Genomic DNA, 206341 nt, shown 5'->3' on the forward strand with positions numbered 1-206341 from the left:
ACAGATTCTTTCCCACTGAACCACCAGGGAATTATGAAATTACCTAGTCGGTATGAAATTACCCAGTTGGTAAAAACTAACCATCCCATGTTTCAGGGCCTCTTGCCTCTTGAGATGGCTCACACTCTGTGGAGTGTGCTTCTTCTACGACAGCGCTCACATTCTGAGATGACCTCATGCCCTCCAGCTGCTCTTGCCTTTTAAACTGTCCAGATACTGTCTGTGGAATGTGTATTTCTCCAAATAAATCCATATATTACCTATTGCTTTGTCTCTCACTGAATTCTTTCTATGCTGAGCTGTAAAACCTGATCTTCAGTAATTCTTGAGACCAGGTGTGTGATTTTAATTAAAAGACAGTGGGTTCAAAGACAGTGGGTTCAAGTCTCATCTGAGTTGTGTGGTTTCAGCTTCTGCTACCATCTCTTACCCCAAAGCCTCAGAGGTACCCCAGCTCTCCCATTTCCTCGGCTATCCCAGACGTTGGCTCACCCCTGCCTCCCTGATTAGAATGATCCTGCTACCATATACACACACTAGCCTGAGATTCTCCGCTACACATTCAATACAGTCACATGTGATTATTTATTACCCTGTGTTTCAAGTTACAGAAATCTTGCTGTTCAGTCACTCAGTCATCTCCGCCTGTTTGCAACCCCATGGACTGCAGCATGCCAAGCCTCCCTGTCCATCACCAACTCCCAGAGCTTGTTCAAATTCATATCCATCAAGTCCGTGATGCCATCCAACCAGCTCATCCTCTGTTGTCCCCTTCTCCTCCTGCCTTCAATCTTTCCCAGCATCAGGGTCTTTTCTAATAAGTCAGCTCTTCACATCAGGTGGCCAAAGTATTGGAGCTTCATCTCCAGCATCAGTCCATCCAAAGAATATTCAGGGTTGATTTCCTTTAGGATTGCCTGGTTTGATCTCCTTGCGGTCCAAGGGACTCTCAAGAGTCTTCTCCAAAACCATGGAAATCTAGTAATTTGTTCAAGCAATGACAGTTTTAAGAATATGAAATAAGAATAAGAATATGTGGTCTCTCTAGAAACCTATCGGAGATGGCACTGGCAACCCACTCCAGTATTCTTGCCTGGAAAATCCCATGGGTGGAGGAGCCTGGTAGGCTGCAGTCCATGGGGTCGCGAAGGGTCAGAAATGACTGAGCAACTTCACTTTCACTTTTCACTTTCATGCATTGGAGAAGGAAATGGCAATCCACTCCAGTGTTCTTGCCTGGAGAATCCCAGGGATGGCAGAGCCTGGCTGTCGTCTATGGGGTCACACAGAGTCGGACACGACTGAAGTGACTTAGCAGCAGCAGCAGCTAGGAACCTATGAAGGTTCCTCAAACACATGAAGGAGTTAAAAACTCTTCCATTACATTTTCACACATAAACTTCTAATCCAAGATCTGAGACAGTTCCTCAGGCCCCAGGCACTTTGGGAGGAGAAAGGCACTGAGTCTCTCCATCTATAATGCACAATAGTCCCACTGAATGCACCATCTTTGCATGTGGAATAGGCTACACAAGGAGGCTTGATCTGGACTGATTGAGGTCAGATAGATTGGTAGTTGGTGGTCGTAGGAGGGAATCTGCCGGGAGACAGCCATGGGGCAAGGCATACCTGATGGCAAGAGTGAAAGAGGCCGACAGAGTTTCTCAGAAGGTCAAGCTAAACTAAGGGTTTTACCACTGAGAATCTGCTTAGTCTTCCCCGATTTTCCGAGCTGGAACCATCCTGACCCCGCAGCAGCCAGTCCATGGACTTCAGGGTTTACTCTGCCCCTGGCTGCCCGGCTTGAGGGTGAGAGGCCAGTTGTATACTCAGTTGCTCAGTTGGGTCTGAAACTTTGTGGCCCCATGGACTGTAACCTGCCAAGCTCTCTGTCCATAGAATTTTCCAGGCAAGGATACTGGAGTGGGTTGCCATTTCCTACTCCAGGGGATCTTCCGGACCCAAGGATCGAACCTGTGTCTCTTGCATCTCTGGCATGAGGGTGAGAGGCCAGTTGGAGCACTGCAAGCTCCTGGCCACTGCCTTGGATGCGTGATGGAATTTTGCTGGGATTGGGGGAAGGGAGGGATTCTCTCTTCGTCACTAAACCTGAACCTACAGATGTCGCTGCCAACAGCCACCTCATGACACAGAGTCTGTGAAGTAAGCCAACATGAAGAAGAGAGACCAGGCCCTAGTGATATTTGAATCCATACATCAAGCCATATACCTCAGGTAATAAGTTCTCCTTTTGGCTTAAATCAATCTGATTTTTGTTTTCTGTCATTTGAAGCCAAAAAAAGAAAAAAAAATTCCCATATTTACACTTTTCTCTCTAGTCCTAGACTGATTCTTTTTCTGGAATAACTTACACAACATTTACCAAGGTCTTACCCTTCAGGAACAATGATTATTAAATTTCAAAAGCAATAAAAATAACTTAAAATTGACTCCAATGCAGACAACCTCAACATGCTTCTACACAATAGAATCCATTGTTTAAAATGTGACACAAACAACCCAACAGAGTAACGAGGAAGCAGGGTAAAGGCTACTTGTCTCTGAGATGCTTCACTCAAATGAAAACTTGATTTGTTCATCTTTTTTTAAATTTTAATTGAGGGATGATTGCTTTACAGAACTGTGTTGGTTTCTGCCAAACATCAACATGCTGATTCGTTAATCTTATACTCTTGATGTGAAAGGCCAAGAAACCAACATTAGTCATGGAGGCTGGCATTTTCTAAATGTTCATCAAGTCCTGACTTGTTTTAACAGAAGCTGAATTCTGTTTAGACTTTTAGGTTTGATTTTCCCAAGTTATTTACTTCAAATTTTGATACATGGAGCTTGGGAAAATGCTTCAAGTGGATTGTGGCTTTTAATGTATGACCTCCTGGTCTAAATATTAATAATTCCCATACTCAGTTAAACCTCTGTTATAATGCAGAGATTGGTAAACTGACTCACAGACTAAACCTGGACCATGGCCCATTTTTGTAAACAGAGTTTTCTTGGAACACATCCATGCCCATTCATTTATATATTCTCTATTGCAACTTTGGTATTACAAGGGCAGAGTTGAATAGTTGTGACAAGATAGAAAGCCTAAACTAATTTACAACCTGACCCTTTATAAGGGAAAAAAAAAGCTTGCTGATTCCTGGTAGAGAATATCAGTTTGAAAATTAAGTCTTCAGCATGTAATTTTTCCATCTATAATGATACAACAGAGGTACAATTTAAATAAATGAAGTATAGCTAAGAACTCGTTAAAAATTCTGTTTTTCTCCTCTTTTTTATATATTCTTTTCAGATTCTTTTCCATTGTAGATTATTACAAAATATTGAACACAGTTCCCTTGCTCTACAGTAGGTCCTTGCTGTTTTTCTATTTTATATACAGTAATGTGCATCAGTCTTATTTTCTCTTTTTCAGTTGCTATCCCTTTGTTTTTCTTTTCCAAAGCTGCTTGACAGGAGCAGTCACCTGTTGTGGCTTAATAGGAACATACCAGGCAATTTGCCAGTTACACTATTTTCTCTTTCTCTTCTTGTGCAGACTAAATGCTTCTGCGAATCCTTTAGCTCATGTCTGTCTCTGTGTGTCCACTTCCTTCTGTTGGGCAAGCGGGGCCCTGGGAAGAAAACCCAAGTCGTGTCAGGGGAGACAGGGCTGGACGCCTGGATGAGATGGTACTGACCAGGGGACTGCTGTCTGTCAAACCAAAATCCAAAACCAGCTTTTGGAAAGGGGGGTTGAAAACTATTACTCTGATACAGGGCTTCCCTGGTGGCTCAGAAGATGAAGTATCCGCCTGCAGTGCGGGAGACCTGGGTTTGATCCCTGAGTTGGGAAGATCCCCTGGAGGAGGAGTATTATAGAGTATTACTCTGTCCAGTCGGAGAAGGCAATGGCACCCCACTCCAGTACTCTTGCCTGGAGAATCCCATGAACGGAGGAGCCTGGCAGGCTGCAGTCCACGGGGTCGCTAAAAGTCAGACACGACTGAGCGGCTTCACTTTCACTTTTCACTTTTCACTTTCATGCATTGGAGAAGGAAATGGCAACCCACTCCAGTGTTCTTGCCTGGAAAATCCCAGGGACGGGGGAGCCTGGTGGGCTGCCGTCTATGGGGTCGCACAGAGTCGGACATGACTGAAGTGACTTAGCCACAGCAGTAGCAACTCTGTCCAGTACTTGCCTGGAAAAGAATCCCCATGTACAGAGGAGCCTGGTGGGCTACAGACCACGGGGTCACAAAGAGCTGGACACAACTGAGCGACTAAGCATACTCCAATACAACCAGGCATATTCCAAAGTTGGAAAACAGGCTGCCAAAATTTAATGGCTGTTACAAGCTGCCCATTGCCCTGCAGTCAGCTCTGGTGCCTTCACAATTCTAGCTCTTCCTGTGGCGTGCTCTGCTAAACCCCCCACCTCCATCAGGTCAATAGGCTGGGAGAGGAACATGGGGCTGGCTGGAGGAGACCACTGAAAATCAGGTGGGCTCTCATGCAGAGACCCTTCTGGCATGAGTGATCCTGGGATTACAGACTCCACCAGCTTGAAGTGCCCCATCTGATCTTTTTCCCTGCCTGAGCACCATTCAGCAGCCTTGGGTGGGTCACCTCGTGGTCCACATAGCCAGAGGGCTATCTTCCAGAGCATTTGTTGGCAACTCATGATGCACCGGCTACCGCCTGGCCATTGGAGGAGCTGGGAAGTCAGAGGATGCCTAGTAGTGGTAAATCAAACGCTATGACTTAGCATTCTTAGTTGCAAGCAACAGAAACAGACTGTGACCAACTTTAGCAAGAAATGGGCATTTACTTGAAGAACTCTGGTAGCTCAGAGAATGAAGAATTGACCAACCAGGAGCTGGGAAGGATGGCAGCTGTGGATCTAGAATCACAGCAGCAGGAACACGGACTTTGTCTTTCCGGGTGTTACCTCCCTCACCCACTGTCTCTGCCTTGCGCCATCACTCAGAAGTCAGACTCTAGGAGACGGGATCTGATTGGTCCCGCCTGGGTTATGTGCCCGCCCCTGCAGGCAGCCCATGGCACTGGCGAGGTGGTGGGGTCCTACAGCGGGCAGCTGTCTGTGGACACATGGAATGGGGAAGGGGCAGTTTTTCCAAATGAAAGGGAAGAAAAGCAGAAGGAAGGTGTAGAAAGGAGATGATCACTTGGCACCCTAATAGAGAGCATCCAGGTGGAGGAGCCCAACAAGTTTTCCCAGCAAGTTCTGTGCTATTGCAGGCAAGTGAACTGGCCACGTGATCAATAAGAAGTACCAGTTCAGTTCAGTTCAGTCACTCAGTCGTGTCTGACTCTTTGTGACCCCATGGACTGCAGGACGCCAGGCTTCCCTGTCCATCACCAACTCCCGGAGCTTGCTCAAACTCATGTCCATCAAGTCAGTGATGCCATCCAACATCTCAGCCTCTGTTGTCCCCTTATCCTGCCTACAATCTTTCCCAGCACTAGGGTCTTTTCTAATGGGTCATTTCTTTGCATCAGGTGGCCAAAGTATTGGAGTTTCAGGTTGAGTATCAGTACTTCCAATGAATATTCAGGACTGATTTCCTTTAGGATGGACTGATTGGATCTCCATGCAGTCCAGGGGTCTCTCAAGAGTCTTCTCCAACACCACAGTTCAAAAGCATCAATTCTTCGGTGCTCAGCTTTCTTTATAATCCAACTCTCACATCCATACATGACTACTGGAAAAACCATAGCTTTGACTAGATAGACCTTTGTTGGCAAAGTAAGATCTCTGCTTTTTAACATGCTGTCTAGTTTGGTCATAGCTTCTCTTTCAAGGAGCAAGCGTCTTTTAATTTCATGGTTGCAGTCACCATCTGCAGTGATTTTGGAGCCCCCCAAAATAAAGTCTCTCATTGTTTCCACTGTTTCCCCATCTATTTGCCATGAAGTGATGGGACTGGAAACTATGATCTTAGTTTTCTGAATGTTGAGTCTTAAGTCAACTTTTTCACTCTCCTCTTTCACTTTCATCAAGAGGTTCTTTTGTTCTTCTTCGCCTTCTGACATAAGGGTGGTGTCATCTGCATATCTGAGACTATTGATATTTCCCCCGGCAATCTTGATTCCAGCTTGTGCTTCAACTAGCCTAGCATTTTGCATGATGTACTGTACATATAAATTAAATAAGCAGGGTGACAATATGCAGCCTTGGCATACTTCTTTCTCAATTTGGAGACAGTCTCTTGTTCCATGTCCAGTTCTAACTGTTGCTTCTTGACCAACATACAGATTTCTCCGGAGGCAGCTCAGGTGGTCAGGTATTTCCATCTCTTGAAGAATTTTCCACAGTTTGTTGTGATCCACACAGTCAAAGACTTTGGTGTAGTCGATAAAGCAGAAGTAGATATTTTTCTGAAATTCTCTTGCTTTTTCAATGATCAAGTGGATGTTGGCAATTTGATCTCTGGTTCCTCTGCCTTTTCTAAATCCAGCTTGAACATCTGGAAGTTCATGGTTCATGTACTGTTGAAGTCTGGTTTGGAGAATTTTGAGCACTACTTTGCTTGTGTGTGAGATGAGTGTAATTGTGTGGTAGTTTGAACATTCTTTGGCATTACCTTTCTTTGGGATTGGAATGAAAATTGACCTTTTCCAGTCCTGTGGCCATTCTGAGTTTTCCAAATTTGCTGGCATATTTAGTGCAGCACTTTCACAGCATGATCTTTTAGGATTGGCAATAGCTCAACTGGAATTCTATCACCTCCACTAGCTTTGTTCATAGTGATGCTTCCTAAGGCCCATTTTACTTCATATTCCAGGTGTTTGGCTCTAGGTGAGTGATCACTAGGTGAAGTACCAGATGAAAAGTGAAGTTGCTAAGTCGTGTCTGAGTCTTTGTGACCCCATGGACTGTAGCCTACCAGGCTCCTCCATTCATGGGATTTTCCAGGCAAGGGTACTGGAGTGGGTTGCCATTTCCTTCTCCAGGGGGTCTTCCCAACCCCGGGATTGAACCCAGGTCTCCCACATTGCAGGCTTTATCATCTTATAATCTTAGCCAATTTATCGTCTTAGCCACTAGGGAAGCCTCCACCAGATTGCTCAGTGGTAAAGAATCCACCTGCAGTGCAGAAGATGCAGGTTTGATCTCCGGGTTAGGAAGATCCCCTGGAGGAGGAAATGGCAATTCACTCCAGGATTCTTTCCTGGAGAATCCCATGGATAGAAGAGTCTGGTAGGCTTTAGTCCATAGGGTCTCAAAGAGATGGACATGACTGAAAGCCCAACAACAGAGTGGGCCTGCCCTCTAGGCCCCCGCTGAAGCACTTTCCACCTCTACGCCCTATCAAGCACACACCTGGAAGGTGATTACCTGCTGCCCTCCCCACTTCACCAAGAAATAAACATTCACTCTAGTGAGAAGATCCCATTTTTGCACTGTTAATGCGTGTTTTTTGTGCCCATATTCTCTGCTCCCCATGCTCTGCCTGTTCTGTAAGACACAGCTCTAAGGCAAGCAGGCAGGAGCCCTGAACTGATCAAGTTTTAGAACAACGTGGTCAATTTCCAGACTTGATTTTCCAGACCGAGAATCCTACCCTCCAGTGTGGGAACTCACCCAGTTGGCTAGACTCCTCAGGCAGAGGCGACTGATCACAGACCAGAAGGAGCACCACTCGCAGCCATGGGAAGTGGGGTAGAGTCACAGTGGAGCTGCTCAAGGCCGGAGTTCAGGGTGACCCTCCAGGCTGCATGGGGGAGGGTCCCACGGAATGCTGAATGCTTTGAGCAGATCCAGGGCCAATGGAAGGACAGAGATGGGAGTTACGCAGGCTGTTAAGAGTCTGTGGGCCAGATTCACTCTTGATTCAGAAGAAAATATTAGAAAAGGAGAGGCATGGAGAATGAATTTTTAAACTTCCCAATGCCAGGCTTGGGGCTTCCCAAGTGGCACAGTAGTAAAGAATCCACCTGCCAATGGAGACGCAAAAGATGTGGGTTCGATCCCTGGGTCAGGAAGATCCCCTGGAGAAGGAAATGGCAACTCACTCCAGTGTTCTTACCTGGGAAATCCCCTGGATGGAGGAATCAGACAGGCCACAGTCAATGGCGTCACAAAGAGTCAAATATGACAACATGCCAGTCTTGGAATTTCTAGAACAGACACTCTTCCTGGAGAGAGAGGGGGCCATTCCAGGAGCCCTCCTTCCCTGCCTGAGGGTTGAGGGTATTTATCAGACCTGGTATCATGGCTGGGACCAGGCAGGGGTCACGGCCCATCTGGTAGGAAAAGGGGGGCACTTTACCGGAGAGGCCCCGGGTGCCCACCCAATGAAGGGTGCCAGGCTCAATGCAGCAACTGAGTTAGGGGAGGATTCTGAACTCCTAGGAAAGCCAGAGCAAATGAGGCATCGTTTCAAGAGATCTTTTCAGGATTTGGGGCCTATGGGTGTCCTTTTTGCTGTATTTCTAGGACTTTCTGCCCTTTCAAGGGTGGTTTGACCCACAGGCTTGTGAACTCTCATTTGAAAGTGTGAAAGTGAGGTGTGGTTGGGAAGGTCTCAGGAGACCAGGGGCACAGAGGCAGGAGCGCTGAGGGCCCCACACAATCCTACCCCGTATGATGGCAGAGGGCTGAGACCCAGGGACTAGGACTGGAAGAAGCAGATATAGCTGGAGACTGGGGGCAGGTGGCCACCCACATTCACTGCTTACCTTTAAAGTTGAGATCCCAGGGAATAAAGTCCCACCCTCCACCCCCTGCTTTCAGGGAAGATACTCAGAGACTTATCCAGATTCAAGGTAAGTTATGCTGGGCCCTTGTATGGGAAGGAGAGAGGGAGGGGCAGGCATGGTGCCAGGAAGGGAGAAGAGATCTTTGCCCGGTATCCAGTCTCAGCTAGCTGTCCCCAAGAGACCCTAGGAGTGGCTGACCCACACAGCCAGGCACTCATTGTGCAGGGCAGAGCCAAAGTCCCCATCTTTGTGAGGACATCAAACTTATTAGGAAGGCACTGTGGAAGAATAATGTTTTGGAAATAATGATAATACTGGGTTCCTCAGAGTAAAAAAAAATGTTCACCATTTATAAAGGGAAGGATTTCACACTGCAGGTAGTTGAGGGGGTCAATGATGAGCAGAAATGGAAAATGTCAGAGCCTTGTGGATCTCCAAGAGGTGGCTGAACCCCACTTCCTGGGGAAAGAGACCCTCAAGAGGACAGCAAGACCCTGAAGGGACCATCTGCACAATGGGTCCAAGTGGCAGGGACCCAGCGGCACCCTCCCAGGAGACTGAGGCAACTGAATAATTCCTGGGTCCTCAAGCCAAAGAATCAGAGAATCAGAGGTGGTCATGATGGCTGATGGTCTGTAATGATGAGGGCCTTCTCATGGGGACATATGTGAACTAAAGAACATGGAAAAGCCAGAAAACAGACAACTCCGGGGACATCTTTGAGCACAGCTGTTAGTCACTCAGTCATGTCCGACACTTTGCAACCTCATGGACTGCAGCCCGCCAGGCTCCTCTGTCCTTGGAATTCTCCAGGCAAGAATACTGGAGTGGGTTGCCATTCCCTTGTCCAGGGTATCTTCCTGACCCAGGGATTGAACCCGGGTCTCCTGCATTGCAGGCAGATTCTTTACCATCTCAGCCACCAGGGAAGCCCTGAGCACAAGTGACTCAAGGCCAAATGGGACCTTTCCTAAAGCCCTGACATGACCCATGTGCTCCCAAACTTAACCACAAACTCCAGGAAAGGGGGAAACCCCAGCTGGAAAGGTTGAACATCTACCATCCAAGTAGGGTGGAGGGTCACAATAAAAAATGAATGTTTTTTCCTCTTTGCCCACCTACATTTTTTTTAATAGGAATTCAGTCTTGTTATGGAAACCTTAAGGAGGAGGGCTGATGCTTTATACAAGTAGAAAATTGCTCCAGGAGTAGCAACTGTGGTTGTGTGAGCCACGGACAAAGCAGAGTGAGTGTTTGTCTTCCCCACAATCCACCTTCGAGCTCAAATCAGGGATTAGATATCATGGAGGTGCCCATGGTTGGCCATTCTTCACACCATCGCCAGTGTTATACTGGAGACAGTGGTGTCTTGGCCCTGCACTCCATTGCAGCTCTTCGGCCATCCAGGGGTTGATGGCAGTGAGGGGTGGGCGGTGGGAGCCCAGAGTCAGAAGCCTTCTAAGATCTGTGCTTTTGTGCTCCCCCCAAATTCATATGTTGAATCCTGATGCCCAACATGATGGTCTTTGGAAGTGGGGCCATTGAGGGAGTGATTAGAATGTAATGGTGGAGCCCTCATAAATGGAATTAATGCCCTTATTAAAGAGACACCAGAGAGTTCCTTCACCCCTTCTGCCCTGTGAGGACACAGCAGGAAGATGACCGTCTGTGAACCAGGAAGCAGGTCCTCAGCAGACACTGAGCCCGCCAACACCTTGATCTTGGACTTTCAGCCTCCAGAACAGTTGTTAAAGCCACTCAGTCTATAGTATTTCTGTTATCACAGCCCAGACAGACTAAGGCCATCTGGCATGTGTGGAATTCCCTTGTGATTTGCTTTACAAGAAGAGTGGCTTTAGCCTCTGGCCTTTTCTTCGCTCAATTTCTCTCGATAGGAGTTTGACCTAAATACTTTTTGCACGTGGCATCCATCTTCTCGTTGAACATTTCTAAGGAGACTGGGAAGCAGCAGAGCTTGGGCTACATGTTGAAATGCTTCTCCTGAGAGGCACACCGGGTGGGCATCATGGGTGGTTTCTGCCCAGCTCTGACCAAGATCCTCGTGAACTCAGTCCTCTGAATGCTGGTCTGGCAAAATATCAGCAGCTGACTTCAGAGCCCACCAGGGTAAACATTGCTTCTCCCTTTTTCCCCTTCATCTTCTTGCAGAGACGTTTCTGGAAAGTAGGATTCTAGATGATGAAATCTGGAAAGAACTATAGAAGAAACTACGGTCCTGAGAAGGACAGAACCTGCTCCGCCCGCACATCTCATCTCAGTGAAGGACACTAATGTCCTCCAACACCCAAGCCAGAGCGCAGTCCACCATTTGCAGTTCTTCCCAAGTCCTGTCCACTTCACCTCCTAAATGCATCTCATGTGTGTCCAGTTGTCCAGGGGTGGCAAATGTATAATATTAATTTCATCTAAGCTAACTTCATTGAGTCAACTCTTAAAACATAAATCTAGTCTTGCCATTCTCCTTTTTGAAACTCTTCCTGACTCACCTGTGCCCCAAGGTTACAGTAAAATGAATCCTTGGCATGGCCTGTGATGGCTTTCACAATTGGCCTTCTCAGAGCCCCATGGCTCGCCACTCCCCATCACTCTGAGTGGCACACAACGGTAGGTCCTCCATGAAGGACAGTTGGATTGAATCACACTATCCACACGTATTCAGTACGTCTCAGTCATTAAGTTGTGACTTTGAACTCTTGGGCCAGGTCTTTGTCCACAAAGAGGTGGAGACTCCAATACCCCCTCTTCCACCGGGCAGTCTTTCTGTGAGCCCCAGATGCCAGAAAATAAGAAAACGCAGTTGATACAATCCTGGATGGAGAGGTTTGGAGTTTCTCACGTGCCCACTGCTCAGCAGAGCAGCTCCTCGGGGATATTGCATTGGCCACCTTCCCCTTCGTAATGAGGACTTCCCAGGTGGCACAGTGATAAGGAATCTCCCTGCCAACGCAGGAGATGCAGGAGACTTGGGCTCAATCCCTAGGTTGGGAAGATCCCCTAGAGTGGGAGATGGCAACCCACCCTAGTATTCTTGACTGGAGAATCCCACGGACAGAGAAGCCTGGTGAGCAACAGCCCACGGGGAAGCAAATAGTTGGACACAACCGAGCAACTGAGCACACACACATACACCTTTGTAATGACGTTTCTTCCATGAAAAGGGCCCATGGAGAAGGACCATAGGAGGCTTTTGGGAGAGAGAAGTGAGAGTCTGAAATAGAACTTGTCTTTGCCATCCTTTCTAAACAAGCTCTGCACTTTGGTGGACAAAATAGACTGATGTTGGAGCTGAGATAGGAGGGAGAAAAGGCAGCAGAGATCTCAGGGGAGAGGGGCTGCTCGGAGGCTCAGGACGGCCCTGGGGCTCGAGTCACCTACTTCTTACTCACTTGGCTTTTGGCCTGGGATCCAGCTGGACAGTCACAAAGGCCAGTCCTTACTGATGTTTCCTCCCTTCCCTCAGATCTGCTCTGGGTCGGAGCAAGGTGTGTAGAGGGCTGGGAAGCGGGGGGTGGGACACTGCTGCTGATACCAAAGCAACAGCACAGGGAACCTCCTGGTGGCCCGGAGGTTATGACTGCGCTCTCACTGCCAAGGGCGTGGGTCCAAACCCTGGATGGGGAACTAAGATCCCTGCCCCTCACCCCGACTCCCACCCCCAACATAGCAGCAGCACAATGAGGCTTAGCGAGGCGGCTTTGTGGAGGAGGAGGAGAAGGAAGCTATTAAAGGATTGTGTCAACAGCTCTGAAAACGATAAACAGAAGCGGGGTGTGGGAGGGGGCCGTTCTGTTGAGGGTGACTGAAGAGTGAGCCACCCAGGCTGAACTCGGAGGTGTAGTCAGGTCCGTGTCTCATGGAAGTTTCTTTTCAGGAAACTTGCACACACCTGCATAAGTCTACACACCCTCCTTCTGATACTGTCTGGTTTCAGCTTTGACTTTTTTTTCTTTCCCAGGATCAGGAAAGTGCAAAGGGCTAGACCCTCATCCACCCTGTGTCTGGTGTCCTGGAAAAATCTCAAAGCCACTTTGATTGCTGCTAGAGATGTAAACAAGTTTCCTGAGCAATGCCACTCCCTGGACTCCCACTCAGAAGAATTTAAGGGGTAGGTTCAGAAGTTCCCAGAGGGGGTCTAAGAGGCCCAGAGTCATCAAGTCAAGCACACTTCTCCTAAGACAGTCTGGGAGAAATGACTTCAGTGGCCAAGATACCCTCATTGACCAGAGGGTCTCTGGTGGATGCTGTGAGTGTGTGTTTGGAGGATGGGGGCAGGGGAAGGATGATAAACTCGAAATGATGGAGCAGGGCAGGTAGAAATCAAAAGGCATTGTAATAGTAGCTGCAGTGGCAGTGAAACAGAGCGGGATCCGATGGTCCTTGCCACTCCCCCCACCATGTCCTCTGCCTGCCTTTTGTCAATGGAAAAACGTTAGTCAAAGAATAATTTAATCAGAGGAATGAGAACATATAAAAACAAAGGAGAACAGTCAAAGGAGACTAAATAATAAAAATGTAGTCATTAAGCATAGTCAAGGACTTTGAGTTATTTCTCAAGGGCTATAGATAATATTCTGAGCCATATCCTGGGAGCTGTCTTATAGGTACTAGAACACGAGGTGCAGAAGTTAACCACACGGTGACCAGACTGTACCCAGGACATGAGCTGCCACAATTCTGAGAACTGGCCACAAAGAAATGGGAACAAACGGACCCTGAAACTGAAGGTTAATTGTACCTAAAACAACCAAGATGATGCTGGTCAGACCACTGATGACCGATTTGAAGATGACTGTTAGAGATGATGGTGCTGTTTCTGCATGAAACACTCTGTCTCCTAAAGCTTTCGCCCCTGCTTTTTAGGGGGTAAGGGTGGAGCTGGCTTTTGCACAGATATCCACCCCCCCCCCCGGCCCCCCACCAGTTGCTGGCATCTGAAATAATGCAAACTCTCCTCTCCACTAACCTGGCCTGTTTATTTGTTTTTGAGAGGCAAGCAGCCAGACCCACCACACCTCTTTCATTAAAAGTAGGTGTCTGGGGCAGGCATGTTAAACTTTAGGCTGAAGGACTTCCCTGAGGGTCCAGTAGTTAGGACTCCATGCTTCCACTGAGGGGACACGGGTTCAATCACTGGTCAAGGAACTAAGATCCCACATACCACAAGCCCCCCCGCCACCAAATTTTTTTAGGCTTAAACCAGACACTCTAAAAATGTACGTGGAGGCTCAGAAGCCTTGTAAATCAGAAGTAGAGTGGCATAAAATGACCAAGTCATGGCAGGAGCATTTGAATAAACTAGGACCCAGGCCAGGAGAACCCTTGTGTAAGAGCCTCTTGAGGGACCTGTCACTCAGGCCTGACCTTCCCTCCTGCCTCAGACATGGCGACCAGCAGCCTCACCAGGCACCCTTCTGGCAGTGAAGCCCTGATCCCCATTGTCTCCTGAACCCAAGAGGAGTTGGTTTTCATGCAACAGCAACACAGTATCCTGCTCCCCAACACAGAAACAGTCTGGCACTCTGGATCGTCATCACACCTCCAGTAATTAGCTTAGAAAAGTGTTCTCAGGCCAGTGACCACACTGGGAACCCAATTTGTGCCCTTAGCCCTTTAGATGACTTGAATGAAAAAAAATCCAACAAAATGGATTTTGGAGGAACAAAGAAAGATTTCCTGCCGGATCTTGTCGGTTCAGGGAGGGATGGGGGAGGATGTGCAGTGAGGACTGGAGGGGGTGGGGCTGAAGGCGCAGAGGTTACACGCCTGCCTGCTCTCTCTTCCATTGTCCTGTGTGTCCCCATTGAAGCGGCTCCCATAGCCATTCAAAGGATGGCTCTGCTGGGGGTGAAACCAGGTCACAGTCCCAGCAGACGGCACTTTGGCTGATTTTACATTTAATGACACACTTTCTTCCATAATTGTTTCCTGGCATAGAGTTACAGAAATTGCTTCACTCAGCTCTGCATCCATGCAAAGCCCCTTCAGTCATGTCTGACTCTTTGTGACCCTGTGGACTGTAGCCCACCAGGCTTCTCTGTCCATGGGATTCTCCAGGCAAGAATACTGGAGTGGGCGGCCATGCCCTCCTCCAGGGGATCTTCCCCATCCAGGGATCAAACCCTTGTCTCTTATGTCTCCTACTTTGGTAGGTGGGTTCTTTACCTCTAGTGCCACCTGGGAAGCCCCTCACTCAGCTCTAGGCCTGGCCAATGAAGATGAAACAGACACACATCCCGACTTGGGGACAGTGGGAACTGCCAACTGACTTCAGAGATCATTTGGGATGCTCTGTGATAGAAATGCCTGTGGGTTTTTCTGCTCAGACATATGACTTCTGCAGGATTGGAGGGCTGTTCTCTTGGACTTGAGTTCTCTTAGTTCTGGCATTTCCTCTGAGTCCTTCTAACAGGCCCCAGGGCCCAGGCCACTGCCTTTCTCCTTTCAGCTCTGACATCTTCCAGGCAGGCTCAGGCCACTCTCTGGGCCCCAGTGCTGAGTGGGGTGTCAGCTAACAGGCTGCACTGTGCTGTTCTGTCCCTGGGGAGGCAGTGCTGCAATCTGGAGTCCCTGAGGGTGGGCCAGCACACTTTCAACGCCAGTGGGACTGGCCAGGGCCTCACGGAACCCTTGAGCCCTCCGAGAATGTTTTCCGCAGGGCAGTGAGTGCAGCCAACCCTAATCTTACCGCTGAGGTCAAGTGGGGTCCTGCCTGCTAAGTAGCATCAAAGCCTAAAAGCCATCGCAGGGCTCCCAGCCAGCCTTCTCCGGACTGACCCAGTTTCCTTCCCTGTTCCCTACTTGGCGGAGAGGGAGGGGCCTCCTTCGCGTCCTGACCTTGCAGTCCGGCGGAGCCTGTGTGATGGAGAGCAAGGGGAAGCAGTGACACCCAGTGGAGAAATCATCACCATCTCGCTCCAACTGGCCTGAACCCTGAACAGATCTCATCTCCCCAGTTCTGGGCTTGAGTCCTGTCCATGGTGCTGACGTCCTGGAGTGGGGAGGAAAAGCAAGCTGACTGGAAGGTGCCAGAAGGGCCTGACATGTGACACCTGCAGCCCCAAGGGAAGCCCACGAAGCCACTCCTGGCTCCCAAGTGCCTCTCCCAGGACCAGCCCGCTTCTCTCCACTCTCCCCAGGTATTACCCAGGGAGGTGGCCCTACACAGGAAGAGGTGTGTGGGGCTGATGGACAGGGCCGGGCTGGGGACGCAGAGCTACCGTCCTGCCCTTTACTCTGTCAACTCACCACCCCTATAGCTGGGACTTTCAGAGGGAATGTCTCAAGCTGGACCACGCCCTGATCTGTGTGCCTGAAGGCCCAGGCAGTCCACCAAGGGGGTGGTCCTGGTCACTGTGAGGTCAATCTACCATACTGGAATTTTTCCTTCAGCCCAGGGAGTGGTGGGCTTCCCTCTAGCTCAGTTGGTAAAGAATCTGCCTGCAATACAGGAGACTCAGGTTCGGTCCTGGGGTCGGGAAGATTTCCCTGGAGAAGGAAATGGCAACCCACTCCAGTTCTCTTGCCTGGAGAATCCCATGGACAGAGGAGCCTGGTGGGCTACAATCTGTGGGGTCACAAAGAGTCAGACATGACTTGGCGACCAAACGACCACCACTACCCGGGAGTGATGGGCTGAGGGTGCTGCCTGTGGCCCAGAGTCTGGATCCGGTGACTGGTTTCTTGCCCCCATATTTATTACCGGTGACTTAGAGTCCTCTGGCTTGGTTTTCGCTAGTCAGCGGCCGACATCACTCAGCTCCTGCAGAGGTGGGCTTCGTCCCCTGGAGCGGCCTCCTGCTGGCCACCCTCCCGCCCTGCCCAGGGTGCTGGCTGGTTCCTCCTATGCAGCCAGGCTCTCAGCCGTGCCTGGGCCTTGAGCGGGCTCCCTCAAGCCCCACGTCCCGGCCTTCTGCCCACTCGATGCCCAGTGACTGGATGGCTACCTGGACTCCACTTGCTGATGACAGGGGGACGGTGAGAACAGACCTGACTCCCATAGCCCATCAGTGCCTCTCGTTAGACGGTAAACGGGTTCCTAGTGATACAGGAGTGGGGAGCACCCTGTGTGACTGGAAATTAGCTACAACAGGCAGCAGACTGCCCTCGCTGGCTTTTATCCTCAAAGGCAGGGGAAAGCAGTGGAGGGACATGCCATTGGAGAAAGTGCCCATCCCCGAGTCCGGTGAAGACGGGGGAGGAGGCTAACCCCCCAGAAGCAGAGAAAACATTCAAGTCTGGAGAGCAAGACAGCACTGAGCGCCAAGACACAACCCTATGGCAGGCCCCCACAGGTGGCATCTTGGGTCTGTCTTGTCTCCCTCCCTCCCTTTTCTCCCACTTCATCCTTCATCTCAGGGACGGCTCCTCAGGCCAATCGGCAGGCCAGAGTTCCCCTCTGGAGTCTTCACCAGGGGCCCTGCCAGCAGCTCCAGGGGGCAAGGGGCCTGCGCTCTGCTCAGGCCTCACAAGACATGCCTCCCCGAGGCGGGGACCCAGGAGAGCCAGGATCCCCGGAGAGCTGGGAGGAGCAGCAGCATGATCCCTGCTGCCCTGGGCTCCCGCTCTGCCGAGCCAGCAGGGAGGTGTCCTGGGCAGGCTGCCTTGTGGAGACTTCTCCCCGCTCCCCCAACCCCATCCCCACCCCGGCTTCTTCAGTGAGCGAGGTGGGAGACGGAGCTGTCACTCACTCAGCCATCCGTCCTGTCTTCTCCATCTCATCGTCTTTGGGGCCCAATCCAGACCTCTCCTAGGATGGGCTGGAGAGTACAAGCCCCTGGCCAAGATCCGACTTCAGGCTCTGTCCCCGTCAGCAGCAGTCCCCATGTCAACAGAAAGATCTTTCTAACTTGCCGCATCCTGTGCCTTAAGGGAACTGAACTTAAGGAAGAAGATGTCCTAAGAAGGGTATGAGGATGAATGAGGAACAGGATACTCTGTGTACCTATAAACCTCTAGAGAGAAGACAGGCTGCCTGCCCATGTCAGGAGCATGGTTGAGGGACCCTGCACCCTTGACATGGGCAGGCCCCGGGCACACACACAAAACGAGGCCTATGGACCCCATGCCCACTGATGGGTTACACATCCCACTGACGCGCTGTGACTAAGTCCGTCCAGTCATTCCACCCTGACACTCGCACCTTTATAACAGCCTGGGAGCCGGCTTGCATTAGGGATTCTCTGCCTCCTGGGATTTTGTGCTCAAATGCACAGGCAGAGCAGAGCGGGCCTCAACTCAACTCACAGCTCCACCCTGCTGAGTGGGCTTCTCATTGAAATCAGAAGTGTGAACCTATTTACAATTAAGAGTGAGGGTTAATGATAAAACTTCTAGTGTTATTTGCAAAGGAGATGAAGAATCTCACACGTGTTTCAGAAAAATTACTCTCTGCTGACCACGTCCATGTCCTCACACTCCAGGCACTTCTTACCCCCCTGTGATTGCTCGGCTAACTTCCCTCCAAAAAGGTCATCAGTGACCCCAAACGTCTAATCTGCCAACTGTGTTGTCATCATCCTAACTAACCTCCGTAGCGTTTGACCTAATTGACCATGATACTCTTTCCTCTCTTTGCTTCCATAAAGCCATTTCCCCACCCTTGTTCTTCTTTCCTCTCTGTCTCCTCCAGTCTCACAAAACTGATGTTCTCCAAGAGCCTGCTTAGGGTTCTTTTTTTGTTTTCTCTTTCCTCACTCTTCCTGAATGATTTCAATTCCATACTACCCACCCCTGAAGTGTCATCTCTAACTCTATGCTCTTCCCTGATATCCAGCGTGTGTCTGTGCACGTGCACGTGTGTGCATGAACACATGTATTTTGTCCACTGTAGATTATACCACCCAGCATCAAACTCCTCCTTCCCTTCCTCTTCAGTCAACACACACACAGCTGTGTGTAAACCAAAGACCTCTGTCATCTCTGCTTCCTTCTTCCTTGATTTTTTCACCTAGACACAAGTCCTGGCAACCACCTCTCAGGAATGTCTTTTCAACTTAAATCACTCTTATTGGGGGAAAATTTAATTATTCTTTTCTTCTTTAAACTCATTATCTCAATTCAGATTCATGTGCACTTTCTTACCAGGACAAATGCTTTGTTTTTCTTTCTTCCTTTTTTTAAAAAAGTCAAATATGCATAACATGAAATTTACCATTTGAATCCTTTCTGAGTGTATGGTTCAGTGGCATGAAATACGTTCATACTGCTGTGCTATCCATCTCTGAACTTTCTCATTATCCCAAACTGAAATGGTACCCATTCAACAGGAACTCCTCACCCCCTTCCCCCAGGCCCTAGTAATCAGTATTCTGCTTTCTCTACGGTTCTGACTATGTTAGGCCTCTCATGTAAGTGGAATCATATGATATTTGTCCTTTTGTGTCTGGCTTATTCTCAGTAGTTTTTACAATTTTTCATTATTTATTTTTAAATTTTTATTGGAGTATAGTTGCTTTATAATGTTGTGCTACTTTCTGCTGTATGGTAAAAGTGAATCAGCTATACAGATACATATATCTGCTCTTTTTCACTTCCTTCCCCTTTTACTCACCACAGAGCATTGAGTAGAGTTCTCTGTGCTATATATTAGGCTCTCAGTAGTTATCTATTTTATACACAGTATCAACAGTGTATATATGTCAACCCGAATCTTGCAATCCATCAGTAGTTTTTAACTGGTTTCATTATGTACAGGGCTTCCCAGGTGGTACAGTGATAAAATACCCCACTGCCAATGCAGGAGATGCAGGTTCAATCCCTGGGTCTGGAAGATTCCCTGGAGAAGGAAACGGCAATCCACTCTGCTATTCTTGCCTGGAGAATTCTGTGGACAGAGGAGCCTGGTGGGCTACAGTCCATGGGGACACGACTGAGCAATTAACACACACACACATTACATCTTGTTTTTCTTCTGCAACACTTTTGGTACAGCACAATCCAAATTACCTTTCTAAGACATAAAAAGACTCTTTCACACTGACTACAAAAGAAAATCCACAGTCTTTGGGATGGTGGTCAAGGCCTTTCAAAACTTGGCCACCACCTACTTTTCCAGCGTCACTTCTTGCTACTCCCACACCACCAGGTAAGTCCTATGCCTTTCTCAAGTGTCCTGCACCTGCCACCTCCTCTGCTTGGAATATCACATCCTCTCTGTCCTTTCTGCCCTCCTTCAAATCTTTGGTCTTCACTTAGCAAGCTCTACTCATCCTCTGAAGCCCAGCTTCTGTGTTTCTTCCCCGGGGAAGTTGGCCTTGACCTTCCAATACTGATCCGATTCCTCCCTCCACCATGTTACTAGATCACTGCACACATCTAGGTTTTATGTACTTTCTATTATGTCTTATATTTCTCATTCAAAACACTTTAAGAAATATTAATGTCAGTCTCCTCTTTCAGTCTGTGACTTCTTTGGTTGAGAACATATCCTTTCCTTTCCTTTAGGGCACTCTAGCTGCTGGGTACTAAGTAAAATGTAAGTTCAAGGAATAAACAAACAAAATATTCATCTGTCTATGTGGGGTTACAATTCAACCTTCTTTTTTTTTTTTTCTTTTTTTGGCTGCATGTGGGATCTTAGTCCTCTGACCAGGGATTGGACCCATACCCTCTGCACTGGAAGCACAGAGTCTTAATCACTGTGCTTAATCACTGGACTTAATCACCAGGGATGTCCCAGCCTTCTTTGATATATAAGGACAAATTTGGTGGTCCCTAAAAGTCTTCTTAGATACAGGATTCTGAAACACACTTTAGATACCCTGCCATATACAGTGAAGGAGCATCTGCTCCCAACATGAAAACCTGGAATAACAGTGGTTATCACAACAGCTGCTTATGACTAAAAGCTCTTTAAGTGTCAAATATAATAAGGGTAATTACTCAAAGCTGTCATCTTGATCGTCTGAGGCAATCAAACCCAAAGCAGTGGCTTTTCCCCAGGAGGGTTGGTAGCAGAATTCAAACCTAGAAGTCACTTGAACTGAAGGTCTTCTTGAAAGGAAACTGTGGGTGCTATTCCCAGGGGGAGTGACAGTCACAATGCAGCGTGGCCTGTGGAGGGCTGTCTAGGAGGCTCCTTGACCGACACTGACAAAATCCACATGACGATAGTGTATGCCCATGTTCCCAGCCATCAGCCTGCCACTTGACAGCGGTGTTTCAGGAGAAGAAAGCACGTTAGCAGTAAATCATTACACACTCTTTCTTGGCATTTGCATTGTACTTCCTTAAAGCATGCTCATTTACAATATTTCATTCAAGCCTCACGGCCACATGAGTATAAAGATCTTGATGTGTAGATGAAGAGGCCAGCACTGGTACAGTGGTCTTCCCAAGGCCATGGAGTCAGCAGTAGCACTTTTTGCTGTTTCATATCAGGGGTTTCTCAACTAGATTATGGTTATTAATACATATGTGGCAATGATTCTCCCCTAGTCTATTGTTGATCTAATTTTGTTTATAGTGTTTGTTTTATAAGTCTTAAATTTAGGTTTAGTAAATGAATCAATATTTTTTCTTTTGGGTCTTACATTTTGCTTATAAATGCTTTCCTTACCATAGGGTGATAAACATATTCTTCTGCACTTTTTTTCTTCGCCAAGCCACAAAGCTTGTGGGATCTTAATTCCCTGACGTGCATGCATGCTCAGTCATGTTCAGCTCTTTGTGACCCCATGGACTGAAGCCTGCCAGGCTCCTCTGCCCCTGGAATTTTCCAGGCAAGACTATTGGAGTGGATTGCCATTTCCTTCTCCAGGGCTTAATTCCCTGACAAGGGATCAAACCCCAGACCCCATGAGTGGAAGCCTGGAGTCCTAACCACTGAAGCACTAGAGAATTCCTTCCTCTGCATTTTTGATATGGGTGCATAGTCTCTACTGAACTGTTTGTTTAATGGTCAGCACTATCACTCAAGTATGAATTCTAAGAAAGAAGGAGTTATGTCTGTTTTATTACCAACTGTATCTCTAGAGCATATCACAGCCTAGTACCTCTGGCTCAAGAAATATTTTGAGTGGGAAAAAAAAAAGAATTAAGGGGATACTATTAACAAGAGAACACAGATACCTCTGGAAGAAAATCAATATATGAAATTTGATTATTGTGAATTTTATTTTAATAATTCTGCATATAGTCTATTACATTTTACACTCAATTTTGAATTCTGGAGATTGCCAACTTCTACAGCAATCCTAAAATAATCATAAAATCTTAAATGTTGGAAGCAGCTTTCGGGATCAGGGAGAGGTCCAGCTTCTTGGTTGGACCCCCACCCCCCGCATTCAGCTCTGCCCTGAGAAGAAACTGTTTAGTGCGTGTGCACAACCTCATTGGGAGCAAGCCCTGCCCCAGGAGACCGGCGCATGGCTTAAGAACATCCCCTGCTGCTGGCCTTCTCTGGGACCGAACCTGGTGGTAAGAGCACCACTCTCCCAAAGCACCAACCCCAGGGTTTCTGCCATGTCTACTTCCTAAAAATCCAGGTACTCTCTACTGCCTGTTTGCCTTTCTTTGCTGTAAGACTCTTAAGTGTTTGGGAACAACATCAAATTATTCTCATTGGGTCCATTTCAGATATATGCTAACCTCAACTAGGCCCTTGCTACTTGTTTACCACTCTTTTTATCCATTTTTTTTTAAACCTTCCTGCTACATTTTCCTAAGTGCTAATTAAACATTTTGTCGGTTAAGCTCCAAACCCTGAGTCTACCCCTGGCCTCCTCATTATACTGAGCTTATGGGTTCTCTTAAAATTTCTTGTCTTGTGTATAACTGAAATATTGCCGTGCACTTGAAATATTTTAAGTCAACTATGCTTAAATAAATGGAGAAGGAAATGGCAACCCACTCCAGTGATCTTGCTTGGAGAATCCCATGGACAGAGGAGCCTGGTGGGCTATAGTCCACAGGGTTGCAAGAGTCAGACATGACTTAGTGACTAAACCACCACCATACTTAAATAAAATATAGATGTTAAAAAAAGAAAAGATTTCTTGTTTTTAACCTCGAAACCCTCTCTCGTATTTGCTACTACTAATATCTTGGAGGAAAAAATATCCCTCTTTCTATGAGTAAACCTCCACATGTGCTCTTGATTGAATTCGGCTTTCTTGTTCAAATTTCCTTTTCCAGGTAGTTTTGTCTTCTCTGACTTCTAAAAGGCTTATGGCTTCCTCGGGGACAGGCCGGGGGGGGGGGGGGGGGTGGGGGGTGGCGGCAGGCAGGAAGCTGCTTGTACTCTAATTTGGCCTCTGAAATTGTGTTGTCATCATCTCTTCATCAAACGTCTTGGCCATTCATGTCTCTTAATTCTTTAATTCCTACTCATTCTTCAACCTACTGCAACTGACTTTCAGTACCTCCTCTGAATTAAAACCAGTCCCTTGAAGATCATTACTGATCACCTACCAATAAAATTTAATAGCAGCCCACCACCCAAAGTTTCTTTCCTTCTCTCATTTATGCCAATAAAATGGCAGTCAGTATGCTAAGCCCTGGCAACATGTGGACAAAAAGAAAGAAAACATTACTCAGGGTAAGAAAGGTACCAAGGACTACCAAAACTTGGGAGCAAGCCTCACGGAGCAGATCACCAGGGTGAAGATGAGATTGGTGTGGATATTCCAAGTTGAGAAAACAGAAAGGCATGAAACAGACAGACTTGTGAAATACAGAATATCACTGTGCGTTGGGAAGGCACTGGCTACCACCCTAGAGAAACTTAAAACTTCACTATGAACGTGTTGGGAGTGGGGGTTTTGGAGAGTTTTGAAGGGAAGTGACATGACCCATTTTAGCTGCTCTAAACCACAGGTGCCAGCTTTGTTGACAATTAATCATCAGCCCCACATCCTGCTACCCTTTTCTCTGCATCACAGTTCTCAGAGTGCCTCCAACAGGATCCCAGGCTAGGCCCTGCTGGTAAGAGGCCCAAAAGTAAAATCTGAAAGGTGAGAAAGAAAAAGTCTTACTCCTAGAATCAGCAGCTATGGGCAGGTCGCTGGCCACTGGCAAACACAGGGTTTTGGTGGCCACTTTCTGCAGCCTCCTGAGAATCACCAACTTAGCGCTGCAGGCAGTTGAGAGGGAGCACTTGGGTGAAGGCTTTCCTAGGACCCCAGCACTTCCAGATCTGCAAGCCAGAGAGGTCCTCCTAGCCTTTCCTCTCCCAGCCTTCCTGGGGGTTGTGAAACCCCTGGTTTCCTGGTGAAAGCCTCATACAGCATGCCATTTTGAGTAAGTCTTGCCTAGAAACAGTCCTACATTGACACCATATACTCAGTTCTTTGTCAGACCACTCACCTCTATTTCCCCCCAGATTTCTATCTCACTTCTCTCCACTATAAAGATGATTCCAAAACTAAACTTTCTACCTCTGGCTTTTCCTCTTAAGTTCCACATCCAAATTTCCAACTATTTCCTAGACACTTCCATCTTGATGACCTGCGGAAACCTCGAACTCGACACATTCAATAAAAATCACCTTCTTTTCAAACTAGTTACTTTTCATGAGTCCACAGTTCTTTTAAGCACAATGCAGTTATTTATTTATTTATTATTTATTCCAGTTATCTGGCTGCAAACCACAGCCATACTAAATTTTACTCTCATTCAGGTAAACATTTATTGAGAGGTTACTATGTGCCAGGCCCTTTGCTAAGCGCTGGGACTAGCATGGCTAACAGGTAGCTATGGGGTCCATGGTTAAGACTATGTGCTTCCATTGAAGGGGTGGCAGGTTCAATCCCTGGTCAGGGAGCTATGATCCCACATGCCACTTGGTACGGCCTAAACAAACAAACAGGTAGGTGTTTTCCTTGCTCTCAGAACTTACAGTCTAGTGGAACTTCTAGAAACTTCAACATGCTCCCCAATTTTTTTTTTAATCCTTAATCTGTCACTTGGAAAAATTCAAGATTCTGAAATATCTTTTGAATTATTTCCCCTTCTCATCCTCTCACCCCTTATTAATCAGTAACCTTCACCTAGACTATTTCTCTTGTTTCCTAGCTAGACCTTTTATTGTATTATGGACTTTCCTATGTTTTGATGGAACACACATGCATACACCTTATTCCATAAAAAATTTCAGGCGGTCATCAACAGTCCCTTTGAGGCAAAACCCCAAACTCTTGGGGTTTTTCATTAATCTAAAGAATCTCACTTCAGTGTCTCTCCCATCTTCATCATTCCTGCCTAGGGCTGTGTATTTACAAAGTGCAATCTTGTAATGTCTCTCTCCTAAAACAGAAACTGGAAACAGGCTCATTTCCAACAAAATCAGAGTCCAGGACTCTTGCAGGCCTTCTTTCTCACAAGTCCCCTGCACAATCCCAGGTTCCTTCCAAACTGAGATCAGTCCCTAAACATGGCCTATGCAACCTCATCACAAGGCCTTTCTTTATTCAGGCTGTGTCCCCACCCAAGTCTTAGTTTATCCAAAGCTTGCATTTCTTTGAGCTGGTTTGACATTTCATACATTAGACATTCACATCCAGTCTTAGTTTTTAACTTTTATTTATTTATTTGGAGGGTGGCATATTAGATCTCATTTCCCTGACTGGAGATCGAACCTGTGCCCCCAGCAGTGGAAGCACGAAGTCTTAATCACTAGACCACTGGAGAAGTCCACAGTCTTAGAGTTGACTATCCAGACTTTTTCAGAGGAAGAGAATAGGAATCACCTTATCTTTGTGCCTCCTGAAGCACCTGGCATAATGCCCAGCCCAAAGTAGATGTTTGGAAACAAACGTTAGACTTTATTAAACTCAAATTTCTCCTTTACATCCCAGACTCAGTTGTGTCCTTCATCCTTTTTCCTCTCCTACATAACTGTCCTTCAAATATTTGAAAACAATTACCTTGTTCCTTTTTCTTATCTGCCCCAAATCCAGAAGACCCTGGCTAACTTGGTAGTCTATGTAAACAAAACTCAACATAAGCATAGCATAGTCAAGAAGTCCCTCAGAGTTCTACTTCCCAGCCAACCTTTGACTCACACTCTATGATTTGGGACAAGCAGTATCTCTTCACACCCTTCATTTCACTACCACTTTGCTAAAATAAGGAAGAAAGAAAAATAAAACAAGGGGGAAGCAGGCAATTCCATCCTTATCTCAGTCATTTTACAAATATAAACAAGAAAGGCGGCAAACACTTGGAGCTTCAGAACAGAAAGGGAGGATGAGCAAACTAATGGATAAATGCAGCTGAGAATGGGTGACAGCAAGCTTTAGCTCTGCTATTAAATCTGTGACCCAGGACAAGACTCAACTTCTCTGGCTCTGTTTACATAGTTTTTGCATATTAAGGAGACTGATACAAAGCAAGGAATTCACATCTGAACTGTATGCAATCTTTTGGACTTTAGGTATTTTATTAATAGTTATCTTTTTTGCAAATACTAAAGCTGAAAACAAAAATATCCCACAGATCATTGTTTCTCTTTGTTGTTGCTTTTCAGTGATTCAGTCGTGTCCATCTCTGCAACCCCGTGGACTGCAGCATGCCAGGCCTTCCTGTCCTTTACCATCTCCCAGGACTTGATCAAACTCATGTCCATTGAGTCAGTGATGCCATCCAACCATCTTATCCTCTGTCATCCCCTTCTGCTTTCAATCTTTCCCAGCATCAGGGTCTTTTCTAGAGTTGGCTCTTTCTCTTTAAATTCTCTTAATTATTTATGAGCCTTAGTTTTAAAATTACCCAGCCTACACAAAAATATTCTATTTGAACTATCAACCTCTATTGGTCATATATACCTACTCCCATCAACTCAGGAGGGAAGCTGTAGAAGGAAGTGCAAGGACTCCATTTACAAACACCTGCATAACACACTCAGTTTCCTTCAGAGACGGAGCAAGTGCCGAATACTTTAGAATGGCCAATTCTTATAATATGTGCCTTGAACATTTGGGCCAATGTTTATGTTCTTTCTCAAATTATTTGGGTTACCACCAATGGAACCTGTTATCTTACCCTTTAAAGGCATTTCCCCCCATAATCATGTACTCTCTTTAAATCAATTTGTTCAGTGGCAATTTTAGAAATGAATTTTCAAAGGCAGTTCTTTCCAGTAGGAAATTGCCCGCATGTCTAAAAGCTATGTCTAGACTAAGTTAATAATGTGTTAAGCACAAAGAATTGAGTACTGATTTTTGTGACAAAATAAGTATTTGGTTTTTAAAGAATTCATGCTAACGTCCTCAGTCATCTTTCACTTGGATAGATCTCTTGAGTGGAAATAGCCATATCTGACTAAGGATATGTTTCATGATTATGTTTAAAGTATATAAGCTGTCAACTCTTTAAAGTTTACATACCCTAAATATAATAAGGACCTTAAATCAAATGATGATGGTAAAAACTTGATAGAAAACTTGAATAACATGTGCAGTGGATGCCACGTCTTTAAATTCAGGCAGGTGGTGGAGAGTGCTAACTGTATTCAGCTCTGTTATGGGTTGTCACGGCATAATCCTTGTGCATACACACTGTTGACACTTATTACCTGCTCACAAAATAGAATCCATACAGCGCCAAGGGGAGGCTATTTCCTCCTCTGCAATTTCCAGAATTGTTCTAACTCAGGGTAGCCTAGAAAATGACCCACATCCATCTGACTTGCTATGTCCCCTAAAACTGCAGTAAATGTGGACATCTAGATCAAAATTTTAATCATTAAAATAATCCCCTGTATGATAAGCTTTGGGAAAACAAACTAATGATTGTAAATCAAAAGAGCTTCATTGGAAAAGAGGATATTAAAAAGAGAGAAACCACTTCAAGGTTAACAGAACAAACATGTGGGCAGGTGCCATTCAAACCATACATATACATATATATATACACACACAACTTGGTGGCTAGCGCTTGTTCCTCTACTGCCTAAAAATCTATGCCGATTAGCTTATAAAATCAGAGCACAAAACTGGACTAAGATGGTAGATTAAACCTACACACTTAACTTAAAATTAGAATAAAGAAAAAAGCAGGGAGACGCTGAGAGGAGATGACAGAGCAGAATGCGGTGACCAAGAAAGCAGCAGTTTGAGTCACCTGGCTGATGAGAAACTTCACGCTGGCAGCAGAGAATGCTGAGACCCAACACCATTCCCACCACAGCACCCTCAAGGGCACACACTGCCGGGTGCCCTGAGAAGCACGGATAAAATGTGTGGGGCGGGGCTGAAGGAAAGCTTACTGAGAAAGCTGTTTGAAGAAGTTAGTTCCCTAGATTCAATCCCCCAGTCCACACCATAGTGCAACCACACGTTTCTTAAATGGACAGGTCTTTATTTGGAGACAATCTCTGGAGAGAAAAGGACTGAAAACAAGGATGAAGTAAACATTCTCATAATGAAGACAGAGACTACCATAGCAGCTCTGGCCTCAGACCCTCACCAGCCACCATGAGACTCTTCTCTAGACAATCTGACCAGCCCAGGAGAAAAAGCCCAAAGGCATTGACAATAGGTCTTCCCCAACAGAGCCCATCCAGACTTCCCCAAAGTGACGTTCAAAGTTGGCATGCCTTCCTGTTTACAAAACTTCCTGTCAGCTTTTTAGTCTTATTCATGAGCGGATAAGAGTTACCAGGGATCTGCAAAGTCTGTAATGTGAAAGACAGAGATCAGAGCAAAGAGGTAAAACCAACCGGGAGAAACAGACACAAGGCAAGGAGAAGACAGCTACCCGTATAAACAAACTCGAGATAAAACTTCCTAGAGAGAGCAAGAGACCGAGCTGGCAAATTGGAAAAAAAGGCGAAAGTCCAGAGTAAGGACATTTTTAGAAAGGGAGAACAGTGTAACTGCAAGAAGTTCACTCGTGAGATAAGTCCAGAAAACTTCCTAGAACCGAAGGACGTGAGTCACCGGGTTTTAAAAACCTAGTGTGTATCCACTGTGTTTAGCATAGACCCATACCAAGGAACACAGAAGACAATTTCTACAAGCTTCCTGAGAGAGACAAAAGGACTACATATGAGTGGCTTTGAATTTTTTTTAACAGTAATACTGGAAGCAAGAAGACAAGAGAGTAAGGCCTTCAAAGTTCTAAAGGGAAAAATATCTACAATTTTCTATCCACCAAACTATCAATTGAAACAGTATTTTCAGGTATGCAAAATACTAAAATATTTATTTCCCATGTGCATTTCTCAAGGCGTTTCTGGAAGATGTCATTCCAACAAAATTAGAGGAAAAAAAGACCAAGATATGACATACAGGAGTACAGGGGGGAAAAGACCCAAGAAAGGAGACAGGTAAAGGGAACACGAGGAATGTCAGCAGTGCACCAGATCTAAGAATTGTGAGCCCGGAGACAGACATTGAGGGCTGTAAGTACCAAGATTCCTACTGCTGTTATGCCAGCAGACCGCCTAAATTGGTTTGGTCCAGATTCTCTTTTGCACTTATCTGATTTTGATCAAATCTAATGAAATTTCTGTTCTCCCCTCCATGCCCTGGTAAATTGATCAGCTGACGCTTCTTTTAAACCATCCCATTCCCATAGGTTGGGCTTTGATCAACTCCAGAGGACTGGAGGGAAACCAGAGAGCTCACACACAGGAAACAGAGCAGACTACTTGCATCAGTGTCTCTGCCAGACGCCCAGGGTCAGACTGACGGCAGCCCTGTCAGATGCCCCGCTGGCATCCTTCTCCAGGATTCACTCATGGCCATGCATCGTCTTCCCCAGAACTGGCTTTTATAAATTATCAGTGAAACTAAAGCCAAACTATGACCTAGAGAATCTGTTCAATTTATCTTCTAAAAGCCTGGATCTGATGGTGATAATACTGCTCTTCCTTACACATTTAGGTTTTGCTTTGCAACTTAGCTTTTTAAAAAAATGAAACAATGCATTATTCAGGGATATTTATGTCATGGCAAGATTTTAAAAAGAAAGATTAGCACAGATATCAAGATTATGGTTGTCTGTTGTTGGGAAGAAAGAAAACTGGAAAGGGAGAGATAGGAGGTCTTTCACGATATTATAGATTCTAACTTAGGTAGTAGGCATAGAGGGTTTTATTATTTTTTAAATGGTATTTATATATTTTATAAGGTCTTCTGTATGTATGATTCATTAAGCATATACACAATCATAGCACAGCCATGCAAGATAGAATTGCCCTCCTTTTACATTTTTATTGATATACCAACTCCCCTGGCCTGAATGCCCCAAAGCCTTGATTGTAATTCACCTGATATTACTTGTATGTTGGGCCACGACTTTGCAGCACAAAGTGAAGATTTAGGCAACTGAAAGATGTAGGCAACTGAAGCAAAGCTTACAGACCAAAGAAAGCCTACAGCCTATAGTCTTCTCCTATCACAGGTTACATTGTGGTTAATTTTTTAAAACACAATTTGCTGTTCACCCAGTCATATCTACTTGTGGTGACATGTATTTGAGACAATCTGCTTCATATTCTTCAAAGACTGTTAAAAAAATTTTTGGTATCAAATTGAAGTACATATTAAAGGTAAGAAGAAGGGCAATCAACCCGAAAAAAACCAGAACGTAAAATCTCAAAAGATTTACTTAATTCATCCCACAAAGATCTGCTTAATGGAGGTAGCTGGAAATATACCAACTCCAGCTTTGAACTATCACGCAGATTTCTAGCAAGCTCATCCTCTCCGATGGTTAGTGGTGTGACTCTCTCGCGCTCGTAGGTCCTCCCTAGAACAGTGGGTCACGAAAGACTTCTCTGTGGGTTTCCTGCATCAGCGTTCCCGATCTCTTTCCCGTCGTAGCACGCACACGTGCTGCTGCTTGGATGGCACCCTGCCTGCTGGGCCTGCCAGTCTCCCCAAGACTGCCAGCGTCTCAGCACGACACAGCCTATGTGCTCCTCTGTGGCCCCCACAATGCAACAGCACAAAGAAGCATCTTCTACTGAAAGCCCCCGGGAGAGGAGCTCTTGAAGACAAGATGGGCTGATCATCACACATGGCAACGCCTGACAGTAAGATTCCTTTTTTTTCCTAGTTTCTTCTTCTAACCCATCTTCCCTATTGCTGAAGATGTAAAATCCACGGAAACACCCCATGACTGTTACCACAAAATGTTTCAAATTCACATGCAACAAACTGGAAAAACAAAAACAAGAACAACCCAATGGTCATCATCAAGTTTTCTGTTTTATTTAAGATTTTAGTTTTAATTCTGAAGAAAGAGGTACATTTCCTTTTGTTTTTTTAGTTTTAGCATCAGGTTATAACCAGGTTTCTGTTTTCTTTTCTCCTGTCTTTTCAATACTGCACAAATGTCCAGAAACTACAGGGTTAAGTAAAAGCTGCAGGCAAGGAGGTCAGAGATTTGCTCCTGATGGTGATCAGATGGCCCCAGAGCAGTGCTATCTCAGAGTGCCCTTAGTCAGGTGAATTTACGGTAAAAAGAAAAAAAGATTCTGACAGAGGAGAAAGATTGACAAAATCACTTATATTTCAGCTCTTATATATTATGCATAGGTATTAAATCTGTGAATACTTTTTTTCTTTAAAACATCTGAATTTATTTTAAATCTAAAGTCAAAATTTTTTCTCCTTTAAAAAAAATCACTTCTCCCCTCCTTATAAACTCTTTAGCAACAGGCCAGTTACTACTACAGATCAATTTATCTTTCCATCAACTTCCAATAAATTCTTAAGCTTAACAACACAATCAAGTCCTCTCCATCAACTTGCCAAAAGAATTAAAAATTAAATTAAAAGCATTTTCCCTGCAATAGTGATAAGCTGAATACAAGATGGATGCCAGGACCACTGCTTTCCCCCATGCATTTAGCAATCTCATTTCAACCTGGTTTTCAAACTTCTGCAGTTGATAATGCATTTACTTCACCTTTCCTAGAGATTAATCGTCATTTTCTGCTAAGCAGATTATATCATTATTATGCGCAACAGACAAACAGTAATTTTCTAAGTTTCGAGACTGCCCTTTGATTTCTTTTTTTTTCTCCTTAAAAAGGCATTTTTAGAAAACATTCAACAGTGTCACTTGAATGCTGGATCAACAGAAACTTTTACATTAAAAAAAAGGATGGTAATGACCCTGTGATCGCATTGCATCTGGGGGTAGGGAGAAAAAAAATTGATCAGGAACTGGATTCTTCAGAACGTAAGAGATGAGAAGGGAGCTGTGGGTGGGCTGAGAGGGAGAAAACAGGGTGGGACAAATCCTGCATTTTCTAATGAATTCTCCTCTTTCCCTAGTGGCGGTCCAGTGTTGAACTCTGTAATAAATCTGTGGGGGTTTTGCTGGGGGGTCTGAAGGCTGTCTGAAAGCCTGGAGGTGGGGAGTGAAAGCTGGAAGGGTTTGAAGGAGGAGGGTAGGGGTTCCAGCTGGCTCTGTGCAGAGGGATCTGTGTGCTGAAGGGGGCGCTGTGGTGGGTTTGTGACGGAGCGGCAGTGGGGCCGTCCATCTCTGTGAGGGCCTGAAGGGATTTTAGCCAGTGTGGAGGATTGTCATCTTGAAGAGAGTCTAAACTGTTTCCTGAAGATGCTGGAATACCTAAGGAGAGAAAACAAAACAAGAAGGAAGATGGTGAGTCTGTGCAGAGAGAATAAGAAATTCATCAAACAAAAAATTTTAAGGAGCTTAGTTTATCCAAAAAGAAATGCAATTTTCAACTCCGTCCAAATAAGACGTTCTCAGGCTTACGTTGCTTTTATCCTCCACCCACAACGACCAGGATTTATTGTCACACAAACCCATGCCTCCTCTTCAACTATACAGACATTATCCCCCCGTGTCACAGAGGCGAAGTTGCAAAAACCAGTCCCCAAGATTGTATTTCCCAATTGTGCTTCTCCTTCTCTAGTAGGGATACACGGACCAGATAGCCTTATAATAGAGAGCTTTATGTTTTAAAGTGGAGTATGTTCCTTTAAGAGGATAAGTCGGATCCTTTTGTACTTTGAGACCTACAAAATACACGCATGCTGTCAGACGTGAGCACCTACTGACATCAAAGGAAGCAACCTAGGTACCAAACCAAACGCCTTATTACACAACTAGGCCAACAGAGTTAACAACTGAGGCTACATGACCCCAGAGGATCAAAGAAGCTGCCACACACTTGTGACTTTGGGGGAAGATAATGTTGACGAGACCTCTGCTTTTAGAACAACTGTGCTAAAAAACCAAACCAGTGGCAGTCAGTGGAGCTGAAGGAGCGAGAAAGTTACCTGTGATGATGGCTGGGTCTGTCCAGCTGCCAGGGCGGTCCCAACTCGGGCTGTCGGTGGTGGCAGTGTTGGACGCTGGTGCACTGTGGTTGGCGTTGGAGGGGGAGGAAGAATTGGGCAGTCCACCAAAGTTGATGTTAATGTTGGGTAGAAGTGCCCTTAGCCCGTCCTGCCATTCCTTCATATTTAAACTCTCTACAGAACTGCTGTTGTCTGGGAGATTTACCAACAAAAAAATGAAAGATAAAAAAAAAATAAAAAGCTGACGTTAGAAACATATGTTGTTCTTTCGTGGTTAAGCGGGAGAAGAATTATTCTTTCTTTATTGAGCATCTAGAAAAGGTCGTCCTAGCAAGATAAACTTGGTTAGGATTTTGCTCGTGAGCTCGGAGCCCCTGAAATCAGTGAGGAAAAACTTGCTCAAGGATCAGGAGAGGGAGCTTCTTGTCCTGAAAGACGCTTCACCATTTCCTTTTGTAAGCCAACAGTCCAGTTTAAAGACTCAGTGCTCCAGAGCATAATTTGGTTCCAGCTACATTATGAAGTTTCAGTTAGTGGGGCATGTAGCCAGCTGAGCTGATTTATGCTATACATAAAAAAAGCAAGCCTGTGAAGTTCAGTATAGGATTGTATTCTGAGCCCATTAAATGAAAAAAAAAAAAAAAAAAAAAAAGCCATTTTATGAAAAACAAACATAAGCCAATAGAAAAAAAATAATTAAGTTCTTCCTGATTGTAAAACTGATCATGTATTTTGGAGGAGAAAGGCGTAATGAATAGACTTTTGAATCTGAAAAGAGTATTTTTCCATTAGTCACAAAGGCCAAGGAGGCAGGGGCGAAGCTACCCTTTAAACGGAATCATTTCCAGTGGCCTGCCCACTCTGTCCTTAACGGTTCTACCAATCATTCACAACACAAGACCTGGAGTCCTATGGTTGGTTCCCTGGTTCTATTTATAAATAGCATCAAATATGATATGATGCTATCAAGATAAAAAGGCTTTCATAAATTGTGACTAAACTCACTTGATCTGTTACCATCCAGAATCCACACGGCATATAAGTAATTGCTTGGGGGAGGGGAAGGGTGAAGTGTAATTACTACTTAGAATAACTGTCTTATTGAGACTAGGACGGCAGGTCAAACTACGAACTGCAGTTCTTAAGAAGAGCACAGAAAACTGAGTTCTACAGAATTGATGAGAAATCACCACTAATGATGATGATGACGACGACAATGACACTTTATCAGGTACAGTCTAGGCTATTTGGTGAATTTAGTTTTCTTTTTATAATTTTTCCCTTGCCCCAATCATTGACCTATGCTAAATTAAAACGTTTCAGTCAGTGATGCTTTTAACCCTAATGACGTTATTTATAAGAAGATAGAAACTACAACTAAATGCAGTAAGTCATCTCTGAATTTACTAAAATGAAGAAAAAGCAATCAACACCATACGAGTCAGTAGAAAGGAAAATAAATTCTTCAAACAAAATTCCAATTCGCCATCAGTGTAATTTCCTAAGGCTCACCCTTCTCTTTGCATCCTGCCTCACACTTACACTATGCTGAACAATTCACAAAGCACTCTCAGTCATTATTTCATTTGCTGCTCATGTTCTGAGGTATGCAGAGCAGGAGGAATAGTGTGCATTTAACAGATAAAGGAACAGACTAGAATAATGTATCCAAGTCACATAACTTATATAGTCAACACTTGAAAGCCAGACCTTATCTGAGATTTTTTTTTTTAAGTAACACCAAGCTCTAGATTTTGTATAGACTATTTGCCTTGTATTTGTATAGACTATTATTTAGCTTTCTTAACAAGTTAAATGTTTAAGGCAAATCCCAGGGGCCTGTGAGACCCATGATGAAAAGGAAGCAAAAAATTACAGAAACATTATATAGAATGTCCATCAGTCATGACTTGGAGAAGAAATATTTCACTAAAGGAACAAATGAGACTTGGCAGCCAGGATGAAAAAATTCTAATCGACAACACAACCATCAGTCTCCTCTTGGCTCCAACTGCATAAGGCATTAACAAAATCACACTAATAAAGTCCTAGAACACTCTCAATTACAAGGTTTAGTGGCTAAGGCACATTCTAACCTTTAAAGTAGTCACACTGTCAGACTGAATAACTTAACTTGGTTTCAGTTCAGTTCAGTCACTCAGTCGTGTCCGACTCTTTGCAACCCCATGAACCGCAGCACGCCAGGCCTCCCTGTCCATCACCAACTCCCAGAGTCCACCCAAACCCATGTCCATTGAGTCAGTGATGCCATCCAACCATCTCATCCTCTGTCGTCCCCTTCTCTTCCCGCCCTCAATCTTTCCCAGCATCAGGGTCTTTTCCAATGAGTCAGCTCTTCATATCAGGTGACCAAAGTATTGTAGTCTCAGCTTCAACATCAATCCTTCCAATGAACACCCAGGACTGATCTCCTTTAGGATGGACTGGTTAGATCTCCTTGTAGTCCAAGGGACTCTCAAGATTTCAGTTAACCAAAAATTGAATTCTAAATAAGGAAAACTTCACAGGAGGGGAAAAAAATCTCCCCAATATAAAAAGGTGATGTACAACTACATGGGAAAACTTTAACGAAGATTAATGCCCTAGAACGTTAGGTAGCCAAACTCAACAAGAAGCCTATTAAGATAAACTGAGGTTCCCTCTTCTACTTCACAGGGAAAAAGCAAAAACAAAAAACAAACAAAAAAAAACCCTCGTAACTTAGTAAAAACCCATCTTCTCCTTACTTTTGCTTTACATTTAGTGAAGGCTGGAACTAAGGAACTCTGCATTAACAGAATAACATTTGCATCTATATAAAGTTTATCTGAAAATTAGTATTGATCTGAAAACTAGTATTACAATAAAATCAAAGATAACTGCTCACAGGCAGGAGGTATATGGGAACTTTTTGTACTCCACTCAATTTTGCTGTGAACTTAAAAAGTCCTCTAAAAAATAACACCTATTTTCTCTGATTTTAGGCTAATGAAATCAAACAAGAGTATGTTAGCCAAAGACACTCACAGACAGCACATGATATAGAAACTACGAGGAACATGGATCCTCCCAAGGCGAACTATGATTACAAAATACCTTGGGAAATAAACTGGCTAATTTATAATTCTTACAATCTTGCCAAAAAACAAAATCATGTATGTGCCTAGACATCATGGGAGCCCAATAGCATGGCTGGCTGGCTTGCAGTGAAGTTGCAAGCGTCACAGGAAGTGGACTGACATCATTAGCTCAGGGTATGGGACCACTCTTCTCAGTTGCTTGCAAAAAGAAGTTTTCTTCACTGTTTTCTCTACTATTGCTATGCCAAGTGTTGGCACAAAGAAAGGCCAAGAAAAAGAAAATCAGATAAATCCATCAAAACTTCAACAGCCACATCTGTAATCACCTACTCTACCTCCCTGCCCACATTCCCACCCCACCTCTGGCCCAAATCTGTTCTGGCTGAGAAGGCTTCTGGTAATTCCATTCCTTGCAATACATAGAGCAGGGCAGATGAACCTCGGCACAACTGACATTCCAGAGAAATGACAGCTCGCTTCTCACCGCGCGGGGGCTGTCCTCTGCCCTGGAGGCGTTGAGCAGCACTGCCGGATGCTAGTGGCTCCTGTGCACAGGCCCCGCCCCCCCAATTCGGACAGTGAGAAATGTCTCCAGACACTGCCAAATAGCTACTGGGGTGTGGAGAGGCAAAATTACCCCTTGTTGACAAAAACTGACACAAAGGAAGTTGATTCCTTTGTTTCTAAGATGCTAAATAATTCCATTCGAATACACAATTCCTTTTAAATCGCAACCTGGATGCAGCCTGATGCGACTTCATTTCCCTTTGCTTATACAGGACCTCACACTGGCATATAAATTCACTATGTCAATAGCTGTAACGGAGAAAACACTGGGCTGAAAATTGCAGATGGACTCTATACGGCAACCGTAATTAACATAACCTTGAACATATAAGTGCATGCAAGTCTCTTAATATGCCAGGACCCTACTTTATAACATCTGCTTTTTTCGCTTATAAGGATCAAATAAGAGAAGGAAGGGCTTCCCTGGTGACTCAGAGGTTAAAGTGTCTGCCTCCAATGTGGGAGACCTGGGTTAGATCCCTGGGTCGGGAAGAACTCCTGGAGAAGGAAATGGTAACCCACTCCAGTATTCTTGCCTGGAGAATCCCATGGATGGAGAAGCCAGGCAGGCTACAGTCCACGGGGTTGCAAAGAGTCTGACACGACTGAGCCACTTTACTTCAAGAGAAGGAAAAGCAATTTGAAGCCCATTTACTACTTGATAAATGTCTAACAACAATTTTTTTTTTAATACTCAATACTGAATAGATTAGTAGTTTCCAAAAAGCCAATGTAAGAACATTTCCCAGTTGCCAGAAAGTGGCTCTGTGCACAATAGTCTCCTCCCAGGAATGTAGAGCTAACATCCAGCATTCTCCCAGAGGTGCTATGCAGTCAACCTAACTAATAAGCCTTCTTACCACCAACACAGTACAAAGACAACCAAGACATGAGAATAACCTTTAAGTTTATTCTGTAAGCAGGGGACTTCCCTGGTGGTCCAGTGCCTAAGACCCTGTGCTCCCAATGCAGGAGGCCCAGGTTTGATCCCTGGTCAGGGAACTAGATCTCACACGCCACAACTAAGTCCTGGAGCAGCCAAATAAATAAACAACAATAAACTTACCATAAGCAAACTACAATGAAAATCATGTCACTGAACACACTTTATACTAAACAAAACTAGTTTTAGTGTTAACGTATTTAAGTAGAAGTAGCATAATACATTTGGAGAAGGAAATGGCAACAACCCACTGCAGTATTCTTGCCTGGAGAATCCCAGGGACAGGGGAGCCTGGTGGGCAGCCGTCTATGCGGTCGCACAGAGTCGGACATGACTGAAGCGACTTAGCAGCAGCAGCATAATACACTGGGCTTCCCTGATGGCTCAAATGGTCAAGTATCTGCCTGCACTATGGGAGACCTGGGTTTGATCCCTGGGTTGGAGAGATCCCCTGGAGGAGGACATGGCAGCGCACTCCAGTATTCTTGCCTGGAGAATTCCATGGACAAAGGAGCCTGGAAGGCTACAGTCCATGGGGCTGCAGAGTCAGACACGACTGACTGACTAAACACAGCACAGCATAATACACTAGGGAAGGACTTTGTATTTTTAACGGATTGCTGATATGTTTAAATATTTTATGATGTTAAAATTTTAGTTTCAATTTACAATTTTCAAATATGTACAAAATCACTATTTTTGGTTCTAAATAATTCGAGGGCAGGAGAGCAGGTGAAGTTGTTTATAGTAGTTTTATTTTTTAGAACAGAACTCAAAGACAGAATTTAAAGTACTTTCAAGATGCCTTCTCACATTCTCAGACTTCACTGTGTAAGAAACATCAGTATACTTTGATTTACCTAGCTCAGAACACATTTTATTAAGGAAGAAATTATAGTTAAAATTCTGCCAGTTTGCTGATAGCCTAAGACTCGGTCCATAACAAGCCGGTCATCACGCGTTAAAGCAAGATGACAAGTCTAGTTTTTAGCAACAACAGAAAATGTATGTGTTAAGGCTGCCAAAATAAAAATCAAAGCAACTATTTAGTGAATGCCTACAGTACGCAGGGAGGACAAAGTCCTTATGTCTTAACTCCTGTTCTTAAGTAGCTTAACGTCTAGATGGTGAGATAACGCAAACATGGGAAAAAGTTCAATAACCACAGCCTGAAAAACCAACAAAAGAAATGTCATGGGGTTGTACATGATTAACAAATGCCATAAAAGTTTAGTAAAAAGAGAGGCTAGGTAGGCACACGTGTAGAAACATGGGTGAAAAAGAGTTGCAGTCTCTCATTCATGGAGTTTAAAGTTCACAGATGCCCTGAGCCTGAAAAATCCATGACAGGTTAAAACTATCTTTGGTGTTTTTATATACCTAGCCCAACTATTTGCTAGAAAATACACACAAAGACACATTTTATAAGCAATGATTATAACATATTACAAAATCAAATTAAGCTGTGTTCTGATATCAGGCCTTTCACAGAAAATCAAGAGCAGGAAAAGATGAATGACTTTAGGTAAGAGCACACGTTACAGCAGTCAAGGGGATTTCTCTCCTTCCTGTTCCTCAGATTAACAGCCATATGCTATTACAAAATGCAAAACTTTGCTACAGAGAACAAGACTGTGGGGAAATCTGCTCCTTATGATAAATCATCACTGGTGATAAGCCAATGATTTCTTCTGGCTTGCATGAAATCTTTATCTAAGAGAGAAATTTTCAAATTGGTTATACAGACTGCAAAACCACCTTAGGAGCCACTGAGGAAGAAGTTAAGGGGATAAGGGTAGAAAGACAACACATCTGCTCCCGCCTCTTGATTTCATCTATTTCAGGGTAGCAGGTAAGACTGCATTTGAAAAACAAGGCCTGCTAAGATAGAAGACAGAGGATCTGTGTATATAACATGGTGAAATAAAACACACTTAAGGGGAATCCTAAAATAAAAGGTTATTCCAAGTCTTTGTTTCCTCTAATACAATAATATACCACCAGGTCACAATTTTATCTCCACCTGGCATTCTTGACTCTACCTTCTCTTTGGTTCCCCTCCACAAGGTCTTTTTATTATAAACACATAGGTCTTATTAATTAAACTAGCTAGATGCAACTTCAGTCACAAATCTACCAATTTCTCCACTTTCCTGTTTGGGCAGGGACAACTGGTACACGTATTCAGCCCTGATCCTTTCGTTATTCTGTTCCCGACTACAGTCGCTAGGACCAGAGACCTCTTATTTCAAGTTAGCAGTCTAACTCAACTGGGAAGTAGTCATTCAGAGTTCCAGTCCCAAAACATTCCTAAAAGAGTTTATTCTGCTCTTCAGTTTTTAATCCTCATCTCACCGCTACTCCCCAAAGTCTCCTCAATCTGATCTTGTTTTATAAAAAGCTTTAATCTTCCTTTTCTTCACTGCTGTCCTTCATAGTTCAAAGCCAGAGGCTACTTCTAAAGGTAAGTTACTTAGTGAAACAAATCTTTCTTGGTACAAGGGGCTGTCCATTAGAAATTTAGTTCCCATTATGATTAATTCTTGCCACTTAAGACTCTCAAATATTCATTTTTAGGACAACCAAGTACAGCCTGTCTTAGTCACTCTACCCCTTGCTAAACTCCCCGCCTCCTCCAGCCCTGTTAGATATTAATTCCTATGAGTTTGGGGATGGAGTCTATTTCTATCAGTATATGATTTCAAGAAAGCCTAAACTTTCTCAAACTTCAACATATCTCTAAGCAACTGAAACAGAAATGAATTATGCTTGTCCTATATACAAAACCAAACTTGAAAGAGCACACAAAATTTCTCTTATCAGAACTTAAAAGAAAGCCTTTAAGTTTAGAGAAAAGGTATGCTTTTCTCTAAAAGTCACAACAATCATTTCAATTTATTAACTAAAATGTGAATGAATTCTTTCCAACAGATATATAAAATCAGCTGTTTATTTAAAAAAAGCTATTCCATCTGAACAAAAAGAACTGATCCTCAGATTTTCTAGAATTATGCTTGTTATAAAAAGCAAAATAGACCATTACTGCACAGCACATTTGCTAGGGCACAGAATCTTAAGGGTTTAATAGATCTGAAAGTAGAGATTAAATGAAGCCAAACATTCTAAGAACTCAGAGCAGAAATGACACAAACAGGAAAAGAGAGGCCCTGAGGATCAGCTAAATACGATTTAGGCTTTCTGGACTGTCTTACTTCCTTCCTTTCTCCTTGTCTAGAATGCTTTCCTGTTCTCTTCAATTAATTTTTACTCTTTCAAAAGTCCAAGTCTTCCCCACAGACAACCCTGGACGAGACTACCGTGGTCTGAACCGCACTCCGGCAGCCGCACGCTGCGCTCTGACACCCAGTACAGCCTGACGTGTACACCCATCTTCTCGCACAACTCTACTGACAGGCCTGAAGGAGGCTGTCTCATTCATACCTTCTTGCGCATACAGCTCAGCATCTTAGAAACGTGATCTGCTTCAAGATACCTGCTGAGTCAAAGACCCAACTTGACTGGAGCTGAAAAACCCCTTTCCCCGAAAAGGCCTATTTACATAATATCTGTATAATGCAGTGATTCAACCTGTTCTACCAAAAGGGATGCAAATCCTTCTGAAAGGAGGAATCAGCTAAGTCTGGGGGCCCAGAAGGCCTCTCTGAAGAAAAGAGGCCACTAAAATATGCTTTCAACAGTGCTTGAGATGTTAAGGCACAAATAAATATAACTTTTAAAATCCACTTTACCAAAATAAATAAGGAATACTTTTAAAAAAGAGATATTCTAACATTATGTGCATGAGACAGTAAACAGGCCTATTCAGTTCAGTTCAGTCGCTCAGTCGTGTCTGACTCTTTGCGACCCCATGAATCGCAGCACGCCAGGCCTCCCTGTCTATCACCAACTCCCAGAGTTTACTCAAACTCATGTCCATCGAGTCGGTGATGCCATCCAGCCATCTCATCCTCTGTCGTCCCCTTCTCCTCCTGCCCCCAATCCCTCCCAGCATCAGGGTCTTTTCCAATGAGTCCGCTCTTCCCATCAGGTGGCCAAAGTACTGGAGTTTCAGCTTCAGCATCAGTCCTTCCAATGAACATCCAGGACTGATCTCCTTCAGGATGGACTGGTTGGATCTCCTTGCAGTCCAAGGGACTCTCAAGAGTCTTCTCCGACAGGCCTATTAGCTATATTCTATCTATTTTTCTACTCAAGACACTATTCACTCACTATGCACTTTATGTACTTGATATCCTAGTACCAACAATCCAATGAGTTAAGTAGTAGTTTCATTTTATAAATGAGACTAATTTGACTCTGGAAAATGAAACTGCTATCTGGCCCAGTGGATTGTTGGTACTAGAATATCAAGTACATAAAGTGCATGGTGAGTGAACAGTTCAAAAGTGCTGAAGTCAGCAATCATTTCCATCTGATTTCAGAGTGTGTGTTCTCACCACCAGGCACACTACCCAGTCCGTGTCTGGGCAGGACTCACAGGCCAAGAGGAGCGGAGGGCAGACATGCTTAAAAACCGACATGGCATGTGATAGTAAGTCCTGTGATATGAACAAAGTCCTGTGGGGCACCAGGAAGAGAATGAACGACTGTGCCTTTCTGCATGCAGGATGAATGGTGGCTGGAGAAGCTCAGGGGAAGAGAAACTGGTATGGAAAAGGGAAGGCATTCCATACTGAACAGAGAGCAGCAGAAGCAGCTGATCACAAAACACAGTACATGGCACAATATACATAGATGTGTTTTGCACAACGTGTACTTCTCTCTTCTAGAATGTTCCTTACAAGGATCTGTAAGTTTTGTTTTGGGGGAAGAATCAGATCTTTTAACAAGAGCTGGGAAAACATTTAGATGTTTGCTTTACTAAGGATCTGAAGAAGCAATATCTATTTAAGGAAAAACAAACAAACAAACACAACGGGAAAAAGTACCTATAGAAAGAAGTCTATACATAAAGCCTCATTTAGAATGAAGAAAAAGGTAACTGAGAAGTCAATGGAGGAGAAGACAATACATTCTTAGAAGCATTATTAGGTGGAACCTGAACCAGAATACACAAAACTAAACAACGGGGAGGGACAAAAATCCAATGTAAGAAATTGACAAAATCTGAAGTTGGAAGCTTGAAAGCAAGCTTTTAAGTGAGCATGAAACTAAGAACCATGAACAAAAGCCCTATGCAGACATCCAAGGATGACTGAGGGAGCTTACCACCCAGGAGAAGATACGTGGATCCATCAGGATATGATTTCACCCAATTATAAAACTGTGGGGACAAGGAGAATGTCAACCACCCTGACATCTCTGAGATCTGAATCTGCCAGGAGAAAATAAACCTGATAAAATTTATCTCCTGACCCCCGCCCCCTCCTTTCCCAATGTAGAAACAGAGGGAAAATTTTCTTCTGGACCTCTGACCAACAAAGCACAGGTTGGCTATTGTGAATATAATAGAAACCCTAAAAGCATGTGACATAACTTTAGGACTTTAAGAAGCAAGGCATGAGACTAACTGATGGAGTGCTTGGATGGCTGGCATCCTGGCTACTTTTGCAACCACCACCGTGAATTGCATTCACTTGTCAGTTTTTTCCTACTACACTGTGAGTTCCTTCAGAAAGGGCCTTGATTTGATCCTCTTGGTGTACAGTGAATAGTTTCTGAACCTCAAGAGGTATTTAATGTTTCCTAAATGAGGAGCCCTGAACATTTGCTTCCAGTTTTTTTTTTCTTTTTGAGAAAACATCTTTCTAAAGGTTTTCTTTTTTTTAAAAAAAGGAAAGGTGGGTCAGCATGGTCCCATGGTTATAGGAGGCAGTGATTTATAGACCATAGAAGATGCTAAAATATGAACATTCTGACTATGCAATAAATAATCTAATAAGGAAAATAAATTGGGGCAAAAACTAAAGAAACTAGTTCTTGTGCAGGGAGAGTTTCATGGGATAAGATGTGAAAAGCTGGATAGAGTTATGTAACCTACCTGTGGATAACAGTATCATAATCCTTGAGGATTAAAATCAGAATCCATAATGATCTGAAGCTTGTGAAAAATGCTAAAGGCAAAAACAACAACAACAACAACAACTAAGTTTGGAACAGAAGAAAATTAGGAAAAGGCCACGGTTCAGCCTGTCATAATGTTAAGTCCTGAGGAAAGTCAGAGCTATGCAGTTCCATCTTCATTCTGCCTCCTTCCATCTTCTTGATAAAAGAGCATGATCCTCAAACCAGAAAGGACAGAGTAAGCAACGTGGAGAGAGAACTGTAAGTCACAAGAGATACAAAGACAGTGAAAGAATATCTACTCAGTTTCAGTAAGCTTAAAGTTTCTAGGTGCAACATGGATTCTACTCTAGGGTATTCATCCTCAGAGACGTCATCACAAAACCATTGCTAAAAGAATTACGGGGAAAGAAAGAAAAGGCGGCTCTGTAAGTTAAGTGCTTACCAAAAGGGTTCTGGGGAAAATTTTGAAACAGACTGGGAGATACCTGATTTCTTTAGAAGTGAACATGAGAGGTTTTGCAAGCACTGCTCTATTGTTTGCATTTGGGGTCATTTTTCATGAGAAATAATACGCAACATTTTGGACTAAAACCTCAGCTCCTTTCCTAATGAAATATACAGGAAGTTTAACTTTGAGGTGAACAGCAGTCGTGAAGGCAGCTTCCACTGACAATTGTTTCCCACTGGAAATGTCCTGCTTCTAAATTCTGGGATCCATTTCCTTTCTTCTTCTGTTGCCTGCCCAAACTCAAAGACTTCACAGCTAAGACTTCACAACTCCATCTCTATCCCACCAAAACATCAATCCCATAAAACAAATGGAATAGAGTTGTCAATGAAAGCCAAAATGCATTTCCATAAAGAACCAACCATATCAAAGTAATTTATTCTTTGGACAGACTTTCTAGGATATAACTATGATATATCTTGAATTCAGCAGTTTCTGGAAGTTTTCTAATGGTAATCTTTTGGTATAAGATTCTAAAGTACAGTATGGATGACGGTAGTGTTTAGATGAACTGTCACAGAGCTTAAGACACTGTGTGTTAGTCTGAAAGTTCCTGAGATAGTGCTTGGCTTATCTTTGACTCCATGCTTCTTACTATACTTAGCAAAACCCACACAGTTTATTTAAACATACAAACAAAAAGCCAATTCTAGAGATGACAGAATCAATTATTAAAACTACAACTATTCTTAAATCAAAATCCTTAAAGTCTTCACTATCAATGTTACTAATAACATTTATCTCTCACTTTATAATCACATAGTCTCATATGATAAACTTGTTAAGATTGGAATATATAAACAAGGGTACACTCTAACTACACCAAATCCAAACACACAATTTAACATGGTTACATTCAGATTTTTAAAAATACATTTGGGAAGTACAGGATGGAAGAGATCTAACTAACCAGTCACATGTATGAAAAAAGGTTTAGTAGTTTTACTTACACCATTTCATAACAATTGGGTTAATAGAATTTTTAAAAAATAACATTAAGCCCACATAAATAGATGCGAAATGTCCAAATTAGCAACTGTAAGACACTGAGCCAATCATAAATGATAACCACTCTGAGCCTCAGTTTCCTCATTCACAAAATAGGGATAATATCTACTCCACAGGATATTTTTATAAAGAGACTGTGTAAACTATAAAGGAATATACAAATATTAGTAATAAGAAATGTGTTAATGAAAAAGTAGATTCTCTAATCACATCTGGATTATTAAAGTATAACCTCCATATTTCAAGCAAGCCATTCAGTGCCATGTCAAAATATGTGGAGGAGAAATGGACTAAAGAGAACTAGAAACCATGTTAAATATGAAAAGGTTAAAAGGACTAAGGATGTTTCATCCTTAGTCGAGAAGTTATTAGACAAGTGGATACCTCCTTCACATATTTGACAAGAAGCATAAATGGGAAAAAGATTTTGGTTTAGCCAAGAAAAAACATTCTTTAACAATCATAAGTTCCCTAAAGAGAGCACCCTGCTTATGAAAGTACTAAGTTCCCCAAGTAGCTCTTCAGTACTTACGTTAAGTAGAGTTCTAGAAAATAAGCTATTTATAAAGGTTTTCTGAATTGTGTGTATATGTTTGTGAGTATTACAAATGAGACACTGGAGGTAAGAAGAGTTATTGGTTAGGTGAAATTTTTTAAAGCTTGTGTGTATGGAGGAGGGAGCACGGTGGTCTTGGGAAAATAAGGAATAGTCACAAGCTGAATTTCCAGAATTCAGAAGTAGAGAAGGACTGATTATGGAGTGATGAGGCGAATCCTAACACTGAACTGAGGATCACAGTTCAACCAAGAGATAAGATAACTTATTTGTAAACGAATCTGATTAATGTCTCCACAAGTCCAGATTTAACACAAAGCATATCCAGATCCAGGCTTTGCATACCTCCAGAAATAATCAGATACAAACATCACCCTCTCAACCACAAGTTTTCATTCAGCAAACGTTTACTGGCTATGTCTGGGGCTTGATGCTATAACATTCTGCAGCAGCATCCTACATTTCACGCTGTTCTGCTTATTTTCTGTTTCTTGAGCAGATCACTGGAGTTTGGTTATTCTGAAGAAAGCAGTGATAGCTTTCGATTGTTTAGTACCAATAAAATATTTTTTAAGGGAGTATAAGTTCCCTTCAGGCTTGCATTCAGACCAAAGTATCTTGCCACACATGCAGCAAATCCTCATAGGGTTGTATGTCCATTGAAATTTCTAAGACTTTTTATGTTCATAATCTTCCAAATTTAAAGATTTCTAAATTTTCTAAAAGTTATTAAAAACACTAAAGTCAGTTTTTACTTCATTTGATTATTACACAGTTCACTTTTGTTTTGACACTGAAGATCAGTCAGTCTCATCTTTTTCTGAAGGATGGCTCCTATCTTAAGGGTTTATATCAAAGACACAAAAATACCCTCAAAGGACGACTAAAAATTATCCATGCTCTGAAATGTGATTTTCCATGCTCTGAAATATAACCTAACTATGAGCTTTATTTTTAGAAAGTTATCTTTTTAGGCATTAAAATAAGAAACTGTTTTTAATTTTAGAAAAATGATTATTTTAGGAAATGAAGTAAAGTCCTCATTATTATACTAAAACTAAATGAAATAGATAATGGATATGGTCATAGTAATAAACACTTCCAACCAAACAGATCAAGCATACATCTTTCTTCTTCACTGTACTATTTTCACAAACCAGAGGTATTTGTTAAAATTTGCTTTGAGGTTGTTTTATAAATAACCATTTGATTTTTCAAAACAAGAATATAAATTGAAATTTACTTATTTTTTTATTTTCACATATATATGTGAAATTTATGATCTTAAAAAAAAAGACTAGTCTGTTTTTTCTTCCTTACTATTTATACTGTTGAAAATAGAGACATTTTCTTGCTTTCAATTGTTCAAATAATGCCTCAATTTAAAGAGATTTAATCCTAATAAGACTGTATTCTTTTCATGTATTCTTTTCAGACCTATAAAAGATAATACTCCTTTGGAGGATAGCATTTCAAAAGGCCTACCTGCTGATGAATTTAAACAGCTATATGCCTACCATCAGGTTCACTAAGTGGCCTTAGTTTAAAAATTATTTTAAAAATATACTTAAGTGTTCATCCTTGGCTATGATTTATTGTAGTTCAACTGGCAAAGAATGCCAGAGATAGTCTTGACAGACCAATTCTCAATCAGCGTTGAAGAAAGGAAAGCAGGAAGGAAAGAAAGATCAGATGAAAACAGCCTTAAAATATAATATAAATTATATATTTAGTCTTAAATATAAATTAGAAACAACAATTCTTATTTTTCCATCTCCTGGAGTTGTATACGGAACTAGAATTTTTAGTGGAAAAAAATTAGTTTTATTAAAAATCACATATGATTTGTGAAACATTGAATTTCAGTAGTATTGTCCAGAAAGTATTTTTAAAGGGCTAGAATTACTTAGAAGTAAAAGCAAGTGAATAACGGCAATCTAGCACAGTCAAAAGTCTACCAATCAGACATTTGTCACTCAATCTACTCCCAACCCAGACTGTACTTTCGGCTTAAATGTGCTGTTTTGATTTTTAAGAGAGAACAAAAAGACTGACTGAGAAGGAAATTGGGAGGTAAATGACCACAGAGGCACTGAGCGAACACTCAGGAAGCTGACAGAGCCTGTTCCTCTCCTCTGAAGAGGGAAAACTCGGGCCTGTCAAGGGTCCTGCAGGGGTACCGCACAGGAAGTGCACCTTGAGATCTAGTCAAGACCTCCCCCTCTAACTGTGGTCAGTTACATGGAGAAAGAAAGAAGCAACTTCTTCTTTGCCCAAAGGAAGAAAAAAACTGGACAGAGAGGTGAGCACAAGCTACCAGAGTAAGACTCACAGCGGGCAAAACTAAAACCAGAAAGCATGTTATAAAACAAAAGTTGCAGGGGTGTGTGTATTTATTTGGAAATTATGAAAGATCTCTGCTTAGTTCAATAACAGGCTTCATTGCAATCACCTGCCATTTAAAATAAACGTGAGGTTTTGCAGCACTGACTCAAGAAATGTCATTCCTACCTGGGACTAGGGCTGGGGAAGACTATGGTTAGATTAATTAGTGACTAATGGTTTAGATGTAAGAACAAAAAACCCAGACCTGGTAGCAAATCACATCCTAAGTAACAGATGAGGGAATAGGGCTATCAGTAATTCATAATCACAAATTTTAATAAAAACTCATATTTTAATAGAGACAACGTAAGTGAAATAACACTCAGCTTAAGGTCAGTAAGAAATCTTCCTACTTTGTTGATGAAGTCATAACCCAGGGCCTCCTTTTCCTTTAGCTGAATACTCAATTTATAGACATAATAAAGAAAGAAAAGAATGGCTTCAGTGTCAGTTTTCTGGCCAATGCCAACACATAAAATGACAATGTTTAAAAACATCCCAGCAATATTCCAGATCACTATGTTCTGCTCCATAGACACATTATTTCCATACACAAGACTGATGACAACAGAGTAGAAATGCTAGCACAGTCTTTGGGAGGAGATCTCACCATATTAGGAAACAGCGCTAGGCTATAAAAGTTGATTGCAGTCAGCATCCCTGCATTTCTTCTTGGAGACGATGATGGTATTATCAACTTTAAATCCTTGTGGAGCTTCCCCTCTTTTTCATTATGCTGAAAACAACCACCTCCTTGATTGGAAAAAAATCAGCAGATGTGCTATCATTTTACATGGTGTAGCATACAGTAGTTCTTCAGAGATGAATCTGAGATCACCCCTTTGGTGCGGGTGCAGTACATCTTGGTGCCATTACTGTAAGAATTTTTTTCATTCTGTAGTATTAGAAATATCAGCAGTCTAGTAGTCATGCAGGTCGATGCTTAAATGTTCTTTGGCACTGCAGAAAAATCCTGGGTAAAATCAACTCCACCTCTGTTTTACTCTTTATTTTGGTTCTGACATCTGTATTTAAGTCACATTAAGAGTACCTGTGAAGTTTCAATCTCCCCACACTAAAGTTACTTCAAGGTCACTAGGCGACATTTAACACAAAGCTGTTTTAACAATTTACAGGGTCTGTAATAACAGTTGCCAACAGATGGACAGTCTGAATGCTTTAAATTCATTATTTGCACTGATATTCACAGTTGAAAGCCCTTGACTTGTGAGAACTACTATAATAAACTGTAAGACACAATGAAGTTTAGAGAAGAGATATGCTCTGAATCTTGAGGTTTTCTTCCTGAGTTACATATACTCACATTAAGACTACCTGTGAAGTTTCAATCTCCCCGCACTTAAGTTACTCCGAGATCACTAGGACACATTTAACAAAGCTGTTTTAGCAACTTACAGGATCTGTAATTACAATTGCCAACAGATGTACAATCTGAACATCTTAAATTAATTATTTGCATTGATATTCACAGTTGAAAGCCCTTGACTTCCGAGAACTACTATAGTAAACTACAGGACACAGTGAAGTTTAAAGAAGAGATATGTTCTGAATCTTGATGTTTTCTTCTCCTTGAATTACATATACGAAAGCATATTTATTGGTGAAGGCTAACAAAACTTCAAACTGTTGTTAGAATGTGATTGTGGGCAAACCACAATCCTTCTGAGCCTTGTTTAATATCGTTATTATTATTTGGTCTTCAAAAGAAGGATCATTAAAGGCTATGCTATATGTTTCATAGCTCTGAAGTTTTAGGACTATATAATAAAACTTCTTCTCTTTATCCTTTCCTTAGGTTTTCCTAAAGAGTATGATATGGGACGGATATGTTTAGTAGTGCAAGTGAAAACTGATGAGAAAAAGCTATGAAAATATTTGTTCAGATAAAGCATAACCAGGGGTGAAGTGGGCACCTATACTATAACCTTGCTGCATATGAACAGGACTTTAATTCCCATTAAGAAAAAAAAAACTTTAGAGAAGGACAAAACATGAATACAGCTCTTATCCTAAACACAAGAATTAATGAGAACACAGCAGGAATAAATACATGAAAAGTCACAGGGAGATGGCCTGAGGCTTTTTCCTCTGCCATATTCACCAAGTAGAGGATTTAAATGAAAATTAATATATATAAATCAATGTACATGCACACATACCCACTCAATCTCACCCTCAGACACAGAGCGAGGCTTTCATAAAGCGAGGCTTCCTTGCTAAGGAAGCCGTTTTTTCTGTAATGTACTAGTCAAATGTCAAGAAGACAGAAAAGACTATTATTACCGCTTAAGAACTACTCAGACAGTTACTTTAAACATTTTTACCTGAGTCTAGATGCAGCTATTACCACACAGCCCCACCAAGGACGGGCCAAATTTCTCACAGCCAGAGTGGGTTATTTATTCAACTTTAAGATAATTAAAGAACAGTCCTACTAGGCCATCAAATTGTACACTTTAAAGTAGTTAAATGTATGTTATGTGAATTTCAACTTAAAAAAAAAAGGTACTGAGTTCTTTAAAGGCTTTATAAATTATATGGAAGGGAAAAAAAGCTTTGAGGCTGTTGCTTATAACACAGCACCATAGTGGGTCTTAGGACCAAGCAGGAGCTGCAACAACAAACTGTTCAAAGCACAGTATGTTCTTAGGGGTTGGGTTGGAGCTTCCAGGAACCTTGAAAATAATCATAAAATGTGAAGCTGGCTAAGAACAAAGTGAAGGCAACAGCTGCTTTATGAAGTCTGGTGTGAAGGAACCTGAAGAAAATGGATTGGTTCTCGAGTACAATAATTTCCATCTGGTTCATGGAATTTCTAAGTACTTCAGTCTAATTCTCAAGCAGCTTATAACTGCATAGGCCTGCCTTCAATTCTAGGTATCAACAGGTGTAAACCATATTTTTATCTAACTGAAACTTAGGGTAGACTCCCCAAAGCTCCAAGCTACCAGACTCGTCACATGCACCTACTTCCTCTGTCTAAACCTTTCACATCATAAGTGACACACTCACCGGGGTTACCTACGCTGTCCAATCTCATCTCTGGCTTTCCCCAGGCCTTCCCTTGAACTATGTGTTCACATCCTCCTCCTGTGCTTTGAGGAAGCAATGTTCACTCCACTGTGGGATGTTGTCCTCTGGATCACCTTCAACTTACAGGAAACATGCTTCAGGATTCCCCAGGTAATACCATGCTTTCTACAACTCTCTCACACAGTCTGACTTCTGACTCTTGACAAAAGAACTAGAGGGGAAAGCTGGGTGAGTAAAGACCACAGGGGTAATGAAAGCTTGCCTTCTTTCCAACCTCCAGTCCTAATGTAAGACGTCTATCTACAATCCTTTTTCTGGTTCTCACTTGTCATGTAGTGCTGAGTGGTTATCATGCTGACTAGTCTCCTAATCTGTCCTTCTCTTAACAATACTATACTGGTTCTTTGTCCTCATCAACATATAAAATCAATGAACTCTGGATCACAAGATTATATCATTAGTTTTGCCTTCTTAAACATCGTTGTCTTTTTTCTTTACCCTCTAACCAAAATCTCATACATGCTTTGTCCACTCCTGTTGAATCATCACAACATACAAAACTATACATATCTGACTCTTTTAAATTTGATCCTTATCTTGACTCAACAATTCTTAAATTTCTTTCTGATGAACTTCTAGGCTTATTCTCACAGACTTATTTCTTTCTCTCCCGCTTTTTTTTTTTTAAAAACAGGTTCCCAACTCCAGTCTTTCATCCCCATTTTCTCACATGATATGCATCCAAGAATTACTCATATGAGCACCTTCATCTAATCTCATTTTCTCTAATCTCACCTTCTTTTGCCTAGATTTTCAGATTGTTTTTTACAAACAACAAAGGAAGATATAGCCCATCTCAATTAAGTTAAGCCCATAACCTAACCTCATCTTGGGTGTATCTCTTCCTAACACCTACAGAAATCTTTTACCCCACTGGTTAGCCTATTTTCTCTTCCATACTATCTATGCTATTCTCTCACTTAACTCTGTAAATTCTGCATTAAATATTCAGCTCCCTTATCTTAAAGCAGGGCTTCCCTTATAGGTCAGTTGGTAAAGAATCTGCCTGCAATGAGGGAGACCAGGGTTCGATTCCTGGGTCGGGAAGATCCCCTGGAGAAGGAAATGGCAACCCACTCCAGTATTCTTGCCTGGAGAATCCCATGGACAGAGGAGCCTGGCAGGCTACAGTCCATGGGGTCGCAAGAGTCAGACATGACTTAGCAACTAAAGAGAGAGAGAGAAAGATCTTAAAGCAATGCCTTCTAAGATATACACCCTGTCTAGTCAGCATCTTGCTTTTCTCTTCCCCTTTGTTGCCAATGTCTTTAGTCAATGACTGCTGCATCTACATTCTTGACATTTCCTCATGAATCCTAGAAATCTGCCCTTCCATCTGTATCTTTTTATGAAAGAAGCATTTTTAAAGGTCACTAGAGACATGGCCAAAACCAAAGGCCTTTCCCTGAATCTCATTCTGACTTGTAATTCATAATTTCTTCTGCAATCCTACTAGTATTACTATTCGTGTCCAGGCCATCTTGTTTTCACTGGTCAGCAATGATATCTAGGAACTACTTTCTAACTAGTACTAACTTCCAGCAAATGTATTAATCTTAAAATGCTGCAATCAAGTTACATCTTTGCCAAAGAACATGTACTTCTCTACCACTGACCACATCTACATCAAGACTAAATTCTTCTTCCTAGTTATCAAGGCTTTTGCACACTTACCTCACCTTCCTACATGACCTGTAATACCTCAGACAAGTCCATCTCCTTACCATCTTCTCCTGACCCTTCAAAGACCATGCTAATCTCCATCCCTAATTCTTCAATCTGTTCCCTTTACTATATTTTCCAATTCCATCATTTAATTTCAAGCCATCCTTCAAAAGCAAAAAGTAAGACATTTCCTATGAAGCTTTTTCCCAAATCTGCCCTGAATAACTTCTTTCTCTAAATCCTATTTTTACTTCTGCATCAGCAAAGTGTCTAACTGGCTCACTCAGCATTTCATGTGTGACTATTCAGCACAAGGAGACAACACAGTATATATTCAGATAAAAAGACTGAGAGGAGAAAGATGCAGCACTAACGGCAGAAGAACTAGCTTGAAACCAGATAAATAACTTAGTTATATTTTATAGAAAAAGACATATATATTGTTATTTTCCAGTGTCACCTCTTTCAAAGAAAAAAATTTTTTTAAAGTTATTGTGCTCTCAACTGTATGATATGCATCTCTTAAGCAGATATGGGAAAGCTTCATCATCAAATAAACAAAAGAATCCAAAACCTTACAACTCAATATAGGATAAAATGTCCTCTCATTTTTATATAGGCACATGTAACTTGGTGGTCTTCATTTTGTGAGTTTCAATAAACCCGCAATTCGTTCCTTGCTCTTGACTCTCTGATGTAATGCCTCTGTATGAGGAGCTCCCTATGTACCTGGATCACAGCAGAAGAGAGCTCTGTCAGTCTTGCAGGTGGTTGGAATACTGTACAGATAGGAGCCATGTCAGTAAAACGTGCACACAATGCAATGAAGCTTTCTTTAAAAGAATATATATATATGAATCTATACTCAACTACCACAACACTAAAGAATAAGACATGAGTATATGCCCACGACTGAGCAATACTTTAATCAGAATAATGAATGTATGTCTCCCCTGTTAAAATTTTTTTCACTCTCTCTAAATTATCACATATTTCAAAATTTCAAGTATCAGTATTCAATATCCTTCATTGCCCTGTCAAAGCAATTAATAATGAAATGAGTGGACTAGTATGGTTGTTCTTGTAATTAAAATATATCAAGAGGTGACCCTATAGAAATAACTGAAATAAAATTGTCACAAGACTGTTATCCTTGATAATATATAATAGGATCTATATTTAACTGGTATCCCTCAAGATCTAGCTCGAGTCACTACACAGAATAGGCACTCAAATATTTAATTAATGCTCTGTTGAAGTAAGAGAAGAGTATACAGAAGTGCCACCTTTAAAAACAAATGCAACAGCAGAATGAAAAGGAAAGGATTATTAATCAGAAAATATTTCCTAATGGAATCTTTAAGAAAATAAAAAGAGGCACTTGACATTCATCATATGATCAAAATTATTCAGTCAAGGTCTATATTCTATTGTGGCACTAAGAAGTGATGCTCTAAATGTCTTTTTAACATTTTCCCCCACTTAGGCTGGGGGAAGAGGTCGGCCACCAAATGCTTTGACAAGTCTAGTAAATACGAATATTCTCCCCAGAAAAAAAAAATGAACATCTATACACACATACAACTCATAAGCACGTCCAAGGAGTTTTGTATTCCAGGTTAAACATTTCTGATTTAAGGAAAAGACTAGTCACTTTTGAAAAGTTAAGGATAGAAAAGCATATAAAGTTCCCCTTGTGCATGACATAACAGTCATGCAAGGAATTTATCAAAAACTAATCTGAAGTTTTTAGAACTTCTCATTCTTTACCATCGCTTGGCTTCATCAATTTACTTCCTGTGTGAAGCAGTACTTTCTTGTACATGTTGTATAATTTCTTCTGAGTTTTAGTAAATTAATTTTGACTGATTTTAGGACTTCACTTAAAAAAACCGTAACATACATAAAAGTAAGCAAAATAGTGAAGCTTAATTTTTTAGGCTTACAAAGTCTCAGATTTACAAAGTTACTTAAATGATCATCTTTCATCCACATGAAAATATCTAAGTTGAAGCCTAATTACCCAAGAAAGCATTTTTCTGTTTACAGTGTGTATGTATAAGGTGGCATAGGAGGGGAAGCAGGCAGGAAGACAGTTCTGGGCTCTAGCAAATCAGATAAATTCTGACAGTTTTGTGGCAACGGCCAGGAATGAGAAAGGAGAGAAAGCTCCCACAGGAGAGAAGCCGTGTTTAACAGGTGTATTTCTCAACACAGAGAAGAACGTAAATGAGAGCTAACCACCTCTTTATGTTTTCATAACAAGAGTCAAGCAATGAAAGGCTTGCTCTGAAGGCTGGAGAAAACTATGCACTAAGTAAGCCCTAGCAGGGAACCCAAGTTTGTCCACAAGGCCAAGGAGCCTCAGCACCACAGGAGGCATTAAGTGGACGTCTTGGCCTCTTATAGCGAAAGTGAAACCACAGTCAACACATACTAAAAGGCTCCTAACAAATTTATAGTATTTGTATTTGCTAAGTTTCTTATAATGCTGTCCTAAAGTCATTCCTAAATCAAAAGCTGAGATTGTCATTTATGCAGAAATTTTACAAGAATAATTTAAATGGCTAGAGAGTTGTTTCTATACTCTCAGCTAACCAAATTGAAGAATACCTAAGAATGGATTTTAGTTTACCTCCTATACTTAAGGACAAAGCCATTTAATTTGTGTATTTTATTTAATGGAAAGTTATTAGACTTTACATAGAGAGGTAACCCTGAAAACTCCAACTCCAACATGATATTATCAGTTCCCAGTAAGGTGTTTCATTATTATTATCATCACCATCATCATTATTATTTTAAATCTTTAGGCTTCCTTTTTTGGTATTCATGCTACTCTTTTAATATTTTTTTAAACTAAGGCATATCTTTTATATCACAATTGTCCTTTTCCCAGATGCTTAATTTAGGCAGAAACAGTCATGTTTTCTGAACCAGCTCTGTCTAATGCTGAGTACTGAACTCAGCTTATTTTCTTTCATTATCAGCTTTAAAACTATTTCAAGAAATTGTTTATTATCCAAAAAATCACTTCACATTATATCCTAATAAAGTACACCACTATTCTCGGTGATTAAAATTACCTATGACAACTTACGTGACCTAATTTTAGAGGATCCCCAATCTCTTCTCTTCCACCTTAGTCTCATTCTGGTCAGGAACTTGTAATATAGTTTTATTATCACATTTCAATTGTGAAACAATGAAATTTCCAAACAAATATCTCACAGAACTACCATTTTTTCAATAAAAGTTTTACACTACTATGGTTGCTTCTCACATACAATATTTACCCCATATTCAAGTTTCTGATAAATCAATTGTAAGTTGAAATTCTGTTTCTGAGGCATTTCCTGGTATACTAGGCAGTGCATTAGGAAAGAGATTATATTGCATTTAGTCTATAATAATTATCTTTTAAGCGTCTCTATATAATTAACAACCATTCAAAAAGAAAGTGCAAATGTGCAAATGAGAAAGAACAAAAACAGTTTCTAAACAGGTAATTCATAATATAGGACATAAATCCATACAACTACAAACAATTACTGATAACATCCTCTGGGCATTAAATGACACCACCAATTTTGTTTTATATGTATTCTTTCTTCTCAAGTATTCAAAGAATGCAATAGACATTATCTTCTTAATTTCCAAATTTCTCATGAATATATTAGGATATTACCATTTTTTCACAAGCCAGAAAACAAGGAACTGCCATTATCTTTGAATATTTTCAATAACAGAGCCAAAGTAACAATTCTAGCTAATCTCATCTGGGATCTTAATTAGTACTACAAGTTTATTTGTGTGAGTTAAAAAATAGTATCACTCATGAGAAACAATGCCAAAATTATTATGCTAATAAATTGTGTTAAAGGCCTAATGAAGAAATACTTTAGCAGCTCTATGAGGTAACACACTAGTTGTAGGCATGAGGAACGTTTATGTTGGCTCTTTTGGGTGTATACATTAAATGCAAAATCAGAAAGGAATCATGCAAAAATCCGGTTGCCCATGCAAGCACCCCAGAGTCTAATCCTCTCCTCTCAGTTCTGTTGTCAGGCCACAGTAGTGTGGAGACTTGTAGGCCGCTGTCCTTGTTGTAATGAATGGGAAGAGGCTGACAGTGGCATGGTCGAAACCTTCACCTCTTCTTCCCCTGTGGAAAAGTCAGTCATGGTCTAGTTATGGGTGACTAGATTTGTTAACAGTCCCTTTAAAAATGATTTCAATATTTGGAATACTGATACATATATAAAATACATGCTTAATGGCTGGAATGCGAGTGTGAAACAAGACATGAATTTTAAAATATAAACTTATCAAGTACCTAGAAAGCAGTTACACTCTAATCACACCCTTAAATTTAATACTATGTCAGGTTTAAGAACAAATAGATTCAGAATTATAAATATACAAAAAGGAAAAAAAGAGACCAGGAAAGCCATTCTTTTCCAAGCCAATTGGACCTTTTATATAGACACTCCTAATAGTAAGTAGTATTTTGTGGGGGGAAAAAAAAGTTAAAACTAAATTCACCGAAGTGAAAATGTGAGTTTTGTAAAGGGCAAAATGACAAATCCATGTTTTAAAACCAGTTATTAAGTTTAGAAAAAAGAAATTAAAAGATATAAATATTAGCTTAGCAAATTACCATACAGCATCTGAAAATTCAATGTGCACTTTTGAAATAATGAGAAAATAGTAAAATACTAGCAATACAATGATCCAATTGACTGAAAGTAAGATGACTACTTCTAGGTCAGAGAACTATACATGAAATGAGATCAGTTCTCCCAACTATAATTGATAATGACTACAAGTGACTTGCTTCACAAATGACTCAAAATTCAATCAAGTCACTGTTAAAACAGTGAATTCAGACACAAAGAATTTTCTTTAAATGCCCTCTCTTAAGTAAATCTGAATAAACAAAAACATGAACAAAAATCTAATCTTGAACAGTTTTAAATATTTTTCTAGGTATATTTTGAAACAACAATGTTCACAGACTTAGATTATTATTTGTTTCCCAAATAATTTTTAGCTCTATAGAATAAAAACATCCTGGCAGAAAGTTCTTTGAAAAACAAATCTGCGAAGTTACACTTGGAAAGATAGTTTAAGTGATACCATGAAGAAAAAAACTAAGTCTTTAGAACTGGTTATTTCATAGTTTTTCAGTAAATTGGCACATATTCTATAAATCCCAAATATATAGCAAGAAAGCTGTGTAAAAGAAATTTTAGAGTTCTTGGTGAGGACATGGTACTCATAAGAACTAAGCAAGAGATTGATTTTCATCAAGTCAATGAAATGCATTCTATTTTGTAACTGCAAGTTATATTCCTGAGCTGGGCCAACTGTCTCATGAATAGATAAAAAAGGTACCTCCCAAGAGTGTGAGAGCAAAAATCAATTACTATGGGAAGAAAGCCAAGTTAAAGTAAATGCCAGTAATCTTCATTTATGATGGAGAACATCAATACTGTAGTGAAAAACATTTCACTTACTGAATCTGAGCCCTGGGTTCCTATCTTAAATCTACTACTAACTGAATGTGTGACTTCTAACAAATTATTTAACGTTTTCAGGACACAGCTTTGCCATTCCTAAAATGAAGGAGTTGAACAGGCACATCATTTTTTGGAACAGGAAAAGTTACTTTTTAAAACAAAAGCACACAGTTCCAATAACAAGGAAGATCTGAATGGACTTCCCTATTACTGGTTACTAATCCAAGTTTTCCCTCAAGAATATTTATTCCAAAAACCCTTCTCAATTTAGAAAACTGGATATGCAGCCAAGAAAATGCTGCTAAAAAGATTTCACTTAAGGAAATAACTAATTTTCAACATTTAAAAAATGTTTTCAATTAGGCAGAGGAAACGGAAACCACGTTTATGTCAAACCTAGGGCAACTGTCCTTCCCATGATAGATTTCAGATATATCAATTTTTAATAATTAACTGAAACAAACCAAAACTTAAAATTTAAATACAAATGTATAATAAATACAGACATTTGTAAGATACAAAGGTGACTACTTACTCCTAACTAAAAGTCAGGAACCCCATCTTGCTCTACATATCTACAGAACAAATACATATATGATTTTTCCAGTACTGAATACTGTCTAAGCATATCTTAAGACCTCGCTGAAACCTATGTACTCTCCTTTATGAAGCTCTTAACAGTTACCCTGTGTAAGAAACCATGATATTCACTGCAGAAAATAGAGTTAAACCTTTTTCAACAGTTCAACTCAAGTACAGCTGAGTTATAACTAGGGGTGGGAGGCAGATATTGCCTACATATTAAATTGCTTCAAATAATGCACAGTTAAGATGTACACAGTTTTCCAGAATTTCAGGTTGTCACTTCTAATTGTTACGGCAAAACCTCAATCATTTGGCTACAATTATAAAACTATTCTGTTTTGAGGCTTCAAACATTCAGCATCCTGAGGTATTTGCCAAATATATATAGGCCATGGAAGGGTTCTGTAGAACTCTTGATATCAATTTTAAATATTTCAGTACATTAACACTAAAATTTCTTTAGCCATGGGGACCTTAAGAGTTCTCTAAAAATAAGCTTAATTGTAAGTCACCACTTAAATACCAAGCTAGTATGCATAGTCAAGAAACTGAAATAACAAACTCTCCCCACATCCCAGAAAACAGAAAAGTGATTCAGAATCTATAGTTGGTGACTTCATTCTTAGAATTTCTGGGGAAAAAAAAAAAAAAAGGATTTTACGCTCTATGGTTGAGTATATGCTAAAAGAAAAGAAAAACCCAGGAGGACAGGATCATGATTTAATGCCACATTCTTCTTCATAAAGTATCTACTCTAGATGAAGATTTCAAATGACTAACATGAGGACAACTACCCTCAAAAATCAGTGATTACTCATCACTCCTGTGGCATTTCTGGAATATCTACCAGCTTAAAAAATATTTGGTTTAAACCTGCTCTTTTTATACTAACGGACAATATGATAACTATGAAATCAGAAGAACAGATTGTTTCTGAGGATGGTCACATAATAAGTCAAATGAAAGTCACGATGAAGACAGCTAAGAACTAGAGTTACACAAAGGCATCCTCCTTCCTATCATATCAAGCCCACGCTGTTCTGCCTCCCTGACCGAGCTCCCCATCCTCTCCTCCACTCCACAGGACACATGAAGCACCTCCTGGTGCAGAAGGCAGTTCTGCTGTGTCTTAATGTAATGACACTCTAAATTTTATCTCTATGCCTTTATTTGGGAGTTTCTACCAACACAAAAGGTCTTGCCCTTTCCCTCTTGCTAACCCAAATCCAGGATACAGATCAATTCCTACTTCCTCAATGATGCTTCCCCAACAATTTATAGGCTCCACTGATGTGTCTTGCATTCCAGTATCAAATAGTTGCCACCTTCATACATAGCCTTATTTTATCTTGTCAACTACACTATACAGTATCTGGAAATAATATCTGCATTTTAAAGTTTTTCTGCATTATCCACATGGCCTAGTTCATTGTTGGGCAGATACCCAAACATTCATAGTAATTGGTCTAATATTCTATTGTTAAATGTTTAGAATATTTAGGGGAAATTAAATTTTTGGTGTTATGTTGAGATACACTACTAGTAATTTAAATTCCACACTTCTAAATGATTGAAACAAAGGAAAACAAAACAAACTTACATTCTAATATACTGTCTTGGAAAAAAATGAATACCAGGAACTGAACACTTAGTATTTCTCAAGTGAACATCATGTAGAAGAAGACTGAAAAATGTCACTCTCAATTACCTACTAACTACCAAAACCAAATGAACAAATATCATATGAGTCCCACCAACGTGCAAACCACTACATTAGGTGCTACCATGGTGGTGGTGGTTTAGTTGCTAAGTCATGTCTGATCTTTGCAACCCCATGGATGGGGGACCACCAGGCTCCTCTGTCCATAGGATTTTCCAGGCAAGAATACTGGAGTGGGTTGCCATTTCCTTCTCCAGGGATCTTCCTAATCCAGGGATTGAACCCGGGTTTCCTGCATTGCAGGCAGATTCTTTAACAATTGAGCTACAGACCCCATGTGCTATCACACTTATGCGTAAATTGACTGTATCAAAAGCCACACACCATATTCTCTTAACCTACCTACTTGTTTTGAAATTCAAATGCTGTAGTCACAAAGAGAATAGAGTCAAAGAATTTTGATGCATCTCTGAAAATTTATCTATCAACCTTGCTAAAAACAAGAGAACAAATGTCTTGCTGGTGGTAGCACATAATCACAATAATGCTGTGCCATGCCATATCACAAAGGCCAAGACAAGGGACAAAAATAAATTTTATGAGTTATGTAACAGAGTGAACGACTAATCTATTCTATTTGATTCTCTTCAGAATCAAGAGAAAACAAACTCTTTCACCAGTCATAGCTAAAGCCCAAATCAAACTGTGAAAAACTATTAATAAGAAAGATTCCTTTAAATACAGAAGTCACTTGATCTAAAAAATATCATATGAGACCTTAAAAGTCAAAAGTTCTGAAACCTTCAAGGGTAGCAGTACAAAATCAGAAATATTCTGGCATCACTTACAGGAATCTAATATTTACCCCAGAAACAAAAACATGACAGGCCAAAAGGAAAAAAATCTCTCCTTGAACAATTTCTTTTTCACAGAAAGTATAATTATGCATATATGTCTGTGAAAATTAAGAGTTCCCAAATATTATGTCATTTACTATATAAGCAGAGTTTTGATGTGCGTGTGTGTCTATCAGTCAAAATAAACTGTCAAAAAGAGTTAAGAGAGTGGCTTTATCCCTCATGCTCTCACTAATTATCATCTCTAAAAACTTTTTTTGAACCAGTTTACTTTTAGAATGTGTAATCAGCATTTTTGGTGTTGGACATTATGGCACCATAATTTCAAAGCCCATTTCTTTTTGCATTTGAAAAAGATTTATATGCCATAAGAAAGTATGGTAACTATGCTATTAAGTAAAATGCTTCCGAGCAATAACCAGGTATAATACTCCACCATCCTTATAAAGCTCAATATTACAAGGCATCCATCCAATTAAAATTCTTTTAGATTATGATAAAGAGTGTTTCCCATTGAAATTTCCAAGACTAATGATAAACGCTTTCTGTTATCCAGAAGTACCCTCCCTACCCACCCAACAATCTGCAGGCAAGAGTTATTCACAAATTCTCAAAGGCTATAAACAAACCTACCTGCTATAGGGATCCCTCCCAGACCTGTGTTGTGCTGTGGCGGGAGATTCAAGTCCAAGAAATTACTATTTGAGGTGGGGTTTGCTGTGTGGTTCAAGTGCATGATGCTATTGCGTGGAAAGGCCATCCAAGGATAGCGGGCTGCCTGGCCTGGAAAACTGAATGAATTATAAACTGCTCGGTGCTGCTGAAATTGAGGGAACCTCTGTGGCAAGACGGAAAATGTACTATTCAGAGAGTTGGCATTTGTAGGTGCAGCAGGATGTAGAAATCCAGAGCCTGGACCTTTGGCAGTTGTAGTGTGTGACGAGGAGTTCTGAAGAGATGTGGGCGAAAGGGAAGGCTGGTCTTGGACTGACAGTTCCTTTTCAATTAAGTCTGCTAAGGCTTTTCGAGTGACATCAAAGGGATCAAAACCCAAGTCATCCTCTGGTTGTTTAGAAGAACCAAAGCCAAACGCTGCTTGCCAGTCTGTAGAGGATGATACTGGGATTGTTTCTGATGGGAAGAAAATCAGTGATAAATTTAAAACATATATCTCACTTCTATACTAGTGAAAAATCATACTATATAACACAAAGGCAAATAAATACATGCAAAATCTGTTAAGATTTCTTAGAACATTAAGACTGTAAAATTATAATTGGCCTCAGATACCTTAAACAATGATTTCATTTTTAAGTTACTAACTTCAAAAACTGAGTGATACAGATTGATTTTGCTAATCAAGGAAAACAAAGTACTATTTGAAACCCAAATCATACCCTCAACTATTCATCATCAAAACCCAGAATAAGTTGTTTAAATGAAATAAAGTAATAAATATGGTCAGAGAATTCAATTAAAGTTTATTTTTAAAATGTATTTCTCAAAAGACACAAGTATAAATAATTTTGAATATATGCTTTATATACTACTATAACAATGAAAAAAGTATCTATCTTTATATTTTTTTACATTGTCTTAATTTTATGCTATCTTTCACATTAATGAGAACAAAATGAATGAAACTGGAAATGGTTCAAAATGCCAAAATATAACATTTGATATTAACATACTTTTTTGTCAGCTGGGAAAACACTTCATAAAATATAACTATATAAATACAAATCTAATTAAAAACTGTAAGCCTTTCCTATTAATACTTCCTAGAGGAATAAGTATTTGAATATTGAAAAAATGATCTAATCCTTCATTTCTGGAGAAATCTGTTAACACAGTAATTTCTAGATCATACAACTCTTACCAAAACCATCCAATTTCTTGCAATTTAAATGTTTACATTTTTATGAAAAAAGAAAAGGACAAAAGCAGCGTAACAGCACACCCAGTGAGGGTCTGGCTTTAGTCTGAGTATCACCACTCATACACGCAGTGTTGTTATGTACCTGATGTGAAGAGGCTCTGTGGCTCTGGTGCTGTAGGCCAGTCACTGGAAGTCTGTGGGGAGCTGGGGAAAGGAGGAAGCCCGCTTGGGATAGGGTTGGGATGGCGAAAATTATCTGAGAATAACGACTGTGACTCAGTTACTGCTCCTTCAAAAGGAGACCGTGCACTGTGATTGGATGAACTGATGGGGATGACTGGATTGGATTTTGATAAACCAGGAGGTGGTGAAGGTGTATCACTGTTAGATATCTAAATAAAATAGGAAAAGAAAAGAATAATCAACATAAATTTATACTATATACAATAATAAGCCATACTTTAAAGGGCTTGCAATGAAAAGTACTAGAATAGTGCTCTTCAAAAACGGGATACTTAAGAGACTTTTTTTAGGACAGTGTGAATTTTCAAAAAATCAACTTCGGACTTCCCTGTCAGTCCAGTGATTAAGATTCCACACTTCCACTGTAAGGAGCATGCACAGTTTGATCCCTGGTAGGGGAACCAGAATTCCACATGCCACACAATGCAGCCAAAAAAATATCAACTTACATAGGTACTTTTTTATATAACACTCCTGAAAAGACACAGTCTGTATTCTCTCCTTTTACAAACTAATTTCTCTCACTATTTCTTACTCTCTGGGGTCTAACCAAAGTATTTTGCCCAAGAGTGAAAACTTTCCGGAAGCCAAACACAACTTTATTAGAAATATTCAGATTAGTAATGATAGCGTGTCTGACTCTTAAGGACTACATTTTCTTTGGCAAACTAAGTGATTCCCAATACTTTGGTTTTAAACAAAACGAAAATATCTAATCAAGTTGTTTCCAAACACATCATTAAAACTAATTTTTATAATAAATCTTAATATGATTCTTAGGTATTTAAAATTCAAGAGTTTGAAAATTTGAGTAATACTGACATAATACTCTTTCTTCCATTTATTTATATATATGAACAAGATATCTCAGCACTTTTATTTAGAAAAACGAAAACACGATTAGATGGCTGCTGAAGCATCTCCTTGTGCCAAAGGGTAATATTCATCCATGGAAACAAGAAAACTAATTTTAAAATGCCCTATCTGCTTCATTAAGAAGTAAATTCCCAATACAATTTTAGCTTTTATGTTAAATGATTAATTTTTTTATTAAAAAAAATGAGGTCAAGGAAGGATGTACAATTTCTGATTGTTAAAGACGAGCTTGTGTAAATGGATGAGGGAGTAACAAAACATTCTGATACTTAAATCTCTCGAATACTAATTAAAAAACAATATAGCCTATTTATTTAAAAATACCAAAACTTATAGTAAGCTGGAAATTACATCTTTTGTGGCTATTTTAAACTTATTATGAAAAAATATTTAATGTTAACTTAAAATATACAAGGGGACATGCAGATTTTCAAATTCTTTCATGGAACTCGTGAACAAAAAGTTTAGAAAAGTAGCGTAATTTAGATTTTGCATTGTGGGAAACCACATTCTTTACAGAAGAGATTAGAACACTTTTTTTTTTAAATTTAAACTAAAGTAAGAGGGTATACAGAAAGTAAGAAGGTGTGGTGAAAAGCTAGCAAATAGGCAATATCATACAAAGCATGCTCTACAGATTAGGACCTCATTCAGTATCATACAGGATACAACTCTGAAGTTAACTATTTGATTTAACCATTTCAAAGCCCAGAGTCATTTGAGGAATGAGGGAAACTTGGGGGAAAGTTCATTGAAAGAAACAGAAAATTAAAGTCAGTTTGGAACTAACAGATACAAACATATATATAAAGTGGATTAAAAGATCCTACTGCATTTCAGAGAGAATTATATTCAATATCCTAAAACATAATGGAAAAAAATATGAGACAGAATATATGTATAACTGAGTCACTTTGTTTTACAGCAGAAATTAACACAACATTGTAAATCAACTCAATAAGATTAAAAAAAAAAAGTTAAAGTTGACAACAAGGGACAGGGGAGCACAGGACAGAGAAACAACTCAAAATCAAGAATGCAGAAGGCATGTTAGTCTGGGACCATTTCATGTAGGGTCAAAAAGACCATGACTATCAGGGATTCTAAGGACACTAATGTATTGGTACACAGCAGAGTAACATATTTTATTTTCTTGGGCTCCAAAATCACTGCAGATGGTGACTGAAGCCATGAAATTAAAAGACACTTGCTCCTTGGAAGAAAAACTAGGACAAACCTAGACAGCATATTAAAAAGCAAAGACATTACTCGGCTGCCAAGGGTTCAAAGAGTCAAAGCTATGGTTTTTCCAGTAGTCATGTACGGATGTGAGGGTTGGACCATAAAGAAGTCTGAACACTAAAGTACTGGTGCTTTCAAACTGTGGTGCTGGAGAAGACTCTTGAGAGTCCCTTAGACTGCAAGGAGCTCAAACCAGTCAATCCTAAAGGAAATCAACCCTAAATATATATTCACTGGAAGGACTGACGCTGAAGCTGAAGCTACAATATGTGAAGAGCCGACTCACTGGAAAAGACCCTGATGCTGGGAAAGATTGAGGGCAGGAGGAGAAGGGGACGAGAGAGGATGAGATGGTTGGATGGCATCACTGACTCAATGGACATGAGTTTGAGCAAACTCCAGGACAGGGAAGCCTGGTGTGCTGCAGTCCATGGGGTCGCAAAGAGTCAGACATGACTTAGAGACTGAACAATGAACAGCAACTGTAACATATGGTCATAATGATACTTCTGCATCATCAAGAAAGGGTTACATTATGCTCTATTCTGTGGAGAAAAAGATGGCTAATTATTATTCATTTAACAAAGATGCTCACTAAAAGTGTTTTTAAATTGTTTCAGTATTTAAAGTATTTTTCACTATCTAGAAAATTCACTTGCATAGAAGGTCTTATATCAGCAGATGGCAGGTAAATAAGGGAATACAGTATCACAATCTTACCTGCTGAGAATTATCACCATTCCCTATGCTGAGAGAATCAGAAGGTTTGTCAATAGGGCTGTAAAAAAATAAAAATTAAAGTAAATTTATTCTCCTACAACCAAAGCCTGAAAAATTGACATTTTTTCATCTTAACATTTACTGAAGCACTCCGATGCAAAATATTAAGTTAGATGTTGGGGACACAAAGTGTTAAGATAAAATCTCTATCCTTGAACAACTTACAGTCTAATTAGACTCTCCAAAAACAACGAGTGAAACAACAGTTTGGGGCAGGGGGTGGGGGGAAGTAATGTTTAAAAAGGATACTAATTCATTATTTAGTTTGTGCCCATAATAAATACATTCCCCATTAAAATTCTGAAAAAATTCTATTTTTCTAGGTGCTTAACAGAGGGCATAAAAGTTACTGAAATGTCATCCACAGGTTCTTAAACTCAATACATTTTTAATACTTCAATAGCCTAATCATAACCTTAAGAGAAGACATATGTAAGTGTATACACATACACACCACACACGACTAACAGAAAGAAACTTTTGTGCCTCAAATTAAAGTAGTAAAATTTGATTTCCATAAGAGAAAATGCAGTATCATAGTAAAGTAACACAGATTTGCTAACTTCAAGTCCATTTTAACTCATCTGACTTAAAACAAAAATCTTTATAAACATTACAACACTGACCAAGCAAGCAATTTCTAAAACAAACTTTAATCTAGCACATGAACAAAAGCTTTGGCACTCACATAACTAATACTTACTTCTGATATAATACTATAGCCGAAAAACCTAAGATTCCAAATTTCTGAAATTTATTTTATTGCCTGGAAACATATATAAAGTCACCTTACAAAGCAACAACTTACTGGTACCATATTTGACTGTTTTGGAATAATTTCACAATTATTGGTATTTCACAATTATTCACAATCTGAATACCAAGTGCATCTTCTGCAGAAACATTGCCAGATGCTCTTGAATCTGACTGATAAGTCTGAAATTTACTTGAAGAACACCTTTACTTATTATTCACAGTGTATCAATAAATGAATTCATATTATTGTCAAGAGGGTGATCCTAATAATTTTAAGATCTAGTTCTGGGCCCACTAAATTTAGAGGTAGCTGGGTAATGAGGAAGGTGCCCACCAACAAGTATCAGTCAGTGCCAACTATTAAATGAGCTGTTTAAGCACTAAGTGCCATAAATCCTTAGAAGAGGAGCTACTCTAAGAGGGGCAGCTGTGAAAAGTTTCCTAGGGAAGTTCAAATTTAACTAGGCCCTTAAAAAATATTTACACGTTAGAAGGAAGAGAAAGGAGGGGGGTGGCAGACAGCATTAAAGGCAGGATTAGCAAGAATTTCAAGAATCAAAAGGTTGTAGAAAAGGTTGAGAGAAAGGTAATTAGTTTAGCTAACACACAGGATGATTTTAACAATGAGAGGTAAGAAGAGAAAGACACCAGAGGCCATTCGAAATTTTTTTGAGCACAGAAATGATACAAATAAACAACATTTTAGAAAGATTAATACACTTCAGTGGTATTAAATACACCTTGTTGTACAACTGTCACCAACATTCATTCCCATAACTTTTAATTTTATAAAAATGAAATTCTATACTCACTAAACAACTCTATTTTTCCTCCTTCCAGTATCTACTATGTACTTTGTTTTGATGACTCTGATTACTCTAAATGCCTTGTGTATAAGTGTTAATCACAGAGTATTTATCTTTTTGTGACTAGCTTATTTCATAAACAATAATGTTCTCAAAGTTCATCCATGTTGTAACATACAGCAGAATTTCCTTCCTTTTTAAGGCCAAATACTATTACATTGTATATATGTACCATATTTTGTTTGTCCATTCATCCATCCGTGGACACTGAAAATGCTTCTACATTCAAGCTACTATGGGTAATGTTGCTATGACAAAGTGCACAAATACCGCTTCAATATACAGCTTTCAATTCTTACATTTATATATAGAAGTGGAATTGGTGGGTCATATGATAATCTTATTTTGAAATTTTTTGAGGAACTGCCATACTTTCTTCCACAAAGGCTGTACCATTTTAAATTCTCACCAACAGTACACAAGGGCTCCAACATCCCCACATTTCTTCACACACTTGTTTTCTGCTTTTTTGATGGTGGCTATAGCGAGTGTGAGGAGAATGGGTATGAGGTGGTGTCTCACAGTAATTTTCAGTTGTATATTCATAATGATTAGTGATATCCATCTTTTCATATGCTTAGTGGCCATTCACAAGTCTTCTTTGAGAAAATGTCTATTGAAGTCCTTTGCCCATATTTGAATTTGACATTTTTTGGTGTTCAGTTTTAGGAGTTGTCTACATATTCTGGTTAATAATCCTTAAGAGATTTATAATTTGCAAATATTTTCTCCTATTCTGTGACTTGTGGATAGTGTCTTTTGATTCATAATATTTTTAAGTTTTCATGAAGTCCAATTTATCTATTTTTTCTTTTGTCACCTGTGTTTTTGGTGTTATATCTAGGAAATCACTGCCAAATTCAATGTCATCAGGTTTATCCTACATTTTCTCTTAAGGTTTTTCTGGGGGACAAGGGGATGTTTAAGGTTTTAAATTTAGGTGCTAGATCCATTTTGAATTGATCTTTGAATATGGTGTTAGGTAGGCAACCCACTTTATCCTTTTGCACATGAATATCTAGTTTTCCCAGAACCATTTGTTGAAAAGATTGTCCTATCCCCAGCAGTCTGGTCTTGGTGACCTTGTCAAAAATCATTTGGCTATATATGAGTTAATATTTATGAGCTCTCTATTTTACTGGTCTGTAAACTATCTTTATGTCAATATCATACTATTTTGATTAATGCAGCTTTGTATAAGTTCTGAAATCAGGGAGTATGGGTCCTACAGTTTTATTCTTCTTGTTCAAGATTATATTGGCTATTTGTCCCTTGAGATTCTGTATGAATTTAGGATGAATTTTTTCATCTGTTAAAAACTCCGGGATTTTGGACAGGACTGGGATCTGTAGACAGCTTTGGGTAGAACTGACATTTTAATATTAAGTATCCCAAGCCATAAACATTGGTCTTTTCATTTATTTATGTGTCTTTTTAAATTTCTTTCAGCAATGTTTCATATTCTTTCATAGTCTTGCATGCATGCATATGTGCTAAGTCACTTCAGCCATGTATTTTATTCTTCTATCTTATTGTGAATGAACTTGCTTTTGTAATTTCATTTCAGATTGTTCACTGTTCACGTACAGAAATGCAAATGATTTCTGTATGTTAACTTCGTATACTGCTACACTGCTGAATTCATTTACCAGTTTTAATAGGTGTGTATGTGTGTCTCTCTGTGTGTAATCATTAGGATTTTCTACATATAAAGCCATACCATCTGCAAAGAGATAACTTTACGTATTCTTTTCCAATTTACATGCTCCTTCTTTTTCTTGGCCAGTTGCTATGGCTAGAAAATGCAATGCTGTGTTGAAGAGAAGTAGTAGTGGAAGAAGGCATCCCATTCTTGCCTGTTCCTCATCTCAGGAAAAGCTTTCAATCTTGCCACCATTGAGTATGATGTTCACTTTGGTTTTTCATATATGGCTCTTACTATGCTGAAGTGGCTTCCTTCTATTTCTAGGTTGTTAACTGTTTTTGTCACAAGAGTGTTTGTGTCTGATGCTCCTTTTGCATCAGTTGAGAGGATCATACGGGTTTTAACCTACATTCTGTTGATATGGCATATTGTACTGTTCAAGTTTCATACATTAGACCATCCTTGCATTTCAGGAATAAATCACACTTGGTCTTGGTATTTAATCTTTTCAATGTGCTGAATTCTGTAAGTATTCTGTTAAAGATATGTGCATCAATGTTCATTAGGAGTTTGAAGTTTTCTTACAGTGTCTTTGGCTTTGGTTATCATGGTAATGTTGGTCTCATAGAATGAATTTGTAATCATTCTCCTCTCTTCAATTTTGGGGAAAAGCATGAAAAAGGCTGCTATGAGCTCTCCCTTAAATACTTGGTAGAATTCAATGATCAAGCCATTAGGTCCAGAACTTTACTTTGGTGGGAAGTTTTTAACTACTAATTCAATATGCTAACTGGTTATATATCTATTCATGCTTTCTATTTCTTTGTAATACAGTCATGGTAGGTTTTGTGTTTCTTGGAATCATTTCATCTAGGTTATTCAATTTGTTGGCGTACAACTGTTTACAGTACTTTCATATTTATTTCTGGAGAATTTGTAGCAATGTTCCCACTTCAATTTCTTATGTTAGTCATTTGAGACATTCTCTTTTTTCTCAGTTCACCTAGCTGAAGTTTTGTCAGTTTTGTTGATATTTTTGAAGAGCCAACTTTTGGTTTCCTCAATTTTCTCCACTGTTTTTCTATACTCTATTTCACTTATCTCTGCTCTAATCTTTCTTATTTTCTTCCTTCTGCTAGCTTTGGGCTTATTTGTTCATTTTCCAGCTCCTTAAACTGCGAGGTCAGATAGTTGACTTGGGATCTTTTTTATTTTTTAATGTAATATAGTACTTAGAGCTATAAATTTCCCCCTTAGCACCACTTTTGCTCCTTTCCAGAAGTTTCGGTAGGCTGTGTTTTCGTTTTCATTCATCTAAGTATTTTCTAATTTCCTTGTAATGTCTTTTTGAACCCATTAGTTGTTCAAGTGTTAATTTTCACACTTACGAATTTTCCAGGTTTGCTTTTGTTAATGATTTCTAACTTTATGCCACTGTGGTCAGAAAAGATACTTGGTATATTCATCTTTTTAAATCTACTGAGACTTGATTTGTGGCCTAACACATGGTCTATCTTGGAAAATGTCCCATGTAGATTTGAGAAGAATGTGTATTCTGTTGTTGAACAACAACACAAACATATACAGAACAGGGTACAGTGTTCTGTATATGTTTGTGTTCTTTAAATCCTCTCCTTATCTTCTATCTCGTTATTTAATCCACTATTATGAGTGGGGTACTGAAGTCTCTAGCTAGGATTGCAGAACTATTTCTCCCTTCAATTCTGTCAGGTTTTGCTTCATATATTTTGGTCACTAAGTGTGTAAATGTTTATCACTGTTCTATCTTCTTGCTGTACTGAAGCTTTTATTAATATCTAATGTCCTTTTTGTCTCATTAATCTTTTTTATTTGAAGTCTATTTTGTCTGATATTAGTAGTAGGTTTTGTTTAGTTGCTAGTGGTGTCTGACTCTTTTGTGACTCCATGGACTGTAGCCTGCCAGGTTTCTCTGTCCATGGGATATTAGTAGCCACCTTTAATCTTTCTTGATTCCTATTTGCAGGGAATGTCTTTTCCCATTCTTTCAGTTTCAGCCTGTTTGTGACTTTGGGTCAAAAGTGAGCCTCTAATAGCATATTGCTGGACTATGTATTTTTATCCATTCTGCCAATCTCTTTTGAATGGAGAACTGAACTCATTTACATTTAACATAATTGGCAGTAAGAAGTTATTTATGTCATCATGCCATTTGTTTTCTATATGTCTTATAGCCTCCCCCCCTCATTTACTGCATTATTATCTTATGTTTAGCTTATTTTTCTGTAGTGAAATGTTTCTCACTTCCTTTTGTGTATATTCTAGAGTTCTTTGTTGCTATCATGGGAATTACATTTAATATCCTAAAGTCACAAAAGTCTACCTTAAACTTACACTAACTTAACAATATACCAAAACTCATAGCTCCTTCCCTAGCCCTTTTGGTTACTGATGTCACAAAATTGTATCTTCATACATTGTGTGCCCCCAATAATTCTTCTGAATGCAGTTTCTTAAATTACATGGAAAACAAGATTTGAAGTCACAAAGCAGAGTAATATTACCTTTTATACTAAGGTACTGGACCTTAAACATACTGATCTTAAGGTCTACAGGAAGAAAAAAGCATAGTTACAAACCATTGTTATAACACTAGGTTTACTTTTATTGAGATCTTTATTTCTCCATACACCTCTGCGGTACTGTTTAATGTCTTTTTATTTCATCTTGCAAGACTCCTTGAGTTTTTCTTGCAGGGCAGGTTTAGAGGTCCTGAATTCCCTTAGCTTCTATTTATTTGGCAATATCTTAGTGTCTCCCTCACTCTTTGAAAATAGTTTTTCTAGACAGAAGATTCTTGGTTGGTGTATATATATATATTTTCTTTATAGCTCTTTGAGTCTATCAGCCCTCTGCCTTCTGGCCTCCAAAGTTTCTAATAAGCAATCTGCTGATAATCTTACTGAAGATTCCCTTCTATGGATGATTTGCTTCTCCTGCTGCTTGCAAGATTCTCTCTTTTGTCCTTTGCCCTCTCTGATTATACTGTCTCAAGTATCTCACTGTGGGTCTCTGAGTTCACCTTAATTAGAATTTGTTAAGCTTCTTGAATGCTTATACTTAGCAGACTTGGGAAGTTTTCAGTCATTATCTCTTCAAATATTCTCTCTGCATCTTTCTCTCCTCTCCTCTCAACTCCAATAATGCATCTGCTGGTCCCCTGGAGTCCTATAAGTCCCTTAGGCTGTTCTCCTTTCCTCAATCTTTGTGTGTTCCTCAGACTAGATAATGTCCATCACCCTATCTTTAAGTTTGTTGATTCTTTCTTCTGTCTTCTCAAATCTGTCTTTGAATCCTCTGTAGTAATTTTTGTTTCAATTATTGTACTTTTCAGCTCCAGAATTTTTTTTAGTTTTAAATTTTTCTACCTTTTATTGATGTTCCATTTTTCTTCATGCATCATTTTTCTTTCTCCACATCTTTCCTTAATTCTTTAAGAATCTGTAAGAGTTACTTTAAAGACTGTCCAGTATATCTGCCATTTAGGTCTTTTCCAAAGACAGTTTCTGTTGATTTATTATTTTCTTTTGAACGGACCATTCTTTTCTGTTTCTTTGTATGCCTTCTGATTTTTTTGTTTAACACTGTCCATTTGAATCTATCTAATAACATGGTACCTCTGGAAATCAGATTCTCCCCTTTCCCCAGTGTTTGCTCTTTTTGTTATCAGCTGCTTTTTTTTTTTTTCTTTTTTGATTGTTGCAGCCTGTCTCTGTACTGAGAATTAGTCTTAGCTGTAAACTTAAGGTCTTCTCAGGTCTTTTTTGAGCCTTCCCTGGACATGTAGAGTAAGTTTCTAATTTTTTCCTTATATGTAGCTGTTTTTGAATGTCCTAGTCTTTAATGTCCAGTTCCCAAAAGGAGAAAAAGCAAAAATTAAAGGGGTATGGCAAGTGGGTATCAGTCCATCAAATTCTCTGGAAATCACTTCAGTCAGAGAGGAAGGGACTTGTAACTATGAGAGGAGATACAACAATGCTTGCCTGCCTCTCTGCACCTGTGATCAGAAGCCATGATCAGCGATCAGAGCAGAGAGCCTCGATATTTGAAGACATGGTCCACTTTGTCCATCCTGTCTTCCACAAGCTATAGGCAAGCTGCTCTAAGAACATGTATATAGCACCTGCCATGTGGCTGGGGTGGGGTGGGGAGCTACTGTGCTAAGAGGGGAAGTTTACCAAAATTAACTGCTAAGTCTTTCCCTGAAAGTTGCAAGCCTTCAAAAGACCTCAAGAGTTCAAGAATAGGTTCATTAGACAGATTATGCAAGTGCAATTGTTGTCCAGGTGGAGAGACTGATTCCTGTTGCTATCTACTGTCACCTTCCCCAAGTTTGCACTGTTCTTTCAATAGGGAATAAGGGCTTAAAAATGAGAGGAAGGAGTAGTCATAGAAACAGAAAGATGAGAGCAAGATATCACAGAAGGAAATTTCAGGGTCTTTATCTTGGTTCACCTCCTCAATTACCACCACTAGAAAGCACTAAATAATAATTTTCAACTTAGATAAGGTCAATCTTGCTAATGTCAAGGGTAATATATGAAAATATTATAGCATTCAGAATTAAACCTTGAGACTGTTTCTGGATTACAACTGATTAGAATACTTTATAGCATCTTTTCCACCATACCAACTGCAGATTCATAAACAGTGATTCACGAATACTTATCACTTTACCTGGGAAGGTCTTATCAAAGATCTCTAGATCAAAATATTTATATCAGTGTCATCAATTCAAAGACAGCTACTGAAATATCAGGATCAGGGCAAGATTTACTAAGCTTAAGTCCCATTCAATTTTAGTATATTCTTCAATTTATTTTAAGAATAATTAACAAATTCAAGGAATAATAGATGACAGCTTTAGGAATAAGGATATAACTAGAAAGTTTTTTGTTTTGTGGGTTGTTAAAAAAAAGTTTTTTGTTATGTAAAAGACATGGGTCAATTAAAATTAAATTTGCCATAGTAAGTGCAACTATCAGTGTCAAAACAGAAAATGAAGATGGAGGAGTTCTCACAAATGAATGTATAAACTCAATAGAAAGAAAAGGTACACTTCCCAAGTCTAACTGCAATAAATGTACACTTCTTGCACTCTGATGGCTGAACAGAAAACACGTATCTCAGAGTTACCACTAACCAGTCAAAGTTCTCACAACTCCACTGGGATCAGGTGTCCAAATTCCTTCTTCATTATGCTCTGTCATACTAATAAAATTTGTTGTTTTACATTCAACATACATCCACCCATTATCATGCCAAGAAGGTTAAGAAAGGAAAGCAAACATAAATATCACATTTACTGATGAAGATAGAGACCTATTTCTTAGGGTTCCCTGGGAATGACTCTAGAACAGGCTCCAGCTCCAGTTCAGGTCCTGGGCTTGGTTCTGGCATTCTTAGTGATATCATGCCTAAAGTAGGTTCCACTGCTGGTCCCAGATCCAGCCCTGCTCAAGCAATGACTCTAACTCCAGGCTTAGCTCTGGCCCTCTGTGCCAGTCTGGGTTCCCCCTCTAATGATTCCAGTTCTGGCTCTAGTGGTTGTTTTAGCTCATCCACTTGTCTGTTAGAGATGACAATGAATCTGTTTCAGGTATTTCCTCTGTTCCTGAAAATGAACTTCCTCCTATAATAGCACCCAAAAGCCTCATCCCTGGGGCTTCAGGAGTGGAGGAAGTACAGCAGGCTCTCAGGTAAGTTTGCCTCAAAGACGCTGTTAGTAGTTGATGACTTCAGCTAGCAAGAATGATGGGAGCACGTTCCTGGTGCAGGGCTGCACGTCATCATCAATCAACCAGGAACAGATATTGCCCCCTTCCAGTGACTCACTGAAGCACAGCAGCAAAGTGCCAGAGATGGTCTTCAGAAGCTAGCATCCCTGGCAGTGCTGGAAAAGAACTGCTGATTCTAGGGGTCTGAACTGACCAGACTGAACCAAAGAATCAAGGACCAGGCAATCAAGAGTAGGTTCACATTAGGAATAATCATTAAAAAGAGGGTGTCTGTTTTCAGCTTCTGCTTCAGATCCTGGTAGTTGTATCCGACCCTGAAGTTGATAATGTGCACTTCCTGTTGTACCCAGCAGTCCCCTACTATTGCCCTTTCCAGAACCACCTGAACACAGCTCCGGAGTCAGGGAGCCAAAGACCCAAATTAAAATCTGACTCTGCTTCTTCTTGGGGCACAAAGTTTTCTGGGTTGAAATCAGAATGTTGAACTTCTATAAACTTTGTACAGCTGGTCATCAACATCCATGGGTCCCATCTATGCAGATTCAAGAATATTCAGAGGAGAAAAAATTCCAGAAAAGTTCCAAAAAGCAAACTTGGATTTCCCTTGTGCCAGCAACTATTCACCTAGCATTTTATTAAGTAATCCAGAGATGGTTTAAAGTATACACGAGGATGTGTGTAGGTTACGTGCAAATATCACACCATTTTATATAAGGGACTTGAGCCTTTGAGGATTTTGGCATCCTAAGGAACCAATCCTCATGAATATCAAGGGATGACTATAACTGAGGAAGATTATAATCAACAGAGACTTTCACAGTCAGTGACCCACGGTCTTCCTGGAATCTGTTCGGCAGCCTTGTTTGAACAGTAAACTTCCTCCCAGCCTTGAGGATGAGGGCCAATGGGGAGTTCGGGAATTGCACGGCTGGGTTTCTACCAAAAAGGCTATGTGGAACAGACGTACAAGCAGCTCTGTGTGGGACCTTTCACAGGTCCGCCCCTTGGGTCAGAGGGTCGTCCTGATATATAACCTAGCAACTCAATTCCATCAACTTCTTCAGGTGAAACCACAGCTTAGCTGTGAACATTTCTCTAGCCGATCCGCCAGTGGTCCAGGGGGGCCGCACTGCGGGCGGTGTGCTGCTGGACATTCCATACCTCCAACTTCAACAGCAATACTTTAATTAGGGTAATTGGCCCAGTAGTCCTTTGGAGGCATCCAACACCTCCTTATTCCTTTAGTCCAGTTCACTGAGAATTTCCTGAAAAAGCTGCTGCTGTCTGGTCTGACAGGAGTCCAAAAAGGGTATCCTCACTGGGTCTGGCTCTTATTTTGGAGGCAAAAGACATCGTGCTGGCATTTCAGTTGGCTGATGGATTTTACCAGTTTCTCCATCAAGCCCTTAATTCCAGGGTCCAGGACTCAATCTCATGCTGCTGGCTTTCCACAGGTTCTTTGAGGTCTGCCTCTCCTTGCTTCGAATGAGCCCTTTGAGCCTGGAGCAGAATTAAAGAGATCAAAGATCATCTCAGCCAATTACGTATGGCCCCAAGAAAGGCCAGAATGTCCCAACAGAATTTCTGCAAGTTGGGCTGTAGTAACAAACACCCAAGGTCCTGGCTGCAGTAGCTACACTCATAGTTCAGCTGGCTTAAGCAGTGGAAGAACAGCATGTTAGCCTTGGTATCATCGTTATCCAGTAACAACATGAAGAGAAAGAAATCAAGACACCTGAATCACACAGCTGACTGATAAGCACTGGTTTCAAATGGGATTAGGAAATTCCAATAGGTAGTTAGGGTTCATAAAAAGTGAAACCTAAGAAAGGGAAGAGGAACTGAAGAGCCTCTTGATAAAAGTGAAAGAGAAGAGTGAAAATGCTGATATAAAACTCAATATTCAAAAAACAAAGATCATGGCATCCAGTCCCATCATTTCATGGCACATAGACGGGGAAACAATGGAAACAGTGACAGACTTTATTTTCTTGGGCTTCAAAATCACTGCAGATGATGACTGCAGCTATGAAATTAAAATACGCTTGCTCCTTCAAGAAAAGCTATGACCAACCTAGACATCATATTAAAAATAACAGACATTACTTTGCTGACAAAGGTCCATCTAATCAAAGCTATGGTTTTTCCAGTAGTCAGGTGGGAGTTGGACTACAAAGAAAGCTGAGCACCAAAGAATTGATGCTTTTGAACTTTGGTGAACTTTGGGACTCTTGAGAGTCCCTTGGACTGCAAAGCAGTCCATCCTAAAGGAGATCAGTCCTGAATATTCATTGGAAGAATTGATGCTGAAGCTGAAACTCCAATACTGTGGCTACCTGATGTGAAGAACTGACTCATTGAAAAAGACCCTGATGCTGGGAAAGATTGAAGGCAGGAGGAAAAGGGGATGGCAGAGGATGAGATGGTTAGATGGCATCACCAACTCGATGGACATGAGTTTGAGCAAGCTCTGGGAGTTGGTGATGGACAAGGAAGCCTGGTGTGCTACAGTCCATGGGGTCACAAAGAGTCGGACATGACTGAGTGACTGAACTGAACTGAAGTTAGGTTTCACAATGCAATCAAGGTATTATTTCTAGAAGGTAATGCTGTGTGTATAAATCCCTGTAGATAAAAATTTGTAAACATGTTTTCATACAGTCTCACTAAAATTTTTTTTAAAATTCTAGTCCTAAATAGTTCTGAAATCTATGGTGAAATTACAGATTTCTCAGGATTAAATATTTTCCAGTTAACCCAACAGTTGGAATGTGGTGCTATGGAGCTTTGCAAAATATAAAATTTACATTTATTTATTTAAAGTATAGAGTCTATATCTAGATTCTGTCCTTGGAGATTCTGACTCAGTCCAAATTGAGATATTTGGTGTCTGATGATCACTGTTCTAGTGGAGAAGGAATACAGTGAAAAAGTATCAAGTTTCCTCAAAGTCTCTGATATTATTAGGCTTTAGAGCCAGAAGGAATCATTAACATCAAATTTAAATACTGTTTTACAGTGAAAGAAACCAAATTCACAACTATCTGCAGAGTGCCTCTCTCTGGATCTTCATATGCTCAGCCAACTTTGCTAGCTTCTAACTGGCCCATTGGGCAATTTTTGAGTTTGATTTCCTTTAACTTCCTTGGTGGTGACACCAACCAAATTCCTAAAGACAGTCTCTTGGCTGCTTTCTAAAAATTATAACATAAAACAAGTAGTTATGTAGTAGAAGAGACAAAGAAAAGATCACTTTCAAGGACTGGAGTTGGATAAGAAAAATAGTGAGGTTTAGTTTCCTGGTTTATCATATTCAAAAGATAAAAATAGTCTTCAAGGTTGTACTAATTTTTGTTGCATTTTGAATATAAAGTGAAATTTAAGGCAAATGTCAATAAAATGCACATTTCCAAATTTCTGTCATGTTACTATATACCCAAGTACATACTTATACTGCTCCTAAATATTCCCTTATTCATTGAGAATAATTCACTTTAATTTTTCATGCTTGCCAAAGTCTTAAATAACTGAGATAAACATTTGCTACTGCAAAGGACAAATTTAAGTTACAGACAGGAAGCTTGCTTTTAAAGAGTTTATTTTGATACAGGGGCTTCAAATACACATTGACACTAAAATTACTTTGCTAGTAAAATATGGCCACATCTTAAGTTACATGACACAATTAACATGGCAAGAAAATAATGCCTCAGTAAACCTAGACTGATTGTAGTTGGCAAGTATGATTCTAACTGCAAGTTTCTCATAACTTCAGGACATACCAAATATGAAAGAAAATAAATGCTTTTATTACTGGTAAGCACAAAAAATTAATTATCCTTAATATTAAAACTGAAAGATGAAAAAAAAAAAAACAAAACTGAAAGATGGACATCCACCATCCTAAACATCCAGACTACTACAAGCTTTCAAAACAAAAAGCAAAATCTCCATCTATTCAGTATAATTTTGTATTTCAGTAATAAAATTTGATCTTAAAAAGATATTTGACATGTCTTTTCTTATAAGAAATAAAGGCACCAAAAACTTCAATCTCTAACCCATTTCTACCAATCCCCACCCCTCCCCTCCCTTCCTCGCACTTATTACAACCATCCTCCGGAAAAAATACCCATGGTTCTCTAAACTTTTTGAAAATATTCTACTTCAGAGGAGCAAGATACCAGAGCTGACTGACTAGTTTTCCAGTACCTATGTGCACATGTGCAGTAACTTTATATATCGAAATATATCATGGGAATAAGTAAGATTTCTTAAGAAAAATAAGGAAAGACTGAGAAATAAATTCAGAAAAATCTCATAATTCATGAATTTTAATATAAATACCCAATTTTAGCAAACTTTACCACCTACTTAATTTAACAATACGCAGCCTTAGCTTTATACAAAAATAAAAGTTCAAAATGGCAAATAATTTACCAACTTCAAAAGAGGGATGCCTTACTGGGGGTCCACTTTACAAAAACAATGTAGGCTACCTTTCATGACACTTGTCCATACTTTGAGAATTACTGCTTTATACTGCTCCTGAATTCACCTCTATAGGTATCAACACATATCAGTAATTTATAACTATTTTTAGGTTATGGATCCTCCCTCCAGAAAAGTATACACACACACACACACACACAATTTTACATAAGATTTCAGAGTCTGCAGGTATTCAGAAGTCTATACATGACTTAACACGTTCTACTCAAGACTATTTTATACAATTATCTGGACCATATCCTTTCTAAATTTCAGGGGTTTACCAAATTATATTAGGACAGAAGAATACGATTCAGGCAGTGCCTACTTCCATTCTGTTAAATAAATAAGGCACTCTCATTATGCCTTCAGTCTATCAGAGCTTATATTTGACTTTCAATACAAATATAGCTGCATATAGTTTTTAAAAATACACCTTTTCCTTCAATGTGATAAAAAAGACAAATTTCTAGAGAAATTTTCTTTTCACCATTTCTTTAGCTTATCCTCTACTGCCACCAATCTGTGGTTTAGGGAAGGTTTTGCTTAAACCTTCCCTGGGATTAATAGTACATCCAATTATATTTATCCTGAGGTATAAGCCTTAAGTATCAGAGATCTTGAAGGTCAAACTACATACACTTATGGCATAGTTTAACTGATTTACTTTGATTCACGCTAGAGTTTTTAAGTCAGGTTAGAGTCTTAAATTTCGTCTCTTCTAGATTGAGAAATGGCAGAGTGGAAGAATGAACTTGGGCTTAAAACTGACAGAGACTTTTGGTCAGAATCTGGTCTATCACTTACTCGTAGAGGATACTGGTAAATTACCTAAACTCTGAGATTTAGTATTCTTGCCAGCAGTAAGATAACAATGATGTCTACCACACAGAACTACTAAAGAGATTAGATGAACACCGAAGACATCAACTTTTTATTCAACCTTCTTTCTACCTAAATCTAAAGCTGAACATCTCAATTCCTTCAATGATGTCTTCTCTGAGTCACAACATCAAGTCATAAACTTGACTTGCGTGATCTGCACATTCCATAATCTGTCCCCCAAAGTAAGTAGACCTATGCACTGTCCTGGGCATATAGCAGCCATTTAGTTATTACTACCCTGTCTAAGTCTTCAATTGGTGCACAAATAGTACCTCAATGTAAATAAAGGTTATTTCAAAGCCCTGAACTTAAAAACAGAATATACAGTCCTTAAGAATCACTACTGCATGGCTCCCTTACTTCCCCTTCTCTACATCTGTATTCATCCTTTCAAAGTAACTAACAAAAAAACAGCGTATCCACAGTCAAAACCCAATCTGACTGATACACTCTCAAATCCATAATAATGGAGGGAGGTGTGTGAAGAACGAATGATACATACTCTCTAATTAATTATTCATTTAAGTGATATAGGAATAAGACATATTACAGAAAATTTCACTTACTAACATTAATGTGTATCAAGGGACCATGTTGGGGTTCAGTGATGATTAGTAGTTATGATATTCTTAATATTTATAATCTGGCTTAATTACAAATGAGAAAAGTACATTTCAGTTTAATGTCAACCTATAAATTTTCAAGTTTTGCTTTCTTGAAATTCTTCTAAAACTGCTACTCACTACACAGCAATGCCAAGAAAAGAGGAAAGGGGCCACTCTTTCTGTCCCTAGAAAGTTTAATTCTCAACTCGAATAAGAAAAATGTTCTCTCTCTTGGGTAGGACCACAGAAAGAGTTGTACTGTTCTTCATTCTAACTTGGCAGATCTTCCCTGAGGGGAGAAGAAAACTTGTCTACAAATACATCCCTACCTGTACCCTGTATGGTGGTAAGGTACAAGTGGAGACCAAAGCAGACGTTCAGTAATATTGACAGTCAAACTAATTCTCTGGCAGGGGTCGGCATGCGAAGAAAATAAGCTATAGGAGCTTGCCAAACAAAACAAAACACTGATAACTCTATGTAACCTGGGCCATAAACTGTCCTTAATAAATCCTGAGGGGTGGGGGTGGTGCACCTTGCGTTAAATAAACAAACAAAAAAAACCTCTTCTCCCTCTCTCAAAAATCCTTCACATATCATGTACTTATGTTAAGCAAAGGTAACCATGTCAAAATTTATTTTGGTCCCAGCTGAAGTTCAGTTGCACTAATTTTGGGCAAAGTTACTAAATGGGTATACTGTTTCAATTCCCCCCTTTTCTTTTTTCCCCTGCAACTTGTGGTTGCTATGACACTCCTCTCCTGTAACTGAAACAATTATAAATGTGCTCTGACTATACTTTATATGAAGGCAAAGTCAATGAAATATTAGTACATCTATATTAATAAGTGATCACAATAACATAAGTTAAAGACAGCTAACCACTGTTAAAATGCTGAAAAGACATGTTGGTAAATTCCAATTTTCACTTCTAATATAAAGAAAAAAGTCCAATAAATTAAAAATAATAAGGTGTTTTCATATTGTGATTATACCACTTTCTGACACTGTTGCTTAATTTTTAGTTCCTAAGGACTCTTAGATAGGAAGAGGTGATGGTAGGAGATTTGATTTTAAAATGCAGGGAAAAGACCAAAAAAAAAAAACCTTTCCTGAGTGACACAGAAGACTTATTTTGAAACAAGTAGACTTGGTCAACTAATGGGGGAAGCTAGCCTATATACTGCATATAAAACACTTCAATACACCAATAAAACATGGCAAAGAGATATGAATTCACGGTGCACAAGAAGTTCAGTATATTAACCAAATATAAATTAAAACAAAAAAGATTTTATCAAAATTGGCAAATGTGCAGAAAAAAATACTTAATTCAAGGAAATACTCATAATCATTGACTTAGCAGTTCTAAGAGCATCAAAACTATAACCAAAATGTTTACATGAAAAAATATTTATCACAGTATTATAAATAATAGCACCAAAATGAAAGTAAGATAATATACACCAGCAGGAGATTGGTTTAATAAATGTGCAATACTCACATATAATGGAATACTACACAGTCATAAAAATTATGTTTCCATAACATGGGAAAGTATTCATAATAATGGGTATTAAGTTTTAAAATGTAACAAACCAATGCAATTTTCTGTATATATACATTCACAGGAAGGAAAAGGACTGCAAGGAAATATACACTGCAAGGAAGATACACCAAATCATTTTAGTGAAAATGTCTGAGTATTGAGATCACATACAATATTTACTTTCTTCTTTATGCATTTGTATATTTTTCAGCTCTCCTTCAATAGAACATTACTTTTATATTCAGGGAATAACAGATGCTGTCACAAAGAGATAATCTAAATTTTACATTTCTGCTCTGCATTCTCCAGGGGCTATAAACCCAGAACATGACTTTAACTAGAATGACAACACTTTTAATGAGAATAAAGACATGCATTTGAAAGCATCTGAAATAAATTTTTACTACAAATTCTTACATAATGTACTACAGAGTTAGCAACCAATGAGGTAAATAACAGCATAGGTTCTTAATAAAATAAACATATGGGTGGATACAAAAAGATCAATGGAAAGGGTCAAAGTTTATCAACCCCCAAAGATTTTAGACTTAACTTTTATCCTTAGCTTTGATAAAATAAATTTCATGTAGTTTATTATATAATAATTTTACATTTTGCTCTATGGCCACCAATATATTTATTATATATATATGTACATATGTGTGTGCAAATAAAAGGAAGTTTTTAAATCTGAATTGCCTTTATAAATAATCTTTACTATCAAAGTGAATAAACTTAACAAGGACTTCCAAGAATTTAAATATAAGAATAAGTTTTAAAGAAACTGACTCTAACAACAATCCATGTGGCTATTATTAACTATGCTTAAAAATGGCCCTTACATTATTCTAGTGCTAAATAGACATGGGACTGTAATGGGACTATGTAATACCCAGACCTTTAAAGCATCACTTCAACAAATTTAACTTTGGAATAAATTTTTTAAAAAAGAAAACTGACCTATTTGATTACAGCTATTTACTTTAGATGAATTCACTTTACAAAAGTTAGACTTACCAAATTAAAAAAAAAAAACCAAACAACAACAAAAAAACACACCAAGATCCTAACACAAACTTAAGATATATTCAGAATAAAGTGTAACCCCCAAATTATCACTTTTATTAATCATATCATTTTCTGACAGGCCAAAACCAAATACAATCCAAGATGTGACGATCACCATATCAGAATGAGATTTGATACATAAAGTTATAAATTTGTTTAAACATGAACAGAATATAGGTCTGTGCAAAAACAAGTTGTCTCCAAGATGAAAAAGATCTGTATATGGGATACCCTCCTCACTCAGAGGACATAAGACTCTGGTGACTCCTGAGACAAGACAAACATGAATACTTGTATCCCCAACACAAAGCGCTTCAGATTAATACCCTCTGTCCCTTTTACAGTATTTTGTGCCGCCCCCCGCACCCCGCCATTACATCAGGAAGGAAACCTCCATTAGGTGACAAGAGCCTTTTAATAACCCACATCTCTTAATTTCCCTTTTTATCAAGGAGAGTGTTCCTGGGGCTCAGGGTAGTCTGCAAATCAATGCAAAAGGGGAAGCATCGAGAGGCTCATCTGAAGTATTACCAGGGAGCAGCAGGCAGCAAATATTCAAACCCAGAAATTGTGACTCAACATTTCCTACAGTACAACAATTCTGCACAAATGACAGACACTGTCAAGAAGGATCCTGCCTGAAAAAGATGCAGAATGAAAAGAGAAGAATGACAGACAGGAAGGTTAAGGTATTTGATTATACTAGTATTGGTACTTACGTATCATACCTCTGCAGTGGTGTCACTTTGTTCTTATTCTTATCAACTGAACCCGTAGACAGTTGAAGGAAATTGGGGTTTAATTTATATAATTCCTGAAGGAGCTTCTGTTCATATTCTTGGTGTTTACCCGCCTGGTGGAAGAAGAAATGAAAACTGCAGTGGGACTCACACAGTGGCTGGTATAAAATGCTGACGTACTTTCTGAATTATTAAAGCTATCCTAAATAAAATACATAAGAATTTGTCACAGTGTCAGAGAAGCCTGTGAGGAAGATGTCACAGAACTTCTAGACCAATGAAAGTTCTTTCAACAAAACTACAGGAGACACATTCCATTAATTAAGCATATCATCAACCACCTTATGTGGAGGAAAAACATATTAACAGACAACATTTTTGCTAGCTTAAAAAACTAGAGGGGCCCTTTTAAATTTACTTCCCCATCTTTCCACAAAAGAATTAAGCTTTCTAACAGGTCATTACAGAATTTTCTGAAGATCAATCTCTCTTTTTAGAAGAGATTAACACTAAAAGTAACTCAGAGATGAAGAATTTTCATTATCCTAAGTAACACATTTACATAAAAATGAATATATTTAAACATTGGACCAGAAGATGGCAATTTAGAGCCAACCGCTTTGTTTTTGTAAATAAAGTTTTAAGGGAACAGTAATGCTCATTCATTTACATATAATCTATGACCTTGTTGGTGCTACAACAGCAAATCTGAGTAGTCGTTACAGAGACCATGTGACCAGAAAAACTAAAAACTAAAACATTGACTAACTGTCCCTTTACAGAAAAAGTGTGCCAATCCCTGCTCTATACATGACAAAGAGAGCTCTGTATTTCCTGGAGTTGGTGGCTCTCTATCAAAATGCAGTGTTACAAACATGATGGAAGAAATCAGACAACAACTGACTGTGCAACTAGTCACACACAAAAATAAATTACAATGAAATTACACTGAATAACTTTTTACTCTTTGCATGTATATTATGACTGCAAGGACATTTTTACTTACCTTCAGGGTTGTTAATTATTTTTAAAGTGTGGTCTAAAGAGATGTTATGGGAAAACCAAAACCAGAACAGATCAAAACAAAAACAAAGCAATAAAAACAAGGGCAGTATCATGTGATCCAGCACAACTGTATCATATATATTGCACAATGCATCATTCCCTGCTCTGAGAGGGCTCTTGCCTGTTCAACTATACAAATATTTCATATGGTACTGAATTTTGAGTTATGCAGTAACAAGTTTTTGCCATGATATAATTTGTTCGTTTCCTTTCTACACTGAGGAAATGTTTTAGTGAAGAAACCCCCTTTCAAAGTAATTTTAAATTCAAAGAAGAGAGAGATGAATACAGGTCAACAATATGAAATAAATTTTAAATTGTTAAGGAAAAACACAGTTTAGATGTGGATTTTACATCTTTAAAATAAAAAAAGCCCTGAAAACTGTTTCTGCAAGCAATACTTCAGGAGATACTACGGCTTTCATTAGCCACAAAGAGCTCAAACTGGTATTCAAACAGTTTAACAGGGGCAGTTTAAAGAGACAGGTTAAATAGCATTACAAATAAACTTCAAGGGACTGCCCGTCCATTTTTTTTTTAGTTTTTAATAATACTTAAGTGAGATCAACTGGGGCTTAGAAACTCCTTGACAGATATTTTCATTGTAATAATACCCATAAGTAAAGCATAGCTCTCATTAGTCAAAATACAGCATGAAATGGCTCAACCTTAGATTTCATCCAAGAAAGTTTCAATCAAAAGAAGAAAAAAAGTCAAGAACCATTTACTGGATAAGCAAGAAATAAGTAAGTCATCTATCTGTCCCCATTAAATATCACAGAGAACTTAGTTTTGGGGTTTGGGGGTTTTTTTTAGTTGTTTGTTTGTTTTTTTTTTTTTTTTTTGACATGGACCATTTTTAAAGTCCTTACTGAATTTGTTACAACATTTATTGTTCGGTTTTTTTCACTGTGAGGCATGTGAGATCTTAGCTCCCCAACCAGGGATCGAACCCACAGCACCTGTGTTGGAAGGTGAAGTCTTAACCACTGGACCACCTGGGAAGTCTCTTAACACTGCTTCTGGATCATAAAGACCATACATACTATAAAGAAATTCCAATGTACTTATTATAATGCCATTTAATCAATGATAACTCCAAGTCAAAAAGGGTAATATTTCATTCCATTTAACAATCTGCTCTGAAAGGAGCCCCTCTTAGACTGTCTCTAGTTTGACCTGGAGAATGAAAGGCAGCAGTCAATGCCCCCCACCTTCTAAATGAGAAGTATTCCTGCAAAGTCCACAGCAACAATCAGAAGTCTTCACCTATAATAGGGAAGTGCAGCACTGTGCTTTGGCATAATCCTCATTTAATATGCCATATGGTCAATATTTTTACTTGTAAAGGCAAATTTATACTACAAATTGAAAGAAGACAGAACAGGAAATGTAAAAAAGAATACAGGATAGTAAGCCTTCAATTCACCCTTTACAGGACACTGACTCAGTGTACACTTTCATAGGTAGAATCATTTCATAAAAACAATTTAGCTTTTCAGTGGCATTTAATACGGTATTATTTTCTAGCACGCTCTATGAAGAGCAGAGATGGCAGAGGGGAACCTCATAATTACAATACTCCACTTAGCTTTCATTTTGCCTACATTTTCAAAACAGGGGGCCACAGATGCACTTTTTATTATAACAATGTCCTGCAGAACTGATATTCCATAGAACAACCACGTATTTGGAAAAAGCCAACTTAAAACAATAAGAGTTTAGTAAAAAATAAAACCCTTAGCCTTCGCCTTTGCAATTCTAAGCTATACAGAGAAACGCTGCCTTTGCTGCCAAGTCAGTTCACATTGCTCTACTACCTGCATCTCCTCTTTTGTGAAGCTGGCCGCCTCGTCCCCCAGCTCATGCAGGTACATGCAGTCAGGCTTTGGACACTGCATGTTCTTTAAGAAGTAACTGCAGTATTTTGTTGTACCTAGAGATGCCTGCAGGAAGAGAAGGGAAGAAGGAAAAAGACCCAAAACGTAAACTGACACCAGAATGAGAATTTCCGTATCTAGGGTTTTTTCATCTAAAATGAGGCAAAGACACAATGAAACAAAGTATGGCTGTGAATACTAGAGAATTCAACCATCATTACAGAATTTATTAAAGGTGATGAAACACCTATGGTTTTCAGTCTATGGTTTCCAGAGCTTGAGCACCCAAATCCTTTCCCTAGAGATCAGGAGAGCAGGAAGGCAAAATCTGTTCCATGTTTTAAGCGGTTAGGCACATAAGACAAATTCCTTTTTCTAATTATGCCATCCTTCTTTCAACTTACTTAAAGCATTGCTTGGTGGGACCCCTGGTTCACTCAAGCCTGAACTAATCAATGTCCAAATATTTAAGGACAACAAATTGGAACCATCACCTATTTCTTACAAGAATAATAATAAATCCGTTTTCACAAGAGAAAATATGTGTAAATACAGGAGAATTTTTTTTTAGGATTAATCCCCTAATAAGGTGTGTGTTTACTTCCACCTGGTAGACCAGGACCCTAACAGGTAAGTGATAAGCAAATTAGCTGTCACAGGTTAGAATGGATACCTAGGAAGCAATCTTTAAATAAGACTCCTTCATTACTATGTAACAGCTATGTTCTTCTGTACTTGCTACATGTTATCTCTTCCCCCTAAAAAAAAAAAATCCAGAGGACCATATTACCTTAAGTGTTCTGCCATCCACCACCACATTGTTAACACATTGTATGGCTCTGAGAGCATCTTCCGATCGTATATAGGTTACATAAGCACTGGCACTTGGACCCTAAAGTGAAAAGCCACTGTCGTTAGAACCAAATTCAACAAAAACTTAAAAAAAAAATTAACTTGCAACCTGCCAAAGGAATTCTAAAGGCCTTTACTAACACTATCTTTAATAATAATGACAATGATTAGAAGTAGTAGTAGCTTTGATTAAACTATATACTAGCCCATCTTAAGATAATCATACTTAATCAATTTTATCTGATTTTAAGCAGACTAAAATATTTATGAATGAAATATCTTTGGCTTGGCACTTTTCTTATAAAAGTCATCTGACAGGCTTGTCAACATTACAAAAAAAAAACAAACTTTGAAAATTAGATTTGAAAAACTAAGATGTGAAGATACTGTGTCAAACTACGTTCTCAGAATAAATGCAATCTTTAAGAGTATTCTAATAGAAAATAAAAAAAAAAGAAATAAAGAGTATTCTAGCTGCTAATATCAGCATAACAAAAATGCTCTACTAAGTTCACACTATCTGAAAATATTAAATAGAAATCATTATATAATTTAACTGCTTGGTTATAGACTCAATTCTCCCTCCCCTTCAAACCATCACTAAATCTGTTACTACTTTCCTCTTAATACTTATCAATTCACTGTTAAGTTTTGAAAGGATCAAACAAGCACCAAAAAATTCCCCCACCCTACCAATAGAGGTCACTATATGGTGTAAATGCTTGACCTCCAAGCTTTCTAATTACAGAAACCAAGTTTTCCTTCTGAACAGCCCAGGTCAAGCCCTGACCATAGGGAGGAAAGGTAAAAATCCCTATAATTAGTTACCTGTGAGCCTGCATATGATGTGCTGTTATTGATGACGACTTTATGTATTTTACCAAACTTCCCAAAATATTCTGGTCGTTTTAAAACCTATAAAAGAAGAAGAAATAAGGTATAAACTGTCCCCACTTCATCAACTTTATCCTTATAATGGGGACATGCACCATGCCTTTTGAGTGAAAAGAAAATAATTGTTAAAGTTTCCCAATAAACGTGACTACTTTACTGATTACAATTTGTGTGGTTAACTTAACTACAGGAAATCATCAACAAAAATCTATTCTTTACTGACCCACTGAATAGAAACTGAGACTGAGTAAGTCTCACATTATCTACTACGTTCTAACATGTGCACCAATAATCTATGGGATCTTAATTTGACAGTATTCTTAAACACAAAACAGATCAACTATCTTAACCACACTGTCATTAACAGATGATTCTTACAAGGTCTCAGAACAATGACCAAGATTATGCATTAAACAGAAACTCAAAAACAGACACAAGTAGAGACAGTTTTACTCATAAATCTATTGCACATAAAATATTATGTATTATATTAAAGCACTGTTTATAAGTTACAAATTCCAAATATGGTAACAGAATATTTTTCAAACTTTCATGCTTTATGATTTATTACTCAGTGTATGTCAATAAATTTTCCTTATGTCAATTTCACCATTTTTCAATTGTCTTCTATGTTTTTCTCTCTTTTCCTGATAAATAACAAATGAATTTTTCTCTATTACCTGGTTACTTCTTGGTGGTCATTTTCCCTCATACTTGTGTCATATCCTTTACTATGTGATCACTATATGCATTCATTGAGCTTCTCCTGCAAACTAACTTAACTTTGGCTAACTTAATCCTCTCTCCCAGGATTTGCAACTACCTCAAAATTAAACTGTTCTTTTCCAAAATTTACCACAGACCTACATAATAATTGTTTATAGGTTTAAAATTCAACATTCAAAAAATGAGTATCATGACAACCGGTCCCACCACTTCATGGCGAATAGGAGGAAAAGTGGAAACAGTGTCAGATTTTAATTTCTTTGGCTCCAAAATCACTGCAGATGGTGACTGTGGCCATGAAATTAAAAGATACTTGCTCATTGGAAGAAAAGCTATGACAAACCCAGACAGCTAACTAAAAAGCAGAGACATCATTTTGCCAACAGAGGTTCATATAGTCAAAACTGTGTTTTTTCAGTAGTCATGTATGGATATGAGAGTTGGACCATAAACAAGGCTGAGTGCCAAAGAACTGATGCTTTTGAAGTTGTGGTGCTAGACAGGACTCTTGAGTGCCTTGGACTGCAAGAAGATCAAACAGTCAATCTAAAGGAAACCAACGCTGAATATTCATTAGACAGACTGATGCTGAAGCTAAAGCTCCAATACTCTGGTCACCTGATGTGAAGAGCCAGCTCATTTGAAAAGATTCTGATGTTGGGAGAGACTGAAGGGAGGTGGAGAAGGGGGCAACAGAAGATGAGATGGTTGGATGGCATCACTGACACAGTGGACATGAGTTTGAGGAAACCCCAAGAGATAGGGATGAACAGGGAAGCCTGGTGTGCTGCAGTCAATGGGGTTACCTACAGACCCACTGTTCCTACAATCTCTCCAAATAGCAAGCTATCTCTCAATTGAAGCTTTCTGCATATATCTGTTCAAGTGTATGCAAAGTACCTTCTCCAAATACTCTTATTTGATAATATTTCCACATACTTAACATCTTAGCTATTATGCTCTACATCTCACAGAACCAAGTTTTGTGAAACAGTCTGTGGTTGGGGTGTCATGAATTCTTAACAGTTTTCAACTTAATTTTTTTTACCTTACTTTATTTTAGGTTTTTATAAGTATAGGGTTATTATGTTTTCTGCAGCCAATTTTAATAGATAAGAAGGTGCAATGACTACACTGGCTTTCTATCTTTTTCCCACCCAAATCTTCTGAAGGATATGACATTTAGAGTGGCAAAGGCAATGACTCTCAGATTGTTCACAGAAAGTCTTAGGATAGAGGCTATGGGAAGAGTATGTATCTTGAAAAGCCTTCTGGCCAGTGGAGAACAGAACTGCGTTCCAATATTCCAGCTGGATGTGTACCAATTCAGCAAAAGGCCTCAGCCAAAAGACTTGCTTCAAGGGACTCAGCCTGGTCAAAAGCTGTGCTGCACCAGCATCTCTTATCACACCCAAGCCGACGGCAGTACTTCTCAACGAAGGCGGCATCAAGGGATGCTGGCACATCATGTCAGCGTAACTGGGAGACACTCGGCGCTCAGTGGATGGGGGCCAGGGACAGCTCACAGCACGCAGGCTAGCCCTGCACCACAAAGAACCACCCTACACAACTTCTGAATGTTCTACAAGACATTCATCTAGCCAAGATGCTTGTTTATAACTAAGTGAATCTAGAAACAAATCATAAATATAAAGCACTTTCCCACAGTTTCAATGTATGTTGAATTTAAAAGCAAACACTATGTAATTAAGGGACGACTACAAATGCTTTGTTTGAAATTTTACTAAGAATTCTTCGGAAAAATCACACACATCATTAACTCTTCATGGTACCTATGCTGTCAGTACATACATCTGTAACAATCTGCACTTTTAGTTGTCACATTCACAGTGATTCTACAAACAGATGCAAGCGCCTATTTCATAATGTACTGGGAAAAAAAGTACTTTAAAAACTTATATACACACACAAATCATTTGCGGATCCAGTTGAAATACTTATTTCAGCCCCTGAGAGTTTGCACCATAAGCTCCCAGGTGATACTAATGCTACCAGCCCAGAGGTCACACCCTGAGTAGTGGTACCAAGTATTTACACGTAGAAACAGTCTTCTTATACTATAATTTCTCCCTCATTTTTTTCAAATTATGTATCTACCTAGACAGATTATATGATCAAGAAGTCATTTCATGAAACTCAAAGGGTGCTACAAAATACTATTAAAAAAAAAAAAACGTGGGTACTGGGTTTGAAAAGGTTAAAGACTGACTTATGGAAATAAATTCTGGCCAATAACTGAGCAATACTTTCATAAAAAACATAAGACTTGTATATAATTACAGTGAACAGCAAGAATAGTATTTCCAAAGCACAAATCTCACCAAGTCATTCTGTTCTTAAGATTAGTCAATAGCTTCTCATTGTCTTTAAGAGACAGTGCAAACTCATTGAAAGTGAAAGTGAAGTCGTTCAGTTGGGTCCGACTCTTTGAGACCCCATGGACTGTAGCCTACCAGGATCCTCAGTCCATGGTACTTTCCAGGCAAGAATACTGGAGTGGGTTGCCATTTCCTTCTCCAGGGGATCTTCTAGACCCAGGGATTGAAACCGGCCCAGGTTGGAATGCATGAGACAAGTGCTTGGGCCTGGTGCACTGAGAAGACCCAGAGGGATCGGGTAGAGAGGGAAGTGGGAGGAGGGATCGGGATGGGGAATACATGGATTTACAAATCCATGGCTGATTCATGTCAATGTACGACAAAAACCACTACAATACTGTAAAGTAATTAGTCTCCAACTAATAAAAATAAATGAAAAAAAAAAAAAAATACATGATAATGAAACCAGTCTCCCTCATTGTAGGCAGATGCTTTACCGTCTGAGCCACCAGGGAAGCCTTTTAAAGCCCTTCCTTATCCCTTACCACTTAACTCATCAGCCTCATCTCTCACCATGTCACTCTTAATTTTCCAGCCAAACAAATTATTTGAAGACCAAGCCTTTTTTTTAATCCAGAAGCACCTGTATAATCCCTATGCCTGAAGCACTTTATACCAAAGACAGCCAGGAAGTTCATACTTCCTGATGGCACTCCAACAGTCAGGTGCCATCTCTTGTGCCTCCACAACACACAGCACTCATCACAGTATACAGCTGCTTTTATAAATAATCAGGGGCAACCTTTTATTGGTTTATGTTCAATGTCTCACACAGTGCCTGGCACACTGCAGGTACTCAATAAATGCTTATGGAATAATTAAACTCTGTTAGCATTGAACAAAAAGAATAACACATGTGTAAAACACTAGTGGGCCTTAATGTATTAGGAAATGATCTATGGGTGACAAAAACAGCCTGCCCAGGCAAGGGAAACTCAAGTAATTTCGATGTTCTATATTAAGTTGCACATTCAAGGTTCTATCTAAACATAAGTCGAATAAGCAAAACAGTAAATAAAGAAAGTAAAGAGCATGGGTGGTAGGCAGAACAGTCTGCATATAACCACATAACCTATATATTCAAAGTCCTATATTTACTTCACTGTGAGTCAACTTGAGTACTAGCTACTATATAAAAGATTATATGGTAGAATTATAAATGCCCAACGACATACCTAATGTGTAAAATGTCTTCCTATACGTTGGGAACACAAATGTTCATGCACATGTCAGAGAAAATAAAAAATGTAGTGACAGATGAAGGATGAATAGACAAATATGTGGATGAAGGAACCATACAGATCACTGGTATAAAATACATCGGAATAGGAGTTCTAAGACCAGGGAGATGGGGGCGGGGGAGGGAGGTGGATGAGGGTGGTTTCTAGTCCTGGGTTTGCTATGAAATAGCTAAGTGATCCTAGACAAATCATTCAACTTCTCTATGCCTCAGTTTCCCATTTGTAAAAGAAAACGGTTACATTTTAAAAGTCTTTCAGTTCCTCAAACAAGCAGCTCTTTCATGCCACCATGCACCTGGGACATGTCTGCCCTTATCTGCTACCCAGCTAATCCCTAGTCATTTTTAATCATCCTTTCCTCAGGGAGGCTTTTCGTGGATGTCTGCACTAGCTAAATTACCTACTGTTCATATGTTCTCAAAAAGCCCTGTATCTCCCTATTTATAAATACTCAGCACACTTACAAGTCCTTAAGTCTGTCTTCTCCACTGTCTGCAAGCTTCTAAGGGTAGAGACTGTGTCTGGCTTGCTAAACCAATTCAGTTCCAACATCAAAGTATCTAACAGACTGCAAGTATTCAAGAGCTAATCTACAGAACGAATGATTAAGGTTCTGACAAATTTAAATTTTTAGGATTTAGGAGACGATTACTCTAAGCATTATCTCTAACTACCATATCTTCTAAGATAGCCTTTTTTCCTTTTAAGCAATAAATGGATACATTTGACCATCAATCTTGGTATGAAGTTGTCAGATGTACAAAAATTATTTTCAAAATAAGCTTTAAATTTTCCTAAATGCTCCTATTCTACTAATCAGAATTCAGCCAAATATCAAATTGTTCATCATCCAAAAATAAGTAAATGATAGGGATCTTCTTTGACTCAAAGTTCCCCTAACAATTTGAAACTTGGCAATTTCTAATGAAGTGTTCCAATCTGAAAGAGTTAGGCAGTTACATTAAAAAAATTTTTTAAGGTATTATTTAGAAGTAGTAGGGTTTAATAACTAAAACACTAACCTTTGGTTTTCTTAGGGTTTCAAGAGAAACTAATGTTTAAGAAAATTCACTGCCCTCTTACCAAGCAACAGTGCTTTCAAAAGTCTAAAACCAAGACAGTGATTTTTTAGGTATATTTACATTCATGATAAAGTATTCTCTTTCACGAGTCATTCCCTAGATTAATTTCTTTCTGTGTAATAGTTCTTCAGATTAATCTTACTGACATTGTGCTATTTGAAATGAATATAAATCTCTGTACATAAGTAAAAACTACAGATCTAAGTCACTTCTCTAAGAAGCAGAAACCTGTAAACCAAACATCAGACTGAGACTACGGCTTCATTTTATCCAGAGTTTGGGTGCTGCTTGGTAAGCCTCCAATACCACAAGCGATTTGATTTTGTATTAGTAAAACCAAGTACATCCACATCCAAGAGTTGTTAAATAAAAATTAAAGTTCCATTAATTTGCTGGACTAGCAGGGAGCCCCTTGGTTGCCTAGTGGTTACAACTGCACACTTTCATTGCCATGGCCTGGGTTCAATCCCTGGTCAAGGGAGCTGAGATCCCACAAGGTGCATGAGTGCCCCCCACCCCGACAAAAATTTTTTTTTTTTTACTGGAGTAGCAGCTTCAGCAAAGCAAATATAGATTCTAATCAATAAGATTAGCAGGAATAAATAGAGGTAGGTAAATTAAAAACCTGCTTAGGCAAGAAATGTCCTCTGGTTGGAAAAAAGTAATGTTTAAAGAGGGAGACAGAAGCATTGATACAAAGTTGTGGCAGTGTTCAAGAGTGAAATGGGATCCTGGCTGTCTAGGGAGTTAAATGCTAGATGATTTAGGAAAAAGGGAGAACTAGCTGCTGAGGTTAAATCGCAGGCCTAAAATGAGCTCCTTTCTTATCATTTATTAGAGATATGAACTCTAGATCCACCCCTTTGGCTTTGGAAAAAACCTCGTCTCTTGAAGATTGTGTAGCCCACTAATGCCAGCATCTCAGACCTAGATCCTAGTAATTCGTGAGCTGCCTCCACATTTATTACCAATGACAGAGACTTCTTAGTAAGGTCACCCTGATGTTCTCCTCTACAGATCTTGAAGCCCTTCACAGCCTCAATACATAGTTAACTAATCAGCAATAAATATTTCTTATTCTTTCTAAACTGATTTTTACAAAATCAATTTTTAGACTCCTTATATTTTCTCCTTCTGGGGCCTTTAGCCCTCTTAGACCAGTTCAAAGATTCCCGCCTCCCTAAGCATATTCACTGTAATCCTTCCTCTGATTGCTGCCATCCTGAGCATTACTTTAAACCCTTCTCAAGGAGTACTTCCGACAGATCCCTCAAATCCAGCTCTCTCCAACTGAAGCAGACATTCTGGCTGCCATTCAGTTTCTATTTGCCTTCCCAACAATCTAGTCAGCATCTCCTGGTATACCAGGAACTAAACATTAGCAAACATGTATCCAAGGGCATTAAGGAAAAGTAATGAGTTCAACATTACTCTAATAAGCCTGGTGGAGGAAGGAGAGAAGAGTTAAGTAATAAACAAAAGGATTAAGGCCTCCCCTGCTTTCAGCGTATGACAAAGAACCTCAACCACTGTTTCCCTCTGAATTCTTTCTCCTTCCCCAAAACTGGCTTAAAATGAATGAATAAAGAATGATGACACAGTAGAGCAACAATTCTATCGCTGTTTTATAATTAAGTCTCACCGCTTCGGCGTGATTAAAAAAAAAATACAGATCTCTGGTGGGTTCATGAAAGTACATCTCCACTGTTGGTCCTTAATAATAGCTACAGAAAAGAGGAAAGAAATAGAGCAGTCATGTCAGATGAGCCTTAAGAGCACAACAGAGCCACTGTCCAACTTCCGTAGGCTAGGAGCACTGAAGGGGACTTCAGAGACCTAATTCAACTGCCCAGTTTCACAACTGAAGGAAATGAGCCAAGAACGATGAAGACACTGGCCTGAGATCACAACTGGTCACGGTTTCTTAGTGATTATTAAAAATCATTTCCCATTATCTTCTAAGTTTTAGAAGTTTCAGGTAAATCCTGCCTTCGGGCAGGGCCAGCTACTATTTCCAAATAAAGAAAAAGAAAAAAGTGCCAAATTGAGAAAGAAAAGAGAAGACAACTTACCTCTGGGTCTGCTAGGCGCTGAGACAGACCTACAACAAAGACGAGGTTTTTTTGTACAACACGTACACTAGCCAAATGTTTGCGATTTTCTGATATTTTCTGTTTTCTCTCATTTTGTTTCTGTTTTTTCTCATTCTTTATCCTTTGCAGTTCTTCCTGGGAGAGTGGTTTATAAACTGCTGGGTCTTCTGGATATGGCTTTAGGCATAAAACAAACACAGAAGTTAGCATTAAATGAACAGAAAACCATGAGTAAATAATTTTCAAATGCTTGATGATATGTATGCAGTTATTTGCTACATCTCCCTTTTTCTGAATGTTCTAACTGTGTAACTTTTTATTTAATAAAAGTTAAATGTTACATAAGAGTGTTTTTAAATACTATGTAAACCACTTTTAGTGCTAAAACTTAAAATATCACCAAAGGATCTAAAATTTTAAAAAACCACCCTGGTATTACGGACAATGCCTAGTACACAGTTTACAGGAAAATTAAGCTTTTAAGGTACTATGTAAAGGGCAAAAAGTACAAAAAATCATCTAAATATGGGTTTATTGTATTACAATCAACAAATATTTAATGAAAACGTACTATGTGCTTGAAGATTAATGAAGTACTTATTCTTTAATAGATAGACATTTCCTGTCAAAGGAGATGGGCAAATAAACAATACACAGATCTCTGGCTCAGGAGTTTGAACTTAGCTTCAACACTTATTATCCAAATGGCTTTAGACAAGTCAATAGAACGCTATGTCTCCATATCCGTGTTAAGTAAAATGAAAATAATCTTAAAGGCTGGTATAAAAATAACACTTGTAAAGCAATTATTTTAACTGGCCCACAGTAATCTCTCAATAAATACTAGCAATTACACCACTGTAATGTTCTTCTCTCTCATCATTACAATTTTGTTTTCATTCCTACTGCTAATGCCAAGACTACTGATGGCCTGAATGAGAGCTGCAAACTGGCTTTGAATCTTGGATTATTCTTTACTGAGAGACCTTGGCTAAGTTATGTAATTTGTCTGCCTCAGTCTTTCGTAAAATGGAAATCACAGTACTTTATTCAGAGGGTTTCTGTGAGAACTTTAAAAAGGCAACACACTTATAAAGTGATTAAAACTATGTCCTGCACAGAAGCATTCAATAAATCAGTTATTATTTCAGCTGGCCCTCCATATCTGCAGGTTCCACATCCTCCAATTGAACCAAATGAAACTATTTGGGAGAAAAAAAATTCTAGGAAAAAAGTTCCAAAAACCAAAATCTGAATTGGTCATGCACCTAGCATTTACATAGCATTTACATTGTATTTACAACTATTTATACAGCATTTACATTAGATATTAGAGACTATACATAATCTAGAGATGATTTAAATTACATGGGAGGATGTGTGTAAGTTACACACAAACACTATGCTATTTTTTTTTTTTTTTTTTTTTTTTAAACACTATGCTATTTTATATGAGGGACCTGAGTATCCACAGATTTTGGTATCTATGCAAGTGGCATGGAGGGGGCTGTTCCTAGAAAAAAATCCCCCACAGATACAAGAGACAACTGTATTAACAAAAAAGGTTAATAATAAATGGAAGATGGAACACACTAAATAAATAGTAACACGTAAAGCTGAATGTGAAGAGATCCCAGAAATGGGAAATTGTGCCTCTCAGAATACCAGAACCTGGGATTAACAGAAACGCTGCTGTCAAGAATAAACTGGAAGAGGAAGAGAGAAGGGAGTATCACAAGTCTGACACCGTGCATGCCTTTAATGTAAAGTTACTTTAATCTTTTCCATACATAAGTTTAAAAAAATTACTTAAAAAAAATGAACAAAACACCCTCCAATATGTGAGCACACTCTGAGTAATGCTGAAGGCAATTAAGAAAGTGAGATTTCTTTTCCTGCTCCATTATTTTTACTAGTAAAAACATAAAGTCTCCAAAACTCCTGTTCTTAAATATTCAGCCATAACTCTTAGTGGTCCTGCAGAATAAAGTGCCCGTTCCATTCAATTCCCACATTTAAAAATTTGAATCTTTTAGTTTTTTGATCCTAAAAGGATATTTTAGGTCCTTTTTGGCATACTCCAACATACTAGTGAGTGAGAAGCATATAAAACAGCTGACTCAGTAATTTACCTGACTTTTGCATGACCCAAGGGTTTTATTCCAGGGTCAAATATAAAGTTTGTGTCATACATTTTAGGAGCTTACTAAATATTTGCCACATTAATACCAAGCTATTTTCTAGAATTAGAAATTCAGCACTACTAATTTTCCTTTTTAAAAAAATCTTATTTCAAAAGTTCTTACATTTTAATTTGAAGAACCAAATGGTTAGAGATCTATTACAATAAATTCAATTCTTCAATCGATGTAACCGTGCCCATTTAAATTTTTTCCCTTTTCTACACTCACACTTCTGTACCTATATTATCTTCTTTCAAATCAATCTATCTGCCTGGATGATTTTAATCCCGTGAAACTATATAAAACTACAGAGGCAAAAGTATAAAAATGAACTACATACAAACCAATTTAAATACCTTTCCACAATATCACTTACATTTTCATTTGCTATTTTCTACCACAGGATTTCTGGGTAGCTCCTTTTAGAGCATTTAGTAAGTTTATTTGAAAGCTGTTGCCCTTCACTAACATGTGGAGTGGTGATAATCCACTCCCTGAGTCAATCAAGCCTTTAGATTGTTCCCAGATCCATTTCAAAGCCTGGTCCATGCACTGCATCATTCCACCAATCCATGGTAAGTGTAAAAATTAAGAAAAAGCACTTGGAAACTTTTACAGCAACTTAACATTTCCACAACATTCAAGTATGTCATCAGTGGGCTCTGAAGAATAAGATATTTATCAGTGTGGTTGTTATCAAGCTTAGGTGGTAAATCACATGACACAAGCTGGATACTAGGCATGCTCAACAGAACTCTGTATCAGTTTCCAGCAGACTGTGCTGGGCGGGGGGCGCACACAAATCTGGCTCTACATCAGAGATAGTCTGAGAAACACTAGTGTAACTTTTCTGAGAACACGAAGATTTGACAAGCATTCAGGTTTTTTTTTTTTTTTGCTAACCATCTCTGACACTGTAAAATCCTAATAAAAGATGATGCAAAATAATATAAACACCTCCAATAAATGGAAAATGAAAATGACCAAAAATCAGGTTGTGGTACCAATTCTCATGAAGTGTATTACTGATGTTATCATTATATTGAGTTTGTAACACCGGTTTATCCCAGTCTTTTTCTATATTACTCCCAAGTTTTTTCTATGGAAATTAATACTTCTATCAGTCTTCAAAGGCAACTTTATTGGACTATAACTGCTATGTAATGATAGATTACACATACCAATACAGAAAGATACCACTACAGGAGAAGAAGATAAAAAATTAGTTTATTACGACTTATCCTCCAAAATCCTCTTACTCTAACTTAAAAGAGATTATAAATACTAACTTTTTCATCTTAACATATTTGTGAATCTGCATCTCTGTTGTTAGGAAGAATTAAATAAATTGTTCAGATAACAGAAATCTGATAATTTAACCTAAACACAAATGAAAAATATATAAAATTTTATTAGTCTCAACCTGTCTAAAGGTTTCATAAAAAGTTGGTAAAGTACACATTCTATGATGGTTCCTCCTCCACACACACCACCATTAAATACCTACTCTACAAATCTGATAGAAAGTTAACCATTTGATATAATAAGATGAGGAAAGAAGCTAGATTAAAGATGGGAGATGAAAACACAAAATTTGAACAGCTGCAGAAAAACACTGTGACTCACAAAACTAGTAACCTTAGTACTAAAAATGAATATAAAGAAAAATACATCTGGTTTACTTTTTGACTGAAACACATACGTTAAACCTAATATTCTAGGAACACAGGATCAAATAAAAAGCTATAAGCAAAAAATTTTTCTTTAAAATTTTCTACTGCATGTTACAGACTAGTGATAAATAGGATACTTGTGGAGAAGCATTTTAAATGTGCAAAATATTTTTAGTAGTGTTAATTTGTCAACAAATTGCCAAACTACTAAGAAAGTTTATAGCCTTTAATATAATCACTTAATTCCTTTCATATGTGTAGTTATGGTTCCACTTTTATTCCCAATTTACATGTATATTTAGATGTGTCTTCCGTTTTATTTTCTTATCAGACTTACCAAGACTTTGATTATTTTATTGGCTGTTTCAAAGAACCAGCTCCAACTTTTATGGAAATACAGCTTTCCTATTTCATTAAATTCTACTTAATCCCTACTTTCTACTGTCATGTTTCTTCTTTTCCTAGTTTCTTAACCCAGAAATAAGTTCATTTATTTTTGCTCTTAATTTTCTAATAAATGTATTTACAGCTTCATCTTTTCCTCTTGCTAAAGACAATGAAAAATACTGTGTAAAACTTTTCAAACCAACATCTTAAAAACAATAATGAACTGCAGTGGTGAAGTCCCAAGCAAATTTCTGGATAAAAGTCAAAACCCAAAGAGATAAGTGGAAAGGCTGAGTAACAACCAATGGGAGAGAGGAGCAAATGAGGGAAGAAGAACAGCATTCAAAGTCCAAAACCAGTCCAAAGTGAAGAGTTCTGGGGAGATCACTCCCATGATAAGCTGAGACCAGCTCACCCCCAAAGGGCTCATATTCTCTTAGGGTTAAGTACAGCCACAGAAAGGTCAGAACAAGATAAGAAGAAAGGAAAAGGGTGAAGAAAAAAACCATCCTAGAGAAGTTGAAACCAGCCCCAAGGAAGATGTGCACCTGAGAGAACAAAAGATTAAGGCATCCCTAAAGGCAAAGAGTCGAACACGACTGAGCGACTCAACTGAACTGAACTGAATGGCAATGTTCACAGGTTCCAGCAGAAAGCAAACCAAAGTCTATCTACAGGAGGGCAAATTTATCCTGGGCCTCAGAGAACTACACAAATAACTCAGTGACAACCACAAAGCTGATACAGACAACAAATCACAGAAATAAAACAACAAGAACGACAACCAGCAGAAACATCCCCCACAGTCTTTAGCAACTGGAATTACTGGACAGATTTTAAAACAAGAATGATTATCTTGAAAATATCTGCAGGGTTTAAAAATCCTTTTTAAAAAATCAAGTAGCAAAAAAGAACATACATTACTTTTAGAAATGGAAAACAAAACTTTAAAATTCAGTAGACTAGAACTTATATACTATTTAACTTACATACTGAGTACATTATGCAAAATGCCAGCCTGGATGAATTCAAGCTGGAATCAAGAATGTAGGGGGAAGTAACAATAATCTCAGATATGTAGATGACACCACCCTCGTAGCAGAAAGCAAAGAGGAACTAAAGAGCCTCTTGATGAAAGTGAAAGAGAAGAGCGAAAAAGGTGGCTTAAAACTCAACATTCAAAAAATGAAGATCATGCCATCAGGTCCCAGAACTTCATGGCAAATAGATAGGGAAGCAATGGAAACAATGACAGACTTTATTTTCTTGAACTCCAAAATCACTGCAGATGGTGACTGCAGCCATGAAATTAAAAGATGCTTGCTTCTTGCAAGAAAAGCTATGACCAACCTAGACAGCATATTAAAAACAGAGACATTACTTTGTCAACAAAGGTCCATCTAGTCAAAGCTATGGTTTTTTCAGTAGTCATGTATGAATGTGGGAGTTGGACCACAAAGAAAGCTGAGTGCCGAAGAATTGATGCTTTTGAACTGTGGAGTTGGAGAAGACTCTTGAGAGTCCCTTGGACTGCAAGGAGATCCAACCAGTCCATCCTAAAGGAGATCAGTCCTGAATATTCACTGGAAGGACTGATGCTGAAGCTGAACCTCCAATAGTTTGGCCACCTGATGCAAAGAACTGGCTCATCTGAAAAGACTCTGATGCTGGAAAAGATTGAAGGTAGGTGGAGAAGGGGATGACAGAGGATGAGATGGTTGGATGGCATCACCGACTCAATGGACATGAGTTTGAGCAAGCTCTGGGAACTGGTGAAGGACAGGGAAACCTGGCAGGCTGCAGTTCATGGGGTCACAAAGAGTTGGACACGACTGAGTGACCAAACTGAACTGAGACTAGACCTAAAAAAAAATTAATTGATTAGAAGGAATCATCTATTTATGCATTAAAGGAAGAAAAAGAAAGAAACAGAAAAGAGATGAAAAGACATGACAGATAGTGAAAAGAACTGGAAAATATTTAACCAGAGTCCCAGAAGGAGAGGAAAGAGAATAACGGCAACAGCTGACAAGATAACAGCTTAATTTTTTCCTGAACTAATGAAACTCTAAATTTGATGATTTTGAATTATGGGCTGGAGAAGACTCTTGACAGTCCCATGGACAGCAAATAGATCAAACCAGTCAATCCTAAAGGAAATCAACCCTAACTATGCACTGGAAGGACATGTTGCAGCTCCAATACCTTGGCCACTTGATGCGAAGAGCCGACTCATTGGAAAAGACCCTGATGCTGGGAAAGACTGAAGGCAGAAGAGGGTGACAGAGGATGACATGGGTGGATAGCATCACCAACTCACTGGACATGAGTTTGAGCAAACTCCAGAAGATAGTGAAGGACAGGGGCACCTGGCCTGCTGTAGTCCATGGGGTCTCAAAGAGTCAAACACAACTTAGCGACTGAACAGCAACAATGAAACTCACCAAATTCACAGATTCAAAAAGCCCTACAAACCTCAAGCAGAATAAATAGAAATACACAAGTGAGTTCTACATTTTGGAACTGATCAATAGTCAATTTCTGTGCCCGATACACTGTATTTTAAAGTTTTGTACAAATTTATTTGTACAAAGTTGTATGTATGCACAAACACACATACTTGCTAACTGTGTTAATCAAATTTTTCATTCCTTCTGTGTACTTCATGTGTGCTAATAAGTGACTCTGTGTGACATATTTCTAAAATACAGAAATTAGAAGCTCCTCGATTATGAAAGTGGGTGCAGTTTCTCCTGGTATTTACATCAGCTCAATATACTTCAAAGCTCTACTAAGTAAATAAAAGTTTTGTGACTCTAGGGGATCTTTCATCAGTAAGAAAAAGATCCTCTTTAACTACTTTCAAAACGTGTTGATCTTGAATCTGATTATGACTAAATAATATCAGTACTATTATACTTTCTTTCCTATGGTTTCCATTTGCCCACTCCTTTTCCCCCCCTAGTTTCATGATCTATTTCTTACATGTGTTCCTAGTCAAACAGTTCTACAAGGTTTATCAGGAAATAGAGCAGTCCCCTATATGCTTCCCCCTCAACAGTTGCTTCTCTCTAAAAATAATCTGTTTATTCTTTTACACGATTCTTTCGTCATTTACTATCACACCATTAATAACATGCTTGTACTGCTACTTCTTGATTTTTTCAGTATTCAATATTATTACATTATGCAAACTCAAGATTTAGCTTTCTTTCAGCCAGTCTAACAACATATTCCAAGCCCACTTTCTAACCTTCCATCCTAATTTCATTAGGCCAATAGTCATAATTACATTATTACAAAGTTCAAATATTACTTATACACTTTCACCTCCAGCTATGGCAGATTATTAGATGATTAACAGACTAGGGATACCAGCATAAACAACTAGAAAACTAGACAAAATGTATGAAATAACTGTTTTCAGACACTAACCAACAGGGAATGAACAGCAAGCAGATCTATGACCTCTGAGAGAAAAGAAATAAGGCAGATAAAAACCACGAGTGTCCCAGTTTTCTGCTCTTCTGGCACTTACTGGACCCTGGCACTGGTTCTAACAGTCACACTGAGCAGAAGGGACAGTGTTCAAAATTTGAAGAGGCTGAAGCAACTGAAATTTATGGGGCAAAAATACCACAAAGAGTGAACTAATAAAAAACAGAGTTCCAGAAATCAATGTGGAAGAATCCTGTGGTATCCAGTTTTCATAACAGCCCTCCTGACAGAGTGTCAACAGTGAATTAGGGAAGGAAATCAAAAAGAATTAACACCAGTCACATGTACACTCTTTCAGAATACAGATGAGGAGGAAACACTTCCTGAAGCAAGTATTTCTTTGGTACCAAATCTAAAAACAATATAAAAGAAAGCCATAGATAAATACTTCTCATAACACAGGTACAAAACTCCTTATGAAAATATTAGCAAATTGAAAATAAAAAGGATAATACATCATGACACATGAATCAAACAAGATTTACCCTTGGGAGGGAAGGTTGATTTAAAAAAAAAAATCAACCAACCTAAATCACTGTTTCTATAGAACAAAGGAGATAACACACGATCACCTCGACAGAAGCAGAAAAGGCACTGACAATATGCAACACCCACTCATGATTAAAATCTCTCAGTAACCAAAGAATAAAAGCAAATGTCCTCTACCTGATACAGACCATCTACAAAAAAATGGTGACATACTTAATAATGAAATACTCGATGCCTTCCCACTAAGATTGGAAACAAACAAGGATATGTGCTTGTAACACTTTCATCCAAGATTACAGTGTAGAGCTTTATTGTTGTCCAGTCGCTAAGTCGTGTTCAACTTACCCAATGCAATATGGCAAGAAAAATAATTTTTAAAAAATAAAGACTGAAAAGAAATAAAACTGTCTTAATTCACAGAAGGTGTAACCATCTATTTAGAAAATACTAACAAATCTATTTTACAAAAATCAATTATATACCTATAAAAATGAACAATTGGAAAATGAAATCTTAAAAGGCATATCATGTGCCACAGCTCAAAAAACATAAAATAGTCATAGGTAAACATAACAAAACATGCTGTACTACTCTGTACACTGCAACTATAGAACAGTATTTCTGAAATGTAGAAAAATAAACCTTATTAATGAACTACATAAGTCAACATTTTTAAGATGTCATTTTTCCTCAAATTGACCTGTTTATTCAATGCAGTCTCAATCAAAATTCCAGTAGGCTTTTTGTACAAAATGACAAATGAATTAAAAAACTTCTGTGGAAAGGCTAACGTTTAGCTACCCAAACATCAGTCTGAAATGACCAATTCCTGATCTTTTATGTGCAACCTACCTCTACCTCTTTGGAAACTTGTAGAACCTCTTTCTCTTTGGTATTCTGGTATTTGAAAATAAAAGTCTGCTGGACTTCCCTGGGGGTACAGTGGGTAAGAGTCTGCCTGCCAATGCAGGGGTCCAGGAAGTTTCCACATGACACAGAGCAAGTAAGCAAGGGTGCCACAACTACCGAGTCCGCGTGCCCAGAGCCTGAGCTCTACATCAAGGGAAGTCACCGCAATGAGAAGCTCGCCCATTGCAACAAAGAGAAGCAAGCCCTGCTCGCCACCACTAGAAAGACTGCACACAGCAACGAAGGTCCAGTGCAGCCATAAATAAATATTTTTAAAAAGGTTGTTGACTTTGTTTAATACCTAAACAATTATAATTTAAAAAGTTTGTGCCTGGCACTTGATAGGCATTTTTGATTCTTGGGGGTGTTTTTTTGTTTGAGGTAACACTAGTTTATAACCTTCTGTAAGTTTCACATGTACAACATTTTATTTCTACTTCTAGTACCCTACAGCAGGCTCGAAACCAAAAACTTAAGTTTCTGTCACCAGTTGATGCCGTTTATCCATTTCACCCTCCCTGTGTGCCCTTTCCCCTCTGATAACTATTACTCTGTTCTCTGTATTTCTTGTTTTTATTTTGTTTGTGCATTTATTTTGCTTTGTTTATGTATGTGACATATGAGTGAAATCACACAGTATCTGTCTTTCTCTAACTTATTTCACTTAGCATTGACTCTTCGAGGTCCATCCAAGCTGTTACAAATGGCAAGATTCTACCTTTTTGATGGCCGAGTAATATCCCAAGGGTGAGTGAGTCAGTGAGTGTGTGTGTGTACACATCACATCTTGTTTATCCATTCATCCACTGATGCACACTTACATTGCTTTCATTTCTTTTTTACTCTAAATAATACTACAAGGAACATAGTACATGTATCTTTTTAAATTAATATTTTTATATTCTTTTGTTTCTTTTTAATATGAAAATATATGCTTTGGTCCTGGGAATATTCTTCAGTCATATTATTGAAGGTAATTTTCTTCACTATCATTGTAGTCTCTTCCTAGAACACTAACTTATTTGGCATGTGACCTTCTGGACTGATCCTCAAATCAAAGTTCTCTCTTCTGTCAAACATTCTCCCTTGCTTTTTCACATTACTTGTTAAGAGATTCATCTCAACTTCATCCTCCAACTCTTTCCTTGAGTTATTTCTGCTATCATATTTAATTTTCAACAACAGTGTTTATTGTTCACTGAATTTTTTTATATTATCTTATTCTTATTTCATGGATGCAGTAGCTTCCATTATTTCTGAGGTGAGAATAAAACATTTGCTCAAGTTCTCATTTCCTTGGCCAGCCTCTAATTTTCATGAGAATCAACACTGTATGGTCCTACATCAGTGTACCACCCATATTTCCACATGTGCTGTTCCCATTTTTCTCAGATATGCTGCACTAAAAGGACATGCAAAGGCAGTCTAAAGGATGACCTGTGCCTATGTTTAGGGAAGCACTAAGGTCCACTTGACCCCACCAAGCTCAGCAACTAGGACCAAAGAGAAATATTCAACTTCATGTTTTTAAAATCTGCCTCTCTCTGCTTTTGAAAGCTATGTAAACAAAAGAGGCCCTTTCTGCAAAAAGACAGATATCATCTTGTGGGCCAAAATCAGACGCTGGCTTCGACTAGTCCCCACGTGCATCTCCAAGTTTATTTAAATCATCTCAATTTGCCACTTCACAGAATGCCTTCTACAGACTTTTCCCCACAGGGTTGAGCTACATGTAAACTATAGTTTCATGGTCCTCTCCAGAAACACCTGTGGTTTCTTTCTGCGTTAACATAACCACTGAAGTTGGTCTCCAAAGATGTAAAGATCTGCTAGTCCCTGACTGAGATGGGTAGCTTCATAATTTTGGATGTCCAGCACTCTGGCAAAGCTAAGCCAGATTCGAAGAATTTGCCTGACCTGTACTATCTGCATGACATGACTCATGCCATGAGATAGGTATGAGTAAGGTCTGATAGTTAAGAGACTAAGGGCAGGTTCTAAGAACTGTGGATATGAAATCAACAGGAAGAAAAAAAAAATATTCCTGGTCTGACTATTTACGATAAATGACTCATCTCATATTTCTTTAATCTGGATTTTTTTTCTCTTTTTTTCTATAAATGTTGGAAAGCATAACCTGTCATCTTTTCCACTGACCCTCTCTTGTGATTTCACTCAGTGTCATTAATTTACAAAAACATTCTATTTATTGATAACTTCCAAATTTATAACTCCATATCCAAATCAACTTGGATAAATTCACCTGTTTATTCACTATCTCCATTTAGATCTCTAACAGGAATCTCAAACCTAACATGTTTAAAACCAAGTTCCTGATCTTCTCAAAAAAAAACCTATTCCTATTACAGTCTTCCCCACCTCAGTTAACAGCCATTCTCTACTTCTAGTTGTTCAGTTCAAAACCTTCCTGTCATCCTCAACTGTTCTACTTGTGTTGTTATAAAACATATATATAGTTTTGAAACTACATTAATTAACACTTAAATAGATCTCACCTTTTTTCATTCATATAACATATGTAAACTGCTCACTAGATTTCAAATAAAACACTGGACAATGCATTGTCTTCTGAGTTTTTGGTTGTTAAATATTTTTTTAATAATGCAGGTATGTAAAACACATTTCTACTTTATCAAAATTTGGTAATAATGAACCCAAGAGCTTTTTTAATGGGTAAACAGAAAAGAAAGCTTAAATTATACAAACATTAAAGAGAAGGCAAAAAACAGATATTTGCATTAATCCCTAAAGTAACAAATAAAGAAAGACCTTCAAAACAGAGAAGCAGCAATCTTACTCATTCTAATAGGTCATTCACTACACTATAACTGCTATATCTGCTTAGTAAAACAACCAGGCCCAGAAAACTACTTTAAAAATCATAGATTTTTTTTATTTAGAGGGGATTCAAAGGACTTGTCTGTGACCAGTTGACGCCTTAGACAAACTACTTAGAAGGCCTAGTCTCCTTAAGTGTATAACAGAGATAGCACCATCAGCCTAGAATTGTAAACAAGTGGGCAAGTGCTACCTTCTGAACCAGGATTTCTCTTGTCATTTTAACTCACACTCTTTCTCAGTAAACGTCAAAACTTCTCTATTTTGTACTATAAAACTAAATCAAATTTCTCCCCAGATGTAAAACTGATTGTGTGTTTCCAATTTGACACCATCCTATCTAAATCTACTGCCTCTCACTACTCCTAATCCTTGCTAAAGAATCTGCCGGCAGTGCAGGAGATCCAGGTTCGATTCCTGGGTTGGGAAGATCCCCTGGTTCGGAAATGGCAACCCATTCCAGTATTCTTGCCTGGAGAATCCCATGGACAGAGGAGCCTGGCAGGCTACAGTCCCTGGGGTTCCAAGAGTCAGACACGACTTGGCAACTACACCACCACCACCACCACTGACTGTCAGTCTCCTCAGATAAGAAAACTAAAGGCCAACCAGAGAGGTTCTATGACTTTAGCAAGGTAATATACTTAGTTAACCATAATGTTGAGACTCTGACTCCCAGGGCAGTGTTATTTACACTTCATGATATATTAAAAATATAATGTCACACTTTATCTCACCTGAGTTGTGTGGATTCTATTAAATCAACTTACTCATAGGCATGGGGGAAAAAACTAAATGCAAAGTTAAATTTTGGAGCATTTACCTTTCTACATGCAGGACAAAGCCCATTTTCATCAGTGCGAATTCGATGCCAACAAAAGCGGCAAATCTGGTAGCCACAGGTGCAAGGGAAAAAGTTGATATCATCTATCTCCAAGGGCTCCATGCAAAGAGGACATTCCACAGGGTCTTCCTTCGCGTCAGGACTGCGAGACATCTTCACTTTTATTAAACAGCAGCAAAAGTTTATAATAATTTAAGGGAGAAGGAAGTTCAACACTGAGAACTAAACTGTAGAACTTCAAAGACCTGCATGACAAAAAAACAAAATATACTGCTTACTACTGAAAAACAATGGTATTTTCAACAATCAAGAATCATATTATCAACAAATTTGAAAAATATTAATCAGATCCATTTTTGCTATCATCTCAGAAGATGGAATTCTGAGCATTTTGCATGTCAAGATAAAAGACCTGAGAGGTTGTTACATTTTTAGATTCAACAGAAAGAGAAAAGAACTTCCTTTTTTTAGCTATAACATTTAATACAAAACCAGTACTAATCATAGCACATTTTAGAATAAATACTATACAGAAGCACATTCATCTTAAAACATATTCTAAATTTAAACTGTCTTATCTTTGACCTAAAAGCTAGTAGTAATATTGCCATGTAACTAACAGTATTATAGCAGTCTAAAAGGTGTCCTAATTTACAAATAAGTTTAATAAAGAAGAGAGGCTTCAGATGTCCATTACATGTTAATATCAAACCATAATCACAGAAAATATAAGAGCTGAAAAAAATGTGCCACAGAAGCTAGCCATTTACAATTAAATAAGTATTAACATGCCAAGAAAAATTTCATCTCTGGGAAAATAAGCATGTATTAAACAAATGAAAATATTCCTTTTTATTGCAGAAATGCTACTAAAAGCCTAGAGAAAGGGGGAAGAGAACAAACAGACCTCCATGTTTCAAAGTTTTCTTAAAAATTAATAATTTATTTTTTTAGATTATGGAGAATTGAGAATTTTAGGCAAAAGTCACTGTTAAATTAAAAAGTTATGTCAAAATAACAGAGATTTTGGTTTATTTACATAATGTGACAAGTTAATTCTAAAGTTTACATGAAAGAGTAAATGCATGAGAAATGCTTTGAAACTCTTCAAGGGGCAACCTGGGAATTTGTGCTATTGGATATTGAACTGTATCACAAAGCTATAGTAACAAATAATTTGATACTGATACAAAAACAGACAATAGATCAAAAAAACTAAATAAGGAATTTAGAAATAGACCATGAATAATATTTCAATATTTGATAAAAGAGACATAACATCAGTATGTCAAGGATGGACCCAATTTATAAAGAGTAACAGGATCCTGTTCTATCTATTTTGAGAAAGAAACAGTATATAGCCATCTCACACTGCAATCAAAATAAATTCTAGATGATCTGTCTAAAGAGTTATACAGTGAAATAAACTATTAAAGTGTTAGAAGAAAATAGAATTTTTTAAAAACTTGGGATACAGAAAATCTTCCTAAGAAAAAAACATAAATTCATAAAAGATAAATATGATTAACTTAGCAAAGTAAAAAGAGAAAGACAAAATTAAAGGCAAGCAACAGAGTAAAGGATACATCCACTGTATGTAAGAGTTACTGTCCTGAATATACAACGAAATCTTACAAGCAATGTTTAAAAGGCAAATAAGTCAGAAGAAAAGAATGCTGAACATCGAAAAATTGATGCGTTTGAACTGTGGTGTTGGGGAAGACTCTTGAGAGTCTCTTGGACTGAAAGGAGATCCAACAAGTCCATCCTAAAGGAAATCAGTCCTGAATATTCACTGGAAGGACTGATGCTGAACCTGAGACTCCAAAACTTTGGCCACCTGATGTGAAGAACTGACTCATTGGAAAAGACCCTGATGCTGGGAAAGGTTGAAGGAAAGAGAAGGGGATGACAGAGGATGAGATGGTTAGATGACCACCAACTTGACGGACCTGAGCTTGAATAAACTCCGGGAGTTGGTGATGGACAGGGAGGCCTGGCATGCTGCAGTCCGCTGGATTGCAAAGAGTCAGACATGACTGAGCGACTGGACTGAACTGAACTCTCCAGGGAATCTTCCTGAACCAGGGACAGAACCCAGGTCTCCTGCATTGCAGGCAGATTTTTTACCATCTGAGCCCCCAGAGAAGCCCCACCTTGCCTTAAATTGCACAGCTATTGAGTGGTGGTTCCTGAATTCATTCCAGGAAGTCTTAGCCCCAGAATCTGTGCCTTTAACCATTCCTTTAAACCACCTACGAATTTATTCTACATAAATACTCACATATGCCGCAAGTACTTTGTTGTAGGTTTTGCAGCATTGCCCGTAAGAGTAGAACTATAAACAATGTTAACTGTCCATCAGTTGGCAAATTATTATGCAAATAATGATACAGCCATTAAGTTGATGTGTGCTGAATCAAAAGATGTTTATTATACAGATTTTTTAAAATTTGTAAAAGTAACTAACATAAATATACAGTAGCTTCAATATTAATATATAAAAATCTGTATGTGTATATTTTGTTTCTCAAAGAAAATAAAGCATATTAAAGGTTTTACACCAAAACGTTAACCCATATCGTACCTCCAAAATGGAGGTACTAATTTCATTTTGAAAATCTGTATTATCTGTATTGCTATGACAAAACTTTCTGCAATTTAAATGGCAAAAAAAATTAAATTAAAAATTATTTTTATCTCCTTTAGGAAAATTAAATCTGACTTGTGCTAATAATTAGGAAAATGAAATATCTTATGAATCTATAATTATTTCAAAATATAAGTTTTTTAACGGCATATAAACAATTCAGGAATCCTGGTTTACAGACCTAGTTTTGTCACTATCAGTTTTCTCATATATAAAATTAGGGGTTTAATCTTATGGTTACCAGGGGGATAAGAGGGGAGGGATAAATTGGGAGACTGGGACTGACATACACACTACTATATATAAAATAAATAATAATGACCTACTGTATAGCACGGGCTTCCTAGATGCTGCTAGTGGTAAAGAACCCACCTGCCAACGCAGGAGACATAAGGGATGTGGGTTCGACCCCTGGGTCGGGAAGATCCCCTGGAGGGTAGGGCAACCTACTTCAATATTCTTGCCTGAAGAATCCCATGGACAGAGGAGCCTGGCAGGCTACAATCCACAGGGTCGCAAAGAGTCATATACAACTGAAGTGACTCAGCGCACACATGCACTGCATAGCACAGGGAAATCTACTCAACACTCTGTAGTGACCTATATGGAAAAAGAAGCTATAAAAGGGTAAATACATGTATGAATAACGGAATAACTGATTAACTTCACAGCAGAAAGTAACACAACACTGTAAATCAACTATACTCCAAAAAAAAATTTTAAATAAATAAAATGAGGGGTGTTAAAGACAATGCAAAAGTAAGACTGTTAAGCTTCAAAGTCCATGTCCTTTCCAAAATGGTAAGGAATACCAAAGCTATGATTAACTGAAGGTGCAGCCACATTCTCTTCAGTATAGTGTAAATGTATAGCCACATTCTCTTCATTGTATAGTGTAAATGTCCTGAAAGTAAAAATGACATTACTGTTTCAAAAAGTTAAGTTCTACAGGAAATCTCTACTTTACTATCTGAGTTCTTGTTCCCTATATTACCTGCAACTGCTATCACAACACAGTATATATTTAACATACATAAAAATGCGCCTGTATCACCAAAGACTCCCATGTAGTAAGTGTACAAAATATTTATTTTGTACAATATACCCAAAATCATGCTCAAAAGTTCATTATCACTCATAACGTGCCACATACATGGTTTTATACTTAAGACCATTTTCAAAAGATCTATGTAAGATGCACTACAAAATGTCAAGAACTGAAGCCGCTATGGAAAATAGTTTAGTGGTTCCTCAAAAAGTAAAACATGAAATTAGCATCTGATCCAGCAATTTTACTTTTGGGCTATACCAAGAGAATTAAAGGAGGGACCTGAACAGATACTTGTACACAAATATTCATAGAAGAATCTTTCACAAACAACCCAACTATCCATTAACAGATAAAAGGATAAACAAAATGTAGTCTGTACATACAATATAATGTCATTCAGTCATAAAAGGAGTGAAATTCTGACATGCTACAATGTGGATAGGGCTTCCCGGGTGGCTCAGTAGCTAAAGAATACTCCTGCAAAGCAGAAGACGTGGGTTCAATCCCTTGACCGGAAGATTCCCTGGAGGAAGGCATGGCAACCCACTCCAGTAGTCTTGCTTGGAAAATCTCATGGACAGAGGAGCATGGTGGGCTCTAGTCCATTGACAAGAGTCAGACACGACTAAAGTGACTGAGCATGCACAATGTGGATGAACTTTAAAAACATTATGCTAAGTAAAATAAGCCAGAAACAAAAACAAAAATAGTTCGATTTCACTGACAGGGGGTATCTAAAATAGGCAATTTATTGACAGAGAAAGTAGAACAGAGGCTGGGAGGAGAAGAGAGAATAGGAAGCTTCTGTTTAATAAGTACAGAGTTTTGGTTTGAGAAGACAAAAAAATTTAGAAATAGAAAGTGTTGATGGTAAAATAACATTGTGAATGTACTTAATACCACTGAATTGTATACTCAAAAATACGTAAAGTGGCAAGCTTTATGTTCAGTTCAGTCGCTCAGTTGTGTCCGACTCTTTGTGACCCCATGGACTGCAGCATGCCAGGCTTCCCTGTTCATCACCAACTCCCAGAGTTTACTCAAACTCACATCCATCTAGTTGGTGATGTCATCCAACTGTCTCATCCTCTGTCATCCCCTTCTCCTCCTGTCTTCCATCTTTCCCAGCATCAGGATCTTTTCCAATGACTCAATTCTTTGCATCAGGTGGCCAAAGTATTGGAGCTTCAAAGTATCATTCCTTCCAATGAATATTCAAGACTGATTTCCTTTAGGATTGACTGGTTGGATCTCCTTGCAGTTCAAGGGCCTCTCAAGAGTCTTCTCCAAACCACAGTTCAAAACATCAATTCTCTGGGGCTCAGATTTTTTTATGGTCCAACTCTCACATCCATACATGATTACTAGAAAAACCACAGCTTTGACTACATGGACCTTTGTCGGTAAAGGAATGTCTCTGCTTCTTTAATATGCTGTCTAGGTTGATCATAGCTTTTCTTCCAAGGAGCAAGCGTCTTTTAATTTCATGGCTGCAGTCAACATCTGCAGTGATTTTGGAGTCCAGAAAAATAAAGTCTCTCACTGTTTCCATTGTCTCCCTCATCTATTTGCCATGAACTGATAGGACCACATGCCATGAACTTTGTTGTTTGAATGTTGTTTTAAGCCAGCCTTTTCTCTCTCCTCTTTGACTTTTATCAAGAGACTCTTCAGTTCCTCTTCGCTTTCTGCCATAAGGGTGGTGTCAACTGCGTATCTGAAGTTATTGATTTCTCTCTGCAATCTTGATTCCAGCTTGTGCTTCATCCAGTCTGGCATTTCATATGATGTACTCTGCACATAAGTTAAATAAGCAAGTTAACAATATACAGCCCTGACCTACTCCTTTCCCAATTTGGAGTCAGTCTGTTGTTCCATGTCTGGTTCTTACTGTTGCTTCTTGACCTGCATACAGATTTCTCAGGAGGCAGGTATGGTGGTCTGGTATTTCCATTTCTTTAAGAATTTTCCACAGTTTGTTGTGATCCACACAGTCAAAGGCTTTAGTGTAGTCAATGATGCAGAAGTAGATATTTTTCTGAAATTCTCTTGCTTTTTTTATGATCCAAAGGATGCTAGCAATTTGATCTCTGGTTCCTCTGCCGTTTCCAAATTCAGCTTGAACATCTGGAAGTTCTCAGTTTACGTACTGCTGAAGCCTAGCTTGGAGAATTTTGAGCATTACTTTGCTAGCGTGGAGATGAGTGCAATTGTGCACTCAAAGAATTTGAACATTCTTTGGCATTGCCTTTCTTTGGGATTGGAATGCAAAACATTCTTTGGTATTGCCTTTCTTTGGGATTGGAATGAAAACTGACCTTTTCCAGTCCGGTGGCCACTGCTGAGTTTTCCAAATTTCTTGGGATACTGAGTGCAGCACTTTCACAGCATCAACTTTTAGGATTTAAAATAGCTCAGCTAGAATTCCACCACCTTCACTAGTTTTGTTCATAATGATGCTTCCTAACACCCACTTGACTTCACACTCCAGGATGTCTGGCTCTAGGTGAGTGATCACAGCATCATGGTTATCTGGATCATTAAACCTCTTTTCTGTATAGTTCTTTATGTTAAATATATTTTATTAAAAAATTAAAATATACACTATACACACAAATGCAGTATATAATACACAGCACTTTTGAAAGAAGTATTTCATTGCTTTATTTAAATTAATTAATGCTCCAGTTTTCTTTCAATCTGGTAGTGAATTTGTGGTTAAGTTAAATGTGTGTGTAATACAAGTCCACTGAATAGTTACATAGAAATTACATTCCTGAATACATTATACAGGAATGTACATTATCATTACACATAATAGAAAAACTACTTATAGATATGACGTATACACACACATTTTGAATGGTAATTAGAACAGCATCTTAATTGAACTTTCAGAAAGAGACTCACAGACTTAAGAGGACAAACCTATAGTTGCCAGTGGGAGGGCTGGAGGGAAGGGACGGTTAGGGAGTTTGGGGTAGTCATGTACACTCTGCTATATTTAAAGTGGACAAACAGTGAGGACCTACTGCACAGGACAAGGAACTCTGCTCAGTGTCATGTGGCAGCTTGGATGGGAGGGAAGTTTGGGGGAGACTGGATATATGCATATGTATGGTTGAGTTCCTTCACTGTTCACCTGAAGGTATCATAACACTGTTTGTTAACTGGCTATACCCCAATACAAAAGAAAAGAAAAAAAAAAAAAAAGAACAGCACCTTAAGCTTCCATTAAAACCTTACATTCAATATATACACAGAACTATAAACTAATATTTTTTAAAAACCTATAATAAATATAAGTACAATACCACACAGCTTACATTTTACTTAGTCAATGTTTCATAACTATAAATTCTTGTTTCTTTAACAATCAGTTTATTCTCAATAGAATGGAAGCTTCAGGAGAGAAGTTAACTGGTGTGTCACACGTACCAAGCAGCTACACATGGCCGCGGATAAACAGCACTCAAGTATTTGATGAATGAATAATGAATAAAAGAAGGAATGAATTATTTGTTATACATCAGTTTTGACTGACCATCCTCTTCAAAAATAGGAAACAACATTCTAATTTGTTCACTGTTTCTGTATTAGGCATATACTTCATAAAGCATATATAAACTACACAAAGGCAAAAGCAGATTGAATGGTAGCTATGAACAGTTTGCTAAGTGAAAGAGCAAGGTAAGTCAACTGAGTTTCAGTGGTAGTACTTCTTCCCCTTTTTAGATTAAATACCAAAGTATCAATAACATATACCATGAATGTACATTTACAATAGAACTCAAGATTGCCTCCACCAAAGTTAGGAAAGCTTACTTATTTTCTCATAGAAATAAACATTGTGTTTAGATATTTTCTTACAGAAAAATATCTACCTAAGAATTTAAAGTCTCTTTCATAAAAGGTTAAGCTGCAGTTACACAAAAAAATCAATTCTGTGGAATTGCTCTCTACTTCCACACCAATTTGTTCTTTATTCAGCAACTTATTTGTACTTCATATCCTCTTCCTTTTTGCAGCACTGTGAAGCTTGTGGGATCTTAGTTCCCCAGCCAGGGATTGAACCTGGGTAACGTCAGCGAAAGCAATGAGTGCTAACCACTGGACTGTCAGGGAATTCCCTGCGCTCATCAGCATACAAGTCATTTCACATAATATAAGACGTCCCCTAAGCTGTTTCTGCAGAAGGGACAGATAAGGTTGGAAGGAGACAAACAACGTTTATCCAACAGAAAGCAAACTCCATGAGGACAGAGACTGTTTTGCTTGCTAGTGTATCCAAAAATCCTAGAAGAATTCCTGGTAGAGAGCAGACACTTAAGAAATATGTGTCAGACAGAAGGAAAACAAGAAAGGATGGAGGAAGGAAGGGAGCTGAAGGAAAGTACCTCTTCAGTCATCCATAAACGTGTAAGCACATATCTGAAGAGTCACTGAACAAAACCGAGCCAATCTCCATAAGCCCTCATGCAGCAAATACACAGCAGACATAGTAATACACTTCTCTGAATGTATCACTGAAAAAGGCAAAGGTTTTTCTATTTTCTTATGACGTAACACTACTAAAAAATAATTTCTAACTTGCATGTAGTATTCATTTGCATAGTTAGAGCAATGTGATTGTTAATTTGGGGAAGCTGTCCAATAAAATCTACCAATTTATCAGCTACATAAAGACAATAAAGATGACAAACCATCTAAATCAAAGCCATAAAGAAATGTAACCTTTGCAAACAAGTATGTTTTCAAAAACCTAACACTATGAAAACTTACATGTATAAAAAATTTGAAGATGATCACTTTATGAAAAGTCAGTTTTAAAGAAAAAACGTTTGCTAAAACTTTCCTTTAAATAACTTTTCAAACATATTTAAAATAGTTCAAGCAAAAGTATCTAATTCAAGCCAATCTGGTCAAGAGTTCTACTATGGAAAGTATGGTAGGCAGAACTTAATGATGATTAGTCTTTTTGAGGGGGTGAGAGCTTATCTTTTTTTAAGGCATATTTAAGCTTTCTTACAAGAAAACTAACTGGTTGTTCTAACTGTATCCAGTATACCAATAACATTACCTATGATTCTCTCTCGGTAAAAAGATTTTCACTTTATTAAGAAAGTCAGATGGCTGACCAGTGAAGGTTTTTGCCACCTAAAAGTTCATTGTATCCTTCACTCCCTTAGTGATTCAATAAACAGTTATTAAGCTCTTGTTTCAAATTCTAGTCTAAGTCCTTGAGATACTTTAGTGACCCTAAAGGGCAAATATTTCCACCTTGGCTTCCTGGCCCAATTCAAACCCAAAACAAAAGTCATAATAAGTCAGTATATTAAGTATGATAAAAGGTGATAATGCTGTGTGTGTGTGTGTGTTCAATCGCTAAGCTGTATCTGACTCTGCAACCCCATGGACTGCAGCACACCAGGCTTCCCTGTCCTTCTCTATCTCCCAGTTTGCTCAAATTAATAGAAGGTACCAAAGTCAGGATGCAATGGAAATGAGCCAATTGGACTAGATTTCATTAAGAAGGTAATATTTAATGGAGGAACCCGAATAAGCCATGCATTGAAAAAGCTGGCTTGAAACTCAACATTCAAAAAATTAAGATCATGGCATCAGGTGCCATCACTCCATGGCAAATAGACGGAGAAACAGTGACAGACTTTACTTTCTTGGGCTCCAAAATCACTGCAGATGGTGACTGTAGCCATGAAATCAAAAGACACTTGCTCCTTGGAAGAAAAGCTATGACCAACCTAGACAGGCTATTAAAAAGCAGAGACATAAGCAGAGACATTACTTTGCCAACAAAGGTCTGTGTAGTCAAAGCTAAGGTTTTTCCAGTGATCATGTATGGATGTGAGAGTTGGACCACAAAGAAAGCTGAGTGCTAAAGAACTGTGATGCTTTTGAACTGTGGAGTTGGAGAAGACTCTTGACAGTCCCTTGGACTGCAAGGAGATCCAACCACTCAATCCTAAAGGAAATCAACCCTAAATATTCATTGGAAGCACTGATGCTGAATCTGAAGCTCCAATACTTTGGCCACCTGATGCAAAGAACTGAATCACTGGAAAAGACCCTGATGCTGGGAAAGACTGAGGGCAGGAGGAGAAGGGGATGACAGAGGATGAGATGGTTTGATGGCATCACAGACTCAATGGACATGGGTTTGAGCAAGCTCCGGGAGTTGGTGCTGGACAGGGAGGCCTGGCGTGCTGCAGTCCATGGGGTCACAGAGTCTGACATGACTGAGCAACTGAACTGAACTGAACTGATATCTGAGAAAAGAAAAGAAGAGGCAAGAAAAAAATCAGTAGAGAAACCCCAAAAAGGAAAACTGCCTAAAATGGTTGAAGAACAGCAAATTCAGAGTGGCTGGAACAGAATAAGGAAGGAGAAGAACAATTTCAGATAAGGTCAGAGTGGGGGTTCAGGATCTTGGAAGGATTCATCACAGGCCACTAGAACAGTTTTGGCTTTTTTTTTTTAAGTTATTTATTTTTTAATTGAAGGATAATTGCTTTACAGAATTGTGCTGGTTTCTGCCAAACATCAACATGAATCAGTCACAGGTATACATATGACCCTCACTGTTGAACCTCCCTAGTTTTGGCTTTCTTTGTAAAATAAATGAAGAGAACCAGAGTTTTAGAGACAGGAAAGGCTGTGGATTTGACTTATATTTTCAAAAGTTTTCTCCATGTTCTACTTCCAGACTGACAGTGTAAGGAGCTCTATGACCTCAATCCCCAGCAAAACTGCTGAAAATTATTTAAAATGAACCATTTGAAGTATCTGGAAATGATACTAAGAGCACAAGAGAAATGAAGAAACACTCACTCAAGAAAATCTACTAAGGCTCAAGAAGAAAAACAATACTATGTGGTATTGGAACCAAAATCTGCCCCATCTCTTCTCAGCTTCTTCTTCTTCTAAGTCGTCTTCTTCTCAGCTCAGTGAGACTGGAACTCTACTCCAGGCTGGCCCTGCCAAGAACAACAGGGTGCTCCCTAAACACAGTTACCACTCAGAGAGCATCTGCCTAGGAGGGACAGGACATAGCACTTCTTATCCTCTCAAAGCTACCTGATGCTGTAGCTAAGTTCCAGGTAAGTGCAACCAATATGTGAAGGCGCCCCTCCTCCACCCAACTGCCATTCACAGTAAAGAGCACCTTTGCTGCTGCTGCATGTTGAAAACACTAGGACCCAGACTGCCCTGCAATCAGTTACTTTATAAAGCTGGGATCCTGCAACAGGAAAGGTAAGACAAGACTTGAGGCTACTGTACACTCTTCCAATGAGGGCTCAGTTACAAACTGGGAGTGTCGCACAGAGAAAAAAAGCACACCGCTGCCATTCCTTCTCAGTATCAGAGCTCAGCAAGAGATTCTGACAGGGAGGTAAAGCAAGTCTTAAGGATCTCTTCCCCCCTAAACCAACTTCATCTGTAATGGTGTCTTAAGTCCAAACCTAAGCACAATCTCAAAACCAGGAAGCCTGTGGTGAAAGACAAATGAGAGGAGTCAGACATAGGCTGAAGTGTAAACCAGCTAGCTTGCAGGAAAGAATAAGGAGAATCAGGTTCTTCTTAACAGCTGGGATGATCCCTCCCGTGGTCACAAAACAAACTTCAAGCTGTGACCTAAAAATCTATGCCTTCAAGTGAGCTCATTAAAAAAAAAAAATCAAGTTGAGGAGCAATTCATATCCTAGGGCATTGTTGAAATCAACCGAGCAGTCAGCTGGAAAGTTGTAGAGTTTAACATCTGGATGTGGTCAAGGAAAGAGGGGAAGAGGGCCCTGTCGAAAACACAGTCATCCCAGGGTACATGTGGACATATCCAAGTCTGCACCCCCCAGGAACACAAACAGATGCTTAACACAGTCAGAGTGAAACAGTTCACTAAATTAATTCACTTAGTCATTAAACAAATAAGCAAATAATAATAACAAATCCTGGAAAAAGGAGGACACTAGTACCCAGAGTCACTACAATACTATATAAAATGTCCAGTTTCCAACCAGAAACTACAACTGTGCAAAGAAACAGGAAAGTATAACCCATACACCAGGGGTGGAAAAAAAGAGACAACTTCCTGTGAGAGCCACAAGACATTGGATTTAATAGCCAAAAACTTCAAAGGAGCCATTTCTAATATGTTCAAAAAACTAAAGGATATCATAATTAAAGAAGTAAAGGAATGGATGTGGTCCACTGGAGAAGGGAATGGCAAACTACTCCTGTATTCCTGCCTTGAGAACTCCACGGACAGTATGAAAAGGCAAAAAGTATGACACCAGAAGATGAGGCCCCCAGGTCAGAAGGTGTCTGATGTGATATTGGGGAAGAATGGATAAACAGCCCCAGAAAGAAGGAAGAGGCTGGGTCAAAGCAGAAATGACACTCAGTTGTGGATGCATCTGGTGGTGAAAGCAAAGTACAATGTTATAAAGAAGAATACTGCATGGGAATCCGAAATGTTACGTCAAGGTAAATTGGATGCAGTTAAGTAGGAGATGGTAACAATGAACATCGACATTTTAGGAATCAATGAACTAAAATGGACGGGAATGGGCGAATTTAATTCAGATGACCATTATATCTATGACTGTGGGCAAGAATTCCTTACAAGAAATGGAGTAGCCCTCATAGTCAACAAGAGAGTCTGAAATGTAGTACTTGGGTGCAATCTCAGAAACAACAGAATGGACTCGGTTCATTTTCAAGGCAAAGCATTCAATATCACAGTAATCCAAGTCTAAGCCTCAACCACTAATGTCAAAGAAGCTAAAGTTGAGTGGTTCTAAGAAAACCTACAATACCTTCTAAAACAAATACCAAAAAAACATGTCCTTTTCATCATAGGGGATTGAAATGCAAAAGCAGGAAGAGACACCGCGCTTGGCCCTGAAGTACAAAATGAAGCAGAGCAAAGGCTAGGAAATTTTGTCAAGAGAATGTACTGGTCACAGCAAACACCCTCTTTCAATAACGTAACAGACTACTCTACACATGGACATCACCAGATGGTCAATACCAAAATCAGATTGATCACATTCTTTCCAGTCAAAGACAGACAAGCTCCATACAATCAGCAAAAACAAGACCTGGAGCTGACTGTGGCTCAGATCATGAGCTCCTTATTGCCAAATTCAGACTTAAATCGAAAAAAGTAGGGAAAACCACTAGACCATTCAGGTACGACCTAAATCAAACCCCTTATGATTTTACAGTGGAAGTGACAAACAGATCCAAGAGATTAGATCTGGCAGACAGAGTGATTGAAGAGCTATGGACAGAGGTTCATTACACTGTACAGGAGGCTGTGATCAAAACCATCCCCAAGAAAAAGAAATGCAAAAAGGCAAAGTGGTTGTCTGTGGAGGCCTTACAAATAGCTAAGGAAAGAAGAGAAGCAAAAAGTAAGGGAGAAAGGTGAAGATATACCCAACTGAATGCAGAATTCCAGAGAATAGCAAGGAGAGAAAAGAAAGCCTTCTTAAATGAACAGTACAAGGAAATAAGAGGAAAACAATATGGAAAAGACTAGAGATCCCTTCAAGAAAACCAGAGATACCAAGCAAACATTTCATGCAATAAAGTACAGAAACAGCAAGGACCTAAAAGAAGCAGAAAAGAAGAGGTGGCAAGAATACACAGAAGAACTATACAAAAAAAGGTCCTAATGACCTGGATAAACACAAGGGTGAGGTCACTCACCTAGAGCCAGACATCCTGGAGTGTGAATGATTGCTGGAGTGGGCTTTAGGAATCATTACCATGAACAAAGAGCAGAAATGATGGAATTCCAGCTAAACCATTTCCAATCTTAAAAGATGATGCTTTTAAAGTGCTGCACTCAATGTGTCAGCAAATTTGGAAAACTCAGCAGTGGCCACGGGACTGGAAAATGTCAGTTTTCATTCCAATCCCAAAGAAGGGCAATGCCAAACACTGTTCACATTATCATACAATTGTGCTCATTTCACATGCTAGCAAGGTTAATGCTCAAAATCCTTCAAGCTAGGCTTCTACAGTATGTGAATCAAGAAAGTCTAGACGTACAAGCTACATTTAGAAAAGGCAAAGGAATGAGAGATCAGATTGCCAACATTCACTGGATGTGAGGAAATTTAAAAAAAAAATCTACTTCTGCTTCACTGACTACACTAAAGCCTTTAACTGTATGGATCAAAACAAACTGGAAAATTCTTAAAGAGATGGGAATATCAGACCATGTTACCTGTCTCCTGAGAAACCTGTATGCAGGCCAAGAAGCAACAGTTAGAACCTGACATGGAACAATGGACTGGTTCAAAATCAGGAAATGAGCACATCAAGGCTGTACATTGTCACTCTGCTTATTTAACTTAAGATACCCCTGTGGCTCAGTAAAGAATCTGCCTGCGATGCAGGAGACCCGGGTTCAACCCCTGGGTCAGAAAGATCCCCTAGAGAAAGGAATGGCTATCCACTCCAGTATTTTTGCCTGGGAAATCCCATGGACAAAGGAGCCTGGCAGGCTACAATCCATGGGGTCACAAAGAGTCAGACACAACTTAGGGACTAACACTTTGCTTAACTTATATGCAGAGTACATCATGAGAAATGCCAGGTTAGATGAATCACAAACTGGAATTAAGACTTAACTACTTAATGCCAGGAATTAATGCTGGGAGAAATACCAATAACCTCAGATATGCACATGATACTACTCTAATGGCAGAGTGTAAAGAGGAACTAAAGAGCCTCTTGATGAGGGTGAAAGGGGAGAGTGAAAAGGTTGGCTTAAAATTAAAAAAACTAAGATCATGGCATCCAGTCCCATCACTTCATGGCAAAAGGATAGGGGGAAAGTGCAAACAGTGACACATTTGATTTTCTTGGGCTCCAAAATCACTGAGGATGGTGACTGCAGTCATGAAACTAAAAGCCATTTGCTCCTTGGAAGGAAAGCCATGACAAACCTAGACAGCACATTAAAAAGCAGAAACATCACTTTGCCGACAAAGGTCCATCTAGTCAAAGCTATGGTTTTTCCAGTAGTCATGTACAGATATGAAAGTCAGACCATCAAGAAGGCTGAGCACCAAAGAATTTATGCTCTCAAATTATGGTGTTGGAGAAGACTCTTGAAAGTCCCTTGGACTGCAAGGTGATCAACCTAGTCAATCCTAAAGGAAATCAACCTTGAGTATTAACTGGAAGGACTGATGCTGAAGCTGAAGCTCCAATACTTTAGCCACCTGATGGGAAGAACCGACTCATTGGAAAAGACCCTGATGCTGAGAAAGATTGAGGGCAGGAAGAGAATGGGGCAACAGAGGAGGAGGTGGTTGGATGGTATGACCAACTCAATGAACATAAGCTTGAGTGAACTCCAAGAGATAGTGAAGGACAGGGAAGCCTGGCGTGCTACAGTTCATGGGGCCACAGAGAGTCGGACACGAGTTAGTGACTGAATAACAACAAAATGAATGTATGATGACAATGTCACAAATATTGAATTTCAATACAGAGAATGATGCTATTTTTAATAGAAATTCTGGAGTTAGAAGTACAATGATTGATATGAAGTCACTAGTGGGGCTCAAAGCCTGTACATGTATACTAGCAGAAGAATGAATTAGTGAAAGAGAAGATAGATTAAGGAAGATTATGCAATTTAGAAAACAGAGTGGGAAAAAAACTGAAGAAAATGAACAGAGCTTCAGAGAAATGTAAAACATCATTAAGTACATCAACATACACATCATGGGAATACTAAAGAAAAAGAAAAAAATACTTGAAAAAACAACTGATGGACGAAAAAGAAAAACTACAGCAACACTAAAACAAAGACGAATCCCACAAACACAGTACTGAAAAAGGAAGAAAGAAGTAGAATGTAGCTGTGCTCATACAAAGTTGAACAGGTAAAAAAAAAACTTTAGTTTTTGGCTGCATCAATTACATTCCTATCAACAGAGTAGAAGGATTCACTTTTCTCTAAACTCTCTCCAGCATGTGTTGTTTGTAGACTTTATAATGATGGCTATTCTGACCAGTGTGATGTGGTACCTCAGTTTAGAATCTGCCTGCAATGTAGGAGACCTGGGTTCAATTCCTGGGTCAGAAAGGTCCCCTGGAGAAGGAAATGGCAACCCACTCCTGGGTTGTTGACTAGAGAATTTCACGGACAGAGGAGATGGCAAGGTCATATGGCATGGGGTCATAAAGAGTCGGATACAACTGAGTGACTAACACTTTCACTTTTCTCTAATAACTGTGGGTGTTAAGCACCTTTTCATGGGAGAGTACATCATGAGAAATGCTGGGCTGGAAGAAGCACAAGCTGGAATCAAGATTGCTGGGAGAAATGTCAATAACCTCAGAAATGCAGATGACACCACCCTTATGGCAGAAAGTAAAGAGGAACTAAAAAGCCTCTTGATGAAAGTGAAAGAGGAGAGTGAAAAAGTTGGCTTGAAACTCAACATTCAGAAAACTAAGATCATGGCATCTGATCCCATCACTTCATGGGAAATAGACAGGAAAGCAGTGGAAACCATGTCAGACTTTATTTTGGGGGGCTCCAAATCACTGCAGATGGTGATTGCAGCCATGAAATTAAAAGACGCTTACTCCTTGGAAGGAAAGTTATGACCAACCTAGATAGCATATTAAAAAGCAGAGACATTACTTTGCTAACAAAGGTCCGTCTAGTCAAGGCTATGGGTTTTCCAGTGGTCATGTATGGATGTGAGAGCTGGACTGTGAAAAAAGCTTGAGCACCGACAAATTGATGCTTTTAAACTGTGGTGTTGGAGAAGACTCTTGAGAGTCCCTTGGAGTGCAAAGAGATCCAACCAGTCCATTTTAAAGGAGATCAGTCCTGAATGTTCATTGGAAGGACTGATGTTGAAGCTGAAACTCCAATACTTGGGCCACCTCATGAGAAGAGCTGACTCATTGGAAAAGACCATGATGCTGGGAAGGATTGGGGGCAGGAGGAGAAGGGGACGACAGAGGATGAGATGGCTGGATGGCATCACTGACTCAATGGACATAAGTTTGGGTAAACTCTGGGAGTTGGTGATAGACAGGGAGGCCTGGCGTGCTGCGGTTCATGGGGTCGCAAAGAGTCTGACATGACTGAGTAACTAAACTGATTGGCCATTATGTCTTCTTTGGAGAAATATGTATTTAGGTCTTCTGCCCATTTTCTGACTGGTTTGCTTGGAGGTTTTTTACTGTTGTTATTTTTTTCTTATTGTTATTGAAATGGGTGAGCTGTTTTTATATTTTGGAAATTAAGCCCTCGTCAGTTGCATCATCTGCAAATATCTTCTTCCAGTCTGTAGGCTGTCTTCTTATTTTATGTTTAATTTTGCTGTACAGAAGCTTCCAAGTTTGATTAGATCCCATTTGTTTATTTTTGCTTCGGTTTCTATTGCCTGGGGAGACCAACCTAAGAAAACACTGGTACGATTTAGGTCAGAAAATGTTTTGCCTGTGTCTTCTAGTTCTAGGAGTTTTATGGTGTCAGGCCTTTTATTTAAGTCTTCAGGCCACTGTGAGTTTATTTTTGTGTACAGTGTGAGGGTGTGCTCTAACTTCACTGATTTACCTGTGGCTGTCCAACTTTTCCAACACAACTTGTTGAAGAAAGTGTCTTTTTCCATTTGAAGTCTTGCCTCCTCTATCAAACACTGACTTCAGTGTGATCACTACTGAAATAGGTGTGTGGATTTATTTCTGGGCTCTCTATTCTGTTCCATTGATTCATATGTCTGTTTTTGTACCAATAAAACTATGCTGTTTTTGATAACTGTAGCTTTGCAGTATTGTTTGAAGTCTGGGAGGGTATGCCTCCTGCTTTGGGATTCTGGGTCTTTTATAGTTACATATAAACTTTAGGATTATTGTTCCAGTTCTGTGGAAAACATCATGGGTATTTTGCAGGGATCACTTAAACCTGTAGATTGCTTTGGGTAGTATTGCCATTTTAACAATATTTATTCTTCCAATCCAAGAACATGGGATACCTTTCCATTTCTTTGACTCATCTTCAATGAAATATTCTATTTTTGACCTGGGAAATGGTTACAAAGATGTTTGCTATACACTTAAACTGTACATGTTCTACATGTACACATTTTATGTTTCTGAATATGCAGTTCTTACATTCTTCAAAGTCTTAAAAGAAAAAGATAATAGTTGCAATTTTCCTAGAATGGTTAAAAATAACCCCTTGTCCCACAAAGCACAACATACCCAAGTGAGATCAACAAATCCACACCCAGACACAAGACAGTAAAACTGCAGAACACTAAAGGCAACAAGAGTCTCAAAAGCAAACACTGAAAAAGAACCCTTCACCCAGTAAAATAATCAGACTTTACAACAGATTTCTCAGCAACAGAAAATTACTGTCAACCTACAATTGTGCTACTTGAAAACAATAACCCTTAAGAATGAAAGTAAATGATAAAACAATATTTGAGATAATGAAGCTTTTCCCATGGACTGGTTATTACAAGACATTAGTTAAATATCATACTAGTATTGAGTTTATTTTGTTAAAAAGCTCTTCTACAGGAAATACATTCTAAAGTATTTACAGATCTCATGATGAGATATTCTAGCAGGAAAGGAGACACAAAACAAGGAAGAGATGAATAGCAAAAGTCCATAACTATGGAAGCTGAGGGGTAGTAATAACTGGGTTTCATTACACTGTTTGGTCTACTTTCAGCTATGCTTAAATTTACCATGATAAAAAACTAAAAATAAGTAATTTAAAAAATAAAGTGAATGGAACTTTCCTGGTGGCCCAGTGGTAAAGAATCCACCATGGAGTGGTCGGGGAACTAAGACCCCACATGCTACAGAGCAACTAAGCACACAGGCCACAACTACTGAGCTTGGGAGCTCTAGAGTCCGCGTGTCACACTCCTGAGGCTCATGCTGCAACCAGACAGTCTGTGCGCTGCATCAAAAGATCCTGCATGGCACAATTAACACAGCCAAACAAATATATAAGTAAATAAAAATTTTTAAAAGTAAGGCTAGGCTTCCTAGGCACAGTGGATGAGAATTCACCTGCCAATGCAGGGACATGGGTTCAATCCCTGGTCAAGGAAGATTCCACATGCTGTGGAGCAATGAAGCCCCCTCGGCACAACTACTGAAGTCTGCACCCTTCTAAGACCCATGAGCCACAAGTGATGAGCCCTTGGGCCACAACTACTGAATCCTGCATGCCCTGGGGTCAGCAAGTAGCAACTACTGAGCCCATGTGTTGCAACTGCTGACGCCCATGCACCTAGAGCCTGTGATCTAAAACAAGAGAAGCCAACACAATGAGAAACCTGTGCACTGCAACTGGCGAGGAGCCGCAGCTCTCCCCAACTACAGAAAGCCTGCATGCAGCAACAAAGATTCGGTGCTGCCAAAAATAAAACATAAAGCGGTGTGTATATGTCAATAAAAATTAACAAAAAAGGCTAAATTAAAACAAGTAAACAAAAATAGAGACAGTTTTATCAGCAAGCCACCTCCATTACAGGCATTTGTGAAGATATTCTTCAGGATAAAGGAAAACAATCTCAGAACAGCCAGAGATTTAAAAAGATGGTGAGTAAAGAATATAGTAAAAATATATGTAAACTGAATCATATTTCTATAGAATATTCAACTTCCCCATAAAGTAATATAACTTTTTGGATTTGACAAGTATAAAATAAAACATTAAAAAATAATAACATGTTGGTTGGGAGAGGATTGATATAAACTGCTATAAGATCCAACTTTAAGAACAATACAAATAGTAAAATCTCAAAGATAACCACATACACACTAAGATACACTAATTCCCTTTCCTGTACCTTTGTTAGAGAAACCACTGCACATTTTAGTAAGGTACCATATACAAATAGTTCCAGCACTGTTTGTAATAGAGAAAAAAATTGGAAATCTAAACATCCATCAAGGAACTCACTGGTGGTCCAGTGGTTAAGATTCTGCAATTCCACTTTAGGGGGTATGGGTTTGATCCCTGATCAGGGAACTAAAGATCCTCAAGCTGCAGCATAGCCAAAAAAAAAAAAAAAAAAAAAGTCCGAGAATAGGAAATGGCAACATAGCAATAAAATGAAACACTATACAGCAATTTAAAAGACTAAAAGAGATCCCTACATTACAAACAGATTGAATGAGAAAAACTAGTTGCAAGTACTATATAACAGTTTTTACATTAAAGAAGAAACCATATGCTTTCTTTATATACAAACATACAGATGGTCTTCAACTTATAATGGTTCAACTTACAACTTTATCATGATGCGAAAGCAAAATGCATTCAATAGAAGCCAAAATGTACTTTGAATTTTGAATTCTGATCTTTTCCCAGGCTAGCAATATGTAGTACAATATTCTCTCGTGATGCTGGGTAGCGGCAATGAGCCAGTGAGCCACAGCTACCAGTCAGTCACACCTTCCCAAGGGTAAACAATAAATACACTCAAACTATTCTGTACCCAGATAACCATTTTGTTTCTTGCTTTCATTACAGTTATTCAATAAATTACATGAGAAAGTCAACACTTTACTATTAAAAAAAGGCTTGTGTTGGGTGACTCTGCCCAACTATACGCTAATATAAATGTTCTGAGCACAAGGAAGGGTAGGCTAGCTTATGCTATAATGTTTGGAAGGCTAGGTGTACTAAATGCACTTTTGACTGACTAGCTGTTCAATTTACTGAAAAATAATTCCATAATAAGATGAGAAAAATCTATAATAACATACACAAAATCAGAGAAAAACACAAGCTGGTAACAGTGGTTACATCTATGAAACGAAGAAAACGGAATGGATTGGAAACTTGAGGCTTGTCTGTAATTTTTGTAAAGATGGCTAATGCATTTCTCGATAATAGCAAAATTAACTTTTAAAGATAATTTTAAAGACATTAAGCTTTGAATTCTTTGAGTGTAAAGATTGTATCCACTGTGTTCAGTACTGTACCATGGCCAAATGTATAGCAAATAACAGATTCCCACAACTGGAAGAAATGGAGGGAGATACAAAGAATGACTCAAAAGAAATATTCCATAGTAGCAGACGTTATCACTTAGCAGGGCAATTATGAATAGTTTCTTGTCTTCCTTTTATTTTCTTCCCCTTCCTAATTTTTAGAAAATAAACATTTACATTTACAATGGAAAGAACTATTTTAAATTAGTTAAAAACTTGGTACAATTGGCAAAAAGAGACAATAAAGTGATGAGATGAAAACTTTTGACTGTATAATTAGATTAGCAGCATTAATGTTTTCCATTAGTTTGATGCTCTCTCAGAAGGCCAAGAGTATAAAAAAATTAAAGGCTAAGCCTGATGAAAGTCTTATTAATAAGATAAAATTAAACCTATATAAAATCAAACCAGAGATTAATTAATCAGTGTGCCAATCAGTTCTCTACCATACTTGAGCAGGCTGTCAACAGAAGTAGTTACCTTATCAAAAAAAAAAACAGATCTATGGCTGGGGGTGGGGGGTGGTAACAGTCTGTTTTCTAACACAGGGGGTTACTAAAAATGACTCAAACATATACACATGTAAATTCTGAGATGAAGAATACACTGTTTATTTAATTGTGGATTTATCTCCGGGCTTTCTATTCCGTTCCATTGATCTATATTTCTGTCTTTGTGCCAGTACCATACTGTCTTGATGACTGTGGCTTTGTAGTAGAGTCTGAAGTCAGGCAGGTTGATTCCTCCAGTTCCATTCTTCTTTCTCAAGATTACTTTGGCTATTTGAGGCTTTTTGTATTTCCATACAAATTGTGAAAATATTTGTTCTAGTTCTGTGAAAAATACCATTGGTATCTTGATAGGGATTGCATTGAATCTATTGATTGCTTTGGGTAGAATAGCCATTTTGACAATATTGATTCTTCCAATCCATGAACACGGTATGTTTCTCCATCTGTTTGTGTCCTCTTTGATTTCTTTCATCAGTGTTTTATAGTTTTCTATGTATAGGTCTTTTGTTTCTTTAGGTAGATATACTCCTAAGTATTTTATTCTTTTTGTTGCAATGGTGAATGGTATTGTTTCCTTAATTTCTCTGTTTTTTCATTGTTAGTATATAGGAATGCAAGGGATTTCTGTGTGTTAATTTTATATCCTGCAACTTTACTATATTCATTGATTAGCTCTAGTAATTTTCTGGTAGAGTCTTTAGGGTTTTCCATGTAGAGGATCATGTCATCTGCAAACAGCGAGAGTTTCACTTCTTCTCTTCCTATGTTTATTTAATTGTGGAATATATATTAAGTCATCCATACCACTGCTATCTTAGAAACTAAAAGCCCCATTTTAAAAAATGTAACATTAAAAGAAAAGGGGCTCTAAACCAAGGATCAGCAAACACTTTTTGACAACAGCTGAATGTTAAATTCTATGCTTTGTGGGCCACGTGGTGGTTTAGTCGCTCAGTCATGCCTGACTCTTGCAACCCCATGGACTGAAGCTTTCCAGGATCCTCTATCCATGGGATTCTCCAGGTAAGAATACTGGAATGGGTTGCCATTTCCTTCTCCAGAGGATCTTCCCGACCCAGGGATCAAACTTGGGTCTCCTGCATTACAGGCAGATTCTTTACTGACTGAGCTATGAGGGATGCCACACAGACTTGCAATTATTCAACTCTCTACTGAAATGTAAAGGCAATTACAGACAATACCTAAATGAGTGTGGCAATGTTCCAATAAAACTATATTTATAAACACTAAACTCTGAATTTCACTTAATTTTCCCATATCATAAAATACTACTTTTTTTTATTTTTCAACCACCTGAAAATTTAAAAATCATTCCATTTGGCCCTACAAAAATAAGCAGCATGAACCCCTGCTCTAAACTAACATGGAAACCTCACAAATTTGAGCATGAGTCTAAGTCTTGGACTACTTTCAAATCTATCTCTCTTGACGTTCCTGAGGAAATCTTTTTAGCATTTTATTAGGCAAATGATTTGCCTCCACTCTAAGCATTTACTTTTACATGTCCTGCTGAGTTGGTCCTAGCATGATATGAGAAACAAACTATAAGGACTATTTTAAGACACTAAAAATTCTTTCTGCATCCTCATATTCTTAACTATAAAACTTCACAGACCTGAAATAATTTGTGGACACAGGCTTGTTTGCCAATTAGACAAAATTCAGGAAGTAAATAAAGTACCTGAGAAATATTGACATGAAATACTTAACCTACCACATGACAGCTACAATGAAACCAAAATCATTAATAATAATACATGTTGAAATAGTAAGTAAAACTATCCCTAATGATGTTAAACTGCACTAACTAAATGTTTACAAAATGGTCCTGATTTTGAGGGCATCAGTAAACTTCTAGATATTCATAACTATTTGCAGATAAAGAGTGAGAAAATAATCAAGATGTTTAGAATTGGGTGCAGTTTCATATTTCACAGAAAGAAGAAATTCTAATTGCAGGTGCAAAAAGGAGTAATAATGAAAACAAATAATGGAAAATGCAAGAGGTAAAAAAGTAAAGGTACGGAAGTGAAATAAAACAATTATTAGAGTCTAAATTACATTTTAACAAGAAAAGAGAACAGCCAAAGGTAGACTCTTAAGTTTAGCAACACAAAGGAAACAACTGGGTTTTTTAAAGAGCAGAGAAAACAGTTAATATGAATAATGGTAGTGATGCCAGAAGAGGGAATAAAGAAAAGCAAATGATGAAAATAAAACATTAAAATGAAGCCACCATTTAGATACCCAATTACAATCTAACTCCAATCATTTCTGCAATATATTTATAGTCTTATTGGAGAAGACTCTTGAGAGTCCCTTGGATTGCAAGGAGATTCAACCAGTCCATCCTAAAAGAGATCAGTCCTGGGTGTTCATAGGAAGGACTGATGTTGGAAGCTGAAACTCCAGTACTTTGGCCACCTGATGCGAAGAGCTGACTCATCTGAAAAGACCCTGATGCTGGGAAAGACTGAGGGCAGGAGAAGAAGGGGATGACAGAGGACGAGATGGTTGGATAGCATCACTGACTCAATAGACATGGGTTTGGGTGGACTCTGGGAGTTGGTGATGGACAGGGAGGCCTGGCGTGCTGCAGTTCATGGGGTTGCAAAGAGTCGGACACGACTAAGTGACTAAACTGAACTGACTGATATAGAAGTAGGCAACCATTACTTTCTAATTACTCTAAAAATCACAATATATCTATTAATGGGAAAGTTTAAGAATCAAGATGGTAATAATAATATACGCACATAATAAAATGTCAAAGATAACTGTAAACTTTTGTTACTATACTTACAACCTGTGGAAGAGTCTAACTTTTGATAATGGCTAGAATTTCAGCATTTATCATTCACCAATTTTGGGGAACAAGGCAAATTATAGTAAACTGTTATAAACATCTACAATGCTTCTAGAAGCTTGAATGCACAAAATGAGAATTTTTTTGTAATTCTCCTTCAAAGCAACAGGAATGTATAAGAATACACTAACCATCGCTTCTAGGCCTTTTGGCTAAGATCAAGTGAAGAATACACTAACCAAGCAGAAATCTATATCAAACTAAGAATCAGAAGAACTAGCTTGAAGTTTTTGAGTAACAATCTAGACTACAATCTACTAGGGCAAAACTAAAATTGCAGAAGTAGCAAAATTAGATTTATAAGATTATGCCTCCTAAACAAAGACTAATCAATAAACAGGTCTTAAGAGTAAGGAACAAGTATAAAGTGCCCTGTACTTTAGGTGTAGGTTTAACTGTAGAGAAGGATGAAGTTTGAGAAAATGAGGAAGGAGAAGAAAAACAGATGAGGAAACTATATCATAAGCTTAATACCAATATTTGAGTAAAGAAAACTACAGATCCTTCTGATAAAAACATAAATACAAAAATCCTAACACAATATTAGCAAAACTAAATTCAACAATATTAAACTAGAGTTTTCCCAGAAGTGCAAGGACTTCATAATAGGAAAGTATTTATCTCCTCAAAAGGTCAAAACAAACCAAAAAAACCAACTGTTCACCTCCAGAAGTACTAAAAAGTCACTTAATAAAAACCCACTATCATGGCCTTATGAACTCTCTTAACAGAACAGGAATAAAAAGATTACTCTATAACATGATAATGGGTACCTACCCTAATACATTCTAATAACAAAACATTAAAGGAATTCTCAGTAAAATCAGGAATAATATAGGATGCTATCATTACTATTAACATTATCTCATAAGCTGTAGTCAGTGTTAAATAAAAATTTAAAATTAAGCAATATTCTTATATGTAAAGAACAATTAAAAACAGAAAATGAAGACAAACATGTATTACCAATATCATAATGAGTACTTGTTGCATACGTGGGTATTTATGTAGAATAAATTCATAGGTGGTTTAAAGGAATGGTTAAATGCACAGATTCTGGGCCTAAGACTTCCTGGAATGAATGGGTTCTATCCCTGGTTGGCGAACAAAGATGCTGCAAGCCACAGAGCATGGTCAAAAATCATAAAAAATGAAGAAAAAGAAAAAAGAAAAACTGAACCCAAAACAAATAGAAAACCTAGATTGTCCTCTAAAGGTTAGTGCAATTTTATTTGTATTTTAAAATATTCTCAAATGGCTTCATGAATGAGTCCTCAAAAAATTTAAAAGATAAGTAATACAAAACTCAGACAAACTCGTGAGAAGAGTAGAAAAGTAAACACTTCCCAAGGCATTTTATGAGGTAGTATATTCCACTATCATGACCTGACAAAAACATGACAAGAAAAGAATATTCCCAAAAAAGAATCTTCATGAACACAGACTAAAAAAATCTTTGAAGCTCAACAAAATATAGCAAATATATTAAAGAAAATATATCATGACTGTGATTATGCCAGGGATGAAAAACTGAACAAACTGCCAAGGAGAGTATACCAGGATGCCAGTGACACTAAAGAATAGAATATAATGTCAAGCAGCCCAGATGTGAAGACTGACCTGCACAACCCACGGCCTTAGTGAGCAAGTTCAAGTGAAGATGAAGTTGCTTGATGGTCAGGAAATGAGAATAAAGCTGCTCAGCTATAAATCAATTGTCAGTGGGCTCTAAATAGCCCATTAAGCTCATCCTCATTTATTCAGTCATACGTATATTTTAAATGTATTATAAAGTATACGACAAAAGGTATTTGAAATATAGACAATACTTTTGAAATAAAACATTACAAATAAAAACACACTAAAAAAATCAGTACGTGGAAATCACCACATTAACCAAATAAAGAATCATGATCAATTTGAAAGATGCAGAAAAGTGACAAAATTTAACATCTATTTATGATAAAAACTCAGCAAATTAGAAACAAAAGGAAACTTCCTCAATGTAATAGAGTATCTGTAAAAAGCTTACAGCTAACATCATACCTAATTGGTGAAATACTGAAAACTTTTCCTGAAATCAGAAAGTCAAGACAGTCTGCTCTCCACTGACTTATTCAAACCTTTTGCTAGACAGATGGGAGGGAGGTCCGAAAAGGAGGGGACATGAGGCTACATAAGCTGACTCATTTCATTGTACGGCAGAAACACAACACTATAAAGCAATTATACCCCAATTAAAACAAACAAACTTGTTTTTACTAGATGTCCTAGCCGGTACAGCAAGACAATAAACAGATAAAGATTGTCAGACTAAAACCAGTCTTTATTTGCAAATGATATAACTTCATACATAGAAGATCCAAAGGGATAGAAAAACTACTTGAACTAAGTGAATTTAGCATGACCACTGGATACAAAAGGTATACACCAACATCTACTGCGTTTCTAAATACTAGTAACATACAATATAGACAGAAAGTAAAACTACAACACCACTTATAATTAAATAAAACATCAATTACTTAGGAATAAATTTACTGAGATGTGAAACACATCTATACTGAACGACAAAATACTGCAGAAATGTATGGAGAGGTTCACAATGCTTATAAATTGGAAGACATGATATTTTTAAGATATCAACTACCCTCAAATTAAAGTATTTATTCAAAGCAATCCAAATCCAAATGCATTTTCATGAAGTGAAAAAGCAAGTTAATATTGCAAGGTAATGCTTAAAACATCTAACAGAATTCATATTCAAAATATATAAAGAACTTCTACAAATCAATAATAAAAGACAATACAATTTACAAAAATGGTCACTAAGCAATTATTGTGTTCACCACCACTGGTCTTCAGGGAAAAGCAAATTAAAACTACACTGAGATATTACTACACAATCACCAGAATTGCTATAATCAATTTCAAGTGTTAGTGAGGACATGAAGCAACTAGAACTGCCATACTTTGATTAGAGCGTAAAACAGGACAACTATTTTTGGAATCTAGCAGTTTTTAATAAAGTTAAACACACACCTTCTCTATAACCCAGAAATTCCTCAGCTAGATATATACTTAAGTAACACTGAGTGTGTATGACTAACAAAAGATTTGTACAAGAAAGTTCATAGCAGCATTATTCATAACAGCTTCCCTTCCTTCCCCCACAAAAAAAGGAAATGATTTAAACATCCATCAACAGAGGAGTGGATGAACTGTGCTATATTCATACAATAGAATACTACTTCACAACAGAAAAGGTATTACTAATACAAATAACTGCTTCAATCAATCTCAAAGTCATTATTATGTCTAGAGCAAGAAGCCAAGCACAAAGGAACACACGGTTTCATTACATAAAACTAACCAAAAGTCAGATGCTTTTTCATCATGGGGGTTGGAATGCAAAAGTAAGAAGTCAAGAGACACTGGGAATAACATGCAAGGTTGGCCCTGAAGTACAAAATAAAGCAGGGCAAAGGCTAACAGAGCTTAGAGAATGCACTGGTCATGGCAAACACCCTCTTTCAATAACACAATAGACAACTCTACATGGCCATCACCAGATGATCAATACTGAAATCAGACTGATTCTATTCTTTGCAGCCAAAGAAGGAGAAGCTCTATAAAGTCAGCAAAAACAAGACCTGGAGCTGACTGTGGCTCAGACTGTGAGCTCCTTATTGCAAAATTCAGGCTTCAAATGAAGGAAGTAAGGAAAACCACTAGACCATTCAGGTATGACCTAAACCAAATTTTTCATGATTAGACAGTGGAGGTGACCAATAGATTCAAGGGATCAGATCTGGTAGATAAGAGTGCTGGAACTACCATGATGGAAACTCGTAACACTGTACAGGAGGTGGTGACCAAAACCATCCCCAAGAAAAAGAAATGCAAGAAGGCAAAGTAGTTGTCTGAAGAGGCGTTACAAATAGCTGAGAAAAAAAGAGAAGCGAAAGCAAAGGAGAAAGTAAAAGATATACCCTACTGAATGCAGAGTTCCAGAGAATAGCAAGGAGAGAGAAGAAAGCCTTCTTAAGTAAAAAAATGCAAAGAAACAGAGAAAAACAATACAGTGGGAAAGACTAGAAATCTCTTCAAGGAAATCAGAGATACCAAGGGAACATTTCATGAAAAGATGGGCACAATAAAGGATTGAAATGGCAAGAACCTAACAGAAGCAGAAGAATTTAAGAAGAGATGGCTAGAAATACACAGAAAAACTGTACAAAAAAGGTTTTAATGACTTGGATAACTGCAATGGTGTGCTCACTCACCTGAAGCCAGACCTCCTGGAGTGTGAAGTCAAGTGCACCTTAGGACTCAGTACCATGAACAAAACTACTGGAGGTGACAGAATTCCAGATGAGCTATTTCAAATCCTAAAAGATGAAGCTCCATTAAATATGCCAGCAAATTTGGAAAACTCAGCAGCGGTCACAGGACTGGAAAATGTCAGTTTTCATTCTAATCCCTAAAAAAGGTAACACCAAAGAATGTTCAAACTACTGGACAACTGAGCTCATTTTACATGTTGATAGCTCAAAATCCTTCAAGCTAGGCTTCAACAGTATGTGAACCAAGAACTTCTGGATGTACAGGCTGGTTTAGAAAAGGCAGAGGAAAGAGAGATGAAACAGTCAACATCCATTGGATCATAGAGAAAGCAAGGGAAAGAAAGCAAGGGGAAAAAATCTACTTTTGCTTGACTGTGTGGATCATAACAAACTGGAAAATTCTTAAAGAGATGGGAGTACCAGACACTTTACCTGTCTCCTGAGAAACCTCTATGCAGGTCAAAAAGCAACACTTAGAACCGGACATGGAATAACAGACTGGTTCCAAAATGGAAAAGGAGCATGAGGCTGTACATTGTCAAGCTGCTTATTTAACTTATATGGAGAGTACATCATGCAAAATGCGGGGCTGGATGAATCACAAGTTGGAATGAAGACTGCCAGGAGAAATATCAACAACCTCAGATGACACTACTCTAATGGCAGAAAGAGAAGAAGAGACTCTTGTTGAGGGTAAAAGTGGAGAGTGGAAAACCAGTTTAAAACTCAACATTCAAAAAACTAACATCATGGCATCATATCCCATCACCTCATGTGAAACAGATGGGAAAACAAGGGATACTGTGACAAATTTTCACTCCAAAATCACTGCGGATATTGACTGCAACCACGAAATTAAAAGATGCTTGCTCCTTGGAAGAAAAGTGATGACAAACCTAGACAGTGTATTAAAAAGCAGAGACAACACTTTGCCAAAAGAGGTCCATATAATCAAAGCTATAGTTTTTCCCATAGTCATGTACAGATGTGAGAGCTGGACTATAAAGAAGGCTGAGAACTGCAGAATTGATGCTTTCAAACTGTGGTGCTGGAAAAGACTCTTGAGAGTCCCTTGGGCTGCAAGGAGATCAAACCAATCAATCCTAAAGGAAATCAACCCTGAATATTCATTAGAAGGACTGAGGCTAAAGCTCTGGTACTTTGGCCACCTGATGCAAAGAGCTGACTCATTAGAAAAGATCCTAATGCTCTGAAAGATTGAGGGCAGGTGGAAAAGGGGGCAACAGAGGATGAGATGGCTGGATGGCATTACCAACTCAATGGACATAAGCTTGAGCAAACTCTAGGAGATAGTGAAAGACAGGGGTGCCTGGCATCCTGCAGTCCATGGGGTCCCAAAGATTCGGACAGGACTTACTGGCTAAACAACAAACAACAAAAATCAGAATGCTTACTTCTTAGTGTGAACAGTGAAACTGACTGGAAAGAAGGAACCACCTGATTGTAAAAGTTTCATATCTTGATCTGGGTGTTGGAGACAAGTTTGCATACATATGGAAAAGGTCAAGTGTCTAGTTTTACATAAGAATTGCCCCTCAATTTTGTACTGTGCAAAGGAAAAGAAGGAAGCGTCATTTTAATTTAATTTAATTTCATTATCTAAATCAAAATTTTCTCTCTTAAAATGACACCAATAAATTTTTTGTGGAAAGGACTGTTCTCTATGATACACAGTCCCTTAAATTGTTAGGAATATACCTCGTATTGCATTGTTTTTTGAATAGCCCACTGAAATGCCATTATTACACATTCAGCCTGTTGAATGTCTAAGGATAATACATTAAGAGGATTTCGACAGCAGTTCTATTTTCTCTCATTTGCCCAAAAACATCTAAGTTTCAACAGAGCATTCATACTTCTAATACTACGTTAGCTCTTCTCTTTGTGACTTAAAACTAATGGTTAATTTTTTCAAATTCAATCATCTAAGTTCACTATAAAATAGTTACCAATTACAAAACTGCAACAATTCAAAAAATGTGAAGTCACCCACATTTTTTCTGTATCCAAATATCTCAATTACATATTATAAATGTTCACATAATTTAAAATGGGGGAAGGATCATGCTGCACCCTATTCTGGCCTCTGGCCCCATGCTTAATGCTGTCTTCCCTTCATAAGTCATGGGTGATATCTCTCAATGCATAATATTCTTCTACACAGATGTCCTGTAATAATTTAGTCAGTCCCCTGTTACTAAAAACTTGTTTTCAATTTTTTATCACTGTGAACAATATTGTAACAAACAGTACATCTGTGTTGATTTTTTTCATATCTTTTATTTTTACTATAACTTCAAAAGGCCTGAAATGATGTAGGATCTTACTGGTGATTCTGGGCAGATAGTGAAGATTTTTTCTTCAAAGGCTAGATGGCAAATACTTTAGGCACTGAGGGCCATGTACAATCTTTGTTGTATATTCATTTGCTTTTACAAACTTTTAAAAATGTAGAATACCACTCTTAGCTCACGGACCTTACAAAAACAATCCATGGACAAGATTTGGTCTGTAGGCCAGTTTGCTGACCCAATTTAGATCATGTTTTATAAAAAGACCCATGAAGAGAGAAAGTTACCTTAGAATTCTTGGTGGGTGAGCCACTCACCACATTTTACTGGACAGTGTAGCCTAGTAAGTTTAATTCTTAGTTGTTTTTAAGGAAAACTTTTACTTTCTTATGATCTCTTCTTTTAACCCCCATAAGATCACCTAACCTCTATCCTGATGAGATTATTAAAATGTTTTATTTAAATTTTAAAACTATAAAGGCTGCTGTGCAAAAAATTTACAATTTTAAAGGTGCTTATCAGAATCAGTGATTTTGCCAATCAGCGAACTACGATGGACTGGAATGGGTGAATTTAACTCAGATGACCATTATATCTACTGCTTTGGGCAGGAATCCCTTAGAAGAAATGAGTAGTCATCATAGTCAACAAAAGAGTCCTAAATGCAGTACTTGGATGCAATCTCAAAACGACAGAATGATCTCTATTCGTCTCCAAGGCAAACCATTCAATATCACGGTAATCCAAGTCTATGTCCCAACCAGTAATGCTGTAGAAGCTGAAGTTGAACAGCTCTATGAAGACCTAAAGACCTGTTAGAACTAACACTCCAAAAAGGTCCTTTTCATTATAGGGGACGGGAATGCAAACGTAGGAAGTCAAGAAACACCTGGAGTAACAGGTAAATTTGGCCTTGGAGTACAGAATGAAGCAGGGCAAAGGCTAATAGAGTTTTGCCAAGAGAAGGCACTGGTCATAGCAAACACCCTCTTCCAACAACACAAGAGAAGACTCTACATATGAACATCACCAGATGGTCAACACCGAAATCAGATTGATTATATTCTTTGCAGCCAAAGAGGGAGAAGCTCTATACAGTCAGCAAAAATAAGACCAGGAGCTGACTGTGGCTCAGATCATGAACTCCTTATTGCCAAATTCAGACTTCAATTGAAAAAAGTGGGGAAAACCACGAAACCACTCATATATGACCTAAATCAAATCCCTTAGGATTATACAGTGGAAGTGAGAAATAGATTTAAGGGACTAGATCTGATAGACAGAGTGCCTGATGAACTATGGATGGAAGTTCGTGACATTGTATAGGAGACAGGGATCAAGACCATCCCCAACAAAAAGAAATGCAAAAAAGCAAAATGGCTGTCTGAGGAGGCCTTACAAATAGTTGTGAAAAGAAGAGAAGCGAAAAGCAAAGGAGAAAAGGAAAGATATACCCATTGGAATGCAGAGTTTCAAAGAATAGCAAGGAGAGATAAGAAAGCCTTCCTCAATGATCAATGCAAAGAAATAGAGGAAAACAACAGAACGGGAAAGACTAGAGATCTCTTCAAGGAAATTAGAGATACCAAGGGAACATTTCATGCAAAGATGGGTTCAATAAAGGATAGAAATGGTATGGACCTAACAGAAGCAGAAGATATTAAGAAGAGGTGGCTAGAATAACAGAAGAACTATACAAAAAAGATCATGACACACATAACCATGATGGTGTGATCACTGAACTAGAGCCAGACATCCTGGAATGTGAGGTCAAGTGGGCCTTAGGAAGCACCACTATGAACAGAGCTAGTGGAGGTGATGGAATTCCAGTTGAGCTATTTCAGGTCCTAAAAAATGATGCTGTGAAAGTGCTGCACTTAATATGCCAGCAAATTTGGAAAACTCAGCAGTGGCCACAGGACTGGAAAAGGTCAGTTTTCATTCCAATTCCAAAGAAAGGCAGTGCCAAAGAATGCTCAAACTACCACACAATTGCACTCATCTCACACGCTAGTAAACTAATGCTCAAAATTTTCCAAGTCAGGCTTCAGTAATACATGAACTTCCAGATGTTCAAGCTGGTTTTAGAAAAGGCAGAAGAACCAGAGATAAAATCGCCAACATTCGCTGGATCATCAAAATAGCAACAGAGTTCCAGAAAAACATCGATTTCTGCTTTATTGACTATACCAAAGCCTTTGACCGTGTGGATCACAACAAACTGTGGAAAATTCTGAAAGAGATGGGAATACTATACCACCTGTCCTGCTTCTTGAGAAATCTGTATGCAGGTCAAGAAGCAACCGTTATAACTGGACATGGAACAACAGACTGGTTCCAAATTGGGAAAGGAGTATGTCAAGACGAGGCTGTATATTGTCACTCTGCTTATTTAACCTATGTGCAGAGTACATCATGAGAAATGCTGGGCTGGAAGAAGCACAAGCTGGAATCAAGATTGCTGGGAGAAATATCAATAACCTCAGATATGCAGATGACACCACCGTTTTGGCAAAAAGTGAAGAACTAAAAAGCCTTTGATGAAAGTGAAAGAGGAGAGTGAAAAAGTTGGCTTAAAGCTCAACATTCAGAAAACTTAGACCATCGCATCCGGTCCCATCACTTTATTGCAAAGAGATGAAGAAACAGTGGAAACAGTAGCTGACTTTATTTTTTGAGCTCCAAAACCGCTGCAGATGGTGATTACAGCCATGAAATTAAAAGACGCTTACTCCTTGGAAGAAAAGTTATGACCAATCTAGACAGCATATTAAAAAGCGGAGACATTACTTTGCCAACAAAGATCCATCTAGTCAAGGCTATGGGTTTTCTAGTAGTCATGTATGGATGTGAGAGTCGGACTATAGAGAAAGCCGAGTGCCAAAGAATCGATGCTTTTGAACTGTGGTGTTGGAGAAGACTCTTGAGAGTCCCTTGGACAACAAGGAGATCCAACCAGTCCATTCTAAAGGAGATCAGTCCTGGGTGTTCATTGGAAGGACTGATGTTGGAAGCTGAAACTCCAATACTTTGGCCACCTGATACGAAGACCTGGCTCACCTGAAAAGACCCTGATGCTGGGAAAGATTGAGGGCAGAGGAGAAGGGGATGACAGAGGATGAGATGGTTGGATGGCATTACTGACTCAATGGACATGAGTTTGGGTAAACTCTGGGAGTTGGAGATGGACAAGGAGGCCTGGCATGCTGCAGTTCATGGGGTTGCAAAGAGTCGGACACAACTGAGCGACTGAACTGAACTGATCAAATAGTAAGAAGATATTCTTTGAAAGGCTACTATTAACAAACACTGCACTCCCAATTCTGGCCACGTAATGATTAACAACTACAGCAGTAAACATCATCACTTAATTGTCCTCATCTTATCCCATAGCCTGTCCTTGCATCATCTATAAACTCTTTATAAAAAAACACATGAAAGAAATGCAATAAATATTAAAAAGTAAGTTGTTTACCAATATATGATTTCACTAAACTGTTTTTAACAGCATCAGCAAATCACACAATTTAAACAATAAGGATAAGACCAGTGACATTACAACGAATTAAAAGAGCATGTCTTATGAGTATATTCACTTTATATTTTATGCACTTTTGTAAAATAAACACTAAGCAAAGAATGCTTAAAGAAGGATAAAATGAAAAGTTTTTTTAAAAAAGAAAACACATTTCATGTCAATTTATGACAAAACCCACTGAAATGTTGTGAAGTAATTAGCCTCCAACTAATAAAAAAAAAAAAAAGAAAAGAAAACAAAACACAGAAGATAGACTTTATAGGTGCATGGTCGGAAACTAACGGAAAGACAATTCAATACGCTTGTAATACCGCCAGCTTTGGTGCACTCCCGGATGCTTCATAAATCTACTGATTTGGTTCTTTTGGTTTCCAGTGTGGAGGCTGTAACATCAGAACTAGTATGGTCACTTGCTGTTGCTGTTGTTTAGTTGCTATATTGTGTCCAACTTTTTGCAACCCCATGAACTGCAGCCAGTCAGGCTCCTCCATCCAGGGGATTTCCTAGGAAAGAATACTGGCTGGGTTGCCATTTCCTTCTCCAAGGGATCTTCCTAACCCAGGGATCAAACCTGCATCTCCTGCACTGGCAGGAGGATTCTTTACCACTGAGCCCCCAGAGAAGCTACAAAACATAACCTACTCCAGCTTCACCCCATCTCGCTAGGTTCAATTTCCTTATAATAGGTCCTCTTTACAGTCTTTTTATGTGCACTCTAAGAGAGAAAGGAGAAGAAGGAGAGGGAAAAAGATATGGAAAAATAAAAGATAGTATCAACCACATATCACTAAGACAGTATTTTCTCACAGGAAATTTCACTTTACCCAAAGTGCTTTTGGCCATCATAGGTTCTGGCAGATTTTCGGTATTACCAAGGAAATAAGTGAACATCTGAATATTAAGCTCATTCTCTATTTCAAGCAGACTCACAGCTAGAAAGGGCCAGAAAATAACATATATATATATATACAGATCTAAGTTACAGTTCTGATTCTTACCACAACTTGTTTTGGGTAACTGGTCAAGTTACTGACTTTCTATGGATTTCTTTGTTTGTAAAATAAAGGGACTGTATTAAATACTGAGATCTCTCCCAGTTCTAAAATTCTAAAAGTACAAGGTGCTTAAACCTCCCACAATTAAGCACAAAGTACCTTAAAGGGACTATATAACAACCACGACCAATAATAGGAAAAAAATAAAATGTTACTTAGGAAATATTAAATAATCCAACATCTTGTGATTCTAAAATTCCAAACTGTCATCATTCTCAAGAAAATTGTAATATTTAATAAAGCCCAATGTTTTGATATTTGATATTAATTCAATTCAGTTCAGTCGCTCAGTCACGTCAGACTCTTTGCAGCCCCATGGACTACAGCATGCCAGGATTCCCCGTCTATCACCAACCTTGGAGCGTACTCAAACTCATGTCCATCAAGTCAGTGATGCCATCCAACCACCTCATAGTCTGTCATCCCCTTCTTCTCCTATCTTCAGTCTTTCCTAGCATCAGGGGCTTTTCGAATGAGTCAGTTCTTCCCATCAGGTGGCCGAAGGATTGGAGTTTTAGCTTCAGCATTAGTACTTCCAATGAATATTCAGGACTGATTTCCTTTAGGATGGACTGGTTGGATCTCCTTGTTGTCCAAGGGACTCTCAAGAGTCTTCTCCAACACCACAGTTCAAAAATATCGATTCTTTGGCACTCAGCTTTCTTTACAGACCAACTCTCACATCCATACATGGCTACTAGAAAAACGATAGCTTTGACTAGACAGACCTTTGTTGGCAAGGTAATGTCTTTGCTTTTTAATATGCTGTCTAAGCTGGTCACAGCTTTTCTTTTGAGAAGCAAATGTCTTTTAATTTCATGGCTGCAGTCACCATCTGCAGTGATTTTGGGGCCCCAAAAAATAAAGTCTGTCACTGTTTCCACTGTTTTCCCAGATATGTGCCATGAAGTGATGGGACTGGATGCCATGATCTTTGTTTTTTGAATGCTGAGTTTTAAGCCAACATTTTCACCCTCCTCTTTCACTTTCATCAAGAGGCTCTTTAGTTCTTTGCTTTCTGCCATAAGGGTGCCGTCATCTGCATATCTCAGGTTATTGATATTTCTCCCAGCAATCTTGATTCCAGCTTGTGCTTCTTCCAGCCCAGCATTTCTCATGATGTACTCTGCACGTAGGTTAAATAAGCAGAGTGACAATATACAGCCTCGATGTACTCCTTTCCCAATTTGGAACCAGTCTGTTGTTCCATGTCCAGTTATAACGGTTGCTTCATACAGATTTCTCAGGAGGCAGGTCAGGTAGTCTGGTATTCCCTTTTCTTTCAGAATTTTCCACAGTTTGTTGTGATCCACACGGTCAAAGGCTTTGGTATAGTCAATAAAGCAGAAATCGATGTTTTTCTGGAACTCTGTTGCTATTTTGATGATCCAGCGAATGTTGGCGATTTTATCTCTGGTTCTTCTGCCTTTTCTAAAACCAGCTTGAACATCTGGAAGTTCATGTATTACTGAAGCCTGACTTGGAAAATTTTGAGCATTAGTTTACTAGCGTGTGAGATGAGTGCAATTGTGTGGTAGTTTGAGCATTCTTTGGCACTGCCTTTCTTTGGAATTGGAATGAAAACTGACCTTTTCCAGTCCTGTGGCCACTGCTGAGTTTTCCAAATTTGCTGGCATATTAAGTGCAGCACTTTCACAGCATCATTTTTTAGGACCTGAAATAGCTCAACTGGAATTCCATCACCTCCACTAGCTCTGTTCATAGTGGTGCTTCCTAAGGCCCACTTGACCTCACATTCCAGGATGTCTGGCTCTAGTTCAGTGATCACACCATCATGGTTATGTGTGTCATGATCTTTTTTGTATAGTTCTTCTGTTATTCTAGCCACCTCTTCTTAATATCTTCTGCTTCTGTTAGGTCCATACCATTTCTATCCTTTATTGAACCCATCTTTGCATGAAATGTTCCCTTGGTATCTCTAATTTCCTTGAAGAGATCTCTAGTCTTTCCCGTTCTGTTGTTTTCCTCTATTTCTTTGCATTGATCATTGAGGAAGGCTTTCTTATCTCTCCTTGCTATTCTTTGAAACTCTGCATTCCAATGGGTATATCTTTCCTTTTCTCCTTTGCTTTTCGCTTCTCTTCTTTTCACAACTATTTGTAAGGCCTCCTCAGACAGCCATTTTGCTTTTTTGCATTTCTTTTTGTTGGGGATGGTCTTGATCCCTGTCTCCTGTACAATGTCATGAACCTCTGTCCATAGTTCTTCACTCTCTCAGATCTAATCCCTCGAATCTATTTGTCACTTCCACTGTATAATCATAAGGGATCTGATTTAGGTCATATCTGGATGGTCTAGTTGTTTTCCTGGCTGCTGCTGATGCTAAGTCGCTTCAGTCGTGTCCAACTCTGTGCCACCTCATAGACGGCAGCCCACCAGGCTCTGCCGTCCCTGGGATTCTCCAGGCAAGAACATGGGAGTGGGTTGCCATTTCCTTTTCCAATGCATGAAAGTGAAAAGTGAAGGTGAAGTCGCTCAGTCGTGTCCGATTCTTCGCGACCCCGTGGACTGCAGCCTACCAGGATCCTCTGTCCATGGGATTTTCCAGTCAAGAGTACTGGAGTGGGTTGCCATTGCCTTCTCTGGTGGCTTCCCTACTTTCTTCAATTAAAAATTTGGCAATAAGGAGTTCATGATCTGAGCCACAGTCAGCTCCTGGTCTTGCTTTTGCTGACTGTATAGAGCTTCTCCATCTTTGGTTGCAAAGAATATAATCAATCTGATTTCGGTGTCGACCACCTGTTGATGTCCATGTGCAGAGTCTTCTCCTGTGTTGTTGGAAGAGAGTGTTTGCTAAGACCAGTGGGCTCTCTCAGCAAAACCGTTAGCCTTTGACCTGCTTCATTTTGATGTTAATTAAATGGCTCTTAATGTTAGTGTTAAAGTAATAGCTAGCTATGGTATAAAAAAAGTTTTTCCTAAATTTTCCGTATGCAAACACAGAAGTTTTACTAATTTAGATTGGAGGACAGTCTGAATTAGCAGAGTACTTCTTTGTATACAGATTGTATCAAATACATCAGATTGCTTTTGATAGTACTAACTTATAAATTATAGAAGATGATATGGAAGACAGATTGGCTACTAAAACAGATTCTTAATAAGTCTGGCTTATTTTCTAGGGTGCTGCTCTCCGGTTTTAGTAAATTAATTTTTTAAAAAAGGACATGCCTTGGTTACATAAGCCAGGAGTGCTCTAAGTGCAGAAATCTTCCTAAAACTCTAAAGTGTAGAAAGGCTCCTAAAACTCACTTAAGGCAGGCAACTGTAATTTTAAACACTGTTTTTTATTTAAGTGTGTATATTTATGCATACATATAAAACCTCATAAGTATAAATGCCAAATTGACTAGAGGAGTTAACTAAGTGATCTGGATGGGCAAAGGGCAGTGCGGTTCAATTAAAAGGGACTTTTACTCTATTTATACAGCTTGAATTTTTCTAAAATTTCATCACTTCTGTGACTATAGTTAAATTTTTTAAGGACAATGCTTTTAAGAAAAATATACTCAAAGAAAGTCATATTAGTACAACACAGTGATCGCTAGTTGGACCAGGGTTACATGCTATATTTAAATGTCTAGAAAAAAGATAAACAAGAAATAAATTCACTTTTTAAAAAACTTATATAGACTAGATATTTAGGTCAAATTCTTACTCCTCCATAAAGTACATTTCCATTTCTAGGACTGAGTATTTTTAGCAGTGTTCACTTTATATTTCACCATCTGTGAATTTTTCAGGGAACTGAAGTGCATCACTTTTAAAGTAGCAAATCCTATGTTCCTACTATGTTTCAGATATAGTGTTAGGCACTGAAGATGGTGAGTTGGTGATCATAATGAAGTTACTGCTGTTGTTGTTGGGGGGTGTGGGGGGAGAAAAATTAAGGACTAACAAATTTATTATACTATACTCAATGACCTTTACTCTATTTAGACAGGCAAATTTCAGGTTCTTCCAGATTTAAAAATAAGTCAGCTACGTTCTAAACATAGCTGTGCAAACTAGTGTGCAATTCTGTCTACTCCATGCTGTTCCAACTTTCTCCATCATCAGCATGAGCCAACCTTTTTTCATTAACAGTCTATGATGTAAAGAGGTAAAATTTACAGAAAACTTGAATGCCTGAGGAAAATATAGGGTAGAATGATAAGGACAGTCAAGAGCAAAGAGAAAATATAAATGCTGGTGTTTTAACTGAATTATGTAGCAAACTTTTCTTCCTTCACAGATTTTAAACTCATTTATTAGCCTGGAAAGACAAAATTGTTACAGAAAACTTGTAATGTACATGAAGATTATACTGTGGATATTTAATTTGTAGATTGAAAACCAAAGGGACAATTTTGGTTTTCTATTTTCTTGAGTTATTTTCTCAGTTCTCAAGCAAACCAGAAAGGACTCTACTAGAAATTTTCCTACAAATTTTCTGTATCTACTCCTTCCCTGAACATAGTTTTATTATAACCATTAGCATATTTCCTATTTTCTCCTCAAAACAAAGCAGTATGTAGTTCACTGTATGTCATAATCACTTAAGATCTCATGCCTTACTCCGAATATCACACTTTTAATCTTCCTTTAAAAAAAAAAAAATCTACTTTATATCCAGGGAAGAGCACAAAGAATGAAATGAGCACACAAGACCAAGGTCAGAGTGATTCCAACCTTGTAGAGACTGCAGTGGAGACAAAGGATGTTTACGAAGACCACAAAGACATGCCAAAGACAGACAGGTAGGAGAAAAAAAGAGCATAGTGACAGCAGAGATCTAGAAGAGTGAACAAGTTTGCAAAATATTTTGACAGGAGAATAGACTAGATATTAGAGAAAGGAAGAATAAGAGGTTTCAAGAATGACTCTCAATATGACTGTCAGAGATGCCCATGAACATTCATTCATTCACCAAAATATTTATTGAGCATCTAACAGGCACAATGCACTTACTTTCCTAAGCATGGGGGTTGGTGTCACTTGAATAAACATACAGAGCTCAGTGATATGAGGGCTGATGAAATATGAATTTTTAACTCAGACACAGATTTAATATTTACAGTTTTGATGATACTACCTGGGCTTTCTCCTTTATGTGACCCAAAATATTCTCATGTTTAAGCCAGTTTGGGTCAAGTTTTATGTCATTTGAAAGGAAAGAGTCCTCTTCACAGGGTCTTCCATCTTCAGCCTCACCTTTAATTCACTCTTCAAAAAATGGTCTCTTAAAGCCTTCCATGGCTTTATATTGTACTTGGGATAAATGTTCTTTAATATGACCTCTAAGATCATTCATGGTATAGCCTTTAAAGGTATTTCTCACTTCCACTGCCCTCTAAATTCTGGCCTTGGGAAGACAGTTTTTAACCAGACACTTAGCACATAACCTAGCAATTCCACTTCTAGAGATTTACCCAGAAAAAAATGAAAACACATGTCCACAAAAGAGCTTATCCATGAATGTTCATAAACAGCCTTACTCAGAGTTAGCCAAACTGAAAACAACCCAAATGTCCACCAACATATAAATGGATAAACAAACTGTGGTATATTTATTCACTGGAATACTACAACTATTCAGTAATAAAAAGGAACTGCTGATAAATATGACATGGACAATCTCAGAAGTATTACACTAAGTATAAGAAGTCAGTCACAAAATTATTCCACTTATTAAAATTCCATCAACAGCAAAACCAAGGTCTGGTAACAGAATCAGAACAGAGATGCATTCTGGGAGACAGGTACTGAGTGGTAAGAAGCATAAGCGATTTCTGGGGTAACTGGAATGTTATAGATCTTGAAACAGCTGTAGCTACACAGGTGCATGCATTTGTCAAAACTCACATATTTCACTATTCAGTTGGTGGTAAAGACCCTTAGCAAAGCAAAGTATAGAGGGTGAGAAGGGGGAGTTGAGGGGAGGAAGAGAGGGAAGTCTTTTAACTCTCCTCTAGAAGTCGGAATCCTGAAATAGTCAAGACAATTTTCCTAAATTACAAGTAAATTTATTAGTTTGTGGATTGGAATAGAGACAAGGAATTCTAGTTGATAAAATGCCATTATGCATACAAAATCACTCAGAGAGCATTCAAACTACTGGAAAAACTTGATACTTCAAAGAAACTACTATATTATAAATGACTTTATAAGATACCTATCTTATAAAACTTGAGATTCCTCAAACAACTATTAAACTATAGAATATCTTGCAATTATAAATTATTAGGAGTTGTAATACAAGCTTAGAAGTTTAAGGTACTAAAATTGTAAATAAGATAACTGCTTATGAAAAAATCACGCTGAAGACTAATTTTAAAGCGATCTGATAAAATTAGGTTTAGGGACGTAAAATCATCAAGAGATAAACAAAGTTAAATGTAGAAAACAGCCTTGAAATTAAATTACTCATTGTTCTTTTCCTTCTCTTTATTCAGCTCCTGTGTACACAACAACTTGTATTATTCATGTCTGACATTATATAAGCGAACCTTGTAATTCAGCTAGCCTACATGCCAACACTTTGAAGAGTGTCCTACAGCTAGCAGAGAGCTGGAAGACACACTTAATAGCCAAATGAGATCCTGTTATACTGTATTGGGTCAGCCAAAAAGTTAATTCAGGTTTTTCCTAACATCTTATGGAAAAACTAGAATGAACTTTTTGGCCAACCCAATATATTAAAGTTTCCTCACTACAAATCAGTCATGGCAGAAAGCATCAAAACAACCCTTTCAAACTGGCTCTAAAGATAATGACTGACTCCAAAAGAAATTAAACAGGGGGGAAGAAATAGAACCTTAAGCATGTGCCTCACAAATAAGAAATTCTAAGTGAGTTAAAAATAAATCTTTTAAAAGATGCAATTATAATTTCTTATCTTGCTGGTATTAAAAAAAAAAAAAGATTAACCTGCCATAGAATCAGTTTTTAACAAAATTGCTGGATGGTTTGGAGGCTGAATAAGTCTTAAAAGGTCACCAACAGGAAAGTAAATAAAAATATTCACTTAATGTATTAGTACTCCTTATTTTCTGACAAGTGAACTAGTGATTTGCTTAATTTAAAAGATTATTTCTAAGTTTCTCCTAAATTACTTACAGTTTTAAAAAGTAGATTCAAAAACAATAAAAACGGGGCTACACTAAAATTTTTGTTAAATAAAAAATAAATACAAAAAGCTATTAAAACACGACAAAAATAATTTTTTATTCAATTCCTTGCAAAATATATTATGACATTACTACCTTGGCAAACAAACAAACAGTAAGTTTTTTAATTGACTGAAGCAAGCAGACACACAGAGACAGACTTAAGCACAGTGACTGTTAAGCTGCAGGATAAAAGTAGCATATTATTCTATTCTCAGCCTAGGGGGACATAAGACAAAAGAACTCCTCTGTTCCAAGAATACAATAGTACTCTTCATGACTTTCTTCCAGGGACACTCTATTTCATTATGCTAATAACCAATCTTAACTTTTGATTCAAAACAATAATGTAGTGACGGTTGCATAACCAAATGCTCTAGTTAGAAGTTAACATTTTCCAAACCCACTTCTAATTTGTTGTTCCTACTGAATTTCTACACAAAGCAAATGAGAATGTAACTCCACAAGATCATTTTACTCCTAGTTAATATTTTCTAACAATAATAACTAATTCCAAAGAAAATCTATTGAAATCAAGGCGTTTATACACTGCTGACGACATTATAAATTGATTCAATCCTTTTGAAAATCAGTAACCGTGCAAAAACCTTATATAATGATGTCCTCTGCTCCAGTGTTTTTATGTCTGGAAATACAGCTAAGGCTAAAATACAGCTATAAGAAATGTAAGCTATTTCAACCTTGCCTAGCACCTGAGAGTCCTGTTAATACCAATTTTGTGGTCAACTTAAACAGGCTGAACTCTGGTTTCAGTGATTGTGAAGATCGATATTTCCATGAATGAGATTGTCTCCCACTACTCTGAAACTGTCATCTATGTAACAGAATAAGTAATAGCAACTACGTAACAAAATTTTATCAAAGATGTGAATAAGTCACATACAAACAGAATTCTACATTCTAAACTCTCATCACTGGAACAGGAAGCCTTCAAAACAAAAATGTCAAAATCATGACCAGTAACTTTTAGGGAGAAGAACAACTGAAGAATGCAAAGAATTCTGAGACTCAATGAACATGACTGGGTTAGCAGTCGTACAGTATTAAATAAAAGATGCTGACAATTTTCTCATGGACTAGCTAAGAAATACAACATCAGTTTTTTGCCCAATTCATAAAGAATATTAATGGCAGAGCTAATTAACAAAATTAAGCAGACCATGACCAAAACTGCACATGGTAAAACATTCCAGCAAAAACTGATGAGTCAACTCTTCTTGACAAAATTCCAGTGTACAGTATATAAGTAAAGTAAATTTGCATAGGCAGTTCAAGTGAAAACTAACAAACACCAGAACTATACATAAGTAAATAAAACTAATTCCTTCAAAAAGACAGTGAAAAATACCAATGTTGTGGTAAGTAAACTAATACAAAAAAGCAAAATATAAAAAACTGAAAGGAAACACAGTAAAACAAAATCTATTAACTCTGTCTCCACCTGTTAGGATCCTAGTGGCAACCACTATAAATAATTTTTAGTACTCTTCCAGACATATCCAATGTATATATATGTTCATAAGCATCTTTTTTTTAACTAAAAATGAAAAGGACTGTGTGCACTGTTCTGAACCTTTTTTACTTTACACTACAAATTTTTCTGTCTTAATACACTTACCCCTACTTTCTTTTCCATGGCTACAACATATTCCATCATATAGATGCAAACATAATTTAGTAAACTCTGCTGACATGAATTTCAGCAGTTTCAGCCATTTAGTATTACAATAATGCAATGCACACTCTTCAACATATGTTCTGGTATGTTAGTATTATCAGAAACAAACCAAATCTCCAAAATTCAGTCTGCTGAATAATAAATTCACTGAAATTAGCAAATTTACATATTCATCTCAAAGATCTCAACAAATCAGACCCTGATTATATTTTATATTAATATATACCATATTGGCTTACTAATACATTGCTATAACACATGTATTTAGAGTATAGTCTATATATATAAATATATTTATTAATTTAAAAATATATCTGTATTTATAGCTACCTACACGTATAAATGGGCTTCCCAGGTGGCACTAGTGGTAAAGAACCCACCTGCCAATGCAGGAGACACAGAGAAGTGGGTTTGATCCGTGGGTTGGGATGATCCGCTGGAGGAGGTCGTGGCAACCCACTCCAGTATTCTTGCCTGAAGAACCCAATGAACAGAGGACCCTGATGGGCTACAGTCCATAGGGTCGCAAAGAGTTGGACACAACTGAAGTGACTTAACACACATACATGTATAAATACCTATATTTATTAATATATTAATAAATATAGAAATCTCATTTATAAATAGTTCTTATGTATATTTATAAATACTTCTATAAGCACTTTATATTTATTAGTAAATATATTTGTTAGTTTTGTATTTCCAGTCATTAAACTTTTTGTCTTTTATAGCAAGATTTAGGCCACTGTTTCCAGTTCTTTCACATTCTTGTTTGAGTGAAATATTTCATTACTCCACTCTTTAGGTAATTTTATTATTATTCCCCAAGGCCTCAATCAAGATATCATTCTTAATTTTTATAGCAATTAATAAAATATTAGCATGTCTTAGCAATAGTTGCTCTAGATATTTTCCAGCATGTATCTATGGGAAATGCATGTAATATTTACACTGAACTATTAATAATTATGATTGTGAAATGTTTTTCTGAATATTAAATATGTGCATAAAAAAAGTCAACCAACCTATGACCCTTAGCTTCCAATATTCCTTAAAATAAGGGGGGAGGGGGGTGTCGGGATTGCAAACCAAATCCCATCAAAAATCTTAAAAAGCTATTAAAATAATTCCATCCAATATATGTAACTGCAAATTTTTTAAAACTCATAAAAATTTTTAATTTAAAAAAATTTATTAAAAAACAAAGGCTGGTAGGTGCACTTTGAAACTGACAAAAGAACCCTAAAACTATTAAAATGCTAGAAGGAAACACAACATAACTTTTAAATAACCTTTTAAAAGACTACAAAGAAATCAGAAAGTGCTGGGGAGGGAAACAAACTAACTCTTCAAAGAATGGGAAAGAAATCAGAGTAAACTGAAAAATTTTATTATGAAATAATGCTATTTTGTCTATACTCATTAAAAAAAATATTTTCCTGAGTACACTGATACAAAAAATTGGTAAATGTGACAAGCCAGCCTTGTAGATTAGTTGACCTAGAGCCAGTATATTTGTAGAACATATTCCTAGAAGTGAAACTGCTGGATCAAGAATGGTATGTGCAATTTTTAGTTTTAACAAACACTGCCAAATCACCCTTTAAAAAGTTGCACCAATCTACATTCTCACTAAAATCTATTAGAACCAAACATTTTAATCCTTACCAATCTAAAAATGTAAATACTGGAATCACTGTTATTTTTAATTTGCATTTTTTAAAATGTGGATGAGAGGGTATGTATGTATTTCAAATCGTAAAGAAATAGAAAACATTTATATAATGAGTTTTAAAGTAAACAAAAAACATAAAAACAAGTTACTTATTAATAAGAAATCAAGACAACATATAAAAATAATGAAAATGCTATTTATTTTAGGATTTTGGAATTATAAGCTTTTTCCATTCATTTTTCAAGATTTTCTCCAATGTTATCATTATGCTCATTTTCTATCAACAAAAAGTTCTCTCAGCCTGGGAGTAAAAAAATAATCACAGTTTTTTTTGCCACCCAGGCTTTTTATTTCCTGTCAATGGCCCACCCAGTTTTCAGTTGCCGAGTGCCAAAACTTGAACATAATCTTCAATTTAGCAGTCTTATTATACTTAAGCATGCATACAAATTACCTATCTTATTAAAAAATGTAGCTTCTGATTCTGTAGGTAAGGTAGGGTATTAAAATTTGCATGTCTAACAATCTCCCAGGTTATGCCAATGCTTTATACTCCATTCTTCAAGTCACTCTTCAGAATGAGAACCTTTAAATCTGCTACTGCCTCCTGCTCAAACTGAAGCTCTTTCTTGGTATTCAGAAACTTCCCTTTAGTTGACCCTTGATCAACATGGGTTTGAACTGGGGATCCACTTATACATGGATTTTTTTTCTCCAATAAACACTCCAATACTACACAATCTGCAGCTGGTTGAATCTGCAGATATGGGAGCAGGGATATGAAGGGCCAACTGTAAAGTTAGGTACTCCTAACCCCTAAGTTGTTCAACTACTGAATAACCCCACTGCCTCAAAGAATGTCCCCCTCTCCCACAGGCCATGCTTGTTTTTGTTCAATAGTCTCCTTAAACAATGTTCCCCAGTTTCAATTCAACTTCCTTTCCAACTCCATCTACCACTCATTGAAACAAGTTAACCCTTGAACAACATGGGTTTGAAAAGTACAGGTCCACTTACATAGGAATTTTTTCAACAGTAAATGCTACAGTACTACATGATCTGCTGCTGACTGAATTCACAAATGCAAAACCTCAGATACAGAGAAACCTGGGACATGGAAGAAAGAACCACATATATGAAGGGTCAACTATAACTTGGCTTCCCAGGTGGCACTAGTGGTAAAGAACCCGCCAGCCAATGCAGGAGACATAAGAGACGTGGGATTCCATCCCTGGGTGGGGAAGATCCCCTGGAGTAGGAAATGGCAACCCACTCCAGTATCCTTGCCTGGAGAATTCCCCAGACACAGGAGCCTGGCGGTCTACAGTTTACAGGGTTGCAAAGGGTCAGACAAGACTGAAGTGACTTAGCATGCAACTATAACTTAAACAGAGATTTTGTCTTTTTTAATTTCTTTATACTCGGATTTTTGACTGCAAGGAGGGTCAGTGTCCTTAACCTCCACACTGTTCAAGGTTCAACTGTATTATTTTTTTCACAAGGCTACACAAATTAATCCTGCCTACGTTCTTTAATTGCTCCTTTTCTGAATTCTTATAGTACCTCTCCATTAAGCATCTGTCTTATACTATTATAAACACTGAAGAAGTGTTCATCTTGTGTCCAATGAAGTACCTTGAAAACACAGATTTTCCTCCTATTTAATGCACAGTAATATGCCTGGCATACAACTCCTATTCAGTCTAAATTTATCCCTAGAATCATACTTTATGAGTGACTTTTTAAAGAATAATAAAAACACACCACCATATTTCACCTTGGAGCAGTAATATTTCAAGGTCAATCTGCCATTAGTGTAAGCACAAATTACACTGCCAACATTAAAAACTAGTGACAATATTAAATTTTGTTTAAAACTACAGAAAATGTCAAATGAGACATGAGACAAAAAACTAAGAATTTATGGGAAATAAAAAATTATAAGGAGAAGAATTAAGAATAAATGTCATGATGCTCTACAAACCAATAATAAGGAACATGAACCAAACAGAATGGGTGGGGCAGGCAGTAAGGAGAGAGCTGCACAGGGAGAGGTAGGTGGTATTCCAATGGAGTCAAAAAGTAAGTAGAACATATATTCTTTTCAAGCATCCATAGAACATTCTTCCAGATAAACAATATTCTGGGCCATAAAACCTCAAAAAATTTCAAAGAACTGATATCATAAAGAGTATGTTCACTGACCATAATGGAATCCAACTTACAATGTATCAAAGGCGAAATGCAGCTAAAGCAGTGCCCAGAGGAAAATGTATGGCCCTAAATGCTTACTTTAGGAGACAAAAAAGGCCTTAAATTGATCATCCTAGTTCCTATTGCAAGAAACTACAAAGAAGAGGGAAATTAACTCAAAGCAAGCATAAAAGAGAAAATAATAAAGACAGAGATCAATAAAACTGAAAACAGAAATAAGACAGAAAAAATAATGAAACAAAGAGCTGGTTCTTTGTTTCAAATAAACTTATAAACCTCTAGCAAGACTAATAAAAACAAAAAGAAGACAGACTTGAATCACAACTATCAGAAGGAAATAGGGGGTTATCACTACAGATTTCTCAGTCATTAAAATAATAATAAGGAAATACTGAGAACAACTTCATATTTATAAATTCAACTTGGAAAAAATTATTAAAAAGCACACATCATGTTGAGGAATATAATAAATACAAATCATAACTAGACATCAGGTGATCATTTTGAAATGTACAGGAATACAAAAGCACTACGTTGTATATAACAGGAACTAACATAGTGTCGGAGGTCAGTTATACTTCAAAAACAAACTCATTAAAAAAAAAGAGATGAGTAACCAGAGGCAGGGAACAGGGGATGTGGGGGGTGAATTGAATGAATGTGGTCAAAAGGTACAAATTTTCTGTTTTAAGATAAATAAATACTAGGAATGTAACATACAACATGATGAATACAGTTAACACTGCTGTATGTTATATATGAAAGCTGTTAAGAAAGTAAATCCTAAGAGTTCTCATCACAAGGAAAAATTTTTTTCTATTTCTTTAATTTTGTATCTGCATGAGATGATGGACGTTCACCAAATTTATTCTGATAATCATGTAAGTGAAATTATTATGCTGTACATCTTAACTTTACACAGTGCTCTATGTCAATTATATCTCAATAAAACTGAAAAAAACATTTTTAAAAAAACCACATATCACCATAACTCAATAAAAGATGAAAGAGATATTTGAATAGTCCTATAAGCATCAAAAAAAAAAAAAAAACTGACTCCATAGTTCAGAACTCAGGAAAAGGAAATTCCCAGGCCCAGATGGTTTCACTGGAGAATTTTAACAAAAATTTAAAGAATTAGTTTTATTGTTATACTACCTTTCAGAAAAGACGAGGAACTCTTTCTAACTCATTTTATGAGGTGAGTATCACTGTGGCATCAAAACCAGACAGACACAGTACCAAAAAATATAAACAAAAACTTCACACCACTATTTCTCATGAACTTAAGATGCAAAAATCATAAACAAAATGTAAGCAAATAAAATCCAGAAACATATAAAAAGATTATTAGATTTATTCTAGGAAAGCAAGGCTGGTTCAACACTGGAAAATCAATCACTGTAATCCACCAAATAAAAGGGCTAGAGAAGAAAAATTACATGACTATATCAATTGACAGAAAAGCACTTATCAAAATTCAAAATAAAAATTCTCAGTAAACTAGGAATAGAGGAGAACTTCCTCAATTTGGTTAAAAAAAATAAAGTTGATTAAAAAAAAACCCATGGATAACATCACAACTTAATGGCGAAAACTGTTTCCCACATAACCTTAAGTACAAGGCAAAGATGGCCACTCTCACCAATCTTTCTCAACATTGGAAGTTCAGCAAACAAGATTAAGAAAAGGAAATAAAGGCAAACAGATTGGAACAGAAGAAAAAAATCTGTCCCTGTTTGCAGATAACATGACTTTTCATTTAGAAAATACTGAGGAATCTGTAAAAAAAAAAATGAACTAATAGAACTAATAAATTAGTTCTGCAAGGTCAAATGATAAAAGGTTAACAAAAAGCAACCATAGTTCCATATACTAATAATAAACATATGAAAACCTAAGTTACAAACACAATGTCATTTAAAAATCACTCCAAACAAAATGAAATACTTAGATGTAAATCTAATAAGATGGGCAAGGTCTATATACTGAAAGTTACAAAATGCTGATGAAAAAAATTTAAAAAGACCTAAAGAACTGGAGACTTAGGATGTTCAATGCCTGGAAGACACAACACAGTGAAGAACAATACTCCATAAATAAGGTATGTAATTGATATAGATGTAATTCTTCGCATGATTTTCACAAAATCTTTCACAAAATCTTAGCAAAATCTTTCACAGAAAGATTTTTTTTTACAGGTATAAATAAGCTTATTCTAAAGTCTGTATGGAAAGGAGATCCTACAAGACCTAAAACCTTAAGACCTAAAGAATCAAATTATGTAGTAAGCCTGATATTGAGGCTTACTACATAGACTTCCCTGGTGGCTCAGACGGTAAAGCGTCTGAGGTCTGCCTACAATGAGGGAGACCTGGGTTCGAACCCTGGGTTGGGAAGATCCTCTAGAGAAGGAAATGGCAACCCACTCCAGTACCCTTGCCTGGAAAATCCCATGGACGGAGAAGCCTGGTAGGCTATACTCTGTGGGGTCCCAAAGAGTTGGACACAACTGAGCGACTTCACCTTACCTTGCCTTCCATAGCTACATTACTCAAACAGTGTAGTACTGATGGAGACAGACACATGCATGGATGGAATGGAACAGAACATCCAGAAATAGGTCCACACAAATATGTCCAAGTAACTGTTGACAACAATATGCAAAGCAATTCAACAGAGGAAAAAGAGCCTTTTCAACAGAAGGTGCTGGAACAAATGAACTAAAAAGAAAAGAAAAAAAAAATCAACTGAAATCTCCTATCTTATACAAAAAGTGGCTCAAAATGGATCATACACTAAATGTAAAATGAAAGACAATAAAACTTCTAGGAAAAAATTTAGAAAGACATCTTCAAGACTCAGGACTAGGCAAAGAGTTCTTAGACTTGTAACAAAAAGCACAATACATAAAACAGAATTAACATATCGGCCCTCATCAAATTAAAAGTTTTTTCTATGAATGACCCTATGAAGAAGATGAAAAAACAAGCTACATACTGGGAAAAAAATATTTGCAAACCACATACTTGACAAAGTACTTGTATCTAGAATATAGAAAATCCTCACAACTCAAGAGCAAAAATATCAAACTGGAAAATGGCAAAAGACATCAGACATTTCACCAAAGAGGATACACAAATGACCAATAAGGACATGAAAAGGGGTTCTACAACTTTAACCATAAGGAAGTGCAAATTAAAACTACAATGAAATATTACACATTTGAGTGACTATAATAAAAAATAGGGATAGTACACACCCACTCTGATCAGAATGCAGAGAAACTGAATCACTCATACAATGCTTGCAGAAATGCAAAGTCATAGAGCAACTCTAGAAAATAATCTTATAGTTTCTTCTAAAACTAAATATGCACTTATCTGATGATCAAGTAAGTATGCTCTTGGGAATTTATCCCAAAGAAATGAAAACCTATACCATGCAAAAATGTGTATGCAAATGCTCAAAACAACTTAATTAGGAAAAGCAAAAAAACTACAAACAAGCCAAATAAACAAACTGTGGTATATCCACACCACGAAATACTACTCAGCAAATTAAAAAAGAACATATGATATACACAACACAGATGGATTCAGAAATTATTCTTATAGATCAACCCAAATCTAAGTCTGCACAGCCAACAGAAATCAGGACTATCCTCAAAACTTAGGAAGAACCAAAAAGTTAAACAGGGTATTCTAAGATCCAGAAAGTTGACAAGTAGCAAAATCTTTGTTTCAGTCTATCGAAGAGTAACAAAATTATCCTTCCATTGAGCGTCTAAGAATGTGAACTTCTATGAGCTCACTTTTCTACTTCCTTCTCACAATCCCTATCATCTCTATTTCTCTACTCTTTCCTCCCAAGAAATCCTTTCTCCCAATTTTCATTTTTAAACCTATATTTTATCAATTCCAATCTTAAAAAAAATTCAAGCTTGTTAGCCAAATTTTTTTCTTATATACTTTCTTGTGAATATGCTTTTATATAATTTTCAATATGTAGGTACCTACTATTCTCTAAGTAGGTAAGGATAATAAAATAGTTCTCCAGTAAATAATTTTCAAATACCTAACAAAGCCATTTTTGTTAATACCTTGATGGTAACAACACAAGACAGATTAATTTGAAATAGATTTTGGAGCTCAGAAGTCAACAGCTCACTTTAAAATATAATCCACAATTACCCAAATCATTTATTCACTTAAAAATTACCCAGATCTGAGCTACACCACTTGGTTTTAAACAGTTTAAGGCTTAACCCTATAAAGGTATTATTCCTTGAACCCAATATGAATCCTTTTTTTCCAAAGATCAAAAAAGGTAAGAGAAACAAAATCAAAAACTTAAACCCTCAAAGGACTACAACATGGAAGGAGAAACAGTAGCAATGGTGCTAAGGTCCAAGTTTATGAAAGTTTATAAAACCTCTAACAGCAAACTAAGTCAGTGCATTTTTGCTTGTGTATTTGTTTGTTTGCTGGGTTTTATGTTCAAAGAGACTTTCCTCATGTGAAATTTTCAGTCCCTTTCTTTTCTGCCAGGTACAAATTGCTTTTACTTTAAATTTTAAAATTTTACATTAGTAACAGAATGATTTATAAAATATAGCATTAGTAGTCCTAAATATTAAGAAGTAAATAAAAGATAAACTCTTATACTTTTTAAATTCCTCCAAAATTCTTCCAGGCAATATACAGAAAGCATAACATGCCTATATAGTACCATGAGAAGATAAGATGAAAGTCAAAAAGTTAAAAAAAAAAAAGGAAAAGAAAGACAACTCAAGGTTTCAGAAAGTGAATACTAATAAGCATAACAACATAAAAATACTAAACTTCGGAAAAAATCATTTTATATTACATAACACCAAGATCATTTTTAGAGAATATATAATGGATTAAAATAATTGAAACTGTTAGTACAAAGGAAAAAGTAAGATAAGACAGCAATGTCAAAGAGATATAAAATGCAAACCACATATGTAATTGTAAATTTTCTACTAGACACATCGAGAAAAAGAACAGGTAATTTATCTAACCCAATATATCCAAAATATTACCAACTCAACACGTAATCATTAATTTATACTTAGTGCACAACTTAATTCAGACTAGCCACATCTCAAGTGCTCAAAAGCCAACACATAGCTCATGGGTAACATAGTAAACAATACAACTCTGAAACAGCTTGAGAAAACAGGCATGTATATATATATCTATCTTCAGACCAATCTCTTGGTACCAATCTAGGGTCCTAACTACTAAAATATGAAAAGATCTGATATCAGTAGTAACATACACACAATATCCCAACTTGTAATATGACTGCTGATCCCAGTATAAGAGAACATTCTGAAAGGGAATCAAAAGAAAACCTGCTTCAGAGAACAGAAGTGAAAAGATAAAAGAAAGGAACTATGAAGTTGTTTTTCCAACTGATCTCCAAGCTTCTCTACAAGTTGCAATACAGTGTAACTCTTCTAGAAATCATGAGCATTATGACAAGCACATTCAGAGTACCCAAAAAACATATCTTTCATTTCCCCACAATTTTACACATGATTTCCCTATTTGTATCAATTAACCCTTTTGTTGTCATGTTCAGTTATCATTCTGTTGGAAACTTTATTAACGAAAGTAAAACCAACTCACATCAGAGATGGCAGAATGCATTATCAAGATAGCTGAAAGAAGAGTTTAGAGTATAAAATACTGATTCAAATAGAGCCAAAGGTCTTAAGAAATACAATACATCCATGTGGAAATAGGGAAAAACAGAGAAAGGGCAGGGGTAGAGAAGGATACCAAGTTTGGCAGGAGTCGGGGAGAAAGCAAGTGTTGCTAGAGGAGGTTAGAGGCAGTGGTGAAACAACAACAGATCACTCTTTTATATGCCACACTGTGTGGCATGTGGGATTTAGATCCCTGACAAGGGATCAAACCCATGTCCTCCACATTGGGAGCATGGAGTTGTAACCACAGGGCCACCAGGGAAGTTCCAATGGATCTCTAATTTAAAAGGGTGGTCCAGTCTTCCATTCAAAGTAACTTTCTGTAATAGTAACCAACTCATAACCTCTCTTCCCAATTTCCTTTGGTATATAGGTTGTCAGGTCGTTTGGGTGTAGGATGGAGGACAGGAGGGTGAATGAGGTGAAAAGCAGACAACTTCCCCACCCACAAACATTGGTATAATCAAAGTCTACATTAAATATGCCTTCAAGGTTTAGTTAAGATAAGATAGACTAGAATAATCTCTCATCAACTCATGAACAGAATGATTGATACCTAGGTAATGAATGTACACTAGGTAAGAAGGGAAGAAACAAAATCAAGGTGGGGGTGGGGCGGACAGTGCAAAAGAAAATAGAATCTTTGGATCGGAGCTCCTAACGACAATAAGATTGTCAAGTCGGGAAGTGCCTGGAAGGAGTGAAAAGACATGGTGGTCAGAGAGGGGTTGCATGAAGTGAAAATCATGGGAGGCAGGGCTTACGCTATTGGTAATAACAAGGCATAAGATACGACTATGGGGACTTCCCTGGCGGTCCAGTGGTCAGGACTCCTCACTACCATTAAAGGAGGCACAGGTTCAATCCCTCACTAGGGAACTGGGATCCGGCATGCCAAGCAGCACAGCTGGGGGCGGGGGGTGGGGGTGGGGGGTGGGACATACAACCATGAAGCAGTGGCTGAGATTGGGTGGAGAGCAAACTCATTAAAGAATTTTAGAACTTAAGAGGTCAAAGTAATAGAAACAACACAAATGGTACACACTGCAACTATCAAGAATTTTTAAACGGATAGTGTTATTAGCAAAAATGACAGTATACTATGAGCTAAAAGATGAGTAGCTCAGAATGCAAGAAATGCCAGCAAACCTAAGGGTGTTTGGACAATATAAACCAGGCTCCCTTTTTGACTCCTAGTCAGTAGAAGTGGCCATAATGAGAAATGCAATCTTAAATCTCAGTACATGAAACTCACCACTGACCCTTGATGAAAGCATATAAAAATGAAATGAAAAATATTATAGCCAAAACTTGCAAGGATGACAGGGGAAACTGTCTTCATAACAGTAGGAAGTGGAGGAAGTGTTTAGCGGGAAAAAAAAAAACAAAAAAAAACAGTGATATGAGAAATTTTGCTGATGATGGAAAGGACTGAATTTGTGAGGATTCAAGTGTGAGACATGAACTGTCACTTGGGAGAATGGTAGTAACTGACATAAAAAGGGATAAAAGATACAATGAGATCTGGACTTCAGGCGAGCAGAGGTGTCAAGCCTGTGACTGCCAGAGGGAGGAAGGAGGCGTGAGGAGCTCCCTGTCAACAGGACACAAGAGTCTGGGGAAGCACTGCCCTTTGTCTCAGCGCAAAGGGCTTCTCCTTCACCCTAATGATGGCATACAAGGAAACCGCAACGTACCTGTGAGGCTGTAGAGTTTTTAAAAATTAATAATATAAATGTTTAGAACAGTTCCTAAATTCTAATAAACACAAAAATTTAAGCTTTTACCAGCTAATCAAAAGTAGAATATAATTATCATAGGAAAAGAGAGGTGTCTTAACATTTTTCTTTCCTCAGTTTAATGGGTTTCCCAGGTGATTTCCAGGAAAACCAGTACCAAAATGGACTCAGAAAACCCACTTGAGAAGAGGAAGTTGATCTGAGAAGACCAACTTCTATATAGTATCCATCAATCTCAGAAAATTGGTTTTTCCTCCAAAATTGTATCCCCAGCACCACTTCAACTGATTTCCCCATCCACCTCACTTCAATGGAGAAATAATTTACTCATTCAAAGAGCATATACTGAGCACCTATTATGTACTAAATATTATTCCCAGAACCTGGGTCTATCAAGGAACAAACATCCCCATCCTAGTAGATGGAGATTGACAACAAAAGGAATATATAATAAGTAAGTGGATTATATGATATGTTTGAAGTATTGTATTTTAAGGGCTTCCCAAATGGCGCTAGTGGTAAAGAACTGCCTACCAATGCAAGAGATTTAAGAGAAATGGGTTCAATCCCTGGGTTGGGATGATTACCTGGAGCAGGGCATGGCAGCCCACTCCAGTATCCTTGCTTAGAGAACCCCATGGACAGAAGAGCCTGGCAGGCTACAATTCACAGGTTCACAAAGAGTCACACACAACTAAAGTAACTTAGCACATTGTATTTTTTTTAAGTAAAACAATGCAAATATTAAGGAGAGAGAGGCTTGAATGCTAACTGTAAATAAATAGGGCAGGCCTATTGAAAAGGACATTATGTGAACAAAGGTCTGAGGGAGTTGAGATAGCTATACAGTAATTGGAAAACTGTTCTCCAAGCAGAGGGACAGTCAGAGCAAAGGTTCTAAGGCTTTTCTATTCATTTTATTAATTTTTTTCCTATTTCTTCTCTTCTATTGTCCAATCCTACTCCTTACCCTCACTTCAGCAGTGGATGATAAGAACAGCTAATATTTATCAAATATTTACTACATACTAAGCATTTTCTAAGCATTTTAAAAAGATTAATTTAACAGATCTAAGAAATAACATAGATCTATGAACATAACAGATCTATGAACTAGATCTCCAACATTTACAAGGAAAAAACCAACGCATGAGAAGATTAAGCAACTTTCCTCAAGATTACAGAGCTATTTAGCAAGTGGCAGAGTCCTGAAGCAGCATGTGTAAAGTCTTCTATACTGTGAAATTTAAGAACATTCAGCACGAAGACTGCCTCAAGTTTTCTCATTTCTAATAAACAGAATCTCTCATATTATACATTCAGTAACTATGAAAGCTGCTATTACAATCTGTTTTACTGACATTTTTACAGTCATTATCTACTACTCAACAGTCTTTACCTACAATCTCTACTTACCACTTCCCTTAACTCCCCCCAATCTGATTCATATTCCCAGTCTAATGAAATTGCTCTAATGTGATTAGTGACCATCCCACCACAAGCCAAAGAGCCTTCTCAAGTCTCCTTCTCCTGGAATGTTGCATTGCTCTTGCTAAGTCACTTCAGTCGTGTCCGACTCTGTGCGACCCCACAGACGGCAGCCCACCAGGCTTCCCCGTCCCTGGGATTCTTCAGGCAAGAACACTGGAATGGGTTGCCATTTCCTTCTCCAATGCGTGAAAGTGAAGTCGCTCAGTCGTATCCGACTTTTAGCGACCCCATGGACCGCAGCCTACTCCATCCGTGGAGTAGGCGCCTCCATCCATGGGATTTTCCAGGCAACAGTACTGGAGTGGGGTGCCATAGCCTTCTCCCGATTGTTGCACTGAATTGTGTCAATTCCTTCCTTCCTCCTGAAGTCATACTGGAAGTGATATCATACTGGATCTTACCATCCCTGTGACTTCTGCCCTAGGAAATTCTTCGTTTTCTGAGATACTTTTCCACCTTCCTTTTACTTCTCCAGTTGTTCTGTTAATAATACCTTTTTTAACTTCTACCCCTTTAAAGGGAGGGATCCCAAAAACTCACTTTCCTTTATACTTGTCTGTTATCTCAGTCCCCCTCAAGGTTCATTCATCCAATAAATATTTGTCAAGCGTCTTATTACCTACCAGGCACTGTTGGAGTCACTCTGGATACATCAATGAACAGAATACACAAAAAACATCTTATCCACATAAAAAGAAGTGTCTATGCTACCACAGACACTCAAAACCATCTTCCCCTAAATACTATGGTTCTTCCAGTAGTCATGTATGGATGTGAGAGTTGGACCATAAAGAAAGCTGAACGCCAAAGAATTGATGCTTTTGAACTGTGTTGTTGGAGAAGACTCTTGAGAGTCCCTTGGAAAGAAAGGAGATCAAACTGGTCAATCCTAAAGAAAATCAATCCTGAATATTCACTGGAAGGGCTGATACTGAAGCTGAAGCTCCAATACTCTGGTCACCTGATGCGAAGAGCTGACTCATTTGAAAAAACCCTGATGCTAGGAAAGATTGAGGGCAGGCAGAGAAGGGGACAACAGAGGATGAGATGGTTGGATGGCATCACTGACTCGAAGGACATGAGTTTGAGCACGCTCCGGGAGTTGGTGATGGACAGAGAGGCCTGGCGTGCTGCAGTCCATGGGTCACAAAGAGTCGGACACGACTGAGCAACTGAACTGAAACACTATTTTAAACACATCTCTCCCCAACTTAAAAAAATGAATTTGAAGTGACTGCAATGATTCCCCTCTTATCAATCACATCTAAATTTCTCTGTCTTCGTTCAAAACACTCATAATTATTTTCTATTATACCTGTCCAGATTCATTTTCTAGTATTCCTTGATTCAAAAGAATCCTAGATAGGTCAGTACTTGGATTACCCCATAAAACACTCTACTTGTGTTTCTAGCTGGTCAAATAACTACTGAAAACCTATGTCCACTACCTAGACAGAAAAAAGTATACTGAATAAAAACTCTACCGAAACAGATTTTTTTAAAATCCTTTCAAATGTGTAAAAACAGCAAACACTTCTACAGGGCTTACTATATGCCAAGGGTTTCCCAGGTGGCGCTAACGGTAGAGAATCCTGCTGCCAATGCAGGAGACACAAGAGACACAGGTTTAATCCCTGGGTTGGGAAGACCCCCTGGAGGAGGAAATGGCAACCCACTCCAGTATTCTAGCCTAGGAAATCTCTTGGACAGAGGAGCCTCGTGGTCTACAGTCCATGGGGCTGCAAAAAATCAGACACGACTCAGCACACATACAAAACAAGACTATATGCCAAACACTACTCCATGCATTTTCTAGACATTAACTCATTTATACCACAAAACAATCTTAATGGCTGCATCCTACAAACGAGGAAGCTGAGGCCCTGACAGGATAAAGTAACTTGCCCTAGGTCTGACAAGGAGTATGTGGTAAAGTCAAGATTCGCGCTCAGGCAGCCTGGTTCCATACTAAACTGCATAATACTCACAGCACAAGCAATAAACAAAAATAGGAATTCAAAGGGCTGGCAAGGAAATCCAGAGGCCAGTGAAAACTATGTTCAACTGTATTAAAAAAAATCATTTAAGTTAACTCCTTTACTCTAAGAGCAATATTTCTTTTAATATAATGCCAAGTTTTGAAGATTGTAGAATTTAGTAGTACATTATAAAAAGCACAATCTGTAAACACAAACACATCATATGTTATTCAAAGTTCTTCAAAGCTGCTGAAAATATTTGCTAGGCATGACAAAATATTTTTTATATATTTATATATACATATAGCTAATAAATGCTCTTTTATTAGCATGGCTATTAAAGTATTTTATTGTCATACTTGTTTTCATTAGTATCAAACAGATTAGAATACAGTGCAGGGAAGGTAACTACCTTAAACAAAGACTACTAGCTTTACTTTCTAGAAACAACATTCACATCTATACTAGGTCGAGTATAACAGAAAAGATTTTAATAGAAGCAAGACATTCCCAAAGATGTACCACTAAGCACCTAACTTATATCCATACCCTGCAACCTACCACCAACTCTATGGCTAAAGCACATTTTACAAGATTTCTAAGGATTCACTTAAGAAATTTATGAAGCTATTTTAGAACTGATTATATACAATTAAAAATGAAAGGAAGAGATTCTTGTATAAAATAATCTTAGAATAATCATATGCCAATTTATGAACAGACGAGGAGTATCATACATATTTTTTTCTCTTTCCCATATCCCCCTTCTTTCTGGCAGATTAAAGACACAATTATCAGGTTCTGAGCTAGAGAGGTTAAAATACCGAAGCCTGGAGAAGGAAGCTAGTCTGACTTAGAAAAGGCTAAAGTTTGTAGCCTTCCCAACTAGTAGCCTAACTTAGAAAAGAAAAACCTAAAGTGTGTAGCCAAAGGCAGCAAAGGAGCCCGTACCATCAACGCCTGAGGCAAAAATGCACTGTGGCCGTTATTAGAATTTGAAGATTTTCACTGTATTTTCAGCCTGTCTTCCCTTTTCCTAGGTTTGCAATGCACCTGCCCTCCTAGCAACTCAAGACACTCCCAAAGCCACTCACACAAAAAGGGCCCTTTCCCAAGGTTTATATGAAGAAAGCTATGCAAAATACTAATAATTTGACATTAATTCAAGTGGTTAAAATCTGGGAGAGCCTCTTGGAGCATGGAACCATTTGCTCCCCTCCCTACCAACCCCTCAGGGCTTCCCTGGTAACAGCTGGTAAAGAATCCGCCTGCAAGGCAGGAGACTCCGTTTCAATTTCTGGGTCGGGAAGATCACCTGGAGAAGGGATAGGCTACCGACTCGAGTATTCCTTTCCCTGGTGGCTCAGCTGGTAAAGAATCTACCTGCAGCATGGAAGACCTGGGTTCAAAAGATCCCCTGGAGAAGGGAACAACTACCCACTCCAGCATTCTGGCCTGGAGAATTTCATGGACTGGATAGCCCATGGGTCACAAAGAGTTGGACACAAATGAGTGTCTTTCAGTTCACTACCACCCCTTCATCATGGCTCCATACTCAAGGCATTAAATTAAAAGTTGCTGGGGGAAAAGAATAGATTGGGAGCTACCAATGAAAATATTCTCAAATACTAAGGCTCTCCTATACTGCATATTTGATAATTTACTTCCTTTCCACGTACACTGGGAATGAGAAAGAAGCATAATCCTCCACAAGATTCTTCTGTGCAAAGGCGATCTCAATTCAATCTTAAATCCAAAATTAAAAATATGAAAGGCTCTGTTAAAATATACCAAAGGAGAAAGCAACAGCTTTCTATTCTAGTGACCATATTACACAGCACACATAACCCGCTAAATAAAGAAGGGGAAAAATGTCAGAAATAGCTCTGTCACATTACCAGGATTAAGGAGGTTCAGGATGGAGGGAATGTCAATGAAAAACACATATTTCCCAACAAAGCACTATACTACATTATTATCTTTATTCTTATTATAATTCCCCAAAATATTCATGGCATTATTGTAAATCTTTTATATTAATAATAGGAAAGAAAATGATTGATAAGTCATTTTGAAGCTGTAAGCACCCCGAGCTTGATATATTTTCGTACTCAATTGTGATAATTCTTGAGATCTACATGCTAAACGTTGTAAAAAGGGACTATGTGTCATATTGAGGGAAGCAAAAAGAGAAGAAATGCAAATACAGTATTATTACTCATCTACTATTTACAAAGCCAAAACAAGAAATCTACTTTTTCCCCGTTGCTTTAAGATACAAAATGAAATTTTCCTTCACAAAACAAAGAAAGCATGCTATCCAGAAATACACAATAGATGAAGAAACTTGGTTTAATGAAGAGTAAACAAACCAAAACAAAGAAAAGAATAACTTCAAGGGTCTCAGAACTTAAAAAAAAATTCCAAATAGAATGAGCCTGTTGTTTAACCAGATCTGTTTAGAATACCTCTGCAAAACAAAGTATAATCAAAATAAATGAAAGAATAAACTTTCACTTAATAATGGCCCTACATTCTTTCGCCTGCTGACCCATCCTTATTCATCCTTACGGGAGCTTGGGGTTGACAATATTAGTATTCTATTCATCAGAATTTTATGCCATTCCTTCTGCTTTCATCGGGTCACTATTAAACTTTAAAGATACCCAATAATATATACTGGTTACAAGCTGTTCAAACATACATTTCCTAATAATCCTGAACTCATACACACTTAGGCAGATGAGGCATCAACTTCTCTTTTACAGATGAAATATGTTCCATCTCATCATCATGTAATAAAGATTTTATTTTCTAAACTCTTATTTCTCAGTGAACACACAACTAAAACTATTTGAAAACACTGGTGGTTATTTTCTGCTGAAATTTTTTGAGATTGTTATTTTGAGAAATCACGCATCACTTCCTTTCCAAAAGCTGGGCTTGGGTAACAAATTGCAGTTTACTATCAAAGACAAAGAGACTACATTTCTTCAGTTCTCTACTCTCCAAAACCTTGTTGTCATTTCTGGATGTAAAGGACTGAAGAGAAGATGGAATCTACGAGACGTCACACCAACATCTCTCAGATTAATTTTTCTCACTCAACTCAACTGTCCACCCCAAAATATACTGCACACTACTGAAGGAGGGATCTTTCTAGAGAGTACTTTCACTATGTCATCTCCTGCCCCAACCAACCTACTGGCTCCTTCCTTACTACTGAGCAGATCAGATTCAACCTGACACTGAATACACCTCACAATCTAGCCCAAATCTAGTATACTAATTTCTCTGACACCATTCTCAGAAATTAGCACCTTATTCCACTGAGATCAGACTCATCTCTCTCATATCATGCTGGTCCCCATCAACGTGTCTGCTCCTGCTTCCACACTCCACATAGAATGTATGGAATGTTCTCCTGAAGACGCTCTGCCTATACAGACAGTACATATTCTTTATTCAAGTCCTACTTTCTCAAGAAGCCCTACTTCTAAATATCCCTACACTAACATACTGAACTCAGACCTATGAATCAAAGCATTAGATGTATTACGTTTTGGTTAGCGCTAGTTAATAATTATGGAAGTACACCCAACAAGATAATGAACTCTTAGAAGAGGTTGAACCGTTTCCCAAGAAGCACATCTGCAGTAAATACTTAAAGACCATCTGACAGACAGACTGAATAATCATGCTTCAAAAAGAAAAAAATCAAGGACTTTTATGTCAAAAGATTTCTAGCTCATATGAAATAGTTGTGAAGATGAGGATTTGCTTCAGAATAATCCAGGTCAAAGAGCAGGGGGACACGGAGTAAACGAAGTGAAGGCACAGGTGAACCCAGACTGATTATGAGTTGACCTTTGAAGTGACACAGACACTTCTGTCTGTGTCAGAGATTTCTGACGCAGTAGACAGCGATTTCTGTCCACTTTTGTTTAAAATTTTCCACAATGTTTTCTTTTTTTTTTTTTTAATGTTTTCTTTTTTAACACTAATAAGTCTATAGTTTATTTTAAATGACAAAACCAAGGCATAGAATACCACTTTTCTTTACCCAACAAATACCCAGGTCCCTATTTAAAGTAAGAAAAAAATTCTGGAATGATCCAACTTGGCAGGGAACTTGTATGATTCTAATTCTCAACTAAGAATTAACTTAAAAATTAAAGGGAAAAAAAAACAAAAAACAACAACAAAAAAGAAAAAAAACCAATCTAAATGGAAGGGATCACCATCAAAAGGAAAATTAATCTACTACCAAAAGCAATACTGTTTATATCGCAAATTCTCATTCAATTACAGCATTCACAAAAGGACCCACCCAAACAACAGCTGAAAATCAGCTGTTTTTTTTTTTAAAAAAAGCAAAATATGAAAGGCAAAAAAAAAAAAAAGACTGCTACAATTAACGTTCAATAAGCCAAATCAGTCAACACTACTTTAAGAAATACACAATCTGAAGACACCTATTGAGCTTAACAGAGAATGACTTAGTAGAGTATTAAATAATCAGAAAAATAAGCACTTCCTCTATTCTGAGGACTGAAAATTATGTTTAAGAAATTTCAGATATTTGTCTTAATGACAATGTATCTGTTTGCTGCTACTAAGGAATGCTCCACCGCTTTGGTAGTTCAGGCTACAGCTACTTATCAAAATTCAACCACCATTTCTCTACATCATCATTAACTAATTCTTTTTAAAAGCAGTAATACAAACACCTACTATCTTTAAATGTTGGCGTTTTATTCTAATGACATTGCGTCTTTACCTTGACTTTTTTTTCTCCCAAACTAGTTTTAGGCATATACACACACTAATCTGATTATTTTGATTTCCCCTTCTCCACAATTTCTCTAAATATTCAAGAGGGGAGGTTTTAGATACCATAACTAAAAACCCAGCTGACTGCAAACAGATATTTCACATACCCTGATGCTGGGAAAGATTGAGGGCAGAAGCGGGGGGTGGGGGGACAGAGGATGAGATGGTTGGATGGCATCACTGACTCAATGGACATGAGTTTAAGCAAACTCCAGGAGATGGTGAAGGACAGGGAAGCCTGGTGTGCTGCAGTCCATGGGGTTGCAGAGTCGGACACGACTAAGCGACTGAATAACAAATAAATAGCAAGCTTTATCCTCACAGCAATACATCATCTGTCCATCACCCAATACAATTAAAGTTTAAAACAGGACAACTTTCTTGTATAAACAGAGTTTAGAAAGAATGAAACCACACTCACAAATAAACTTCTTAGAAGAAAAATAAACATACTCAAATTGCCTTGTACTTGCCCTATCTTTAAAGTTTCATTTTCCTAGCGAGTAAAGGTAATGATCTTCTTTTTAGTAGCATGTAATTTCCCTCTTCCAGTAAAAGAAAAACTGCTATAGGAAAGCTAATCTAAGGGGCCAAAACAGTGTTGAAATTTTCTCTTCTATAAACTACTTTAAGAATCATGCTATGAAAAAGAAATCAGACAAAACCTATTGGATTAATATTACACCTAAAAAATTTGATACTTACCATACAATCTTTTCTAATAAAGAAGACCACATAAATACCAAAAAATATTTTCAGAAAACCACTAAATATAAAATTATCTTCTTTCATCACATCACTAAGTGAGTAAATAATGCCCATCTTTATTATTTGCAAACTCTTGACTTTTGATAAAAAATATTACTTTTTAAAATATCAAGGGTATTACCACAAAGAATGGGCCATTTACACATTTGTCCTAATATCTCTGAGTTAAACACAAATTTTTTTAAATCTCAAAATGTGTTAACAAATTTTATCCAATACATGATACTCCAGTGGGATGAAAACCATTTACAAGTTCCACTTAGATTAAGAAATCCTTTGAGAAAAGTATGTAGTACATTCTAGTTACACTATTTCTAGAGCACTAAAGATCTCTATAACCTATTTCCCTACTGTTTTTCTTTAGAACCAGCTGAGATGAATGTAACTTCCTTCACAAAAAGTCAAGACAGTAGTAAATTTAATGACAAAAAACTAACTGAGTTTTCAGCAAATGCTTAAGTTTTCACAAATTAAAACTTTGTACTTCACTTGAGTGATCTATAGAAATAGTAACACTGAGTTGAAACAGATTCATCAAGTGCTATTTGCAGGCACCAAAAAGAAAAAAAAAATGTTTTAATCAACAGTGTGGCTTAACCTTAAGACAAAAGTAGTGAAGGAGAGAAAGGGAAGATCTCTAAAATCATAGTGTTTAAACTGAGAAGGTATTTTTTCATTAACTATATATATATATATATAAAACATCATCTTAAAAATAAAACTCCCCTAACACAAGATGTTCACCCTTAAGCAATGCCCTCTTTCTTTTACAAAGTAATAAACTGCAAGTTATCGCTAGTGCTCCATTCAGACTGAAGTTGAAGGGCATTACAAAACAATTTTTCTGCACTTTGCCATTTGATTATAATTGTCTCATCCCTCGTAAAAGGTCTGTCTACAGAACTTCATATAAACAAATTTTATAATAAGTTAACCTTAAGTAACTCACATTCAAAAACTCTCCATTAGAAATAATCTATTCAATTGAAGAATTCAACTACTGAACCCAGCAGAAAGTATTTCAAACCACCCCCCATGCCCCCCCAAAAAACCCATAAAATTAGGAAGCTGCAATAAACCATACAAAAATATTTTTAAATCTCAGCTCTCTATTTCCTATCAAAATATCAAAGCACTTTAAATTATCTTCTTCAGATGTGTTAAAGATCCCATAGTGAATTCATTTTGACTTTACAGTGCTGAAAATAAGAATTTGATGACTGCAGGTAAAAAAAAAAGTATAGAGTGGAGAAAACTACTTGAAAACATTTTTTTATTGAATCAAAATAGCTTTACAAAAGAAAAGCTATATTAAAATCATTTACCTTCTTCTGCCAGACAGCCCTCTCCTAGAATACACTGCTTACAATTCAGCAAAGCATGACTGCCAAAGGTTTCTAAACCCATTTGGATTTTTCATAGTAGAAAGCTTCTCCGCCAGTGTATTACAAAGAAAAATGAAATGTATTTTTTGCTTAGACTTGAAGATCAATTGTATTAAATATTTTCCTACTAATATAAACTAAAAGTAACACTTAAAAAAAAAGCTCAGGTTATAACTCAACACAAGGTTTGCTACATAAATTGCTTCTAAGTCTCAGAAGAGTAGGGATTAATTCAGTTTCCCCAAATTGTGGCTTAAGTGGTTGAAAGGAAAAATGAAGCTTTATAAACATCTTTTCCTAACCTTGGTTTACATTTGATGAAACAGACCATTTATCACAATCAAGTGAATGTAATGTCAAATGTAAGATTCCTCAAGTATTACAGGTAAAATCTGTAAAAATCACAATTAATGCAGTAATCTCCAAAAGTGATTTAAAGGGCAGCTGTATTTATATTTACACTTGAGGTATTATTACTTTTGCAAATAAGAGGTATACTGCTGCATGAGACTGCTACCATGACATTTAACATTTTTATATATATCTCATGAATACAATGTCTTATTCATGTTTAAATTTGAGATGTATGTATCTGATCTATGTAATCCTGTTTGTTTTTCCAGTAATTCTTTACTTCACAGTAGTCTGACTATAGCAAAAGCTCCTTCTTCACTTTATGACATTACTCAGGACATTTTAATTTCGCTTTCACCAAAACAGACATCATAAGCCACCCTTGGCTTCTAGCTTTCTGTTTCTTAATGTAAACAATAATGACAGTGAGTGTTACCAAATGCATTTATGTGCACAGCTTTGTCATTTCTTTTCCCAGCCCCCTTCTTTCCTATGAAAAAAAATGAGGGATTTCGTTCTAGAAAAAATCGATTTTTCTTTTGCTTATATACCTAATGGTTTTCAAAAGAAGATAATGTATTCTGATACCTACCATTCTAGAAATGTTAAAAGAAAGAACTTACCAAATCCAAAAATATTAAGTCAGTCTGGTATTAGCCAGAGAGGAAATTTCCACTCAAACTATAAATAAAATGTCATCAATTAAGCTGAACATCAATAAAACTGAGTCAATAATCAATTCTCAATTTGGAAGGAATCCGTAAACCACATATAACCTGCATATAATCAAAATACCACTTATATTTGCTCGTGAAGCTCACAGATGAATTTGATTGTGTGCCAGATTTATCTTATTTTTTAAAAGCCTAAGCTAATATTCGTTGGTATAATCAGAGCCCACACTAAGTGTCCTGGGGAGATACAATTCAGAAGAACGTTTGGTAGCATGGAGAAACCAGTCCAAAATGAAAAAAGAAAAACCAAAACAAAACCACGTCTCAACAGAGCGAATAATCCACAAATTGATCACTGGGAGCAAAACGGTCAAGACGCTCCTCTCCGGAGTAGCCTGAATAAACGATCTTCACTCAAAATGTTTAATAGTATCCTACCTCACTTCATTCACTTCCCAACTTCCTTGACTTTTCAGGGGCCAACACGGGGCGTCCCTTTTTTTTTTTTTTTTTTTTTCTGGAAGAGTATGCTGAAAGAATCAGGAAAGAGGGACAGAAAGGACAATACCCAAGAAAGCTGTGAAACAGGTGGGTTAGAACGAGCAGCGGCACAATCGAGATAGTTAAGGGGCAGCTTTAAAAATGACAGATGTGGTTAAACGAAAGACAGCAAATCGGAAGAAGCTCCAGGGTAGCAAGACAGGCTGAGGGGCTGACTGCAAGCAACAGAAGGGGGCAAAGGCTAACTCCAGAGTGGTAGCAGCCGAGCCAAAAAAAAAAAAAAAAAAACAAGCAGCAGGACGAGTGGGCAACGAGCAGCAGGATTAATGAGCAGCAGCAGCGGCACGGGTCAGAGTGGGAGTGATGGCTCTGGTCCTGCGAGACGGGGTCCACTGGGAAAGGACGTCAGAGAGGGGCAAGGGGGCTGGGAAATCAAGGAGTCCTGAGACCTGAGATTGCTGCTCCTACAAAAATGTAGGGGAAAGCGCTGAAGACGAGCAGCCGCCTCAGTTGAAGAGATTTTCGAAGCAGCCGGCGCTCGCCGCCGTGCTGCCTTCTGCCCCGCTCCCTTTTCCCGGTGGTAACTGCTGTGGCGTAGAGGGGAGAGGGAGGAAGAGGAGGAGGAGGAAGATCGAGAAGGAGGAGGGTGAAGATGAGGCGGGGGGGGGTGGGGAGAAAGGGGGGTGCGGCCTGCACAGTCCCAGCGAAGCCTCCGCTCTCTCGTAGCCGGTCAGCCCTGGGTTTCCCCTAAAGCCCAGCCCCGCATAGACTCACCCGCCTGCCTTGCCTCGCTTTTCCCTTAGCCGACTCCACGCGCTGCCGCGTCCTCACAAGAGACCACTGAACGAGTGTCGGGGGAAAAAACTCTTCAGAACCGGGTCTGATTGCTTCAGCGAGTCCGACCTTTACGGCTGAGAGAGAGACTCTCAGCTTTCGGTGGGTTCCACAGCCAGACGGGCCACCATCTTACATTAGGGTAAGACTCCTCCGGCCTCCCGTGCGCAGGCGCACGCCGATCCGGCCGGGAGGGGCGGGGGAGGGGCGGGAGGAGTGGCGGGTGGTCGCTCCCGCAGCACCCTGGGAGTTGTAGTCCTGGGAGGGTAACCGCCCAGCTGCAAGCCGGGAGTTGAAGTTCTCACTCGGAGGGCGGCTGGCATCGCCTGCCTCACGTGGCTGCTACACTATTGCCTTTTTTCGTGTTTTGCTTCCTTCTCGGGCCTCGTGTGTGCTGCTCCGCTGTCATTTGGTCGGCGGCCTACGTTAGCGGTTCCGTTTCCTCAGTGTTTGCTCAAATATGGGAAACCAAAACTCGGGGCGGGCGTAACCAATTTGGGGGAGCCGAGAACGTCTTTTCTCTGCTCCGCCCACCATAGGTATCAGAGAGGGCGGGGTAGAGGCAGATGCGGGGGTAAGGAGGAGCGCGGGATTTGATCTAGGGTGGGAATTAGATTCTGAATTAGCGTTTGTTTTTTGAAAAGTGAGTGTTATCTCGTTTCCCCTGTTTGCGCGTTTTGGAGCCACCACCCTTCTTCCCATCCTCACCATTAATCTCCAGTGAAGAGGTAATCCTAAATTGTCCTGTACAGAAGTACAAGAGATCGGAACACCCACGCACTTACAAAAATGTGTTTCTGATGAGGTCAATATGAGAATATTATGCGGACTTTGCATATTAGTGTTAATTCGGTTTCCAGTCTGCACAGCTCTGCACGCGGAGTTCACAAACCCTTCACACATCAATACATGCCAACGAACATAAGAATGCACTCGCAATTTCTACGAGCACTGAGGAATTCCTCAGTCTCAAAAATCAGTCAGTTTACTGGTCCCGCCCAAAGTCCTCCTAGAATTCTGGTGGAAGTGGCGCTCCACGCAGTCGTTTTTGCTTATTGCGTGTATTCCTCACCCATTCATACAACAGATACTCATGGAGCTCCTCTTGTGTGCCCGGCACTGTTCTATACATGGGGAGGCGACGGTGAGCAGAAGAGATAGCATTCTCCGTTTCTATTCTAGGAATTTCTGTATCTATTCCAGTGTGTGTGTTGGGGTGAGAGAAAAGGGAGAGGAAGCAACATATGATTAAAATGCATAGTGCATTGTAACTGATGAAAAAAAAAAAGAGGGAATAGGGAGAGGTTGCTGAAGTGACTTAGCAGTAGCGGCAGCAGTTTTAAATCTGTGAACCTAATCCCATAGTGAGCAGCTTTTTCATTTTTAAAAAATACGTTAGTTATTTGTGTTTCAGTTTCTTCACTGTCAAGCCTAGACGCAATTATTTGGTGAATACCTAAAATATGTAATAAACTCACAATTTCCCCAAAATTTGAAATTGTAGAATCATGAGAGTATTATCTAGCAAGCAAAATTGGAAAAATCATTTGGTTTCACCACTTTTAGGTAACTGTCTAAACATTCAGTATAGATGTGTGTTTTTTTTTTAATGTGTGTTTGTTTTTTTAATTACCAATTATATGGTGAATTATAAGCCAAGTAATGCAAAGACCAAAATAAAAAGTATCCTTAACCTTATTAAAGATTAGAACCACCACACTAAGTCTTTTAGAAAATATCTTAATCATCATTTAATCCATCATCTTATCCTACACACCTTTTTTTTAAGAATAGTGTCTTCACAGTGTCTCTTGTATTAGCCTAAAATGAAATTAAGGGATAATTTATAAATTTCATTTACATATGTGACTTTGTTTTAAATCAAAATAATGTCTTATATATGATATAAAAAGTACAAAAAAGTAATTTATAATACAGTGATTTGTAGTTCAGTATGTAAATGCTCAGACATAACTAGTCTAGAAAATATAATCAAATCATCATTTGTTGGCTCCTGTAAATCTCCACGAGTGTGAAAACTCCAAATACCAACCGACACAAGTATGGTGATTTGGCCACCTCTAGCCATAACGCTAATCTGTCCTCAGTGTCCACTGTAGATGCATTCCCAAAGCACTCACTGTTAGAATTGTGTAATAATTAGAACCAGTGTTGGTGAGAAGTTGCTCAATAACACAGGTAGCCCAATCTGGTGCTCTGTGAGGAACTAGAAGGATGGGGTGTGGGGAGGGGAGGGAGACTCAAGAGGAAGGTGATATATGTATAATTATGGCTGATTTGCATTGTTGTATGGCAGAAACCAATGCAACATTGTAATTTTCCTCTATTTAAAAATTAAATTTTTAAAAAAGCAAAAAAAAACCCCTTTGTGTTCATATGCAAAATAGTTGTTCCTATATATACTGATAATATATATATATATATATATGTACAGGTTTTTCACCTATACTGAGGACATTTAAAAGATATGAAGGACACACAAAAAATTTTCATGTGAGAAAGATTCCCATGTTTCACAGGAAGTCTTGGGCTTCCCTGGTGGCTCAGCTGGTAAAGAATCCGCCTGCAATGTGGGAGACCTGGGTTCGATCACTGGATTGGGAAGATCCCTTGGAGGGGGGAATGGCTACCGACTCCAGTATTCTGGCCTGGAGAATTCCATGGATTTGTATAGTCTATGGGGTCTTGAACAGTTGAATGCGACTGAGCAACTTTCACTCATTCACTAGTTTACCTGGCCCCCAGCCTCTAAAGGTCAGTAGTACCTCCAGGAGTATTCAACACTAGGGGGCAATACCATACCTACTGACAGTCATTTATTCCTGGAGATTAACAGTACAGTGACATTTCCTAGTTCACCAACTAATTAAAGAGAGTCACAACCCTCCCAGGCCAATGCTCGTTTTACAGTATTTTGCCAGTTTTTCATATATGTATATGTGTATGTGTTTTATGTATAATTTCATATAAGTATCCATGGATGTCCATATAGACATCCAACATTTTTTTCATGTCATTTAAAAAATTAATTAACATTAAATTCTATTACCTCACTGCCCAATGATTCCTTAGGACTTCCTAGGTATCTCAGTGGTAAAGAATCCTCCTGCTAATGCAGGACACCCAAGAGATGTGGGTTCAATCCCTGGATTGGGAAGATCCCCTGAAGGAGGAAATGGCAACCTACTCTGGTACTCTTGCCTGGAAAATTCCGTGGACAGAGGAGCCTGGCAGGCTACAGTCCATCAGGTCAAAGAGCCAGACACAACTGAATGACTCAGCACACACAATGATTGATTCCTTGGTGTAGCATATACAATCTATTCACTCAATAAATGTTTTTTGCCTTTGAGTATTGTGCTAGGAGGTGTTGGTGGTACAGTAGAGCAAAACATTGTCTCTGTCCTCATAGAACATGGTACCTAGTGGAGGAGAAAGAGATGAAATAATCAGACATTTAAATATATATATACATTTAAATATATACATACATTTAAATATATACAATATATAAAGATAATTTCTTATAGATTATTATAACTGGTGATGAGTACCATGAAGGTGTTTACAAGATGTTATGAGAGTGTTTAAGAGGGGGATCTCTTTTTTTTTTTTTTTTTCTGTTTTTTATAGTTTGTATCTCCCAGCCCCAAACTTCTAATCCATCCCTCTCCCTCCTCGCTGCCACCCACAAGCATAGGTCTCTATGTCTGTGAGTCTATCTCTGTAGATAGATTCCTTCATGCCATATTCTAGATTCCATACGTAAATGATATCGCATGGTATTTGTCCCTCTCTTTCTGACTTATTTCACTTAGTATCATCTCTAAGTTGCACCCGTGTTGCTGCAAATGCAGTTATTTTGAGGAAAACCTAATTTAAATGAGTGAGCAAGAGGAGGATGTGTGCATGTGTGTGTGCTCAGTCACTTCAGTCGTGTCTGACTCTTTGCCACCCCATGGACTGTAGCCCACCAGGCTCCTCTGTCCACGGGATTCTCCAGACAAGAATACTGGAGTGGGTTGCCATGCCCGAGCAAGAGGACGATAGTCAGGGGAAATCTTTACAGGTTAAGAGTTAAAAATATACAAGAATCTTAATTGGGGGGGGCCTTATTAGAAGGCCAGTATGGATTATGGTGAGCAAGGCAAGGTGGGGGTGTAAGGTGAATTAAAGAGAAGCAAGGGCCGTATCATACCTGAGCCTTGCAGCCATGGTAGGTAATGTGGATCTTATTCCACAGGAAAAGGAAAGTTTGGAAGGAAAGAGGCATGATCTCACTTACATTTTTAAAAGGCCATGCTATGGAATGTTTGTCACTGAGGAAGTTACCAATTTAATTTCCGTACTTCCATTCTCTGGAATAATATACAGCTATATAAAAAAGAGAAAGGGAAAGAACTGTATATCAACCTGAAAGAATGTCCATGACATGTTATTATCTAAAAAATAAATAAGTGAATTATAACATGATACATTGTGTATAATGTTACCCATTTTTTATAAATAAAAAAGAATCAATCTATATTTATGCAGAGCACAGAGAAAAGAATGAGCAGCTGGTTACTTTGGTGGGTTTCAGTTGGAAAGGAGTAGAGGGAGTATACAACTTTGTCTTTATAAATTGCTATATGGATCTATTATGTGTATGAATTAGTCTTATACATTTAAAAAACAGATCAATCTGCTGTGTGGACAGTGGATAGGAGAAAAGCTATAGAATGAAAATGGACCAACTAACTAAGAGAATATTTCAGTTATCCATATGGTGGTTCTGATAGTAGTGGCAGTGAAGATAGCATAGTGGTGATGAGTTGAAGATCTATTTCCTGAGGTGGAAACAATAGGACTTAGTGATATAAAGGATGAGGAGGCAGTCCCATGAGTAACTCTCAGGTTTTCTGATTTATTTGGCTTTGTAGACGGTGGCTCCTTTGATCCCGGGAGAATGGTGAATATTGAAATAGCATCTGTAGGGAGAAGAACAGCTTCATCCAAAACAACAGCATTTGAGGGAAATGATTGCCCTTCTGAGCGGGGTGATCCTGAAAGTCCTGCTGATTGTATTTTGCCCAAGTTAGTGGTTTATCGCTAATAATGCCTATCTGCTTGGGTTCTGCCAAAGAAACAACATACAGTTGGGTTTATCTAGGCTGGAGAAGGAGAATGAAAATAGGAAACATTATGGGTTATTTCCCTTTTTTTTTAACCTTAACAAATAATATATGGATATTTTAAATAAATAAATAAAATTTTCAAGTTATATTCTTAGACTATAGTCTCAAATATAGATCTACAGGACCAAAGGAAATGATCAGCTTTATGACCCTTGTTATGGCCGGATTGCTTTAGTATTAGTGAACATTAATGCCATTTTGCATGGAGGCTTTTTTCCCCAAAAAATCCATTTGCTTGGAGTTTTATTGTTCTTATTTATCTTTTCTAGTTTTAATTATTTATATTTGACTGCTAAATATTGACTATGTGGAAGTGAGCAAAGCACTAAGCTCCCTCAAAGATCTTAGAGTTTAAAAGGAAAGACAGAAAATAAATTAAAAACCAAGTAAAACTCCACTTATTTGTTGTCAAAGTATTAAGAAGGAAAAAGAACAGAGAAATATATACATTAGGAGAGGATTTACTTTAAATTGGACAGCCTCTCTAAAGAGATGACTTAATCTGAAATTTAAAGGATTGGAAGGAATCACCCATTTAAAGAAAAGAAAAGGAGAAGGAAATGGCAACCCACTCCAGTATTCTTGCCTGGATCAAGGAACCTGGCAGGCTATAGTCCGTGGGGTCCAAAAAGTACACGACTGAGCAATTAACACTACTACCCATTTAAAGAATGATTTGTGTTAAGATCCCAATGTGGGGATGAATTTCGCATTTTCCAGGAATGGAAAGTTTACCAGTGAAGTCAGGGCATTCAAAGGCAGAGTGGTAGAAGATGGAGTTAGGGAAAATCTAGTCTATAAAGGGTTTTACATGGAATTTGGATTTTGTTCCAAGTAGATTGAGGCAATTGAATGGTTTGAAAAAGAGAAATAACATAATCAATTTGTCTTTTCAAAAGATCAGTGGGGCAGTGATGTGAAGAGTGATCAAAGATGGCTGGCAAGAGTATATAGAAGTGGAGAGACCAGTTAGGAAGCTATTGCAAAAGTGCAACCTGGAGATAATTAGTTTAGACTATGGCAGGGCTGCAACTAGGATGAAGTGAGGGAGGCTCTTGCCTTGGGCACAGAATTTAAGCAAGCTCTTAAAGATGCAGTCATCAAGGTAAATAACATTTTGATAGTATATGCTTAAAAAGCAACATTAATGCAAAAAATCCATGGTGAAAAAACTTTAAAATATAAAATAAAGACAAAATCTAACCCCCAAATTTACACAACCCTGCCTCACTTTCTTCCCACTAATTCTAGCCCTGGTTCCAATAAAAGTTTTGTTTTTTTTTTTAAAAACTAAGATAAGTAGCTGGCGCTTGGGTACTTTGCTGGTTTGATATTTTTCTTAATCATTTATATAAAAGAAAATACAAGTGCCCCATTAATTTATATACTCTAACCAAACAGTTCCACTCCTGGGTGATTGTATGTGTGTATGTATATGTGTATGCCAGGAGACTGAATGGCAGCATTAGTTGTAATAGCAAAAGCACTGGAAATAACTCAAATGTCACTCAATAGTAAAATGGATAAATTGAATAATTTAATACAATATCACTATATAGCAAAAATTTTTAAAAAAGGATTAACTTCAGGTACACTTTTCAATTTCAAAGGATGAATTCTGAAAACAAAATACAGGGCAAAAGAAGAAAATCATACATAAATATGTAACAGTATGATACATTTTATATGGAGTTCAAAAATAGGCAGAATTAAATAATATTGCCCAGGGATACATAGGTAGAGTTAAAACTACAAAGAAAAATAAGGACATGTTTTATACAAAATTCAGGACATGGTTATCCTTACATGGGGGAGAAAGAGATATGACCTTGGAGGGTTACACAGGGAACTTCTGAAGAACTGATGCTATTTCTTTATCTTGTAGACCTACAGGTGTTCAGGTTACTATTATTTTTAAGAGATGCAAATGCATTTTGTACTCTCCTTTGTGTGACTTGCTTCATGGTGAAAACAATTATATTATTCAGGGATATACTCAAGAAAAAATTGAATTACTAACCAGGTTTCCCCAGCTGAAAGACAGCATGTCTGAATATTTTTGCAGGCTCATTTTATCAATCATTCAAAGAAATCAATAATGCCTCTCTTACTCAACTTCTTCACTTTTGGAGATAAATGCAGCATAATTTACCACATCAGCAGATTAAAACAGAAAATACATGTAATCATTCTAATAGATGCACAAAAAGCCTTCAATAAAAAACAATGGTCAAAAAAAAAAAAAAAAAAAAAAAAAAAAAAAAAAAAAAAAAAACAATGGTCAATTATTAAAATATATATTTTAGCAAAACAGAAATAAAAAGGAACTTCCTTAATCCACTAAAAACTTATAGCAAACATTACACATAATAGTGGAATTTTAAAAGCATTTTCTTTAAAATGTGGCAAGGATGTCGTGCTATCTTTGTTACTATCACGTATCATACCAGAGGGCCTAGCCAATGCAAAAAGACATAAAAAGGAAACAAGAGATATAAGAAAACTAGGAAGAAAAATTGTGTACTCATTATATACAAATATGATTGTCAGCATAGAAAATTCAAAAGAGGATATATGAACAAATAATGAAAACTAAAGAGGATTCAGCAAGGTCATTGAACATATCAATATACAGGAATCAAGAGCATTCCTATATGTCAGCAATCAGTATGAAACTGCAAAAAATGCACATGACAAAATCGATTTGTTAAGTTTGGGTGATGGGTGTTCAACTGAGAGATTAGGATTTCTTTTTGGTAATAGCATGCAAAATGATTTTGATCAACCTTTCCACTATTGTTGCAAAAGGAACAGAAGCCCACACACACTGCTCATGCTGCATAGTATAAATGCAAATAAGATTTAGTGAGGAAAACATGCTGGAGATGCAGCACAGATATTATTCCTCATTTATCCCACAGACACATGCTTAAGCCTGGCATAAATATACGGGGAATACTCCCTGTAAGGGAGTTTTCCAAGTGATAAACCAAACTCCCAAGATACTATTGGCACTTATACAGAATGGAAAACAGAGAGCATCTAGGCAATTGTGTAAAAATAAGAATCTCCTGGTTGAGGAACGACCTGTTAGAAGAGAGAAGCTTCTGGAGCTCAGATTCTGATAATAGCCTTTTTTTCTGTTGTGATAACTCACATACCTGTATGAGTAGTTATTACAGCAAAAGTACTATGTAACTACCCCCTAAATGCAGTGACTTTAAAAGAATTATCATTTGCTGTCTCTCATGCAACTGTAGGTTAGCTGGGGGGTCAATGTACCTAAACTGGGCTCACCTGGGTGCCTCTGCTTCTATCTCCAAGTCCAGTTGGAGTTGACTGTTGCAGGTCGGGCTCAAGACCACTTTCATGTGTGTTTATTCTGGGGCCCATGCTGAAGGGGCAGCAGCTTCTTGAGGAAAGTTCTCATGGCAATGAGGGAGATAGATGCAGGAGGACAAGTCCAAATATGCACGTATGTTGGGCAACAGCTCAGTAGCCAAAGCAAGTCACCCAGCCAGCTTCAACATCAAAAGAACTGGAAAGTAGGCTCTTCTTCAGAAGGTTGCTGTGCTGTGGTTAGTCGTGTCTGCTCCGTGACCCCGTGGACTGTAGCCCACCAGGCTCCTCTGTCCATGGGACTGATTCTCCAGGCAAGAATACTGGAGTGGGTTGCCATTTCCTCCTCCAGGAGATTTTCCCAACCCAGGGATCAAACCCACATCTCTTGCATACCCTGCATTGGCAGGTAGATTCTTTACTGCTATGCCAGTTGGGTTAGGTAAAATGAATATCTGCTGAACAATAATCTAATCTACCACAATACTACAAAAGGGACAGGAGTGAATCTTTAGGATCATCTAGATTTGTCTCTCTTCACTTCCTGGCTTTTGGGGACTCATTAGAAGAGACGCTTTATCCAAAACTTCACTAAAGACAACTGAGAAGAAGTTGGATAAATACCAAGAAGCATTTACTAAAAAGCATCAATGTGGCAGGCCTTAAACCTGGGAGAGGATTGGAACTTGAGATTAACTGAAGCCATTTCTGTCCAAGGGGCATTTGCTTATACCAAATAAAGGTGGTGAGGGGCATCTGAAAGACAAAGGTGCCAAAGGTAAAGATCCCCCTCCTGTTAAATACGCTAATGAGCTACTGCTTTTACTCTGGAGGCATTTGTTAATCTGAGGGGAATAGCTTAAAAATGGAGTAACTTCATGGACACCTGAGGTTTAAGAAACAGGGGTTGGGATTCAACACATCCGAAGGTGGAGATCTTCTGTCCTTGTGCTGGGACCCAGAAAACCCCTATTTCAAAAAGTAAGGGTAGGTACCGTCCAGTGGGTCATCTCAGTAACCCAGTCTTGCCTTTGACTGCATGAACCATCAGGTACTTGGTTGAAGAAAACAAAAATTTGCTGGAGGAAATTTGCATTATCTTAGCTTTTAAGTTAATCCTAAAGATAATATTTAAAATAAAATGTCTAAGAAACAGTGAGAGATTATGGAATACACCTCAAGTCAAAACAAGGCAGGATTGAACACCAGTTGCCCACTACAGTAGATGCATCATTCAGTTCAGTTCAGTTGTTCAGTCGTGTCCAACTCTTTGCGACCCCATGAACCACAGCATGCCAGGCCTCCCTGTCCATCACCAACTCCTGGAGTTTACCCAAACTCAAGTCCATTGAGTCAGTGATGCCATCCAACCATCTCATCTTCTGTTGTCCCCTTCTTCTCCTGCTCTCAATCTTTCCCAGCATCAGGGGCTTTTCCAATAAGTCAGCTCTTCGCATCAGGTTGCCAAAGTATTGGAGTTTGAGCTTCAGCATCAGTCCTTCCAATGCATATTCAGGAATGATTTCCTTTAGGATGGATTGGTTGGATCTCTTTGTAGTCCAAGCGACTCTCAAGAGTCTTCTCCAACACCACAGTGCAAAAGCATCAATTCTTCAGCGCTCGGCTTTCTTTATAGGCCAACTTTCACATTTATTTCACATTTCATGTGACCACTGGAAAAACCATAGCCTTGACTAGGTGGACCTTTGTTGGCAAAGTAATGTCTCTGCCTTTTAATATGCTGTCTAGGTTGGTCATAACTTTCCTTCCTAGGAGTAAGTGTCTTTTAATTTCATGGCTGTCATCACCATCTGCAGTGATTTTGGAGCCCAGAAAAATAAAGTCAGCCACTGTCTCCACTGTTTCCCCATCTATTTGCCATGAAGTGATGGGACCAGATGCCATAATCTTAGTTTTCTGAATGTTGAGCTTTAAGCCAACTTTTTCACTCTCCTCTTTCACTTTCATCAAGAGACTGTTTAGTTCTTCGCTTTCTGCCATAAGGGTGGTGTCATCTGCATATCTGAGGTTATTGATATTTCTCCCGGCAATCTTGATTCCAGATTGTGCTTCATCCAGCCCAGCATTTCGCATGATGCACTCTGCATATAAGTTAAATAAGCAGGGTGACAACATACAGCCTTGATGTACTCCTTTTCCTATTTGGAACCAGTCTGTTGTTCCATGTCCAGTTCTAACTGTTGCTTCCTGACCTGCATGCAGGTTTCTCAGGAGGCAGGTCAGGTGGTCTGGTATTCCCATCATTAATGTGTCCTTTTTCTCTCTTCCCTGTCTTACTTTCCATGCTTCCTCTGTACTTCTGCATTTCTTGGAATCGTCTCCCACATAACTTCTTTTACCCAAGCTCTTACCTCTGGGTTTGCTTCTGAAAGACTCTATGCTCACCCAACAGGTGGGACAATCACAGAATCAAGATAGAGGACAGGGACTTCCCTGGTGGTCCAGTGGTTAAGGCTCCACACTCCCAATGCAGGGGGCCTGGGTTCATTCCCTGGACTATAAAAAGGGATCCTGCATGCCAGACTATAAAAAGAAAAAGATGCTATGCACTGCAACTCAAGGTCCCACAGGCTACAATGAAGATCTAGTATGCTGCCAAATAAATAAATGATATGGGGCAGCGCCTGCATCCTAGTAAGTTTCCTTGTACCCCTTTGCCATCAGTCCTCTCCCCCTACCCAATTCTCAAGCAACTGCAGACCTGCTTCCTATCATTATCATTTGCTTTTAAACAACATGGAAAGAATTTAAAATTTCTTTCACCTTGTTGATTTTATTGAATGGCAGTTTAAAGAGAATTTATTATGTGTCATTGAAACTGCTAACCTTGTCCAGGAAGGACCCCAGGAAGAATCTCATTAGTATCTACTGCTATTATAGGATTTATATATGTCTGTTATCTTTGGAAGGCTGAGGGATGGCCACCAGAATTCTATCTGTAGAAGATCCCAAAGAATCTCCTAAGAGACATGAGTCTCCATGGAAGAACCTGGCATAAAGGACTGTAAGAAAGCCTTAGTCACTGGAGGGCCAGGGGATGATACTGACTCATGTGTGTTACTCAGATCTGCATCCCAATTCAGCCCCCTCCATAAACTCATATCTGAGTGATGCAGGTGTATGTACTGGGGAGAAAAGGAAACATGAGCTATGAGTCAACTCTGAAAGAGCAATGTCCCTACAGTCTCTGTGTGACATTGATATATGAGCTTCACGTTGTTGATACTCATTCATAAGCATGACATCCAAAGCACATTTGCCCAGAACTCAGAGGAGCTTTGGCACCTTGAAAAACCCAGCATATCTTCCATGACGATGCACAGGGAGGGAGGCGACAGTGCCTAAGACAAGTGACAGATTAGTGAGCACCAGCAGTCATGATGGGTGCCTTCACGTGGCAGAACCCCAAGCAATTATGCTACTGGAGTCCAAGAAGTAAACAGTATATCCCAATGACTAAGAATCTGAACCTTGGAGTCAGGTCTAGATTGAAACTCCATATATGATCCCATCCTACCTACATGAGGTACCCCAATGAAGTACCAACTAATGGTGGCACTGTTGTTGTTCAGTCACTAAGTTGTATGTGACTCTTTGCAACCCTATGAACTGCAGCACACCAGGCTTTCCTGTCCACTATCTCTCAGAACTTGCTCAAACTCATGTCCATTGACTCAACAATGCCATCCAGCCATCTCATCCTCTGACTTGCCCTTGATCTTTCCCAGCATCATGGTCTTTTCAAATGAGTCGACTCTTCACATCAGGTGACCAAAGTATTGGAGCTTCAGGTGCAGCATCAGTCCTTCCAATGAATATTCAGAGTTGATCTCCTTTAGGATTGATGGGTTTGATCTCCTTGTAGTCCAAGGGATTCTCAAAAGTCTCCTCCAGCATCACAATTCAAAAGCATCAATTCTTTGACAATTAGCCTTCTTTATGATCCTACTCACATCCATACATGACTACTGGAAAAACCATAGTTTTGACTATACAGACCTTTGTTGGCAAAGTGATGTCTCTGATTTTTAATATGCTGTCTAGGTTTGTAATAGCTTTTCTTCCAATGAGCAAGTATCTTTTAATTTCATGGGTGGAGTCACCATCTGCAGTGATTTTGGAGTTCAAGAAGATTAAACCTGTCACTGGCAGGTGTCTGATTTTAACTATTCTTTCATTCATTCAACACATACTTATTGAGAACCTACAATGTGCCAGGCACCTATGAGTGAGCAAAGCAAATGAGCTCAAGGGCTCAACTCCCTCTGTGCTAGTATCACAAAGAATCACGCAACCTGCTCATGGTGTCTTACTGTTCCCAAGTTATAGAGCCTTTGCCTCTTTCCACCAAGCTCCCTTTGAACAACTGGATTTGAAATCTGCAGTTTTGCCCTGGATATCTTCATCAGTTTTCTCTTGATTCTCTGTCCTTCCCCTTTCCTACATGCAACCAGTTCTTACTTGCTGGGGAGAAAAGCATTCAGACATTTCTCCTCCAATGATTCTGATAATCTCATTGGAAGAGAAGTGAAGTGAAGTGAAAATAGCTCAGTCGTGTCTGACTCTTTGCTTCCCCATGGACTACACATGGATTCTCCAGACCAGAATCCTGGAGTGGGTAGCCTTTCTCTTCTTCTTTTTTTTTTTTTTTTTTTTAATATTTTCTTTTTTTTCTTCTATTTTTTTAAAATATATTTTTTCCATTTATTTTTATTTGTTGGAGGCTAATTACTTTACAATATTGTAGTGGTTTTTACCATACATTGACATGAATCAGCCATGGATTTACATGTGTTCCCCATCCCAATCCCCCCTCCTGCCTCCCTCCCCATCCCATCCCTCTGGGTCTTCCCAGTGCACCAGCCCTGAGCAACCATCTCATGCATCCACCCTGGGCTGGTGATCTGTTTCACACTTGATATAGTGTACTTGTCTCAATGCTGTTCTCTCTGAACATCCCACCCTCGCCTTCTCCCACAGAGTCTAAAAGTCTGTTCTGTACATCTGTGTCTCTTTTTCTATTTTGCATATAGGGTTATTGTTACCATCTTTCTAAATTGCATATATATGTGTTAGTATACTGTATTGGTCCTTACCTTTCTGGCTTACTTCACTCTGTATAATGGGCTCCAGTTTCATCCATCTCATTAGAACTGATTCAAATGAATTCTTTTTAATGGCTGGGTAATATTCCATGGTGTATATGTACCATAGCTTCCTTATCCATTCGTCTGCTGATGGGCATCTAGGTTGCTTCCATGTCCTGGCTATTATAAACAGTGCTGTGATGAACATTGGGGTGCACGTGTCTCTTTCAGATCTGGTTTCCTTGGTGTGTATGCCCAGGAGTGGGATTGCTGGGTCATATGGCAGTTCTATTTCCAGTTTTTTAAGGAATCTCCACACTGTTCTCCATAGTTAGCCTTTCTCTTCTCCAGGGGATCTTCCCAACCCAGGGATCGAACCCTGGTCTCCCACCTTGCAGGCATATTCTTCCCAGCTGAGCCCCCAGGGAAGCCCCACTGGAAGAAAGGAGGGTTATCTAATCCCCAGACACCAGTGCAGCCTTTATGTACCATGCCCTGCCTTTTACTTTTCTGGCCTCACATGATGAGACCAAGTCTATACTGTAGGTCAGTATTAGAGGTTTTCCCATTTTGGACTCAGTTCTCGGGAGCTCTGCTCTTATCCTTTTTTCTGCTGGAGGCTGGCCCCAATCACTGTATGTTCACTGTATCAGTCGGGGTTCTTGAAGACAAAGAACAGCGATGGGGCCTGGCTAACAAAAGTGGGGAATAAATGTATTAGAAGGACTTTGGATGACTCACTCAGTTGGCTGAGAAATGGAGAACCAGGCTTGGAAAACAGGCAGGAACCAGGGGGCCGGCAGCTACAGCAATCTGGTTAAGAGCATAAGTGTCACAGTCACCACATCCATCACCACTGTTCTGCATGGCTTAAATGGCCCTGTTGCCTCTGTTGCATACTGCCACAGGTCAGTGCGACTCAGTCTGCCTCCTTGCTTCACTCAGAGTCCAAGAAAGAGCATCTAACTGCAGAGCCTAGGTCACATACATGGTCTCTAGCTGTCCAGACACTCAGGCAAAACTCATTGGCATATTAATTGGCATTTTTGCATTGTTTCCCTGGTTTCCCGTAGCTGATACTCTTCCAAGTTGAAAGGATCAGGATTGGTCGTGGAGATGTAAAATCCTGTTAGCCAGGAGGCTTCCATGGATTTCATGCTGACCCTGCTTGGGCTGATCATTGCAGAGCCATCCTTTGGATATTATCCTTCCTTTTCAACTTGAGACTAGCCTGTAGTTCCATTTTAACCCCCTTGCCCTTGTTCTCTGCCTTTTCTTTGCCATGTTTATCTGCAACACTATTTGAACATGTTTATTCTGCTCTGTTTTTGTGACTAGGACTCTTCTCTCAGCTTTAATCATTTCAAACTTGTAAGTCCCATGTTCTATACCTTTTCCAGCTTTAAGACTTTTGTAAACTGCAGCTAGAGAAGCCCCTGTGCCACAGTGAATACCCAGCACAGCCAATAATAATAATAAAAAATGAAAGTTCTGTCTCTATGTAAAAGAAGGCTTTTGTACAGTGGGAAAATCTGTGCACATGTAGCTAAAGTTATTTCTCTTCAACCATCTTGTGCTGCTATCCAAACAATTTAACTCTTAAACCAACGTACTCAAAAAGAGAATGTTCATTCCCAAAACTCCAGTTTTCTTTTGCATGTTACAAGCCTCTAATTCTTATTATACTCACTCTCCTTCTACATTATTAGAGATTTAAAATATTTTCCTTTTTTAAATTTTCAAAATGAGTACCCCTAAAAGGGTTTCAAGGGCTTCTCCAGTGGCTCAGACAGTAAAGAATCCACTTGCAATGTGGGAGACCTGGGTTTGATCCTTAGGTTGGGAAGATCCCCTAGAGGAGGGATGGCAGCCCACTCCAGTATTCTTGCCTAGAGAATCCCCATGGACAGAGGTGCCTGGTGGGCTACAGTCCATGGGATTGTAAAGAGTTGGACATGACTGAGAGTGAAACAAAAGGGTTTCAAGGTGCTTTCTTTCTCAGTGTTTACCCAATACTACCTCCCTCTGACATACTAGTTGTCTGTTAGATATTTTCTTCTCAGCATTGTTTATAATAGCCTGTAATTGTTTATAAAAGTTTTAATTGTCCAATGATAATAGACAAGCTAAAGAAATTATAGTATATTCATATGGTGGGATTCTGTATAGTCATATTAAGTAATGATACAGATCCATATATACTGGTGTGGAGCCATGTCCATCATGTCCTGGTGTGTAAAAAAAAAAGGAGACACCAGAAGTGTGTGTATGGTATATTATTATTTGTGAAAAAAAATGTGTGTGTATGCAAAGAATGTCTTCAGAAGGATATATGAGAAACTAGTACTGGTGAGTCCCTCTAGAGATGACATCTGTGGGCTGGAGGATGAGGTGAAGGGAGAGACTGTTTTCACTGCATGCTCAGTATGGTACCAAAATAAAATAAATTATTTCTACTGAGGAGAAAATCCAGACACAAAGACCAAAATTGTAATAGTTTATGATTCATTTGAAATACCTTGAGAAACAGCTCCATTTCATGACTTTGGGTTCATGGTTTAAATATTTTCTGATTTCTCGCCTGGGTTTGATTGCAACAAAAACTTGGGGAAAACAGGATTTGAGGTTTCACATTATCTCTTTGGAGAGGCTGATCTGCATTTTGGGAGAGTCATTCTAGATCAGTCAGTCTAATCTTCTATGTTACTCCCTCTTCAACAAGTATTTATTGAACACCTGTTGGAACCAGGCCCAGTGCTACACACTGAAGTGGCCCATATGCTGCAAACAGGTTTCAGATTCTGATGAGAATGAAGTGGGAGAAAATATAAACTTGACCATGATAACTCTTGCTCCGTCACTGAGGGCACAGTTCTGTGTGACTTTCTAGCTCCAAGTCCTTGAAATACCAGTAAAGAGACTCAAGAATTAAAAAAAAATTTTTTAATGTTCAGGCACATTTACTTCCAAACTATGCCTTTTTTTTCCTATCAGTAGTCCAATAGTGGGTGTCAAATAGTTTTTAAGAAAGCAGGATTCAATTTTCATGGCACAAGATTTTGTAGAACAATTAAGTAAGTAATAAACTGCAGAAAATGTCATAGAAGTTTCTGTTAGAATATTTTAAATATGCATCTTTAATTTTGTTTCAATATTTTTTTCACAAAATGTACTTGGGACCTGAGAGATTGCAGCAAAATAATACTGCATGTTTGGAAATAAAATCATTCTTTTAGCCATTTTTTTCCCATTTGGCACTCTACTGACGTCTAGCAATGCTGTGAAAATCCAGTTCTTTAGTTCGTTTCCAAAGATTTAGACAACTATTTCCACCTTGAGATATTTGTTAGAGACTAAATAAAAATCAGAGTAACTGGGACAGAAATGTCTGGTACTTCACTCAGCCAAGTTGCAATTGTAATGTTCATCATCTTTCTACTGGGGAGATCAGTGAAAAATAAGCCGGAGTCATAAAGGAAGCCATCAAGAAGCCACTTGGAAAACTGACCACAGAAGCCTAAGGAGCAGCAGTCCTAGATTATACAGTACATACAGACAAAGGTTTCATTCATTCATTCATGTATTTATTCAATTTAGTACTAATGTGGACTCTGAAATCAGACTGCCTGGGTTTTAATCTTTGTAACTTGGTAACATTACTAGTATGTGATTCCAGTCATTCAGCTTCTCTGTGCCTCAGTTTCCTTATCTGCAAAATAGTACATATTGCTTTATAGGGTGTTTAATATTTGTCCTTTGAACAGTGCCTGACCCATAGTAAACACAGAAGTGCTAGTTAGATTAACTTATACATTAGTTTAACAAATATGCATCGAGCAACTGTGTGGTCCAGGCCTTGAGCCTGATGCTTGGGTTACAGCAGTGAATAAGAGTCACAGAATCTGCCTCCTTGACTTTGAGATGATGGAGAAAGACACAAACTTGTGATAACAGAAAATGTGAGGAGCATTTTGATAGAGGATGTAGAAGGCATTACGGGAACACAGTATGGAGGGACATCCCTAGCCCATATCAAAGGGAAGTCTGGCTGTTCTTGGGAGGAACTTTTCGGGCACCAGAAGGGGCATTAGAGACTAGTGGTTAAGTGACTCTGAGAAGCCCAGCTTTCTGGGTTTGCATCATAGCTCCATCACTACTGCTCATGTGAACTTGAGCAACTTATTTAACCTCTCTGTACCTCAGGTTCTTCATCTATAAAATGGGAATCATAATTATATCTGCCTCTTAGAGTTATAGTGAGGAACCAATGAATTTATACATCTAAAATACTTAAATGGTACCTAGAATATTGTAGGCACTTTTTAAGTATCTTAATAATAAGTATTACTTGAGTATTAGTATTACTACTTAAAAATAAGTATTATTGCATCATGAAAATAGAATGACATGTGATAATACTCTTGTGGTTGATCTTGTCTAGCTCTCTTCTTTATGGCTTCCCTGGTGGCTCAGATGGTAAAGAATCTGCATTGCAGAGACCCAGGTTCAATCGCTGGGTTGGGAAGACCCTCTGGAGAAGGGCATGGCAACCCACTCCAGTATTCTTGCCTGAAGAATTCCACAGACACGGGTGTTGGTGGGCTAGTTCTCTTCTTTAGCTTTACCTCTCCTTTTATGAGACAACTGAAAATTTTACAGCATTATGTTTTCCTTGCATCTTTTGTCTAAATCAGTGGTATAACTAAAACCTTCCTCCTCACTTCCTCCCTTCTGAAGTCTAGCTTCTAAACAGGTTTTACTGGGGACTTTAAAATGATAGAAGCTGGAGTCATTGCATGCATGGATGATACTAGAATGCCTGCTATTGTATTTTGACTTTCCTCTACTGGAAAGGGCACTCAACTTGCAGTCAGAAGACTTAGGTTTCATACCTGGCTGTGTCACTTTCTGGGTGGTCTTAGGCAAGTCATCTAACTTGTCTGATCTTCAGTTTTCTCATCTGTAAAATTGGAGAAGTATAATTCCTCATTTACCAAGTTGTTATAGGGACAATTGAGATTACATAGGCAGGAAGGAAGACTTTGTAACCTGTAAAGTTCTATTCAATTAGAAATACAGCTGATCTGACTTATATGTGGAATCTAAAATAGTCAAATTCAGGGCTTCCCTGGTGACTCAGTGGTAAAGAATCCACCTGCCAATGCAGGAGATACAGGTTCAATCCCTAATCCAGGAAGATCTCACATGCAGCAGAGCAACTAAACCTGTGGGCCACAGCTATTGAGCCTGTGCTCTAGAACCTGGGAGCCGCAACTGCTGAGCCCTCATGTCACAACTACTGAAATTCTCTTGCCCTAGAGCCCGTGCTCTGCAACAAGCTCCTGCTGCTGCTGCTAAGTCACTTCAGTCGTGTCTGACTCTGTGCGACCCCACAGACAGCAGCCCACTAGGCTCTCCCATCCCTGGGATTCTCCAGGTAAGAATACTGGAGTGGGTTGCCATTTCCTTCTCCAATGCATGAAAGTGAAAAGTGAAAGTGAAGTCGCTCAGTCATGTCTGATTCTTAGTGACCCCATGGACTGCAGCCTACCAGGCTTCTCCGTCCATGGGATTTTCCAGGCAAGAGGACTGGAGTGGGTTGCCATTGCTTTCTCCAGTCACAACAAGAGAAACCACCATAATGAGAAGCCCGTGTACAGCAGCTAGAGAGAAGCCCCCACTTGCCGCAACTAGAGAAACACTCATGCTGCAGCAAAGACTCTGCCCAGCCGAAAATAAATATATTAAAAAATTTAAGAAAATAGTCAAACTCATAGAAGCAGAGAGTAGAGGGGAAAAAAAAAAAAAAAAGAAGCAGAAAGTAGAAGTGATTTCCAGGGGCTGGGGGAGGGGGTATGAGGTTGAAGGGTATGAAGTTTCAATTATGCAATATAATTAAGTTCTGAAGATCTTCTCTTCAGAATAGTACCTATAGGTAGCTATTGTTTACTTTTAAAATTTGCTGAGTAACTCAAGTGTTCTTGTCACACACACACGCAAATAACAACACTAATGAAGGAGGTGAGAGGAAACTTTGGGATACATTTATGGTTTTGATGGTGATGGTTTCACAAGTATATGCTTAACCCAAACATATCGAGCTGTGTACATTAAGTATGTACAGCTTTTTATAGGTCAGTCATATCTCAACAAAGTGGAAAAAAATTAGAAACATAGCCATATACATATAACATCTGATCTAGTTTTCCACATAGCCGGTCGCTCCTGTGGCCCATTCATGTTGCCCAATAAATCCTCAGCCATTTGCCCCAAAGCTTTGGCTACTTATGTCAATTCTAGATCAATCTTGGAAGCCTAACTAGGGCTTAAATTGCGAGAGGGGTGGGTTTGTGGGTATGGGAAAGAGACTAACTTTATTTTCTTCTTTTTCATCCCATCCTCTTTCTTTTCTCTCTCCTGTACTTCCTGGAAAATCTTTGAACCACCCATTCAACAGAATAAGAGGTAAGAGGAGTTTTTCTTCCTGTTCCTTACCTGTATTTCTGTGGTCCTTTATTTCCATCTGTATCACACAGAGAGTCATGGTGTATTGTGGTTGTATGTTGATGTGTGTTCTTCCTATGCCACCTCTTTTTTGTTTGTTTGTTTCTCCTGGTGGGTTCTCAATGAATGTTTGTTGGATTGAATTTACCTGAATAGAATGTAACATAATTGAAGCTATTCAGAGCGTATTCCACACACTCAGATCAAGTGATTTATTCAAAAAGAGTTTCAAAGGGGTTAAAAATAGAAATCTGGATTCAGGCAGTTTTGTTCAGAGACTTTCAAGGGGGTAAAACAGCTCTGGCTGCAGGCTATGGTCTTTGTATTGAGAAAAATGCAAATATGAAAAATCGCAAAACACCACTAGGGAAATGTCTGGGTATTTTGAACCTTTGGCAGAGATGTATTTCTGTCTGGAATACACTTCCTTCTCTTCCCTCATGTCTCTAATCTTAGTCATGGCTCAACCCAGTAGCACATAATAAATAAGCAAAATTTATAGAAATCTTTTTCTAAATCCTCATCCCTTGAAATTACGACCTGGCAATTTCTTCCCCCACCAATAATTCTGAATTCAACATGGAATATAAATATGGCAACTGCATATCCTGGCTTTTCCATCACAGTTTTGATATAAAATATTATCTCAGTATCAGACTTGTTTCTGTTCTTGTTCATATTTATGGGGGTCCTATAGTAAATTGGGTAACTTCCCAGGTGGCACAGTGGTAAAGAATCTGCCTATCAGTGCAGGAGATGCAAGACACGTGGGTTCAATCCCTGGATCGGGAAGATCCCCTGGAGGAGGAAATGGCAACCCACTCCTGTCTTCTTGCCTGGGAAGTCCCGTGGACAGGGGAGCCTGGCGGGCTACAGTCTGTGGGGTCGCAAAGAGTCAGACATGACTGAACACATACTGTTACTGTCTATGGTAAATATGTTATATGAGAAAAATGACACTTTTTAAGATATTATGCTTCATTTAATTATGTTTTTAAACATAGGATAGGGAGAGTACTTGGATTCCTAAAGAAATTTCTTTGAAGAAATTCCCAAACTTGATAAGCAATAAAAAATGCAGTTTTAAAAAATTAGATGTCACTTTTAAAAAAAGCTTCCTAATAATAAAATTTTAAAGTTATAGTGTTTAGTATTGTTGAAGGTTGGAGAATCAGGTCCAGTCTATGGAAGGAATGTAATGTCTTTAAAACAATTTTGTAATATTGACACAGAGCATTAAAAAATGCTTGCTTGTTAAACTGATAATATTATTTCTAGGAAACATTTGTAAAGAATGTGGACAGAGATTCACACATAAAGATATTCATCAAAGTATTTGTAACAATGAAAAATTAGAAGAAACCTCAATATTCAGTATTAGGAGCTCAACTACATAAATGTAGGATTGTACGCTCGTGCACAGGATTAATATTTTGGCTTTTGAGTTCTTAGCACGTGAATGTTCTCTGAGCAGAATGACAAAGTGGAAAACTGTGATCCTGAAGAATATTTCATGATTAAGATAAGGCTCATGATGTTCTTATTGAGAATATAAGAAACAAAGTAAATATATAATGTTAATAATTTATATCAATATCAATGTGTCCAGCTGGAATTAAAGCAAGATGTCTAGCTATGGTTATTAGAGCTAATTTCAGTTTTTTATTCTTAGAACTATTCTGTGTTTTCTAAATGCTCTGTAATGAGCATGTGCTATTGTTATAATCAGAAAAATATAATTTAAGATTATGAAGGTTTAACAGTGAACCTCAACAAGGAGGTAAACTGTTATGCCAGAAACCAGGTGGGGTGAGTGAGGGAGTCAGGAGGGGGTTGTCAAAAAGATTCTTGCTTGGAAAGAGCCTCACAGGAGACCACTCTGCAGACCCAGGGTGAGAGTTGGGCTTTGCCTGTTGCCATCCAGAGAATATTTATGTGTTAAGGACTCAGAAAGCCAAGATCGTGGAAGAATTTGGTTTGAACATGCTTAAAAGATTTGAAAATCCCTCTCTCTAGGAGGAGAGAATATCAGAGAAGAGAGTACAAAGAATTTAAGGAAAGCTAGTAGCTATGAAGTTACATGGCAAGGCAGAACAGTGTCTGGGAAGGTCAGCCAGTCACCCAGACAGGTCCCCCATTTCTGCCCAGGAAGGTGGAAAGTAAGTCACTAATTATTCTTTATTTATTTATTTATCTAAGATATTTATTAAGCACCTCATGAGTATCAGACACTCTGCAAAGTCGAGGGAATATGTTGGTAAATAATATACCAGGAATGCAAGTATCGTTGAACAAGTTGAGTTTATTGTTGTTGCAAACAAGAATACACTGGGGGATCCATGGGGCATTTCAGTAAAAGTCTATTAGAAAGGACTTAAAGGATTTGGGTTTGGGTTGGGTAATTTGAGGGAGGATTCAAGGAAACAGAAGTTTGGTCTAGATTGAGTGCTTTCAGGAAGAAGGAATAATTCTATTATTCATCACATCAGTCTATCTTATCTCTAGGGAGGGCAAACTGGAGTAAGGCTAAAACTGCAGTAGGGAAAGAAGTGACAGTCCCTCATGTGAGCTGAAGGGAGGATATTTGGTATTTTATAACTTGGACAATGTTATCTTTTTCTCTCTTCAAATTGATTACAGAGTGGTCTTGTTTTGGTCTTGATTCATCATGGTCACAGAGTGCCTTTATCTGTCCTTGATATTGTGTGACATTGTTTATGTTCAGTGGGAACACATCAAGATCTAGTTATGAGTGCTGGGCCAACTCAAAGCAGCACTAAGGCCTATGTGATTAGTAATATCTTGCCAGCTTCTGGATATCAGGGGACTGCTTTTCTCTTTCTCAAAAGGAAGTAAGTAAATGTAGAACTTCAGATTACAAGATGAAACTTGTTGTTTCATCATGTCTAACCCTTTTTCATCCCCATGGACTGTAGAGTTGAACCATAAAGAAGGATGAGTGCCAAAGAATTGATGCTTTTGAACTGTAGCGCTGGAGAAGACCCTTGAGAGTCCCTTGGACTGCAAGGAGATCAAAGCAGTCCATCCTGAAGGAGATCAGTCCTGGGTGTTCACTGGAAGGACTGATGCTGAAGTTGAAGGTCCAATATTTTGGCTTTCAGGTATTTATACCTGAAGGAAAGAGCTGACTCATTGGAAAAGACCCTGATGCTGGGAAAGATTGAGGGCAAGAAAAGAAGGGGGCAACAGAGGATGAAATGGTTTGATGGCATCACTGACTCAATGGACATGAGTTTGAGCAAACTCTGGGAAATAGTGAAGGACGGGGAAGCCTGATATGCTACAGTCCATGGGGTCACAAAGAGTCAGACACCACTTAGCAACTGAATGATGACAGACTATAACCCACCAGTGTCCTCTGTCCATGGGATTCTCCAGGCAAGAATACTGGAGTGAGCTGCCATTTCTCTCTCCAGAGGATCTTCCCAACCCAGGGATCGAACCCATGTCTCCTGAATTAGCAGGTGGATTCTTTACCACTAAGCCACAAGTGTTATACCAAATTAATAGGATGCAATGTTAGAGATCAAATTAATAGGATGCAAATATTAGAGATCAGTGTTAGAAATCAGCTCCCTTATGATTATACAGTGGAAGTGACTAATAGATTTAGAGATAAGATCTGATAGACAGAGTGCCTGAAGAACTATGGATGGAGGTTCATGACATTTTATAGGAGGCAGTGATCAAGACCATCCCCAAGAAAAAGAAATGCAAAAAGGAAAAATGGTTGTCTGAGGAGGCCTTACAAACAGCTGATAAAAGAAGATAAACGAAAGGCAAAGAAGAAAAGGAAAGATATACCCATTTGAATGCAGAATTCCAAAGAATAACAAGGAGAGATAAGAAAGCCTTCCTCAGTGATCAATGGAAAGAAATAGAGGAAAACAATAAAATGGGAAAGACTAGAGATCTCTTCAAGAAAATTAGATATACCAGGGGAATATTTCATGCAAAGATGGGCACAATAAAGGACAGAAATGGTATGGACCTAACAGAAGCAGAAGATATTAAGAAGAGGTGGCAGGAATACACAGAACTATACAAGAAAGATCTTCATGACCCAGATAACCATGATGGTATGATCAGTCACCTAGAGCCAGACATCCTGGAATGTGAAGTCAAGTGGCCCTTAGGAAGCATCACTATCAACAAAGCTGGTGGAGGTGATGGAATTCCAACCTAGCTATTTCAAATCCTAAAAGATGATGCTGTGAAAGTGCTGCACTCAATATGCCAGCAAATATGGAAAACTCAGCAGTGGTCACAAGACTGGGAAAAGATCAGTTTTCATCACAATCCCAAAGAAAGGCAATGCCAAAGAATGTTCAAACTACCGCACCATTGCACTCATCTCACATGCTAGCAAAGTAATGCTCAAAATTCTCCAAGCTAGGCTTCAACAGTAGATGAACCATGAACTTCCAAATGTTCAAACTGGATTTAGAAAAGGCAGAGGAACCAGATATCAAATTGCCAACATCCATTGGATAATCAAAAAAGCAAGAAAGTTCCAGAAAAACATCTACTTCTGCTTTATTAACTACACCAACGCCTTTGACTGTGTGGATCACAACAAACAGTGGATAATTCTTCAAGAGATAGGAATAACAGACCACCTGACCTGCCTTCTGAGAAATCTGTATGCAGATCAAGAAGCAACAGTTAGAACTGGACATGGAACAACAGAATGGTTCCAAATCAGGAAAGGAGTACGTCAAGGCTGTATATTGTTACCCTACTTATTTAACTTATATGTAGTGTACAACATGAGAAATGCTGGGCTGGATGAAGCACAAGCTGGAATCAAGATTTCTAAGAGAAATATCAATAACCTCAGATATGCAGATGACACCACCCTTATGGCAGAAAGTGAAGAGGAACTAAAGAAGTGAGTGAAAAACCTGGCTTAAAACTCAACAGTCAGAAAACTAAAATCATGGCATCTGGTCCCATCACTTCATGGCAAACAGGTGGGGAAGCAATGGAAACAGTGACAGACTTTATTTTTTTGAGCTCCAAAATCACTGTAGATGGTGAAATAAAAAGATGCTTTACTCTTTGGAAGAAAAGTTATGACCAACCTAGACAGCATATAAAAAGCAGAGGCATTACTTTGCTGACACAGGCCCGTCTAGTCAAAGCTATGGTTTTTCCATTAGTCATGTATGGATTTGAGAGTTGGACCATTAAGAAAACTGAGTGCCGAAGAACTGATACTTTTGAACTGTGGTGTTGGAGAAGACTCTTGAGAGTCCCTTGGGCTGCAAGGAGATTAAAGCAGTCAATCCTAAAGGAAATCAGTCCTGAAAATTCATTGGAAGGACTAATGTTTCAGTTTCAGAACTCCAATACTGTGGCCACCTGCTGTGAAAAGCTGACTCATTGGAAAAGACCCTGATGCTGGGAAAGATTGAAGGCAGGAGGAGAAGGGATAATAGAGGATAAGGTGGTTGGATGGCATCACCAACTTGATGGGCATGAGTTTGAGCAAGCTCTGGGACTTGGTGGTGGACAGGGAAACCTGGTGTGCTGCAGTCCATGGGGTCACAACGAGTTGAACATGACTCAGTGACTGAACTGAACTGAACTGAATGGTAGAGAATCAAGGTTAGGGTGGGATCCATTTGCATAGGTTGGTTAAAGAAAGCTTCTCTTAGGAAGTAATGTTCTATTTAAGACCAGAAACGCATTACACTTGCTTACATCATGTGGATCCTGGATGATGCTGTAAACATATTTCTTTAAAAAAAAGCTTACTTATTTATGACTGTGCTAGGTCTTCACTGCTGCTCGGGCTTTTCTCTAGTTGCAGTGAGTGGGGGCTACTCTCTAGTTGCGATGTGAGAGCTTCTCATTGCGGTAAATTTCTCTTGTTGCAGAGCACAAACTGTAGGGCAGTCGGGCTCAGTATTTGTGATTCCCAGGCTTTAGAGAACCGGCTCAATAGTTGTGGCGCTTGGGCTTATTTGCTCTGAGGCACAATCTTCGCAGATCAGCAATCAAACCTGTGTCTCCTGCATTGGCAGGCAGATTCTTTACCACAGAGCCACCAGGGAAGCCTGTACATATATTTCTTACTGTGGGTTGTCAAAAGGTAAAAAAGCGACGGCCGGGGGGGGGGGGGGGGGCGGTGAGGAAATCGTTGCATAATGAAGATATGAGCATGAGTAAGATAAGGAAATTGGATTCAGATCATATAAATCCTTATAGGCGAGGAGTTTCTGTTTTATTTTTACTAGATTGATCAACATAAAATTGTTGATTTTCAGTTTTGACCAGTGATTTTGATGCTGAAAACTCAGCCTCTGTGCACTAGTGCCAAATCGAACCTGAGTTTGGGTGAAGTAGAAAAGAATAGCTTTATTTCTTTGCCAGTTAAAGGGAGTCATAGCAGGCTTGTAAAAAGAGGCTATGTAAAAAAGAAGATGTGGTATATATGTATACAATGAATATTACTCAGCCGTAGAAAGAATGAAATACTATTTGATGCAACTAGAGATTATTGTACTAAGTAAAGTAAGTCAGAAAGAGAAAGACACACTACATGATATCACTTGTATGTGGAATTCTAAAAAAATGATACAAACTATACCAAAATTGTATGTCCCAACTGGAGAAAAGTTTGATAAGTTTTATAGCAAGGTTCAAGAATGGGGTTGCTGATAAGGATTAGGATATGTGCAGGGCCTGCACTCCTTTAATCTGGCCTCAGGAAGTCTCTTGTTGAGCTTCTCTGGTTCCTTTAATCTGGCCTCAGGTGGTCTTCTCTGGAGTGAAGAATGCTAACATCTTCCATTTGTTGGGGTTTTAATTCTGTTGTTGTTTAGTTGCTAAGTCACTAAGTCACCTCCGACTCTTTGGGACGCCATGGACTGCAACACAGTAGGCTTCCCTGTCCTTCATTATCTCCTGGAGTTTATCCAAACTCTTGTCCATTGAGTCAGTGATTCCATCCAACCGTTTCATTCTCTGTCACTCCCTTCTCCTCCTGCCCTCAATCAGGGTCTTTTCCAATGAGTCAGCTCTTTGCATCAGATGGCCAAAGTTTTGGAGTTTTGAGTTCTGTAAAGAGCTCAAGGTCTGTGTGTCGGGCAGTCTTGTCCGACTCTTTGTGACCCCGTGAACTATAGTTGGCCAGGCTCCTCTGTCCCTGGAATTTTCCAGGCAAGAATACTGGAGTGGGTTACCATTCTCTTCTCCACGGAATCTTCTAGACCCAGGGATCGAACCCAGGTCTCCTGCATTGCAGGCAGAATCTGAGCCACTAAAGAGCTCCAAGATCCTGTTAAATGTGTCCCTTGAGGTAGAACCAAGCTGCACCGGCCTAACGCTGCACTATTGTCTCGGCTGCTCCTCCCTTGTCTCTTCATCCTCTTGCTTCCGTGATTAGCAACTGTTCCAAACTGCCCTTGGGAGCTCAGGGAAAGTCATGGAGGCTGAGTCTAGTCCTGGCCTTGGGTATAAATAAGAAACAGTGGACACAGGAAGGCTTCTGTGCCCAGGAGCTCCACAGGGTCCTGCTCAGTTCGACTTTCACTTGGTTCAACTTAATGCACTTCAACACCATTAAAACAGGGGCTGCAATGACTGGATTTATATTTTTAAAAGGTCACCCTGGCTTCTGGGTGGAGGATAGATGGCAGACAGATGAGAAGGCAGGGAAAAGATCAGTAAGGTCTCTTCTGATACTGAGTCCTTGCTTTGGTTGACTTAGAAATCTGTTTTATTAATTACCCAGTGGAATGTGTGCAGAAAGGAGTTGACTCATGCTAGAAAAATTCACAAGAGAGTGTTAATAGTTGA

The 206341-nt window shown here is 38.6% G+C and overlaps 1 protein-coding gene and 2 pseudogenes across 6 annotated transcripts; all 3 read right to left on the minus strand.

The window, feature by feature from the left end:
* Nucleotides 1–30886: 30886 nt before the first annotated feature.
* CNOT4 (CCR4-NOT transcription complex subunit 4) lies at nt 30887–178513 on the minus strand. Of its 6 annotated transcripts, none has more exons than XM_065939042.1 (12): nt 178306–178513; nt 109908–110173; nt 97066–97263; nt 89480–89566; nt 88590–88691; nt 87740–87865; nt 84843–84967; nt 66413–66470; nt 63474–63723; nt 62086–62583; nt 32955–33167; nt 30887–32277 (listed from the first exon to the last, which is right to left on the minus strand). In XM_065939042.1, exons 2-12 carry the CDS (start codon nt 110079–110081, stop codon nt 31976–31978), a joined length of 2133 nt encoding a protein of 710 aa, XP_065795114.1. In that variant the 5' UTR covers nt 110082–110173; nt 178306–178513; the 3' UTR covers nt 30887–31975. The 6 variants fall into 6 exon arrangements, with proteins under 6 accessions (XP_065795114.1, XP_065795113.1, XP_065795117.1 ...); XM_065939041.1 differs by having other exon boundaries at nt 84834–84967; XM_065939045.1 differs by lacking the exon at nt 32955–33167.
* LOC136171051 (signal transducer and activator of transcription 2 pseudogene) lies at nt 75101–75647 on the minus strand (annotated as a pseudogene).
* LOC136171052 (signal transducer and activator of transcription 2 pseudogene) lies at nt 75647–77229 on the minus strand (annotated as a pseudogene).
* Nucleotides 178514–206341: the final 27828 nt, after the last annotated feature.

Source organism: Muntiacus reevesi, chromosome 6 (genome assembly GCF_963930625.1).
Source record: "Muntiacus reevesi chromosome 6, mMunRee1.1, whole genome shotgun sequence".
NCBI lineage: Eukaryota > Metazoa > Chordata > Mammalia > Artiodactyla > Cervidae > Muntiacus > Muntiacus reevesi.

Coding starts and splice junctions, on each gene's coding strand:
- CNOT4 (XM_065939041.1), bottom strand. CDS start 110,081: ATGTCTCGCAGTCCTGACGCGAAGGAAGACCCTGTGGAATGTCCTCTT. Junction 88,692..89,479: donor CATCATATGCAGGCTCACAG/GTAACTAATTAT, acceptor TTTTCACTTTAG/GGTCCAAGTGCCAGTGCTTA. Junction 66,471..84,833: donor CCACTGCAGAGGTATGATAC/GTAAGTACCAAT, acceptor ATTTTTTTACAG/CCCTATTGACAAACCTTCTG.